Below are 259,116 nucleotides of genomic sequence, written 5' to 3'. Positions count from 1 at the left end.
AGTCACAGAAATAGGGTGTGGGACTGAGAAATCTACTTGGCAAATCATTTTATTAAAGAAGTCTCCAAATGTATATGTAGGTAATATAAACAGATTGAACTTTAGGAATAAATCTAATTTGCTGGTGTCCCAGAAAGACCAACTGTTCTCACATCTATTCTTGCAATTTTATGTTAGACCTGTGAAAGCACAGAACTACAATTGCAGGTGGAGTTTAAGCTGGAGAAAAACAGCTTCTATTGGACTCCTGTGACAAAATCATGTGTCTTCAGGAATAAAGTTGGTGTCCTGTCATTTTTTTCAAATGGATTAAGAACACAGTAAAGGATTTTGTGGTTTGGTTTGGGACCTTTTTCCCTTCTCTGTGCCTCATTAGTTCATCTTGGACTCCCCAGCCTGTTCTATAGTTGTCTCTTGGGGCTTGCTCAGGTGTTTGCACAGGGGATTGGCAGCACTGTGGTAGCTTTCAGCTGGTAGTCATGTGTATCCTTGAAAAAATGGGAGATGGGGAGGAGGCTGCAGCGACCAGCTGTGCTAGATAGAGCTAATCAGAAACATAATTGCCACTTTTTTGAATGTGGAACGTTTAGAGTAGTTGTCTCTGGTTTAAGGTTTGGGGTTTTTTTCCATTGAAGCACTAATTCAGGCTTTATGTCTGAACCATGAAGAGCTGGATGGCAGGAGGGTGTTGGATCTCCAGGCAGGTGACCCGGCAACACTGGGTGTTTTATTTGGAACTGCCAGAGAGGGCAGGAAGCTTTTAAAGAATCCTTTGCAAGATGTTTGGTGCCCTTCTCCAAGGAGCATGGCAGCAAAGGAACCTCCTGGTTCCTGATGGCATTACAGTTTTCTTGGTGAAGTTGATACTCTGAAAACAACAAGATTCCAGACAGGAGAGTTTGGGGGGTAAAACAGAATAAGCTATGGGGGTTTGGTTGTTGGGTTTGGTGTTTTATTTCCCCCTATAACTTCTTTGATGTAACTTATTTTCAGTCTCATTCTCCTAGGAGGAAAAAAAAAAGGTAAGTAATAAAATTCTCTCTGAGTTAAAGCTGTGAGCACAGCTTTTGTCTACTTTTTATGTCTTGGTGAACGTTAGGCAACCTTATAGGGAAACTGTTTAAAATTCAAAGCTTTATTCATAAATGACAGAGTGACAGAGTGGACCTTTATTATTATTTATTCTGTTGTCTTCCATTATACTGGCTCTTCAGTTTATCATTGTATTTTCCCCAAGAATAAAACATTCCAGTTTCATAATAGTTACCTTGCTGTTTTTCCACACTGCTCTCATAGAAGGTGTTACTTTTCACTTGTAAATCCTAAAACATTTTACAGAAAAGACGAGGAATATTGAGATAAAGGTACGTTTGCCTTGGCTAAAAACAACACCAGGAAAAGCCCCTGGGTCTCTCCCAGCCCTAGGCAATTCTGCCGCCTTGAATAACCTGTTGTCTGGCATTAACTCATCTCCTGCTTTTTTTCAGTTGCTTTTTTTAGTTGCTTTTTCTGCATTTGCAGTGTAACTCGCTGGAGGCTGTCCATGCAGCTGGGTGCTTCCAGCTCCAGCTCTTGGCCGGCTGTTTGAGCTGTGTCAGAGAGGAGTCAGCTCCGGTTCGGAGGCTCCTCGGCGAGTGGATTCCTGCAGGGTTGGGCTGAGGATCACCTCGCTGCATCAGGCCTCTGCTGAGCAGCGTGGCACGTGGGACAGCTTGCCAAGCTCCCTGGGTAGTTGTGCTCATTTTTGCTGCTGCAGTCAGAACTTTCAAAAGCCCTCTGGAAAAAAAAGTAGGAAAAAAAAAATGGGTTTGTCCATGAGCCAGGTTGACAGGTGAGAACTTTGTGAGAAGGAATACTGAGCACCAATCTAGCCTTTGTGTCCTGGTGCCAGTCTTCTCCTAATGTAATACTCTGAATTGAATGGAAGATAAAGCAACATGAATGTTTCTGTCTCTGCTAACATATAATGTCTCCCTTGTGCCTTGGTTAGCTGTCAGCCTTTTGACAAATTAATGGAGATGGCTGTTTCTGAAGGCTGTCATTTGATGGTATTTGTGGTATGGAGAGACAAGATCCTTTTACAGGCACAATGTTCAAAGCAGAGAATTTTTTAAGAAGCTGGATAGGACCAAATTCTGTATTTATCCTTCCAGTTGTACTTTTCTGGAAGGCAGGAGCAAAAAGCACCAGAACCAGCAATGCAGAAGATTTAATTGTGTGAGAGAAAACAAGGAGGAAAGGTTCATGTCATCCCAGAAGTCTTCAAAATGCTACTCACTGTTTGCCACATCTGAAAACTTTATTGCTGAAACAAATCTTGAGATGCTTAGAGAGTGCATAATTTGTCCTCAGGAGATGTTCATTGCAGATCAGGAACGAAGCAGAAGCACATTTGCTCTGACTCTGTTGCAATGTTTGCCCTAGTAACACCATAGTTAATTCACACTACTTGCCTTCTGCTGAAATTTCCCACCAGAGGACTGGATGTAGTTGTTTATGAAATGCTTTTTCTAGTTGCTCTTTTAACATGTGATATTAATGAACAGAATTATTCAGGGACATTCTTATTTACATGGGGTTGAGACTCCCTGCTTAAGCAGGTACATCAGTTTCCATGGCAGTACTTGAAGAGTGTGGTTCCCTTCACCTGAGGAAAGGTAGCAAAATCTGTGCTTAAATTGATATTAAAGTGCTTTTTGGCTCATACTGCTGGCTCATTTACATGAAGCCTGCTTCTGTAAAGGGTGAGTCTTTCCCCTTTGCCAAGATGGGATGTTGGATTTAAGAACAGCCATTTCAGCCACATCAGAAATTCATCCAGCCCACTAATCTGTCATTAGCAATGACCAATATCAGATGTGAATAGAAAAGTATCCTATTTATTCAATGAATTTTCCTCTGAATGCTCTCCAGCTGTTTGTGGTTCGAGGATTTCCAAACCCAGAGACAGTGTCTTTATCATCAGTATTTTCTATGTTCATCAATATTAACTAAATCAGCCAGGAACAAATGGAAAAACCACATATTTAATATTTTTTCTTGAAGGATAAGACCACTGGACAATCAGCCACTGAACATAAGTTTTAAACCCTAAGTAGATTTATACCAGAGCTCCAAATGTCAAAAAAATTTGGTCTGCAATAAATGTGGAGCAGTTGGTATTAGCATTATACAATGCAGAAAGTAAAGATATTATTTGAGACAAAAGAACTTCCTCACATCTGCTGAAAACCTGTTTTGCAACAAACAAAAAAAAACATTGCTCTGCCCCAGATCTGTGTAGGAGAGTTGGTAGGTCTTTTTGCATAGAGACAAGACAGTCCCAAGAGCATCAGTTCTTTTTTCCTTATTAACGACATGAACAAACTTGAATATTGATTCACTGTCTTTCTGGTTAGTATTCAAAGCCATCAGGTGCTGGTAATAAGGAATGCATACTCTCAAAAATGAGTGTTTTCCAAATTAAAAGTGGGCACAAAGGGGAACGCAGGTGCAAGAGCATATTTCCATTGTGCTTCTCGGCAGTGCCGCCATTCAACACGGCAGGAACTGGGTGAAAAGGAAAATTAATCTAGCAGATGTGCTCCCTCCTGCACTTCCTAAGCTCCCAGTTTGCCAAGCTGTATTCCCAGAATCAAGTATTTGCCCTGCAGAAATAATGACTGTGTTTGTCTTTTTAATCTGTTTTCATTTAACTCTGGGATTTTCACAGATCACATGGACAGTGACTAGAAGTTGCCAAGCAGTGTCAAGCTGCTTTAAACTTGATATTCCCCACACTCCTAATCTACTCCTTTAGAAATAAAACAGGTTTCCACAACTTAGATAACACCATGGTCAAAGTATTCCTTGGCTCCTTCAGCGTTCCCTCTCTGGCAGGACCTCTGGGTTGTGGGCACTGTGCCTCACATGGCAAAACCACTCTCAAATCTCTGTTCTCATTTAAGTGTCCTAATTAGGTGGTGAGGTGGTGCTGAGCATGGAGATGGACAAACAGAGGATGGATGTGGAAGAGAGGCTTGATCTGTATGTGTGTGTTTGTTACTGCCCAGGGAGAAGTGTGGAATACCTTGTTTGAACACCCAGCTCCATAGCGGGCAGCAGCAGTGAGAGTGGCCAGAGTGAGAGCTGCCCTTTCATAACAGATGAGAGATGAGAGTGGGAATCAAAGCCTTCAAAAAAACATGAGTGGCTCATTTTTAACATGTCAGAGGAGGGTGGCATAGCAAAAGCCATGCTAGAAAAATTGTCCTTGAACCTTGACTCGGGATGGATATAGCACAAGAGGTCCTGCAAGGGAAGGTCTGAGTTGAAGACTAAGTTAGCAACAGGATGTGTTCTTCTTCCTTCTAATATAGTCTGGGCTATGCCCTGCTTGGGAAGGGCTGGTCTGAGGGCATTGTTTGGATATCAGGGTGCTGCCATAGCCTTCGGGTAGAAAGCAGGGTAGCACTGTGTGACAACTCCCTTCAGAGGAGGACTCTAATCCATGCATTCATTAGTTTGAAATTACATAAGGCTATTTAAGTGTGTTTCTTCTCTTTTGGAGATTGTTTGCCTAAGTCTGTTGTGCAATTAAGACCAGCAATAGCTTGTTTTGTGTAGCACTGCTGGGACTGCAGCGTGGTCACTGCATCCAGTGCTGGAGCAGTAGCCTTCCTAGGGGTAACTCCCAACCCACCCCCAGACTAATGGCTGCCGGCAGGGTTGGCTCCCTGGGAATAAGTTCAGGGCTATCCAAAGAGCTTGAATCTCTTTCTAAATATGAAATGCAGCCAGTTTATGACACAGTTCATTCTCTGTTAAGATTAATAAGGGAGTCTCCAGGTACACTCCCTCAAACATTAGTGTTTCGGGATGTGCGTGGGAATGCCATATGCAAACATCCACATACAGGCCAGCAAGTTTATTAGCCCCAGGGCAACCCTGGCTTTTCCTGACCTGTGCTGGCTCCTACAGGGCGAATTAATGCAGACACTGAGCAGAGAGGAGGAGACAGCTGAGGCCAGGGCTGCTCCTGAGCTCACACAGCATCCTCAGAGACAGGACCAAGTGGAGAGACCCAGCGTGTCCCCGGGGCCCTTCCACTCCAGCTCAGCATCACCACTGTGCAAAGCTGTTTGGGTGCCTCTGTGCTTTCTTTTGCAGGTCTCTGTGCCACAGCTGAGAAGCTCCCACAAGTGCTGTGGGGCAGGTAGGAAGGCAGCAGCAGGGTGGGCCAGGGCTAGCAAACCCATAGGGCCCCGGCTGTTTCTCTGCGTTCCACTGCCTTGCACTCCCTCTCCTGGAAACAGAGAACAAGCCTGCCCACTGTTGGATAGAGGTGCCTCTGGGCAATGATCCCTAGCTGTTCTTTCAAACAGTGGAGACCTGTTGGTGCAGTTCTGTGCCTGGGCCAACACGCCCTGTCCCATTTGTGCCAGCTCTGCTCCTGCCAGCCTGGTTTATATGACCAAGTGGGAGCTGGCAGGCCTGGCTGTGTTGATCTGGGGGTGGTGGAGCAGGACAGGGGGCCTGCAGTGGCCCCATCACTGGTAAGCCCCTCTCAGACCCTGGTGACCTGACGTGAAGACCTGCTGCCTCCATCTCCTGTAGGCTTTGCAGTGTGTCTTTTTTTTTTTTTTTTCCTCAGTGTCACCCACGTTTTTGTGGCTCAGAAGCAAAATGAGTTTCCAGCAGGAGGTGTGTGCTATGATTAGCACAGTGCCTGTCTCCACTTTCTATCTGAGGTAGCTTCTTGGCAGAACTTCCCCTCTAGCATTACGTTGTTTAGGAGAAACCAGAAAAAACATATCTGCTCATTGTCCACAACCACTTTAATCCCCAAATATTTGTTTGGACTGAAGTTTACTGCAAAGTGAGAATTAGTTTACCTTAAGGTAATCCAAACAGAGCGTGATGGAATACTGCTTCACAAACTGTTACTGCCTCGGCTGGCAGTGGGTGACAGATCTTTATAAACGTGGAGCAGGCTGACTAAAAAGGAAAATTACTTCACATAGAAGGAATCTCCATATTGCTTTTAAAAATTAAATAAATAAAACAAAAGAAGGAAACCCTGAGCCCCTTTCCTCCCACCAGACTGCAGCATCTCAGAAAGAACAATGCAATATGATGTGGAAAAACGCAGGCATAACTCCCAAATGTTTTCCCTATCTGTTTTTATTGCTGCAATTGCAGCTTATGAAAGAGTACTGTAAAAGGACTCAAAACTGATCCTGAAAAGACACAGAAAACAATAAAGTTAAGCCTATATGAATGACTCTGTCACTGTCCTTCAGTATTCCATTGTTCAGTGTAGAGGTGCAGAATGAATGTCATTCATTTATCACTTATTGATGGAACTGCTTTATTACTAGGCATTAATATAGGAGTTCTGTAACTGAAATTCCAGTGAAAGAATGATATTTTATTGCTGAGTTCAAAACCCATGAAAAAATACTTCAAGATCAGATTTAATCTGTGACAAATCACAGTGGAATACTCTTGGTCAGTCCTTGGCATTAACCAGATGCAGTGGGATTCAGGCTTTTCCATTGTACCAGAAAATGACTTACATATTCCTCTTTCATCCTAAGGGACAAATGAAAAACTGACTGCAGGCTCTCTTGCCACTATCCTTTCCTGCTCTTGGACCCATCCAGTGCTCAAACTGGGTTTAAGGAGAATAAAAGATGCTTATGTTTAAGAGATTAAATATGCTCTGACTGTTATCACGAGCTAGCCCCTAGCTGTGGCACTGTGTATCCCATTCCCAAGGCATGATAACAGTCTTCTTCCCATCCCATTTTAAGGTTGTTTTGCTTCCACTGGCTTTGCAACTTTCTTAATCACATGGCTGGCAAATTGCTGCTGCTTTAATATATACTAATATATCTACTTATATACTCTCTTTGCATGGATCTTATATCTAATGGAAGTTTGGCCCCATTAAATGATGTTTCTAGTACAGTATTTTTATCACTATAGATGCTGATGAGACTCAGAGCCTGATATAACTGCAGTCATTACAGACCCAGAGAAATTGTCTTCAGGCTCATGCCAACAAATTGTGATTAATTTCTTTGTTGTGGTGCAAGCTGGTTTCTGAACATGTTCCCCATTAGCTCTGTGAGCATCCAGTGCAGTCACTGGCACGCTCTGCAGGACACATCCATCCTCCCTTTTGCAGACCTGACTGCCAAATGCAGGACCAAGCTCATTGCAAACCTCTGTGAGGTTTTCTTCCCTCTGTCTTTACCTCCAAACTAGGAAACACTTCTTTTTCTACTGCTCTAATGAGCCATTTGGGACAAGCAAAGATGAATGTCCTGGCCTTTTTATTTTACATTATAGATATATATATTATAATGTATATTACTATATGTATTTGAAAATAGTGGCAATTTATCTAAATTGAAACTGCTCAATGGAAAGAAGATTCAGAGACAGGTCCAGTTTTAATTTTCTGCAAAGTTTGAAATCATCAAAGCATTTTCTTTTGTAATTTTGTTACTTCCATTTTTTAAAGTAAAACTTACAGAAGTAAAAGACAGGCGTAAAAATGTAGGGCTTAAGACGAGCAGTCAGCATTTTTTTAGCTGATTTGATGCAGTTTCCTCCCCTTTAGATTTCTGGGTCAGGGTAGCTTTCAGATGTTGAGTCCAAAGTCTTCAAACATCAAAAGTTTAGCCTTTACCTGACTTTAATTTTCCTGTCTTTTCACCATCCAGACTTCTTAAGTCTGCCACGTGCCAGGTTTTCCACAGTGCAGGATTTTGCCTCCTTTAGCTTGTTTTATTTAATCAAATCACTCAGAAGTATGACCAGGCATATTCCAGTCTCTTGTTACTCTGCTCTCTGGATTTCCTCTGGCTGCCATCCATTATGGAAATGGAAAGAGGCACAGGCACGACTTGGCTTTGTGGGGAACAGTGGTGAGGCTTCAGAAGCGAGACAGCACCAAAGAGCGTGGGGGAGGAAACTCATTTCCTCCTCCTGCATATTTTTCCCTTGATTTAATCATTCCAAGCACCCTATAGATCTAAAGTCCAAGCACGGGCATTTTATCTGCTCAGGTATAAAGTTTCAGAGCTTCTGCTCAGAATAAGCAAACTGAAGCACGTGTACTTTCCCAGAATATATTAGTTCAAATTTCTTGATCCTGTCCTATCCTCCTTGGTCAAACTGAGGGGAGTCAGGTTCATGGTCATAAAAATGCATAAGCCTGGAACCTGGAGAGTCCAAGAGGCAGAGTATAATGACTCATGCTTTGTCCAGGGACAAAGGAACATGGGGAGGTCATATATATAAGGAAGAAGTTTTTTAAGATGATGAAACACTGGCACAGGTTGCCCAGAGAGGTGGTGGATGCCTCATCCCTGGAAACACTCGAGACCAGGTTAGATGGGGCCCTGAGCAAGCTGATCTAATTGAAGGTGTCCCTGCTCATTGCAAGGGGTTTCATCCCTTCCAACCCAAAGCATTCTGTGAATGGCTCATCTCAGATTGCCCAGAAAACCCATGCATCCTCAAGTATAACAAATTTCCTTTACAGCACTATACACCTGGAGTAGCTTCACTGAAGTTAACTTTAGATTGATTCAGTTAGAACCACCATTTAAAATCAGCAGTGAGGAAAAGAAAGGTAATCTCTGTTTCTAGGAAAATGTTATCGTGAACTCTGCTGACTTACCATAATAGAAATAATGCCTTTGTTCCTCCATAAGAATGGATAATTATGTTTATTTTAGTCACAGTAATCTGTTTGGAGCTGACTGCAGAAGATCAAGTAACCGGAGTGTGATCTCGCTCTCCATGATTCAAGAGTTACATTCTTTTGTCCTAAAGACTCCACCAAAACCAGCTTCCAAACAGTTAATGTAACTGGTAGAAGATCATACAAGTTTGGAATCTAAGGTAGCTTTAATCTGACTGGAACTCATGTTGTACAAAAGAACTTATTTACAGCACTACAATTGTTTTTGTCTCTTACTTGGAGCCACGATTCTGCCTTAAGTCATATCACCTAATGCTGTGATCAGATTTCACAAGTTAAGCAGAGTCACACCAGATCTGGGTGTGATGGGAGTCCTTAAAAATACATCTAGTGCTGCAGGCAAAGGCATCTGAGTCTCAGCTGGATGATTGTGCTACTTCGTGGGGGTCTCTCAAGATGTATGAAAAGTTATTTTTGGCACACAGCACAAATGAAATAAGAAGGAAGAAGGGTATAGGGAATGCTCCCCCTCTCTTCTATCTCTTTAATCCCATTTTACCTTTGTCCTCCTGTCCTCTGCATGTTCTCTTTGTGGTGGGGAGGTCCTCCTGTTCTCCCCAGAAGTGATAAGGCATGTCTCTACCTCTCTGCTTGGTGCTTCTTCATACCTCACCACCAGCTTTCTGACAGAGAGACACAAATTTCACTACCAAAGCACACCTAGTTGGTAATGATATTATTCTTGTTATTATTATTTATTATTATTATTATTACTACTACTGCTATAATTATTATTGTCATTTTAGTTAAGGACACAAAAGCGTGTTTCTTCCTAGCATAAGGTATTCAGAGGCTCCTTGAGTACTTAAGACCTACAGAAAATGATAGTTCACATCCTTCTGCATCCTTGTTTTATCAAAGAAAGTGTTAAAGCTAATTATATAGACCCCTGGGCAATTACTGGCTCCATTCAGACACAATGAGTGTTAATAAGAATTATGCCCTTTTTTTTCTAATTCAGCACAAACCAAGTCCTATTGCCTCCAGCTCTCTACTGCATAAACCCCGGGATGTATTTTTATATCTTTCTTTTTGATTTAGCATTGTCTTACAGAGAGTGTTTGACAATAACCTTTAATTTTAGGAGATGCTGCTGCAGCTTGTAATTAAGGCAACCAGTTGGGTTTTGGTATTTTTTTAAAAAAGCAATCAACCATCAGTGGAATCTTTTTAAAGACCAGGAGACCTCCTCCTACTTAAGTTGTCTAGAGGACATGTGGAGCTTTTTTCCTTGAGAAAATACTGTTCCTTTCAAATATATTAAATATATCAAGGTATTCTATAGATTATCTTCTTGAAGGTAACTTCTTAAGTTTTGATGATGTAACAAAAACAAAGTTGGGAAGTGTTTTGATTGTAGCTGAGCTCAAATTTCAGTTTGAAAGAGAAGATGTCTTTTGATTATTTCTTAAATAATTGCATGTCATATTACAAGCTCCTTTGTAATGTTTAGATAGAAATAGTTTATATATAAATAGAGACATTTAATGTAAGAGTAACCTGATATTGTGTTTTGAACAGTATGATACTTCAAGCTCTTCTATAGGATCAAAGCGTTCTCATTTCAGTAGATAGCTGTTTAAAAAATAATTTTAATGATAATTGAAGGCCTAATTAGTTAGTTTGTAATACTTAACCAATATCTTTACCACTTCAAGACTTGCTAGGAAAGAGGGACAATACCTCTGACAATTTAAGCTAAAGGAACTCATGAAATATTAATTTAAATGAGCTATTTAAAAACAGAAAGGAAATATTCTCTTATTTGAAAAGAATTCCTTTAAAAATGAGCTAAATTACAAAGTACTTTCATCTTTCAAGAGATTCTGGGAGTAGCAGTAATTGCATCAATGGATTTCCACACAAACCACAGCTGAGGCCAGTACTGTGAGTCTTGGTTTACAGAGAGGAAAGTTAAAGTGTAGAGGAGGGGCTGCCACTGAAAGCATCCTGTCCAGTTGCCAAGGTAAGAACCGATGGCCAAGTTCTGACTGAGTCTATGCAAAGTAAAGGATATCAGTTTGATATCTCCATCTATTTTGTATTCATTGGCTTGTTACATCAGTGAGGATTATCAGTTATTCTGACACAGAGCAAGAGATTTCACAGCAATCTAATAAAAGGGGTTATGGTTGCTGTTGTTAGGATGGTTTCTGGGTGGAGAACAAGGAAAGATGTGAGATTTATGGTGTGGAAACCGATATCCAGGCAAGATTTTCAGTTTTATTTTATTTATGCTGCTCAACAACATTACAATCTCTACTGCTGCTACTGCTGCTACAGTATGCCTTGAATGGAAAGAGATAATATCCCATGTTTTCTCCAAAACAAGCTCATCCTTGTAATGGAGATACGTACTCGTGCAAAAACACACGCTTTTTTCTGAAAAACATTTTTATTTGGAGGGTTCTAAAACAGAATCATAGAATGGTTTGGGTTTGAAGGGACCTTAAAGATCCTCTAGTTCCAACCGCTGTGCCGTGTGCAGGGAATGTGATCTACATCGTTAGAAGTACCAGATGAAAAAATAAAACATTCATGAATACGCTTCAAGAGGGTTTTCTGGCCTGATAGGAAACAGGTTTAAAGCCTTAAAGCTTCAGCTATCTTCAGGATTATACAAGCTGAATATCCCTGAAGAGACTTCTGGTCAGTGGCTTAATGGTTACAGAGCACTGTGTCAGGGATTATGAACTCCCACGCGTATTGTGCTAAATTGCCTGTGACTTGGTTTAGCAGAGGAAAAAAGCTTTAACATTGCACCAACTTCTTTTGACATAGGCATAATAGTTTGTGCCAGGCAGCTGAGAGCCATTGTGCAGAAAAAAGAGAAAATGGGGTGGTTTAGATGGGATAGCAAAGTGCCAAAGAAAATTAGGCACAGCAATTATGATATATGTATTTTTAATTAAATTTCATAGGTTTTAAATGTCATTCAAATACAGGAGAATTCCCAAGGCTGGCAATCATTTTGCACAACTTATAATATCTGTAAAGTGCTACTACCTTTCATCAAGCCACGGAAAAAAAAAAATCCTTGAGCATAATATGGCAGATTTATAGCGCTGGAAAAGTTTGCAAGAATGACAGTGTTGATATCCAAACTTCAATTTTGGCAATGTTTGCTGTTCATTTCATCTTTTTGCTTTAATCTCAGCAAATGAAATTGACTTAAAACCTCTGATTTTTGTTACTCTCCAAGCTAATTCTAGGGCCAAAAATCTCTGTGATGAATATGCCTGAAGGATCATAGAAATTGCTGTGTTTGGTGTTTGCATTAGTGCAGAGTATGCTTTGTACTGTATATACAAAAGTGCTACTGCTTTATCATCATATGGAATCTCCTGCTATAATATTTTCCTAGTGTTTCTGTTTATATTTAATTTCTCCTTGAGATCTGTAGAACACAACTTTCCAATGGCACTATTCAGTTGCCCTGGTAAAAGAAAAGCCCAGGGATATATTTCTAGTAAGCAAAATCTCTGAAAAGAAAGGGACAACAGATAAAGTACCCCCCCACAAACAAGTTCTCTAGAAGATTCTGCTATTGAAAATATACAGTTATCTAATCACTCCCATCCTGGTTTGAAATATACAATTAGCTGACATCTTCCCTCCTCTTAAAAGGGAACAAATGCTGAATGGATTCAATTAGAAAATGATTAAATAGAGTATTGCTGGAGTTCAGTGCAAGGAGGAACCTGAAGGATTCAGATAGTTCTTCTCAGTACTAAGACAATCACATCCATTGTATCTTCTAACTTACTCAAAGCAAGAGCTTTAGCAAGCCAGGTAGGCCAAATAAGGATCAGGAAAACTGTTGTGTAAATAAGCTGGCAGACAAATCCAATGTGAATACATTTAAAATAATAAAGGTAGGAATGACTCTTGTTCACCTCTGAACTTGAGTTTTCCTTTAGCATGTCCAGGAAAAACTACCTGAGCAAGTTCCATGACCTTTTTAGCAATAGTCATTAGACAGCATTGTTTATATCCCTATGAATGGAATTAGAAGAGCATTGTGGGAAGGCTGCAATAATTCTGAAAAGCTAATAATATACATGGTATATAATGATTTGTTAAATTTATATAAGGAATCATTATATACCTCAGATATACAGTAACTGCGACTCTGGCAAGTATCAGTTTATAACTTAGCTGTAGCAAGATTGAGCTTAATGGAAAAACTATTAAAGTAAGAATGTGAAATCTTCCAGAAAGTAATGCTATCATGTACAATAAAAAGCACAGTGCCTTTAGCTTCTAATCTCTTCCCTGGCTTCCTCATATCTGAAGCAGATCTTTTGTTAAGTGAATTATTGAAATTAAATGATTAGCAAAAGAGAACTGGAGGAGAAAATATTCTTTATAGGTTATTTAGATATATGTGATACATAAAAAGATGGAAAAACTGGAGCAATTATAATTCAATACACTTTGCAAAGCAGTTGCAGCTGTAGTAAGATTATGGAGGTAAAACTAGTTAAAATGCCAGCTACACAGCTCACTTCCATAAATGAGCAATCCCAGCACTGGGGTTTTGTGCACAGCAAATCCATATCTGTAATCTGGAGTCAACGATGTTGGCTATAAGAGTATTTTTTCCACAATCAAGTTATTTTTTCCAGCACATGAGCCCTGAATCTGGTTCCAATTTTCCTGGCTGTGTGCATCAAGTATTATTCCTGACAAATATTGTCTCTCTGAATGGTTTGGGATTGCCATGTGTTGGCAGGACCCCTGTGGTCTTTGATTGCAGAAGCTCCATCCTCGGCCCAGTGGAGTACAACACTTGGCACTGTACAGCCTCCTTGGAAAATGCCAATTATATCTGTGCAAACAGTAGAGATACAGAGTTTTACACACAGATATGTGTGCATATATCCATGGGTTTAGGTCTATGCAGCACACAGTAAGGAAAGAAATTGAGAAAGAATTGGAAAACTCAAACCCTCCTCCAGACTCAGGGATGGAGCAGCCTGGCAGTGCTGTGCATTATGGTGAGAAATGTGGGACTTCTGCTGGCATTATGTTGGTTTACTAGGGAAAAAAAAACTGCCTCTAGCTTTTAAGATGGGCCTGTATTAACCCTAAACTTCAAAGAACTTGTTTTCAAGTTGGTAAACTGAGTTTACTGGGTTAGGTCAAGGGATTTCTGTAAATACCATACAGTGTTATCTGTTCTACTTTGGGTTTAAAACCAGTTTTGTCCTGATGTAATTTCTATTTCTTCTTTGCTAGAAACTAGAATTTTTTCTTATTGTAATACAATGAGCATCTTAAGAAAGGTAGAGGAATATTAGCAGGAATGCAGTTTTATGACAGCTGTAAAAATAGTTGATTCCATATACCTTTGTGCCTTGCAAAACATTAGTAACTGGATCCTAGCTACAGCATGTAATTACATTGCTTGATGCATTGTTGGGCATTAGTAGGATTCCTTCCATCTGTCTAATATTTCCAATCCAGGAATACTATCATATTTTATTACAGACATATAAAAATTCCTGTTCCTTTTCCAGGCTCACTCTGGGTGTGACGATACAGAATTGCACCCAAAATATCTTAAAGAAAAACTAAGCATTATGAAGCAGACGAGGATAGTATTTTTTATTACCAATGTCTCAAATTTATGCTTTTGTTGGTGTAAAATAGTTTTGGGCTCATTAAACACCACCAATACTTTTATTATTATTTTTATTTTTGAAGAATCAACAGTCAATTACAAAAATGCTTTTCAGAGACCAAGGGCTTCACAAAGTAAAAAATTAATGAATCCATTATCTCTCACATTAATTATCTATTACATTAACTTACTCTATAGGCAAATAACTTAAAATCAGATCTGAAGTGGTGTCAATTGTATATAAGTGTGAATTAATTTAACAAAGGAAGACAAAAGCCTGGCCCCAGATCTGTCCCCCTGCCTCATCCTTTGTTCCTCCTGCAGCAGCTGGAGGTACCACATGTACATGAGACAAAAAGGAAACATCCAGCCTTTGCTGTTGGTGTTTCAGGGAAAATACAGAGCGGGCTGGCCCTTGGGGCTGAAAGGCTCCGTGCTGTTCCCCTTCAGCAGCGCTTCCCATGGAGGTGGCTGCAACTCCTCCTCTGCAGGTGGCTCCAAACCTTCTCTCTGCCACTCACCCTGGCCCTGTGCCGCTGGCAGCGGGGGCAAACATGCAGGGCACTGGGGTGTTTGCTTGCTGCCAGCCTTGGGAAAGCGTGGGAGCTTCTGAGCAGGGGATGCCAGGGCTGGCTGTGTGCCCTCGGTGAGCTGGCAGTGTCCCTTTCCCTCCCCACTCATCTGTCACCAGTGCCATAAAGGTAGTAGTGCTGCCCTGATAGCAGCTGGCAGGGGTTTGGTCAGAGCTACGAATGACTTCAGATGGTTTTGTAAAAAAGTTGAACGCCTTTTTTTTTTTTTTTTTTTTTTGCAAATTTTTTAGTTTTAAATGTAATTATCCAATGTAAAAAGAGAAACTCCAGTGCCTGTCGACATCTTTGTTGCTCTGTAGGAGATACGACTCCTTAAAAAACCACATTTAGGCTCTAACTTTTCTTTAAAATTTTAAAATAAACGATTTTAAAATTTACACATGACGTCCCATTACTAATTAATTTCAGGGTCAAATTCCTATTTTCATAATACACCCCCTCACTTTTAAAGTTATAGCCCAGTTGAGAGAAATAAACAAAATATGTTACCTGTGCATTTCTCCCCTGCCCAACAAAAAATGGCAAATATCCAGAAGCTGAAGGAATAGAGAGCAGAGTAAATTCACTAATCACAATAGGCTGAAAATATCCTCGAGAAATTGCAATACAGAATCTGCTTGCCGTCTGCAGTTAGTTTGCATTTAATGGGATGATTTCATTAATGTGTTGAAGTGGCATCTTTCTGCCCCAGATCAGGGAAGGTTGCAGCAAGAATTATCTGTTGCTGTCTTTATGCACAGAAAAATCTGGCAGAAGAGAATATTGGATATGTATTGTGGTTCAGGGAGATGGAGGTGCTAAAGTTCCTGCACAACAACTTTTTTATGAACACCCATCTTGATTGTGGAAGTATCATTGTGTTGCTCCATTGAAATCTGAGCAGGAATGCCATTTCCTGCCCTTCTCCTCAGTACTTTTCCTATTGTTTCAGCTGTCTCCCGTGTCTTGCTTTGAATCGTTGATTATAAATGACCTAAATTCTCAAATTACCATTTCTGTATTTTCTTCAGGAAGTTTCTGTCAGATTCCAGGACAGAATATTTTAGGACGAAGAGCTTAAAATAGACACATATGATTTTGATAAATAAAAGAAAAACACTGCAGTCTGTAAAGCCATCTGAATATAAAAGCGGTTTGTCTTTTGCCCACTCTAATTAGACTATCAGAAATAGAAATATTGAGCCAGGCATGTCCAATTAAGTTTGCCATTCACCAAGCTTGAGGCTTTCTTACAGAGACTTCTACCATAATGATAAGGAGATGGAAAAAGAAAGCAGTCATTAGCAATGCTCAGGGATTTTGATTTTCTTGATGTGAACCACAGCTGTGGGAGATCAGGGAGGTGGCAGTGTTCAGTGGCTTTTTCTTAGACAGTTCTCCTTCTAGTGAAGAGTATAATGATGGTCTTCTAGTGGAATTAAAGTATGTTGATGCTCCTACTGAAACGGTTCTGCAGGCTTGAGGAATCATCATGCTCACATTCACTAGGTTGTGTATAATTATGGGGTTGGAAGGGACCACTGAATTTTGATGGTTGCCAAAGAGGAAGGGTCTGGGGTCTTGGAACAGCTCGAAAGCCTTCCACATCATGCTCCTGGGCTTGGGTGTTGTACTTTTAAATTTTTCTGTGGTATTTCTGCAAGATCTTGAGCTGATGAAGGATGGCTTGGAGATGGGCTCCATAACTATCCTGTAATTCCTGTAAGATCTTTTCGCCCAATGCATGTTGTGGAGCTCACTCAGCACCACTTTAAGTGAGCAAGTGTCGCTTTCTGAATAGTGCTGGCTCATGCCAGAAAGCTGTCATTCACTGCAGCAGCAATGGCTCTCTGAACAGTATAGCTTTTATAGTCATCATCTTTGAAGAAAGACAACCAGTGCGATCTGCGTGCGAGTGAATGAAATGTTGTCGCCTGCAAGACAGGCTGAGAATCGTTTTCTGGTAAGTGTCAGGAAACTCTGGAAAACAACACATCGCTGAGAGATTAATTATCAGAGAGAGAAGGGAAAATAGAAAGGAATTGTGAGACCAGTATGCACTTGTTCTGCTAAAAACTTACCTGAAGTAACCTTGATAAGCTCTAAGACTAAACAATTTATCAGTGCTCGTTTGCCAAAGGAAATCACTGAATTGGTAAATTATTGGGGTAATTTCTATTCACAAAAGTAGTTCACCAGTTCACAAAGAAGAATATATCATACTAAAAACTGGCTCGCATTTCCAACTGTGGATTAATAACAACTGAGTGCATGCTGGCACATAATTTAGATTCCAGCCATGAAGTCTCTGAATTGTGAGCTGGAAACTACAATTAATGTATTTCATAAATATAGCTATTGTTTTTGCTGGCATCGTGTTGCACATAGCAGTTATAAGAGCACTGTGCAATATTTAGCAAACTTAAAGGCCAGGGAACAGTCTGAAAATCATCTTTGCATCATTTGGGGGATTGAAAAGTTGTTCTGAATTGAGCTAAAATGCACAGATCAAATTGCTAAAATGGAAAGTGTGTGTCAATGGGTTTGAAGCTTTCCTTAACCTGAAAATTTTATTTTAAAGAATATTCATAAGATTGTATATTTATTTAAATATTAGACTGTAGTTCCACACACACACACACAAAGAAACATTTGCAGATGTTGAATATTTGGTGTCAAGGACAAACTGAAAAGGAATCAGAACATATCACTGAAGTGAGGGGTTGCTGAACCCAGTCAACTTCATTTCCCTCCCCCAGTGACATTATCATGCACCTCCTTACCAAACCATGACTTTCAGAAATTAAATAAATTTATGTTAGTGTGGTTAGGTTTTTTAGATTTGGGATCAAAATCACTCCTACTGAGATTTATAGCAAATTTCAATTTAAACACCTTAAACTCTCTTTTAAATGTAAGTTTTGTGGTGTAATTCTCTGTTAAGACTCACGCAATTTCATTTTAGGTATGACACATATGTGAGGACTTAGATAAATAAGTGCTCTTCCTTTATAAGAAGGAGATTCTTTGAGCATATTTTTCTTACATTTTGTATCACACAAAATAACAAGGAGGATTGAAATTCACTTTTTTCACAGCAAGATTTTCTATGGTTAAGCTTTTGAATATTTATGTGAATCTAAAATGAGGTTTAAAAATTTATGTTTTGGTTTTCATCCATATTCTAAAGCTGATGAAGGAGATTAGGAGTGAATCTGATGTGTTTAATTCAGGGAAAAACAGAGACAAGGAGGGGCAGCAGTTCTGTGCCCTGAGTAGAGATTAACTGAAGATTAGTTGAGTAGGTGTTGTCCATCCTACTTGAAAAGTTTCTATTGATTTCTGAGGGAGCTCATGCGGAGTTTTTCCCAAAGGAAAACAACACATGTTACAGGAATAGTGCCTTGATGCCCGTGAAGAATATCAGGGGCTTAGTGACTCAAATAAAACAGAAGAGCTCTGAGCAGCCACACTGTGAGCCCAGATTCACACAGCATTTGTGTTGCTGGAACCAGCTGTTTTACCAAGAAACTTTGACCGAAACTGGTTCAGCCCACACAGAAAGAGGAGTCATTAAATTCACAGTCATTAAATTCTGTAAGTCAGGCTCAGGGACGCAACACAACTTGCAGCAGGAACCCACTCCTGGTGTAGGTCGGTTCCTATGTAAGGCCTACATGTGGAAAATTTGGATATCCAAGAAGTAAACTGAGACAAGACTAAGCAGTGAACCAGGAGCATCTTAAGTAGTATCAGGAAAGGCCAAGAGTAAAGTTTTTACCTGCAGTCCGTCTGTCAAAGACAGTTGGAAACCTAATTCTGGGCTAAAGAGGTACATTTAACCCCCAAAATGAAACTACAGCTGTGACTCCTTCTCACAGTTAATCACTGCAACAAAGATGGTCTTTCTCAGCATCCATATCGATATTATAGAAGGGAGGTGTAGCCTTTTCAGCAGGGTGCTCACTAGGCTTGTGACAGGTCCTGGCAAAATTTCTCCTTGGTTGTTGCACATGAGCCCATTTCCCAAGAAATATGTCCCATTCTGGTACTCCACACTGCTGATTTATCCTGGTGAAGCTGTTCTCCTCTATAAAAGGTGTAAAAGAAAGAGATTAGATGTGATGTGAATATCTCATGAAAGTCATTTTAATCCACACAAATGTAGTAAACCAGAAACGTTAACACCTTGTTTTGTGAAATTCTGTGGATAATGCAGTTGTTAGTCATTTCTTTATAGGAAATGAAGAATCTGTTACCAGAAAAGGGTGAATGGGTTGGAATCAATTCAATTGAATCCCACGTGCAGATGCATGGACCTTGTGCTTTCAACTCATCATATAGCAGATGCCAAAGTACCTTTGTGCAGAGGCCCATACTCTTGTAGATGTTCAGCAGGGTTTTCTCTTGGTTTTAGATGATGACGGATAAGAATACAAAAGCAAAATAGTTGTGTATCCATTTGGGCATTCAACATGAGCAAATGCAATCTCCTGTGACCATTCCAAAACTGTTAAAATTCCTCAGTTTGCCAAGGGGATTCCTGGCAAAAGTCAGAAATGTAACTTAAAGCAAGCTAGTTATTTATGCTTGAATACTTGAATGAACAACTGATAAACACATCTGGAAGTATTTATCTTTCAGTAACCACTGATTTGTTCCTCCCAAGTATAAAGCAATATTTGTTGCATTCTTGTTTATTGGGGTTTTTAACCAAATTCAAATCATTGAGGCATGAGAATAAGGTACACAAGTATAAACTTCACTGCCTGTTAAAAGCCACACTTAATTTACTGATCTTCCTAATTGCTGTGTCCAGGGCAGAATTTGTGCAGCAGTCCACCCACTTCTTAGGAACATCTCAAGAACACTTTGAGATTGGTATACCTTTGTTTTAGTTAAAACAGAGTATTAAATTACTCAATGGGTGTGTCCATTTCCAGGTAATTTACAAGTGGAACAGCATCATCATGAATATATCTATATGAAACATGGGAGATATTCAGAGAAGATATCTGGAATTAACAGCCAACACGCTGTTGGGAATCCATCCACTTCAGATTGATGAAGTTTAAGGTCTTTTGTAAGTGCTATAATATCTCTGATGAGGCACACTCCTCCCATAGGATGTTGTGACAGGAGAGCTCCCTACCTGCTCCCTCTACTCTCTGTCAGGGAGAAGGCTACTTCTGTACATGCTCTTCCCATCTGTCCTCCAGACCGTATACATGCACTTCATCCACAACAAATTATTTATGAAGCTGAGTTCTTGCAGCTCATGAAATCATGCGACTGAGTTTTCTGGTGTGTTCTTGTTTACTCTTGTTTACTAAACCCATCATCACACCAGGCTATGGCTTAAAAACTGATTCTTCATGGTCCAGAGACCACTCTCAGCTCTTCTGTGACATTTGGACAAAGCCAGAGTGCTTGAAATTTATGGAGTTGGACTGCAAATCTGTGATTGATCAAATAGCATCAATCTAATAGAGAGCAGGGGGAGAACAAAGGACGCATAATAAATAATAGAGACATTGCCTATATTGTAAAGCATGCTGGGAATTGAGTTGTAAGTGTAAATCCCTTTCTCCCTCTGTATGAACCTCCAAAAGCAATCAGCAATTGGAATTGTCTGATAAATGTTATTAAAGTGAAGAAATGCTACAGCTTTTAATGCCAAAGTCTCCCAGAGCACATTCTCTATGGGCTTACTCAGCCCTAGAGAGGTCAATAACCTTTAATGCAATCCATTGGAGAAATAGAAATGTCAGAACTATAAAGTAGCCTGTATCAATTTCAGGCCCTTCCAAATAACCGGTTTGACCTACGGATCTAAATACTGGAAATAAATAGGAGTCTTGAGCCATGGAGATGCCAACCACCTCCTTTTATTGCTTAGACTGCAATAAAAATGAGTGTTTTGGTAAGGATCCCAGTTATCACTCAATAGTGATGAGTGACCATTTTTCATTATTATTACTTTTTAAACATTGCAGGACTGCTGTGCTGTCCTCAGAGTCAGTGTCACATAAGTCATTTGTCTGGCTTTTTAATAAACATCTGTTTTTTTCAGAGCAAGACACAACGGTCATCTTTGTTAGGGTTTCCTGGCATTCTAATGTCATCTCCATGGATATTACAGTCTGTTCCTGCAGAAACAAAACAAATACAAAACCAACCAACCCCTTCAGAACTCGGAGCGGGATGGAAAGTCCTTGAGAGCTTTCATCCCTCTCTGTTCATGCTTTTCACCCACAGCTCAGCTTTGGTAAGAGCTCACAAGACGTTAGTGTTTGCTTCCTCAAGCGGTGATGTCTTCCTGATGTAGAGCAAGGCTTCTGCACCTTCCAGGATGGGAAAACTAGGGAAGGGTGACATTCTTCCTCGTGATCATTGATGTACTTCCAACAGCCAGAGGGGCTTAAAGGAGGTCCCTCAGGAAAAAGGGCTTAGTTTTATTGCCGTTACATTATGACATGCATGTTAACTTGTCTTTAGGGTTTAATGAGTGCGATTCTCTTGCCCTAAAAATGCACATATTTTTCAGAGTGTGGGATGGTGGGAGAAACACTGTTTGAGATGGTGCAAGAGAGAAAGAGAGACTGCTTTCTCATAAATTGCCAGCTTAAGCAAATATCGAGAGTGCCAGACAACCAAACCTGTAAAAACAGTTTTGTTTCACTGCTTCTTAATCCCTACTAGCCAGGAAATATTGAGAGAGTCCGGTAGTAAGAGCTGTGTTACACTGTGGAAATATGCTGTTATGACTTAGAGTTCCTGTCAGAGAAACTCAAGTGTTTTCTGAGGTCACAAGGTGAGAAATTTTAGAAAGTGAGAAACTCTCTTATTTATGAAAGGATATGGGCTCACATTAAATGTTTTCATCTGATAACAAGTATCGTTAAATAGCTGGGTTTGGAAACCTCAGCATATTCTTTTTTTATTAAAGGGCAAAAATGCACACTGAGAAACCTAAGCAGACGGTTTAATCACTGAGCATGTGTGAATTTATGTCATCTTTGCCTTTATCAGAAGTTACAGAGGACAGGGGTAACAGCAACAGTCTGGACTGAGAAATCTCAAAATTTAATGCAGCCAACAGTGTGCCCTGAGAGCTGTAAATAACCTCCTACATGCATATACAGAGGAGAAACTAAACACAATTTATCACATGAAAATTCTTAGTTTTACTCTAGCATCAATCCTGATCACTTCATCACAGAAGTCCCTGCAGTTTTTCACCTAAAACAGAAAATCAGATGAGATACTGAACTCCATTTCCAAGGTTTGATTGGATCCTAAAGGAGATTTGTTTTTTGTGTGTTGGGGGATTTTTATTTATGTTAATTTTTATGATATACCATTTGGCAGCTGCCTCAGAGCTGGGTGTACCAGAGAACATTGGAGCTGTGCAGGCAGATTCAGGAAGGAACAGAAATAAACCAAATAACTTAAGGCAGCTGGAAGGTTATATACTTCAAGGAAAGGGGAATCTCTAAAAAAAAAAGTCAAAAAGAAGACAGGGCCCCAGATTATCTTGAGAGTCATTAAAAAACAATAGTTCATAGGACTTAAAGGTAACTTCTTGGCAGTGGATTGAAATGTGTCTGAGAAAGAGGTCAAAGATTATCCACATGTTTTCAGACGGAGAAGCTAGGATGGTGAGTGGCAGGGAGGTTGCACCACTTATGGGCAGTCACAGTGCCTGTGCAGTCTCACAGGCCCTCACTCACTGCCATTACAAATGCTGCACTTAACTTCCAGGGCAGCATCTCACTCAAGAGACAGGTAAGGGCGGCTCAGGGCCAATAAAATACAAACAACTCAACCAGTGGCACTGCCGAGCTTAGAGGAGAATTAATGATTGTATGTTAATTGCTACTTTGGCAAAAGTTTAATCTTGAGCTCTCCTGCTACTCCCACCACTGCTCTGAGCATGCTTTCTCTGCCTCCCCACGTCATATCTATACTGAATTCTTGAGCTCCACTTTGTACATTGCAGTAGTTGATTCTAAGACTCCCATCCATCTCCCAGGAATGCCATTGCTCATCCCTATCTCCTCAGCTGGCAAACTATGAGGTTACTGTGAAAGCTGCCATATTTTCAGTGCCCCTCCAGCTCTGTATCAGCTTGGCAGCTTTCCATGATATCCATCAAGACCTAACAGAAGGTGGATGCTTGACAGTGGTTTTAGCTCTGGCTAAAATGCACACAGCTCTGCCTCCCAGGTGTTCCCTCTCTCACTGGATCCTCTTCCAGGGAGGAGAAACTGAAGGCAGGGGGTTTGGAATTAGACGATCTTTAAGGTCCCTTCCAACCCAAACCATTCTATGGTGATTCTATGATTTTGTGCATTGTCCCTGGTACTACAGGAAAGATTCCCTTTGAAAGGCAATGCCAGCAGGCACAGACTGTGCCTCTACTCCTGAAGAGGAGATAAGCAAAGAAGACACAGAGCAGCTCTTTCCATGTGTGCTGATCAAACAGAAATACTGTTAATTTAACCTCCAATTCTCTGAAGAAATCAAAAACTTACTATAAAGGGTTGACTTAAAAGCAGTTTAGGACAGAGGAAGGTTATTAATAGGGTAAAAATAACTGGATGAGTTAGCACTACCTGATACCCTTTACTCAGCTATAATTTCTGCCTCTCAGTGCAAATACATCTAAGAGCTTAGAACTGGTCAATTATTGCAAAAGCTGTATTCCTGATCCCTCATCTCAGCCCAAAGAGTGGTTCAGCTCCATCACATGCCCGCTCTGTAGTGAGGAACTCCTACACCATTAGCTTTTCGCAAGAAAAATAACTGGCAGTGGTACCACACACTATTTGTTGAGCTATTACTCTGTATTCAGCCAGGAAGCACAAAAATACTGCATAACCAGAGTGTCCACGTGGCATGAAGGGAGAATAACTGGAGCAAACATCTTGGGAACAGACTATGCACTGAAATAATGTTTTCCTATGCTGCGCAGCAAGGGTTTGCAAATAACAAACAGATTTTCTCTCAACTGAGCAGCCTGACATTACTTTCTGATGCAGGAATAGCACACATATTTCAGATAAATTATTTGTAAGAAATTAACTAATAATTCTGCCTCTTTACATTTAAGGAAGAGCAGATCCCAATTTCAGATTATTATTTCAGATACTACTGCTTATATTGTACTTATTATAACCAGGATGTGGTTATAACATTATAAGTTTGAAATTGATAGACAGAAGTTTGGGAAGATACAGGTCTGAAGTAATTTGTCAGTCTGGAGAAGTTTGTCAGCCTGTTCTTCTGCCCACCGACCATCTAGAAATACTGTATTTTATTGTCAGAATTAAAGCTGCTTTTTCCTTTGGCTAGACACGCACTTTTGTCAAGTGGAAAACTGAGCAGCACTGAGCAAACAGGGCCATTTGTTGCTTAATTTCTCAGTACACTGGTGATTCCACCCACATCTGCTCAGATGGGTCTGAACATGATCCAGGCTCCACTGAAGAACCGGAGTCGGCAGGAGATTTTAGATCAGGCTTCATGTATAGCTGGTTCCCAAGACGAAAAAGCATTTTTGACCTGTGCTCTTAAAGGTGTTAATGTGATGTAATTGCAGCTGCCCTGAGACAGAGTTTAAGAAGGTGAAAAAAAATCCTCTTCAGTGGCTCAGTTCCAAACTGAACTGCAGAAATATGGGGTTATATTAAGATATGAACACTTCACAGTGAATCTGCTCTGCCAAACTGAAACCAGCTGCAGGACCTTGTGAGAATCACTAGTTAATTTAATTGATAAAAATTTGAGTGTCCCCATTGTATTGTTTAAAGATTATTCACATTTTTTAAGAGGTCCTCATTTCTTCCACACTTGGTTATCCCCATTAACGTATTTAATGCAACATGTCTTAGCTATGTAGTCATAGATCAGTGATGAACATAACATTTTGTAATGAATCTGGCAAAATGACAACATTCCTGGAAGTCAAATGACTTCTGGATTTGGGGGTTTTTTTCCCCAAAACTTCATAACAAATAATTGCCTTAACATCTATAGTCTCAATATAGTTAAAATGGACATCTGAGGATTCAGAGCAGAAGTGAATTTGGAGACTGGTCTGCAGCTGAGTTTTGAATTTGGCCAATTAGTCTCACAAGCAGAATTCAAAGTTTACAGAATAATCTGGAAATTATCAAAGTAATAGCAAGCAAATGTGCTGTATTTTTAGGACTGGACAAAACACACTTAGGTTTCATTTTTATTTTAAAAAGCTCTATATTTTCATAAAATATAAAACTAAACATGGAGAATTAATTAACTTTTTTTTTTTAATGTCACTGTTAGAACTCTATGTTTCTTAATCATTCCCCAGCATTAAGAATGCTACTTCTTTGAGACTGGCAGGAAGCATATTGTGCTAAATTTTTCCCTTTGCAGTGCCTGGACTCTGGCAGGTTTAACACTTTCGCTCCTTGGTGCAGCTTTTGGGATGTGCCTTCCACGGGACAAGGCAGAAATGCAGAACAAATCTTCTGAATGGAAAAACTGGGCGGACAAGTCTGACGTTTCTGTGGTTTTTATTACCTGTTAGTCAGAACAAATAAGCAAACCCCAACCACATTAGGGAGGGAGGGAGAATAATTTATGCAGAAGTCTTCAGGCTTCCAGCATTTTTAATTACCCAGGTTTGGTTCTTCACTTCTCATTTTCCTAGACCCAAAAAGCACGTTAATGGTCTCTACCAAAGACAAATATAAATCCTTCTAATCGTTTTGCATTTGTTGTAACAACATCAATTATTTATAGTTGCTATTCCTTAGAAATAAGGAAACCTTTCATTATGCTTTTGTATCAATCCCCTTATGGTACATTTTTCAGTACATCCTTGCAGCCAGTGTAGTGGAAGGAGTGCTTTAACACTCAGTTCTTACATCTTGGTTGTACTGATCTGAAGGCTGCACTCCTGGAAGTAAGTGGATCCCTTGTTTTTGATAGAGGGAACGTTGCCAATTGATTAATAAGGGACTGACTGTAATACTGCAGCAATGTTAATTTTTTTCAGATGCTCAAAGTCAGCATTTGAAAGGCAAACACTGCAATACACAACCTACAGCTCAGAAAACATGTTCATAGCAAACATCCTGCTAGCCCATACCAAATTATACCCAATAAATACTCTCGCTTTGTGATCTTAGGATATAGCTTAAGATCTCAGAAATTCTGTTTTACTATGGGAAATGCCCAATGTTTTCACATATGAAAACCAAATTAGACACAGTGCCATTTAATACGTGGGGTCATTCAGATATGGGAGATGGTTTTTTTTACTTTCTGAGAGCAGAGAAGTACAAATGCATTCTGTATTTATTTATACGTTCTGCATTTATTTACAGTTCCTTATATTTTTCATTTATAGTTTGTTTTTACCTGTCTAGCTCTGTAATGTTCTTCAAATACACTCATCTAGGTGTTCCTCTGAAAAATAAATGAGGGCAGGACTTCAAAACTTTATGCAAAAAAAAAATTATAATATGTACAAGTAGAAAATAAAAGGGGTTTCTGTGGTGTAGAAAGTTTGACACTTCCTAGATAACCTGGTAAATAGGCTAATTTTATAAAATTATATAATAGTAAAAATTAGTTAAGATGATAGCTGTGGAACAGACAATCACAGTGGAGATAAAATAGTCTCCTGCCCCCACCACCTATTGTGCTCAAATCAGGATCAGGCATGATGGAAATGGGTATGTGAGAAGGAAATATTGTAGATTTGCACCAAAAAAAAAAAAAAAAAAAAAAAAAAGAAAAAGAAAAAGAAAGGAAAAAAAAAGAAGGAGAAGAAAATAAAAAGAATAATCCACTGCTGAGATGATGAGGAAGTGTAAGGGTGAAGGAGGAGGATTAGTGATGAGATGTCAGGGCTGCAATGTCACCGAGCAGGAATAACTCCTCCCTGTCAGATGTCCCCGGCAGTTGATCCTTGCCTTGGGTGAAGGAGCCTGTCAGTGCCACCTGTTGTGTGGTCAGGTCCATGTGGATGTCCAGGGCCACTGTCACTGGGTAGACAGAGGGAATTGAAGTTACATGTGTTTTTGGTGTGTCAGTAACAGAACTGCATCACCATGGCAAATAATATAAACGTTTCACCAGATGTGTCAGGTTCAATGGCTCACCCTGGCCAAGTTTAGAGCCTTTTGCAGCTGAAGAAACGCCACGTAAAGCCAATGCCACACACAGCAGCTGCCCACGGAGAAGGTGCCTATGGACTCCATCCAGAGCCCCTGACCCCTCAGGGAGGACAGTGCAAAGACAACTCCAGGCAGCTTTCCATAGGGACAGCAGGAAGCTCTTCCCAGGCACCCGAACCAGGAGTCTTTGTGGGGACATCAGGCTCCCCCTGGTGTGGTCTCCACCCCTTCTAGGGAATGGCTGCAGTTAGAACAGGTACCATAGCAGGGGACAGAGAAATAGTAGCTTTGCTTCTAATTCCCAAGCTTATTTCCCATTTCTTCCCTGATTTCCCCAGTAAAATTGCCTTTCAGCTGTTTGTGCAGGGAAAGCAGTTCCACTCTGGAGAGGGGATAATTCATTTTCCCAGACCCTGGGAGCTCCATTTGTTGTTTGTTCTGGCTTCAGAAGGAACCTGACCCGTCTGCTGCTTTGCTGAGCAGAGAAGATAATTTCTTCTGAAAACTGCCCTTATCATGAAACCCGCCTCGAATGTTGATCCAATCTGTGTCAGGCAATTCTCATAGCGCAGAACTAGAACTAGAAAATTATCTCCACAGCACAATCATTTGGAGAAACTGCCATGACCTTCTTTTTGCAGAAATATTTGTTCTACTGGACAAGTATTTTGTGCTATTGCCCATCATGTCCTCCAATTCTTGTATAAATCATAGGAATAATGCACTTTCACTTTACTAGAATATTATCACTGCATCCATCAGATTTAATTTCTGTGGTAATTATTTTTCAACCCAAAGTACTTTTAATTAGATTTAGATTAATTTAGATAGTATAAACAAGTCCTAAATACATGAGACAGCTGCTCCGTCTCAAACGATAAGCAAATTAAAGAGGTCATGTTTTCATTCGTCATAGCCCAGGATCAGGTGGCAGGGATAGATTGCAAAGGTAAGATGGGTTCTCACTTGGCAGATGCTGGCAGTGCCTTTGAACATGAAAGGATGCCATTAAACTGCTGAACCCTAGTGACAGCGTGGAGTTCCTTTGCACAACAGAGTTGTCTTCCAGTGATGCCAGCAGCAGAAAATCTCTGTGCCATCAAGAATGATGTTCCTGAGCCTTCCGGATCAGTAAAGAGATGGTAGCTGAGCATAAAGTACTTGAGGCAACTTCTTGATGGGCTACCTTATGGAGAGTAGAGCTGGTCTGGGGGAAAAGGCACGGAGAAGGCAAATTACAGATGATGTAATACCCTGTTGATGAAAGCAATGACATACTTACAGGCCCAGAAATCAGGATGTAGGTTCTCATCTCCAGTTTGATTCATACCCAGCCTTGGAGAAGTTTCCATCTGGGGCTTTGGTTTGGTCCCATGTGCAGAACTGCCTCCAAATGTCACTCTTAACCTGTGTGTGTAGCCCATTTCTCCAGGTTACACAAGCAGCTTCAGTTTGAATGGTTCCTAGCATTTGCATCTTCATTCTGATTCTAAAAAGATGACTGGGAATGGTTTTCAGATTCAGTTTTCACCAACAAAATAGACTGCTTTGTTTTCGGCATTTGGAACAAGAATGTTGAAGGCTCCAATACTGCCTCTACTACTAAAGCTGGAATGTAGCTCCACCTTTTTTCCTATTGCTCCTGACAAAGAGGCTGTAGATCTCTTTGGCTGTGAGCTTCAGATTTCTAAAAAGCAGGTACAGCTGACTCCTTCAGTGCCAGGAAAACCTATTGTGTAATTGAGTCTCACTTTGTTGATGCATACCCATGTATGGAATCTGTGGTTATCACAGATGGACATGTGCTGTCTTGCATTTCTTGCATGGCTCCAGGTATATTTGAAGTCTCCACTTTCTGGTTTCTTTTACTAAAAAAAAAAAAGCCCCCCAAAACTTCCATCCTTCCTTGCCACACATTATGAACTCTGCCTAATTTAAAAGAGTTTTCTTTGTTAGATGCTGAAAAGAAGATACTAGAATGAGAAAAAAACATTAAAAGAAATAAATTATATATTTAATTCTCCATGCAATAAAGTCATAGCTGTTGCCTGAGAACTGAATTTTGTCTTCTGGTGAAAAGAACTCCCAAGAAAGTTTGTGTATAGATTTAAATGTACTTCCTTTATTATTCTATAAAACACTTCTAAAAATAAGGACAGTAGTTATGACTGCACAGCATCTTTTTCTATATTATTTCAGTATTTCCTTCCTTAAGATTAGGAGGCAAATTTCATTCCTGTAATAATACAATATTCTGACTGCACTGGCAGCAGCAAACTTTAGAAATGTACAAAAACTGTGTCTTCATGTTGTGGATGGTGTAGAAGGTGATAAGAAGCTTAGAGGATAAGATAGCTTGGGGGAAAGGAGGATTAACCTCTCTTTCTGAGAGTGGAACAGATACTAAGATTTTATATTTTGCCTGAATTGCATTCCTAGTTTGAATGTATTCAGATCTGGGGGAGGATGTGCCAGGGGAGGATGTGTGGGAAGGAACTGTAGTTCTTGAATTTGCACTCTGGCTGCATAGGCAGAGGAGACTCAGTAGCTGATATGGAGTTCTTTTACTTAAGTAATGTGTTTTTCTTATTAGGAATGGTAATTAATTTAAAAAAAAAAAAGTTAAGAAAGACATCTCCATTTCTGGCAGCTTTTCCTTCCTGATCTGCCCCATCTTTCTTTGGGCTGTTCCTCAGAATCAGGTCTCAGCAGGGCTGCTGGCCTGGGTGAATCCACCAGTGAACATCCCAGGCAGCCACAGCTGACTCCCAGCTGTTGATCTTGGGTGGGACCAAGAAACACAATCTTCTCGGGGAGGGGAATTTTGAGTCTGACCATTTTGGTGCTGTTCCAATCCAAACCTAAACCCAAACATTTTGGAATTCTCCACGAAAGGGAGCAGTACCTTAGGAGAAGGGGGACTTGTGGGCTGTCCTGGAGCTGTGGGTCTTCAAAGTATATAGGTATCCAAAGGGATGGTGTCAAGAGGATGGAACCAGGCTCTTCTTGGTGGTGCTAAACATCAGGACATGAGGCAACAGGCAGAAACTGATGCACAGGAAGTTCTACCTGAACACAAGGAAGAACTCTACCTCTCCAGGGAAGCTTCCATACATTTAAGATCTGTGTCCCAGCAGAAAACTGAAGGATGTAGCTAGTGGGGAAATAAGGCATTTAAACTTCACTGCTTTTTCTAGTGTAAAAGTTGGACTGATGGTGTCTGAGAGACATATCTTGGCATTCAACCACAAACCTCAGTATTGCTGACATGCCTTGCCCTGCTCTGAGATGGTCAGCATTCTCCTTTTTCTTCTACTCAGGATTTTCTATCCCACCCATGGCACAACTCCGGTTGCCCTTCTAAATGTTTTAGAAAACATCACTTCAAATAAAATCTCCAAGGCTTAATTTAGACAAGAATATTTAAACTTTTCCATAGACATGAAGTCATCTATTGGCACTAATCTGTGTTTATAGAAATAAAATCTGCTGGTTATTATTTGCTTTTCTGTTGGTTAAGCTCCTTTAACCCATGCTGCCTTCCAGAGGTAGCCTGGCAGGTGGTGAACTCCTAGATGGGTTGGTATTCCAGTGGTTGAACAAGTTCCACAACTAAATAGTTTAAAATTGGTCAAAGTCAGAACTGAACGATACTTATTGTGCTTGGCTTTTAGATTGTTCATCTCTGGGTATGCCTGAATCGCTCTCCTGTGGAAATCCCTTCCCTCAGCACCTCAATTTAAGGAGACAAATGGCTGAAATTTAAGGCAAATATTACAGAGTAATTGTGGTAAACAAAGTTTGGGTTCATAATCATTTATTGTATCAAGAAAATTATTTGGAAGTGGTATTTAATCAGTCAGCAAAGAGAATTATACCTTGTTCTCCTCTCACCAATTGGTAAAAGTTATATTTCAGAGGCTTGAGCAAAGGCAATGATCTATTCATGGAGGAACTCTGGATCAATAGTTAAGTATGGAAAATATTTGGAAGATACTTGCAAGAGTTGGCAATCGAACTCTATCGGTTTGTGATACATAAACACAAAAACTGGAGAAAAATTAAAATTACAATGCAAGTGATTCTGCATTTTTCACCTACCTGTAGAGTTCTAGATATTTGTGACAATGAAACTGAGAGGAGTAATTAAAAGAAAAAGTATTATTGAAAAGTGATCGGAAGCTGATATTACAAACTGCTGTTCCAGAAGTAGAGGGTAATCATGAAAACTGATCCCTCAAAAAAAAAAAATCATTGAATGCAAAGACCGATCTTGAATGGGTGTCTTAAGTTGCATATTATTTCTATCACTCTCAGGAACATCAAAATCACCAATTTTTTTTAAGCAATGTCCAAAGGGGAGTGAAAGGGCTTCATTGTTAATGTTTGTGGTGTAAATGTTTCTAAGCATTAAATGGCAGCCTGTGTTGTTTATATTGGATTTAGATCCAAAGCAGCTCTTGAAGCTGTTTTGTCAGGTGTTAAACTTCACAGAAAGACACCACTTTACTGACTATTGCAATTGTACCATAAATTATCAGATTATAAGGAAAGGACAATACCCCCCTATAGTAAAGAAGAGCTGTAACGCATAGGAATCTTCTACAGTTACCAATGACAGTCACAAAATAAAAGTCTGAGTGTTTTTAAGTTTTCTGCCCCTGGAATGTGCGTTTACCTTAAATGTATTTTCTGCCTTGTGAGTTGTGCAGGTATTTACAGTCAAAGGGCTCTGAGGCAAAAAACTTGACGTGATCCAAGACCTTGGAGGTCAAAGGAAAAGCCATCATTTTCCTTCTATTTACCACTAGGTTTTGTGAACATACATATTCATAGATGTAAGGGAGTGTAAGATTTTTTTACTATAAACTTCAGAGTTTATAGTTGCACTATAAACTTTTGCACTATAAAATCCAGAGTGGTTGTTTACTTTCAGATGTAAATCAGAAGGCACAAACAGACATTAGGACTGCAATTTCTAGCTGATAGATCTAGCACAAGACCAAGAACCCAGCATGGGTACATCAAAGCAGATGAAAACTTTTAATCCCTGTTTCGCTGCAGTTTATTTGGAAACTGTAAACTAATTGGTTAACAACTGATGCAAATAGTTATGAGTGGGCACAGGGCCCTGACTCCTCATAGTTCCCCTGAAATACAGGAAAACTCATAGAAAATACTGCTTCACATTTTGAAGAAACCATCCTGTAGCCTTCAGTTACTTTTTGCTTTAATCAGGTTTATACACCTAACCCTTAAAGGCAAATAAAGTTAAGCAAATGGGAATGTTTGTCATTTTCATCTGCAGTCGATGCACGGTACTTTTGGTTAAATTGGCCTGCAAACCTAAGTCATGACTTACATTCCTAGTATCATACAAGAGACTCTTTGGATGATTGCATTTTTACTGGCTCAAAGTACTTGGATATTTTGAAGTGGCAGCATCCAGCTGCAATCTGTGTAGCCGGCCAGCAGTACATATCCCAAAGGAATGATGTCCAGAATGAAAATATATTGCTTTAAATAATAAATAATATTACTGAGTCTTCCACATGTCATTCTAATCTCTTGGGAAACTTTAAATTTAGCTTTACATTCAACCTACTCAGCACTATTGGCCTTTATTACCCCAGGCTTAGGTGACAGAATTTTGGATCTGTAAAATATATTTCTTGTAGCACTGGTTTTTTCTTTTTCTGCACCAGGCATGGTACAGGTTTAGACCGCACAAGCCTATAGAGAAATTAGGAAATTTTTTTTTGGTTTTTTTATTGCCAAAGGTTGTAGTATCATTGTTCTTAGCTCCAGAGTACTGAATTGCTAAAAATGGGAGGAACTTGTACTTTTGTCTTCAGGCAAAAGGAAGTTACCTGAGCCTGACTAACAAAAACACATAGTTCTATAGTTGTTCCCTCACCGCTACTGAGCTGTAATCATCCTTGTTTACAAGATGGGTGTTTTTTTTTCCAGGATTTCACAAGGTTTTGATTGTCTGATGTGGAGCAATTTCAGGGGTTCCTCTAATTCTCACTAGGAACTGAAACTCCCAGGTTTTTCTGGCCAAATGGAAATTCTGCATTTTGAGCAGACTCACTCCACTGTAACAGGGCTTTATTTATCAGCTCTAAATCAGGTATTGCTGTTTCCAGAGAGCACAAGCATGAGTAACTGGCTGGACATTCCCAGCGTGTCACCTTCCATTGATACCTAAAGCACAGTGGGAGTGATAACGTCAGTTGCTGACCCACTCAGTGAAAACTTGTGTAGTTGATGCTGCTCTGGGTCTGTTTGCAAACAAACAAAGGGCCAGCAGCAGATATGCCCACGAGGCAGGCTACAGCCTGAGAATTGTGTGGCATCGCTATGTGTGCGTAGGCAGTGAAGATATTTGTGGTGGAATCATGGCCCATTGAAATGAGTGGCAGCTTTCCCTCTGCTTTCAGTTTGGCCAAACACTGGTCTTTCTGTTGGTATTGACCCACAACACCTGACTGAGTTTAATGGAGACTAAACAGCACAAAATTCAGCATGATGCTGCGGCCCTGCAAAACGAGCTCTGAAATCAGCTGACCTAGGCAGGGTTTGCAGCAGTTTTCACTCGGCTTTGTTTCCACCCAAATATGTGGAGATTATCTGTAAGTTCTCTTTAGGTATTCACAGTTGTCCTGCGAAGCAGTTTGCTGAATAATAAGTTCAAATGATGGAATTGTGTTATCAGGCTGGATAAAGTCCAGTAATATGGCAAAACTCATAGACTTCCAGAGCAAGATGAGCTACAGATGCGCGATGGGCTAAGACACATTTTAAAAGCCTCTCTCTTTCATGTGTGTTTCCCATACAATATGATTGATAGAAAGAGGAAAGCCTTATTTTCTGTATTAAACATCAACATGTATGTATTATGTGAAGGCAGAAGCTGGCTCCATGTTTTTGTGTTGATCTGAATGTGCTGGGACTCTGAAGGGTTCAATTCCAGGCAAGGAAACACTCTCACATGAAGTCTATGAATTATTATGACTACATAACTGTGGGATATAAAAGTCCCGGGTATTTCTGTGCTTTTAAAAAAATTTCAGGTTTTCCAGCAGTGTATGGGACTGGGTGAATCCATGTGGAGAGGGCATATAATTAATCTCTGGGAAGAGGGCTATGTAATTATCATCCTTAAAACCGTTCAGTAATGCTGTCCCTACCCTGACATATCCATCTCGGATTGTAAGATATATAACTGTGCCTTATCATCAAAATCTATTTCAACTGGTATGGCTTAGATCATCCTGTTTTCCCATTTGTCTCTGGTATTTCCTGATCTTTAAATCTCCAGACCACCTGGGGCTCTTAACCTCCCTTAATAAATAGGTCCATCACATTTTCCCCGTGTTCAAAAATGTCACAGCTGCTTCCAATATGCTATGCAAGGATCATAAAAATAAGTACAGTATAAAACATTATCATAGCCCTATTTCCAGTTTCTCCAGCACAGCTCAGTTCAAGATATTAGCCATTCTGCAAACTCTGTGCTGTGATTATTCCTTCTAATTATTCTGTTTTATGACATCCTGATCAGATGCTGGTACCTTAGTGCCTTGGAGTAGCTGTTTAAAAGCATCAAATAAATCTATATGTTTTAAAAAGGCATCCTAGTGACAGGACAAGGGGGAATGGCTTTAAACTGACAGAGAGTAGGTTTAGATTAGATATTAGGAAGAAATTCTTTACTGTGAGGGTGATGAGGCAGTGGAGCAGGTTGCCTGGAGAAACTGTGCATGCCCCAACCTTGAAAAGTGTTCAAGTGGGTTGGAGCAATGGGGTTTGGTGCAACCTGTGCCAGTGGAAGGTGTCCCTGCTAGGAACTAGATGATCTTTAAGCTCCCTTCCAACCCAAATCATTCTTTGATTCCGTGATTCTATCCTCAGAGTTTTTCACACCACAAAGCAGCTGCTGCTGCTTTGGCCTAGAAGAAAGACAGAGAGCAGCGTCCGTGCCCGGTCAGTGACAGCGGGTCACCGGCTGCTCCCGCGCTTTCGGTGGCCCTAGTCTGTCTCTCGTGTCTGATTGTCTCTCCCAAGAATGGCTCTGGACTGAGAGGAGCCATGGCTTTCAAACAGTATTCCTTTGAAATACTGCCTGAACCCTTGCTGCATGTGTGACCTGAGTTAACAGAGTAGCTGTCAAATACTGATGCATGTTGTTTGGGTTTGCTATTACTAATCCTGTCATTCTTCTCACATCGGCAGAGGTGATATAAATGTCTCTGCAGAGCCCAGGGTTTTATTCAAACACATTTCAGGCTGTTTTCAGGAATTAGCAGAGTCTGTTGAGGTTCAGCAGCCACACTTACAGAGATCAGGATTTTACTCAGCGTACTTTTACTGTACATGATTTAGAAGTTGCAAGCAGGTTGCACACAAGAAGTAAACAGTTACTGGGTTCCTAATTTGTATTTACTCTGCTTTATAAGCAGACATCTGCAGATCATTACAAAGAAAACAGTGCATCATGTATTGGATATAGTAAATGTATTCTCATCCTTAATTTGTTGTGTTTTGTTTTCTTTGGGTTTTAAAATCACCTCAAAGGTGCCAGTACATGCAAATGAACATTGTGCTATGGACTTTTTAGTCTATTGTACTGATATTTCCTTCTCCTGGGCAATGAGGATGTACATGGGATTTAGGAATGAAAAAGTGCAACAATAGCACTTTGTTAGCTCCCTTTAAGGTACCTTTCAACCCAAACCATTCTCTGATTCTATGAATTTCTACCCTGACATGTGCTATTGTCCAAGCAGTTTGGAAGTTTTAGAAATGAAACATGTTTCCAAGAAAGAGATGGATTCCTTCTCTCACTGTAAAGGCACGAACTACATGCAGAATCCCTATTAATAACGTTACCAACAATCTTTTCTGCTGAGGTAAACTTTGAAGTACATACTTCTGCAGATAATTCCATCTTCTTTTCACAGGTCTTTTTTTCTTTCTTGCTACATTTGCTATTTTTCAGTACCATCAGTGATTAAATAACCCTCTCAACCAACCTTGCAGAGATATCACATGAGAATGAGATACAAAAGGCCCTATTTTCACCTAAATATAGTTTAATCACAGGCATAATGGAAAACAAAAGCTGAAAATTGTATTTTATCTCCTACAGATTATTTTTTTTCCAGCTTTGCTTGTATATGTGGCAAACTGCTAAAATCTTGGAAAAGCTGGAAATCTGTTCTTAATCCAGTCTGTTTAGGCTTAACTATTTCTGCAAAGGCAGATCATAACAAATGGATAACAAAATGATCCTCCCTTAGAAGTCCTTCTTAAAGTTTACCTAGAGAATGACAGGGGTTTCAAATTAACTTCGTCATCTTTAACTAAACCTTCATCATTTTTGTAATGTCTCTCCTTCATGCAGCTAAAAGGCACTGATTACAGATCTACTCATCAATCAGGTAGTCCAGCAATATCTCCAGTAAGAAGAAAAATTAGATCCTTGAGCTAGAATAAGAGTTACAAGTCTGGCTATCAAAATGATGACTGATAAATTGTCCAATAGGTGAAGTATATTAAGAAATTTTAGCAACCAGAGAGCTAGACAGAAGTTAATGGACTTATTTTAAACACAGGGAGCATCCACAGTTGTAGTTTGGCCCAAGATTTTCACTAGTTTTTAATAAGATTTCCATGCTTTGTCTGAAGTTTGTTTGCAGGATACATGTTAAATACACATTCAGTAATGAAGGGTCATCTTCTGTTCTATTTTCTACTTTACTCTTGGTTTCTAGACTTGCGTTAAAACTGTCTATAAATCCCTCAGTAGATTATATTATCAAGCATCCTGAACATTCCACGGTCTATCAGAGTTACAATGGTATCAAATTATTTCCACCCATATCTCCATTTTCCAGACCACATTTTTCACCATTCAGCAGGAGGAGTGCAGCTCATGAACTAATTGCAACGACCTAATGCACCCAGCAAAGCTGGCCCGTTTCCACGGGCATGAATCATTCACGACTAGGCCTGGATCTCTGTGAATGTGACTTATTTTTAGCAAGCTCCTTGTCAGGGAAGCGTTGACTTCTCTGCTGTGTCCCTTGGGTTCTTCTGCTCTCAAGTGCCAGCAAAGCTCCAGTACCACCAGCCGTGGTGCCTTTCCGATTAGCAAAGGTAACGTGATGAGCAACCACTCAGGGTGTTCAATGCCAAGAAATACTAAACCAAATCATCTGTGAAATCTGAAAGGGACTTGTTGTTGTTGTTAAACCCAGGGAGCTCTGGATGGTCAAGAGTCCCTCTCCATCACTAGGAAAAAAGTTTCCTCTCACTTCCAAAAATGGTAGCGAAGCTGGAAAAGAGGACAGGTTTGTTCTAACGTGATGATAAAAGTGAGGGATTTGCTCTGTTTGCACATCATGTTTCTGTTCTTGAAATGGCTGTTTTATGACCAATGGTAAGGAAATTAAACGGGATTTGGATTTGCCCTTCAGGTTATAAACAGCTCTATTATTTACAACGCACTTTGCACTTGACTCTATTGTAGCTAAATTAAAGTTCTCTAAAGATTTCCATTAGCCCACGCAAGAGAGATTCATAAGTATGTGTGTATATAATCTCTGACTTACGTGAAAAAATCAAGGAGTTATTTGTTGTAATTTTTTCCACATTCATTTTTAGATACATCAGAAAGAAGCTCAAACTTTTCTGTGCAAGTCAGCTTTTGGCTCCAGTCTTCTATCTTTTTTCCTTTTTTGGCTGTTCTTTTTGAGATTGAGAATTTTAAAAAATCTCTGGTGTGAGGCTTAAGCTTTGAACAGTCACAATTATATGTGGATTTGCAGATGGCTCAGTACAGATTACTGGCTCAGAGCACTGGGAGAAGCTCACTAGCTCCAGCCTCTTCATGCAAGAGTCTCTGGTTGATGAACTGACTTTGAGGGTCCCTTTCTATGACTTTCTGTTGTCCTGGGTTTTTATTTGGGACAGAAGAACTTTTTTGCTTTGGCTTTTTGTCGAATCAGCAAAGTGAACATTTGTAGAAGCCGTGGCTTTTTCTCTGGTAGTGTGTGCTTTTTTTCTTAAAAAAATAAATTTAAAATCCTTCTGAAGATTGTTAAACTTTTGATGGTGGAGATGCAAATCAGGTCAATCCCCTGGACCCATAGCCATCCTTTTTGACTTGCAACACTACACCTAAAGTTTCTCTAATGTGCCTGCTCTTTTGTAATATCCCATTTTAAATTCAACTGAACAATCCCATTCATACAGCCTGATAGGTGATATCAATCTACTGATTCAATGCTAGAATGCCCTCCACAATATTTTCCATCCATTAACTACAGAAATGTTGTGTGGCCTAAGATACTTGAATGAGACACTGGTTATGTGTGGGTTTGTGGGGTTTTTTTTAATAGATTACACTACCCCAGTATCTGCTGTTGTAGTATCAGACACTCTTCATGTTCCATTAGCATTATGTGGCTACAAAATGTGATATGTAAATACTTCCCCACTGCAGGTCTCACAGGACTCCCAGTAAGTCTCACCTCTCTGTAGCCAAAAGGTTTATTGTAAGATTCCCTTTTCAAAAGCTTAGCTTAAGTAACAAAGAAATTATGGATTGAAGTTGATATGTCACTGGAATGTGTATTTTTTACAAAATAAGGTTAGTCCAGGGGAGTTTATTAGGTGTATTATCTATGGTACTCCTTCTCAAAGTAGCAACGTGGAATTGGACTAATACTCCTGAAACACTAATAGAAATTGTACATGGAGGAAATGCTGCATTTCCTTTGTTCTTTACATGTTCTATAAATATTTCATTTGTTTATTAAAGCTCTGTTATTTCTGGAAGTCTGCCTACTCTCTTGTTTAATTTTTCCCGAATCCTTCAAGGCTGTAGATAGTTTGGGATACACAGAGGCTTAACATTCCTTATTTATGCTCAGTTAATAGGCACCACATGAAGATTAGGAATGTAAATGGGTTGTGAGGAATGGAGAGGGAAATTTTTAGCATGTCTAAAAAAGGAGTAGACTTAGACCTCTATTACTCATACTTGTGACTTTCCATCCTTCTCACAGAAAAAAAAGATGAGAAAGGTCATCAGAGCATCCTAAACTTTATCAGATATCGAAATGGTAATGCTAACTGTCATTTATCACAGCCAGTGTCTGTCCCCAGCTTGTCTTGGATATAACCAGCTTCTTCTCCTTGGGAGAAAGAATTGCTGAATATAAAAAGCTTCTTCCTTTACTTCTGCAAGTAAATATAATCTTTTTCTTGCCACAATACTCCTATCATGCCTCAAAAAAAATGAATAACTGGAATGTTCTGTCTATGGCAGTCTGTGAAACAGAAGTGCTTTCTAAATATCAGAGATATATGAAACTTTGTGTCTGTAAACATACTTAGATCACTGAGTGAAAAAACTGAAGTGCTTTCAACAATGATTCAGTGCTTGTACCATCAATTTAGAAATGCAGGTCAACTGATGAAAGTTTGTTTGAATCAATAAGCCTAAAATTGTTGAAGATGAGTTTCAGCGCACTCATGATGTATAAACCATCCTTTAAAGCAGAGTGTAGTTCCTTAGGACCCCAGCTCCTTAGGTGCTGATGAAAATTTTAGTCATTATGTTTCTATATTTCACACTTTTCCACTATTTGTTTGTTTAAGTATACATTTGAAAGTCAGTGAAAAATGAATCACGGATAACAGTACTTTGATCTTTCAGATATAGCAATAATGCTGTTTTGAAAGAAGTCATCTCAAAAAAGCACTCCTCTTGAGCAGCCCCTTTTTACCTCAGGGCCTCATATCTTTGCCTGGAAATTCAGCAGTGATGCTGGTTTGGTAATGTCTATTGGGAGTTACTAGAAAAACACAGAAAACCTGGGCATGAATAGATTTTCCAGTGCAACTGGAAAAAGAATGATTTCACCTTCTGCTGTGTAAAGAGGTGAAGTAGCTTAAATGTATCCTGAAGTCTCAGAATCATAGCACTTCAGAATTGGTTTTCTTTGATTATTGGCATCTTTAAGCTAATGATGTACAGGATATTTCATATGATAATAGATATAGGTAGGGTGAGATTTTGATGGCACTACATGTCCTGGAAAACACCTTTCTGCATGAGGAATTTCACCAACAACAATGAAATTCCTCACAGCTTAAAATGCTGAGCAGTGATATAGGGCTGCCAGAGTGTGGTTTCTTGTGTTTTGAACTGCTCCTCCTACCAGGTAGTTAGGAAAGGTCAGGTGTATATTGAGAAAACAGGAGGCTGGTTGGTCTAGCAAATCCCAAGGTACTTATTTCCATTTCCAAGAAATCGAGCTGGAATCCCTTGCAAACCCCCAAAAAACAAAAGTCCCTGAGAACAGAGACCAGAACCTTCTGATCTCCCCATGGATTCAACACCTTTATTTGTAGTGATGATATCTCCAAAAAAGTGAGGCAGTGGCTGATTCACAAACCATAATGGGAGTTTCAAGGGTATTTGCTCAAGTGAGTGAGATCCTGAGATAATGATTACAAATCTTGGCAATTGCTCAATTACTTTTATTGCAGTTTTAAAGCTCATCTGCTCTATTTCCCACGTGAAAAACAAAGCCCACGCAGGTTCCTTGTGCTGCATTAGCATTCTCCCACTTGAAGTTCCAGCTTCATATGGGGTCCCACACATCAAGATAGAAACCCCAAAGAAAAATCAGCATTCTCTCTTTTTCTAAGGCAATCAAAAGCTAGCTATATATATATATAGTGATTGAAACTGATTTTTAAAAAAGTTTTTGAAGCAATTAAAAGCTCTGACTCCTTCAGCAACTCCACGTTAAACTATTCAGACCAGATACCTTTCAGAATCAACAAGAGGTTATGCTGCCAGCAGAGATGGAGGAATATCAAGCCATAAAAGAAAGATAACATATTTCCTTGCACTAAGATTTGTTGGCAGTTGTGGTGCTGGAGTAAGGGCCTGTTTCTACTGTTACAGGTAAATGAGACTGACATTTAGGGTGTCAACACTGCCAACACAGCTGTAACTTTCCATAACTACTGCAGAACATCCCACAGGAGTGTAGGCCCTTCAAACCTAATTCCCTAGGGAATTTCCTTTAATAAATTATCTACATACAGTAGCTCTGGGATTTTATGTAATTTCCATGGGTTGTCTTCGTGGGGGTGAATCTCGTGTTTTCACAGTTCATATTATCTTAATGTATCTTGGTCTAAGGATACCACTTCTTTTTTACTAATATTTTTAAGAGATTGAATTAAGAACTGTTTGAATTTAATAGTCTTTTTTCATTCACTTTTAGAGAGACTTTCCATTAAGTTCAAAACACTCTAGTCAATGCTAAGTGCACTTACTTTTTAAAAAAGAGTGATTGAAATATAAATATTTTTTTAAATTACTCACCTCTAAAGGCTGAAAGAATTACATCATTTTGAGCTCTGCTTACTCTTTTTAATTTCTACTGGGCTTTCAGGCTGACTTCAGAAATCTGAGACAAATTTTTTTCCTGCAAAATCTTAGGCCTTTGCAATTATTTGTATTGGTGTTTGATCTGTGAAATCTTGATTTGGACTTCCTGGCAGATTTGTACTGAACAGCATCTCTAATCCCTTTTAGGACACGTTTCATAGGCTGAAAGAAAGCAATTTTTTTAACATAGGCAAAATTTTTAAAAGGGCTTTACCCAAAAGATTTTCCCCTAACCCAATCCTCTTTAAAACACGAAACCCAACACCAAGAAGACACTAATTCCAATTTGTAACAAAACCAGGAAAAAGGGGGAGTGCCAGTGGTTATGCATAATTCTCTGTGTGAGCCAGACAACTTAATAACACCACTTATTAGAGAAGCCTTAAAGGTAATCCCATTAAAGCCATTCAGCAGAACACCGATATTTTTCTGAAATCTGCTTGGAAGCAGACAGGATTACTCCAATGAAATGTGAGCAGCTTTCCAGTAAACCTCATCTCCCCCACCTCTTCCTCCTGAAGGCTGCAGACCCTGATGCTCCAACATTCTCTCTCTTGACAGATGAGGTAAAATCACAACTTGGAAACAGGGAATGATGGAGAACTGGAGGTACAATCTTCTACAGCTCTTCTTGTCATGGCGGGACATGAGACCTTGATGACACTGCCACAGCTTTCTTTCCTGGCTCTGTGTAGGGGTGATTTGGGTAAACTGGTCACACTGTGGCAGATAGTTTTGGTCTTGAAGTGTATGAGTACAGCAACAAATGTTAGGGAGACCACCACTTATTATCCAAATGGCCTTGCAGGGATATTTTTCCCCCTTATTTTCTTTATGCTTAACTCTACCTGCCTTCTCATACAAGGAAATGTTGCAACTTGAACGTGTGAATTGTCCTGATGATCCCACCCTACATGTTGTTAGTTGGTGGTGAATCCTCACCGCTGAGAACAAGCAGTAGTGGTTTGACAGAGGTACAGAGAAATTTGGAATGACAGGAAGCTACGGTCTTGTTTGAACCTGAGAAAGGGTGAATTTCTGTTTACAAGCACCTTATCTAAACAGTACTTAAGGAAGGAAACCTTGTGAACTCTTGTTAAAAACTTATAGCTATAATTTAGAAACTCCTTTCATCTAGCATGAAGGGGTTTTTTGCCTGGAAGAAACAAGGATGCTGTGTTCTCATTTGCATGGGCTGTGCCAGTAAAACAGGGATACTTTTGGCAATGTTGTTTTGCTTCTTAGTTCTACTCTTTTTAGTCTATATTTCTCTTGAATTTTCAGAACTCTTGAGGATCCACACATAAATTTTCCTTGAAAAAGAGTGGGTTTTACTGCTTTTTATGTAAGCAATGTCTACTCTATTTGGCTTTAACAATAGGAGGAGATAACTGTAGATTGTGTAAACATTCTGCAAGTAGTTTAATCCAAACCTACAAGGATATCTAGTTTCCCTAAAGGTGTCCATAATTATATAGCAATGCTCTGAAGAATGTAATTCATCATTTTAGAAACTGGACTGGAACACTACATGACTGATTTAGGTTTGGAAAAGGGAATGTCATGGATGCAGAGGATGTTTTCTTAAGTCAATGCCTACTTTGGTTTGGGGTAGCACACTGGTATGACAGCTGGGAGGAAGTTTGTGCACTGGTGAAACCACTGGTTCAGTGACTCCTCCTAGACATTACTAAGCTATCCCTGCCATCTCTGCAAGGCTCTGGAAGGGGAATTTTTACCTGGCATTTGGCTAGATGCTGGGACTTGTTTTTTTCCATAATTAAAAGCAACTCTCTGCTTCTGGGGGGTGGTGGCTGGATAGCTTTCTTTTCATGGCCTTGCTGAAAGTTGGCAAGGTACTGGGAAGACTGGAAAATTTTGTTAAGCCTTCACAGAATGGCTTCCCTGCTGCCTAAAACAGACTGGAAGCTGCTCATGTAGAAGCCCATGATTAAAAAATAAGGAAGAAATGCTGATGTATTTCCAAATGGTACCTTTTAGTCAGGGGTTTAATGTGTTTTAAAAATCACTTTTTCAGTGGTTTTTTTTGACTGACTGGATTTTCCCCACTTAGACTTGTCCTGACACCAACACTACTGTTTCTAGTGACTTAATAGGTGCTTTATAAAACAGCCAATATACATGAGACACTCAGAGCTTCTTTTAATGTTGTATTAGCAGCTCAGTTTTGATGAATTAGAGAGAGGAATGTGTTGATCATTTCCCGTCTTTTTTGCATGAAAACACAGGCTTTCCATGCCCTTCTGTTAATTCTGACCTGCACTCTGGTTCTGCCCTGGGTATTTGGGTAACTTGAGACCACGTTTTCTGGTCTGTACCTCTTTCCTGCTTGCTGTTTCTTCCTTAATTGAACTTTGATTTCACTTTGCCCTGGGGGAATTGAAGTCAAGGCAAGGAACAAAACTTAGCTTTGCAAAAATTCTGGTGAACAGAAAGGAAGGAGTGTGTTACTTGCCTTGAAAATAAATCCACTGTGTCCATCTACATGCTCTCCCTGGCTAATGACAGCAGGGTTCCTCTGTTGAATCAATCCATACTGATCATCTCTGCCATACTGGAAATATTCCCATTTTGGTGGCTTTAATATAATTCCTACTTTTCATTTCATTGTAGACCATTTCTTTTCCTCTCAGCATAAGAACTTTCCTTGTAATTTGCCTGTGGGAGCTGTCGATGTTTATTTGTACTTATGGCAACTTTTCCTTTACAGTGAGCATTTCAGTCTGCCTCAATTCAGCTGTCAGATTTCTTACAGCTGGAAGTAAAATGATTCTATCTCACTGTTTCTCTAAGTATGCAGAATTTCAAGTGAAACTGAGTCTTGGCACTGATTGGTATTTGATTCAAGACCAGGTTGGATGGGGCGCAGAACAACCAGGTCTAGTGGGAGGTGTCTCTGCCCACAGCAGAGGGTTTTGGAGCCAGGTGGTCTCTAAGGTGCCTTCCAACCCAAACCATTCTACTATTCTATCACTCTCTGAAGATACTCTCCAGAGGTGTAACTGGCCCCAGATTCAGCACTGCAGAATTAGGTCTTAGTTTGTTATGCTTTCAAAACAGAGCAAAATAAGAAAACATATCTGGCTTTTAGAAAACTACAGCATTGCTAAAAAACCTGAAAAGGACTCTATAAATATTTAGTGAAACCCGATGTCTTGGTGCTGCCCTTCCAGGTACATCAAGAGAAGAACATAAGAAGTGTCAGTGCATTGTTCTTCTCTTTTCTTTGCTTCCAAATCAGGGTGGGCAGAGTCATGGAGAGTCAAATGAAGTCAGATAATAGCTCACCATTTGAAAGCTCTGTGAAATACTTCCAGCAATAGCAAGGATAACAAAAAAGTTGGTCATCCTGCAGCCATTTATGAATAGGGACCAGACATGCTGAACAGTCTGGCTTGGGAGAGGGGCTGCAGAGCTGCACGTGCACTCGTAGGGGCTGCAGAGGTTTTATCTCTTCACTGAGGCATGAGGGCAAGGCCAGAAGAGAGTCATGAATGCTCGTGTGTTGTCAGGAGTTTAAACACCTTTGCTGCTGCCCTTTTCTCCATCCCATTCACATGGCAAAAGCAGTTATCTAAATTCTGGGTGCCAGCTACATAGTATAGGCTGGTGGCCAGATGGTAGAGGGCATCTATAGGACGGGAAGGGATGTAGGCTTCATCAGCTAAAATAAATTTCACTAGCAGAAGGGGGCAGTGAGGTTGTCCCTTCTTTTGTCACACTGTTCCTATTTGCTGACTGCCAAGTAGCTGGATGACCTGGAAGAAAACGCTCCTTGTTAAACAAATTAATCTCTAAATTATTGTTCTCTGAAGCAAAACAAGAATGTACCAGGGTTTCTGGGAAAGTTCATTTTGTGCACTTGTCACACATGGTTCCTTTCATAAACATAACAGACTAAGTGCTGCTTTGGGATATTTTTCTTTACTTTCCTTCACGTTATGCACTTTTGACTAGAAGTGATTTAATAATTTATTTCAAATTGCTTATTAGAAAAGGATTGCTTTATTTCATATCATCCAGAATAATGTGTTTTCAAATGATTATTCAAATTATTGTTCAAGTGATAGTCTAAATAGTTTCAGTGAAAAAGTCTTGGTCTAAAGCTTACTTGGAAAGAGGTTTGTCACAGAAGAGGTAAAACCACTGAAGAGCATTTTGATATTCAAGACTGTAAGCTGGTTTGGAGTGGATGAACAGGTCTCTTATTTTCTTCCACGCCTTGTCTGGCTGTTACCCAGTCTGCTATTGGTTTTCTAATGTAAACACACTTGTGTTTTACAACATTCACTTTGTAAGTATTCTCCACAAGTCATTGAAAATGTGCTATTTCTATAAACATCCCTGCTACTAAATTCATTTGAAGTGATATTCACTGGTAAATAAATGTAGACCATGCAAGGAGACATGAAAGAAAAATCCCTTGGGGAAGGAGTGGGGGTAAATTGCAGAGATAACATATCTTTTGGAAGCTTTTATATAAATAGACCTACAGATTTCCACGTATTTAGTCATTGGAGAAGATTAAAACGTTTGATGTGCAGTTACCATTTCACATGAAAGCAAAAGGTAGTTTTTCAATTGCATTTGGTCCTTATAATTCAAGTGCTGACAATCGCTGGAAACCTAATTTAATGAACATTTTATAAGATCTTCAAGTGCTCTGTGGAAATTCCCCCCTCCCTCTGTCTGGCTGTGCATTCCCTCTTGCTGCAGTTCCATGTCCGTGGGCCCATTCCTAGCAAGCCCTTCACATGCCAGTGGCTCTCCTCTCCCCTGTTTACTCTCTGGAGCTGCTCCCATCAGCACAGGCACTTGACATGCCTACAGCTGCTCTGTGCTTCTCAGCCCTGTCGAGGTATTTGTTTAATCAACACAATTACTTGTGGCTTGGACAGCCCAACAAGGTGAACAGACTGCCAGTCTCAGGGCTTGGCTCCTTGTCATCCTGTCCCTGGGGACATGCCCCTGGCATAGCACAAATATCAATTCCTTTCCAAATGTTTACAGGGTACCACTCAAAGGCCAGCTACCTAAAGATCTATGCTCCCCACACCCATCCAGTCACTCCCCTGACAGATCCAGCTGCCTTTTGCCTCCGTCACCATCTGGCCCTTTTTCACTCCCTTTTTCCACAAGACAGGCAGCAACCTTCAGGAGGACAGATACCCTCTGCATCCTTCTCTGTAATACCCTGATTTTTGACGTTAGCGGATTTTGCTTTGTCTTGGAAAGGTGAGCCATAAAGTCCTGGTGAACTGTCACCAATCAGTATGTGTCCAATCATAGAAGCACAGAATGGTTTGGATTAGAAGGAACCTTAAAGATCATTTCGTTCCAACCTCTTGCCTTGGGCAGGGACACCTTTGACTATCCCAGGTTGCTCCAAGCCCCATCCAACCTGGCCTTGAACACTTCCAAGGATGGGGCAGCCACAGCTTCTCTGGGCAACCTGTTCCAGTGCCTCACCACCCTCACAGTACAGAATTTATTCCTAATATCTAACCTAAGCCCATCCTCTTTCAGTTTAAAGCATTTTCCTCTTATCCCTCGAGTGCAAAGACTCATGATAGGAAGTTGGAAAGGCAGGTGGTGGCAGGTCATGAAAGCCATGGGTCTCTTTCCCTGCTGTTGGCCAGCAAGCTCCCCTCAGGGAATTGCTTGCTTAGCCCTCTTCTTCCCTGGACTCAGCGGGACACAAAGAGGTGAAACTGTGGGTGTAGCAAAAAGGTTCCTAGGGAGCAAATGGCTTTGTAAATTCCTCAGAGTCCTGCTATCCCACCAGGATCAAGCAAGACATTCCTGGCCCTGAGCGCAGGAGGAGTTTGGCTGTGGCCAGTAAACAGAGGATAGGAGAAGCTTCAGGAAAAAAGTTTCATTTCTTAGGGATTCTCTGCAGCACAAGCCTCTGAGCAGCTCATTTCCCAAGGCTGAAATCAGGCAAGTGCATTAGGAAGAGGGCAGGAAAGACAGGAAGCTGGTGAGAGGGTCAGGAGGAAAGGGAGACCATTGGTTTCCTGGATGACCTTAGAACAATGTGATTGCTTACATTAATTTGAACCTTTGCCAAAGAAACAGTTGCAACAGCCCACAAAGGCTGCATGATATTGCAGAGAGGATGATTTAATGAGAATAACAACTTTTCCTGCGATAGCAGTCAGAAATCATACCCCACCTCCACTACAAGACAAAAATCCACTTTTGGGTTTTTCCATTTTGGCAGGACAAGTATGACATAGAGAAAGCAATAGGCCTTTAGCAAAAAAAAAAAAAAAATGTGTTATTGCAGTTCTTTAAATGAAAAAGAGAAGGGATGTTTTGCCCACTTCCTCACACCGCAGTTGTCAGCTGTGCTGGACCAGAGCCGAGCACAGGGTGAGGGCACAGCTTTGCCACCAGGCAGGGTCATCTCACACATCCTCTCCCTCTCCCAGCTAAAGGACTGATGCCATAAATGCAATTAACAAGGACTTTTTTAAAATCTGGAGAGAAAACAATGTAGAAAAAGTCAGCCTATGAATATTTCACAAAAGCTTCTTGGCACAAGCGCACAACTTAGAAGACCAGAAGTTTTTCACATCTTTGCACTTTTAATGAGTGCAAGATCCAGGACCCTGGGTGCAGATTTTATAGGGAGATTTTGGTAATTCCTTGCAGTAATTTCAGTAGCAATTTCATAGAGAAAATTCCAGATACAGAAGGAAGAGGAAAAGATTTTAAGGCCAGTGACTGCTTTCCAGCATATTACAGCATCTCTCTTTTTTAGAGTGTTTTTCTTTTTTTAATGCACTATCCCTGTTCTTGGGACTCAGGTTTCCTTCTTTTGTTCTCTTCCTCACTCCACCCCTACCTTCAAAAATAATGTGCTAATAATGTGCTTCTGTGAACCAATGTGCTCTAAGTGATATGAAACATGGAGAGCAGACAACACTCACTGCACTATGTGATAGCTGATGGTCATCTGGGGTGTGGTAGTGAGGTTGTGTACAGGGTGTTTCTAAGTTTAGCTCCACAGCTAAACTCAGCGGCATCCCTTCTCTTCACTCAACTTAAAAGGGAATATGGACTTGAGCCTGATAAAGTCATTCCAGATTTTCCAGCATCTATTTTACAAAAATGCTTTACTTTCCTTAATGCAGAGAATTGGTTAATATTCCTGTTTGGTTCAGTAACGCCAGCCTTTTTCACCTTTATTTAATCTGGGTCTTCCTACTTCTTATACTGCCCCACCAATCCATCTTATTTCAATACTAAAAGAGATTATGAGTCACGAAAGCTCTCAGCTGTGGTGTAGATTCTCTTTTTGAGGTCTATGCTGTCTTTTGGGTACTCATGCCACTGACATCAGTAGCTGTTTGTCCACACGCACTTTAAAGATACACCTCATGTGAAGACTAGGTGGGGCTTGGAGCAAACTAGTCTAGTGAAAGGTGTCCCTGCCCATGGCAGGAGGGTTGGAACTAAATGATATTTAAGGTCCCTTCCAACCAAAACCAGTCTATGATTCTGTAAATGTAAAAGTTTTATGTTTTCTCTGGCAGATCCTTGTTTCATTTCAAGTACAGCAAAGGCTGGACTACATGAAAGCACTGCCCAAGCCAGTTGTCAAGCTTAATTCCTTTTTTTTTAGCTTTTGGCATTGCAAAATACATGCAACTATGTACGCCTTCTTTTTATAAAATAATTTCTAAAGTTATTTTAAACAGCTGAAAGTACTTTGCTTTTTCTTCCAAGAATATCACTCCAGTCAGAGATCAAGCATAGACATTTTCAGCTGAAAAGACAAATATTTAGGAAAATAACCCTACATTTGACAAAGGGGTCACTGATCCTAACAGTCTCAGTACTTGATGACACTGCATTACAGTAACTCAAAATGGGCCCCTAGAAAAGAAGAGCAAAGATCCCGATGTGCTGCTATATGTCATTCCCTCTCCTCATGATCTGCAGACTCCTTGGTTTGTTGAGGAGCAAACTGAGCAGTGGAGGTTTTCTCCTAAAGCTTTAATTCCAGCGATGCCAAGCTGTGCTTTCAAAGGAGTAAACATCAGTTGGTTCCTAATGAGAACTGCAGGCACTCAGCGGTTCTGGCTGTCGGCCCTCTTTAAAGGCTTAAATATAGTTTTAGTTTATGCTTCTATATGTGAAGCTTTTGATTGCTATTTTAAAAAAAGCAAAGAACACATAAATAAATATGTAAACAAACAGCCTCAAAGCAGGCAGGCTCCCAGGTCTGTTCACACCGGCCAAAACAGATGTTTTATCCAGCTTGGTAAGTAACATTTAAACCACAGACACTGCAAGTAGCTTTTCATGGTGGTGGTTCCTCTTGTGCTGGGTCAGAGTGGGAGCCCCAGCCTCAGGCTGGGGGTGACTCAAACTGGCTGCCCACCAAACGTTGCATCTCTGCTCCACTGTGTGAGCTGGTGCAGAGGACTTCTACCAGCAGTCATCACCTGGAGTTAATTACTCTGTCGTCTTAATTTCTGGCCAGCCAGTCAAGCCACTGCCTTTTCCACTGGTTGGCCTGTACCCTCTGTGCATGTAGCAGGTGAAAATTTAGTCTTTTTTTCCTCTCCATTATTATACTTTCCCTAATTAAACATCAGCAGCAAAGTAGGACTGGGGGTCATACTGGTGTGTTTTTCTGAACAGAAGAATAATAACATCTGACAGATGTGCCATTTTGGAAAGATGTTTTCTCACAGGTGTCTTTCTTACATTCCTTCTGGAAAACCAGGAGGGGAAATCCTGCTCCTGATGGCTCTTCATGGCCCATCCTTTCCCCATATCCCTGAAGAATTTTGGCATAAGGATGACTGTGTGTGTGTGTTCTGTGGCCAGCCCCAGAAACCAAGCAGCTGCTCGGCTCCCACTGCAGCCTCTCCAGCTAGGTCACCAACTTTTAGGAAGCTGGCAGCTACTTCACATCCCACAGACTTCTATCCCATTTGGTTGAAATTGGGCAACAGTGCATTATTATGGAGACAGTGATAAGCAGAGAGACAGACAGACAACACGGTCTCATATGCTGTGTTTCCTTTGGAAACCAGGCTAAAAATAACACAGTAATGAATAGACCTTAACTGGGAGACATGTCACAGGAGAGAGCTGGTGGAGGGTGGAACAACTGTGACTGTCCCATTGTTATTTCACATGTCTGAATATCAGTAGCAGCCCCTTAGAATATTTCTGGCGATTTGCTCGCTTGAAACAGAGCCTACAGATGTACCTCCTTATCCAGAGCCGACTGTTCTCAGTGAAAATTAACATCCTGGTAATTTTAAACCCTAGAAACCCCTGAGGATTCCAGCTGGGCTCGGATGGTGTCCAACAGAATCTTAATATTTTTTTATATATTTCCTCCTTGCAACTATACCAAAGATAATAATTATATGTTCTATTTAAATAAACATTAGGTATTGCTCTCGGTGCTCCTGATGCTATCAAAGCATTCATGTGAGTTCATGATCTCTGGGCTTCCTAGATGAAGAGGTATTCAAGAGGTCTAACAGCAAGAAAGCAGAGGCGAAACTAAAACACATAATATTGCAAGGGAAATTGGCAGCATAAATGATTCTATGAAAAAAAAAATCGGGGCAGAGATCACAAAAGAAAAATTTTTTCTCTGATAGCTTAGCAGAAAATTTTGGAAAGAAAGTGAATGTAGATTGAAATGAAACAGCAAACAAAACTCTGCCCAAACCATTGTCATTTCAAGTCAGCTTGAATTGTTCTAGCTTCCTTTTTGGGCTATTCAGTCCTCTTGCTTAAATTTGAAATAAAACAAAAGTTTTTTATATTTTTTTTTTTTTAATGTCAAGATTGTAATTTTCTTTGCAAGCCTTTCCTTCTTCCACATCGAGGACCTTTTAAGAGTAATCAAAACAGTTTCCCCTACTTTAAATTTGTAAATTTGATGACACAAAAGAAGTTCTGCATTCTTAGAGTCCTCTAGGAAATGTACATAAACTTTGAGTTGCTTAATGGACTGACATGAAATCTATTCTGATTTAGTTTGATTTTTGATTCAGTATGTATGCAGTAGCAAAGTATTGGAGACATGATTCCCAAACAGAAGAATGTGTTTACAGACACGTAGGAATTAGTAATTACCTCCTATCAGAGAAATTAATTACACTGGAATAAGGCACACATGCCAGTGTGTGATAAAAAGAGAGCAAATGCAATGGTGTCATATTAAGAAGGAGTAGTTTATCCCTGAAGTTTAAGTTCCTGATGAAATTTTCAACAATAGAAAGAAATTGATTTTTGGAACAGTCAATATATCCATTAGCCATGGCTGAAGGTGCTTAAACTGCAAAACAAACAGGACTGGCAAAGAGTTTTGCAGTAAAAGTTCCTAGAACACAGTTTTCTCTTTTAGGCAGTTGACAGAGGAGCTGCAAAGCTGTGGGAGCTCAGTGTCACTGCTTGGCAGCGGGGAAGGACCACGGGCCAGCTGGGCCGGCTGGGGTCAGCCCAAAGCACAAAGGCTCACGCACACACACCCTCTGCAGTAGCTGGAAGAGTGGAGATGGTTTTGCACAGATGTAGATTGTAGCAGAGCTCAGTGTCCCTGGCCAAATGTAAAACTTGCAGAAATTCCTTGTGCGTGTGGTTTCTGTATCAGTGAGAACACATTAATTCAACATTTGGACTTTTATGGGTCTCAGTTACTTCTGCTCCATAGTTCAAATGGGAGCAGATGAGAGATGGAAGCAAATACACCTCCAACAAAATCTATTCATACTGATGTTTTGCACTTCCATGGATCCCATCCAGAGGCTGAAAAAGATTTGAAGATTCAGGAAAGCTAAGCTCCACAGTCCTTTCCTGATCAAAACAAATTACACTGACTGCATTTGACAAAAGGAGAATATAAGATCCTTGTGCAAAGACGAATATTAGCAGAACAGGCTGCTTATTGTTTGTTGATGATACACAGAATGTACAACTTTGTGGAATAAGCTACAGGTATAAAGAGGAAACCTGTCCCCAGAAAGCTGCTCTCTTCTCCTCTGCCCCTCCACCTCTGTCAGTCAGCCCAAGTCCATCACCAGTGCTCCTCCTGGAGTCTCAGGTACAAAAGAAGGCAACTTATTCCATAACATTCCCTCTGTGCTGAAAGCATCTTGAGAGGCATCTTTCTGAGAGTTTGAAAGGGACCTGGCAGGGTGGTGCTATCTAAACCTATTTAATTCAAAATGGGAGGAAGGTACCTGATTTCATTTTGCTTCCCAGAAAAGGGAACCAAAAGAGCCTTAGTCGTGAGCTTTTATTTGAATTACCTATTCATATTTCCAGGTGCTGAACTATCCATATACATTGTGTACACTGAGATAGAAATGGAGGCTTTTGGACATGCTGGTTCTTTAAATATGCAGCCAGGAGATGACATTCCCCTGGGCAAGATCATCATCCTGGGAATCCTGAAGACGCTGGGTTTGAGTAGTGTACATAATGCACTCATTGCTGGCTCTAATATTTACATCCACATTGAACCATACGTGACTGGCTCTCACACAAACATGTTTTGAAAATCCCCTCTTACTGTCTCCTGATTTGGGCTCATTTATCTGAGGAGAGCTCCCTCTCTTCCCATGCATGCAGCTATTCCATATAGGAGTGTTTGTGTGTTCTGCCCAGCTGTATGTGCTTGAATACGTTGCCAGACAGAGCCATTCCAATGAAATCATTGGACTGTTATTTGGAAGGCTGAAATTTCACCCACTTCATAATTTATTTTACTCTCTCCAGAGCCAGTCCATCACTTACCCACTGGAATGTGTTGCCAGCTGTCACAGCACACTAATACTTGTTGGCTAGAAAACTTCAAAGTCTAGTAAGCTGTCCCAGTGGGGAGGGGGAAAAAGTTGGCTGATGGGTTTGGTGTTTCTTCACAACAACTTACTCACTTGCTTACCAGGTATGCACAAATTCCTGTTTCCCATACAGCACAACAGCCAAACAAGAGCAGAAACCTGCCTGCTGTCCCTCATCTCTGCCAGACAGGACCCATGAGTCTCTCACAGGACTTGGCATCTGTGGGAATGGGAGCAACTTCCAGTTTTCATTTCTCTTTGCTGATGTGGGTGTTATTTCTCTATTAAGTATAATATCTCATCTCATCTGGAGAGAGACTTTATCTGAATCAGAATAAGTGGGGAATTACAAATGGGAAAGACAAAGAAAGAAGCTCTCTAAGTCAGCCAAAAGGGTATTTTTGGCGGTGGGCACCTTAGTTTTCCAATCAGTTAAAGTTCTGCTTGTACCTTGGACTGTTTCTTTCATTTTAGATGTTGTGCTCACCATCCTTGTTTTACAGAGGAGCTTTTCTTGTCGTAGTCTGCTTGATAGTTTGCAGGGATTGTCATGATGATGGTGGCAGAGAGGCTTTTGTCTCTGTGCGTGTATTTTCCTCTCCCTATCATGGGAACATAGTTTATGAGCAACAGAAGGATTTGGAAATGAATGCCACTAATGTGCTGGAATGCAGAGTTTGTAGCAAAGTTATTTATTACAAAGCCAAGGGGAACAAGGATGGCTTTTCTTGCAGCCCTTATGTCTGCAGGGAAGGGCAGTCTTTGGAACCTCCGTGGAACCCATTGCTACCTTTGCACTGGAACTGATGAGAAGGAGGATAGGAAGGAGGTGAGAGGAGGAGGTTTTGGAGAAGGGGCTGTGTCCTTTCAGGAGCTGGAGACCTGGGTGTGCCAGCTATTTCAGGCACACTGATAGACCTGTTTAAAACCAGTCCTGTCGTTCATCCTTCATTCTCCTGCTGCTCCAGAGAGATTTGGTCAAAATCAGGCATTCCTGCTGTAACTCCAGAGCTTTGATCTTACCTCAACTGTATTTTCATGAGGAGGCTGATAGGAAACTGTTGGCCTTCATTTGTGATTTTCAGAAGATTAATGGTAACTGGTCACCACCTCATTTATTTGCAATTGTAGCATAAAGGGAGCACTGATTTCATCAAAGGAATTGGCAGCAGGTTATATGTTACACATAATCTCCACCAGCTGCAAATGCAGCTATCTGATATCTTATACTTCAGTTACGCGATGATATCTGTCTTCTTCCTTTACTGTTTTTCTTAGATATTAATATTTCTAAGTACTTTTCCCAAAAAAAAAGAAAGAGAGAGAAAATGAACCCATTTCCTCCCCCCTTGCCATTTCCATCTCAGTGTATGAGGGCCTGTTCTTTTCCCCTTTGACCATCACTTTCTGTTTCCTTTGTGCAATCCTCCCACTCAATCCCTTTTGCAATTTGATAAAGGACTCATTTCCAGGCTGCAGTTTTCTAAGTGCCGTTCTTTAGTGGTTAAGCATAAATCTCTGAGCTTGCTTTGCTCTTTTTCTATGAAATATGAAATATACCAGTCTCCTACTCATGTCTGAGGCATCAAAGGGTGTCATCACAGCATCAAAACATTGCATCAGTTGGCTGAATTTCTTCATCTTTTATTAATTTCAATATATTTGCTTTCCTTTTCATATATTGTCAAAAGCCATGTTTACCTTTTTGTTGCTTTAAAGTGGTACAGTGCTTTTAGTGCTTTTAGTTTGGGGAGGAAGGAAGGAAGGAAGAAGTAGGAGGAGGAGGCATCCTTTCCTCTCAAAAGAGGCACCATGTTATTTCTGAAATATTCTGAAGTATTTCTGTTATTTCTGGAGGTATTTCTGAAAGCCTGATTCCATTTCTGAAAGCCAGAGTATTTAATGGCTGGGCTAACACAGGTGGAGGCTCATCACAGTGATGGGACTCTTTCAGGGGCTGTTTTGCAAAGTGGTGTCTATTTTTAATATCACTGCACATCTGTGTTCTTGGGGCTTGTTATTCACTAGCGGGAGGGAAGCAAAGAAAGGACAAGTGGATACAGCTCCATCCTGGCAGGAGTGGGAATGCATGTCAACAGGGCCAGGCAGCACTGGCTGAGCAAGCTGTGCAGTTTTGTTCCCTTTACAATTATCCTTGGTGAAAAATGTTTCTTTTGCTTATTTTGAAGAGAACTTAATTGTTTCTTTGCAAGCTATGAATGCTTCTAGTCCATTTGAAGACACTTTAGTGTAATGCATTTTTTCTGACTCAGTTGTACCTTGGCCACTGAAGGACACAGGACAGAGATGATGGATGCAGTGCTTGTTCAGAGGCACCAATGCCATTCCTGCTTATCACTGCCTCCATGTTAACAGGAGACAGGAGAAAGTGGAGGTTGTAGGCACTGACTGATCATTTCATTTTCTTCTTAGTGCCCATCCTATGCTTTAAATGCTGGCAAATCCCCAGCAGAGCAGACAAAAAACATCAGAGAGGAAGGTTCCTGCATATCCCAGGAATATCTGATGCAAAACCTACAGTAAAGTTTTCTTGGATGCATCCTACCAGCCAGTCCCTGCTCAGGTGTAGCAGTCCTGCAAAAGCCATGTGGTTTTAAGTCTCTGACAGTGGCTGCTGAGACTCCTTGAGACTCTTCCATCTTCAGCATACCATGTCTAACTTTATAAAAACCCAAGCAGTGAACCCGCGAGCAGATGAAGCACAGAGCTGTGTATGTCATGTGCTCCATACCAAAAAAAATGTATTGAGGAAAAGAGAGAACACATTTGGATCAGCTAATTATTTAATTTTATTCATTTCAACAAATTTTGCTAAAGATTATGGAAGTGCACACTATGCAAACAGGCTGTGGATGAAGGCAGGACAACTCTTTGTTTGGGCATGACAATCCAAACTGTTGTATCTGCTCTGACAGTATGAATTTGTACTGTTGTGTTTACTGAAATATCCCACGCCCATTGGACTGGATGCAAAATAGTGTTTTTCCAAATATTTGACAAATGCAATAATTTATTTTTACATGCCCCAGAAGTCATAATTACATTCCAGTCTTACAGAAGAATACTCTCTACATCCTTTTGACTCTCCCAAACATAATCTGTTCAGTATCAGGCTTTTAATTCTGCGTTGGGAGATAGCCATTTGGCTGATACAGCCCTGAGAATGTCTGGATAAATGTCTGGATAATTTCAGCTTGAAATTGCTCTGAAAGCTATTTGCAGCACAGTCAGAGAGATTTCAGCCTGTGCTCAAATACTCTGGACCCTCAAGAACACAATCAGAGCAAATGGGCCCCAGTGTCTGACAGAGCTATTAAGTCACAGGGCAGCGGTCATGTGGATGGTCTTTTTGTGGAAACTGGAGAACTGTGGTATGTTTAATGCTACACCAGAGCTATGCCATCAGGGAGGGCTTCAGCTGCCCTTTTTCCTGCCTCCTCAGTGTCTGTCAGAGAGCAGCTTCTGGAGTTTATTAGTTAAGGCAAAACTTAGATATTTAATATAAAGCACACCTATCACTTCTATCTTTCTCACATCCTCCTCAAAAGGCTCACATACAATTTGAATATTTATCTTACATGGGACACCTCTTGGAGGATGAATACCACAGGAAGATTGGATGGTGTCTGTGCTTTTTACTTTTTTTTTCTTTCAATTTGAGGATGAAGCCTTATGTACACATGGTATTTCAGATCTCATTGATTAGCAGCTGACAAAAAATTAGCTACGTGACAATGAATGGCTAATCAATCAGCATCACTGAAGGAAATGTATCTCATCTTATAGCTCTAAAATGTCATTTCTTTTGACATTTACAGATCAGCTTTTAAAACTCATGCACTACCACAGTCTTAGGAGGGCTTTCCCGGTGGATTTTTTTCCTCTGCTTCTGGGTTTGAGTGGGGTAATTTGCTCTTCAGGTGCTTTTACCATACTGTCATGGTCATTTAGGAAGTTCATCTGGAAAAGATGGAGTGCCTGCCCCCATCTGCATCGGTCAATGTCTGGTCTGAGGGCTGGGCTTGGATTCCTACTAGAGGAAATATTTCCCTAACTGCCCACATCAGCTCCTGTCACAGCCTTGTGGCTGTGGTTCTCCCTGCTCCACCTAGGAGAGAGAGAGGGCTTGGTTTGCTTCTGGATTAAGGGTTGCTTTTTTTTTGCAAATTTTCTCACAGCCCCAGCACAGTCCTATGAGAACTCCTCAATCCCCCATCCCTACTCTGAGAAGAGGTGATGGCAATGATCAGTTGAGGATTTTTGGTTATTATAGTGAATTCTTAGTGCATGCAGAGGTATTCTGCTGACTTTCTCTTCCTCACTTCCTATTGATTGGAACTGGCATACAATTTAGTTTAGAGTGTAGTTTTCATTTCTACTTAGCTGGAAACAATTTGAAGGAAACAGAAGAAAGTGAGAGAGGAACGTTAATTAATGAGACAATGGGAAGAAGGATACAACAGGGAAAAGGACCAGCAAGTAATCTTACATATTTTACACACAGTGAACGATTCCCTCAGGAATCAGTTAGGAGCCCATGCATAATAAGGTTTTAGTCATTTACATATCTCCTGAAATGGACTATTTACATAATTTGTCACTACAATTTTCCCTTCTCTCCTAGTGTATTTTGCAATTGTTGGTGTATGTTGTGCCTGGTTGCAATTATTTGATTTCCATGTTGCATTAGGCAATGTGAATATTCCCTTGCATTAGGCAATGTGAATATTCCCTTGCATTAGGCAATGTGAATATTCCCTTGGTTGTGCCTAGTGCTCATGTATAAGTTGTTAAGTGTTGGTATTTCTAAGAGAATTCATGAATCTCTATAGATTTTTTTTCAACAGCATCTCTTGGTCCAAAACTGAAAAGAGGGAGGATGTGGGAGTATTAAGCTAATCACAGAATGAAACTATTCATAATTGTTAAAACCTTACTAGTGCCACAGCTTGCTTCTCTTATCTGCACAACATGAAGTTCACTTCAGTGACTTACCTCAGAAAGAACATAAAAGATAATATTAAGGGAGAGGGAGAACAGTTTTATTCAAGATGATGAGATGGAACAAAAATATAGAGAATATAAGACGAGAAATGTTCAAAAGCATGTTTTAAAAAAACAGTCTATTGAAAATGAATTCCAGCTCAGTAGGGTTTATACATGTCCAAGAAAAAGAACAATAAAAGAGAATGAAAAATATGTCCCTGCACATTTCCTTCCCTTTGCTTTCTAAAGGAGGGAGGTGGAGAGAGCAGAGAGTGAGGAGGAAGGAAACCTGAAGCGGAAACTTGACATTTTTTCATTTCCAGACTGAAACAACCTTCTAAGTGGTTGTTTTGGTTTTTTTCTTCTGTTTAATACTTATGACTACTATGTTTTATTTTACATCAGAATACTCATTTGAACTAAAATCTTGATTGAGAACTTTGAAAGGGAAAATTTACAAACACCTTTAATACCTTCAGTGCATTTTTTTGCATGCATTGTGACTTGAAAATCTCCACATTTGATACTGCTCAGTGTTGTGCTCGTGTCAAAAAATTTCCCTTAATTATACACAATAGTGGCAGTGAATGGAGCTTGAGTTCCTGCAGAGCCCTTCCTGTGTCACCAGTGCTCTGACCAAGAGGAGTCCAGACAACTTTGGGGGAAATTGTGTACACTATTATGTTTCATTATTTGGGTTCTGAAATGAGAGCTGGTAATTAACACCCCACTCTCTCAAAGATTAATATAAATGCTTAACTGTTCCCCATGAGTAATCCCATTAGTACCATGTTGTTCTGCTGCATGGAGGAAACCTTCCAAAAAGGCTCATTCGGTGTGAGTGCAGAAATGGAAATGTTATTTCAAAGGGAATTGTGCCAGCATTAAAGAAAATTACGGTGAAAGAATATCAGGGAAAATTTCCTGCAGAACTTGAACCATTAGAATGACATTTCATTCGCATTGATTAGGTGGACTCCAATTTATCCAAGGAGTGTCACAAAGAGTGTGATGCTTGAAGTGTTAAGGTTTATCCCTTAACCTTCATAGGCAGGTAGGTAATCATCTGCTGTGCCTTCGTATTTGAGGACTCGGTCTTGAACATGGATTGTTCCTTCAGAATCATGGAATGGTTTGGGTTGGAAGGGGCCTTAAAGATCATCTAATTCCAACCCCCCTGCCATGGGCAGGGACACCTTCCACTAGACCCAGTTTCTCCAAACCCTGTCCAACCTGACCTTGAACACTTCCAGGTATGGGGCACCCACAACTTCTCTGGGCAATCTGTTCCAGTGTCTCACCGCTGACTTATATATGCTCCATGGATACAACAGAAGAAAAAGCTACTCAAAACCTTATATCTTCCAGTCTTTTCTCCCTCCAATCTTTTTTTTTTTTATATATATAGTATATACCACCCAGTCTTTTTTAGTCCCTTCACTTCAGCAGCTTGTGTATCTAAAACTCTAGGAAATACCAAACTCTTCATATCTAATGGAAGTTAGAAATGTCAGCACATCTAGGCTGTATGTGTTTTAGGGAGAGAATGAGGTAGGGAAAAAAAGCTGATGAGTTAAGGAAGATGGGAACAGCCATTCTACTTCTATATATTTATTTTTATGGCAAATTACTAAAGGACTTGTGTCTCTGAAAACAGATATGTGTGATCTGAACCTCTACAAAAAGCAAGCAATCTCAATAATTCCATTTTGAAGCTGGACAGGAGGCAAGCTCTGCTCTGATTCCCACAGCCCTGAGTGGTGCTGGATTTGCTGCTGCTCCCTCAGTTTCTCGGCAACCTCAGTATCTTTTGTGCAGAATCTGTGACAAAAACAGATGCAGGGGCAGTCTGTTGCCTTAACCACATCCTTGTGCATCCAGGCATTCATACCATCGTGTTAAAAACAGCAAGGGCATCCTGATCTCTTCCCCTGCTATTGTATCCTTCCTGCTCAGCGCTGGCAGAACTGAGGCACATGATCTTTCTACAAGGTAATTTCTGTTCAGAGCCTCTCGTCAGTTGTATTGAGCCCTTTCATGTTATTAAAATGCAATTGAACAGGAGCAAAGCCTCTTGTTGTTAGCAATTTGTCATCTTCTCATCCAAATGAGCAGCCCAGCCTTTCACAGCCATTACCGTCTCCCTGCTGCATAGCTCAGCTTTGTGGCACTGTTCACTGCTCAGTGTATAACAGAACCATATTTTCTCTTTCTCATCTTTCCCATGTGAGTATGACTGCCATTTTCTTTTCTTTACGATGATGTTAGCAGAAAAAATACTGTTCCTCCCTTTGCCCTCTCAACAATGCAGCCTTTCCCTCCCCTATGCCTTCCTTCCTTCACCAGGGTGGACACTGAAACAAACTCCATCTGGATTCTTCGCTATTTTTTTGTCTCTGTGCATCCTGAATTATCAGGAGCTGATTTCCTACATATTTACTGCAGTCTAAACAGCAAGTTTTTCTTCAATTCACTTGATTCCTCTTCTTCACAGCAGATTTACTGGGACCCTCCCAATTTCTGTGAATTCAATCAGGTAATTGCTTTCTGATGATAATGTATAGCCTTGAATTAACCATTAAGGATAATGGTGTGTCCAGTTTCACTGCAACATTTTACATTACATTTTGTCACAGTGAAAGAGAGCAAGACAGGTTTGAAATATTTAACCTGCTTTCTATTAATTAACTTCAATTAATTAATTAGAAATAATTAACCTGTCATTACCAATGAAACTACCTGAGAGTTTTAAAATTTAGGAATGGTTCTCCATGCTGACTTCTCTTATTGCATCCATTTGCTTCCCCACCTCAACCGTTTTGTCACAAAGAACAGAAAAATTCCAGGGGGAACTAGAAGTATTGTAAATACAAATTGCCTGGATGGATATTTCCCACTTCAGATCCAAACAATGGCTTGTTAAAAGTGGAAACAATATCACTCTTTATCAATCAGAATCAAATGTCACTGAAGCTTACTGTAGAATAACAATGGCAAGAAAGTAATGCTTGTAACCTGGGAAGGAAACCTAGAACTGTGATTTAACAGCCTCGTTGGTGTTCACAGTAAAATATAAGGATGCAATGAAGATATTTCGTGATTTTTATAAGGCTAGAGTTCAAGAAAATTAAGGAAGCAACAGACAAAACAAGGAATTTGAACAAATTGCTGCAGGCAGGGTTGGCCTCAGCTTGAGAGTTTCTGTCATTGTTTCTTGGTAATGCCTGCAGTTTAGCAATTTGACTAACTCTCTGTGACATTTCAGATGTCCTCCTTCTGAGAAACTCACTTGCATTGAATTTATGGATAGGGATATGAACGCAGCTGCAGGAAAATGTACCAGGAGGCTGAATCTTTAGACTTTTAAGTGAATTGATACTGAAAACAAGAAAATTAAAAGGAGTGAGACTATTCTCTGGCTTCTGGCAAGCTGATGGTTTTACTGTTTCAAGCAAAGTGACAAGTCAGTCAAATATCAACAAAGAAATACTAAAGTGAACCAGAGAAAGTAAGGGCTCTCCTTAGGCAGATTAATCACTGACAATAGGGAAAAGTAACTGCCTATTTACATTGCTGATCTATTTGGGAGGTGAAGTCAAGGACATTTTACCCCCTAAGTCCCCGGTCCTTAGAAAAATAAATAATTTTACAGCATTTAACTGCACACTCTGCAGTCTCACTGACTCCAGTGGGACAAGCACAAAGCTGTGGACACGTGCAAGCCTTTGGATCAAATTTAAATGTATTACAGTCTTGTTTCCAAGCGGTCAGTAATGTCCCAGCGAGCAAATGAACCTGTGCCCTCCTGTACAGCACACATTTTTTCCATGCTGTTTACATTATCGCTTGCTAAATTTATCCCACTGCTTCCCTAACACTGCATGGCTTTCCTGCCTGGGAATTTCAGATATAACAGAGTGCGTACTCTGGCTGGGCACATTTTCAGAGAGCCTACCACCCTCTACAGCCAAAATTTGCCAGTGAGTGCTCTGGGAGGGAGCTTTTGGGAAATATTCATCTGCAAATTTGGAGAGTGTCTTTACTCTGCCACAATTGAATGAAGGCACCCACACAGATTAGATGTAGAAGACAGATAGATAGATAGATAGAGATATTAGATATAGAATAGATATATTCAGAATAGATAAAGATATAAATTAAATATAAGAAATAAGTTTTTTACAATGAGGGTGGTGAGGCACTGGCACAGGTTACCCAGAGAAGCTGATAATTCCCAAACCCTGGAAACATTCAAGGTCAAGTTGGATGGGGCTTTGAGCAACCCAGTCTAGTTAAAGATGTCCCTGCTTAATATAGGGGGAGTGGACTAGGAGAAATTTAAAGGTCTCTTCCAACTCAAACTATTCTATGATTCCATGATTCACAACAAAAATCACGTTGCATCCTTCCTGCTGAGTGTTCTGTTGTGTTGCTCAGATCATCGGCATCTCTTTTTACTTGTGCTTCAGATGAGAATGAGGAAGGAAGGAGGATGTTTAACAGGAAAAAGACACTTTCAGGAGTAAACAATTCCTTCTTGAGTTGCCATAACCTTTGCAAAAATAAGGGCAAAATCTTTCGCTGCAAATGAAGCCAGGACTACATGTAAAACACACGCACGAGGACAAACTTATTTGAAAGCTCTAAGTGAGAGGAAGCCACTTGAGGGCACCTAGATACAAGGATGTGCAATTTACCATAAGCAACACTGTGTCTTAAGGAAGGTATTTGACTTCTTTGTACAAAGGATCCTCAGAGTTTGACTCGGATAAGATTTGAACCCCAGAGTGACACTTTCCTGATCCCAACCTGCCTGCAGTCATTAGCACATTCTGGTCACGGAACAGTGGGATGAAGCACTGCAAAGATATGATTAAAGGTAGCTTTGTCTCCTGTGTAGATGCTGATGCACACATCTTGAGCCAACAAGGTTGAGACAGAGCAGCTGTTAATTAATATATTAAGTATATTTGGAGGATGGAGGTTACCAATACAAAGTTAAACTCCAGAATTTAATTAACTTTCAAACTGAAGGCACTAGCTGTACTGCTTTCTATCTGATGCATCTTTCTCTTTCCACCCCCTTCTGTCTCTACCCATTAAAAGAAAATTAAAATGCCACACTTATCAAGACCATATATTTTCAACATAAATCTTTCCATGTGTATGGCTCACAATAGCCTAACAGGGAAAATGGCTCTTGCTAACCTTTTTCCACATAGCCAGGAAAGGACAGAATGTAATTAAATCTGTTTTTAAAGGCTGGGTAACTGAAGATGGGATGTAAGAGAATGACAAGAGAGCTGTTGATAGCCAGGAGAATTGGATCTGTCAAAGAGTCTTGCATGAAAAAATAGTGAGCAGTTTAGAATCAGCCTTCAAAAGGAATATTACGTGAGGCAGCAAATTCCTGAGAGAGGGAAGAGTTGTAGGCTTTTGTAGTAGACATACACTGTATATTCCTATATTCCCTAAACGTCACCTATAAGCTTAGAAGGATGTGTGCTACATTCTTTTTTTTACATGGAAAGCCTCAGTTTTATTAAATACACACTGACAACTATTTGAATTAACTTCAGTTATTGTGCAGGAGCATTGTACTGTAATTAGTCCGATGCCATATAAATAATCAGTCTCATGTCATATTAACATGTTGACCCTCTACCAGAGCTATGTGAAAACAAATAATAGTAAGAACATTCAAGTTTGGGTCAACAGCTGGCAGCCCTGAGACTCATTTTGAGTTGATAATCTTCAAATAGTGATGCTGGAGATTGCTTCCCAGCTCATGGGATGTGGTGATATCTCCCAACACACAGAAGCTGGAACTAGGTGATCTTTAAGGTTCATTCCAACCCCAACTATTCCGTGATTCTACGATTCTATGAACTCCATGCTGGGGGAGATCAGAGAATGCATCATCTTCATGTAATATCCTGTTTTCTGTAAAGTGGGAAATGCTAATAAGGATGCTGAAAATTAAGATCTATTGTATTCTGACCACAGAACATCCTTGCTCTTCACTCTAGATGTGGCTTCAATGACTGCACCTGTCCTGTACATACAGGAGGCATATGAGCACTGGGAAGCTGCTTTAAGCCATTTGCAATTATTCTTCTCATTTCACAACAGCAACACAGCCTACCCAGCTCTCTTGTTTGCATCCTGCTTCCTTCTTTATCATTAAGGATAAAAGCAAGCTCAGAATGGCACTGGCAGCCAGAGATCAGGTGTGACATTGTGAAAGCCTCAGTCAACAGACACGTATGTGCATTAGCCAGAAGTGATATGGAGGTAGAGGCTGGGGTGAAGTTATTAAAGCTATCTCAGTACCTCATGTGCTGTCTGGGAAATGCCATATCAGAAATTATTTTTTTTGTCATGACAGTTAAAATTAGGAGGGGGAAAAAAAGTATGCTACATGAAATGCTTCTTATACTGTCCATGACCGGTAAAGCTCCTCTTGGTGCAAAAAAATTATGCTTATTGCCTGCAAATAATGTGTGATGCACTGTGTGCAGAGAATTAAAGGCAATTTAATCCTTTGAATCCTTAACTTTCTCTTTCAGAGGAAAGGAGAATAGAGAAATGAAAGTGGTAAGGCTTCCCTACATGCATCTTTTCTCTCTACTATTTTATAATTACTGTTATTGCCACCCAGTCTAGACTTTCTTTATGCTCTGTCATCTACACAGTGCAAATATCTCTCTCCAGTGCCAGCTACCATGCAGGGTAAGAGAAAGAAAGCAAGAAAAATGGTGAATGCATTAATAGATATCTATTACTGCTTTACTTCAAGTTTGAGCTATAATTGTTTGAAATGTCAAAAATATATCCACTTGCTCATATATGCAAGATTTTTCTCCAGAATGCAGTTTTGTTGTGGATTTTTTTCCCTGACAAATTTCACATATACTCATATTTAATCACACAAAACAAATCCAAAAATGCAGTTACCTCTGTGACTTTTACAGAAGCTGCCTGTATACTGAAAATGGAGAATAAATAGCAAACCAGCATGAATTACAGAGAGATAGTTCCATCAAGGTTTTCTGGTGATGTTATAAACAAAATGAACCTCAATTCACCAGAAACCTGAGCCATAATTATAGTCCTGTGCTTCAAATAAAATCTTGTGAAAAATTAATGTGTGAATGTAAAATTAATAGTGTTCATTCTGAAAATGACGCAAAGGCACATATCCCTAAAATGTGCCTGCCTGCTTCTCCTTCCTTCAGTGTTCAGGAGGTTTTGTGTCAAAGGAGTGTGTCTTGGTTTTTCTCCTGTAACATAAAGCTGGCTGAATGCTCTCTGATTTGGAGGCACTTCTGTAAATCCTTTGAGCAGTTTCAAATTTGGTTGAGTGGCTGGCCCTCTAATCTGTGCTCTCCACATTATTTTAGGCCAGTCTGAGTTCAAGACTATAATCATGGGGCACCAACTGTTCTTGTGGTTGTGACACACATGGAAAAAGGAGATTGGATGTACCCATCTAATGATATTTAGGAAAATGTGTCCCTTAAAACCCCAGGGAGAGAAGAGATTTTCAGATCTTTTGACCTTTCCTTGGAAACCGTCAAGCAAAGAGGTAGGAGACAGGAACAAGAGTGGAAGGAAAAATGGCACTGAGAGTGGTGACTGGAGATGTGCCAATCCACCAAGGAATTTCTGCGCTGCTGCAGCTGACCTTGCCTGAGCCTGCTGCCTCAGCCACAGAAGCCAGCAAAGCTGAGCAGTGTCCCTGAGAGGCCACATTATGGTTGCCTTGTGTGATTTCTCCTTTGACTGTCCACTCATGCAACAGCCACATGCAAAGTGTTTGCTTGTCCTCAGGTAGCCTCCAAGCTTTAAAATTTAATCCAGTCCAAACTGTTGAATGGGGCTGGGCTGCTACCTCTGCAGGACAAAAACCAGTGGGGAAAGAAAGAAACAATTTGCTACTTTGAAGCCTGCAAAAAAAAATCCTTTCATCCTTTAGTGTGATGTATCATAAGTGACATCCATTCCTTACATTAGCATCTGCAGACTATAATTATCCATGAAATATAACAGCTGGGGGAGTGTTACTGTGATGCTTTGGGTTGTAAGATGCTTTGGAAGGTTAAACAGAGCTTACTAATAATAGGACCTCTAAGATGCTACATGGTCCCTGTAAAATAGTCCCTTTTCTCCTCTGCCCTGAAAGGGCCACAGGGCAAAAAGAAGTCAGTGTTCTGCCCCCATCCTGCCCTCTGCTCTCTGCAGCTCCAGCGCCTGGAAATCCTGTTGTCCCACAGTAAATCAAGCCACTGTTTTTTGTTGTCTCAGAGGGCCTTTTTCCTACTCACAGTGGGAAGGAATGCCTGCTTTGTCCTTGAGTCATTTCCAGTCCTTGACCCAGGATCTGCAGAGGGGACCAGGCAGCAGGGAGGAGGGAAGGAAGGAAAACTGTACCTCCAAGCCACAGAGGGAAAAGAGAACAGCTAACAGAATGGCAGCTATGAAAGAGAAATTCTGAGGTCCACAGAGTTATTATCCCCTAAATCATCTTCCCTTGCTGTATGTTTACAAGCAACCCATGCTGCCACTAACACAGGTATCACACTGAATTCAAGGCTTTTCTCTCTGCATGAAATATGAGAAAGAGGAAGAATTTAGAAGCCCCTGCTGTCCCCTGAGTGCTTGCCATACTGAGCAACTATTCATCACCTCCACATTCGAAGGGTTTAACCTTTGTAAAACCTCAGTGGCACAAACTTGCCAGGATTAAACTATTTAAAGCCGAGCTTGCTGGAGCATCTGCAATTTGCACCTCTTGTCACGTCCATGGGCTGCATGACAGGTTGGAGAAGGTGTAAGGAGAAGTGGCAGTGACATGACCAGAATCAGAATAAGAAGATTAATCACGAGTGTCAGAAATACCTGTCACCAATAGGGCCAGTGGAGGAACACCCTGCATGCCTGGCCACAAACCTGGAGCACAAGCATTTCCATTTCATTGAGATTTACCTCTCACCTCCCTTTTCCCAGGAGCAGCCCTTACAGGAGGACTGACTTATGTAGTAGTGGGAAGAATAAGGAAATTTGTGATTCATCCCTTCACAACAAACATCAGACCCTTCTGGTTGCTCTGGAGAAGGTATCTGATACCTGCCAAATGTGCCTGATGTCCTCTGGATCAGAGTAGCAGTGGTGGAAAGCTCTGTCTGATGGTGCAGAGTCGTGCACGGAGTGTTATGAAGGGAGGACACCTCTGCCCTGACTGATCTGTTAAGGACTCTGCTTCCATGTCTTCCTACACATTAGTTACAGCATAACAATTCCACTTGAGCAATCTCAGTCTCAAAATCAAGTCCAATGTCTGGTTTTGGTGACATGGAAAATTCCTCAGCCCCCTCAGCTTTCTCTGAAACTGAATACCAGCAGTGATATCTACTTATTGTGTCTGCTGTTGAGTCACAAATGTCCTTTGTATAAAAGCAAGCAGGACATGAGGATAGCTATTCAAGCACAGTTTTGCCTCCTCAGAACATCCACAGGGTGCCTGTACTATTCTGGGACAACAGTCACTTTGTGTCCTCAACTCTGCATGCTATGGCCAAGGCAGAGAAGGAGGTTTGTCTCTCAGAGAGCTGAGGAGCAAGTCAAGGACAGACCCCAGGAGTAATGCATCCCAGTTTCCTTACATAGTGTCCTTGAGAATTTGGAAGTCAGGGGTGCAAAATGAAACCCTGGGAAAATTAATAAGCAATTTCTGTAATGACCAATTTTTCCAGTACTGGAAATGCAAACTGAGACCTCAGAAGACAAAAAGATTCCAGCTGAGCAGGATATCAGTTAAATTAACTTCTCCCCTCAGCCCTGCACTTGCCAATTTCCAAGATATTTTACCAAGAAAACAAGAGTTGAAGCACACAAGTGTTTTCACTCTAGACTTCGTCTAAGCTAAAGACACTAAGAAAACCCTTAGGGAAAATTTAGAGAAAAGGAAAATTGGCTCACCCTTCCCTCTTATTGCTTTAATAGAAGGGTTTGTGAGGAAATGAAACTTCAGGATACAGCGTTTATTCCCCAAACCCACAGCAAGCTGTCATTCTGTGATTTCCTATGGAATTGAGTAAAGAGAATACTACTTGGCCTTAAATAAATGAGAAAACAAGCTCACAAAGGAGCACCTGATCAGAAGTGACAAGGGCAAGAGTAGAACAATCCAGAGGAATAAACGAAACCATGAAAATTACTAATAATATTCTCTAAAGATATTGTAAATTCTGTCCTAACTATTGCAGAGGTCTCCTGAACACATTATTCCAGTGCTTTAACTCCCTTCATTCGAAATTCCCACTTCTCCTACTGTTTCAACTTGCTCAGGATGAGGAAACCATCCTGAAATACAACTGAAGGGCACTTTAAGTAGCTGTTGTCTCACGTTTTCCTTCAAGGTGAGTACAAATTTTTGTTTTGGGAAGTTTAATTGAAGTTAACCACCTATGGAGAAATGATGGGCTTGCTTCTTTCAGCTCTCCCTGGGGGGATGCCCTCCCCAGATGAATTAAGTTGCCACTGTTTTTCACTAATGTGCATCTGATGCTTAATGAATTGGGGTGTTATTCCCATTGGGCAGAGGTGGATTAAAATCGAGTCCAAAGCCTTTTCATTCATTTCACTAATTATTCTCTGCATTCATTGCACGCAGATGAAATGATGAAAGGCTCCCTGTTGTGAGGGATTTGGATATTTCACACTTGGAACATAAATTAAACTGATTATCCTCACAGAATTATTGTCACATTTGTGAGTTTGGGTGCCAGGAAGCAATAAGCTGTGCTCTGCCACATTCCCAGTCTTTCAGCCCCTTGGAATGTGAGGGAAAACCGTTTCTTTATATGTTCTTCTTCAGTTTCATACCTGGATCATTTTGGTGCACAAGAACTAAAGCAGAAATAGACCTTCTTCCTGTTATGCTTCTAAAAGTGTCTTCCATTTCCATATTCCCATACTCACAGGTTTCAAACAGAAGGCAAGATGCTGAAATGTTATGTCTTCTTTTGGCAGTATCTGCTGGGGAACCAGATGCAGAAATTCTCTTGAAATAGAGCATTTCTCATACAAATTACAGGCTGTTAAGTGACTTCCAGAGATCCCGGTTCATTGTTGATTTGCATCCAGGGAGAAAGTCTTGAGTGTTTTGGATTTCCTGTCTTTTAAGCTAACTGGTTTTGGTCTCAGTGTAGAGAAATTTACTGCTGTTGGGGTGCTGGTCTCCTGGGAACAGGCTGTAAGGACAGATTCAGCCCTCAGCTTCTGGTTCAGTTATACTACAAGTGCATTGCTTCATATTTATCTAACACAACAAAGTCCCTTCTCCATAAAGACAGGACCTCAGGAAAATCCAACACTGCTCCAAATGCCGGATCAGAACTTAACAGTTACTTCTTTAGCCTGTATTTTTCCAACTTTTTTAATGTGTCTGTGTGTGTACAAACAGGATGAAGATTTATAATCTATATATGCACTTCCATCTAACAGGTAACACAGGCAAGCTGCTTAGGGACATTGAATTCTGGTATTTCAAGAGAACAAATCAAAATGAAATCCGTGGCTGTCATAAAGCATAAGATATTTGTGTGAAATACTTCTATTTTTGAGAAAAGTTTCAGTTTATTCAGAACAAAAGTTATACTGTCAAAAATCTCCCAGCTATAACAAAAGGGAAACTAATGAGGAAAGTAAGTCTGGCATAAAATCAAACAAACTGGAGGCGTCTCATACATAAACTTGGAATCTGATTTTATGCGTCTCCCATGGATGTGTGAAATACGCTGACAGTTTACTTAGTCAAGTGTCCTGTCTGGCTGATGGCTGCAGCAACAGCACATGAAAGGGACTATGTAAAATAGGGGACTAAAATTATTCTTCAGCTGTGCTCCAGTAATGAAGAAAATGTTGAAAGCAACAACATCTGCGCTATGTGGAAGAGATGGGGTACAAAATTATAGTTGCTTTACACACTGTGAAAAACTGGCATGTGTTAAACAATTGCATTCCCACTTTGTGATAGTGTGGCTCTGACTATGTTCTTAACAGAAGTAAGCTATAATTCCAGAAATAGGAAAGAAGAAGCAGAAATAAGCCAAATTCCATAGCCTTGTGGAATCTCATAACCATTACAGTATTGCACAACACATTGGCTTCAGGGCAATTGCTCCCGGAAAAATTTGGGATCTCCTAAGCAAAAAAATAAATACAAATGATTTAAAAATAGCGTCTTCTAATCCTGGAGTTGAGGGGCTTGCTTGAGTATTTACCCTTCAACACATGAGAATTGAGTCTTAAGGATAGGTCTAATGTTATTTTGTCCAGCTGTCAGAACTGCAGCCCAAATTTTTCCTCATGCTCACACCTTGCTTTTTAAAAGAGGTAAAGCCACTTTGCCCCACAAGGGGGTTTTAAACAATTTTGGGATTCAACTGGGGGAAGAAAACCAAACGGGATACACATATTCTTATCACAGGCAGAAGCATGTTCCTGCCAGAACATGACTGGCCCTTTTCAGCCACAGGCATGTCCCAGATGTGTTCATCCTTCTTTTGGAGTGAAGTGGCACCATCACTAGTGAGATGGCAGGTTGGCCACGGGAGCACGGAAGTTTTTTCCTTTCTCTTTTTTCTGTGAAGGTAACGAGATTTTGTAGCCTGGCTGAGTGTAAACATGCTGACATCAGACAGAAATGTTCAAATTGCTGTATTAACCATAACATCTGACTGGAGTGCCTGGAGTTGGAGTCACGGACAAAAGCCCTGGTGTCCCATTTATTTTCCCATTAAGAACATCTTGTGGTCATTCTTGGTCTATTGATGGTTGTGAATGTGTTGCTGCTTTGAACAGAGAACACAGGCACCCTTCATTAGAGAGGGGTGACATACAGCATGCAGATGCTGCTCAGGACACAGCTTGACTGGGGAAAGGTTCAGTGCTTCTTGAATGAGGCCCTCCATACAGATATCACAGCTATCCCAGTGCTCCAATGAGGAATCCCGACTTAAATGAACGTTTGCTGGTTCATTCACCCTTAATTAGTCTGTATCCACTGGAGCCATAATACACTGTAACTCATTGACCCAACATGAAAGGCAACAAATTAGTTAATTGAGAGAGCAACGCAAGGCCTGTTCTGTCCGCAGGAGCTGGAGCAGGGCTGCTTCCCCCAGCAGAATTGCACCCAGAAGGGCTGCTGGGTTAGTGTCCAGCTGCACCCTCTGGCAACAAGGGCAGAAAATAGCCTATTGTGAAGGAAGGATCCACTACACCCCTCCTTTAATGTGCTCCCATGCCCTCCCACACCCACCCCAGGCACACTCCGTTTTCCACAGCCTCCATGTGTGGAAGACTTTGGGTACAAGCCTTCTTGTGCCCTCGCTAATACCCTTCCTCCCCCATGACCCCCTTTGGCTCCCTGTTCTTCACCCCCTCTCCACCATACCTAGGATCTGGGAAGTGGAAAGAGGGCTGAGCAAAGGAATTGCTTTGCAGCCTGCACAAGACTGGAGCAGCTGCCCTTTTATCTCCCAGGCTTGAAGGATTCCTCCGGATATCCTGCTTCCAGCTGCTGAGCTGTCAGTTCTGCTCAACTCGGCTCTTGCTGCTGCTTACTGCAAATTTCTTTGGAAAAAGCTCTCTCCTCTACTCACTTTTCCTAACAACACACACAACTCTCAGCTGAGGAGGGCCTGAGGAGACTTCTTGTCTCCTCTTTTTGCTGACCCTGTGTACAACCAAGATAGAACCTTTTCCTTGGTTTTAGTCTAGAAGCTCCCTTTTAAAATTGACAAATGTGGAAAACATATATTCAGAAAAAGAAAGAAATAGATAGTAAAATAAAAAATAAAAAAAATTGTGAAAACCTCTTCTTGCATTCAGTCTTTTCAGTGGTAAGAACATTGCTAGTTTTTTTCTGTTTCATATCAGAGTTTTAAGGATTGGAATATCTGTAGCAAGCTCCAGCTTGTCTTTGACTCAAAAATGATTGGAATAACAGCAAAGACACTGAGCTGGAAATTCAGTTAGTAACACCACCAAACTCCAGCCAAGTCTGCCAGCTCTTCTCCAACAAAGTGTAACTGAAACCATTTGAAGAACTGAACAATCCCATGACATTTCTCTTCAATTTTACTGCTGGAAATATTAGTTACCTTTCAAATATCTTCATGCATTCCTGAGAGCCCTGCAATTCTGAAATGCCTGGGGATTTTCCAAGCCAAGACAGCAAAGCCTTCAGAATTCGAGGCTAAGGTTTAATTTACATTTCTGCCCACCTCAAAGCCCCTTCGCCTTTTGGTAAGGAAGGATGTCACCTTGGCCTGTTAAAATGTTCAAATTATGAGATGATACCTTGATTTCATTTTGATTAATATCATATCTCATATCAAATATTATATCATATTCTTACCTTGGCAAGGGGGTTGGACTAAATAATGTCCAGAGGTCCCTTCCAATCCTGACAATTCTGATATAAATTTCTTCAGGTTGAGCAATGTAGAGAGTGAAAGACACATTTTTTCCCATAAGATAGACAAGGCCTGAAGATTCCTTCCTAGTATAATGTCTCTGCCCAAAATGATATTACGTCATTTGAACATTGAATGAAATCTTCTCAGCTGTAGGAAAAGAAGAAGAGGCCTGGAGAAGGTTCATCACTTGAAAGAAAAATTTCATTATACTGCTCTAGAGCCAAAAGGTATAATCATAGAATCGTATCCTAGAATCACAGAATGGTTTGGGTTGGAAGGGACCTTAAAGACCATCTGGTTCCAACCCCCTGCCATGGGCAGGGAGACCTTCTACTGGACCAGGTTGTTCACATCCTCATCCAACCTGGCCTTGGACACTTCCAGGGATGGGGCAGCCACAGCTTCTCTTGGAAACCTGTGCCAGGGCCTAACCTCCCTCACAGTAAAGATTTTCTTCCTCGTAGCTAATCTAAATGTCTTCTCTTTTAGTTTAATGTCAGAGTGAGGGTTTGTTGATTTTTTTTTCATTAAATAGATACTTGATTACTTGTTTGGTTGTGGGTTTTTTTTTCCATTCCCTCATTCTGATGCCTAAATACACAAGCTTCTTTATCCACATGATGTTGCCTCACTTGGAAGATAAATCAACCTGTACATTCTTCCCAGCTTACAACAGTACATACCAATACCTTTCATTAAGTTCCTAAACACTGATCAGTGGTGCATATCTTCACAATTTTTTGCAGCATTACAGATGATAATAAAAACCAGTGAGTAGGGCAGTATGCTGGACTGAGAATAGGCAGCACTTCAGAGGGCCACTCTCATGCATGTACAAATTTAGAGCATAGATGAAAAAAGATTAAGTGGCATAATTCTGCTTTCGTGCATGCAAAGTATATTTTAACAGCCTTTGTGTTGGTTACCACATATGTCTGGCAGCTGGAGCTGAGAGAGTGGGAAACGGAGACAGTACAGGAAAGCCATGAGGGAGTACTCAATGAGTATTCTCTAAGTGAACAACACAAACAAAATTACAGGAAGAAACCACAGTTACTCTAACACAAATCCCCATCTCACCACCACACAGAGCTCCCATAAGCCACCCTCCATACTTGCCTTTTCTCTCACCCCTGATTTTTAATAACTATAAGAGATGAGATGATGCACACTGATCCATCTCGCTGTGATTGTAATATAAACTAGATTCCAAAGGGACCTCATAAAAGCACATTATATTAAAATATTCTACCCAGTACAGTTCTGTTTGGTTTGTTTCTTTTCCTGTGGAAATTAACCTTATGTAAAGATGATGTCTATCTATTTTCATCTTGTTCCCAGACCCTGTTAGATAATGCACCCATTGGCAAATATGGTTTAAAGCTGTCAGAGGTACAGCTACAAAGACTGATAATGCTCTTATATGTTTTGTGAAAGAAAGAGATGACTAAAAGAGAAGTCTACTTGGGTGTAACTTCAGGTATTAGACTACATGGAATTCACAATCCCAGACTGCATTTTCTTTGACTTCAAGGCCACTCCACCACAAGATTCAAATTTGTAGGACAAATGTTCACATTAATTCCATCAAACACACAGACAGGGAAATTCAGAGAAATATGGAGCTGGAATATATTACAGAAATCTTTCCTGAAAACTTGATGCTATGCTTATCTGACTCTTTGTTTCATACGGTGAAAGATATATACATGCAATATATGTTAGCAATAAATCCCAAAAATTCTATTGCCATTTAATTCCTGGTGGAGTGGTAGAATGAGGTAGTAAAAGGGCTGAAATTCTTTTCAATCTTCATTGTACACCATGAGCAGAACTGTTTATTAAGATGGTGGGACTGTCAGAGAACAAGCCTCATGCAGACAGAGTAGTTATGAAAGCTGTAATCATGTAGGTGATACCTGATCATACATGATTATCTAGTCTGGATAGGGAATTGAATGAGTTCAGGGAAAAACAACTGAACTGTCACCAATGTAACTAACTTTACATCAAGCCATGATGTGTTGTTCAGTCTAAATTAAATTGAATTAAATTATAACAGATTTGGGAGTTTAGACAGAAAGAAAGGACATGGGTCAGAGCAGAACACCTGGACAGGAAAACTCAATTTAATTATATCAATACTTAGGAAACTATCAGGACACTTTGTGGGGAAAAAAAAAAAAAAACAAAAACAAAAACCCACACAACAAAGCAGGATTTCAAGATAAACCATCTGTGTAAAGAAAACAGAAAGATATAAAACCTTGTAAAAATATAAACTCTAGAATACTGTCTTGAAATGTATGGTTATATTACCTGTTACATTTCATTTCTGTTTATATTTAATATCAATTTATATTTAACAAAATTAAAAGTTCAAACATAACAGCAGTAAGTGTCAGTAATTAGTCTATAAGAGAATGGTTTGAGATTGACTAACTCAGATTTCAGAAACTCAGCAGTTTAGTGACTGACTAAACTTTTCCTATGTGTTCATGTGTATTAATTGACATGCCGGATGATTATAAGTACCCAGCACAATGTTGACACAAGAAAAGGACATTTGAATGTGAGACACATAGAATTATCTGTAGGAAGCCTTGGGTAAAGAAAAAATAGCAGTAAAAGCAGTAGCAGTAAATTTGGGAGAAAGACTTTCCATCTAAAGTTGCAGTGAATGTGATTAGTCTTCAGGCTTTGCTCTGCCAGCTTGGATTTATGTTTGCTTGATAAATATAGTCCTCCTTCTGGAGCATTTGGTAAATATTTGTTTCCTTAAAGTTTTCTTTATCTAAGAACTGTAGTGGTTTGAAAAATGCTGACATGAATTGAACTGTGTAAAGGGACTTATGAGTGATAACTGAGGTCTCCTTTAGACAGCTGAAAATAATTTCTTAAAGTGTAAAAGTAAAAAAAAAAAAAAATAGAAAATTTGATGCTCTTCGAGGTATTTCTAAGGCACCTTGAAAATAACTCAATGCTTCTCTGTGTAAATCTAGATTATTTATATAGCTGGTGAAAAACAATCCAAGGATTGCTTGCTCTGTAGTTCTTCCACAGTTAAAACTATAGCTTTGTTCAAAGCCTAATTTCAGCTGCTCTTGGTATACACATCTCAGCTCAAGCAGCATCCTAACTGATGTGCCTGGGTGGAATGAGTGTGATAAGTAAGATGGATAGATACAGAATTCCTGAACTGCAGTTATGGAAAGGAATTTTATCAGTCTGCTCTGAAGCATGTCACTTGTAGAACTAGTGACATGAACTAGGCTATCTGGTGGAAATGCTGATACCTCTATAAAGTGCATTGCTGTGTGATGGTGATGTGCAGGGGGACAGATTTTATTTGCACTGCAGCGCTTCCCATGACCAGCTTGGGGTGTGTTGCACCTGACCACTGGTGACCTGTGTCCATGCTTTCTCGGGGAAAGCTGGAATTTGGGGGCAGAGGAAGGGAAACCCTGCACGCCCAGACAGAAGGGTAACTTCTAGGCATTCTGTCCCCAGAAACACTGTAAAGAAGCCTACAAACCACACTGTTACAGTGAGGGCTGAAGCCTTGAGAGGGAGGATAAAAACCAAGCTAGTTTTATAGCATCTCGTGTCTCTTTGCATCTGTGCACTGCACAGGTGACGACTTTAAATTTCAAAATAAATAGTGCTATTGAGGAGACTAAGCTCCAGATGCAATCAACCACGATGCAAGTTTCTTTCCAGCTTTCTCTCAGCAGGGTAAATGCTAAACCCAGTCTTGTTCTAAGTTGTATTTCACCCTTAAAGGTAGTACATCTGGGTGTTATCTTAGAATTGACAGGTTTCTGGTGAGCATTTGAATTGAGGAACAACTCATGGTTTTCCTGCCAGTAAGTTTCCTTTAGGCAGCTGCAATTGTTTCCTCAGGAAGTGCTGCTGTGAGTAGGAAACCTGAACATCCATAGTGGTGCAGAGTCAATAGCAAAGCTGACTGACATCCTGTGTCTCGTGTGCTGCAGTGTAGGCACTTCTCAAGGGAAAGCCACAGTTCAGTGAAATGCCTTGGTTCTGCAATTAAACCCCTGAAAAAGGGAGGGGAGAGGGGGACAGGGGGATGCTGAAAATGCAGAATGTTTCTTACTGACTGTAAATCATAAAAAAGCAAAATGACAAAAGTGTAATGAGGCTCCAAAGACACAAAACTATGACTTCAACTAAAACAAAAATCTGAAAATAGGGAGAGATTGATGGTAGCAATAACTTGATGTTATGAGGATACTCATAACTGTAAGGGGTATATTTCAAAAGGGCAAAGGGAAGGTACTACCCCATAGTGTCCAGTTTATGGGTTGCAAATGTAAGAAGCCACAGAGACAAACAGCTTAGTGAGAATCAAAGAGCACCTGCTAAGCTGCAGATACCTGTACATCATACAGACATTTCTGCCAAGACAGGTGGAAAGAAAAGCTTGATAGTAAAGGGAAATTTGTTTCATATGCTTCCCCATGAGGATCAAGAAGAAATCCAGCTCCTCTATTTAGAGCCTCATGTAGCCATTCATACTCTCTACGTAGAAATGTGCTGACAGATGGATCAAGGGAAATAGAATATATTATAGCACAGAATAAGCTTATGGGCTGAGCATTGGGTTTGATCTGATGAATGCAAGATCAGCTCTTAATGCAGATGAGAATTCTGATTATACTGTGATTACCATGTTTCAGTGTTTCAGAGCACATATATATCTGCATCCAGCTGAAGTCTGAAATAATGAAACTTAAAAGGCCTTTTGGTCTTCTGTAAGGATGTCCATGTTTTATTTTTCGGGCTTAGAATGCTGTTAGAAAAAGAGGCAAAAATCAAGACATCAATGCCTTGATTCAGTTAAAAACCATTCAGTTTCTTCCATTCTCGTTAAGTCTTTCTGGAACTAATGTTTCCTTCCCTCCAGCAGGGAAGCTCTCCAAATGTGTTCTGCTTTTTGTATGTTAATGGCTGGAGTTTAAGTAGGAAATTGCTCCACTATCAATTATGTGAGTCGACTTGAGCAAGGAGACAAAGGGACAGAATACCAAATATCCTTATGGCTGGGAAGGGGGGGAAGGGATGGGTGCAGCCTGTGAAAGGCAGCAAGCACTTGTCTCAAGTACACCATAAATTTTAGTTTTACATTATTGAGTGAGTCAGACTGTTTTTGGAGAGCATGAGTGGTCCTGAGCCATCCTGTGTGCACCATCGCTTGACAGGAGGAGGATGCATGGAAGCTGCTGATCCAGGTACCTTGTCCCTGCTGGGTGTGCTGCCTACCCCTTCTTGCTTTCAGAGGGGCAAGATGAGAGCAACTCTTGCTCCCTTTAGAACCCTTGACAAAATTGGAGTAGATGGGTTTTCTCCTTCTCTGTAGGAAATTGCTTCAGCAATTTATTTGTTCTTTGTGAAGAGATGACTTTGCTCTGAGATGCTCTTGGGCACAGGGATCAGGAGGTCTGGTGCAAATTGTCGTGAGCTTGTGCAAAGAGCTGCGTGCATAGGTAGCATGGGTGCTGTAATTTAAATACCCTGCATCACCCTGGTGACAGAAGTATATGCTGATGTGTGTCCTTAAGTTGCTATGGTACCTGAAAGCCACAGACCATTAGCCAGGTGACAATTTGTGCCTAGATACTGCTGTGATTGATGCTCTAATAAATACCTGAGAAGGAAGGATAGGAGAGACAGAGGGGATGGACTGATGGAAATGACCTTATCCCAGGAGTTACCAAATACCCATGATGGCCATAAAAACTAAGGGCACTAAAATTTAATTTGCATTCAGCTGAGGGTTCAGCACTGTCAAAAGAGAAACTAATAAAGTCAGAGCTCCCCATTTTCCGTTTTAACATCAATGTATTAAACAGCTGATAAAATCCAGTATAGAAGGACAAATGCCTTCCTTCTGCATATGGAGCACCTTTAGTACACAAAAAGGAAAGCCTGTTTGAGGCTTAAGGTGTTAACATGGGACTCTGGACTCAGCTTCTCCCTGTAGACTTTTTGTGTCACTCTGGTACAGTCATACATCCTCTCTGTTCCCCTTTCTAAAGGTAACTTAACCATTATAGAGGTACTGAGAGTAGAAATGTCACTATTAATACTAAAAGTGCATTGGCCACTGTAATGAATTCAAGTACTGTGCTGACAGAAGACACTTAAGATAGGAGGACAAAACAGTGTTTGTCTCTGTCATGGTGGTTCTGTGCAAGGAATTTGATACTAATTGCCACCAGACACTCAAAAAAATGTCATTTGGTACCAGAAATGCAAGGACAAGGTTTCTGCTGACTTCCTCTACACTGGCATGTCTTTGCTGTAAGGAAGGTGCCTGGGACTGAGGGGATTTCAACAGCTTCTCCTTAAAAAATTTTAACTGCTTGTCTTCTCTTTTCTCCCTTAGCCTGGGATAGGAATCTTTGGAAATGGGTTTAGAAGGAAACAGCACGGTATTGCTCAGCACATATGGTTAGCCTCAGGGTGAGAATGGAGCCTTTGGCTTGTCTTTAACCATATATAATGAAATGGAATTGAGGGGCACACTGAGGCTGTCTGCTACAAGCACCTAAATTGAATTTCATGAGTTCTCTGTTGCCAAACTTCTGAGAAATTAATTACTGAGGCCAGGGTTAGCCTGGCCAGGTTGTCTTTAGTGATAAGTGGTCACAAATCCAGTTTTATTCTTCACCCTGCCCTTTCCAGACCACCTCTCCAACAGGGCAAAGAAGATCTTTCTTTAATAAAAAGTTCTGCAAAACATAGTGATTGATAGAAGGCAGGTATTGCTGACGTGTCACATTAGAGGAACTTAATGTGTATCTGAGAGGAATGTGGATGCTGTTTATCAAGTAAAAAAAGGTTCATTGTTTTGGTATCCTTGCCAAAATATGCCATTTTAGGAATGGCTTGCTGCCATTGAGCAGCTGGGAATACTGGGAAGCCAAATCACCTGTTCCACTCCTGGCTGCTTTGTTGCATGTTGTTACTAGAGATGCGTGCTCAGAAATTACTTGATTTGTTTCAGGTGTCATATGTGGAACAGGAATGTGGAAGGGCTCATGTTTCCAAAACTGTTATTTGATAATAGATAAAATAGAGTAATACATAATTCATAATTCACAACATTGCTTTGGGACTTGTCTTTTAGGCATGTGTATGTCCTGACTGCCTGGTTTTTGAATTGCTGCATATTTCTGTGAAAGTCATTCATATACTGCATTTTTGACAAGTGCCTTTCACCAAGCTTTGTTTATATTCTGATTAATTCTACCCTAAAATGAACAAGTGGTTTTCCTAACCATGCCCACACTACAAGCTCAATTGAAAAAGAGATTTTTTTTATTTTTTTTTCCCATCCAGATTAGGTAAATAAGCCACAAGGAAGGAATCTCTTAAATTCACTATAGATTTTTCTTTTTCCCCTGGGCAGATGTATCTTTTCTTTCCTTATGATTTAGTGAGAAACACTAGTTTTCATGTGGACTGCAGTCTAGATGTTTTTGTCTTGAAGACATTTGTTTGAGTTTGTCAGCTGTATGTCAAATTGCTTTCAGATTTATCTCAGTCAGCTGTTTTAAGATACAGATATTGCTCAGATGTCTCTGACTGAACTTTGGACTTGAGCTTTTGTTCTTTCTGCTCTAATTATTTCATCTCTCATTGCCAAATTGTCTTAATGTAGGTAAGTTATTATCAGCAAAAAGCTCCCTTCACTTTCTTAATAACATTTGTCCAAGTAACCTGTTTTTCATGTTAGTAGTTAGAGAAGTTGCATCCTACTGTGTCCAAGTAGCTTCTGCCAATTTTTAAAATGGAATATTTCTCTCTCTTCTTTGGCCAAGGTCAGTATTTCATATGTTATGAGTCATTTAGATACTACCATAGGTCACCTAGAATTTGCTAGTCCGAAATGAGCAGCATCCTGAAGTGTTTTTGAGAGGAGCTTTTGAGCATTGGATTATTGCCTAAGGGGATAGAGTGCTAATCCTGCCATAAACATGAAGACAATCTGTGTATAATGTTCTGCAAATAGTCAGCATGATTAGTCATAAAAGCAGTCGACAGAGGGTTCAAATGACTTCTGTGACATACAGTTGTGAAAGTCCTGAAGACTGATTTCTGGCCCAGGATCTATTATTATTATTATTGTTGTTGTTATTATTATTTTGCCAAAGCCAATTTGTGGATAAATGGGCAGACCATGCATTGTTCTGCACAGAAGGCCACATGGTTTTGCATGCTACACATGCACCAAAGCAGACACAAATGCTGTCAAGAGGCACCAGGAGTGTCAGAAGGTTTGTGGAATGAGTGGAACGCTTGGGTTTGTCCCACTGTAGCTGCACCTAACCCCAGCAAGAGATATCCAAGGAGCCTATGCTGTGGATGTTGAGCAGATGGGATACCCACACTGGGCAAGTCCTCAAGCTCACATTAGCACAGATGCATCCAAAGTCATCTATTTTTAAGGATGAGATTCCTGAAAACACAAGAGAGTCTCAGACTAAGAAGTTTCCTTAACATGTGAAATATGAGATGTGGAAACCCCAGTTCTACAGCTTAAAATTCAGAAGAGGCTAAATGGTGATGCAACCAGATCCTAATTTTAAAATTAATTTTAGCTGAGTATTGGCTTGTTTCCTCACTAACTTGCCAGAAAAACTGCAGGGTAATTTTCTGTTTATCTCAAAAGCACCAGCCAAACCCAGATTGAACTTTCCTCGTGCTGATCAAAGGCCAAATTTGAATATTATTATTTTCTTCTTATGGTTAAGTGGTACTAATCGTGTGGATTGTAGCTATGGGGAAAAAAAAACCCATAGAGACCTAAATTTGTTCTTAGTAGAGAACTTCCATTGGATTGTAAAATTATCATATGGGTTTCTATTTGCTTTCTGGTGACAGTATGAAATAGCAGAATGGAAGAGGGAGTTGGCCACAGAGGGACTCCTGATGTGTTTAGTCTCCCAACTCAGTTTTCCTGCACTCCCTGCTTAGCCAGCAAAACTTAGGTTCTTACATGGGCGGGTGGAGCTGGTGAATTAGAGAATCCAAATGCAAAATGAGATGTCAAACTTAGTAGTAGACTAAATGCTCACTCCTCACTCCTTGCATTTCTGCTCCTTTCCCTTTCTTTCCTATGTGTGCCAAATCTGGTTTGACAATTGTAACTGTGTGTTAGCTGTGGTGAATGAACTGACATGATTCAAAGAGTGCTTATTTTTGCTAGGCAATGCCCTGTTGTCCCTGGAAGTCAGCAGCAATCAGTGGGTTTTTTACACCATGAACATGAAAACAGTTATGGAAATATCCATATGCGAAAGGGGCAGAAAAGATGATACATTAAATAAGATTTTTGCTGTGACAGACAGTGAAATAGCTCGCATTTTTCTCAGTCTTGCAGCAGACTGAGATGTTCCACGTGTATAATACATCATCAAGGCTATGGATGCAATCAGCTTCATCAGATACACATAAGCGTTGTAGAATAACTTAACATGTCATGAACTACTCTAATTTTAATTAACCTATTGCTTAATTTGTACGTATATTGGCTTCCAAGAAAATGTCAGTTTTTAAAGGTTATAAGGAGGCACTACTTCTGCTTTAAAAATCTGTTGCCTAACCCAATTTCATGACTAGGAATTAAAGCAGTAGGTATGTGATTGGAGATCTTTTTGGTATTTGCCAATTGCTTAGTACCCTGTTGCTATTGTGCTCTATTTAGGGTAGTGCAGACCATGATTAATGGACTTCAGCTCCAAATTTAAGTTCCCCTAAAGGCACAAGGCTCAAGTTGGCTTTGCCAACTGGTTTAGAAAACACTGGTATCTAGTACAGGGTAAGGTAGTCCTGAAAAATGATTTAATGCATGTTTGTTCTTCCTCTTGTGTTGTAAATTGAGTAAAACTGAATCACTTCACATCTTGTGAAGATGGAAAGGAAACAAATATATTTTATGCTGTTTTATGTGCCTAGTGCTGCTTTACAGCTCAGAAAAGATAGCTTAATTGAGAGTGTCTGTGCATGGCATTCCCTATGTTTAGTGTTTTGCCAGCTTGCAGGAAGGAACCGTGGTTTCTTGCCAGATCAAACATCACAGCAGAATATATGCTTCCCTAAACACAAATTGTATCATGTTTTCTTGGCCTCCACTACTTAAAAAAAAAAAAAAAAATAGGTGTGCTCCCTAGCACTTTGAGTGTTGGCATCACAATTGCCTTGGGTGTGAGGACTGGTTTTTATTAGGTCTAGCTGGTGAGTTGCATTTTCTGTAATGAGCATGTAAAATCTCTGCCAGCCACAAGTACTGCTGGCAATGCCTGCAATCCACTGGCTCCCCATGTGATGTGTCTCCCATTGTGGTCACAAGATCCCTGCAGACTTCCTGTGACAGCCCAGCCTCACCTGGGTGGACTGAGCACTGGAGCAGGTGAGCTGTGCTGGGGTGATTCATGTTGGCAGCTGAGGTGTGGAAGGGATAACAGTCAGGAACATCCCAATGGATCCTGCAGCAGGAACAAACAGCATCTTTAGTCAACATGGGTACATCTGGTAGCATCACTAGAAGGAAAATAACACCTATCTGAACCAAACGTTTTAAACTCTTTATTAACTGCTGTCCAGTGGGATGGAGGAATCTCTACTTTCTCCAGTGATCCTGGTGACAGAAACACTAACAAAATTATTAAAATTTGCGAGCCAACCTTTGCTATCGTGGCATCATCTCCAGTTAAGGCATTAGATAGACTGTGTACTTAGGCTACAGCTCTCATGGTGCTGTTCTGTTTCTGTCCCATCACCAGATAGACCTGCTGGTGACCCAGTCTGTGGGTCATGGCATCATAACCTCAGTGAGTGGTTTCATCTGTACACCGAATGCACTGTACTCTGAATCTTGATCTTCAAGGTGCCTTAAAGAGCTGTGAACTGCAAATGTGATGACATATGGCTGTGAGGCAAACTCTAGACAGAGCATTTTGGCTGGCTTGTATGTTTGAGTGGCTGGTAGGTCTGGTTTGGATCTCTCTACCTACAGAGGATGTTTTGACTCCTGACACAGTGCAGCAAACAGCCACTGAAACCAATGGCCCCCTTGCAGAGCATGAAACAACTTGAGGTGGCTCAATATATTCCATGCCTGATTTTTTGTCACTAGTATATATATGTGGAGCCCCTCTCTAATCTATTAATGCACTTATTGGGGTTGATGGATATATCTAAAACTTGGGAGGGAGTTTTTTTGTATTCCCAGACTGCATTCCAGTGCCACTGGGCTGTCTCCTCAACATGTATTGGCTGGGGTTTTTTCCCCCTTCCTCCCGCAGTAATTCTTCTCTGCAGCCTGGATATATCCCCTGCTGCAAGTTGCTCTCAAAGAGCTGTTACTAGTGTGGATAAATATGGCAGAATGAACCCTTTTTATTTTTGCATACTCCATTCCTCAAATCTTTAAAGCTGGAATCTGCAATTTCCAACCCAGCTGGCTTTCATGCTTTTCTCTTAGAGAGTTTTGCCAAAATACCAACAATGGCCTCAACTGTGTGTTGGTTTGGCACAGCTGTGTTCACAGTGGTCTTCACAAAACAACTGCAATATTTAGAGAAATGCACAAGAAAATCGAGACTGTTAATTGTTAAATATTTTTGCACAAGGCATAACATTAAAAAGATTTTCATCTGTTTTTCACTTTAGCAACTGTGGGAATTTCCAGTCTTAAGTGATAGTTTCTCTTATTACTGTGTAAAATAAATTAAAAAATATTTCATAAGTCATCAAAACCAGTTAAAAGTCCTACTTTAGTATTTTAACAATAGCAAAATTATTTAGGTGAGCTCTACAGTTTCACAGAAACTAAAGAGAACGTTCTTATTGCAGAACTGTTAGTTCCTTCAAGTGGAAAGTTGCCTGATCCTGTTTAACCAAACTGGACTTGCATCTAAAGGAAAAAAAGAACAACTCACACATAGTAGGGGTCCTCACACCCATCCAAAATATGTTTGCCCCAAAACTTCCTCTTCTTGACCCTATTGTTGTCCTTCTGAAAGCCTCAGGCCCCTCAACTGGGAATTGTTTGTGTTGTATTCCCAGTCATTTCAGCATCATTGAAACCAAGTGCAGATTGATCTCTTCCAAGCTCTGCAGGCTGTGAGCTTTCCCTTCCAAAGGGTTTGGTTCCCTTTCTGCTGAGTGAAGCCGTTCTGGATTACTCTTACCAAGTGAAATGCTGCACTATACTGGGACAGTTTCTCATTTTCTAATCCTTTTCACTAAATATTGTCCTTCCACTCTGCTCTTCAAGTATTTATTTTGCTTTTGACAGCCCTTGAGTCTTGGCTACTGGTGCCAAATTATGCTGACTGGGCATCCTCTTCTGTGCAAATAAGGGAAAAAAGTCATTAGTTTCCTAGGCACACCTCAATCTGGCTAATTAGACCTGTTCCATAGACTGGAAGACTGTTAATTGGTCATTTCTAATCAGTGTCTGCCAGGGGAGGGCTTAGTAATGATATGGCATAAAACCAGAACCTTATCCTAGGTTTGGGGGTTTCAACTATAAGTGCTGCAACAAGCTCAAAAAGAATGGCAAGTTGTTTAAAAGAAATATTTTAAATACATGAAAAGGTTACTTGAAGGAATTTGACTGAACTGTGAGCTACCACTTCAGGGAATAGAGAGAAAATGACCTCCTTTGCTATGGAGACTGAAATATTGCCAAGCCTTGAAATATTCAGATGATTGGTCAGCTGCCAAAAACTTGCTATTCATGAAATGCCTGGTGTCTACAAGCTTGTAGGGCTATTACAGATCTTAATGAGCTACAATAGAGACTTTTGCTTTACAAAAGACAGATGAAGGGGCTTGTCCTACCAGATACTCTGTCTCAGCCCTGTCTTACAGGTATGGGACGAGAGAACAGAGTGCCTTCCTTTGGTTTGAGTGATGGGCTAACTTTGAGTGAGCACAGGAAGGTGTTGACCATGCAGACAAGCTGTCTGCCACAAAACTCATGAGATGACTTGATTAGATTTTGCTTGAGCCCCCGTGTCACTGGAGTCATCCTTATTTAAAGCCATTCTTTGACTGCTCGGTTTTGAATTTGAGATCAATGCAGCCCCAGCATCTGTCAATTCCCAATCCCAACTCTCCTGCTTTTACACGTCTGAATGACACTGCAAAGCACTTGATTAGATGGAGAATCACGCCCTGCTGCTCTTTCCCTCACTCCTGGTTTACTCAGTTAAGTAGCTTACTACCTTACCAGTAATTGCAAGGCAGGCACTGCTAACAAGCTACTTGCTTTCCAGAAACCAGGCTCTGCTCCATGAATTCCCATTCACATATTCTGTGATCACCAGAGCTAAAAACCTGCTTTTATCATTGGTTTTTCATGCAAGTTTGATTTGTTTCTCTTTAAGCATTCACATTTTAACCTTGGTTTTCTGGCATGAAATTGAGAAATGCAGGTGACCCCCTGGTTAGATGTTCAAACCATTCCAGTCTCACTATGAAAAGTCCTTGTCTGTTTTTTGTTCCTGTTTCCTGGTCATTAATTTTGAAAAAGCCAGAAAACTCTCTGACTGTTATAGTAGGAAATTTGGTGATTTTTCTGAGAGGGAAACCAAATGGCAGTTTGAGGTTTCCAGGGGCTGAAGGTTTGCTTTGCCAAACATATCAGAAGGGCTACTGCTTTTTTCTCTTTTTCCCCTCTCTTGAGAAAGAGGTCAGGAGTCTTCAGTTTTTCACACCTCAAATACATATCACTATCATTTCTAGTCTTCACAAGAACTAGATGTTGTTGTCAGTGTGCTGCATGAATGTGTCTGCAAGGCTTCCAGCAAAATCCAATAAAAAAAAATACAAAAAACCCCCTATTCTTCATACAGCTTACTAGTTTCTAGGAGAATCCTTGCCAAAAAGTTGGAAAAGAATATAAAATTTAATAAGAATGTATTGAACTGTGTAAGAGGAATTAAATATCTCCAAAATTGTATTATATCAGATTGTTTCACAAAAGGAACATCAATTTGTAAGCATGAAAGTAGTAGAAAAAGCTTGGCTTGCTGAAAATGCTCAGAAAATATTCCAGTAAACTTTCCCACGAGCCCAGTGTGCTGTACATCTACTGTGTAATGTCCATTTTAGCAGGATGTCAGAGGCTAAAATCTGCTTTCTTGTATTGTTTTAAATACAATACTAATGTATCATTGACTACTAACAGAGCAATTAGATGCTCTGGATTCTTGCAAGGTAGTAAAACTCCTGTGTGGGAAAGTAATTCGTTTCCCAAGTAGGGATGACTTCTTCAGGTCTTTGAGTAACCTGGTCTAGTGGAAGGTGCCGTGGCCCATGGCAGGGGGGCTGTAGCTGGATGGTCTTTAAGGTCCCTTCCAATCCAAATTGTTCTGTGATTTTATGAAGCAATAATTACCAATATTTATTTATTTATTAGTAATAATTGTCAATATTTATTTAGGTCTCAAGTCTTTAGGGCTTCAGCCCAGATTTTTGTGGAAGGATTCGTTCAATCTGCTGGAAAAGGTGCTGCGTGTTTGTGATTAAATTCTGCCCAAGTAGCATATGCAGGTACCTGAATTTGTGCTGTATAGCTTCAGCAGAAGATCCCTCTGAGATACAAAAAGATTCACTTGTTTTCTTTACTTTATTGCACTTTTTTTCCTGGTTCTTCAACATTTTTCCTTTGAAGGTAGCAACTTAAATTAAGCTGGTTCGAAGGCTGGCTTTCACAGCTGCCTGGCCTGATGCTAATTTTGGAACAGAACAGCCCGAGAGGTCAGAACTGTGCCCTTCATCCCTCTACCCATCCCTCCCTTCCTACCTCCCTCCCTCCCTCCCGTCCGTGCAGGGGGATGCACCGGGCTCCAGCTGACCTCTAGTGGTAATAGGGAGGCCAGAGCCAGTCCGGGGGATTTGCCTGGATTTTGGGGGGCAGCTCCTTCCCAGACATGCACCGTGTCTTGCTGCTACAAACACCTGCAAGAGAGGGGGAAAAAACGCCTGTGTGCATGTTTTATATGCACATGATATAGGTTATATCATGGAAGACTCCAAGCATCTCTTCTGAGAGATGCTTAGGCAGCAATTGGGAGTGAAATAGGAAGTGTAGAACATGGGTATGAGTGTGAACTCATAGTTTTCTACACCTGGGCAGGGAAAACCCATGATGTAAGGAGGACAGGTTTTCTGTAGGTTGTTCTTCTCCCCAAAAAGATGCTGCAGATGATTAATGAATATGAGAAAACACTGTTGAGTCAATGATGAGATGAATGTGCATGTGGTTTAAAGCTAAAAGAGGCAATAACAAGATTAGATATTAGGTAAAATTCCTTACTGTGAGGGTTGTGAGGCCCTGGTACAGGTTGCCCAGAGAAGCTGTAGATCTCCCATCCCTGGAACTGTCCAAGGCCTGTTTGGATGGAGCAACCTGCTGAAGTGGAAGGTGCCCATAGCAGGGGGTTAGAACTAGATGATACTTAAATTTGCTTCCAACCCAAACCATTCTGTGAGCTGCAGATCTCAGCGTGCTGCTGTTGCTGTTCTTTGAGGTTTATAACCCATCCAAACCTACTCTCTTTGAGTTTAAAGTCATTCCCCTTGTCCTATCACTTATTAGAGGTCTTTTCCAACCTAAATGATTCTATGAAATATAAGTTATTATATATAATTTGCACTGTCAATAGCCCAGCTCCTGGGTGTAGGCAATGGGTTCAGCCCTTCAGAAAGGTACAAGGAGGAAAAGGGTCCATCTCTGCATCCACAGGCACAAAGGGAAGAGCACCCACATGAAAGGCACTGTGGAAACATGAATGTTGACTCTGAAGCAGTGGAAACCTTTTTGGAGGCCATGATTCCTGCTGGTGGCATCTGAACTGCTCAAAGACAACCTCAGTGCCAAACTAAGCCATGAATTTCAGCATGAACCAACCTGAATGAATGTGGTTCTTCATCCTGGGGAATGGGAAATCTGCCCCTTTGTTGCTTTCACAAAGAGCCTCTGGCTTTAAGAGAAACCAAATATTTTGGGAGATGCACTCAGGGGTCAGGAAGAACAGAAATGAAAGGGAAGTGAAAAAAATCCCCCTTTTTTCTTTGACAGGTATAGTCAGTAAATACCCTCTAGCAAATATTTGAAATGCAACTTTTTATCTTCAAGACAATTGCTCTGCTCTAAAAATCTTCTCTGTTTCTGAGGATATGTCTATTTAAACTCATGATGGTGAGAGAAATTGAGTTCAAAACTTTTTAATGTAACTGCAATTAATAGGTGTGTGTGAAAACTGTGTAGCCATAAAAAGAACAGTATGAAGTATCTCCATGGATACTTTAGAGCTGGTATTTTCCTAGGGCTGGTATAAGATGGTGAAGTCAGACCTCAGATCCAAGAAAAACTGAAAAGTCAGGACTTCTGTCTGGTACTGTGAAGTCAGTTCTACTTAATTGCACACTGTAGCTATCTGTAACTGAGACAACCATCCACAGCAATAATAAATGGTTCCATTTAGGAATTTTGAAGCCAATTAAGCCTTTAACATAAGTCATAAGAGGTTCAGTGTGGGGGGAAAGTTGGAGCTCAGAAGCTGCCACCTTCTGCTGTCAGGGGAGAGTTGGCAAAAAGCTCACGTTTCTCATTTGAAGAGATTAGTTCTTTCTGCCACACACACACAGGGCTCCTGAGGACTTCAGCTGGAGTTACCTGCACATAAAAGAGAGTGACTAATGTGGAGAAGGATTTAAATATTTAAGTCTCTTTAACATAATCTCCATTAATTTTTATGGATTAAGGAATTCTCAGTCTTAAAGCAGTCGTGGAGGCTTTTGAACTCCTGGTCTGCTAATTGGTGGCTAGAAAATAATTCCTTTGTGTGTCCAGATAACTGTGGACTGTTAGAAAATTAAGGAATTACAGTAAAAACTCTGCCTGAGGTATTATTTACTGGCCTGCCTTGGAAAATGTGTACTAAGCATTGAAGAATTAAGGGGAAAAATTACCTGGAAATGGTTGACAGGCATTAAACACATGAATTGCTGGATCATGCCAGTGTACCTGTTTGAGAGCTTCAAGAACTGTGCTCAGAGGGAAATGCTCAGTAACATCTCGGAGTAACATCTTGGGGTGCTGCAGGGGGTGGAACTGTGCACAGACCCCTCTCCATCCTCTGTTATTCCATTAATCTCTTAGATGGCATATTGGAAATAATATCTGAGTGTGCTTTGTCTTATCTTGCTATGTTACTTGCTGCTGCTTCCAACAGCAGTCTGAAACAAATGCTGAACCAGCAGCTGGCAATCTCTCAAATACATCTGGTTTTATCTGTTTAAAAATAACAACTCAGAATGAATGCTTTCCAGGATCAGGAAGGTCCTCTCTCTGGGATTTGTTTAAGATAGCATATTTTTGTTGTAACCACACAGTCTTTGTGCTCCTTTGCCTCTCCAGTTGGATCCGTCTGGCCTCCTGCCTCTTGTTTACTGAAAAATTTCATAGGCATCTTATGGAGATGTGTATCCTCTTTTTTTTAGTGTCTTCACTTGGATGAAATCCATTCCTGCACAGAAACTCAGTTGTCTAATTGATGCTTAAAGCTCTTTTTTGACAGGGAATCCAACCATGGATTAAACCCTCTTTCTTCATGGTTTTGTTGTGGATCTGGCATTGCTGGGTTAATGATTGGGCTCAACCTTAGAGGTCTTTTTCAGCTTTAAGAACTAAATCTATGAATTCTACTAACCATACTGCTCAGTCTAGGGGTATGCCATATGGATTCTGCAGTCCCTTCCTGCTAAATAGTACATTTTAAATTGTTTGGGGGGGGGGGGGGGGGTTTGCCTGCCTATACAGCTGGTGAAAGCTGTGCTTTTTCTGACTGTTAAAAGTCAAAATCTTCTCATGAATTGGTGCAGTGTCTGTAAATAGGCATAAGAAATATCATTATTGCTTTTCCTCTGGTACCTAGGGAATTTAAAGAAACAGGGGGTAGTCAGGTTCAGCACAACAAATCAGGACAAATTGGATCTGTCTGATTGGATCTTGTACTGATGGCAAACTGAACCCAGAAACTGGACACTTGTTTCTCAGTTACATATGGATTATTAACACATGAATTCAATTAGAGGATTTTTCTGTCAGTTCTGTAACGAAGAACCAAGATTTCTGCCTTCTTTCTATTTTCTGGCATAGGCAGCTGCATGGAAATAACAATGTGTTGTGACTTTACCTAGTAAGAAATGGCACTATTGACTACCACAACTATCTATACCAAGGCTGTTTCCTCTGTCCACTCTCAGCACCTACACAGATACCAAAACCGTTTCCAAGTTTTTTGATTACAGGTTTTCAAGTCTTAAGCAAAATAAGGAAAACAAACTTATTTATGAGAGCATGAGATCTTAAAAAGAAAACAACAAACCATTGTTGTTTGGTTAAATAATAGTCACCAGTTAAACAGAATATTTCAAAGATGTTAAATTGTCTGTTAACTTTGATTGCAGGTGTTACAGTTGCAAGTACTTCTGAACTTTTTGGGGTGGGGAAAGTTGTACTCAAATGTTCCACAATACCTTCTTATTTCAAGGCTATTTTTCCTGCCTTTTTGTGGAATGGCTTTTCTCCATTCATTTCTAGAACCCGTTTGACAAATTGCCATGTAAAGTCAGTACTTAAACACTAAACACCACAATAATCAGGCATGTAGCTGCTTCAATAAATTAAAGGAGCTTTAATTTTGTCATAATAGTTTTCAAATGCAACTGTAGCCTAGAGCTCCACTCAATGAAGTCAGCCAAAATATTTTAATAGGGTTAGCAGATTTGCTTCCATTGTCTTTAGCTGGCTTTGGACTAGCCTTGGGGTGGACAAGAGGCTAATGCTGTATCAGCAGTGAACTGGTGCAAGCTCCTCCTAATGCAGTACCCTTCCAGTATATTTCACTGATGTTCAGTCTAAAATATTATAAGGTTTATATTTTTGGTAGACTTTTTCTCCAAAATATGGAATGTGAAAGGCTATTGTTGCTTATCCAAGGAACAACTGAGAACTTTCCCTAAACTGTTTTATATAATGCTGCAAACGAACCTGAGGAAAACAATTTTTATATAGAAAAACTGAATAACCTGAATGGAATTTGGAGAAAAGCCATGGGGATCATCAGGAAAGCTGGAAAGACTTATCAAAGCAGATTATTATGATTTAGCAAAGTCATAACTAAGTCCTGACTGTTACACAAAGAGTGGAAGGAGATAAAAGTTAAGGGAGTGGGCTGCTTATTGTAGGAGGGCCAAGGCAAGGAAACAATAGTCTTGGGTTATAATGGTGGGTTGTTTTGGTTTTGTTTTTTTGTTTGTTTTGGGGTATTCTTTGAGATAAAGACTTAAAGGTGAGGTGGAAGTATTTATATGGAATTTGAACAATTTACAGGGATCAAGTGGCTTAGGACCACCACAGATGGTGTAAAGCTGTACTGTAGTATTTGTCATTCTCTGAAATAAAGGCATCAATATAAAAATATTATTTCAAAAGTGGTGGCTTAGTCTACGACGAGTATAATTTCTCATCTCTGAATTCATTACTTGTTAGTGCATTAAGGTGGGCTCTGGACTCTGCAATTGTTAAGGGTGGGGGGGAAATGAAGATTTCTCTCTCTTTTGACAACTTTCCTCTTCCCTTCCTATTAGTATGATGTTGATTTTAGCTTTCTTAGGTAAGAGAGGGTCTGGAGGGAAGACCATGGTTGTAGGTGTGCCTGTGTTATTGGAAATGCAGGCTGTCCTTGGAAGCTCTGAGCAATCTACAGATCCCACTGAAGGGAAAGGAAGCGATTCCACGGTAAATAGGCTTTTTAAACTGAGCACTTCTTCAGGGCTTTGAGTCAGAACACTGATGTTTTAGAGTTCTTAATCTATTCTATCATTTTGTGGAGTTTGCTCCACACACTGTTCCTCCTGTGTGTTCTTCTCTGTCCTGCTCATGAATAGTGTTGGAATTAAATCTTCTGTGGAAATAGGGAGTTATTGCTGAAATCAGCTCACCAGTGTAACAGTGGAAGAGTCAAGTAACAAAAACTACACTAAAATATGGGGGTGGGGGGAATGAGGGGTGTATGTGTTAAAAAACAGCAGCCATGTTCATTTGATTTGGTTTTTTTCTGGAACCTTAGGCTTGGAATTAGAAATCAGTTTTTGATTTATGTATTTATACCAAGCCTACTTTCTGATCAGTGGTGTTGAACTCCTGTGAGATGCAAAATCTTCCAGTAATTGTAAGAAAATGCTACAAGTCTGTTCTTTCTTTAAAAGCTATTTTTCTTCAGATTATAATTTTCTGCTTGACTTATTGAGAATCTGTAGTGAACAAGTTTTTTTCCCCCTACTACCTACTTTAAAGGCTTAACTTTGAAAAATGTACTAAACCAGCCATTGCCCCAGTTTTCAATTTCCTTATTTTACCTTGAAAATCACTGTAAATCTTTTTTAGCATTGTTATGCATAAAAGATAAGAGCACATTAATAATGCAAGCTTAGAAAGTTTCTCTATGTTGTAAAGAATAGGAATCTATTAAAGAAACAATGGTTTTGTTTTCTTTTCATATTTCTTCCCTTTTCAGTGCCATCTACCAAAACCCATAAGAGACTGAAATAACAATTTTCATTCTCAGTATACTTAGAGATGCCAGGCTGAAGACAAAACAATATTACATTATGGGTTTTTTTTAAATTAAATGAGTCAGCTTGCAAATTGTGGTCGAAAACGCCTGTCTATACCTGACACTTAACCAGGCAGGATTATATACAGAATTAGTGCTTTTCAGATACAATTTCGGTGAATTGTGAACCAATGACAGCATGTTGGGTAGTTACATCAGATTTGTTACTTTCTTATAATGGTTGTATTTATTTAAAAGGAGACAATTCATGCTCATCACTGCTCAGGGAGGCTTATCTCCTCCTGAATAGCAGGAGGCAACTGGAAGGAAACTATACACTCCTCTTTTACTCATGGTCCAGTACATCAGTTGGGGGGGGCATAACTGACATATGGGGGGCAAATTTGACATAAACTAAATTCTTAGTTTATGTCAAATTTGGGAAATAAAATCAATCAAGAATTCAAAATCAATCATCTAAATGTACACAGGAAACTTTAAATGCTCTTGTTTCTCTTGGTGGAATTCTTTCCATATCTCTAGGTCAATTTTGCACAATTTGTATATGTCAAAGCTAATTTTGAATAATAATAAAAAAAAAGCCCTTGCCACTCTTAAATTTAATGTCATTTTGAGATGGGTTTCAAATAATAGAGAATAATGGGTACTTAGGAAAAGAAAAATCAACACTAGGAGGGGAGAAAACACAGACATATTGATCATCAAATCCCTTCCTATGTAGAGGTGAGATGCATTTTTTTCCTTGAATAATAAAAAAAGAGGTGTACGGGAAGAGAAGCAAAACGCATATGGAATGAAGCCTGCCCACGTGAGTGGATTCCGTACAAAGAAATGAAATTCTCAGCGAGGCTCAACTGTCTGTGCTTGTGTGGGTTTGCCACAGTGGGAAGCCTGGTAGTGGGATGAAAATCCTTGAAGCTGTGCAAACATACACACAGGCAACACTGAAAGCACATAGTCAGTAACTGAAACTGAGGGGTTTGAACGGCTCCCAGATGGAAGGAAAACACTTGAGTAGCTGAACTGGATTCACCACAGGGAGCTTGCTGCTCAGATTCCTCCTCCTTCTGGCCCTGGAGAAGGGAAGGAGTGGGAAGCACTGACTGAGGTTGTAAATGAGCAATTTAAAATAACAACATGCAATTTCAAAGCCTGTGGGATGGAAACAATCAGCCTGGGAAGCTCTGATTAATCCACGCCTTAAAAATTCCAGTTATAGATGGATGTAAGGAGGTGAGAACTGAGGTATCCCTAGGGCAAGTAATATCTGAATATATTTTTATTATTATGCGGAGATAATTCGTGTGTAGCAACATGTTTTTTCTTTTAAACACAACACTTGGGTTCTTTCTATAGAATTGTCATGGTTTGTGACGACTGTATGTTTGTGGTCTGTATAAGTAAACAGATGTATAGGTAGGTATGAAAACATACCATGTTGAATAATTTGTTTTTGTGATCTATTTCTATAGCAAACAACTTATGCAGACATGTTTTTCAGACATCAGATCTACCTGTCATCTATGGTTTTTCCTAATACTGACTCATTTTTTCCCCCCAAGATTAAGATCCAGTGATCACTACTACTTTAACCTTCTATTCCAAAAAATATTTCTGTTCCCAAAATATAGGCAGCATTGCAGACAAATGTTTGTTACACTGATAGGTTTAACCCCACAAGTGGTTGTGGACTTGCAGTATTTATATGGATCCTGTCTTTGTTGCTCAAATACAGGTTTGGAAATCCATCCCTGCAGAGATTAAGAGTTTTAAAGACCTGACCAAGTAAACCGATTTTTGGCAGTGACAGTGTGATAGGAGTTGCTCCTGTAAATACTCAGATGGAGGTTTAGTTATCTGTAAAATTAGTCACCAAAGAGAAAAAAAACACATTGTGGTCACTTCCACATCTTCCCCCAAACACAACTCTGGGAGCAACAGAGTGGTTTAAGCTGTTTGCCAGTTCCTACTCAGTCTAATTCACACAGGGTTAAATGTTACAGCTTCACGTAGTACAATAATACTTGGGGATGAAGATTACTTAGGGATGCATGTCTGGCCTTTCCATTTACTGACCATTCTTTCAAGGAGTTGAAACTCAGCTGCAAAAGCTTTGCTTGTATCTGAAACTTGGCAGATATATCCTGAGTCCCACAGAAATTAGTTAATATAAACTCCTAAGACTAGAATTATTTGGCAGCTTCTAAGCCTCTGGCCATCCATTAAATACATAAACAAAACCTAAAGTGCAGCAGTTCCAGATGTTTGTTTGTACTCAGCTGGGGAGAGAAGGATTTGCTCTTTAAAATGAAATTAGAGGAAATTTTGCTTTTGGAAGTGGGAAGCGAGTTTACTGTAACTGCTCATTTTCATTCAAATGGAACTTATTAGATGTTAGAACATTTGTTCCAGCAGGATGGAGCTGCAGCAACACTGGTTTAAATGCAGTTTAGATTGTGCTTGGATTCAGGATATGACTGGAGCAGCACAAAGCTGTTCCTGAAAAAGGGATGAACTTGTTTGGCTCTGTGTTTCATAGAATTACAGAGCAGTTTGGGTTGTTAGGGACCTTAAAGATCATCTTGTTCTACCCCTTGCCATGGGCAGGGACACCTTCCACTAGAGCAGGTTGCTCCAAGCCCCATCCAACCTGGCCTTGAACACTTCCAGAGATGGGGCATCCACAGCTGCTCTGGGCAATCTATGCCAGTGCTGGGGAGAAGATGATGGAGAGCACAAAGAAGCCTGAAGGGGAACTTGTAAGGGATTAAAGTTCTGGAGTGTGCATTGGAATATATTTTTGTGCATTTTTTAGCAGTCAGTGACCAAGTTTTTGACTAGTAGTGAAAGACTCAAAGTTATTTTTCTGCAGTATAACTACTGATGTTTGACTGATTCCCTCTTCTGTAAGCCTGAATCCAACAACTAAGTTACAAAATGTGTGCATTATTGATACTGCCTGGGTTCAAAATACACAGGGTTTTTATTTATTCTGTAAAGCAATGTGTATTATACCAGAAAATTTTAAGCTCTACTTAAGCCTTACACTACAAAAAGCCCAGCTCATTTAAAGGGAAAAAAAGAGACTTTCTACATATTTTAAAAGCTAAACAATCAGGGAGAAAAGAAAAAGGAGACAAAAAAAAAAAAAAAAGAAAGATACATATATTAAGAGCCTGGGCCTCTTAATTTTTAAACCAGCCAAGTAACACAACTTCCAGACCTGCAGGGACAGAACCAAGGCGTGGATTGCCATCTAGTGGGGTCTGGTCACTGGGGACAGGGACAGGAGTTGCACATTTCGAGGTAGTGCCTTAATGCTTTTCACATTGCACAGCTCCAGACTAGGTTATTTTCACTTCAACTCTCCTAGCTGGCTTAAAGACACTGCTTCCTTGCACAAGCTGCAGAAGTAAAACTACATCACGTTCTGGATGGCTGTTCAGGGCTGCTGCAGTACTTGAGAAGGCAACACCAAGTCATGACGAAGTCTGGCTGGCAGGGGTTTCACGGAAATCAGTAAACCTTGCCATGTAAGGGAGAGTTCACTGTTCTCATTAAAAGCAAGCGAATGCAGGTTTCAAGTGAAATATGGCATTTATTCATTCGGAGTAATTTTTCACAGTGCACCTTTAAAAAGACCCAACAATGCAATCAAGAGAGGGCTCTTGCTAGAATGCAGTAGTATTTGGACTGGTTTATTAACCCTTCCCTTGGACAGGCTCTCATAAGGGCAGGACAGTGTCTTCTGGCTGCATAGAGTATTCCAGAACAACTGACAAATTCATTTTTGGAAATGAATTTTGGAAGTGAAGCATGGAAAACTTGCAGACCCCCCTGCATGTTTCACCAAAGTACCTGGAGAAGACTGTACCTGAGGCACCGTGACTCACCTGAACAGTGTGTGCAGGTGAGGGGAAAAGGAGTAAAGAGGTTTTTCTCACCAGCGAAGGCTAGAATTTGCTAGATTTTTGATGAAAAATCTTGTCCAAGATGGTTTCTGACTGAGCTGATGCCGATTCTGCAGTGCTTTGTGGAGACTGGGGCAGTACAGAGAGCTTGGCAGGCTGAGGTCCCACCTGGCTGATGCTCCTGTCCTACCTGGACACACTGAAACACAAACGATAAGAAAATTCCGTAACACGTCGGACTGCATTTGAACTTGGTGGTTTGGCAGTGAAGTGTTAAATAATTATGTCACTAAACTATGACGCCACTAGGTGGCACAGAAGTACTTTTTTTGAGGTAAACTTATTCACTGCCAAGGTAATAAAACGAAGAAACTGTGTGTCCTTAAGTGAATCCGGCACCATCTCCCTTTTCCATTCCTTTGGCATGGCAGTCATCTCGAAGCATGAGTATTGTGGGGGTTTATATCAGGTGTTAATAAAAGCCATCAAAGTGAAAACCCTAAGTCAATCACTGGATTTGTGATTCTTAATCAAGAGGAATCTTAAAAACTACTGTGATGTCCCTAGGCTGGAATTCAAGAAGCTCAGAAAAAAAAAAAAAAAAAAAAAAAAGAAGAAAAAAGAAAAACTAGCAAAGCAGTTGTGTTTTGCTGGGTTTTTTTGTTTGTGGGGTTGGGGTTTTTTTAGGTATTTTGGGGGACTATTCCCCCACTCAAATGGCATGGGAGCAGTAACTCCACGAAGAGGCGTTTGAATAAAAAAGCTACATGCTGCAAACGTCTTTTGACAGCAGAATGATTCTGCCCAAAGGGCAAAAAGCAGAAGATACAGAACTAAGTATGGGGCAAAGATGAGGGAGCAAAGTGTGGAGTCCTCTCCTCTGATAGGACAGGATGAAGTGAATTTTCCTAGATGTCCTATATCAATACCTCATGCCAGCAGTGTGAACCTTCCCTCAGCTCACTGCACGTTAGCCTTGGCACATTCCCAGGGGTTTTATTCCAGCCTTCATGCTGCAATGAAATGCATCACTGGTGATTGAGCCAAAGAACAGGAATGCTCTTAAGAAACCATATGGGCACACTGCTAGGATACTCTTTTTCCTATGCAGCTGCACAAAAAAATATTCTGCAAGATCCACGTACTGCAAAAAATGGTTTTCACATTTTTTGAAAGTCTGGGGGTTTTGCAGATTTTTCACTGAAAACTATTAACCTCAAAAATCAAAGTTGTGTAGGTGTTTGTTTTAAAATGGGAAAGCCTTCAAATTCTGTGTTCAGGGGACACCGGGATTTCTGTGTTGGATGACAACAAACTTCAGCCAGCTCTGTGCAGTCTCCTAAGCTCTTAATCAAGTGACAGGCCATTCTAGACATCAGGGTAGAGTTTCCTATGACAGACAAAGCATTCAATTATTTTTGTCATTTTCCCTCCTCTTGAATTTCCCCGTCTCAGACTTGTCCATACCCAGATTTTCATGGTCTCTGCATTCCTGTCACTCTCCTGTGGCTCAGGCTTTTGCAAAATAGAGGTCATGGGTTCCAGCTGCCTAATGCCCCACAAGATTGGTAACTGGTAATCATTTGTGTTGCTTCTCACACTTTGGCAAAACTTCTTGGTAGGTCTTGGTAATCCAATCCCCTGCTTGGTTTATTGCTGGGAGAGAATGGAAGCTGCCAAATCGCCCCTTTTAATAACTATGACAAAGGATGTTTCATAGATTGAGTTCTAAGGAAAGATTAGATTGAAACTAGTGACTTTATTTCATTTACACTTTTTTGGTCGTAAGATATTTCAGCAAAGAAGTGAAAGTTATAAACTTAAGCATGGATGTTTGTTAGTCTCAATGGTCACCTTCGAATTATGCTACTATTTAATTTCTGTGTTTATGTATTGGATATTGAAATATCCAAAGACTCAAATGGCCAGCTTATCTTCAAAGAATTTGGGTACTTGTTTCTTAAAATTCTGCCTTTCCTCTATAATAAAAATAACATATTTACCGTACACGTTTTACATATATGTATGACTTTTACAGTCAGCCTGCATCTCCAAGGATTTTAGTGTTCTCTAAAGAAGATTCTGTGATGTTGCAAGGTAATATTGCATGAGATACCACAGTTAAAGCAACTGAGCTGTGGGGTCTGAACAGCTGAACACCATAAAATGAAGTGTAGTTAGATACTCAAACCCAAACCATGGCTGCAACGTGGTACCAACTGTTGTTTCTGTTATGATTAAAAAGGCACCTATTACAATTAAGAAAGATGCAGAAGAAATTATTCCTGTGAAACAGCTCTGAAAATGCAAAGAAATGCTTAATTTCTGGAGACTTTGGGGTTTAGGTTCTCTTCCCCCTTGCTAAAGTGATCAATACTTGTCCAAGAAACTTAGGACAACTATGGTGCCTCACCTTTAACTGGGATCTACAAATGCAAATCCCTTCCTGTCCCTCTGAGAGTGTTTTTTCCTTGCTCACTACTGTATCCAACAGTGATGTGCACATGATGCTCATGGAATAGGCTTGTCTTCTTCTTTTGCACATTGTTATCTGAGAAGTAAACATCTATGTATATCTGAGCACATAAAAAGCAGTTCCAAGAAATACATTATTAAAACCATCAGTGTTTTAGTTAGGCAGCCACCTTTGAAGTTTTATGGCAGTCACGTGGCTGGTGCACGTGTTTGGGTATTTAGCAATACCTCTCTCTTATGTAAGGCATCTTCTTTTGTAGATGACATTTAAGAAATAACAAAATGTTTTAATGACTTCAGATGGAAAAAATTTTCAACAAATTTCTTCAGCGCGGTCCATCCTGTCTCATGCTCCTTAAGCTTTACTGTATTTTATTGTTATGCCTGCCTTTCAGTTTGGAGAGTTTCAGCTATTTCAGGTACTGCTTTTTCTTCAAATGAAAACCAGCAGCTACCTGATGGTAAGCACAGCAGCACAAACAGGTTAAGTGTGGTTCATTCAAATAATAACCCAGCTTTTGACTAAACTCTTTTCAAAGCAATTAAAAACATCCTGTAACCCATTGAAGTGTAAAAGGTGTAGCTGTCCCCTCGTGCAGTGCAGGAGGGGTCCTGCTGGTGGCTTTGAAGGTGGTAGATTTGGATCAGATTCTTCTGCTTGCTTTTTGCTGCTGGAGAAAATGCTTTTCCCAAGTTCAGTGTTGCAGCAGTGTGGGAGGACAAATATTTGCTTTGTCTGTAGCCATCCCATGGATTTGGGGGCAGGTCCTTTACAGAGGTAGCTGTGTTCAGGTACATCCCACAGGTGACAGGTGAGTGGCCTGTAGAGGCACTGGCCTCCCTGAGGGTGTTTTCCTGATGGCAGATTTAAGGTTGCCAGTGGGAGGTACCTGATGGCACAGCATCTAATTACAGGCTTTCCATTTTGCAGGGTAACCTGGTGTCACACATAAACCTGTCAAAATTCCTCCAACTCAGAAAATATGATGGAAACTCAAGTTGACCAGCAGACTACCAAAGAGTAGATAGTCTTCAGCCATGGTTAGGGTTTGTACGTAAATTTCTGCTTTCCCTTCTCTCCTTTTCCTTGGCTTTAATCACCTCGAGATTAACGTTTAGCAGAAAATTGGGCAGTACTTTAAATATCAGCAAAGAAAATGGCATGTCAAACAGGTTCCCAATATAAGGGTAATATTTTGTGCTGTTCTGGGGGTGCCAATAGCTTCCTGTACACAATAAGGCTAGAAAGCAGTTTCCAGCTAATGTTATGCTCTCATTGGAAACTGAACATCTCAACTTCAAAAGACTGAAGGCTCCTCAGATTTAAGTCCTTTGAAACAGCTTCATTTCTCCCTGGAGTTATATTTAGAGATGAATGTAATCAGCAGCTACTTAAAGGAGGCAAGAGCAGGTAAGAACTGCAAAAATTTTCAGACCTGCAATGCAGGGTTTAGCCAGTGAAATGTCTGACCAAGGACAAGAAGCCCTAAAAAGGCTCATGGGGGGAAACTAGTATTAGGAATTAAGCTATAGCCATTACAATTAAAAATGGAAACCTGAGAAAATACTGCAGTAAAACAGTACTAGATTGGGAGGGTAGATTTTTACACTACGTCTATGAAGAAGACAGTCCAATTGGTCAGGTATCAGACTCCCTAAGATGATGCTAATCAATTATAGAAAATGAAGAATACTACTCCTCTTGCTGAGTGCCCCTGCTTCACATGAATACATTCCAAAAAATCTACATACCACACATCCAAACCAGGATTGCTAAACTTGGAGAGCAGAGGAGGATGATATTTTTCATGGAAATCTGTCATACGTCTCTCTTCCCATTGACATTGGAATTTTTCTGTTGGTCTCATGAGAGCAGCATAGAAATGAATGACATATGTACTTGCGTGAGAGCATAGTTTTAAGGGTGAACTAGTAACTCATTCATCACAGCATTTGCTCCAGGATATGGGATACCATCTCCTCTGCGTAGGTGTGAGAACAGAAAGGGATCAGGAAGGAACTAGCGAAACACAGGGACTAAAAATAACTATATGGTTGCTGCTGAACTTCCTAGAGCTTTCCTCTCACTGGACTCTAAAGCTTTGATCTCTTTTTGCTGTTGTTTCAGCAGAATTGAACATTCCACCATAGCTTCTGATATTCAGCTTTATATGACTTTCTAAATCTGTATGTGTTAGCAAGAGATAAAAAGGACAAAAATGTTAGTGGCTTATTGCTAGTGTGGTTTCTCATGGTCTTTAACAGAGAAAATATTCCTTATTTGGGGAAATCCAGTAAGACATTTTAAACACTTCCTTGCATTAATCACTTTGAGTATAATACAACAGCTTCTCACTTGGTATTGTAGTATTTTGACATCTGATCTTCACCTAAAGCAGAAATAGAAATAATGAAAAAGAAAATATTCACTTGGCCATAGCATTAGAACCAAAATCAGCCTCATTCTGGATGAATTCCTCAATTTGAGAGGGAAATATGCTTTAACACCCACCCTGACAACGCAGGATGAAGTCATTCTGATACGTTCAAAAGAAAAATAGCCTTTATCTGGTGTCTCTATGGCTTGTTTTGATCCCCAGGAAGTTGTTTAAAGTTTTTTTTCCCAGCTCTGTTAATTAGTCAGATAGAGAACTCTTGAAGAAGAAGCAAATGTGCTGAGTTCATGAATGACTTGAATTCATGGTGTAGGATTTTGGCAATTATCTTCAATTAAGTAATGCTGCGTGATCCCATATCAAGCATTTTCATATCTTGTGTTTGTAAACCAAAGTTTATAAAAACTTGGTATTTTCCTCATGTTGTGTATCTTATTTGGCAGCGTGTATTCCACAAGGGTAGTTTTCAGAGTTGGTTAAGCATCCTTTGAAAATTATTTATCAGGTCCTAAAACAAAGTTACACAGGTTAGAATAAGAAATAAGACAAAAAATTAATTTAAGCTTGCTATATTATTGGGAGCATGTCGTGAGTTCTTAATTTAGTTTGGTTTCTTGGCTTAAATTCCTTTCTATTCTCCTGGTTCTAGGGCTATCTAAAAGCTTCATCTTTTTAATAGCATTCAGTAGGATTTTGTGTTACTCTCAACTTGCAAAGCATTTTCAAGCGCCAAAACTTTGCAGACATGAGGTTAGGGTTTTTCAGGGTGGTTTTTCTTCCATTTCTAGGTTTTCAACACAATTTGAAAAGGTGAGTATCTAGAAGAAAATTCACCTCCATAGTTAAACTTCAGCATCTCTATCCATGTACCTTTTGGATACTCTGAGCAGAAACTATCACTCATTAAAGTGAAGTACTTAGAGCGGGGAAAGTGTTTTCTCCAACAAAAATTGGTCTGTCAAGTTTTTATATAGCAGAAAGGCCTAGAATTTGGTTAATGACAGTATAGTGGCAACCACTTAATTTGTTTTGACGTCATTCTGCAGGTGCTGAGGGTTCTTTTCTGGCAAAATGAAAACTCTTTGATGTTAACAATGGTGTTAAGATATTCAGCTTTAACCCGCACCCCATTTTTGGTAATTTAGTGACCCGTTGAAGCAGATCATTTCACTGAGGGGCTCCAGTCAGTAAACAGCCATTTAACAGTGCTTTGGAGATTTCTCCTACTTACCACTTTGTTCTAATTTATGGGTTCAGCACTGTTTTTCCTGTCTCTGTGGGTTTATGCTCATAGTTCCCATTAATGTCAGCATGGCAGGTGTTATTAAAACCTACCTGTGTGCTGTGTTTTAGCCACTGTGTAAAAAAAACTCATGGTAATGCAGAATGGTGCAATTCCCTCTCTCTCTTGGAGCTATAAACCAACATCCACAGTGTCAAAATCTGTTTTGAAGTGTACTAATAAGTGCCCTTATTTTGAGAAGATTAGAATCAGAGAATTAAGTCAAGATTTAATTCTTAAGTTATTAAAATCTGTTCTGAAGCACAATAATAAGTGGCCGCCTCTCAAGAAGACAAGCATCAGAGAGGATCAAGTCAAGATTTGATTCTTAAAGGTGACACTGGTAAGCCCCAAATTTTGACCCTTCAGACACAATCACAGGTTTCCCTCATGGCAAGGGTGGATGTCTTAAATGTGGTCCCAAGCCTGAGAGGGGAATGGATTCTGTAAGAGAGCCATGAGGAACATCTTGGTGACCTCCAGTTCACACAGCGGCAGTGCACCCTCACCTTCCCTGCTGCAGCATCTCCTGAGTGATTTATGGGATCTGATTTGCTGCTGTCAGTTACCTCTGATTTGTGAACAAGCTGGAATGAGCCTCAGGGAGAGGGTGGGAAGGTGACAGAGGGATGCTTGAAAGAAAGGTTACATACCTCCCCACTCTGAAGGGCTAAACATATAATCTTCCATAGGAGTTCTATAATTTCTAGCTTACCTGGTCAGCTGATAGGAAGAAAAACTGCAAACTGATGACAGTCTTGAAACAAGCACTTGAGGTTTTGGGGTGGTTTTTTTCCTATCTGCAGGTAGAAGTCATAAGGCAGGGGTGGGTATGAGGAAGGAGCTGTTTGCATCTCTGGCATGTAGAATTAGTTACTGCTGGCAAAACTCTGATTGAAATCTTATAAGAGAACTCTTCATGACAGAAACAGGAGCCTTTATTTTTACACAACTTGAAAGCAAACACATAATTTATTTTCTTCTTCCTGATAGCTTGTTTGAAAAGCTTATGGGCTTTGCATTCGATGGGACCTCACTGGCTGTGTAAGCATTGCTCTGTCAAGTTGTTGAGGAAAAGCCCTGCTCACTTCTCCATGGAAAGCCCTTGGGTTGCCCCAAGAATTTTTAGACCTCTACACTTCTTCACATCTTGGTACCTTTAAGTGTGTGCTTTACCACCACTCCTTGCAGCACCCACGGGCAAAACCCTTCAGGTATCAATGCTGTGTCCAGGCTCAACTCATACATGACCATGTCCTTGTGTGAGGGGCCTCTGACTGACCCTTGGTGTTTTCTGTTGGCTTTTTGTAGCAAAAAAGTGGTAGTAGCTGTAGGACTCCTGTATTTGTGTCCTGTGCTCAATGACTGTCAAGATCCAAAGTCATTCCCCGAGGCAGCAAGTCAAATTATGTGAGACGGCTGTCAGATGCAAGTGATTTCTTCCTGGTAAGATCTAAACTCCTGGCCCACGTTTTCTGCTCTTTTGCAGGTTGTTTGCAAGGGCTGACCCCTCAGCCAACTCTCCGAGCTGTGGAGCAGAGTGGCTTTCAAGAACTTTCCAATGGGGCCTAATCCATGTTTCCCATTTTGAAGACTTCTGTGAAGCTTGGACTTGTGGAAGCTGTTAAAGATGTGTATAATACCCACTTCATTGTTTTAACAGTGAAGGCTATGGAACTTGTGTTGCAAGGGGGACCTCAGCTTAGTGCCCTCATTAATCCCCTGGCCCACCCAACCCCAATCCTTCCACTCTTCCTTTATTTCATCCCTGTGATGCTGCATCTGCTTGGCCAAAACTGCAGATCAAGGGCAAATTCAAGGAAAAGATCCTGCTGGGGAAGTTAAACATGATATTCCCTCACAAACAGACATACCTGCAGCCTGTAAAAGTATTGGTAAGTGTTATTCAGTGCCAGAGAATAGACGTAGAACCCAAAAACCCAGGCTACAGTTTTATAGCAAATACCAGACAGCCTGGGTTTTCTTATTGACTCCAGAAATGTGTGGAAAATCCAACTGTTCTTCCTGTACCTGTGATGTAAAGTATGAGTAGCTCCACACAAGTGAACACCAGGCAGATTAAATCAATAGTTACAGCAGGATATGAGGTTCTGGCATTTTAATAAAGCACTGTACCAACCATACATTAATGAAGAACCAAAGAAACATGTTGAGTGATCTGCAATCTTTTTAATCATCTTAGTCCATATGAGACTTGGATAGAGCTATTTATTATCCATCCTGTTTTCATAACTGAGGTTTCCAGCTCAAGCAGAGGGACAGAAGATGCCAAGTTTCTCTCTTCTTGGTTTTTTCTTGAAACTTTGTTATGAACAGAAGCTATTAATAACACTCAAAAAAATCAGTATTATTCCTCAAAACCACTTTTTTTTCAGTTTCTTTAAAACAGACAAAATTATCAGTTTTCCTTGGGGTCAGAACTGAGAGGCTTAGAACATGTTAGAATGGAGATCTTCACTGTCTATCTTACTGTCAAATGGCTGCCAACCTATGCTCGAGGGCTGAGTATAGAATCATAGAATCATTTAGGTCGGAAAAGACCTCCAAGATCATAGAGTCCAACCCAAGATCACCACATTGTCAACTAGACCGCAGCTCTAAGTGGCATGGTGACTCCACCACCTCCCTGGGCAGTCCATTCCAATACTTGAGAACCCTTTCCTCAAAGAAATTCTTCTTCATGTCCAACCTGAACCTCCCCTAGTGCAGCCTGAGGCCATGTCCTCTCATATGTTTGGCAGCAGAAGTGAATCAGCTATAAGTTGCAGAACTGGGTAGGGTCTCTAGCATCACATCAATGAGCAGCATTTGAAATGTAGTCCCACTTATGTCATTTCTACTTCTCTTTGAGACAGGTCATGAACATCACTATAAATAGGTTTAATATAGTCTAATATGAACTATTTTCACAAGAGGTTTATTTTATAGAAAAAAATCATTTTGGAATTCCATAATATCCAGATCACTCATTTGTTCTTACCAACCTTTGCCTTAATTCAGCATAAGCCAGCAAAGATCTAGCTATCAGTTTAACTGCCCTCATAAAATTTATTTTTTGTTATTTCCTTACAATTGAAGATAATGTGCTCTTTACTTACAAAAAATCCGAGTAGTCTGTAGAGGTCCTTTTGATACTCACTCCATAGTATGATTTCTGAGCTGAAACTCTGAGGAAACACCACAAAGCTTTGAATAAATTTGAAAAGAAAATTATGATGTGCTACTGCTGCCCTTAGGAGCTATATAGCACAGGTATGCCCAAGTAACACAAATATTAAAATATGCTTCTGTTTGTCTATGATTATTTTGGACTCAGGAAAGCTCTGGCAATTCTGTGTGTGCAAGATTCAGAAGGAAAAGGTGGCACAGCCATGGTTACAGCAAACATCCCACCACACTTAGGTGAACAAAATCCCACCGTACTGTAAGGAGTTATCAGAGGAACAGTGTGTAAACCATGGATCAAAGTCCACCAAGCATTCCCAGGCTGGGGAATAGGAAATCCCTGCTTTCTTCATCTCAAATGAACTCTAGACAAAAAAGTTGCAATTATCTAGGCAGCTCTAAGGAGGTGAGTGAGCAGCTACTTTAGAAACAGCACAGGCATTGAGCATACACGGTTCAGGTGTTGCCTTCTGGCAGTTTTTGTGCGTTCTTTAATATTAATCTTTGTAATTTAATAGGCATAAATAGAGATCATAATTACCTTAAACAAAAATGCTTTTAAAGTTTTGTCTGGCACTTTTATTTTGCACTTTTTTTCCTTCAGAGTGTAAACCATACAGGCAGAATGGGAAACACAATACTTGGTGTCTTACATTGGGCAGCAGTAAGCTCCCCTGCTGACACAACAGCCAAAGCTGGGAGGACTTCCACAAAACTCACTTTGGGTTATTTCAGGGATACCCAGAGTTCAGGCTGTTTGAAAACCGTTTCTTATTCTGACAGTCGGTAGCGTATGTAAGTATTTTATGGAGTGGTCCAGTGGGATCTGGGGGAATTTATGAAATGCCGTGTGCCATAAATCCAGCTCACTAATTCATAAATAACCATTTAAGCAAATGGGAATGAGGGAAACTTTTGCCTAAACCTGGGAGCAAAACACCTCTACTCTACTTGATGCTGACATGCCCAGGCTCAAATGTTGCCTGTGCACCCCTTGGATAGACCAGCCCAAGTCTTGAGGGTACTTTCCAGGACAAGTTTAAGACCCAGTCTCTCTCCTGAGGGAGTTAGGGTTTTCACGTGCTCCTGAAATCCTTTTGTTATTCCTTTGCTGCTGTTATTTCTAATAGCTGAGGACTGGGGGTGTGGGGGAAGCTCCAGGAGGCATCATAAACAACAAAGCACCTAAAATGGGGCCAGTCCCTCTCTCCTTTCCTTTGCTTTTCTTTTTCTCCTCACAGTGATGGCAACTCTTCAGAAGGAAAAACTTGCATCCGAATAGTCCCTTCCCACTTTTGGGATTTCCTTTTCACAGCTGGCCAAGGTTTGTGGGTTTTTTTCTCCTCTGTTGCACTCCCTTCGTGAAGAGGAAAATGCATCACAAGGCTTGAAAGCCCAGGGCAGGGTTGGTACTTCCCCCTCTCACCTTCCTGCATCTGTTAACCTTCCCTCTTGCTTAGATGTTTGGGAAGCAGGTCAGGCCAAAAGGAAGAAAGGAGAAGCGTGGGTTTAATTTGGCTTATTGTTTATGGTAGGTTGCCTAATTTTAGGTGAATGGCCATTTGTTATATTAGCTGATGTGTATTTTGATACTGTAATTTGAATTAGAGGAGTACTCCAGTGCCAAGATTAGCATCATAAAATGAAATAAAATAAATAAAAAAGGGTTAAAAAAACAATCAGCCAGTCCAATTAAAATTGTGGCTGTCTGGAGCCATGGAAAAATGTAGCACAAACAGAGCTGCAAGATTTGCAGGGTGGAGCTGGCATTGGCAGCGAGGTGTGTACAGGTATATACCTGTCTCCCTGATTTGGCCCAAACAACCCCCACTGTGCTCCTTTTGGGATCAGAGAACAAAAGTGAGGCAAACACAGCTGAACTGTGGGAGAAGCCAATTCGCAGAGAAAAAGTACCTGTTCAAACAGTCCCCCCTTTCCTGGAACATCTCTCATCTAAAAGACTCTCAGCTTCTGTGCTTATCAGTTTATTGTCGTGCTTTCTGGCAATTAGTGATCCACTTCACCCCTTGCGAGCTCACATCATTGCTGAGCTAAACTGACAAGATAAAACTCGGTGCTTAAAATTCCATTTCCAGTAATAGAAATGTACCCCATCCTGTCATTTTTTTAAGTAGGCTTTTTTTTTTGAAGTTATACAAAATACCACCATATTAGATTAAGCCTGGGAGGCATGAATTTAAAGGGAGAAACCTGTGTTTCTGAACAGAATGACAGCCTCTAGTTTTCACACTGTAGAATTTTCAAAATAGCTATTTTCTTTTGGCTTTGGCACTCGGATTTCTTCTTTCTTTCATAAAGTATTTTTTATCTGGTTTTTTTGTGTAACCAAGCCTAGAATCAGTAAACCACTTGAACATATATTGCACTCTAAGCTTTACTGGGGTTCTCTTGAAATTAGTGGATATTAAGGTTTTGCTCAAGTGCCTCATTAAATCAAAATCAAAATCTTTGTCCTTCAGTCTTACTTTGGGGACGGGGACGGGGGGGTTTGCACCTGGTTCAGTTCCTAGATCTCATGTCAATATGGTCATGCCAACTTTGCTCATTGGCAGTGATTTCTTCGGGGGTACTTTTGGAAATCAGAAGAAAAAGGAAATGATCCTTGGACCATATGAAATTCCCTTGGCATTCAGGTTCCTGGATGACCACATTGGCTCAGCTGGACACGAAGCTGATTTTTATAGTGTGGCAAAGAGAACCCCTGTGTTTAGAGCAGCATTTGAGGCCTATGGAGAGCCCGCACTGTGTGATGCAGCAGAATTTTGGATCTAATTGAGAGACAGAGCATCATCAAAGCTCAGCACTTGCCACTCCCTTATGTTCCCCTTTATCTCTCTTCTATACATTGCCCTGAAAAATGAGTGCTTATAAAGGAAAGACATACTTCTCTTTTGTCTCATTTGAATTCGCTGTCCGAACCAAGTCAGCAAACACAAAAATGCTCTTAGAAAAAGTCTTTCATGTAGGTAACAGTGGACTTTTTTTTTTTTTTAAGAGGGCAGTCTGCCAGAGGGTGTCCAATATAAGCTTTTGTAGACAGCAGTTTTTCTACACAGAGCTGAGTTGACAGCTTTCCTCCTGGGATAATCACAATCTTCATTCTTCTGGGACAAAATTGCTTCTGACAGTATAAAACCCAGGACATCTTTGATGTAAAATCTGACTCAAACACATGAATGGTGAGACTACAGAGTCATCCCATTCAAGAGAAAATGTTAGTAGTGGAAGCAAGATCAGAGGTGCCAGCTGAATTAATCAAACTAGTAAAATGTGAGGAAGTATCAGTCCATAAAGCTGCCTAATAAATCTGAGTGCACAGCATTTGAAGGGAAGTGCCTTTGGACACTAAGCTGGGTGTCAGACTGGGAATGGGCTCCCTGTGTGTGTAGTCCTGTCCTGTTGGTATACTGCATTAAATGTTTTGAATGTGCATTTTTTTTCCAAAAGCCTGTCTAAATCTCCAGTGCTCACTGATGCAGCGGTGGTTTGGTCTCCCTCCCTCTTTCTTCCTTCCCCTTGTTTGGAATTAGGAGCCTGGGACCTGAACCTTGCAGGGTTGGCTCTGTTCCCTCAGCCTGCCCTGAGGATGACAGAGGGGTTGGTGTGCCCCTAAATTTATCAACCAGTTTGAATTTGTAAATGTTAATCATGGAGGTTTTTTCCAGGGAAGGACACAGAGTATCAGGATAAATATCCGTCACCAAATTTTTTGCAGAAAGAACAAACACTGCTGTGGTTTTTTTATTTAGATTTTGAAAACCGGAGAAGTGGATTGCTTTTTCAATGCTTAGGGTGTTTTGGGGTAAATGAGGGTGCAGTTAAACAAAATATTAATTGTAGCATGTAACCCAGGAATATCAATGGCAATAATACCCTGGTAAGCCTGGCTTTGAGCATCTTTTGCTTGGAAAGATGTGGAGATCGATTTGAGAATTTCAAACCAAAAAGGCAAAACGATAAGAGATGTTTCTACTCCTGGAGACTTAAGATAAGAAGAAAGATGGAGCTCGTGAGAGAGCAGGGAAAGCTCCATTTGCCGAAATCCCTATGGCCAAGGGGAAAGCAGTGGGACAGCAGGTGGCACCAGCGCCTCATCCATCCACCCATCCATCGCCCCGCATCCCCGCTGCACTGCTCCACGACACGGTGCGTTTGGAAAATATCCTGTTTACTCTCGCTTATAGCTCATATATAGTGTCACCCAACTGCCAGGCACTTTATCTGAGCAACAAAACTCAAGGAACACCTGAAGTAAGGAAAACTGAGGACTTTCCTTTCTGCTCACCTTGCAGGAGGAATGCAATATTCAACAGCCTACAAGCTCCTAAAAATATTTTAGATGCTTTTCCATCTTGTTTTGTTTTCACATTCACTTTTCTTACATATTCCACCAAGACCCCTCTAGAAAGGTAATGGAGTTTAGCCTGGAGAAGACTGAGAGGGGACCTTATCAATTTATCTAAGTATCTGAAGAAAAGATGTAAAGAGGATGGAGCCAGGCTCCTCTTGGTGGTGCCCAGCAATAGGATAAGAGGCAACAGCCAGAAACTGATGTGCAGGAAGTTCCACCTGAATATGAGGAAGAACTTAACTGTGCAGGTAACTGAGCACTGGAACAGGTTGCTCAGAAAGGTTGTGGAGTCTCCCTCACTGGAGATATTCAAAAGCCCCCTGGACACCACCCTAAGTAACACACTGTAGGGGACCCTGCTTGAGCAGGGAGATTAGACTAGATGGTTACCTAACCTTAACCACGCTGTGATTCTATGAGATGGAGGAAAAGCCAGATGGGGAAAGGCCTGCAGAAGTAGCGCAGACTGATGAGGTACACACAGATTTCCCTATTCCTATCAATATTTCTGCAGCAGGTCCCAAAGTCCCACTAATTTCCTCACAAATCAGTGATGCTTATGCAGTGTCTTGCCCACTCCACCCCTCAGTCTGTGACAGCATAGTAGAGGCTCCCTGTTCTCTCTGCTCAGCAAATACAAAGCAGCCCCTGTCTCCGTGGTTCAGCACAACATCTAAGCATGCAAGTAATTCCATCCCCATGCAGCAAAACACTTAGCCACATGCTTGCCTTTAATTATGTACTTAAACCAAAGATGTGTGAACTTGTATTCTGGTCTCATGCTGGACAGCACAGAACTTAATAAGATGCTTAAAGTTAAATAACTACTCAGTGATTTCCTGAATCAGGACCTAAATAGAAGATTGCCCCACCTGATTTTTAAAATTAGATTATGTTTAATTTTGAAGGCAGGGCACTTCCTTGAAGTCACATCAATTTGCCATAAACAGTTCTTGGAGGGAATGCCCTTGGGGTCTAACCCAGGCCCCTTTGATCAGGCTCCTGTTGACGTCAGTGGATTTACATCAGGTCCTGGGTCCCAGCAGAGGAAAAGGAAGGAAGGAAGGAGACAGCTGAGATCACACCCTGTTGTCTGAGCCCCCCCACACACACCCCTGAAGTCACACTTGACAGTGAGAGCTCTCAATGAAGGCTCATCAGCCTCCTTTCCCACAGATGGGGGAAGAGTGCAAGAGACAAGAAGGATGGGAGCCAGGGTTCTATAGATCATTCACACCCCCATCTCCTCTCTTTCTTTCACCCCCACACCCCAAATAAGGTCATGGAGCTCAGGAGAGGAATTAAAAGATGTCCATTTTGCTTGTACTGACAAAGTGTGGGTCTGCTGTGTGACGCTTTTGCTGTTGGGATGAGGCAGGACTGACTTACTGCCCAAAAACTTTAAAACAGAATGGTGACTCTGTCATCACACAGCTTTTGAAGAGCTTTTAGCTCTGTTTTCTTTAAGGAGGTGAAATGGATAAATCAACAAATAAACTTAATTAGAACAGAGTAATAAATTTGTACAGATTTACATGCCTCTAGACAGTAATATATCTACTCACTTCAGGGGGGGAAAAAGGGAAAAAATATGAGTTTACGTTTTGGTTGTAAGTGTCTGAATGGGATACTGGAACCATCTTAAAACACACTTAAGTGCAACTAAGAGAGTAATTCACACATAATCCTGTGCTCAGATGTTAGGGGTTTTATCTTCATACAAGATATCTATCATCAGAGAGGGGAAACCATCTCATTTAATTTGCATTCCAGGTTACTAAGGAATTCTGTGCTCTGTTGCAGTAACTCTGGGCAGTGTTTTTCTTAGCTACAGAAGCCAGAGGCAGACTGTATAATTTCCATTTCCTGATTATATGACATACATAAGTGAGGGGGCAAAGCTTGCAGTGCTCAGTTTACCACTGGATGCGGACTTTAAAGCGCTGTTTGCAAAATTAGGATTGTGAAGAGAGACCAGCCTGTTCCCACCTCCTGATACTCTCCTGTAGGATCCCTTCATTTGAATCTCCAGTTTGTCATATAACGAGGTTGAAATGTACCTTTATTTTATTAACATGTATATGTTTGCAGAGTGTTTTAGATTGCAGCTGGTGCCTGATGAAATCTCGTCCTTATCTTCATCTTGCAGCTCTGATACACTATGGAAGGCAGAAGCTTTTCTCTGGGACTAGTCCCTGGAAAGTCTCAGGCATAAATCTCCAGGGATCGCTCCTATGACAGGTCTGGTGTGTTCTCTGACATTAGTGGCAGCGCCAGTTACACAATAACCTTTTCCTTGCCTTCTCCCTGCAGTCCATTCCTTAGCTTTTCCTCCCTTTTTTGAACTCTGCCTCTCCTTTTTTCTATCCATTTACAGGGATTTTGCAAAATCCAAAATGTGGCTGGCAGTGCCCCGGGTGAGGTGCGGGGAGAGAGGGATGAACTGGATGGCTACATACAAACATTTGAAAATGCTTAATGCAGGAGCTGGATCCAAACGTTGTGGCTCAGGCCCATCTCCATAAAGAATAAGAGAGAGAAATTAAACACCCTGTTCCTTCAGCCGACCAAGATACGATGATATTTCGTAACCGTAATGAAAAAGGAGCAGCGGGGCCAAACTACGTCTTGGCTGTTCTTTATCGCTGTGAGTAGTACAGGAGGACAGGAATCAGATGGGATGAGCAAACTTTAGGCTGTAAAGCAAGTGCAGATGTGCCCTCCTGAGAGGAGCTCCTCGCAGCTGGAGGCTGCATGATGTTTACTGTGGAGCTGCACCAGCTCTAGGAGAGAGGAAAGGGTCCTCCTGCTACTCAGCAGCAAAGCAGAGCAAGGCAGTTCTGCTCTAATCAGACTCCCTTTTTTTGCAGTGTTGATTTATGGGTGTTGACAGAGGGTGGGATGCAGCAGAGGGTAGGATGCTGGAAGGTGGGTGTGTGGACAACCCCAGCAAGTGATGGCAACGGGAGCAGGCAACTCCCATGCAGGTACCAGCAACAGGGCTGGTCCCACTGCTGGCAGATGGAGGCATGGCTGTGGGAAGACACACTGTTGTGGAGGTTGCCCAAGTCAGTCCTGGCTCGTGCTTGGCTCACCACACCTGTGCTCCCACTGAGGCTCTGCTGGTGATGGCTCCTGTGTTGTGCTGGCACCTTCCCTCCTTTCCCCTCACGGGTTTTGCATTGTGGCTCCTGTGCTGTGTATAGAAGAAGGTTCTGCTTCTTGTTCTTTTGCAATACTAGTAGCACTTGGTTTAAATTTAATTTTCTTCTTTCCAATAAGCATTTTTTTGGCAGTGCCTTCTTTGCCCTTCAGCTGTTTTAAATGTTTATTTCTCCTTTTGCACATGTTTGACAAAGACAGCACTTACACAATTCCTCTCTGAATAATTCCCTTTCTCCCTAGAGCTAATAAAGTGAAGAGATTATAAAATGAGACACTGCATTTCTGTGTTAAGCAACGAGGTTGCCCATCTTGTTTCTCTGCTCTATAAGACAGTGCTCAGATATGAAACCTCGAAACTCTAGGCCAGAAACCCAGTGTGGTGTTACAGCCGCTTCCAAATGCCCTTCCTGCATGCCACTATTTTTCCAAACATATTATTTTCCAAACTTGGTTTGGGAGGAAAAGAACCACCATACCTGAACTGTTAGTTCACAGTCCATACTTACCTTTCTTCCTGTTCTCTAAGGCCTCAAGATGTAATCAAGAAGTATGATCCCACCAAAACTGGGGCAACTGGAGGGGCAGTCACACTTTCCAGTATTGTGAGGAGGATGGGCATTAATGAATGGAAATACACAGGGATTTACCAGGAAGATAAAACATCTCAAGACTTTGCTGCTCTTGGACGGACAACTACTTTGTGCATGGGTATAGATTCCTCTGAGAAAACTGTAAGCCTTCCAGTTCATTATCTCATCCAAACAAGTCACCAGTGACTAAATGACCAAGTATTTTCTTGAAGTTCTGTATTATTTATATTTAATCCACTGCTTACGCAAAGAACTTGGTCTGGAAAAAAACCACTGTACGGGAAAAAGGGTTTTAACAGAGAAAATCTGTCTCAGTGTTTAGGGTAAAATAATCTCAAAATTTGCTCCAAATTTAATCTAAGATTAAAATGGATCTAGAAAGAGAAAATGGTCAAATCATAGAATGGTTTGGGTTGGAAGGGACCATTAAAGGTCATCTAATCCAACCTCCCTGCAGTGAGAAGGGACATCTTCAACTAGATCAGGTTTCTCAAAGACCCATCTAACCTGGCCTTGAATGTTTTCAGGGATGGGGCATCTACCACCTCTCTGGGAAACCTGTGTCAGCAGGTTGTTATGTTAATATTATTTTAATTTTCTTAATTTTTTAGAAATTATAGCAATGACACATTTGAAGGAATGGACTCTTTCCTCCCATAACTCCCATCTATCCCACAATACTCCACACTGACCCTCTAAGTCAACCTCAATGACAGTGTTACAACAATAACACAACTCCTCACAACATTTTTCATGGGGTTTAAATGCTACCTGAGAATAAGGCTGCTTTCTTTTCCACTGCCAGCTTTACAAACTATAAAAAGATTCATTTTATAAGTTGTGCACCTTGGGAATTGCAGATCAAATACCAGGGCCTATTATGGAATAGATTTAATTCATTCAAATTTTTTGCAAATTTGGCAAAATTGTTCTGGTTAGGAATTCTAGCCTGAGCCAATAACTCATATCACAATAAAAACTGCTTTTTTTTGTGTCTGCAAACTGAGTTGGATGTAACCATCATTTGACTACGCTAATTTCTTTGGAGTGGAAATCTTGTCACCAGTCATGAATACTCGAAAATTGCAGCTGCCTTGTTTGTCACATTACAAATATCGGTTGAAATCCTGCCATTGGCAAAACTCTCCTGAATTTCGCTAGATCCAGGTTTTCCCTCATGGGATACTTTCATTCTTCCACCATCTATCTAGCTAATTGCTATAATGAGATTTGCAAAGGGCAAGCTTGAAAGTCAACTGTAAAGTCCAAAGTGAGCTATTACCTCAAATTCGCTTTCCATGAGTATACACTCACAGAGAAGGCTGGAGTGCTGAAAGGTACAGGGAAAATGAACACAACAGACCTGCAAACATCATCAAGCCCAAATTCAGTTTAGAGTTCAAATTACCTTGCAAAGAAGGATCTCTTTCTTTTAATATTATTTCAGCTCTGAAGATTTCATACTGCAAAACTGCCCATGAAAAAAAAATTAAAATCGAAGAAAGAGGAACATGTATGGGCGATGTGACAGAGTTTTCCAGATGCTCCACTCACCTGAGAAAATAAGTTGTGAGTTTTTCCCTCCCCAGACCAACTCTCAGAGCAATTTGTTGCTGGGCAGAGAGGGGCAGCACCCCACAAGCTCTCCAGGTGGTACTCCATGCCCTGCATCCCTGGGCACTGCATGCCCTGTTTGGATCCTGGTTTCTCAGAGGGATTCTAGTGCAATGTCTGTAGCTACATGGAATCTAGAAGTGATGACTTTTGCAAACCAAAGAGAACTCAGTTCGTTTTTCACAGCAGATATTCAGGATATCATCTGCTTCTCTTGCTTCAAAGTGCTTTGTCATTAAAGGATTGACTCAGCCACACTGGCCAAGGGGAAACTGGGCTTCTGCTCAGCTAAATAAGATAAAAGGTCAAGCTGTGCTGGATGTTGTGGTTCATTACTTTGTGGTTTCACTTGTTCATATCGTGTGCATCCTAGGTGACCAAAGGAGTTATGGACCAAACTTACAATCAGCACGGATATCTTCTGCTCCTTTCCTTCCCTTCTTCTGTCTGCAGGAAAGCAGGATGAAAGTGTTTGTGTTTGGGACTGAACTGACAACTGAACAAACATGTTAACATGCAGGTGAAAACGCAGTGATTGATATTTCTAGAAAGCTCTGAAGGGTGAGAAGTTTTTCCAGTGATAGGCACAGGAATATTTTAACTGGGAAGAGTGTAGAACTGTCAGGATCTTAAATCCTGGTTGTTAGTTATCATGGGTTTTGTGTCACTCTTAGAATGAGTCACCCTCTCTGTCCTAATTCTGCAACAAAATAAGGGAGCAGTGGCTTCCTTAACTTTCCCCACCCTATTCCCAATTTTTCTTCCAGTATTGTTTAGACTGGGAGTTGAGATTCCTCCCTCGAAATCTGTGGAGACATTGTGAAGAAATTAATGTTGTGAAGAAATGAATGTGAGGTAACATGTGGCTTGGCTTCTGGGAAAAACTTTCAAACACTGAAAATAAAAAAGCTCTGAAATACCATGCTAAGGGTATTCTACTCGACAAGTAGAAAATGTTGCCACTTGAGCCCCTGAGAAATTAGCTGCACAAACCATGTGGCAGGGAACACTTTCACCCTGGCATACCCTGAGGCTGTGAAAACAGCTAATTTTGTGTATAAGCAAAATATTTCCTGATGAAGTATTCACATTTATGTATACCCAGATTTAGCCCTTCCTCTTTAAAATGTATAAGAATAGTAGTGCCCACTCCATTCCAGTAATTAAATATTGGCCCATGTGTAATTTTGGAAGACTTATGTTTTATAGTGCATCACAAATATCAGCTCAGACAATATTCATAATGAAAAACGGATTAGTGAAAAAACTCTGGTTTGAAACTCCCCAGGTTTCTTCTTCACCTGAAGCAAGTGATGGGCTGGACAGTGACTTGCACAGAAGAGCTAATTGTCCAAGAAGTTTTTGTCACCAAAGACTTTTATATGAAACTATTTTGTTATCTACATGCAGCAGTTTCTGCATTTCTGAAAGCAAATTTTGCATTTGCATGAGCATTTGCTATTGAAAAATAACTGATCCATGAATTCAGCTTCCTCAGACTTTAATTGGTCAGAGAAAAGTGAAAGTGTAGAATTTGCGACACTTGCAACTTCCTTTTGACAACTTCTCACAGCTGTTTGTGGCAAACTGGCCTGAAATTGTTGCTTCTTTTAACTTTAATAAGGCTGGTGTGCAGCTTGTTTTCTTTACACTTGCACACCAGCAGATCAGCTATGTTCTTTATTATTACATGGATTTTCCATCTGGCCTCAAAAGTCTTGGTAACATTAGGTTATGGTTTTCATATTCCTCTCTTTTTTTTTTTTTTGCACAAGCCATTCTTCTGTGTAGGCATGCAAGATGGTTATTCAATTGAAATTCTAGAACATATATATTTTTAATTTTCAAGTTCTCCATCATCCTCTTTCCACTGCCTCACTGTAATTGATTTTCCTGTCAGCTCCATCGCTGCCTTGAACTTCCAGTAGTGGCACTTGTTCCCTACTCTCTTATGCACAGCTATCAACTGTGTTAAATACAGCACCCTCGTGTTGTCTTACATGGTTGTACTCATTGGAAGAGCTCCACGGTGTTTATTCAAGGGTGTAAGGAATTGCTTTTGTAATCACAGCTTGGCAAAGAGTAAACCAGGAAAGGATGCCCCGGTGAGAATGAGTCTGTTAGGCTTGAGATATTTATAACCTCATTGCTGTGTCACTGTGTGAAAGTGGAGCTGGTTCCCAGGCAGAAATGTTCCTGAGGGAGGTAGGAAAGTGAAAAAGGTGACAGTTCCTACAGGAAGAAGGTCTTGCTCCTCCAAACTGGTAGCGATGTGTTCAGACCCATTAATTCCTGTTCACAATTTTAAAATAAAATATTTCTTTGTTTGCTGCCTACTCCAGGGCCAATTTGCACATTGAAATTGATAATAGTAAATCATAATATTAGGAAAAATATCCTGTTCCATACATACTTCTCCTAAATGGCATATGATTAGGAACCCAATAGGAAAAACATTATTATATTTCCTATCCCTTATCTGCAAAGGTCTTCACTCAGTTAAAATGACCAACATTTCCATATGGACTCCAGCTGCTGAATGCATAACTGAAATAGAGATATAGGGCATAAATAACCAGCGAGATCATTTTCTAAAACACAGACCATTAACAACCAAAATTGGCCATGGGATAAATCCTGCAAAGAGAAAAGAAAAAAAAAAGTAGCACAGGAAGTTTCAAAAACAGATTTAAGTAACAGGTTCTCCTAATATCTGTGGGCTGGTGATTTTCCAGATAGGGGATGCTTCAGAGGTTCCCATGGAGCAGAGAGTGCTCCCTGCTATTTTCAACAGAGTGTGGAGAACCCATCACATACCAAAAAATACAGAAAGGTGAGAACTGGACCTTACACTGGTCTCTCAAAGCCTTCTCAGAGAGCTCAGCAGCTTGCAGCCTGCAATTCAAAAATTCCAATCAAGTAGGAGCATGGAGTTTTGTCAGGAATGCTTGATCATATCGTTTTGTGAAACCTAAATACTTTCCAGATTTAGAGACTCCTGCCCTCAGAAGAGGACAACTTAGAAAATTTAGCCTTTTAACCAGTAACTCTTCCCAGTAATCAACCGTGCAAACACAGCTCCAGTTGGAATTAGGAGAATGTATGGAGATGCATTGGGTTTATCAATATTTTATTTGAATCCCTTTGTCATTATAGAATTCTTCTATTGCCACATTTTATCATTGTGGATTTACTGTTGAATGGTGTAAAATCTTTTGATTTAAAGCTCTGTATTGATTCTTCTAAAGATATAGTATCACAGATAAATTATACTTTTCCAGTGAATCTTCTACATAACTTATAAAGCAATAAATCAGATTTTATTTCTGAGTTGATAAGTGGAAAAATTCATCCTTTCTGCTGTCCTGTTTAAAAATTAAATATTTCAAATTAATCTCATCCTTCCTCAACTCTAAGAAGAGAATACATTTGCTGTAATGAGAGAGAGCTGCATTTCCAAGGCCAGTATTTTCCCTTATGCTCTGTACAGAACTTGAAGAAATCTTTTGTGCACATCCTGTAATTTGAAATTTGAAAGAATCATCGACAGGAAGAAGCGTGTTTCTCCTGCCTGGCATGCTGGGTTTGCATGGCTGTGAATCTCTTGTAGCAATACGAAATGTTTGAGGTGAGTTCTAGACCCTTCTATCTTCAGTTAAGGAACTCCTCACTGTTTGTTTTGGGTTTGGCTGGGTTTATCAATTTACTTGGTCACTAGTTTGGAAACAAAATACTTTTAAGGAAGTAGTTGATACACATGATTAACAAAGTGCCAAAAAATAGATTGCTAACTGCTATAAGGGCATACAGCTTTACTGCAAAAAGGGACAAGTGTGCCTTGGCTTTACAATGTGTTCCCCTGACCACTTTTTGATCTGGAAGGAATAAACATTATTTCATAATTGGCAGATCCATGTCATGGTTATCTTTAGGAAGTAACCTCTCCAGTCTGGCCACAGAAGAGGTCAGCTGGGCAAGTGGGAAGTTGTGGGAGCCTTTGATGAGAGGCTGATAGATGCTTATCCTTGCTGGATATATGAGGATCATATTGACAAACCTGAGGAAGCTGTCACCACCAGCTGATCAGGAAAGCCAGCTCTGTTTTGCTCCCAGAGCAAAAAGACTGAAAGCAGTAAAACAGGCTGAATTCTGCTACATAATAAGCAAGGCCTTCCCTGATGAGTAATTAAGAGAACGTGCACAGAATATGTTTTTCTCAGTGAGATTAAGGGATTAGACTTCCCTGACACAAGAGATCAGCCCGAGTCTGTCTTGCAAAACCACAGACACAGTCACGTCTGCCCAACGCTCTGTGCCATCTCATTCCTCCAGCAGTGAGACCCCTCAGATTTGGGACCGTTTTTGGTTGCAAAACAGTCACAGACCTTTCCCTGAGAAAGCTGTCTCCCTGTGCCTCCCGGGCACGGTCTGTGCACTGTCAGTCCTGCTGCAATGACAGACCACAAAAGCTGCTTCGAGGCTTGAGGAGAGACTGTCCTCAAGATCCTTATTATCAGGCTGAATCAGCACTGGGCACCACCTCCAGTTTCAGCATTGACAGCACAGATGACATTCTCTTATATGTATATCCATACACACACACATGTGTATACAAACACACGCATACATATAAACGTATTAGTTGTGGTTATTTAGCTGCTAATGGCATGATTAGCAAAGGAAAGCATATTAAATTGTTGCCTTGTGCAAGTACACTGTTTTTCCTGGAGTTATACTAGCAATAATTAGGGCCCTTGTTCCTACCTCCCAGCTTTCCTATCTGATTAGAGAAAGAAAAGAAGTCCTCAGCCCAATTAAGCCTTCCCTTCCAGCTGGGAAAAGTGTAAATTTTGGAGGCCATTCTTCTCTCAAACTTGGCTGTCTCTTCCTTAATTATTATAAACATATTAGTTACAGTAGTTTGTTTTGGAAGGTAAACAGAAATAAAACATTTTGAAAAGTGATACAGTAGCAGAGACCACAACTATGCCTAACTCTGCCTGTGGATTCCCATAAATGTCAATATTTTCATTAGATGACTGGTGTTCTTACTGAAGTGGCCAGCGCTGTTCCAGTAATTCATTATTTTCTTTCCATTCCTTTGAATGTGAGTTCCCTCCTGCTGTTTGTGCATCTAGTCCTATATGGTGGAGTGTTCACAGCATCTGAAATACCCTCACATTGAGATCAGAAAACAAGTGAAATATTTTCCCCTGATCACAAGAAAGGGGGCTAGGAAAGGATTTTCAGAGCTTGTTTGTGCCACCTGGAAAGCAGCTTTTCACTAGCTCTGATTGATAGTGACAGCTTTGATCCCACACATCCCATCAGGCAGGCAGTGGGGATGCCCATGTTATAGGTATCCCAACTCCAGCGAGACTGGATGCGCGTGTCTGCAGGGAGAGCCAGCAGGAGAGTGCCCCAGGCAGGGCATGGAGCTTGGGAAAGCTGCTTCTGAACTCCCAGCAGCACTGGCTTCGGTTCCTTCAGGAAAGGTACGTTGCCAAAGATTGTGGTAATCTGGGAATTCAGATTGACATTGCCTGAGTGACTCCCCAGCTTCAGCTGCTGGAGCAGGAATTGTTCTTTATGCTTTTTTTTAAATGCAAGAGTTAGTTTCACTGACATCAATCTATCCATGGGTTTGGTATCTAAGGGTTACAAAGCGGAGCTTTTCTTATAAATGTAAGATTTTAAAAATATATTCCCAAGGTTAAGAAAATCCACTCTCAAAAAAAATAATTACCTTTCCTTTCGAGCTGTTATCAATTATAAACTGAGGAGATCCAATATCTGTTCAATACAGTGTTAATAATTCTAGCAACTCGTAGACATAAGTAACATAACAAAAGCATAACAGTGTAACTTAAATGTTAATAACTAAACGGGAAAAAGATCTAGGAAAATTCTGTTCATTTACACAGCAACTGCAAAGCTTGGAAATCATTCCTGCAGTGATACAGGAATGAAGCAAACAGTAGAGGAACTTTATATTCATTAGGAGCAATACCCCGTGTATATGTCATATTGCACCTTGTCGTGTCAGGAGATAGCTGAGTAGATATTTAGGTGGATCCATCATACAAGAGCCTGACAGTCCCTACCCAGTGTCACCAAGTTTCTGCTGGAGCAAGAGATGCTGTCACACATCCAAGATCATGCTGTTCCCATGCATCCTCTGAGCAGGTTTGATGGAGTTGTTCAGACAACCATTCCTCTAGTTACCCTGGGGCTTCTCTGATGGGGCAGTTGTGTGCCTTCAGTCTTGACCTGTGCCAAATGCCCCCATTTCTTTTGCCAGAGGTTAAATTACTGAGCTCCTCCATAGCTCCTGGTATTCGTTATGAATCCATTCCATTTCATATTTTCATTCCGTTTTCTTTCAAAAGCTTCAAGTTGCCTCTCTGTGCACCTCTGGGGAGCATCCAGGTTTCATATCCATACGTTCAGATGGAAATAACATTTGAGTTGAAGATTCATAGTTTGGTCTATGAGTTGCAGATTTGGCCTTTAAGATGTAGATTTTCAACAACTGAATCTTGTTTAAACTGGTAACTGCAGCTGCTGCCCTGCCAATTTGTGACCTTATTTCCTTCTGGATGTCCCCACTGGCTTGCATGTTGCTGCCAAGGTATGTAAACTGACCTATAGGTATTCCCATGCCCTCTGAAGTATTTCTTCAGCTGGGAGTTGCTGGGGCTCTCATTAGATTGACTTTGGAAAACTGATTATGAATCACATCTGCTTGTGATTAAAAACAATTTGTTGTGATTACATGGGGAAATGTTGCTATTTTTGTACCCGATAGCTGCTGCCTCATTGCAGCTGGTTTTCAAGCTTTCTATCTGTTTAACACCTCTGCTTGCTCCTAGTTCTTCTCTCCTACCAGTGTGATGGGAATGCATGTGGGTTTGGATATCAGGCTGAATTTGTCACTTCTGAGTACCCAATACAAATGTTTTGATGTCTTTTGTCTGCAAAATAGCCTTTTACCCACACCAGTGGGAAAAATACCAATTTCTAGGCATGATCATACCTGTGATGGGTCAGGCACAGTAGAAAACCAAAAGAGATCAAATTTCCAGAAACAAAATACTCACAAGCTACAAAACTTTGGACTAAAAGCTCTTTTCTTTTGCTCACTTGCCTTTCCATCATTACAACAAAAGTGGGGTTTGTTGAGCTTTAAATTAATATTTCATTAAAAAGTATCTGGAGAGGGATTTGCTTGGCCTGACGTGAGGGTCCTTTCTGACCTTTCCCATGTGCTCTGCTTGTGCATGAGAGTTTGTTTCCTGGACAAACTTTTGATTTAGCAAGTGCAGTAGCTACATGGTGTTTCTAAACCACCATAATCAAACATACTGCTGCAGCAGTAAGTGCAAGGATTGCATGTAGCAGGGGGTTACACCGCTAAAACTTCTATGTGTGTTGTTTCCTTTTATTTTCAGGTTATCTTCTTGTCTAATAGCACTAAAGAGATTAATAAGATCCCCAGGTTCATTGTCATTCCATTCTCACAAGCCTTGTCGTAAATATTCTATTATGTTTCCTGCTACTCAATTCCTTCACTGAACACCTAAAGTATTTTCCTTATTTGTCATCTTAATACAAACTTTCTCAGGAACTTTTGTCATTTTTCTTGCTCCTTTTAGCAGTTCGCAGTTGCTGTGGGACTGAGATAAGACAATAAAAATCAGCCTATCCATTCAGAATTTCTTTTGCCTAGATGCATAGATGTGTGTATGGATGCATATAATATAAAATGAGATATAAAAGTTATACATTCTACATGCTTTTGTTAGCATGTAGAACTTATTTTTTGTAGGCTATGAATCTCAGCGTTTTGAAAACAGTCTTCACACAACTGTTTATCCATCAGCTGGTGTCCTTGAGCATACCCAAAAAAGCTGCAGTCAGTCAGTGACATGATTCTGGTTTCACACCACTGGTATCTCAGCCAGAATTCAGCTCAGTAATGGCAATTTTATACACAGTCTACTGCACCTGAGAAGTTGAAATTATGTTTTCATGTTGCTTTATTTTACAGTAGTTCACATTAGGCTTTTATGGTTGCAGTGGTGCTCGCTCTGACCCAATACCCTCATATTCAAGACAGTAAATTCTGTTTTTTCTTAGTTGTTAGGGAAAAAACATGAGGTGGGAATGGCAGGTGCTGCTGGAGTCCCCCGGGTGCCCCTTGGGCTCCCCAGGGAGCCGTGGGGCTCTGGGATAGGGTTCCTGCCCTGCACAGCAGCCCCTGCTCATCAGTGGCAGTGACTCATTAAAATATGAGTGCGTGTTATGTGGTTGCCAAGGGAACAAGATAATTGAAGTAATTGTTTTTGCAAATCCTCATGTTGGTATTCAGCGTGTAAAGCTGCCTGTCATTGGGCAACCAGAGGCATGAGGGCTGTAGCCATCTTTTCTGGAAACCAAAAATGCCTTTTCAGTGTGGGGAGTGCATATTCCTGCAAGAGGTTTGGCTCCGTGGGGTTTTTTTTCCTTTTCTATTTCACAGGACGCAGTGCTTTTTTTCCAAGTCAGTTTTTGCCCCTCTGAGACTCGTTGCAGATCCAGCAGCTGCAGATCTGGTTCTCTCCTTACATTTAAATAAACATTCCTGTCCTGACTGGCAAAAGCCCTGTCTCTGGTTTCCTCGGTACCTGCATAGGCAGGGCTGCTAATGCTGCTGAGCAGATGCTGATGCTATCAGCCAAACCTGCTCCAAGAGCAAATGCAGTCAAAACCCCCCATCCATCGATAAGAGCAAACCTGCAGATGTTCCCAAAATGTCCAAATTGGCTGTCAGTAGCTGAGAACCCTTCAGCAAACAGCTGGATCCCATTTCAAGGCACGTTTCTGCTCGTATATGGTTGGCAGGGTTTGTTCTCCTGCATGCCTGGAACCGATGGCTGCAACCAGAGCAGTGGGACATCCCTGCACATCCCCACTGTCCTTTGCTCCCCAGTCACTCCGGAGCCCTGCCATCCCCATGGACAGCATGGGGAAGCTTTTATTTTATTTACAGCACACATTCATGGATTTGTGCTTGGCATTTCACTGGAAGTAGGAGTATTCATTTCACTCATGACCCGAGGCAAATTTAAATGTAGGCTTCCAGAAGTGTTAAAACAGTATAGACAGAGTTTAATGGGCCAGACTCCAAGCTCTATAAATTTAACTATTCCCATATATCCAGTGTAACTTACAAGTTGATTAAAACATGTGTGAATTGATTCCCGTAGACTGACACTTCACGGGTGGCTTTAGATTGAGAAATGAACTGGTTTTGCTTTATAAAGTGCCCTGTATCTCGTATGTATGGCTTGGAAGTTGTTTTAGAAAATCTCTGAGGCTGCTGATGTGCTGGACTGGCTGAGCTGACAGTTTGGCAGGGAGACAACTGACAGATTATTATATTTCTTTTATCACTTGAAGGTTGCAGAAAATGCAAACAATATGGTCATGAAGAGAGAACAAGAACCACCCATTCCTTCTGCTTTGAACAAATATTAGCTCCAGCCTCAAACATAGACAAGTGCAGTAATTTTAATAAGATACTCCAGAATGAAGTATCCCTCTTATTACTCCAAACGGAGTATCTGGAGACACCAGAATGGTTCCTCACAGATGGTAGCACACAAACACCAAACACCTCAAAGAAACAGACCCTTTTGCCTTGCATTAAACTTACCCCAAATGCTCCTTCAGCCCCAGAGAGAAACCCCAGGTTTCAGAGGACACTTATACCTATGTACATCCTATAGGATATGCCTCTGCACATCTGCTGATGCAATAGTGTGACCTCCTTCAGAGCTCTTATGCCACTGTCTCCTGCTGAAGAGGCTGCAGAGGAAGATCATGGCATTCTATGCAAGACATCACAGAGCCAATCTTGACTGGTTTGGGGCCACCACTAGAAAAGCTTCCTAAACTGCTCCAGTGTCCCATGCCAGTAAAGATGCCAGTCAGAGCAATCACCTTCTCCCTATTTCCACTTGCTTCTTCCCTGCTGTCTTTATTAGGAGTTGTTAGCGTTACAAGCAAAGATAGCTGATACACTCTTAAATAAAATGCCTATAAATTTGATTTTGACAAGGGGAGAATAAGGAAAGGTATATAGTTTAAGCAGAAATTTTTGGTGTGCCTTTCATTATCCTTGCTGGGAGGCTATTTCCACCCCTCTCTGGTGCCATGCAATGTCAAGCTGAGAGACAATCTAATTCAGATACTCTGTCTCCAGCAGTGCCCAGGGGGTGGTTTCCAAGAGAAAGCAGCCAATGCTGCCATGATTATATGAGGTTATAAGGTTTGGGATTAAATTCAGCCTAAAGCTGATGGCTTGGGATTTTATTAGGAAAATCAGTATTAATCTGCCTTTGTCACTCTGGCTGATCCAGATGTCCATGTGGCTGATGGATAAACCAACTCTGCTGGTTGTTTTCAGTGTTCACTTGTGTTCTGCTGTTTGTAGGGTGTGCAGAAATGAGAAAGACTAATGTAATGCAATGGCTGTGATGAAAGTATGGTTTTGCAATGTGGCCTGATGATGTTGTCTACAGAATTAGACTGAAGTAATAAAATCAGTTTTGAAAAGGGAGTTGTAATGATCTTTGGTACTGCATTGACCTAAGAAGGAATACAAGGAGTGTGTTGGGGGGTTTACGATTGCTCTGTGAAATTCCAAGCAATGCATTCCCGGGATTTAGCTGGGAAACCAGAGGAGTGTGTACTTGCCATTTGTAAATTGTATTACTTAAATTCCCCATTAACATATATAACTCACTATCTCTCTGGATAATCTAGCATGCTGGACTGCTTCCAGATAACCCAAACCAGGCAGAGGGTCTGGACATTGCTTCAGTTACTGAGGCACTTGAAGTCTAAGCCTAATTCCAGACCTTTTCTGTATTGCATGGGGTTTAGATCTCAATATCTGCTTTTAAACCTTGATTCTGGAAAGCAGTGAATTATATTCCTCATCTCAAGCCCAGGACGAAGTCCACAGCTTGTCCTTGTACATGTACTTAAATTTAGCAGCCTGTCAAGCCACTGTTGAACTGAAATGGGAAATACTGTGGATGAACTGTGCACATACTGTGGGTGAGAAAGGAGGTCATGACAGCCCTTATTTTGAAGGCTGAGTCTCTGGTATCCATCCTTGGAGCTACTTATATCCTCCATCTCCACCACTTTTATTGTTTCTCTTCCCAGAAAGTCTACTCTTTTTAGTCTGTCTTAATAACCTCTGGATGGTAATAACATGCTAATTTTATGAATTCTATATATAATAATAATATGCTAATTTTATGAATTCTATACAAGAGGCACAAAGGCAGCTACAATCCAACTTCTATGCTTAAAGTGACCCAAAAATCAAATCTCTATTGAAGTGACTTGAAACTAGAAATTGCTTTTGAATTTGTTTGTTGGTTTTTTTCCCAGAGTCTAATGGAAAAAACATTCAAACTCTCTTCAGGACTGTATGGATTTAGGTTAGTGTATTAATCTTTATTATCTAAATTAATGGAATTTTTGTATTACATAGATGTTTATACATTAGAATCCTTGCCAGTGCTGGAGGTAATGGGTGTTGCCACTGTACAATATTTTGCATTCTTTGATATTTACGTTATTTATTAATATATTGGCCAAAATTCCAAACAAGTGCATAGTCACACTGTTGTGAGATCAACCTTGGAGTTTCTACCTCCTCAACCTTGTGAAAAAGCAAGAAGGTGACAGTGAGCAGAATCAGTTTTCCTGTGGGCTCTGAGGTCTGGGTAGGATGCAGGTGTAAAGCTCTGACACAGGAGTCTGGGAAGTCCTTTCATGGCTGTGGTGAGCACACAAACAGGCTCAGATGTTTCACAGTGCATGGACAAGTGCTGAACACATGTCTGACGTGGTCTCTCTCCTGGACTCCTACGTGTTTGCAAAAGTCCATGTCTCAGTTCTTGCGGCACTTTTCAGACTTGGAATGAAATCTAAGGCCTTTAAAATGTCAGTTTTTGGGATTGCTAGTAGCATGTTCTAATGATCTGAGGAGTAATACTGCAAAACCTTACACAGTAAATTAACCATTTTCAGTGCTCACAGTTTTATAAGCTATCAGTGGCGTCCTTCCTATTGCACCCAACTTGCTGCTCCTGCAGTGGATAGAAACTGGAAAGCATAATAGCAATGCATGTGTTGTCACTAGTCCAGACCAGTGCAACAGACTTCCCTCTCAAGGGAAAAGGGTCCTTTTTTTCTCTGATTCTTGCCCAGGATGGGAATTTTGTATTTTCTGCTGTGCCCTGCCTCAAGGCAAGGGTTCCTCAGGGAAAACACAACTGAACCTCCGATGTTTTCTTTCCTTTTCATGGAAAAGGGTTTTGCTTTGAATGAACCCCCAAAACGACACAGCTCCTCTTCAGCCTGAGAAACATAATGGAGCTCTGTGTCCCTAAAGAACAAGGTTTCTCTCCAGACTGCCAGCGTGCCCTCCTGAATGTATATGGGTTTCCCACTATTTAATTCATAGTGCTTTTAGCTACTTTTCTCCTCATCCCAGATGGAAGCAGAAACTGCCAGAGGTTCATGAAAATGAAAAATGGTGAGTGAAATATACTGTAAATCCAAACTTTCAAACCCCAATAAGGCTTAATTATGATTTCATCCAAAGTGGCTCACGTAATTATTTCTCCCAGGTTTTAATGCTGTAAACCTGTCTTCTGCAGCACACATCCACATTCCCATTGGCCGTGCCAGGAACTCACCTCCAGATTTATCACTTGAGCATGAAAACATACAATGATCCTTTAAAACTTGCCAGTTGCTAGAGAGCTAAATATCACTGCCTGAGATTGGGAGCACTCTAAACTAAGTAGGAGGAAGTGCAAGGAGCACTGAAGAAACTCTATCTATTTATCTAAGGCAAAACTGGCAAATTTTTAAGGTTGTCTCCTCCAGGTACTGTCAAATAGCACTGGAGGTCCTTACTTAATTTGGACCAGAAATTATATGCCATTAAAGAAAGCAAAGGGCATGTCAGAGACAATTTTCTCCTCGTGTTATGTTGTCACTCTGCCCCATTGCTCCCAGTGTGATACATGTCATCACCAATAATTCCTGCATCCCACAGCACGTCTGTATTACCCTTTAATTCAGTGGTTAGATGGACTGGCCAAACAACACAGAGTTGTGAGTTCCAGTGGGCACACGGCTGACATATTTAAGAGACCGAATTCAAATGTACATGTGCAATGAAATCCAGGATGTGATGTTCCAAGAGGAATGCTTTTGTCACCTTCCTCCAGCCTAATGTCATTCATTTTTAGTAGTAATAATAAATGAACATCCCTCATTTCTAAGAACTTGGTGAAAATTTTAATTTTGCTCTGATTACTCATTTTCCATCTTGCCCCATGTGAAATGCATTCTCTTTCCTGGGGATAAATGGATGGATAGATAGATAAATAAATAGGAAATTTAGAAAGAATTCCCCATTTTTACTTTCTGCATTTTAGAGTTTATTTTCTTACACATGCCAAAATGCTTATCCACTGTTTTGTTTCCAGTTACCCCTGGCTTCTGTCTACCTCCTAAAAAGGGGTCACTGTGCCCACACCTTTCTGCACTAACAGCACAGTCCTTTGATTTTCAGAGAAACTGCTCCACTAAAAGAGAAGCAGAAGGTGACTGACAACAGCAGAGAATGAAGTTGGTGAAAACTAGAAGTCAGGTCATTTTCTAGGCCTTTTTTTCTCTTCATCTCAGACCTCTGGATAATTAAGTAATACTGAAATTCTTCTAGAGGTATATTTCCTTGCTTTACCATTTGCACAAACAAACTGGTTCCCTTCCCAAAGCTTATACTATCTTCCTTGTTTCTTAATTCTGTGCTTATTATGACTAAGTAGTGCATCATTCGTGATTTTATTTTTCATGCTGCTTGGAAAAGCACCTATCCCTTCAAAAACTGCAGGGATCTCTGTGGGTGAGCTGTGTTCCTGAGAAAAATAAAAACCAATCGTTCAGAAAGTCCAAGATTTTTCCCCTGTGCACCACAATGTAAGAATAAAACTCGGGGTGTACCAAAGGATTATGTGTTACCTCTTATGCTATGCAGTTTAATAATGCACATTTGGACTGGAAGTGATAATATAAGTGATGTAAATCCATAAAACCAGTCCCAAACCTCTGTGCATGAAGCTCTTCCTCACCCAGGGGCTGTGATTCTGACAAACCGCATCCTTCCCCGGGTAAGGCAGCTTTCTGAAAAGCCCCCAGCCACCAGCAACACCACTTCCTTCACTAACTCTCATATAAACAGCAATCCCATTTATGCTTCCCAGCAATCTTTCCTGTTAGTAGCAGAATTACTAATTGCTGGCTTACAGCTCTTTCCTCTCCTCAGCAGTCAGATCAGTGGAGCCTGGCCGCACTCCAGGTTTTTGGCCGTGGAGGAGACAGGCATTTCCAGCCCTCTGCCTGCAAAGCCCTCTGGTTTGATTTTTCCCATCAGAGGCACATGTCTGTGTTTGCACAGTCTGATAGTTGATGCTCTTGAGGGAATGGGAGTTCAGGATATGGCCCGGCCCCTTGCCTCCTGATTTCTGTTTGTCCCTAGAGCAGAATGGAGGGTCCCTTAATTTGAGGAAATAATGTGTGGTTTCCACTTGGAAACTCTTAATTAAATAGTCTGTGTAGGCTTGGGAGTTAGTCTGTGTTTATCTGAACACAAATTTTGTTTTCCTGGGGGTGGGCAAATGACAGGGTAAATTAGGGGACAGAAGTGTTCACTCCAGAATTAAAACATCCAATGACAACTCCACCAGCCACGGAGTAAGGAAAGCAGAAGTGCAGAGATCCTGCCTGGTTTGCAGCTTTCCTCTTTCTGATTTGAGCATCTAATTTCTAGATTAATTTCTGTTGTTATCTAGGAAGCCTGCTTTCCTCCGTCTTTGGGAGGCCTTGTGCGTTCACCATGGGCAAGAGAGATTTTGTCTAAAGACAAAATTGAGTGGGATTTGCTCTCCTCTTACATCCCTCTGTCTTCATGTTTTTGTTTTAGTTGTCTTTTTGCCTCAGGGTTTTCCATTGACTGAATTGTCTAAACACTTTGACCATGATTGCCAAATTATACTTTCCTTCAGAGATGATAATCTAGATAAAAGAATTGAGTAGCTGCCTGCAGAGGAGGGATATGCAGCACACCGAGTTCTTAGCACTTCTATTTATCAGCTGGAGTATCTTAATTATTAACCTTGTGACAAAGAGTGGTTTCTCCCATGGTCCTGGGGACAGATGTAGGGATTGGCAGAAGGGAGGCTGCAGGCACCAGGCTGCACCCTCTCTTCAGGTGATGTTGCAGCAGGGGCAGAGCCAGGGTGCTTTGGACAGTGAAGGGTGCACATTGCACATTCCTGGGATTTGGGGTGATCAGCACCCTGGGCACATTCCCGGGGGGGGGGCTGGCACCTTGTAAGGGGAGGAAAGGGCAAGGAAGTGTGACAGCTTGGCCTTTCCTGCTCTCGCTCTGCTTTCAGTGCCAAAGAACCGTTTCCACCTACATTTCTAAAGATGACTTTCGTCAGAAGGAAAAAAAATACATGGCAGGTTTACAGGTATGTAAACACCTTGTTTTACAAACAGCAACATAAAAGCCTGACTTGACCTGACAGCTTTTCTCTAAAGAAAATATTCCCCGTCTATAATGAATCTCCTGTCGCTGATTCCTTGTTCCAGAAACAAATGGTGCTGTTCCAAGAATGTGTTACACAAGTGAATTCATAACAAAGTAATCATGGAGAAAGCGGGTTCCTTATAGCAAAGCTGTTATAAAGCATCGCAGACATGGGTATTTTAATCTCCCAAAGTGTCTCTGTCAGTATTTCCCTTCCTCCGAGCAATTTGGACCAGAATGACAGCAACAATAATTGAAGGATGAGTCACTGGCTGTATCGTAGGTGAGACATCACCAAGGAGGGAAGGCCAAGAGACAAACCTTTAAAAACAGGCTTGTTTTTATACTAGTGCTGTATCTCTCAGCCTGTCAGTCCTGGAGAGGACACTACAAATGTCCCCAGATTCAGGGCCCATCAGAGTTGTCACTCCATTTTTAAGCTATCAGTTCATCTTCAGAAAATCGCTGTCACCAATTCCTGTCATTCAAGATCCTAGTCTGAACACAGAAATATGTACGAGAAAATTCAGACCCTGAAATCCAGGTTTGATCTGTGTTTGAGCCAGTGGAAAGGAGGCAGTGAACAACTCTGAATTCTTAAAATTGCTGAGATCAGGATACAGCTCTAGACAAAAATGGCCATCAGGGTTTAGAAGAGGAGCACAGAACCAAGATTAGAGTCTGAATCAGAGTTTTCAAGTTTTTCTCTTTGCAGTCTTAGCACTGACAGAGCAATACCGAGGTCAGAAAGGCCTGGAGTGAGATGCAGGGAGAAAACGAGGGAGACAAAGACGCAAACGAACAAGGAGTGGGACAGGAGGTGGAGGGCAGGAGAACTGCCTTTTGCAGCTGCTGCTTGGGCTTGGGTGACCACTGCAAGTTCGAAAGTCCCAGCAAAATTAATTTTGCTGTCCATGACATTTGAGCTGCTTTTCCGGCAAAATGAGGCAAAAGAGATGGGAGGGAGTGGGGATCCTGCCTTCCCTGTTGGACCATGCCTGAAACTGGCTCTGGGAATGTAGGACAAGCATGGTGCCACTCAGGCAGCCTATCCTCAAAACCAAGCATGTGCCACTGTTCTGATTTATTACCTTACATTTATTAAGCAATTTGCTGATTAAAACAGAAAAGAAGACAACCCGTGTTTCCTACCACTTGTCCATTCACAGATAGATAACATCACTTACTTTTTTTGTCTTGGAAAAAACTTGAAATTCACATTTTTCTCAGGGTGGGAACCTGGAAAGGGAATTTTATCCTACAGAGGAGGTGCAGGGGGCAGGGAGCTGCACGTACCTGGCACTTTTAAGGATGCACTCACCAACTCTGGGGGCCGGGGCTCAGAAGGCAGCTAATGAAGGGTAACATGATCTATCTTTTGTGTGAGGTGAAGGAGTTTTGGAGCCGGGCAGAGAGAAGGGAGGGCTGAGCCAGCCAGGAGCATGCACTGACTAGCACCAAGGCAGAGAAAACAGCTCTTGGAACCACTTCCATAAATTTTCTTTTCCTTGAAGCATCCGACAGAAAAAGAGAGAGGGGAAGAGAGGGGGGGAAACAGGGAAGGGGGGAGGGAGACAGATGGAAGTGTGAACGGAGCTGTAAAACCTTGCAAAAGCAGGGCTAGGCAATCATTCCTTGTTTTGGCACGGCTGCCTCCTGCGACGGCTGGAGAGCCTCACTTTTAAGAGCTCGCTGCTCTCCTCCTCGGCTGCCTGTCCCGGAGCCTGCCAGTGGCTCGGGGTTGATCTCGGAGAGCTCTGCGTGAAGAAATAAATAAATCAATGGAGCCGGAGGACTCGGCGAGCAGGCAGGGACACGCGGAGTGGTGGGGAGGGACCAGGAATCCCCCAGCAGCAAAGCAAAGCACAGCACCTCCGAGCTGGGCAGCCAGGCACCAACCTCCTCGTCTTGGCTACCACCAGCCCCCCGTGGGGTCAGCATGTCTTTGTCCCCTCTCTGGGACCATGAGCAGCCTCCAAAGGGTCTTGCAAACATGTCCAGCTCCACACACAATCCCCCCAGTGCCAGGCATCCTTGGAGCAGCCATAATGGGGCCTGAGAAATGACTCCTGCATCATGCTTGGGGCCTGAAAAATTGCAAAACAGAGCCCTCACGCAAAAGAAACTTTCCCTCTGACGTCTGAAGCTTTCTCCCATGTTTCTGAGCTGAGGAGGTATTTCTTCGTGTCAGGAAAATGTGAATGGGAACTAAGTCAATGTAAACACAGCATATTCATCAGATTTTTCCTTTTTTAGTTCTGAGTACTTTAAACAACAATGAAATATAAACAAAAGTTACTTGTTTTTAACCTATATTAATAGTGACTGGACCATTAACTGTTTCCTTCTCCATCATCGTAACATGTGGTTTGTCCGATGGCAGCTCCCAGGCAAGCAGTTCAAACACGGGTTCCCAGTGCCATCCCTATTTCATAACAGTGTGTGTTCAGCAGAGGGGGCAAAGTCCTTTCCCAGTATCATGAAAAAAGCCTCACCCAAACCCCTTCTGAAGCAATGAAACAGTTGCATTGACTTCATCTGGGGATTTGGAAAAGACCCTGAGTCAGAGTGTGGAGCAGCAAAACCACATCTGTTGGTGCCCTCAGCATGTCTCCTAGATTAAATCATCATCTTCTTTTCTTTGGGAGAGGGAAAGGGATAGTCAGAGTCACGAAGACAAAGAATAAGACTGGCTAAAGCATATAAAAGTGTTAAATTGCTCTGTAATGGTTCTAAGAAGTACTCAGTGAAAATATTTCATATCTAATAAATGTATGACTAAGAACACAATAATATTCACAGAGCCATAACTCCTTCCAGCGAAGGCTTTGAATGCAAAACAGATCAGATGGCTTCCAGACAGGGAAAAGCAGTCGGTTCTTATTGCAGCCACCATGGTAACTTCTCAGCTCCCTTTACTGTCATTCCAGATGGGAAATCGGGACAGTAGGATACGACATTACAGGCACTACAGCCAAATTTTTTCTGCACTTGCTTTCAGAACCTTCTGGAGCAAATTATTCCTTTATTTTCAACACTGACTCAGGTTGGTTGCTGTTAGGCAATCCCAAAGATCACTGCAATGGGAATTGTCACTGAAAGCTGAAGATCTCCTCTGTGACCTAATGGGGAGACAGTACTGGGTAGGATCCTGGCAATTTGGACCCCAGTCCATATACTGTTGGATGATCTTGGGAAAGTCACTTTTTTCTGGTCTGTTCACGTCAGGAATAGTTACCTCCTTTTCAAACCGAAATGGAAGGATGAATTATTATGATTGTTATCTTGGTCGTGTCCAGTTATTTTTCTCAGTCAATTCAGCTCTTGTATCAGGGTAACTGTTGTGTGATATCAGAGATGCTGGACAAGCTTAATCAGGGGTCATCTAGGAAATGAAATGAGATTAAATTTGTAGTTTAAGAAGAATCCAACTATATAATCCACTGAATCATTGCAGTGTCAACCTCTTCAAAATGTATAGAGTTTTAAAAAACCCTAGGCTGTTGCTAAGGAAAATAGTATAATATTATAATAATTATAACAGCGATGTGTTGTAACAATTCTCTGATGGAGACGTTTACTTTTCAGATTTTTCTCAGGTTTATATGGATGGCATTTGATTTGATTGCTTTTCATCGTATGTGTTACCACCATTCTTATCTTTTGTTTTCAAAAAAATGAGTGAGGATATTTATCCAAGGCTACAGAAAATCCTGGAAGTGAGGAGTGCCCATAGAATAGGGGCAGCTGAGAACTTAACAAGAATATTGGGAAAAGTCTGAGTTCTTTCACTCGTCTCTCCGTTTTTTCTCACCCCATGTTAGGAAATCTACAGGATAAATAGACACATTCTGCATATGTGTGCTGCAGGACCAGTTTTAGCATAGATCGTCCACATACACTTTAAACAAAAATTGGGTGTTTAATACTATACTCTGATAGGAAATGCAGAGAACCTGTTGACCTGTTGCTTCCTCTATCCCTGAAGATGAGCAGAAGATGCAGCTTCTCATCAGGTGGGGATGTTCCTATCCTTAATAACCCTTCTGTTGAGACTATTTTTTTCAGATTTTATACTCCTGCTTGAAAGTTTTGGCATGGGAGTTAGACAGTCCTTGAGATTTTTTCCGATATTATTACCTTCTCTGTGAAAGTGTGTATATGGCTCTGTGCTTTGCACAGCCCAGGCTCGTGTAAAGATAAAATATTTAAAAATATGCAATCGGGTTTTCTTTACCTTGGCCTTATTAAGTATAGAAAATAACCACTCGTGCTTGTGTTGAAGGAAAGTGTTTCTTCGGGGGTTAGTCAAATAAGCTATTCAAAACCACTAAATCCTTCCAAAATACCCTTCCAGAGCTGTCAAAGGTAGTGAGACCTCAAATTATAGTATCAACAGCATGCTGTTAATGCTGCCAGAGTTGGAGGGAAGCAGGAGTTTGACACTAAGCCTATTCAGAAATGACATAATATTCTCTTAATCAATTAATGTACATCATCATGTCAGGATGTGACCTTCCTTTTCTTGTTCTTTCCAATGTGCTCAGCCTTCCAGCAACAGGCCTGCATATGCCTTTAACCTAAAGCAAACATTATGCAAATAGAAATGGAAAATCACTTGAATTTTATTTCCATCATTTTTCTCTTGGTCAAAAGAGAGCAGAACAGGTCTTGTGGGCATTTATTTAGCACAAAGATCCCATTTTCTTCTCTTGGAGTTCTCTGGAAAACACTACTTTGAAAGATCACCTCTTGTAATTACACGCAATTCATTATGAACCCAAATGTAGAAGAAAAGAGAGTGTCAACAGAAAGCAACATATATCATGGCACTCTTGCTGAAAAACATATCCTTGTAAACATAGCAATTCCTCCTATATTTTAAACATTGCCTTTTAGATTTCAAGTGATATTGTCCTTAAACCAAAACTCATTTCTACACCGAGGCTAATTGCTGAATGTCCTTTGCCACTTAACACATCAAAACCCAATTGTTGTGCCGTCTAGCACTGCATATGTCAAGTGTTAGAAATTAAAGAGCAGAGTCTCTTCAAAGGTAGAAAATTTCTAAGACTGGCCTCTCAGAACAAAACCTTGAGCTTTTGCAGTGATGGGGATGTGATATTTTCTTTCTAGACTGATATGATAAGATTTTATGACCTACTAAGTATATAGAAAATGAAACACATACACACAACTAAGAAGATCTTTAAATTGGAAATCACTCATATCTGTGCACTTTAAGAACTCCAGAAGAAGCTGCAGTGTATTGAAAACCCCACATTGCTCCCAAATGGCATTAGGTTCTTTCTTGGTATGGGGCAAGGAGGGTTTGCAGGATTTACTTCCTTGTTTATGTATCTCAGGCTTATGAATTTAATATTCATGCTATTATATTTATACTGCCTTTTCTTTTTCTTTACTACAAAAAGGTTTTAAAGAAAAGCCTGAGAAATAATGGTTGAATATGAATATTACTGACCTTTCGATCACCTGAACAATATATATAGTTCTATTTAAGCTACAAAGCTCATGACATCTATTTTGCATACAATAATCCTGTGTCCAGGTTACACAAAATAGATCAGTGCCTGGGATAAGCATCAGCCTTTTTCTACTTAGTAATTTCAGAATTTAAAAAATTTATTTAAAATAAAGGCAGAAGGCTGGTTTGGTCCTGTGTAACCATGCAGACTTGTAACTCAGATGGCTGTCTTGGTCATGGAAACCCCCAACCAAGGGAAGTGGTTGGGGTGGGGAGGAGAGCAATATATGCCATCAGTAGCTTTTCTCTGTGCTTTGAGAGGAAAATTATTTTTATCCATGTCAGTACCTATTTTTTTCATTAATTTCCCTTATGCTTTAGGTTTCCTTGGAAATCTTTGCTATATTATTTTGGGAAGAGATGAAGTAGACGCTTTCAAAATTCTAAGGAATATGTGGCATATGTAGTGATTATATTGAACCACAATGCACTGACTTCTCCATTAAAGGTTGGACTTGATGATCTTGGAAGGTCTTTTCCAACTTTAATTAGATTCTATGATTCTATAACTTACTTCAACCCACGGCAGAGAAAATTGGAATTGTAAAGACACACTCAGTTCTTACCAGTGCTGCTGCTTTTTTACCACATTGCTACCAGAGGAAACACTTGTCCATGGTAGATCATTTTCATTCCTTGACTTCAACCTAATACAAAGAAATAGGTGGAATAATTTTTAGTTATTTATTAATGCCACAGACATTAAATGTGTCGCTACAGAAGAGAGCAAACCAAACTGAACAGATAAGAGCCTGCACACGAGCAAAATGAACTTCCCCCAAGTCTATAAAATCCATAAGAGACTTTTGAGACTTAATAGTTAAGTTGATGGAGGACAGCCAAGATTACCAGGGAAAAGGTTGCAAGTACAGCTTGAGGTCTATGAAATTCATGTGCAATTTGGAGGACAAAAGCAAAGGCTACGAAGAAAACTATGTTGCTAGCTAAACAGACCCCTATTTAGTTCACAGTCTTAAGACAGTAGGTTGGTGCAGGTAGATAAAATCCCCTAGCCTAGAAAATAGTGAGAAAAAAATCTGATGCTGCCTTGAACTTATTGATCTTCTCTTGGTGGATGAAAAAAAATCTACCTGCCATTTTTCATAATTTCCATCCACTTTCTGGAAAAACACCTCTTTTTTGCTTGTTCAATTAGACTTATCTTATAGCTCATTTGCTGAGGAGCATGTGTTGAGAATCCCAGAGGACTACTGCTTGGTTTTTTAGGCTGAACCTGTAATATTTCTTTCTATTAATATTCCTTGGGTGTACCTATTTTGCTTCAGAAGCAGTGTCTATGTCAGTGAACACTGCTAGGCTACAGTGGTTTCAACACACACTGGTGATTTGACCCCCATAAAGAGTATTCCTTTAGGTGAAAAGCTTTAGATGAAAACTTATTCTGAAGAGAAGCATTAAGATTTCAGTGTGCTAAATGGTGATTATGAGAGACTCAGGAGATGTAACAGTGACAGCACCTTCAATGCTCTGCACTGATTCCCGGGAGATCCTAGAAAAGGTAAGTGAACTCCTCCACCTGCCACTGCTGTTGTTGCTAGAATAAGCAGCCAGAAGAGGGTGAAAAAAGAAGGAGAGTGAAAAGAGTCAGAAAAACAATATGGCCAGGCCAGTGTGGGCAACCTGTACCTGCAGTGCTCACTCACAAGAGCCCCCCATTCCAATTAACAGGGGAATGGCTCAGCCTGCAGAACGGTCCATGGTGTCTGGGGAAGCAACATGAGACAGCTTGGTTTTTGCAGAGCAGTCTGATATATTCCATATGGTACAGGAGCAGTTTTTTACTTCATTTCTCTTTATCTAGGCAGCTTTGGATGGAGAAACGCCGAAAGGGTGGAAACAGAAGGCAGAAGGAAAAGTCAGAAACCATCGTCTGGTTTCTGCAGAGGTTGAGCAGTGTTTGGTTTGGCTTTCAGACGTGGCAATTTAGCAACAGGAAATGTCAGCTCATTAGAGCCATCGCATGGCATCGTCTGATGATAGCAGTCGTTCCCGCTGGCAGGGCTCCAGCCGTCACACTCCGCGGGGAAACGGCACGATTTGATATCAATGTCTCGATTTCGTTTTTAACACAGGACAGTTTAGTGGGCTAGTGGACTTGGCAGGCTGTTAACAGAATTAATTTGATTGCCTTGGCAGTGGTAGGAGGATGCATGAAGGAAACCTTCTGGCTCCGCTAGCAGCATTTAATACCAAATGATTATCATATAGTATTGAACCGGTGCTTGGATGAAGCATGTGTGAGGGCTTGCAACAACTTTACCAAAAATAGTAAGTGCCATTTGAAGTTGGCAAACATGTGTGCTCGAGAGAAAACAAGCTTTCCAGTTAAAGCCAGTCAGAACTTCACCCTGCAGGCCTGTTACTTGTCATGTTCCTGGGCTGTGTCATTTTTCATCCATGCTCCGGCTGTGAAAGTACTGCTTTGTATTATCTGCCACTGAATTATATTAAAAGCCACAGCTGTCTGCTGTTGATGGAGACTGTTTCCACTGGAGGATGGATACCTGCAATAATGACAGCTGGATTTGCTGTTGGACAACTTGTAGTCTTGGCATTCAGCTTGTTATTTTGCCTGTAAATGCACTGGGGAGAGTATTGCACGTGGAGCTGTGTGTTTTATGTACATAAACCTCTCATCTTTGGAATGAAAGAAAATGCCACTTGGCACGTGACTCATTTCTATAAATACCCTTTCTTTAGGTACTTATAATGCAAAGGATGGTCAGAAGAAGCTATGTATCTAGTAGGATTTAGCTGGTCCCTCAGACCTCCAGTGGTCTTACTCCAAGTGACTAATGGTAAAACAAACGTGAGCGTTTTTCATCCAAAGGGCTGAAAGTGTTTTAAAAGCATTCAGGAGAACCAGTTGCCTCTCCAAATTTAAAGCTGCAACTCAGTTTCCATGATCAGGTCAATATTGGTTCCAAATCCAAAATCAACACAAAATGGAATATCTATCTCAAAACTGGCACGAGACCCATGTCTGAGGAAGAGGTTTTCTGCTAGATTTGCCGTGAAGTGCAATAAAAGGCTCCTGATTTTGGACACTAAAATGGAGATGTTTCAGCCATCCAGAAAGCCCATTGTTCCTCTAGCTCCCTTCCTCCCACTGTATGTCACATACATACACACACTTTCCCAATTTTGCCACCTTGGAAAAGACACCAGGTTGTCTGCACAGCTGGCACAGATTTGGTGTGAAAAGTGTCCAGGCATATTTTATCCCTGGCACAGATATGCTCCAAGAGCACCAGAGCCTTCTGTTGGCTGAGAGGTGCTCTGGTTTCCCATTTCTGCTCAGTGTGGCTCTCAACCTCCACTTTCATAAAGGCACTGAAAGGTGTTATCATCGAGACTGATAAACAGTTCCAATGAAACACATTTGTTTTGTAAAAGCCGGATTGTAATTCTTCATTGAATGGCTTGGGATGGAAGGGACCTTAAAGTTCATAAAAGATCATCTGGTTCCAGCCCCTTCTGACAAAAGAAGAGGAAGGTGTTTCTGAGAAACACTCCAACACTGCATTGTTTTGTTTTGGCAATATTCAAAGGGAAAATACTGTAGCAGCAGCAGTAGCATTGTCATTACTATGTGTCTTCAATTCTCCTTGCTCCTTATTGCTCTGAATTGAAAAATGCTGGGCAGAATGAGGTTCTGCTTTTGCCTTGGCCATTCTGCAGATTTCTGCTTCTGAAAAATCCCATTTCTCACCATTCTATGGCTTTTCAAAACCTTAATAAAGAGAAAATGGGAAAAGGAAAGAGATGATACAAACCTACTAGATTTCCTGTTACAGGTGATTGCAAAAAAAGAGAGAAAAAGGGAGAAAGGAAGAGGGGGAAAAGGTTTAAAGCATCAATATTTATTTTCTGAAATTATCAATACAGAATTAAAATTAAAGCAGAAAGGTCTATGGCAAAGTCCAATTTTGCACTACAAAAAATAAAAACATTGATCCCCTATAGAATCTGTTAACAACTTTGTTAAAGGTCTAGCAAAGACAAAACTCCGGAAGATAAATTTCAATTATTTTTTTTAATAATAATTCATTCTATCTTTTCCTACCTTTTTTGATCTCCACTGAACCTGACCAGTTGCATTTATATTTCAGTATGCTCACATTTCTTCCAACACACTGCAGTGTGTGCACATGTAGGTACATACGTCTGCACGCACACGGGAGCATGGAAAGCCCAGGAATTCCTCATGGAAAATATCACTAAGCTAATATTTTAATGGCAACTTCTGCAGCGTAAATAGATATTTTATACAGATAGATCAGCTCTCCTGGGACAACAGAGAAGACGGTTCTTTATCCAAGCATTCCCAGGACCAATTTATGACTGCTGCAGCCCACTAACAGGTGGTTTGTCTGCATGAGATCATACAGCAGTGGCCATCCAAAAGTTTTCTGGTACCTCACACTCAATCAAAATGATCTGCTTTTATAATTCACAACATGATTGAAGGAGCAGTAGTGCGACCAGCACTCTGTGGCACTGCTCACCTGCTCTTCCTTCTGCTAGGGTAGATGGGAAGGGAAAACAAATGGAAAATGAGAATATATGGATTTTAGCTGTGTGTGCCTTGCCAGCCACAAAGCAGCCACCATTCAGCTGCGATGGCCACTGTGCCCTCAGATGAACAGGGAAAAGGAATGAGAAGGAAAATCTGATCTCTCCACCAGTGGTTTTTCATGCTGTTTGTCAGTGGCTCTGAGAGAATGGGACTGTGACCTGATCAAGCAGCTGTGGTCCTGAATGTCTGGGGAGGAAGGAAGAAAGGAGGAATAACGGCTCCAGCAGCTGGAGCAAAAAGGGAGGGAGGGAGCACGGAAGGGCTGTGGGTTGCTCTGGCAGCTGCTCTGGGTGGCTGGGCACAGATTCCCCCCATGAGTTCAAACAGGGCACTGAAGCCTGTCCCAGAGCTGGGCTCCCAGGGAGGGAGACGCAGCTGGTGTGGTCCTCATCATGGTGGCTTTGGGCTGGACATCTTCAGGTGGTATGGGATGGGAGAGAAAAGGGCTGGTAGGAAATAGAGTGTACCCTCCAAGGAAGGTCAGCCAGAGGAGAGGGGTGGGCAGCGAGCTCTGATGAAGAAAAGCATCACAGAAAGGGAGGAAGAACGGGTAAAACCTGAAAATGATGAATAGGTAAAACCTGAAAATTATCTGCTTTTTCTGCAGCTTCATGAAGACACAGAGAGAGTAACAATAACTGCAGTGAATAATCCCATTCTGCTTAAAAAACTTGAGATCTCATTTAATTTATATATATATTCCATTTATTAATAAAGCAGCAGTCTGGTTCCTGATGGAATTTCACAGTCAGATGTTTTCTTCTTAATATCTTTGATAGGTGGAACTTGAATCTCTTAGGATGTACCTTAAAAAAAAAGTAATGCTCAGAGCCTAACAAACCTGCTAACCCCAACGGTGACAATATTAACCACAAGCTGATGCTAAGACAGCTTGGGACCAAGATACATCCAGTTTCAGAGCCTGCACCTGGCCTTGGATTTCCTTTGTGGTTTTGCATTCATATTTTCCTTGGTTTCTTCGTGCTGCTTTCTCACACTCACATGAGAACCCCACACAACCGGGTGAGCTGTCTGACTAATCAGTGGTGTAAAGGAAACAATGACCATGAGTAAAGCTCTCTCAGCCACATAAAGGGGGAAAAAAACTAGGGTGGGAGAATCTGAGTTGTAATCAAAGAAATTACAGTTAATGTAGAGAGGTGGAAATGTTCAGAAATATATAACTGGTTTAGGACCTCCCTTTACATTCTTGTTTCATCTGCTTGCTCTAGTGTGACTCCCTGCATTTAAATTAAATTAGGTGTTTCAGAGAAACATTGGATTTAGTGAGATGGCTGCAGTGCATGGAGTGTTAAGTCTTATCCTCTACATCTTGAAATGGTGTAGACCAGAACTATATACAATTGTATCCTTATTAACATTTTAGGTTTGACAGGAATTACTGGGTTTCCTTAATATTGAGGTTCAACAAGTTATTTCAATACAAGGGAATTGATATCTTTCCCAACGTAACAGTAAGTTAGATATCCATCAATTGCAAAAACAAGCATGGAGTTTTTTTCTTCTTCTTAAGGCTGAAGTGCCTTAGGTTGCTTTGAAAGCAAACAAAAGTAAGAAACCAGAAGTTACTGGGAACAGCTTTAGCCTGGTTTGCCACCAAAAAAAAGATATATCCTACCTGAATATATGCACATCTTTGCTCTCTATCATCCATTGAGGGCATCTAACAGTTTTGTGGAGGGGAGAATACCAAGCTGCAGAAATATCGCAGGCGAGGAATTGTACAAGGTTTGTTGGAAACTCCAGCTTCACTTGGAAGCATCACAGTTTTATTCTTTGGTGTTCTTAGAGGCAACTTGATATACTTGTAACTTGAGCTCTGGCCACCGTCAGTGTGAAAAGCAAACAGGGACACAATGTTCCATGGCAGGTATTTTCAAATGTATTCGAAAGGCGAGCAGTGGTGCAGGATATTTCCTAGGGAAATACAGATCTTTCAGTGTGGCCATGATTGCCCTTATGGTGTACCCTTGTGTTCAACCTGGAGGAATCTTCTCAAGGTGGTTACAGCTTGTTTTTTCTTTGCAAGTTGAAGACGTGTAGAAAAGCAGGGAACGCCCCAAACTTGAGTACCTATAATCACTGTAAGTGATTTTATTAGCCAAAATTTTTGTTTTTATAGCCATCCTGATAAAGTTAGAATTATACCTGGTGGGTATATCTGCCATATAGCTGGAAGGCTCTAAAGAGGATTGCTGAGGCACTAGTAGGACTATTTATAGCCAGGGAAATATTTATAGCCAGTAGAAAAATTCAGCCTGTTGAAAAGTTTGTTCCACCATTCCAATACACGATGCTTGCAACGTCATGACCCCCAGAGCACAGCACATAATTCTCTGAGAGAGTTTTAGGGGGTGTGTCAAAGCCTCAGTGATATAATGAAACAAAATAAAGGGCGAGTTTTTCTCATTTCTATGTAGAATTTCTATTTCAAAGGGAACACACACTGGAACTAAGCTGAGGTGATCTCCATTGGGCTGTCCAACATCTAATCATGGCATGTAAGATGGTGTCATTTTTGGCAGACTTGGCTTATTTTGGACATATATAATGGCAAACAGTGTTAAAATGCATCATCAGAGGTTATGTGACTGTTTGGAAAACAGGACAGCAGTGAGAGGTTTGAGGCAGCTTCACCTCTCTGACACTGAACTGCAGTCTTTAATGACCTGAGCATAGTAATAATAGTAGCAGTAATAGCAACAGCAACAACCAGTATTATTATTGTTGTTGTTGTTATTGTTATTTATTATTATTCATGGCAACTTTAATAATAATTTTGCAGCTGATCTGTGTTTGTGTTTCCTCGTGTGCTGCTGACTGGAGGGGGTACACAGCTGGCAGGCCCTGCACGATGGTGGCATCTTCCTGACATGCACCATTATTTCCAGATCAGCAGTTTTCTTTTGACCTGCCCTAAACTCTGGTCTGTTCAGAGGAATAATGCCCGCAGGAGAGATACCTCCAGTATAGCTCTTAGTCCTTTTGTGAGGGTTTTCCCAGATCCATTTTTTTTTTTTTTTTTGGTCTAGAAGTGTAGCAGAGAGATTTGTGTGAGAGGGTTTATTAAATCCCAGCTGTGCCATACAGTCTCTGTCCCAAAAAGTCAGGACTGTTTCAGGTGGGCAGAGTAAGGCCTGCCTGAAGGACCAGCATCATCTTCAACCGCAGTGTGGCATCATTCTTTTTCCCAGGTGTTAAAAAAACACTGGGACTCACGGTTTCTCATAGCATGGGAATATTTAATGAGGAGGGAATTGCACTTGCCAGTGGCAGTCTCTTCCACATAGTGGCCTTAAAATTTCATTACAAAGCACAAATAGTACTGGTGTTGAGAGGCCACCACGGGGTGGGTTCTGCAGTACAGCATGCCTTGTGGCTTTCACACAAAACAGGGCTGAACTGAACCTAGAAAATCAGCTTTTCCCTTCTGAGGTTATTTAGGGTGATTTTTGAAGTCTCTTTTAAGACCTTTAACAGGCTTGTAAGGACAAACTATTGAATTGCTTTTTTAACTGCCACACAACGAAGGACCTGGCCCTATTTTTTTCCTTTTTTTCTTTTTTTTTAGATTAACAGTTTCGCCCAAAAGCAAAATTTGCATTCCAGAGGCAATACTGCTTTTTTCCAAGCTTACCTTCTCTCCCACTCTGAATGGTCCACCAGGAAATCCAAAAAGCACCAGCAAGTCCTAGGGCTTCGTCGAACTGCTTCAGACACTCCTGGCTCCTTCTGGTGAGGGAAAGGCATTTTTATCCATAGAAGGGCCAATCCAGCCAGAAAATCGTGCCTGGAGGCCATGGCACCATAGGGATCTCTGGCTGCCCCTGAGGGAGCTGGATTACCACTGACAGTCAATATTTTTATGTTTTGTTGGCACTTTTTAGCCACGGTATTTTAATGACAACTCTAAGCTGGTTTTATATACAAAACTTCAAGTCAAGAAAATTTGTTTCCACAGCATTTGTTTTAAAAATAGGGAAAGAAATCTTTAAGCCCCGTGCACTAAGGGTTTTCTCCACAGAGAGAAGATCATGTTGCAAAGCATCCAAAGGAATACAGCGCATTTCAAATGATCGTGTTCTGTTTATTGCCATTGAGACCTCTCTGGTTCCCCAGCTGTCACAGACTAATATTGCTGTGGTATTACAGTTTCATACTGGTGAGTTTGTAGACAGTTTTCAAGCTGATGACTGTGTGAGACTCATTCCCAAGCTCTGCATTCGGACTGCCATTGGCATCAGTCTCAAAGGTTGGATGAACGGGACAGGCTGGCAATTTACTCTATCAACACTAGGAATAAACCAGGATGTTCCCCCAACACAAACATAATTTATTTTTTTTTTCAAGAAAGACACATTACCAAATTTTGAGTTGCTGCGGATCACCTGGTGAAAAAGTAATCTGAGAGCCCACAAAATCAGACTCTACTCATGAGTCATTCTGTAACCTAAGTTACTTATCACCTCCTTGCCTCCAACTTCCCAGACAAACTGAAGAAAAATCAAAGAAAATCAATATCCTTCCCCACCCTTCCCTTTAAAATATTCAGGCAAAAGGTGTTAGGCAAGTGAAAACTGTCCCACATCTGGAAATATTTCCATTGCTGGTTTACAGAGGAAAACAACAATTTGACCCCATCACTTTGAAGAAAGGTAGAGAAGCAGTGCTGCTCAAACTAAAAAGGGATTTGGTTTATTTTGTTAATTGCAGTCCTTTTGAAAAATGATACTTAGCCTGCCAGTGAGGTGCTAATTAATGTGAGGATGTGGTGCACCATATAATAAAGACTGCTAGTGAGGAATGTGAATGAAGTAGAGATTGTTCCTGAGGTGTTGATGGGTAAACAAGATTGCTGCAGAGGTAGGCCACACTTTGCATTTTTTGCAAGCTGTTGCCTTGCTCTTTGTGTTCATTTGTAGACATTTTCCATGGTGAGAAACTGAGGAAGAGGAAAATCCTTCCCTTGGAGTCACCGCTCTGAGTTTTCAGGCACAGCAGTCTTTAGGATGGGGAGATGCTCAGAGCAGCAGCATTAAAAAATCAGCATCAGCATTTTAAAAACATAATTAAGATTCTGTTTCTCACACCATGATTTTATCTGAAACTCTGCCTGCTTGTCTGATTGTACATGAGAGTGTGTAACTGTGGCCCCCACATTGACAAAAACCTTTACACTCAGTTTAGAATCTACAGCATTTTGGGTTTGCATCTTAAATCTCTTCAGTTTTCCTCTTGACCATTTTTGCTGTTCAGACAGAAACATGCTGTAAAACACCCCATTCATGGGGAAAAAAAAATAATTTTCTGGTCCACAATTATTTAGGGAGGTTTTCTTGGTCTATCACACAGGCTTTGCATTTAAGACTTTTCCCATGCAGACACATGGAGGAGCAGTTTGCTGCCATATATTGATATTATTGATAGTAGGGTGGTACTGTGGCTCAGCCCTGCCAATGACTGTCTTTTGCAGCCATTCTTTGGTTTACAATCAAATGTGAAAACATGCTACTGATGTACTTAAGAAATCTTCCTGGAATAATAAGCATCCCATGTCCCGAAATTTTGTTATGTTTGATATGACCATTTAAACAACTGTCTGAAGTATAATCCTCACAGATGGACTGGAAAGTGTGAATTTAGGCAAGCAGAGTATGCAACCAACTGTGACTTAGTTGCAGACAAGTTCAGCCATATTCTCTTGGGAAATTCATGCTCAATAAGGTATTTTTCTCCATTTTGTTTTGAATTATACAAGAGGACAAGCCCCAAGCACATGTCCAGTCTGTGGCTGGTCCTAGTATAGGATATGGCTCTTCAGCAGGTGTATTGGAAATAAAATTCTCCAGCTGTGAGGAGGATGCTATCACAAGCTACCTGAGTAGTATCAAGTATTTCATGAACCCTTCCTAATGAACGAGCTCAGACTCACCAACCCCCCAGCAGATGTGTTCGCTTCTTTAGAAGACAGACAAATAGGACTATGAGCAATGAAGGAGGAATATCCACTCTGCTAGAAGAAAAATAGAAAAAAGATATATTGAAGTATCTGGGAGTGCTTACACTCATTACTCAGAGTCAGAGGAAGGAGCTGAGGGTCAAAGGAAGGACATCGAGTCCAATCAAGGGTGTGTGTAGGCAACTTTTGGTTGTCAGCTGGCCAACGTTAGTGTCACCCTGCTGTCAGCACTGCTCTTCCAGCCCAGGGAGAGCTGTCCAGTGGAGCACAGCTGGGTGAGGAGCATTCCAGTGCCTCAGCAAACAGCAATGCTCCTGCAGCTGCCGGCACCGGGAGAGGCACAGCAGCTTCCATGCAGGTGCATTACAGCCACCAGCTGCCGTGGTGACACCTCATGTCCTCATGCGGAACACCTGGCTGGGAATATGGAGCTGGCCACTCTGACGCCATTTGGGGCTTCCTGAGTAGATTTCAGAGTACATGGTGGTCACAGGTTTTCCCAGCCTAGAGGAGATGCCTTTCCAGCCAGTGCGATGTACCAGCAGATGAGGAAAAAGGGAGAGGATTGACCAAGCCTCTCATGAAAAGAATACTTCACCGGAAAAATGCAGTTTTGAAAAATGCATTGTTGTACTGTGACCAAAATGCTTTCTCTGATTAAACACTGTCATTTCTCCTTCCAAATGAATTAAAGGAAGGATATAATTTTGACATACAGAGGTGTTGTGCAATGGATTGTATCTTCTAAAGGTTGCTTTTTTCCTTTCTAGAAATATTTCTGAATTCTTGTGCCATTGCATTTTTAACTCCCTGTTCCAAAGGGAGAATAACTTTGGAATATTAAAAAAAAATAAAATAGTCATACTTGATAGCAATTCTATTTACTGATTTCTCTATATGCCTATATATAATATTTCTACAACCCTGCTGGCTATAAGTTTCATAAGTTAATAATTTTTTCAACTGCATCATTTATATGGTGTGGAGATTTGCTTTTTGGCAGTCCGAATACTCCAGGCTTGCCATATATTTCATGTGGAAAAGCAGAACTTTCCCAGATGTGTAATTGCAGAATTTCATGATTTTTTTTAAATTTACCTTGATAGGGCCAAAGTAAAATCTTATTGATTGTAGACAACTGTGAAACCATTTGATCACCACTGAGCAGAGTACAGAACTATTTTTTTTCAGTCTTCAAAAGATCATTATTATTTTAAAAAATTAGCAAGACTCTTTTAAAGAGACCTTGGTTAAGAGCTCCTTTTTGTTTCCAAAGTTTGTCTCCACTTCTCACACACGTTCAACCCCCTTCTGGATATATATTTAAGGCAGAGAGAGCTCCGGGCTGTTTGTACAATGAAATTGGCAGGAGACAATCTTTCATTCAGCCACACAATTGTGCTCTTAGAATATAAGCTATGAACACAACTAATATGATAATTAAATGATTTGAAAAGGTTCCTAATAAAAGAAACAGTTCCACATCATCTCAGTAATAAGAGTAATCTTACTTTCAGAAAGTGCACTTTATCTTGAAGACTTCCAGAGCCCTCAGTGCTGGCAGCACTTTGCACATGTCCAACCATACACCCGAGCCTGGTGAAAGGCGTGGCTTCCCCACAGGGAGGACAGCCAGAGTGCCATGCACTGCAACCTGCTTGGGAAGGGCAACCAAAAGGTAATTTTGGCATAGGAAAAGCATGACTGTGATTATACATGAAACAGGTTGCCCGGAGAAGCTGTGAATGAAAGACTTCATCCAGATGCAAAGCCCTGAATGCTTGATTGCTTGTCAACCAACAAGCTTGTTGCTTGACAAGCTTGTTGCTTGTCAACCAACACAACGTCTACACGTCACCTCTCCAGTGGCTCTGGGTGTAACAGCAGGGGATTTCTGAGAAACAGCACTGATAATCATAGAAGCAAAGAATGGCTTGGATTGGAAGGGACCTTAAAGATCACCTCATTCCACACCCCCTGCCATGAGCAGGGACACCTGGTAGATCAGGTTGCTCCAAGCCCCATCCAACCTGGCTTTGAGCATCCACAGCTTCTCTGGGCAACCTGTGCCAGTGCCTCACCACCCTCACAGGTTCCCAGAACCAGTTCTGGTAAAAGACACCACACTGTTCCTGCTCCTTCAGTTTGGTGTTTTTCTGGATCTCCCTCATCCCAGAAATGCACACAAAGCCACATTTCCACTGGTGTGGGGTTTTTTTTGTTCTCTTGCGGAGAACAAATAATTTCTGCCTGTTGCATCCACAGTACTGTGGGTGAAGATGAGCACAGCAATGTAACTGAGAGTCTCCTCATTATCCTGCTGTAACTGTATCTCAGAGGTAGACAATTGCCCTAGGCTTAGATTTTCTCAAAATTTATGTGTATCAAAAGGGATCTTGTACAGGCAAAAAGCACCAAGTTGATTTTTCCAAGAGCAGCTTGCCATTTTAAGCAGTTGTTGGCTTAATAAGTGAAATAGCTCAGGGCTGTGTGCATGCCATAATGATTGCATTCTGTAAGAAAAGACTGTGCCTATGGGTCTCAAAGTTTCAGAGCCAAGACTAGTCATATTTGTGGTCTTTAAGTCGCAACCCCAAGCTATTCGCACCACTGCAGATAAGGGATAGCTGATCATAAGAATAACACTGATTTTAAAATAACTAACCACAGCAAAACTAAAATGACCTAGTCAAGCAATACAAAGGGTGTATGATTGACAAGATAGCTGTTCTTTGAAATGTACTGTAGGCAGTAAATAGCATCTTATGCCCATAAGCTATTTTCTATCTTAAAGCCAAGAATAATGATCTGGCATCTGTCCTTCCTGAGTGAGGATTCAGTTCTGAAAGCTGTGGCAGCTCCCTCCCAAACGCCTCTGGAAATGATAGCAGGGGTGTGCTCATTGTAATTATACCATGGGGTGCTTCTCTTCTTTTATTCCAAAAGGGTTTCTCTCTAATGTAAACAGCTGTGCAGGGTGGAAATGGAAAGTTTCGACTCTTACACTTGTGCTTAGGAGGATTTAACTCACATTTGCATTTCCTTGGGGTGGGCAGCCAGACAAGGAAATGCAGTATCAGCAGGGCCTGATTTATCTTTTTCCCCATCAAAAATTCAAGTGGCAACTAAGATTTTGTTGAACTGTAATCTAGATAACTTTACCTAATTCCACAGAATTCAAACAGCTGCCAAGCTTTTCTGTACAGCCCCTTTCTGGCCAAGGAACACATGGGCTGAGTACAGCGTGAATGCACAGGATCAGATTGTAGGCCTGCGAGTTATGTATTCTCTGCAATGTGGTCTAGGCTTGATCTACGTGCACTGGGACATAAAACACTGGGGCTTTGCATCATGCCTCAGCTCTGCCATGTTTGCTTTCTCTTTGAAGGGGGTTTTCCTTCTGTTAGTCTCTTATTAGGGCTGTGGAAGAGCAGAAAATGTAAATTGGAGGCCATTTCTGTTCCTATTTCTACCCAAGTAGCTGCAGGGCACTGTTATCACTGCCTTACAATCACTGTAATGTTTCCATTTGGTGCCCTGTTTGGGGCATATTGCAAACCCAATCACATAGGGGTGCATAGGGGTGCAAATTCCTAAATTCCACGACCTTGATACCCAGTAGGGAAGAGTCCATGTTGCCGAGTCTGCAGTAGCAGCAGCAGCAGCAGGGTTTGCCTGTAGCACTTTGGCAGCCCATCCCAGCATCTGAACTGCTCATCCACCATTCTCATCTCACAGAAGCAACAAGAATCAAGAAATGCTAATAAACCACCAAATTTTTGCCTTTCCTTCCCTCTTCCCCCCACCCCCACTATAGGCTGGAATGCAATCTGATGAACAGAGAGCTCTTGGAACATGTCAGATGGCTTTGAGGAAAGCAAAATGCTCCCTCTTTCGGGACTGCTATGTTTTCTGATGTTGTCGCGGAGTTTTTTGTTGTTTTTCTTCCTTTTTTTTTTTAAGTGAAAAGGAGAATTGTAACTTCCTTTACACTAGTACATTAGCATAATACGTTCCTGCCTTCAGGTACTGTATGTCATTGTTATGAGTACATTTTGACATCTCTCACACTTCCAGCACTGCAAAGATCCATGACAGAGCTGAATGAAAACTTTTTTTTGACTTGGCAGAAGCAGTAAGAACACATAAAACCTGCCAGCTGTCAAGGATGTAAATGGTGATTTTGTTTCACTTTTTTAATGAATTAAAGCGGGATTGAAATCTGTCCAAAGACAGCATGTTGGGCCTTGCAAGGAAAGAAAAAAAATGAAAGGGAGGGATTTCTTTTTTTTCCTCTTTTGGCACCTCTGCTCAGAGAGTATTTATTCTTGGTAGCACAGTATAGGACAGAGCTACTCTCCTGGAAGAGCCTTGACTCTTGTCTCATGTCAGACATGAGACACCTTATAGAGACTGGTTTCAAGAAAGGACATAAAAATACTAATTTTTGCCCTATTTCAAGCCAGGAATCTGAAAAATATTGCACCCATCACTGCTTTGGAGAAGGGTGGCAACAAACCACTGGCAGAAGTCATTTTGTGTGTCATTTACATTGTAAACACATTGAAGCCAAACTAAAATCTGATGGATTTTTCTTATAAATCATGTTTCTTCCTGACACCTTACTGATGACACTTTGGGGGGAGGGGGGAGGGAGGACAACTGTATCTTTCATTTGTGAGACTGGACTTTGAAGCACTGCGTACCTCTGAGGGACTGTATTTGGTCCCTCTGGTTTCATGGTCTCAAAGTCCAAAAGCAAATTGTTTTGGAGCTTCTGGGAGATGTCCTGAGTATGTCCTGACGCTGGACCTGTGTGAAAAAACATTGTGGTTCTGAGCTCATCAGCATTGCATATTCTTAACATACTTTTCCTGCTATTGAAAATTAACTATAAAGCTTGGATGAGGAAAAAAATGGCTGTTTCATAATTTGTCTGCAGTTTATTTCTCATTTCCTTTCTTAGTTTCTTGAATTTTGCGCTTCAAACATCTTTGACCATTGTCCATGATTGATTCAGACTGTTTTGCCTCTGTTTGCAACACTACACTCTCATACATCTATCTATTTCATTACTCAAATTGCACATCTACTCCTCTGGTGGAATCTTACTCTGTATCTCACATACCTAAGCACAGTGTGACCCTCTCTCTATACATGTATGTACGTGTATTCCTCTTCGGGGATGAAAATATGGTAAAGAATTTGCCAGGTTCTTTGCTTTTTATGCCATAATTTCTGCTTAAGATTTTCAAGTGATGTCCCGTTGAACTAGCCAAAATCAAATCATAGTTTCCAAGCTGTGAAGGGGCTATCAGTTATGAAGGCTATCTCAGCACCCTAAAAGCTGAACTGCAGAGGTCTTAAATAGCACAAGCAGAGAGAAATGAAGTCTCTTCTTTTGGAAAATGTAGCACCTCTCATCAAAATAAGTTCATATTGACTGATGTTCCTGGACCAAAGACCCTCCTGGAAGCTCAGCTCAGCTTAGCTTCAGCTTGGTTGAAGCCCAGTGCAAGCACATCTCCAATAAAGTGTCCTGTGTGTAGTGGAAAAGAGGTTCCATGTGCCTGGCAAGAGGTGCACAGAGCACATTAGCTCTTGTAGGAATTTACAAACAGGCTTCAACGTACGCATTGTGAACAGACCTATTAATTCAATGTGACTTCTCAGGCAAGCCAAGCCCACTTAAGCCAGATGATTTAGACAAAATAACAGTGAAGAAATTTGTTCAGACAAAACAAAAGTTGAACACTAACTTCTTCCAAAAACTCAAGATGAACCTGAATTTCTGAAAAAAAAAAATGTGTAACTCCCTTTTCCTCCCCTTGCCTCTCCCTCAGCCGCCTAAACCCCTGGCACCTACCCACTTTAGCTGGAACAGAATGACTCTTCTCAGGTTTCCAGCCTCTCTTCAAGTAGGAAGTATAGAAAATCTCACAGGAAAGCCTTTTCTTATGAGCTTTCCAGGCAGATTTTCTGAATAAAGAGAGTCTTACACATTTCAGTTATTTATTAAGTCTTCTGAGGAGCTTCCATCCCCAGCTTTAATAGAAGCCTTCAGACACAACATGTAATTACAGGATGAAAATCTGCTAAACCGTACAACCACTTCAGTAAACTCTGTTAGGGTGTAGGAAATATAGTGAAAGTCTGGACCCTCTTCTCCTTTTTGTGAAGAGAAATCTTCATTTAAGCAGCATGGCAGATAATTGCAGCACTTACAAGACAGAGCAGAAAAGGGTAATATGATGAAATGGGGCAGCTCAGCAAATAAATATTAAATTGCAGCATTTTCCTCACTTTGGGACAGTTGTGCAAAGACACAGAGCAGGTTCACCCACCTCTGGATCCTGCTTTTACTCTGCATCTTTTACCTCTGTCTCAAATGGGGAGAACCTACTCAGAAATGAGTCCAACTGCCTCCTTCTTGATGGAAATTAAAGCACAGGAGATGAAAGGAAAGGAATTCCTGCTGTCTTTCCAAGTCACGCTTTTCTCCCGTTGGTTTGGGTCTGGGGGAGCTTCCCCACACTGAGTGGCTTCCCCCAGCAGGGGTGAGTCACATCTACCTCCACGAGTGGTCCCAAGCCCTGTGCTAAGGGAATTGCAGCCACTAAAAGAAGCAGTGGGTCCACTGGTAAAGTGATGAGCAAAGCAATTTAGGCACTTAATTCTTGCTTTGGGCAGGAACAGGGGGAAAGACGGGAATGGCTGAGCGGAGAAAGAGCCAAGTGACCACCCTCCTGCCCCCAAGTCACAGCACATTTTGTGCCACCAACACACAGCCCTGAGGTAAAAGCTGTGCAGGAGAGAAGTCAACAGTGATTATTTACTCAGTAGCTGAAGAGGTAATTTGTGCTATATTATGAAAAGTTTTAGGTTTCCTGATGTATGGGAGGCAAAAAGCCCCTAAATTAGGACGCATGGGTTGGCACCTTCAATGGAGAGAAGGTGCATGGTGTTTAGCCTCACTTTCTTTCATGGGGCTGCAGTGCTTAACTGTGCTTAATCCTTTTTAATGAACACTTTGCTGATGCAAATCAGCCCACAGATGTCTGTTCAAAGGAAAATACAGAAAAATCTTTTGAGAGACTGTGACTCTGTAAGATAGACTTGGCTTAACTAAAGAGTGTCAACACAAAGGTGAGTGAAAAATAATTCCAAGTTAAAAATACACTTCTAGGAGGATGTTTCAGACGAGAATGTTTTCTGAACTGGTGAATTTTTCATTTCATAGTTATGAAACAAATAATAATTTGATTCTACTCTTTTCTCCAAAAATAGTTCAGAACAGAGAAATACTAGCACTGTTTTCAAACAGGGCTTTCCTGTACTTTAAACCTACTTTCTTTCCAAAGGCAGGAAAGAGCACAAAGTAACACTGGCTGTTTTGCCAGTTGGAAAACATTTAGAAAGTGTGAGAATGTGAAGGGGGGGGAATCACATCCTACAGCTTTGTCACCATTTTTCAACTGGAAAAATATTGGAAAGCAGAAAGATGTTTCTTTTTTCATACATCCTTAATTTGTAGAGTGGTTCCATAGGAAGACCATTGTCTCCCAGGAAAGATATTCAAGCCAGAAAAATCAAGAGTTTTCAAGCACTCTCTAACCACACACCTCTACAATATTTCTACTCACTGACTGATACACAGGACATTTGTCAGGCTGGATATTTACTCCTGAAGATAATATGTTACTACAAATGCAGTGGCCAGATAGATCCTTCTGAGCATAATAATTTTCCATTTTTTTGCACTGAGTGATTTTTTTTAAAAGAGTTTTAAATATACAGTTACATACAAACACAAGACAAGCATTTCTTTCTTAGGACTCTACTCACTTAGGAAACATTTCAAACATTTTCAAGAGCAGGATAATAAGGAGCACATACAACAACAGCAAATTTAGAACTTGAATCATTACTCAGTGACTTTTTCAGCTCAATTTGCCACCTCTAATAATTCTTACTTTACCAGTTTTAATACTTTGAAAAGTTTGTTGGATGGCTTAATCAATCAAAACAATCACATTGCATAAAAATTTGATTTCCTTAAACTGGTGACCTTCCCCCCATCATTCAGCTTTGCTGGATGACCCTTCCCACTCTCACTGGAAGTTACTGCAATCAAATAGTATTTGGAGTATTCACATATCCTTTTGCCCAAGCCACCTTTTGCAAATCATTGCACAAGGTGCCGTGCTTTCCCCTTGCTCCACCAGAGGCTATTGCTTAAAAGATCCAGTTCCTGTAAAAACAATCATAGGTCAACGCTGAAAGAGTGATGGAAAGACCCATTTCAGTCATGTGTTTTTTGGCACAGAACCACTGCGAGTGCATAATCTGTATAAATGTTAGCTTTCTAAATAAACAGAACCTCTGGTTGCATGAAAGCAGAGAATAAAGTTGAAACTTGTTCCTCTCATTAAGCAGCGTTTCAAAACCGGAGCTTGTTTTGTTCTAAACACCCGTCAGTCCTGACAGATGATAATAAACAAATAGGAACAATAACAACGAAGCCAACAGAGCTACCCTGGACATTTTACTGTGTTCCTTTTCTCAAGTATGGAAGTATTTTGCCCATATATAACATGGAGTGGGGATGGGAAAGTCTTTGGGGCTCATATCCATACAGCTATTCTGGTTTGGGATGTTGTGGTGGCGTCAGTAGAGCTGTGCCCTCGGGGCAACCCTGTGGACAGTGCCTTGATTCCATCTGTCCATGCTTGTGGGATGTTGGTGATGTAAACTTCCCACTTGGGATCTGTGAAGGTTATATGGGAAAAGTCAGCTGCTGACAGCAGTCACTGTTCAATACTCTGTCCAGTTTTGACTCATTTCCAAACTACAATGCTCTAAGCAGGAATTCTTTCACTTGGTGTTGCTGTTGCAACTCACTATGAAGTCACTGATATATGTAAGAGTTTGGGGATTTTTTTCAGCATAACCAGGACAGCGGCAGAGTTCTTTTTATGTGCTTAAAATAGCCTGGAAAGTAAAGGGGGAAAAATAAAATTGATCCATCTAAAGCAATTATAAAAAAAGAGTCTCCAAATAGTGCACTGAGGTGTTTTTGAAAGAGAGGAGAAAGTAGTGTTTTCTGTATACTATGCTGTAAATACCTTAAAAATCCATCCTTCCCTAGCCATATGTTAAGGAAGGCAAAGCAATGCAGATAAAAAGATACAGAGGTGGACAACAGTTGTCAATGTTAAAATGTGGCTTGTCTGTGTGCTCTGTTCCACCTCCTCCCCCAGATTTCTTAGTGCTCCTAGGTGACCTTGCACAACACAGGCCAACATTTATAGGACAAATTTTCACTTTTTACTGGCTTTCTAAAATTTAAATCAGAATTAATTAAATGCTTTCATTGGAAAATATGTAAGTAGCTGATAAAGTATATCCCTAATACAGGCTAATACATGGATACACAGAGTACGTGTCGTTTTCTTCTTTTCCCACACCTACAGCAATATGTGCCCTCCACGTCTTCCCAGGACTGCCAGTGATCACTCACATGCTGCCTTTCTGGGAAAGCCAGAACAAAGAAAATAAGCACATCTTATAGCTGAGACTAGACACCTCACATCACAGATAATGTAGGGATTGCTGAAGATGTGATTTCTGTGCTATTAGAGTCATGTTGGTTCTGGAGGAGGAGGAATTTTTGATTCTAAAGTTGGTGAGTTTTAAGTCACTCAGCAATTTGTCTGAGGCAAAGGTACAATACATGGCTTTTATTTTTTAAAAAAAGCACTAAGATTATTTACTGCTTGTCACATAACACTAAAACATGGTTTACACAGGTCATTTTAAAATCACTTTTTTTCTTTGACTGGGCTGCACGGTGGTGGCAAGACCATGAATCTTATCTTGGGAGTGTATATTCGTTTTCTTCCAGGTGTGTAAAGGCATCAGATCAAATTAAAAAAAAAAAAAAATGAAAAAGAAAAACTCAACCAACCAAAAATAAAAAATTGAAATAAAATAAAAATAAAATAAAAAAAATATACCTTGCTCACTCAAAGCCCCTTGCAAATGACTACAGTAAATTCTCTGGCACTTCAGCATGATTGACATGTGAGAGTCGTGTTCTGGCACAAATATATCCTGATGAAGTTATCCTTTTAGTGGTCACAGAAGGTCATCTTTTATGTCTTTACTCCTTTGTAAATAAGGTCTTAGGTAATTCTCCTCCCACTTTCATGTCTACACATGATTTCATAGTTTAGTAACAATTTGGTGGTTTTCATTGTGTTGTGGCTTTATTTTTTTTTCTTCTTTGTTGACTGCCACCCCAGCTTTGCCAAAGTCTGTCTTGATCTGCAAGTGTGAAAGAAGGTCTTAGGCTGGGGCAGAATGTGACCCATCATCTCTCCATGTCTCACCGAAGATGTGCAGAAAGAAAAGGACAAAGATTAGCAGATACAGCCTGTTGCTCTGCTCCCATTCATAGCTCAGAGACAGCGGATCTGTGGCGTGCACTGATCACTGATTTTAGCACTACCAAGCCCATAATCCCCCCTTAGTGCTCTCCAGCAGAAGCAACACTTGAAAAGCTCATCTCTGTCTCACCCAGCAGAGGTCCTTTGGACAGGAGAGCTGCATGATCTTCCCTTTACTAGGAAAAAGGAATTTTGCTCTCTTCCAGAGGCAGATAAACACAAATCAGGGTTCCCACAAAGTCTCTTATGTCTGCTCAGAAAAGTAAAATAAAGCAGGGGGAACTACACCTTTGCTGAACACCTAAAACAGTGTAGATAAGCATTTTTAGCTTAAGTCTGTGTCATTCATTTGGCAAACAAAGCCTACATGTATTACTTAAATTCCCAGAAAACTGCACTGTATGCAAGATCTCACTGCTTGAGTGTCTTTTTAATGGCCACTTGATCTTATCATAAATTAGGCCACTAAATATCCTACTATCTTGATAGTATTTCTTGTCTCTTCCTCATTTTGAAAATCAAATTTTTTGAAATGCCAAAAATCTCTAAAGGCATTTCTAACATTTCAGAAAATATTCTGAGGCTCTTGTCAGCATGGAAAACTGCCTGAATATCATTAATAAAACATGATTAAACATAATTTTCTCTGAATTATGTCATATTTTTCATTTTTTGAAGTACAAAAGATATGTGGATGAAAACACTCAATTCTATAGATGACTTGAAAGTTCAGAATTGCCCTGGAGTCCTTTGTGTCAGCCAAAGCAGATGCTGTAATAAAATTACACATACAAATACTTTAGCAGGTTGTTCCTAAAACTAGAATCCTGTTTATTGGAAACTCCCTACCTTTGGCAATTCTAATCATATAATAAATAGTCCATTTTTTTTCAGGCACAGTGTTCATTTAACAGAAGCTCTGGAAGTGTTTGTGAATTTTTTGCATTGTCTTCCAGCAGCCCCCAAACTAAACAGTACTCATAAATCCATCCTTTATGCTTGTTTAGTTATTAAATGTTTCTGTTGGATCTGTTTCAGAGACATTTGAACTTTTCAGATGGCTCTTTAGTAATTTGTAACAAGTCTTAAGTGAACTACATCCACTTCGTTAAGGGCTTTCAATAACCTTTAAGCCCTCATGATACGATGGAATTGCAACTCTGAAAATCCCCAAAACATGACTTAAAACTACTGAACTTTTCTTATGCAACACATGAACACTTTCTGGCATTTTGGATGCCTTGACTCTGTCTTGATCTTGTTTAGAAACTGAATTTTATATATATATGTATATAGAATATGTATTACGCATTCTGTGAGTAGATCTTACAGATCATATGGCATACAGAATATACTATCATCACATACCATATGAAATATAATTAAAATATGTGTAGAAATACATGCTCTTAAACTGGAAAGGGGACAATTGTGGCATAAAAACTGCAAGGCAAGTGGCCAAGCACATTTGTGAAACTGTGATTTAAAATTAATTTAAAATATGGTTTTTCATTTTATTGGGCTTTAGTAGGTCATCTAGATATTTAGACCCATTTGAAAAAGCAGCTGTGTGGTATTTTCGTGTTAAAATCTCTGTATGTCTATAATGTTTTCCTTCGTGCCATTATTTCTCACTGACAGGTAAGGGGAGGTTTTGACACTGTTAATATAACATAGGGTGTTAATCTTATAATCGCCCTGTCAGCACTTGGTGTCAGGGTGTTAATGGCCACCTTTCAGCCACTCAGCCTCGCCTGCCAATAAAAACAGTCCCGGCACCTCTCCAACCAGCAGCTCTGCAGCTACTCTGCTTTTCCCCCAAAGAATAAACAGAAAATTTCACTAGCCATGTGGCTGCAAAGATGCTCCTTTCTCCTTACTCATTTCCTTTTCCTTCTCTGCACCCAGTGGCGGGGAAAGTGACTTTGACACTGAGCCCTTCTAATGTACTTTACGTGCTTTTTTTTTTATTTTAAAATATACAAATTAATTTTCAAGTTTTAAATAAACATAACACCTTAGACAGGATAAAAGAAGAATTTTTTAACAGTGAGAAGCACAATTATTTGCCATAGCTCTTTGCTCTTCAGTGTAACTCAAACACGAATGCTGTATTTCTGTAACTTCTCAATGGTTGCAACAAGTCTGTATTTTTCTCTCTGCACAGGAGAGGGGCTTTTCCAACTTCCTGGCAGAAGGAGTTGCACAATTCCAGATGACTTACTTTATGTGCCTAGAGGAACTTTATTACACAAATAACAAAGGGAGACAAAGAGAGGAAGAGGGAGAGAGTACACACTCAAAATAATAAACAAAGAATAATAAACATTCCTGCAGTTATCCGTAGGGATTCCAGATGCTGCTCCATCCCTCCACAAGCACTGCCTGCCTCTCCTTCAGACTTCTCTGAAAATCTCGCTCTCAATCTGGTGAAACCCCAGGAGCTTTTGAGCACAGCGAGACTGTGAGTAATCGCCACATGTGCTCAGTTGCTCTCTGAAAGGCTGTTCTGCCACAACCCCAATCCATACAAAAAGAATTGATCTGTGATATTATGGATCATTTCAGGGTGAATTTCAAGCTCCTTCAAAGAGCTCATTGCCCTAAAGCTGTGGTCCTTGTGGCCTGATGTATTCTGATGACGAATTTCCTCCCCATCCCGCTTCCCACATGGCTTCTGCCATTGGTATTCAGGGTCTAAATCACAAATCCTACATTAAATAAGGGTTTAAATACCTTTCAGTAATGTGTGGGGAGGCCAGAGCTCTGATGAAACCCCAGAGTGAAGCCAGTTTGCTGCTCTTACTATCTTGTTGGGTTTGGATTTTTGCTTAAATGCTTATAGGTTTCCTCCAATCAAAGTGACATGGCTGATTGGCCGGGGCTGGTTCCAGCATCATTTGGTATCCATCTGGATTTTATATGCATTGCGTTTTCCCAGCTGAAAAGAAACAGACATACGACCCAGCTAATTAGAACTCAGTCCCAAAAAAAGTAACAGTTTGTTCCTAGAGAAAAATTTGTTTCTCATGTGGGATTTTAATGCAGACCAAAAAAAGTAGCAAAGCATAAACAATCGCCAGTTTCCATGTCATACCAAGCCAAAGATGCAGTCAAAATTATTTCTGTATTAAAAAATGCCAGGATTTACTTAGTCTTTGCTTGCTATATTTTATAGTAAGCATGAATGCTGGGATTCCTATTATCTTGGATGCAGAAAGATACTCATTATATCACTACATAAAGAATGGTGGGGGTTTTCCACATTCCTTCCATAGTATTTCACATGGTTTGCAGCAGCAAAATAAATGTGAAAGGTCAGACACCTAAAACAGATCAAATATTCTTTATCTTGTTACAATCAGGCATTAATATATATAATTTTTGGAAAGAAGATAATGGAATTGGATTCTAAATGTAAGGGGATATTAGAAGATGTATCACTGGCTTCAAGAAAAGCCCAAGCAGTCAAGCATCCTCCTCTGAGGTCATCACCTCATCCAAGCCACAATGGCTACTGCCAGTCCATTTAACTATTTATTTGAGATTTTAATATTATCCAGCATATCATGTCTCAATTCTGTAAGATTACTCATTGCTGATATTCTAAATATTTGTGGAATTGCAGCTAAATCAAAGGGAAGGTTTAACTGGCACTTTTATATGTATTATATACTTCAAAATGCCTGCACTACCAGGGGGATACAGAATGAATTTGAAAGTGGAGGTCTATCACTACTTAAAGTGACTTACTAGTTTATCCCATACTGTTTCACTTTTTATTTTACCTCTTATCAGGGACTCATGAAAATACCTGTACTTGGCAGAAGAGAGGAACGTTACCATCTGCAACAAAACCATAGTTTGTTCTGTAGTTTTTGTGGTCAGCAGTTTGGAGGGTGAACATAGATTCAAATTTCCACATATGCAGAGATGTGCATGGAATTATGTACATGTCTAGAAATGTGAGGGAGAGGGGAAAGGACGAGAAAGAACAGCCCTTCCACCTGCAAATCCCAGAGCAGTCTAAATTGGTCACTTCACCCAGGTCTGCCTGCCAGGCAATTTTCACATCCCAGTCATTAGCTTTGCAGGAATTTCAGAGTTTCACGTGTTGGGAAGTCTGAGCAGGTCACTATAGTTCAAAACAAAGAGGTCCAAGACTCCTATCCAAACAGCTGTGCTTCATATTTGAATTTTAGCCTTGTGGACTGTGAAAACCTCAGACCCCTTGATCCCCAAGGAAGTCTTGCATAAGCTTTGTTCTCAGTTAGTGGAGCACAGAGAAAGTAAAAGGTCCAGACTTCAGCTGACCTTGGAACAGTGAGAGTAAGTGGTCAAGTCCCTCTTATATATCTGTGTATATTTAACTCCTGTTAACAGTAATGGGACTAACATCTGCATGGTGAGGATCAGCTATAACCCTAAAGTAAGCAAATTAGGAGAAGCCAAGAACAATCAAACTTTATTACATTTTAGAATTTTGCCAAAACAATAGCTATTCCAGAATTATTTTATAGGTTAAGCAAACCTCTCCATCTGCAGTGGGATTTCATCTTCCCAGTAGAACTTAGTTATTTACCAGCTTTTCAGTGGTTTAGCTTTGATAAGCAAAGCAAGTCTCCAAGAACTCTTACGCAAAAAGGAAGCAGCTGCTTGCAGAGATGAGACACAATGGTAAAGGAAACCTCCTGGGAACATTCTGACAGGCACAGTGCTTACAGACTGCAGAGATGTGAGAAGGAGGGAATGCTCTTCAGTTTTGTGAGCTCTTCTGCTTGGTGGGAAAGTGGTTTTGGGAGAGTGGGAAATTCATATGAACTCGATTTGGTATTTCTGAGGACAGAAGTTCTTTATTGACAGCCTGGGTGGTGCTAACATCAATGTGTCCCTTTGCATTTCATTGCTGGCTTACAGAGAATACTTGGGAAGAGCCAAGTTCGCCCTTCCTGTCTTTAAACCCTCTGTTGTCCCTCAACCTTTGGCTAGCAGTTACTTTTGAGGAATTTTTTGGAGATGCTGATATTTTGTCTGAGGCCACTAAAGCAATTTTCACAAACTACCACTGGATGCAGCACTCAGCTGGTCATATTTTTCAGTTGCCACCAGCCTGCCTTTGACCAAATTGGCTTAATGGGGGGCTGACACTTTCAGTGTTAGCTGAGGGATTCATGCACAAGATGATTAATAGACAGTGCACAGTCAATTCCCTCATGACTCTACAAAAACTGTAGCCAGACCTTCAACAGTCCATCAATAACATTTTGAGCCATCCAGTCTCCTCACTGTAATTCCCCAAAAAGATTGTCAACACCAGTGTAAGAAACACGGGGGTCAGAGGGGAACTTGTGCACTTGACTGAGTTACTGCTTTGAGACTCCTTTGAGACTCCTGAGCTCCTGTGGGCTTCAGGAGACACATGCAGGACCTTGTGGGATGGCAGAAGAAAGCTGTCTTCTGTTTCTCTGACAGAAAGGTGCTTGTAAGGAGCAGGGTATGCAACCCAATAAAGACCTACAGCAATAAAAAATGAAAAGAAAACTGACCGTTTCTTAGAGACTGTGTGGCTGGGCACATACTTCTAAAACTATATGAAGCCTGCCCCATTTACATATGAACTTAACACAGAAAAAGAACCCACCATAAAAGAGGAAAGAGAACAACTGTGTGATCTCAATAAAGCCAGTCAAGTGCCTGCTGTATATCCAGTGGTGTGGCAGAAGATACAAACGTTCAACAGGTATGTGTGGCACCTCTGGGAAAATGGAAAGCCCGAGAGTTACCTTTTGAAAAGACACTCCACGTGATTATTGGACACTTAATTTTTCCTGACTGTATCAATTTATCTGTTATTCAGACCTTAGGTGTGAAAGTGGATTACAGCTAGTTCTATTTCTATATCTAGTAAGGAAACAAATCAAAGCAAGTACCAGCACAAAGTGTATCCTGCATATTTCAGGCGAGCACTAGCTGGCCCTGCTTGTGACATAGCCTCCCTCTGGCAATCCATTTGGTAGAAAACATGTATAAAAATAAATTATTTTATTGAAAAAAACATGATGGAGATGATTCATCCATCAAGGATGCTGAAACAACTCAAAGAAATAGCAGTTTGGTTGGCATATCTAGACATACACAGTCCTTGGTGATGTTTTTAAAGGCTTTTAAAATTAATTTGTTTCTTTAAGAAGAGAATATAGTCTTCCGAGATTATGACTTGGAGAAGGTGGAACTATTTCCAGGTTTGTCAAGCTCCGTAATAATGAAAAGATCAGTCATTCCCTCTTCTTCCCACTCTTCTTCTCATTCTTCTTCCTGACATCCTGACACTCTTCTGTTTTACTGGTTTGGTCATGCTTCTGAAACAAATGCTAACAAGGTAATACAATTTTCCAGGAATTTGGAATAATTTCTGCTGTTGGGTTTGTCCCCATAAACACTTTTTTGTGTGGAATTGATCATTTTAAGTCATTGTAGTTTTAATACATGGTTGTGAGGCCGTTCATTCCAACATTAATAAATGGTTTTCCAAAAAAAAAAAAAACATGTACATTTAGGGAAACAGAAATGTCATTATTTCTCCAGTGTCAATGAGAATGGAACCAAATGCACCTGAATTTTTGTGAATTCTCATATTTAATCCATTCAATTTAATTACATGATCATACAGCTTTTAAAAAATACTTACTCTCCTCTGGCTCTGGCATTCTCCATCTGCTAATTCTTCTAAAATTGGCTTTTATGTGCTGAATAATCAGCCTTTTGTTTTCACTGCTTACATGCCATGTTATGAAAAATCTCTAAACACTTCTCACTAATTATTAAAATGCCATCATTGATTATAATGAAATATTTATTTAATTTATACCACCAACCTTTTTTTCCACTTAATTCAAGATTGCCCAACACCTTTGTACAGCAGCTTCCTGGACAGTTAAATAATAGATTAAGCTTCATTTTGGAATAACAGGAAATATAGCTTTAAATTATTTAAATTGTTGGCTCTTCAGAGCAATGGATTTTCCCATTATGAGTTTGCTCAGTGTCTCAAACAATGTCATGAGCAATTTTGACCAAAACAACTACATGTTTTAAATAATAAAACACACACAGAGTGCAACATCACAGTAGTTTCTAAATCACACTTTCAAAGGCATTGATGCATCCTGAATTGTACCAATGATAAACTGGTATTTTGAAGAAGTCAAAAACTTTCTCCAGTGCAGAGAAGCTGGTCAGTGTGGAGAAAAGTGTGATCATGGAAAAACTGAATGGTTCTACAGAGACATCTGGTAAATAAGTTCCTGCCTGGTTTTCTTCCTTCATTTACAAACAAGACTAGTTTCCAAATGCAGCTAAACTGAGATTACAGAGCTGCTTTTAGTTTGTGTGACTAACAGAGGGGAAATTATCTCTTACCACAAGTTTGAAAAGCATTGGAAAAATAATGATGGACCTATTATTCTAAAGGATACAAAAACTAGGCTGAGAAGAGTAGTCATTTCGGACTGACCACCAGCATGCACACTGGTATTTTCCTTTTCTGTTTACCATATTTATATAAATATTCATCAAGTGTTTATTTGTAAGACTTCAGCTGGCACTTCCTGTACATCCTAAAATTTCATCAGCTTCAGTGGGTGTATTCCAGGATGCCAGCTCAGGCCTAAGGTCTTGAATTATGCATTGCATATTTCTTCCTATCTGAATGAAAGCCTGTTAGTCTACTTCCCCATCTAAGCATCAGGCCTCTGGTGAATATTTATATTGGAAGTCAAAATCCTCAATCAAAGGAGAGTTTCTAAAAAGATGAGGCTGCTTTGGAAATTCTGGTCTCGGTGACACAATGATCCAGAACTTCTCTGCAGTTTTGAAGCTCACATAACAAACATAACACAATGAGGTCTGAATCAAAGCAAGTAGCCAAAGTTAGTAGCAGTGTTTTCCTTCCCATAATTTCTGCCAGTCTCAGTGTTTATTACAAACTTTTACAAATTATATGTTAACATAAACCCAAGCTAAGTCCTTGTCTGGAATAAGCTCTTGTAGTACTAGCATGAAGTTGTCTAAAAATATAGCTCGGAAAAAGAGGATTACTTGAAATAGAGTCATTTCAAGGGTAATTTACGTTGCTATGTCTTCAACACACAACTGAAAAATCTGTGATTGCTGACCAGATTAGGTTTCTGGCTATTCCTTAAACTGTTTATATTTTCTAAAACAGCCTTTGGAAATACTGTTAAAGATGGGTTGAGGATTAAGTTTATTACTGTGCCTTATTTCTTGGTAGGAGATGGATAAGGCCATTATGATCATTTTATAGTATTTACAAATCCTGTGCCCACAAATGTGTCTCCAGTATCAGACAAATAGAAGACCAGTCCCAGACTCTGAAACCAGGTACAGAGAGGAGCACTGAAAGCCAGTTGTGGGCAGAGAGGTCCCTGTAGATGACAGGGAGCTACCACACAGGTCTTGTTTCTACATGTTATTCTGCCTTCTAAAGGACTTTTGAGAGGAAAGAACTTCAGAGGTCTTTGAGGCTGCTCCCTCATGTCAGATACTGCTGTATCACAGACCTTTTCATTGAAAGAAATGGAGGTTTTCCATCCAGCCTCTGCAGTTCTTCAGTGATTGTCAGTCTTCAAAAACTGGCATCATCTTCTGCTCTTAGATAAGTTTATAGCGTTTTTTAAATCTATGGTGTCATCAAATCCTGCCCCTTCCCCACTGGTGGTTTTCAGAGAAGGTACCATCAAAAAGAAAATGCTTATTGTGGAAATACTACTTTTATTCCTCTACCAGAGTTGATCATAGTGAGGCCTTTTGATTAAAGCTTTTCAAAACACTGAGTTGGAAACAACTTCCATATTTATTGTTACTTGAAAGTCTTCCTGCAGCATCTTCTCTGACCTTACAGTCACCCTAACAAAAACCATGAGCATGTGAATGCAAAACGTGATATATCCCTGACAATTTCCATGCTCTGTCTCTCTTCACAGCTAAGACATTGAAGACATTAAAAAAATAAAACAAAGTAGTTGACATTTATTGAAGGGAAGAGGTTATGGAATTATGTCAAACAGAACACTGCAGCAGAATAAAGGCTGACAGTAAGTTTAACTCTTTCTGGAGTTTTATTGCTCATTGTAATTATTAACATCTTTAGTTGGAACAGCATTTGGATATCATTAAAATAACTGCAAATGTTTTTGGCCTCTCCTTAAGCATCTTTTTTAGACACCTTTTTTTTTTGTCACTTAGCTCACTAATGCATCATTTTTATCATAGAGTATCACGTTACATACATTAAACAGTTTAGCACATCCAGTGTCCTGTTCAACTGGAAGTAAAACTGCACAGATTTATCACTCGATTGTAAATGACTCAGAATAAGTGGTTGTGAACTGTATCTTCACTTACCAATGTATTCTCAATAAGCAGACTCCGAGTTCATGCTATGAACCTGAACCTTCTGGAACTGAAGTCAGTCTCAGATGAAGCTTTGCCTTCATGTGGGTGCTTGGGTTGCAACATCCCCTCAAAATTTTTACAGCCATGGAGCAACAAGAGGAGGAGACAGGGACTCAAACTGAAATGAAGTCTGTACCCTGAATAATCTAAAACAGTGGTTTATATTAATCTATTTTGCCACTGAAACAGGCTAGAAGCATTCACCAGGGTACACAGCATATCTAAACTTTTGAGAAAGTAACAACCGGTTGAGAGATAGGAATGAGAAGCTGGGAGCAACACCTTCTTAAACTACTCTTCTAGATCCACATCTTACTGCAAGTTCACCAAGGCTCTTGCAATACTGGCTAATTACTTTTCCAAAGCCAAGAACTTCGGCCATTAGGGTTTTTTTCATATCATTTTTCTAAAAGTCCTAATTCATCTTAAATTGATTTCATCTTTAATGCAGCCAAATAACTAAATTACTTCCTTTTGTAGAGTTTGCCAAATGGTCTTCCAAAGCACACAAAGACTCTCTGAATTATAGATAAGGCCACTTAGCAAACAATACATTTCAGCACATACTACAAATATGGTCCCAAAGGATCATTTTTGTTATTGAACAAACATAAGATTAATAAATTGCATCTTCATAGAATAGTTTTGAAGATAACGACAAATGAGCAAAACAAAATGTTGACAAAAGACAGTATTTTTCCCCCTGTTTACACAGGGACAGGAATTCGAGGAAAGAACTTTTGCCTCTGCCCTATAGAATAACACCAGGAAATCTGTGTGGCATGATCTTTGTGATCTTTTTCAGTTTGTTCCTCCATGAATATTTCCTCCCATAGAAGGTAAGTGGCAGAAAGATCAGGTTGGAATAACTCTTTTAAGCATTCTCTGGGCAGGAGTGCTACTTGCCTTTAGGGGTTGGGTTTCTTGTTTTGTTTTGATTTTTTTAAGTTCAATGCATAAGTGAGAAGACCAAGCAGATTTAATGAGCAGTTTCTGTGCCCTCAGGGGAACACAGATCTGCATGACCTACTCAGTGACTTCCAGGCTTTGTCAATAGGGCTGAAAAGTTATTGTTTTGTGATCATTGTCTTAAAAATGTTAAACTGAATGAAGTGAAGGTTTTCTGCCAGCTTGAACCTAAAACTGAAGAGTCCAACAGTTTGGGTCTGGAAGAAAATACATCTGCTTAGCATTTGGTTTTCCTGCTGGAAATATTGCAGATTCTTCCAGGGCAACGTTCCACAGACATCCGTAGCCTGTCATAAACAGGGTGCGCCTCCAGCCACATGCTCACAGAAACATTAAACTATTTACTCTGTCGTGAAATAACAGGAGAGTGCTACCTCTCCATGTGATATGTGCTTGGTTGAGCAGCAATTCCTCACTCTGCTGGGTGGTTACAGTTCAACTCATGGCAGGGACAGACAAAACAATCTCTGCCATTTTGCACATGTGGCTTTCTCTGTGCTTCCCTTAACAATGCAGAGTAAAGCATTTTGCTAAGTTTACCTTTTTCCTTTTATTCATCTTAATAAAGCTTTTTGCCTCATGCAGTGGTATCTTTCATGATTTTTCAGAATTTACAAAAACAGCTCTGAAAAGGCAGAAGTACTTATTGTTATTTTTTTCTATATACTGAGACAGTTTACTTTGTGGTAAACATGAAGAAATGTTATAATTATAGGTTTCTGGCTGAATATTCTGTTTCCATATTTATGTGACTGTGTTTGAATACTGATTGCACTGGTTTGCTTGATTGGTACAGTAATCCTGGCAGTTTATGACTATCAGGTACCAGACTCTCCTGCTGAAGCACTTTTCTGCATAAGTATTTGTTGCACCTGGAGCAATTCTTTCCTCGGCCAAGGAATTTCTACATATCAAATTAATTGATCAATCACACTCTCCTCCCCATCCCTCAAAATATGCAATATATACTAAGTTTTAAAATTCAGTAAAAAAAAAAACTGGAAGACAAATAAATGTGTTTTCAAGCTAAAGCAGAATGGCTTTTGAAAGCAGGTCCACAGGTGAATGCTTTAAATATTGGGCTGGGATTTCCTTTAGCCAATTTAGAGATGTTTAATTGAAAGAGCAGATTCACAGTGGAGAAACCCAAGTAGAGTCAAATGCCTTACTCAGGGATACAGCTGACATCTCACTGCTTTTCTCTGGAAGAGTTCAGCCCGCTGCTCTCCAGTGACATTACTCTGAGCTGACTTAGCTCTTCCCCTCCATTCATTAAGGAAGAGATGTGCCTAATCTTGGAGCAAGAATTCCTGCTAGCTGGCAGGATGCCTTAGAGTTAGGTGTTGTGCTAGCCAGCATTGTGCTCTCTGCAGATTTAGCCTCAAATATTAACTGATTAAATAGTAGTTAATTAGAATTGGCTTACACTTAACATTCTTTAAGATCATTTTAAGATATGAGAGTGCAGGTACGAATAACAACCAGCCCTATCCTGAAAAGAGGTGGTTTCCAGTGAAAACTCAATTAAGAATAGCCAATATGCTTAACATTTCTTAGCTTTTTCCCATGCTAACATTTTCTCAATAGCTACTATCCATGCCCAACACATTTTCTTCTTTTGTGCAGTAAATATTCTATATTTTTATTTATGTTTGCTCTGTCACACTAGCAAAAGAATACTGCTTTTTTTTTATATTCTTGCCTAAAATATATAATTTTAACAGAATAAAAATGTCTTATCAGTATATAGGACAAGAATCAAAATTTTATTTGAAAATGGTTTTATTTGAAATGGCTTAAAGTCTGTGAATATGTTTTAGATATGCAAATGTTTTTTATGCATGACTTCATCATTTCCAGCTGAAAGCAACATTGTTATTGTGTGAAGGTTAAACACAAGCAATCAATGCCACACTTAAATTTCTCCAACTAACTTGGAAAATTCTTTACATCAGCATCACATTTGTAGTTCTATTTGTCTTTCACATGATGTATTTGAAAATTATTTTGACTTGTGAATAGCTTGAATTTTTCTGGAGCCTGAGTTTATCTTAAAATTCCTAGACTCTGATAATGTAATCAGGTGTATCCATCACAACCTTATCCACTTAAATAAAAAAAATTAGTTTACCAGTGTTCTTTGGAGTTTATCTTTCTTCTAATAAAGGATCTTTTGAGGGTGTAAAGACATTCAGTAGAGTCCCTTGAGACAGGCAGTAAAAGCCTGAAGTCCAAATATTTACCCCTTTTACTTCTCTTCATATAAGAAAAAAATATCACAACGTGATGCTCTGCTTATGTCTGACTCAGATGGCAGAATTACCTTTCAGAAGCCAAATACCTTCTTGAAATATTTCTTGGCATTTTTTTGTCAGATCAGTAATTACATACTTTCTGATAACAGGAGGAAATGTTTTGTTGTGTCTGAAGATAGCTGAGGTCTCAAATTCTTACAGTTTCCATAATCATTTCCTTCCTGTACTCGACTCCATTCCATTCCAAACCCAATTTTTTAGCAATGAAAGGACATGTCAACTTCTGGACAAACCCCACATGACTGTATATGGCATAATCTTATGAATGGAACAGAATGACAAGTATTTAGTCAGTCATTAAACATTGATTGTGTAAAGCAAAATGTGAGACTTGCAGCTTTTTTTAATGCTTCATAAACAACCCAGCTAAAAAACAACTCAACACATAAAAATTTCTTGCAGATTATGCTTTTTTTTTAATTATAATAATTCAGACCATATAGGGTTTTTTTCCAACATTAGAGACAAGGGATATAATATACAGTCTAGCATTTAGTATAGATAATTATGAACATTTTACATTCTTTTTCCTGCTCTTTTCCTAAAATGTTATGAAAGTTTAGGGCTGTCACTTAGTGTATAACTTAGGCTACTAAATAAGTATTTTGTTTTCCATTAATGCCAAGCCTCTGAAAGTTCTTAGTGTACTTCTGAGCATCAGCTTTCTCTGACAGCTCATCTGTGCCTCTCTTTTCCAGGAATGTAACTTTTCAAGCATTCATGTTTTCATATCTTCACTTTAATCTCCTGTGCTTTAGTTGTAAAAATACAACAACATTGCCATTTCCACCAAACACTTTGGGACTCATAGGCAAAGAAAATACAAGTGGAAAGGATGAATCACCAACTGGTGATCTTTCTTTTTCCACTTTCTGGCAAGAAATCCTCTTACTCAAACTGAGAAAGTGGATGCTTACACAAGAGGTTTTCTGAGCAGACTTCTTAAAAACACTACCATTTGCCAAATGTGTCAAAAATCACTTAATGTTCATCTGATTTCCACTGCATTTTTTTTCTAGAGGGCTTACCAAAAAAATCCCCAAACCACCAAATAAAAAAAAATATCAAATAAAAAACCATGAAATAACCTTTTTTTGTTTTGTTTTCAGTGGGGTTGAGGGTCAGAAATTTCAGGGATTTTCCCAACATTTGGAAAGAAGGCAAACAGGTTAACACTTAAGAAGGCTGGTAATAAGGGTGGGATTTCAGAAGCAATCAATACTGGCCTAACTTCGTGGGTGTCAACAGCAAAAAGATTATTGACTGATGGCAAAAGAATCATGGTCCTTTCTGGAAATCTCTGGTTTTTTACTCACATGCCATGACTTTTTTTCTTTCAGTCTTGAGGGATATGACCTGGTCCCCTTTAGCCACTCCAACACACTCCTCTTATGGCAACAGCAGGCCCTCAGATGAGTTTAACAGAGTGGTTTTCTGACCACAAAATACAGGTGTTTAAATAACACCCTTAGATTAATCCTTAGCACAATTAGGTTCTTGTATTTCTGGATATTGTTGATAAGCACAATGGACACAGGTCCATTTATCAAATTCCTGGCCTTTGGGGAAGGTGGCACAGCTTTAAACTGTCAAATTCTTTAGTCAGAGAATAAAGCTGGCATAAATATCTACCTGTTTTCTCATCTGTGCTACAACACATGAACGAGCAGCAAAGATGTAGCCTTTCATTTCAGAGCAACTGGGATGGACAGCACTGCAGTCATAGGTTATAAGTAAAACTGCCTGCCTGGAATAACACCAGAGTGTCACTGCAATAAAATATTGATTCACTCCCACTGTCTCCTTATCCTTCCTTCCTTTCCAGGCCATGCCTACAAGTAACAAATTGATGGGATTTCAGAAAAAAGAATAACACTCACATTTTTAGAGAAGATAAAGTGTAGTAGACAAAATGCTTTATGGATGTTGACCTTAGTGAACAATCTAGAAATTCAACAAGGGATGTTATCTGCAGCTGCTGCAAAAATTTATTAAGAAAAAGGCTCACATTTTGCTGAGGCACATCTGTTATGCAAAATATAGAATTTATGTAAATATTGCAATGCAATATCAAGCCAGGCATATATTAAAATTTAAGGACAGCATGAAAGTTTAAAAGTTTCCATTCCAGACTTTGGAAACCATTCTTCTAAATATCTACCCCAGATGCAAGTTTATCTCAAGAGTATTCATAATAACACAAGGTGTGAGCACATTTTCTGAACAAAATTCTCAATTTGTTTTGGAGGAAAGAAAGAATTTAATTAAAAAACATGTACACCATTGCTATTCATAAACTTGTCCAAGCAAAACAAGTCATAAATCAATTTGGTTTTATTTATTAACTCTTGCAAAGTGTGGTAAACACACATAAAAAAATCTTGTGAACAGAAACATTATAGCTAGTGATGAATGAAATTTCTTGATGAATACAAAACTAATTAGGAAATGAAATCTTGGACATACTAAAACCCTTTGCAAACTCTGATCAGCTTTGATCAGCTTTGATCAGAGTGAGTAGCTTTGTTCCCAAAATGGGTAAGTGAACTACTTTTATTTATTTGCCTATTTGCACTTCAAAGCAAAGTTTTGATATCTTAAGCCAGCATTACCATTTCGAAATAGAATTTCGATTTGCAAAAGGGAAGATCTCTTGAAACTGAACAGAAATTCAGTCCTCTTGAACATACAAAGGCAAAAAAAAGCATTTCACTTTACCCCAAAGGAAATATGTGTGGTGTTTACAACATAATGAAACATTTTAATTAATTTTAAGGGTTTTTTAAATTCGATGCCCAAATCACCTAGCTGCCCTGGCCTCCTTACATACACACACACCCCCATGCCCCAAAACCAAGGACTTCTCTTCCTTCTAGCTTGACCCCTCCTGATCTTCACACATCACATCACATCACATCACATAAACACATCCTTATCCATGCTGCTCTAACTGTTGTTCTCTCCAGGAGCACTCATAGGATTCAACAGTTGTATCATTAAACAAACAGTGCAATTATTCAACAACTTCCACACACACGTCTTTCTCCTTCACTTACACTTTTTGGCTCCTAAACACGTTTGGATATTATCTTGACTCTTGCAGAACTTTGGAAAAGAAATTTATCCCATGTAAAAAATCCATTTAGTGCAAATCATCCTAGCGAATCTCCATGGATGCAATATGGAGATATTTTATGATTTTTTTTTATTTTATGATTCATTATCTTGAGTTGGAAAAAATGAAATTTCCATACCAGCTGGGTCAGTGTTTTGAACATCTGGATGACAATATACAGAAAATTAAATCACTAAGAACTTTTATCTAGGGAGTATATAAAGCTACACATTTACCTGCAATAAATAGCACATTTTATTTCCCATTTTCCATTTTCTTTCCTGTTTGACAACCACTTTAAAAATTTCAGCTGACAGTGTTCTTGCAATTATTAAGCACTCCATAATAAAAAATGTAATTCTGGCAAGAATATGTGATAATGATATTTAATAATTTAATTGTGTTCTTATTTTAAATGCAAACAGGTCTTCATGTTAAGCATAGACCATTTGACAAACTTCCATAATAAATGCATCAGTTATATCACAATGCCCCTTGGAAAACTGCCAAGCAGTGATGCATTCAGGACCCGAAAATTAAAAAGTCAATTAATTCAGAATATGTGACAGCACAATAAATCTTCTCTATGTGACATTAGGCCCTCTCTAACTCAAAGAGACTTTAGAATCAAGTTCTTTACATTCAAGAGTCCATGCACTTTGGAGAGAGATGCTTTTTAGTCCTTCCAATTTGTTAATGTATGCAACAACAGAAATTAATTAAAACATGCACAGAATTTTTTTAAATTATGAATTAGATAAGGAGAAGGTGTTAATATTTAGCTGGGATTTAATTTCAATGGTTTCTTAAGCAATTATATCTCATTAGGAAACCTGTAATTTCTATCAGGTAAGGTAAATTTAGAAAGTATAGAAACTGGCTTGATTTTTATTAAAGACAAAGAATGGAATGCTATTATTTTCTCCTGAAAGCATGCTCTTCATCTCTGAAAAGGACTTTTTCAAAATCAAGGCCCTTTAGTTAATGTTTAATGCTGGAAGATGATCACACATCAATATGAGCATAGCAAAAATGTCAATTTTTTAATTTAAATAAAGCTCATAACCAACTAATTCTTAAACAACATCTGCATGTTAACAGTGCACTGGTAATAGGATATGGACAGTTCATCATCAAAAACAGTCCTTGAACCCAACACTGTGCAATGTATTAAGCAATGTAATTATGCTGGAAAGAACAGACAAAAAAATAAGGAGTGATGAGATTTTTGAGTGAGATAGAATATAGAATATTGTTGCATTTGTGAAGTACAGGAAAATGGAAAGGGGGGAGGGGGGAAAGAAAAAGAAAAAAACCTGAGTCCTGTTACAGTCAAGCAAATATGATAAAAAGGAAAACGCATTGGAAAACCTTCAGCTGCAGAAAAATGACGTATCTCCATGGGACTTCCGTGAATGTTCTTTTTTTTTACATTCTTAGGTATGACAAATGAATTCTTAGGAGACTTGGGAAGAAAAAGCATTCAGATACTAATGACAGAGATAGAGAGTGCAAAAGAGAACTCAAGAATACAAGACCCACTGAGGGAGAGTAAGACATCTAACAAATGAACCAGCTGCCACACAAAGAGGTATTCAGAGCACTGCGAACTTCAACATCATGTTGGGACCAAAGAGATAAGAAAAGCAGCTCTATATTACTCAATGGGCACTCACAAGTCTCTCTTCCTATGTTAAACCCAGGGCCAATTCTCAGACATCTGGAGTCTGAGCACCACTCGTGCATAGCTGAACACTAAAATGAAGCCCAGGGCCAATCTCCTGGCAGGACAGAAGCAAAGAATGCCAAGCCAGTTTGGGAGCAATGTGCAGGAGAAACCTGCAACTGAGGGTTACCTCAGGTTATGAATAGCTCAAGGAAAATTTGGGGGCTCTAGAAGGAACAGCTAAGCAATGTGGCTGGGAGGAGGACTGGGGGTTTTGTGCTGTTCTGGGCTTGAGGGTCACAAAGATCTGTCGTAAGAAGCGAGCTGAGAACCTGGCACATCACTGAAAGTAACGTGAGTGGCTGAATGGGCTTTAGCCCACAAGTAAAAAGTACTAAGATGACAAAACTGGTACTGGTGAGATCTCTGAGAAATGAGCAGTGTCATCATCTTCACTAGGTGCTGTTTCCATAAACATCTCACAACAGGCTCCTTCCGAGCCTGTCTCTGCATTTTCCAGTCACCACTGCCTCCGAACACGGAAGCCTGTGGATGCAGATCTCACTATTCTCACATGCACGTGACCAGCCAACTGCTTATATGAGGGCTTTGCTCAGACATGTTAAAGATCTGCACACATTTTTCCAAGTGTACAATGCACAGCCCTTCACACTGAGTAGTTTAGCATGTCTCCTCTCACCCTCCTCCCCCACACCTCAGCCCTACATGAAAGCAAAGGCAGCACTCGGAACTAAGCTCACTAAAAATGATTTGGTTCATTGCTACACTTCAAGCATATGTAAAAAAACCACGCAGCTGCCTTGTGACAGCAACATAGCATGTCCCAGAGTTAGTTTTAGTGTATTTACTCTTCCAGAGCACCATGTCTCTTAGTAAACGGGCAACATATGATGCAGTTCTGGTCTCATCACAACATGTGTAACATCTGGGAGAGCTGCCACTTGTGAAGCCAACCAGTGCTCTGCTGACAGACAAAGTGAGCATTATACTGAAATGCCATTCCTCAGCTGTTTGCAGAATTAATTTCCCTGTAGAATTTTCTAATTAGTTGGCTCTTTCCAGCCCGTTCCCCACAGAGGAAGCAGAAAGGAAGCAAAAGGCTAGCACCTGCTCCTAAAGCTCTGGCTGGGGAAAAAAAAATAATTAAATTTAAGGATGACATATACAGTAAGTATTTAGGCAGTAGAAAGACTTCTATCCATGCAGCTGTGGGGATGAAGTAACTCTGTTTGAAAGCTTAATGGAGATTCTTCTGTGGGGAAGAATTTCCAGTGGCTCACATTCCAGACAGTTAACCACATTACCGAAGGGAAGAAAAAGGGATTTGTTCAAGCATTAAGAACTGCCTTAAAAAAATAAAAAAAAAAAAGAAAGAAAGAAAGAAAGAAAGAAAACAAAAAAAGGGGGGAAAGAAAATTCTCCCAATCTGTAGAAAAGACAGACAGACGAATCCAGACCTGAGGATGATTCTACATGTAGCTCACTCAATCACTTATGGGTTATTCTCAATCATTCTGTTTTTCTATGACTTCCAATTAAAAACTATTATTATGTTGGAATGAAGTGTATGATATTATCCTAGAAGCAACAACTTAACACAACAGAATCTGTTCCTTACTGGAGTGAGTCATTGGAACAAAAGAAATAACATGGTTCTTACTTTGAATTTACCTGCAGTGGGTCACTGTAAGGAAAAAACATGAGAGGTATTTAATGAAAAATAAAAACAAGAACAAAACAGTCCAATAAAGGCAGCTTGCATTTCTCACTACACAGGCACTTTGCCAAAACAATTTTTAAATACTGAATATAAAGGAAGACGATAGTCTACTAAGGTTAGAATGCATGAGGGAAAAAAGCTTCCTTATGGAAATTAGGATAAGCCTTACTCACTTCAATGAACAGTTTTCATTGACTGTCCACAGTGGCCTTACAAAATGGTGGACCTTATAAAGAACTAAGGTTCTAGAATAAGATCACAGATATAACGTGTCTAAATTCATTTGGTGTGTGTTTTGACCAGCACAACACGTGATTTAGGCCCAGAGATGAGCAAGAGTTATCCATTAATAAGGCAGATGGTGGTTTATTTGTACAGCATTGTCTATTTTTTGTGTAATTCCAAAGCTTCTTGAAAGTTGTTTTTTAATAGATTCAACATATGTGTCTCAGTGTATGTATATATTTGGAGTAGTGGTATGATTGAAAGACTTTTTATCTAATAATGTATTAATTTCATAGACTCAAGACACAGTGTTACATTTTTATAAACTCATTATTTTCCAGAACAATTCTAGATAAACAAATGCAAGAGGAAGTATAGGTAGGAGGAAAGGTTCTCTTAAAACTAGAGTTAAAAAAATAGAGATAGTGTTGCCTGCCTGGGCCAAATGCCCAGACCTTGTTCCCCACTCAAAGACAACTTGGAAAAAGTAGTGAAAAAGCAAGTGGAGATGTAAGGCAAGGCTACTCCTGCTTTTCACTGGCAATGCTTGGTACTATTCTCTGGCATTCTGGTAGTCTGTGGAAAATCTGTGTATGAATGAGTGGCATTTACACTTGTCATATGAGGTGGCAGTGACATGTTAATTTCAAATGTCTACAATTATTTCAAGTGGACTTCCCCCCAAAGCCTACCTTGGAGAGGATAATTTCAAACTTCAGAAAACCAAAGTAAACAACAATTATTTATATTCCTCGGAAGTGGTGCAGCTAAATTCGTCTGTGGCTTCGAAAATCTCCCGTCATACTTTAACCTGGCCCACTAAGTGCACCTGTTCTCTTTTTCTTTCTCTTCTTTTTTTAGGGGGAGGATGAGGAGAGGGGGGAAATTATTTCCCCTTCAATAGCAGGTGTTGGCTTTTAAAGGATCCACAGAATATACTATTTCTTTACTGTCCAGGCATTTCAAATGAAACAATAATCCAAAACCCCTCACCCTATTATTTCCCCCTTTGAAATTAAAAGTAAATAATGGAAGGAGAGCATGTCCTTGGAAAAGCAAATGAATGATAGCTCACAGAGAAACATAATGTGAAATAATAAATCTATTTTCCACAAATAATCATGTAAATGAATCCATTTTATAGGTTTCTCTTTATTTTTCACTTTGACAAAAATGACAAAAATGTTTCACTGAAATCATTTTGACTTATTTCTAATTTGAGTGTAGACTTCCCATAAATATAAGCATATATAACCTGTTACAGGCAGCTTGTCTCCAAGACCTCTGCCCTCAATCATAGAATTGAGTTAAATTTAATTTACCTGTGGCTCACTGAAACAGGCTTTATTTTTTCCCTTAACAGGCAAAGTGACAGTGAATAGCAATTTGAGTGTAAAAAAAAGACATATTGTTCTCAGATTATTACAGGTCATAATATTTGACTTTAGCTAAATCTGAAGTCAAGAAAACAAGCTAAGAAAACCTTGGTTTGCTTATTCACTACACACTGGAATTAAAAAAATATTAAAACTAAATATAGTTACATCAGTGACCTTTAAAAGTATGTTGGGGGATTTTGTATTGGTTGTGTTCTGTTTTGCTTTTGATTAGTTTTGACTGGTTTATCTGTAAATCTAAAACACATGAGGAAACAAAGTCGGCAGAACAGAAAAGAACAATTTTCTCTGGAAAGCCTCTAACCTGTTGTAGAGAAGAATTCTGCATTATGGTGCAGCTGACTCATCCATTATTTCTCTCAGTTACCAAGAAAAGCAAAAAAAAGGCAATTTCTGTGCCTTCACAAAAGTTCAGAAAAACATTGCACAAAATGGCTGAAGAGGAACGTTTGACTCGAGCCTCAGAATACTGATTTGGGAACCATCTGTTGCTGACTGCCTCTTTTGATCGGTGTTACCTGGGTTTTAGGAAGCAAAATCTCACCTGTGGTAAAAGGGAAAGGTAGAAAATACTGCCTTGGCTGGAACTATGACAAGTTCATCACAGTGGTGAGCACGGGATGAGAATCCAAAGGTAATTCATATGGTTTGATGGCAGTTGGGGGACATCTTTCATAAGCCTGGGGTTACAGATCCCTCTCCTTCTTCCCCCTTCAGCTGGCAGACATTCTCTGCCAGCTCTAGAAGCAGCCCATGGACACACAGTGAGTCCTTCTCGCTCCTGTTCTTCCTTCGTTGCTCCCTCTTTGGTCAATCATCTGTTTCTCCATTCAGATGTCTCATACTGTTTTCCTTGAACACCCAGGCTAATGTTAAACAAACGGCACGTGGCCAGATCCCAAGTCCCTGTGCAGACTCACTGACCACCTCTGTTCCCAATGCCGGGCACGGCAGCCTTGGAGAGGCTCACAGGTTGCAACATGTGTATTAATATCACTTTGCTTTTTCAAATCCTTATCTCTAACAGCAAATCTGTGTAGCTTAGGATATGAACTGCAAATGAGAGATGAGGAACTGGTTACTGCTTATCGGGAATGATGGAATTTGAGATTTGGAGATGAAGGGGGTTTGTTAGTTGTGTTTTTTTAATGAGAGGACTGGCTGATATTTATCAGTTGACCCCTGTTTCAGGTAACAGAGCAGTTGGCAGGGAGCTATTCTCACTGATTAGATTGAGTTGGTATTCTGATTAACTTCTGATTTCCCTAGTATTATTTGTACAAGCTCTTTATTGCTCTGGATAATTCTCCCCTTCCTGGTTTAGGAAGTGGAACTGACATCCTCCTGGAGCACTGCTAACAGCTCCCCAGATTTTATTATGTGAGATGACATGATGGTCAAAGATTAACCCAACCTCTTACTATTTTTCAATATTAAAATTAGACCTCTGTGACATTTACTTTGTTCTAACCAAGCTTGAGCAATGCACAACTTTATCATCTAAGAAAGATTTATGGTGCTGAGACTGATCAGGATATTACTTTTACTCAATATTTCTGTGGCTAAGGCAACTGCTGTCTTCTTTCAGGACTGAGTATTTGTGTAACCCGAGTGGATTTCAATCCCTGCTTGTTCTGAGAGTCCCCAAAACTCTTCTGCTGTGGCTGGAAGGAATTATGATGTTCTTTCCTTCTCTCTCCACTGCTAAGCTTGTTGCCTGCAGTACCTTTGGGTTTCTTTCCTCTTTCACAACCTGTTATTTGTCATTGTTCTGTCTCACTTCTCTGCCACAACAGATCCTTGAAGTGAGTATTCAGAGATGCAGATTTCCAACCAGTTTTCCAAAAGTTCCCTCATTACATCACCAAGCCTGAGCCCAACAGATCTTGCAACTGCAGGTGAGAGTCCAGGTAGAACAAGTAATGTCTTATCACATATGTTCATTAGGATTTCTACTACACCAGCAAACAGGCATTTCCTTTTCCAACCTGGCTATCAAGCCTCATATTTCACATATCTGTAGAGAAGACCAGGTTTGTTTTCCATGAATGGGCCACATTATGGGGTTTTTTATGTTATTCAATCTCCTACAGGCTTTTATCCAAACCAAGCAACTAAAATAAAACATGGCTTCCTTCCCTGAGATGGTTTCATAGCCCAGCTCTCCAACTTTCTCCCCTACCACAAACATGCAACACAATTGTGCAACAGCCGAGGAAGGAATGGTGAGATCAGAGCCGTGACTGCAGACATCCTGACATGGGGATCTGGCAGCTATTCAACACAAACACAATTAGAGGACTTACCCTTGCGTGAAGTATTTGCTTTCTTGATAGTCACCAGCCTTAACCTCTAGGAATGCTTACAAATCAGATAGCGTTCCTTGAGGAGGGCGAGCCTTTTCAAGCTCCTCTGTCTTCCTTTAGCCAACACAGATATAAAGAAGAAAGACATTCCACCGTGTCATGCAACTTCTCCAAGGGAAAGCCTTTAAAAGGAGAGAAGAGTTGTGGTCTCAAAATCCCTGCCAAGGATTCAAGAAAAGAGATGACATGGTGCTTACTCCTCTTCTTCTCTACTACCACCAGCAGGAAAAAGTAACACCACAAGAGACAAACTTTGAAATTCACATCACACATGAGTCCTGCTCCTTGGCTTTGCATTGCAGTAGGTTTCTCTGGCAGTGGTGATACCACAAAATGATGGCAGGGCTTTGCATGTCTTAGGAGACTCATATGTGTGTATCTGCATAGATCTTTGTGATTTGGATACAAAAAAAGTTCATGATTTTAGTAAATGCAACCCAGTGTATACGGGTGTTACATAACTTAAAAATTCTTAAGTGTGAACTACACAAGTATTTCAGTAGTTTAATTCGAATTAGTGTAAATCCTGGGCTTTTCACACAGTAACTTCATCTTAAAAATGGCAATAACAGCAGAAGATTAATAAAATATCTGCTAGCAAATAGGTCAAGTGTCAGTCTGGCACAGCAGTTGCAAAGTCTTGTTCTGAAATACCCAAGGACTTAATTTAGCCTCATCTCAAGCTGCATTGGTGACATGAGAGAATTGGACCAAAGAAGGACCCACTGGTGTAACCTCAGCAGTGTAACACTGCAGAACTGAGGAGAAGGCTGCTTGGTGGGATTTCCAGAGGATGCAGTGTGACATGACACAACTACCACAGGTACTGCAAGTTACAGAGCCACTTAACTGGTGCAACATAAACCAAAATAACAATAAAAGAAAATGATAAAGATAGCTCCAACTCAGAAATACTGAAATGAACTGAGAAGTGCTGCACTGTGCGACCTCCCTGAGCAAACCCACCACCTCACTGCACGAGCACTTACCCACTACCAGCTTTGAAATTGCACCCCTGAGCTGCAGCCTGACAGCTGCAGGAGGAACAGTTGTGCAGTGTTGTTCCTTCCCAAGTGTCCAGATGCACTTTTCCATTGTTAGCAGCTTTCACAAATATCAACAATCTGGAAAATAGTAGAAACTGCCAAAATATCAGATATCTGAATCCAGTCAGAATGAGACACTCCCAAAAATATTTCTAACACTATGAAATTCACACACACACACCTCCCCAAATATCCAGGGAACATTTTTGCATGGGACCAGAAGAAAAACAACAATAGTGCCTCAGCCAGATATCAATGGTCACAGAGTTCCAAGTAAAGGAGCTGATTGATGTTATTAGGGTGCGTGCAAAATAACCAGGCCATGCTCAAGTGATAATCTGGTACTAAACTACTGGTAGCAAAGCAGTTGCATCAAGCAAGAAAATACTGCAAATAAAACATATTTCTGGGGTAGCTCTGTTGACATCTGCAGACCCACCCAAGCCAGGCATTCATCCCAAAATAAAAAATTGGCAAGCAACTGTGAATGGTTTCTGGTCTTGACTTTTTGTAACTCCACTAAAGAAGCACAATATAAATCTGCAACCCTGTATCCGGACAATAATTGAAATATATCAAGAAATGCTTGCAGTCATTCTGGATGGAAAAAGGAAAAAAAAAAAAAAAAAAAAAAAAAAAAAGAGAGAAAAAAAAGCAGATATTTCAAAATCTAACAGTGCTTATAAACAAGGATGTTACTTTCCCCTTTCTTATCCAGAACCACCCCTAATTGAAAGGATCAGTATCTAAAGCAACTGGTGCTGCCCTGCACATGAATCCCCTTTGCACCTCTTCCTTCTTATTTCTTCAGTGGTTTTATTAACATTAGTGACTTATCTAAGTATTAGAATGCTTGGCTGCTTGGAAGCTTATCAACAGCAAATTTTATGGGCTGTTCAGTGATGGAAACAGGAGGAGTTGGAGCTCTCCCCCCCCCCAGCTACCTCGATATGGAAGTCTTCAAGAAGCCATGGAATGTGCTCTCTGGTATTTTTGGTATCTTTAAAGTGTCAAGAGTGCAGAATTTCTCTTGTCGGTTGTCACAGTGTGACTCACAATTAGAGCCATCTGCTCTGCATTCACCTCCCCAGGGGCACCGCTCGTTTTTCACCAGCTTCCTGTTGTTGACAGCACAGTTCCTCCCTGTATCACTCTCCACCAGCACCCATACTCCTCACGGACGTTGCAACAGGCTTAAGCAGTTTCCCTTGGGAAAGACTTTACCCTTGTTTTGCTAGTGATTGGGAAAAATATAGACTGTTGAGAAAGCTCTGAAGGCAGAGCCTCGGTTTCTAAAGGAACTGAACAAATTCCATTCTTTTTTTTTTTTTTTTCAGGAGGACTCCATTGTTTTTATATTGCTTTCAAAAACTCAAGGTTTCTCTACATCCAATTTTTATTTCAAGCAGGAGAGAAGTTTGAAAAATGAAACATTATTTTCACTGAGCCCTTTTCAATAGCTGATGGAAATGGGTGATTAATACTATCTAAATATTATTCAAATAATTTTTCAAATGCTAGAAATAATTTCCAATAACAAATTTCAGATGGGGAACACGCCACCTTCCTTTCCCACTCCACCCAATTAAAAAAAAACAGCTCTGCTACAGATTTTTCACACCAAATACTTAAGATGAGTGAGACTAACTACCCCAAACACAGATCCATGCTTGTGAGGGGTCTTTGCCCGGGTTAAGGTCTGGACCATGTAGAAATATTGCTTAGGCTGGGTATGGCTGCCTGAAGCACAGCTGCATTGTGTGATCTTTTGCCCCTGTGAATTGGAAGTTTTATTTCTTGGGCTCTGACCAGTAGTAACAGATTTGAGATTCTACTTTCCCTGAGAAGCCAGTTTTCTTGAAATGATCTCCAGTCCTGCAAGAGTATAAAATCTTATATATTGTCACTTACTGTAGTCATTCTGTTAGGCCTGGGCTTGCTCAGGTGCTTCTCTGTTGTGTCCACTGCATAAGGAGCAGCCTAATAGAAAATTCAAATATTCAACATAATACAAAATGCTTCTCCCACAATGGGCCACAAGTTTTATGCACGTAACACTTTTTCCTGAGTGTTTAGGGAAGCTCCTGTGCCCTGCTCCTGACCTGACACTGGTGATAACCGCTAGAGTCTGTCATGCTCAGACACTCCAAATAAAACCATAAATCATCTTATTTTGTACCACATCCTACCAATAAAGATTAGTTGCATAACTTTATTGTGATTTGCTGGGATCTTTCCAGAACCAGCATTTGGCTTCTCCCAGGAACAGACTCTTTCTTATATATTCACACCCCTCCAAACACAAGTTTAGCAGACTTCAGATCGTGATGCATCTGCACTCACTCAGTCACATCACGTCAATACGATGCACAGAAGCCTTTCATTTGCCTTCTAAATCAGGATAGCATAACAGCTGAAATATTTCTCACTGACCCTGGTCTTCAACACAAAAGTGAACTTCCCTTTGCTATTTCAACATTCACTTCACCAGGATTATATTGAAGGTCAACACAATTTGGGCCCTGGACCCAGACTGCTTAAATTATTAAAAAAAAATATGAACCTATGCCAGTTAAATCAAGAAAATATGTTCTAAAGAAAGATAAAACACATCCTCTGTTTAAAAACACATTTCCAAAAAGCAGCTCTAAACTCATCTCATAAAACTGTTATGAAATTCCCAGTTCCTCCAAACATGAGGAGAACTCTCTGCAAACTAAAATATTAGCTCATATTCGTTGGGTAATCTAGTAAACCCAGATGGGGAAAAATTGGAAAGAGAAAAATGGATTCTTTCAGTCCTGCCTCAGATTGCTCATCTATTATACAGCTCAGGCACGTATCCGTATGGAAAGTTTTCAATGTTCCACAGCTGAATTCTTACTCAAAACCTGCATTTGCTGAAGGCATGAAAACCTGGATTCGTAATAGTCTCTGTTTGTAGGATCAACTGTGGAGCTGCCACTAAAATGCCTTAAAATGTGTTTGCCACTCAATAATTATTGTTCCAATACACTGTAGCAAATTATTTTTACAGATTACAAACCCACTGATTTGGCCACTTAATAAACACAGTCCTCTTGGGCTGAAGGGCTCTCTAAGTATTAATGCAAGTCAAGGTTGGGTATTTTCCATTTATGAGGTTAGCAGAATAGGATATGACAACCTGCTCCTCAAACTTCATTCCTCTTATCTGTATTTCTGTTTACTGCTCATTATACCTGTAGCTTCAGTCCATTTGCTGTAATAGTGTCCAAGCACTTTAATTATGGAACCATAAGCAAAGCCACAGAGCTAAACAGCTTATTCTTAGCAAATAAAGTTATGTTTGCACCTGAGGTCATACCTGCCAGAACTCGCATGTTTTATAAGCAACATCCAGTCATAAAGACCAAGATGTACTTTGAAATTTAATGGAAATGCACTCAGTTAATAGTGCTTTGCAAAAGAGCAAACTGGTAATAAGGTGGATTAAAAAAGCAAAATTATACTGAAGGGCAGTATCATTCTTTTCAAGCAGAAACTGTTTAGTATATAAAAATTATTGTGACTGAGGAAATTTGGTTTTGCAGTGAAAACCTCAAGCATTACATCACAGATAGACCCAAGGCCTTGCATTTTAATAATTAATTTCATAAAAGATCCCAAGAGCAATAGAAAGGTCATGAGAGCTATTCCAATCCACGGGCAGTTGAGCAGGAGAATGCCTCGATGCCCTTTAGCCTTTGAGTGTGCTGCAGGACAGGGGAGTTTGGTGCTAAACGACAAATTGAGTTAGAAATATTTGAGTCATAAACCATAGTAAATCTTTTAGCACTTGAAACACCGTGTGACACTCCAAACTGAGAGCAAATGAAGTGTTAGCCTATGCATGTTTAAAATGCATGGAGGCTGTGTTTACCGGATTATCCATTTCTTAACTAATTCTCCTTTAAGAGCCTTTGCAAGCTGACATCCAACCATTTCCCACCAAAAGAAACCATTTATGAAAACCTCTTCTACTATGGTGTAAGAAAAAGAATATATATATATCTCTGAAAGCAAAATTACGTAGGTTGCAAAGTCAAGGACAGCTAAATTAGGAAGTGGCAGATTTATGTGTGCCTGTATAACCTCTACTTGGCCCTCTTGTAGGTCCTGTGCCCTGAGTGAGACAGAGGTCCTTTGGAAAAAATAGTATGTGATTATGCAATTAAAGACTATATCTTAACACAAAGAGCATCTGAATTAAGGTTCTGCTGGCAGCTGTGAGTAAAACATTTCCTTACATTTAAATTCTGGGCTTTGCAACCTTAGCACAGAATTTCTGTCAGGTGACATCTTCAGATGGCTTTTATATATAGGTGGGAATTAATTCTAGCCTGATTACTGAGCCTTTGTTGCCCCAGAACAGCTTTCTATTTACCTGAGCTGAAGAAAGAAGAAAATCAGGAGTCATCTGCAGAAGGATGCTCTTGCTGGAATTGGAAGAATCACTATGGCCCTGGAGTGGAGTCAACAGAAACTTCATATAAAATTGGCTCTTCTTCCCTTGTTTACTGGCCAATGTTGTGATCAATATCAAAATGACCACACTGAAACAAAGATTATTCCTGCCCAGATCTGAGTTTACCACATGCATTTTGCTGTTTTTGTTAATTACTCCAGTTATCAGATTCCTAAAACTAGATTCAGAGCAACATGAACTGTTTCTTCTTAACCAGTCTTAAGAGGCTGCTCAGAATTCCTAAGGAAGATTCACATTGACAGGAACCTTACATATTCCTGCCAAAAGCCTTCTGATCAGCAGGACTGTACACTTCTAGGAAGGAGAAGGTCTGAAGGAATTGTCACCACACAACCACCACTTCTTCATGCCAAGTCCCTCAGGGCCTGTCCTGTTCTAACATGACCCTTTCACAAGAGGGGAGAGCAAACTTTTTGCTTCTCTGCTAAAAGCAGACAGCAGAATCCAGAATAAACTTTGAGCTGAATTGAAGTCAATGTAGTTCTTGTTATTTTAATCTCTCCTTTCTTTGCTTTATGGATTTAGTCAGGGAATTCAAATATTGAAAAAGTATGTTAAGTGCAATGCAAGCTGAGACTGTAAAAGTGCCAAGTTGATTAATGAAGTTAGTATAAAATTTGCCACACTTTGCAAGTATATGATGGTACAAAGTCATCGCCCTACAGAATAATAGAAAATGTCATATATTTCTGATTCAGCTGCAGAGACCCATCACTTTTCTTTACCTGACTTTTACACTTCAAGAACCTTAGACCTTCTTCTGTATATATGGCATTTTTGGTTTAAAAGTTAGATCAAAACCTGTGTATTCTGAGAGTCATATAAACAAAAAAATGTCTTTTGTTCTCCAAAACACTGTGGCAAACAGCACAGGTGCAATTAGGACACTGTTGTCTTGACAACATCATGCAAGAAATGAAAGAAATATTTCTGATTCATGAAAGAAAACTGCGGTACTATTCTTTTACCTCCGAATATTCCTCTCAGGGTTCTCAAAACCATTGCTCAAAATGAACGAGCCAAAAAGCTATCAAGGTGAACAAGACTTCACTTCAAAACTGCAGTGTTAAATCCAAAGTTCCCTTCTTTGAAAAAACAATATCAAGCAATGCTACATCAAGACAAACCACTAAAGCTTGCAGAAGCTGTGCTGGATGTTTTAAGGTTAGCTCTCCTACAGAACACTGTATTCATTTTTATGGATAATTATCGCTACAGAAAACGTGGATCCTCGAGTCTGTCCCCCTTACCCAGGGTGCCAGACAATTTTTTTGATGAGTTTCAACAGGCCTAACTTTTGTCCATATCCTCTTGTGTTGCTAAAACAGAGAAGAGATTTAAGGAAAGTCCAGGCCTAACAACTGGACTTCCCAGAACAGCAGATCCAGTGTCAGGGCTCTTATCAAACTGCTCCCTACAGGACAGAAAAATGTCCTGTCCTGAGGGAGAAAAGCACTGAGGATTGCATCCCATAAGAGGCTATCACAATTTATTCCAGATTGTGGTGTGGACAGGAAGCTCTGGAAGCCTTTGGGTCCAGATATAGAATTTACAAAGAGCTCAAGGACCATCTCTGGGTGCAAAGTGGAAGGTGGCAAAGAGGTACCAAGCACGGTCCCAGCTGAGAAGCCGTTTAACCATGTCAGTGTGATGGTACACCACAGTGATCAGACCTGATGAGAAAGAAACTGGCTGCCACCCAAAGAGCAAAAACTTTGCTCCACTAGGGAACAACTCGGGAAAAGGTAGAGCCATCAGCTCCAGGGTGTGCACCATGCCCAGCAGGCAGCTCGACACAGAAGTCCTCAACTTTGGGAATGCCTTCACTTCAAAAGATCTCACTTGAATGCGAGGATACACACTGGCAACAGCAGGCTCCTTTGAGGCACCTTTCCCCTTCTAGCTGTATTTACCTAAGAAATTTCATGCACAGAAAAGAATGAGTGAAAAGGAATATTCAGATATATGACAGGAATGGTCTTTATTGTCATTTCTTTTTCAGCCAGTGCTTTGTTTTCTTTTAGTCAAAGTCTGACAATTATAAAAAGCTATTGTAAGTGCAGCCCACTGAGAGAGAACCAAACCACAGTCCTCCCTGCAATGCCGAGGGTAGGGATCATTACGTTGTTACTGTGCCATTTGGAATTCACGCAATGCATCCGCTTACTCCATTAAATTAAAGCATTTCCTGTAGTAATTGAGGAAGGACAAAGAAAATAGGTGCTATTATAAAAGCATTGTCTGATTGGCCTTTTTCTCTGCAAGCCATTAGAACGTGGTAGCTTACAGCTTTGAATTGCAGGATCTCTTATCTCCCATTACCAACATGACATAAATGTGAAGGGCTGGAGCCAGCAGCACTGCTGTACATGTGCAAGTAAATGGGACAAGGATCTGTCTCCACTGTTTCCCACTCTGTTTCAGCTTCCCCACTGCAGGTTCCTATCTCTCTGGTTAGTCGCTCTGTTTTTCAGCCACTGTTCTTCCTGTGGGACCCTCCTGGGTGTCTGCTTCTCTCTGCATTTGATAAGGAGATTATTTGGAATGGAAGCAGACAAGCACAGGTGGTGGGACCACCTGCTACAATCTCTTCAGTGCTTTTGGACAGTATAATACTGCTTGGATTTAATCTTCATATTTCCTTTCTATTTTTTTTCTCTTTCTTCCTTTTTTTTTTGTTTAACACAAAGTTAGTTTTCAATTCATTTACTCAGGGATCTGAAAGGAATTATGATCAAAGATACAATTCCCTTGGTCCTGAAAAAGCAATTTGCTAGAATATTGTTCCCGGGATAGCAAGCTCATCCTTTGCATTATTTCAAAACCTCTGGCAGGCCCTTGAAAAGTGCAAACCAAAAGCTCTTTTTGAGGTGCATTCCCCATCTCTCCTTCATTGCCTAACAGTTTCATGTGCCTTATTGCCTGTTTCTGCCAGTTCCCAAATTTTATGTGGCCATGCACAGCCATAACAAAGTATATCGCTCCCTCATTTGGCTACAGTCAGGCATAGTCTCAGCCTCAAAGGGCATCTGCAATAAGATTTATTATGGCAGAGGGTTTCCTCTGAGTGTAAAACAGAAGGCTCAGTTTGGTCAGGTTATTGTTTACACAAATAATAAAAGAAACCCAATGTTGATTTGAAAGAAGCCATGTTTTCCATGAACTTGTTATTTTGAGACTGAGAGACAGATATTGTCAGTTTAGCCCAAGAGGGAAGAAGAAATCCATTAAATGGATGGAAATCTATGGAAGACAGCTGAACACCAAATTTAAATGGTGCCTCATACAGTTGGAGTCCAAATTAGAATCAGCAAGAAAGACCTGAATCCCCAAAAGTACACTGACAAGGAATATCTAACAGACAAATAGATTTGAGAGGGATACTACAGTGTGCAGCCAGGGGAAAGAAATAGTGTCTCAGCTTATTTCATATTCAGCCTTTGCAATCACAGACACACTTTTTCTATTTCTGGCAGAAAAATTTATGCTAGGTTTTAACAAATCTCTGGAAAATTTTGCTTAAATGTACCTAAACAATTTGCTTAAGGTAAGATTGGATTTTCATTTTCTTGCATATTATGGCCACTGTAGGAAACATGAACAAACTCTGAGGTCATTTTATGGCATGTATCTCTGGGAGCACAACTAGAAGCATCGAATGCAAAACAAGCCTCTCGTGTGCACTTGTCCTAAGTGCTCTTTGGGGCTCGGCACTCAAAAAAAGGAACAGTTTTATAAAGCCACTAGAGAATCTGGAGATGGAGGCTTTATTCCTCAGCTGATATGCAATGTTATGCAACTTGGTTTTCACTTCGGACCTGCAGAAACTAGGGAAAATTTTATTTCCTTCTGTCAGCTTTAAAAGAAAAATGCCTTAGTCACATCGTTATTCATTCCTGAGTGCTGCTTCATTTGCATTTAGGTATAATCTCTCTCTGCTTTTGGAGGTGATATTTTGTAATGTCTTTAGTCAGATGCACTCAGTGTTTCATTTGTGTTGTGCATGTTGTCTTTCACTGGGATCCCATAATTTTCCCCTGGAATTTGCTCAACCCTTAGCTCTTAAGATGACAGAAAATTGGACTCAGCAAGCCAACAGTGACAGACCTAATTGAAAGCACTTACATCTTTAGAGTACAGCAATGATGCAAAGATTTGCCTGTGGTTATGAAGGGAATGTGTGCAGACTGTTTCACAAAGAAACGCTGTGTATGCCATTCTCCTCAAGAGTCTGTCTTTTGTGCCTTCAGTACCTACAGGAGTGATCAGGAATGCACAGAGTTTGCATTCCTGCAGATACATTATCTGAAAGTGTGGCCCTTTGTTTGCTTTCCTTCTGTTTTGTTCTGTTAGTCCTTCATTGTAAGAGAGACCTGTTTATACATTCCATTTTTCTTGGTCTTCTTGGCACCTTGCAGTCAAACACTACTCCAGATTGATCCTTTGGTTTACAATGTACTGGGAGTACAGTCTAAGTAAATTTTAGGAACAGACAAAAGGGTGTACTCGTCATCTGATGATTTCATTTCTAGCTTTCCAGCACCTTTTGTTATTTCAGGGTATTTTTTCCTGGTGGGAACAGACACATTCAGCTGTTGTTTTCATGCTGAAAGCCTGTGTGGAAGCACTTCCCTGTTTTTTTTTTCAGACATGTCTTTCAGCATGTTTCCAAAGGCTTGGAATCAGCACATTGTGTTGTGACATGTGCATACTTGACATTGCTTTGTTCTCTGACTTCCTTTTGCTTGCAATCTTTAGGAAGTTATCTTACAATTAGCAAGGAATTTTGAGTCAGTGTTATTGCAGACCCAGCATATTGTCCTCTGCCATCTGCAAAGAAGAAAGCGTGGAGGAGCAGGAGGGAAGAAAGTCATTTTAGTATTTTTAAGGGGCTGAACCATATAGGTTTCTAGCTTTAGTTAACTGCATAGAGACTGACTGCAGCTTCAACTGCAGCCAGAAAAAAAAATGTATTACACACTACAAGCATCCATTTGATACAGCCTTTTTCTGTGTTTTGCTCTTGTTCAGTGATTCTCTTATCAAATATCAAAAATGAAAGGGTACCTTTTTCCTTAAAAGTTTATATACAACATTTTTCTTTTTGAATTTGCACCTTTATGTAAAGGAAACCTGTTCATGTGTCCTGTAAATGAAGATGATAAAAATAAACAAACAAAACCCCCAAGTTTTGTTTTATCTCAGTGGCAAATATGCTCATTTTTACCCAGCTGAAAAGCACAAATTTTTATGGTGTTCTTCTTTTTTTTTCTTGTACTTTAGACCATCAGCCTCCTGCAGCACAGACAACCAGCCAATTGCTTTTGAACTGCTTCCCTGTACAGACAACACAGCTCAAGAAAGAGAGAGATGGCAGCACTTTGGGCATGAGGGCAGACCTTGAGAGCCGTCCCAGAAAAGCTTCCAAGGACAGGTCCAGTCAGATACCCCCTGGCAGTACTAAAAATACCATTCAAATGGTAAAAACACACTGAAATCCTTACCACTGTAGGTGAAGAGAAAGAGTAGCAGCAATAAACTGTGCCAGGAAGAAGGCAACCACAGGTACACACCTGCCTTGATGTAACAGAGAGGCCTTCTCAACTGGCCACAATCTCTCAGCTCCTTGTTTCTGACCCAAACCTTGTTATGCCGTGAAGAATTGCCCTGATGCCCAGAGAATTTGAGGTCTTTAAATCTCACTGGCTGCCAAAATTATACTGAATGCCTGAATCTAGAAAGCAGTGAGGGACATACCACGTGGTCAGCTGCTCACACTTCAGCAAGACATCTTGTAGACCACAGTGTAAGGCATGTATGCTAGACCTTACTCTGTATATAAACACTCAGGTTTTAATGTTTTGGCATTATTGTATAATAGATATATGATTTATAATAGCATTGTCCAGGCAAATTTTTATCCGCTATGGGACAGGTGGGGAAAGCATCTCCCTAGTCAGTATTTTGAGTAACTTTTTATTTATATGCCATAAAATACACATTATAATATTTGGAACAAAGATTTTGGTGTCAGGATGTTCCTGCTGAAGTGGTGAGATTTTTTTTGTCCTTGGAGTCAGTAAAAGTGTAATAAAACATCTGTTTCAGACTTCAGGAACAAACCTGAGGAAACAGAGGTTTTTACACATACCCACAGAATCTCAAAGCATCAGTAAGGAGTCTCTGGGTTTCACTGTGCTAAGACATTTCTCCATCAACTCCTCTAAAAGACACTGCTTGAGTTTGTCTCCTCAGTGTAGTGGAGTGTAATACAGTGGGACCCAAATAAACAGCAGCTAAACCAATTGCAAGACTGGAGTGTGTCGGTGCAGGGCTCTGCTTGAGTTGTGAGACCAGCTCTACAGTTTCCAGACAGCCCTGCATAGACAATCCAGGATTTCTCAGAGACAGATCAGATATCTGAGCACCAGAGTCCTTGGCGCTGAACAGACACGCTGGGTCCATCACAGGAAGTCCTGAATATTGAGCAATTACTCGGCCACTGAGCAAGACAGAACTATTTAGATCCAAAATGGAAAGTGTTGCTAATTTTTTTCATTATGATCTCTCCTGCTGAAATCTGTATTTCAGATCAGTGCATAAGAGGGAGAGCATATCTGAGAGTCTGTGCAAGACTGAGAGGTTGCAACATAACTAGGAACAAAGTCTAAAAATACATATTTGCCAATAATACAGCAATAATAATTCATATAACTATAGCAGAAAGAAAGAAGATCATGCTGTAAATTCCAACATGAGAAAATCAATAATAAGCAAAAGTCTAATCCTTGGGAATTAAAAAGGCTTTTTAATGTTGGAAGCTTAGGGTTTCACTTGTTTAAGGCATAAACTCCCCACCAATTCGATTTACTAACTCCATAGTCTAAGGATTACCATATACAGAGCATAAAACCAACAAGAGCAAAGAGAAAATTGTCTCTCCCTTGCAAATTTGTTTTCAGTCATTTACTAAATGCTTTCTATTACTGCTACTTTCCTCCAATATAAATGTCATTGTGGGTGCTCACTCATGACAGCTCCACAGTATAATGTCCCATCCTTTCCTAGGTGGAACACAACAGATAATTCCTTATATATTAAATAATTACTTCTGTAACATATTTTCCACACATAGACATCCAAATTGATATGCTAGAACAGTAAATAACTGTATATGGGTACAGATAGATTCAGGATATTCCTCTAAAACCTGCTTGGGTTATTTATTTATTTATTTTTAACAGAACACATCGGAATAATCTATCATTTTTTGGCACCACTGTCATTTATTAGTGTTATCTAAGTTGTACTACTTTCCTTGTCACATCATAAGTTAACCTTTCCTAATCACCACCCTGGACATTGACCAGGTTTTCCCTGGGGAAGTGTTTAACTAGAGGCATGATTTTCCTGTTATTATATACTCCAAAGGCTCTGAAAGCTCATGTGGATTCTACTCAGGGACTGTAAATAAATCCATACAAGTCTGATGCTAGGAAACTTAATGGATATATGCCTACTTTAAATGATCTCCATAGTCTGTAGCATGGTAAGATCCTTAAAGAATCCCATCTTTTGCTCTACATCCTCCACTTTGGAAGCATAATAGAAGTGGTTTAGTCTTTCTGCTTTCTCAAACACCCATCAGTTTTCTTTCCTTAGATACCCTTAGGTTTGGTAAAGCACCATGGCCTGCACATGATATGGAGAACTGTGCACTAATGCTGTGCAATCCCCTCTTCAAACCCATGCTGTATTTGAGTGAGGTTCTCAAGAATCCCACAGTGTGTATGTTTCCCTATCAGTGCTCTCCTGTGATCCTCATGGGAGCCCTCTCCCGCCACTGGCCATGCACATGGGTTCAAGGAGTGTGGGGAATTCTACCGGGGCCTCCTAAATATGCAGCCAACTTCTTAGTCCCAGCCACGGGAAGCAACCAAATGGCAGAGATCCAGGGAAAAGAAAAACTCCTTCTGAAAGTACTACGAGGAAGCACTTAGGCCACAGACACATTACTCACGATAGACCATTATGGTTCAGTCCAAAAAGCTCAAACAAGACCTTGAAGGCCAAAAGAATTGGTTCAAAAAACCAACCAAACAACTAAACAGTAATCCCTGGTTTTCACTAGCAGAGATATAGAGACCAAGTGAAGAGTTGACAATTCAACATCTACTCTCTTGAGGAATATTTTTCAGCCTTAACAGGGTAAGTTGTTGCCAATACATCTAAACCCAAAAATTTCTTGGACTAGGAGGGGAATCCAGCAAGAGACCAGCTGTGCTGAATTAGAGCACTCCACTTAAAATATCCCATCAATCACAGAGCAGGAGAGTGCTGACGTTATTTGTATGAAATGTAAGAGTGCTATTACTCACCTGCAATTAAAAAGAATAGTTTGATTTGGTTTCTCGCCGAGAGTTATGTGAATATTTTTCCTTCTGCCAGCTTATGAATTTTGCCAGCTTCCATAATCTGAAGGTAGCATTCCAGGTTCTGACTAAATCATGAACAATGACACGATACAAGTCAGGTAATTTTGGAGGGGAAATTAGTCTTTTTCTTAAACCTAATTTATAAACCTTCATTTTGTTCATCCACATTTTCTGCAACCGTCTGGCTTGCAATGTCATGAAAATGCAATTTTAATTGGCACATTTTTTGGCACAGTTTGACAAGAGTCCAGGATCTGCATGGAGACTCAATTATTCTATCCTCCCCAGATTTGGACCCTCAAGGCATGGATTAAGATGAGACACTAATGGGGCAGCATGCAAAAGCTTGTATTACTGACATAGATCTCCTTCATGGATAAAAAGGAACTTTCAAACATGCAATTCTAAGTGAGAACAAAGCTACAGTTAGGGAAAAGAGTCAGACATGGATCTGAGCAAAGACTGGTAATGTAATGAAAGCATCGGAGCCATCTAGAGGGGATTTTGGCTGGATTGCATCTTCTAGTATTAGGAACAAGAAGTATACAAGTCTCTAAGTGCAGGTTTATACCATCTTTGACGAAGTGAATCATCTCACATGCATTAAATGCATGTATGCAATTAAAAAAAACAAAAAGGCAGAAGGCAAGCAAGGGCAAGTAAAGAGAGTTATTCTGAAGAGAGAAACTCTTTGGGTAAATGCCTTTGGTTCTTTCTTTCCCCTTCCCCTATCCCCATGTTCAAATCTACAATTTTCTCCATATTCTTTTTAGTTGATATGGGACATGCCTCATACCATATTACTGTACTGTTCATCAGGGTAAGCTCACATAAAAACTTTGGGGTATTAAAAGTAATTCTTCTCACTCCCAGAAACATTTGCTTGAGGACTTCTCTCCCAGAATATTAAAAGAGAAAAAAATGAATACTCACATCTGTGGAAAACAATTAGTGAGAGGAATATCCATGCAGCCATCTTAAAGTTACTTTTTTATTCTGGTCATGGGAGCAACAAAGTTAGTTAACTAGGCTTGGGTGTAAGCTTCAGCTGCATCTTGACGCCGTATTAGACAGGTATCCAGGCATCCATGTGCCCATCCCTTCCATATGGTTTCTGAAGGAAAGAAATCAAATTTGTGAGCATGAAGGGATCTATAACCTCCTTCAGTGAGGTCCCTGTTTGCCCTCTTGCGCTTCAGAAGATCCCACACAGTACTTATCTAACACAGGCAAATAGAGCCAAGAAACATAAACTATGAGATGCAACACTCAGCCTTTTTGATTTCCAGAAGAGGAAAAATAACCACACTATACCATGCTCATCTGTCAAAACCGTATCTCAGAAAAGAAGGTAGGCTGTGTCCCTTGAGCTTTTTAGTTCCATTTCCCCTTCAACAACAGTAGTTGACTTCTCATGCAGAGCAACTGCCTCAAGGCCTCATTTCTGTAGAGTTTTCCCCACTTTATAACACGGGGCAAGGTTATCGACTGTGCTAGAGGGAAGTGCATGTAAACACTGGCTCCTTTTACGACATCACTCACTCTTCCCCAAGGAATTCTCAGAGACTTTCAGTCCTAATTACAAGAAACAGTTTAAATATTTCACCCAGAGAGTTGATATTACAAAGCAACAACTAATCAAGGTCTTACAAAACACGAGTATTTTGTCATGTAAATCTTTCTATAGCAGTTCCCTTACATGTGGCTTTTTCCTACTTCCCAAACTTCTTGAGGATGTTTGAGGGCTTAGATAACACAAAGTAGCCTGTCTTCTTGTAGTAGAGAGACCGAATGATTTGAAAACAGCTTATCTAGGGTCATATCCTGCCATTGATTTTTTTTTCAGTGCTCCCTATTGATTTCAGAGGTGAGTTCCACATACAGATCAATACCAGGATATGGTCTTTATTTATTAGTGTACTTCTGGTCATTTCACTCTACCCTAATGCCTCAAAACACATGGAGTTAATTACAGCATTCAACGTTACCTCGGCCTTGTTGTCTTTAGAGGAGAGTTAAGCCTTCATGTGGTCAACAGAATAATTTGGAAGGATTGTTTGGTGACTTCTGCCATTGATCCAGAAATAGATCCCATGACACATTCTTCAGGGCAGGCTGAAGTAGAGAAGCAGAGACACGTGGATAAGCATGTCCTTTGACTACTCAGCAGCTGCACATTAGCAGCAGCACTAAATTCCCAGCAGAAGTTTCAAACAGTGTTTTGACAATGAGAAATTCTCTACATTGAGTCAGTGGTCTGATTCTCCTGACCTAGTCTAATGTTTTAAAGACTTCATGTACTAAAGAAATATATCTCGGGCACTTGGATTAAAGTTTCCCTACAATAAATTTCAAAACTTCATCGATATCTCTTACTTATCAGGTCAGGAATACAAGAACTAGAGTTTTCAAGAAGTTCATTAAACATGCATTTTTTTACTTCCTGGGGCTTGGAAGAAGAAAAAGCTGAGGCTGACCTGGGAAAAGTCTGTATGTTTTCTCAAACTAACTGCCAAGGACAGGACTAAATTCCAACATGCTTTTGTCAGTGGCTCTGGCTCAGGGGTACACCTTGGCCCCTGTGTTGCAGTTGGGCCCTACAGTTTTACTAGTTGTCTGCAGTTTGTAGGTCCCAGGTTTGATACAGATCTTAAACTGTACAAGAACTGAAAGAGATATTGTCTCATCATTTCTCCCTCTTACTACAGAATTTTCTCCACAGGAAAGATGCAGGTATAGGAAAGAATAAGCCATGGGATTTGCTTTTCAAGTACTGCCTATATCTAGGTATGTTTGATTTAACTGAAGAGGGCAAAGGAACAAACGAGCAAGGAAAAGAAGGTACAGAGTGAAAACAGAGCTTCAGCATTTGCTCAACTGCCTTGGAGCTTAAGGAAAATAGAGCTTAGTGCTCTATTGACTTTACTTCTCTTGTACTCATTTACATCACTGGAGGGTCTGGCCTGTGCTTTAAGAAAATACTGCTCCTTTTCAATTGTTAAATAGTGACAAAGTCCAGGTGACCCTAGCAGAGAGCCTGAGTGGTTTATGTCAAGCCTGGAGACAGTGACTCATGGAGTCACAGATGATCAGTTGATAAATGTCCCTGGTATCAGAAACTTGGCCATTAACATGAGTGATGTGAGAACTAAGAGGTTAAGTAAAAGCTACCTCCATAATGAGTGTGCGATACAGAAAAGCAACATTATGACCCAGGCTTGGATATTTGGGGTTGTTTCTCATTTCCCCTTAAGGTGGATATGGTTTTGTAAGTTTGTTTGCAATTAGAAGCTTTGTAAGGTTGTTTTGTTTTTTTTTTTTAAATACATACATTTTTCATGAGTGGGAAAAGTCTACAAGAAATGTTAGAAAGAGGTTCATTGCAATTTTTTTTTGCAACACTCTGCTGCAACAATGCAATCCGTTTGCAACAAACTGCTGGATTTAAAGTGACTCAGAAGCTGTTTTCAACATGTTTCTAGGACAGAGTAAACTGTGTTAGTACATGCATTACAAGCAGTGAGTTCCCTTATCTCCAGTCAAACATAAGACCAAGGACTTTGCTGAAGCACGGCCCTCACGAAATCTTCCAAAGTTTTGTTGCTTAAATGTATAAGCACACACCACCTTAGATAACCACTCTTAGCAGCCTTCTTAGGTGCAATTCAAGAATTCAGTGTCATTGAAGTCATTGCATCCCAGTAGCATCCCATTTTAGGCAAAGACACTTCTGTGATCTTCAGCAATTTTATGCAAAAAAAAATTCCAATTTAGAAAAAGTCTGGGAAGCTTTGGCTGCCGACATGCAAAATCTCACAGACTCATATTGAAGTAGAAGCTGGTATTTCGCAGTGGTGATACCTCCTTATGAAGCATATGTTTGTAAAGTATGTATGATACATTTTAGTGCATCATTTAATATACATTACACTAGTAAACATATCCCATTCTCTTTCAAGAGGAGAGTCTAAAGTACAATTGCTCACATATTCATCAACAGATAATATGAACCACTAACAGAAACACATTTTGCAGAAAGAAGTACTTTTCTGTTATATTTCAGTTTGAAATTAAGTTAGTATTTACCTACAAATACAGGGAAAGGGAAAAGGATTTCCTCCTCAGTTTTCCTGTTCGAAATTATTTTTGTTTAATTAATCATACAGTGGAAAACACAAAAGAAATCAAAATCAGAATGAAACATTATGTGTCATTATTTTCTCAACCTCTTCTGTAAAAATTTGTTTTGGTAGCATTTCTAGTCACTTGGGGAATTTGGAGATTTTGCTTCTCCCTGGTGTGCAAATAAGAAGTGGCCACACTGGACTCAATGAGTGCACCTGGCAGTTCCCCAGATTTGTGAAATTTCTCATCCTTATTCTCCCCTCACTCTGTCTTCCTGGCCCCATAACACACATCAGAGTTCTTGCAAGGTCTGATGCCCCCAACACGACCCTCCCCTTTCACCTCTCCCATGCCAGATTTGCTCTGTTATCAAAACCACTAAAAGCTTAGTTATTAACCCATCTGTTGGAATAGATGCTCAAACCTTGACTGAACCAGCCCTGGGCAACCTGGTTTCTAGCTGGACCCAGCTTGAGCAGGGAGATTGCACTCCTTCTCTGGAGATCCTTTCCACCCCAAGGTAACCATTGCATACGTTCCCTGTCTAGTGAATTCTTTTACTTCTTTAAGCACGGGAACAATTTCATCAGAACCACCAAATATTTCAAGAACAATACCAAAGACAAGCAGCCAGAACTGTTACATGTGTTTTCACTTTCATCAAAGACAACACCACCAAAACAAAAGTCAAACCAGAGAAGAAAAAGCAGGTATCTTTCAAGAAGCTGTGCTACAGGTGATCTAGGAGGTCTCTTTACCTTCTGCAAACACTGGAATAGTGGCTGCTGAGTGATGTCCAATGAGATTGATAACATCTATGCTGACAGATGTTCTAAATAAAGTGTCAAAGGATGATTCCCAGAAATACTGTGCAAAACTGCTGGGGATAATTGTTATCTGATAAGTTACTACACATTACCGATTAGATGCGTATGAGACACTGAATCCATTGGATTTCCTATCTGCAGACTCCAGAGGATTCTGTAATTGATAGTCTGAATGCACCATTGATCAAAATTATGGCCTGTCTTGCATAAATGCACTGAAACAACTAGTTAAAAGGAAAAAATAGTATTTCAGACAATAAAATTCTCATGGAATAATTAAAAGAATTAAATATTTTGCTTGGATTTCAAAGAGAGACAGAAGAAAAAGTTTTACCCCAAACTGAAAAATTGAAGATACAAATAAATTTTCCATTAAAAAATAGAAATTACTAAGAATGAGAACTACTTTTTGCCTCATATATGCCATGATATGCTGAAAATGCATTTCTTTTTTAAAAGTAATGATATTCATATCAACCAAAGCTTCAAGGAAAGGTATTTAATAACAATCTTCTGAATGTGCTCATAGTGTAAAGTCCATTACATCCCACTATTAAGAAAGAAAACTATAACGATGTTCACATTTTAACGACAAAGGGCATGATAGTAAAATTTCACTGTTTTTTAACGCATTCTTTTCACTGTCTTTTAACATATTCTAAAGTTGTTCATATCAAGTGGTACTGACTTCTGTTCCTAACTTTTTTTTTGCCAGAATGTAGATTCTTTCCAGGGCCAGCAGTAATTTATTTACTTTGAATAAGGTATATCAGGGATTTCAGGGTATGGGAGAAACAAGTGGGCCAGAACTGCTTTTTCACCGTGACCTTCTCCTAGTTATTCACGCTCATCTTCCCATGTCAAATTTGGAGAGAACAACTGCAACTGTCTCAAGAGACACCAACAAGAAAATTATTTCATGAGCTTTCTCCCATCAAAATGCTTATTTCTGCATCAGAGAACTGTAAGGCAATGCAGAGACACATTCCACGTCTAGAGATTTTAGTAGACCAAAGGAGAAGATAAGGGGATGTCTTACAAAACCTCCACCACTATCATTGACCTGAAAACAAAAGTCCTGGATTCCCATCTTGGATTTCTTGATATTGCTGGGCCTGGTAAATTTGGTAACACGATGATCTCAGAAATGATTCAACAAGGTGACATCTAGTTGCAGAAAACAGCCAATACAAAAATCTTGCAACGTTTGCAAGCAAAATGCAGGATTGCGAGAGGATTACGGCCTGGAATCTGTAGCACACAACCTGTCCATTTTAGATCATCTACCAGCTATACCAATCCTGAAAGGCAGGCAGCAAATACCACAATGATTAGTAAAAATTTGAATGGTTTACCACACTTACAGGAAACGAGGATTGTCTCATTTGTGTGAGATAAGAAAAGCAGAGCAGCAAATGGGAGGTTCCTCATGAGGAGCAGAGAAAAGAAGTGTATTTGGAAGATGTAGGGTCTGTCAAATGGGCAGGCTAGAGACTGTCTTTAAGTGTAGCTTTTCATAGCTGTACGAAATCCACCTTCTTGACAAAGAAACAAACAAAAATAGAAGGAAGAAGTCAACATAAAAGTTCCTATTGCCATTTGTACTGACTGTTTGGCTCCTAATAAATGACCCGAGCTGTCTGCGACACGGGAGCACTCACCAGTTTGAAAGCCCTGAAACTTTTCCAGAGGCTGTTTTGTTTATTTCCGTTGGACTCGAATCCACTTAACAGGGCACTGTGATAAACATCGCTTTCCCTAAAGTTGTCTCTCCTGGCCAAGAGACTTAGTGCCATGTGCTCCGAAATTGTAGTAAATAATTGTCTGTCTCTTCCACTTAAGAAGCAGAGCTCACATTCTGTGCAAGCCTGCCATGTTTTCCTAACATACCTGATGGTTGCTGCTCTTACTTCGTTGTTTTGTTTTGTTAGGTATTAAATACAACCAATGATTTAATAAAATTTTGAGCCTTTTTTGTGATGCTCAGTTAGACAGCTACCAAAGACATGAAATGACTTCGAACCCCAGCATAGTGGGGCTCCTCTATAGGGGGATCACAAGGCTTAAAGTTTTAAAGGTCTGATCTTAACAGAGCCATCATGCTGGAGTTAAGGTTAGATATGGGTTTAAAGTCAAAATATGCCAGAGTAAACTGGTCAACCTGAATAACAACAGGCATGACATAAACTGTGGTTTTGGACCTAACTAACATGGATACATGAGAATTTTCTTTTCTCTCTGTCTTGGAATGAGAGAGATACAGTGAAAAACATACTAAATTTTGTGGGATTTGCGGATAATAAAAACAATCTGCTAATATGCATTTACTGGGATTTGTCATAGAGCAAAAGGTGAAAAAACAGAGCCAGGAAAAGTCTCTAAGACAGCTGAAAGCTCACTGTTGGTGTCCATATGGAACAGATACTGAAAAGTTCAGATTACAGTTGAAGCTTCCTTGGGAATGAGGTGGCTATTCTGCTGAGGACGGACTCACAGACAGTCTGCAATACCAGCTATTTTGTACCACTGGTCAGCATCATATCTGGGGCAAGCAACACTGACAGTCTCCTACTTTGGGTTAGACTCTGCACAGCACCAGATTTCTGTCATCCTGGACCAGATCCACAGCACCCGACCCTGATTTAGGACTGCCTGTGATGGCAGCCTACATTATTTTCTTTTTTCTTTTCAACAAAGCAGGTATTTGAGAGCTTCTCTAACAGAGGATGCTAATGACAGAGTGAATATGTCCCTTCTTAATCAACAGAAGGATTGGTACCGGAAGGCAAATCTTATTTCGTCCAAATTTCATTCAGCTGAAGAAACAGTTGAATAAAATCAATAAAGAATTGATCTAAAGCTTACATGAGATTCAAACACTATCATAAATCTGGTTTTGAAAGTGTTGATTTGTCAGCGATGGATTTTTTTTTCCCTAACCCAACTCATGAATTTTAAGATGATCTTTCAGTCCAAACGAGGACTTACATGTTGCAAACATTCAGCTTGACAGAAAAAGTGTATTACAAAACATCCTCTTTCTCAGTAAGCAGATAATGACCCGGTCAGAGAAAATACTGCCAGCAATTTTCAAAGGACTCTTGAAGACACTTAGGTTATGTCTAAGTGACCTCAGTGATTCAGAGGACTCTGCAACCTCAGAGTGACTCTGAAAAACACTTTTGCAAGTTGGAATGAGAGTTTCTGTGCTCCCCAGAACAAGCATCCAGACTGGAACAACAGAGTGAACCCAGGACTGTGGGCCTGCCAGGCATCCTACAGGAGCCACATACCATATGGGGCACTCCATGGGTGGTGCTGGCAGGAGCAGTATTTTACCACGAGCAGTGGTGACAGACCAGTGATGGACACAAGCAGACCAGGACATCAGACAGAGGGATGGTGGCTTTTTGCTGAGACAGCCTCCCATCCCTGTCCAACACGGTCACCCAGGTGAATGGAAACTTGGCTCCAAGGGGTTTCCACATATTCAACACCCCCACCTATCCACAGAGGAGACTGTCTCCTGGGGGAAAGCCACCATGGTTATCCTCTGCTTGGGGCATCAGTCAGATCCTCATCCTCGTGGGAGGGCTCCTGACCTGGGCTCTTCCTACACCCACCCACACAGCTTTTGTCCCTCAGGAAATTGGTGGTTACTAATATTTATCATCTGGATAATGCTAATCAATGAGACAGAGAATGGAGTACCTGCTTTAACTTTTTTGTATGTTGAGTGGAGCTACTGTAGTTTTGAGTTACTGATCAACCTCTACAGTTAACTCTATATTTTCCCTCTCAGGCATTCAGCACAAAGTGAGCTCATGCTTTTTTAAAAGACACAGAGATGACTGCCCATCAAAAACAATAGTCAGCATGGGAAAAGAATGGTTGTCCCCTTTTGGTTACAGACAAACCTCACTTCAAGTGAAAAAAAGACTGTCACAGTTTAATAGTTTTAGTGCCATAATAAACTAAAGTTATATTGCAGCGCTGTCTGCAGTGCCTGGTAAAAGCAAGCACCCCCATCCACTGGGGTAGACCCCTATCTCCATATAAAAAAGTTAAATCATCTTAAAGGAAGGATTTTACTGTCCTCCTGCTAAATGAGTTTTATGAGCCATTTGTTCGATTCAATCCTGTGTCTTGTCAAGAGCACTGGCTGTATACTACACTTGTCAGCATTTGTTCTCACGTTCTATTCAGTTGTATATTTTTATACATTGACAGCTTCTATCATCAAATTTAATGACTTCTTTTAGACAAAGAAATAATTGACTACTGAGATCTTCTTTTATTTGCAGTAACACTAACAGACCAAGTTCTCAGCAAGCCCTCAGACAATTAAAAAGGACACTCATTTTCTGTAGAACAGACATGATGCAGAAACCATCTACATGGTACCAGATTAGATACATAAGGATGAGACACAGAGGTTACTCACTTCTTTATAAAATAAGAATTATTTTTATCTTAGACTCACACACGTCACCACCTTCAATGAAAACGTGTCTTCTGCAAAAGATTTTGTAATGAACACAGTTCTCTATAAGCCTGAATCACACAAAGGAGCAGTCAGTTCCTTTGAAACCTTTTTTTTCTGCTTCCATTCCATCCACAAAGAATGCATTCGAGGCTTGGTGAGACTTGTTTCCAACTTTATAATGAACATTTCTAATATTTCTTGTCTTCCTATTACCATGTTTTCCTCTTGAAACTTACACAAGGCAATGCAGACCCTGGGAATATCCGTGTATTTGCATCAGGACAAGGTCACCTTTGGATATGCAAGTCTCAAGAGTCAATGACACTCCACAGAATAAATGTACAGAGTGTAGATTGCAGTTATTAGGATTATTGGTTACGAAATGGAAGATGCAGTTTCCATCACTAGCAGGGAATCCAGTACCTGAAGGAATGGAAACTCTTATACACGTAATTGAGTAAAATGTACCTCATAGATTTGACTCAAGATTTTGAAACCACTAAAAGCAGAACAATCCATATTCCTTTAGAAATATATTCCCATGAAAGAAGATGTCTGAGAGATCTCTTCACCTATTTAGATGTACAGGTCATTTCCTCAAATGCAGATTTTTAGGAGCAGTTTTTGAAGGCACTAAGGAGAATTTCCCAAAGGGAATGCATACAGGTCTACTTGTTTTCAACAAAAATCTTTCCTCTCTAGGGCGGGGAACAGATAAAAAGCTTGCAAAGACAGTTTTGTAAGAAAAGCCCTTCTGTTGCCTGTGCGTGTTCTCAGGCAGTGGAACACCTCTTGGAACAGGTCTCTACTAGACACAGGGGTGGAAGTAAGTTTGGCAAAACAAAGAGTTGATTCCAGAAACAAAGAACATCCTGTGAATAACTGATCTACCACAAAAGAAAAGGAAATGGAAGGGGAGGGAGCTTCTTCAGGTTTTGTTGTAATGCTAATTTACAAGATTAACTCACCAAAAGAGGAAACGAGTCTGTTCCATGGTACAACTAATGTAGAGTGGAGAATTTAATATACATTTAAAATACAACTTCACAGACTGGTGTGCAATGTTCTTTGTTATGTCACTCATGGGGTCATGAAAAAAAAAACAAGTTGAAAAACTTATCAAGTCAGAAGTCAATTTATTACTACTGTAGATCATATCTTTTGGCTGATCACATTATGCCACCTGGGATGGACAAGAATCTGGTTTACACCAGGTTGTTTTTACCACTTACACCAGTAGTGATTCAGATCTCAATTGTCTCACCTGTATTCCATGTCCACAGAAGCAATAACACCATCCAAATGCCCCTGGGCTGCCTGCAAACAGCTGGTTCCCAGCCAAGCAGAAGGACAACCTGCACTATGTCTGACAGGTCAGACCCTTCCACAGTCACCGGGCACTAAACAACATGGAGAAGATGGACATAGGAGGTGATAATAATTTGCTTCCACAGTGATGTTGCCATCACAGGTAACACAGGCCACAACCCTTCCCAGGGACTTTTTCACTGGAGCAGTTCCACGCTGCCCCAAATTGCACAACCTTTGCACTGTTCCCCAGAGCTTAAGTCTGTCACAGAGCACTACCTGTATGTCACCTCATGGCTTATCACACCAGCTGGCACAGGCCTCTGTTACCACTCCCTTGAAACTTGTGATAGCCTGCAAAGCGAACAGATGTTGCTCACCTGACCTCTTATTTGCTTGGTGGAAATGCAGGGGACGATGTAAGATGGAGCTTCAAATATCTAATAAATACATAACTAGCACTAGAGCTACAGTATACAATAAATGCATCTTGATTCATGACTTGCATCTTTTACAGTAACAATTCAGGATATTGCAGAAAATTGATCATTTGTTAGCAGGAATTATATTTAATTGGTGATAGAAGTGTAGCTTGTAAAAAAAGGGGCAAAGAGAAGTAACAGAAATGCTCTTTCAAAATCTGAATTGAGATTAAGAGAAAATTATTTTGCAATTAATTTTGGCTATAAACCTGATGGAATCTTTGCACATATATTCTGCTTTGTTTTCATAAATATCTAGGTGTTTAGCAAAAAAGGAAACATAATCACTGTTAGCCCCAAAAATAGCCTGACTTTAGGCCTTTCTACTTATCCCAAACAGATAAGATGAACTTCTTAGAACAGTTCCTGTAAGTTTCAAGACAATAAAATATACTGGTTTATCTTTTACAATACCTGAAACTTTGATTCAGCCTGAACTCTTCCAAACTAGTACAGAAGCCTGAAGACTGGCCTGAGTGGTGAGTGATCACCAGGTGTTTCCAAAACCTCATGGTTAATAAGCACAATATATGAAAATATAAGAATATATGAAAAGTTTTGGAGGGAATTTTCATTTGGACTCTGCAGATCTATTTATTAGACAGTCTCTGGCCATACAATTGTTCCCTGATCACCATGAAATGTCATGAGACATCTGTTCAGAGACTGTGCTCTCTCCCATCTGTGCCTCTCCCCCAGAATGTATCTCCTTCACACCATGCCAGTGCACTACGTAAGCTCCCCACGGTCTCCAAGTACTCGAGTCTATTTGACCTAAATAAATAAGCAATTCTGCCACCTTTAAGCAGACCACAAAATTTTCCTGATGTGCCTCTTCCCACAGTATAATACTCCACTCAGTAAAGGTGGCAGTACCCACCTGAGCTTTGCCGGAAATTATCTCTGAAAGCTCCCTCTAGATTTACCCTGTTCTCCATCTCCAAGTAATCAATGACTGATTAGTGTAATGCCATCCCCATTTTTATCACTGCCAATAAAGCCTATCAGGAACAGAGGTTGTGCTGTTAATCACAGAATGGGTTGGATTGGAAGGAACCTTAAATATCAGGTTGTTCCAACCCCCTACCATGGGCAGGGACACTCTCCACTAAACCAGGTTGCTCCAAGCCCTGTTCAACCTGGCCTTCTAACAGACCATCTGATTACTAGCTCTGCAGTTCTCCAGTGCTTGAGCTTTGTATCACAAAGCAAACCCCATGCACACTACAGCTCTAGAGTATCTGAGGTCACAAAACTTTTTTTTCCCTATGGATTTACAGAAACAGATGCGAAAACCCAGCCCTTCCATCTGCTCTTTGCTCCAAACACCAGTTCAGTTGTTGGACCGAGAATTTCAGCAATAGTATTTTTCCCCCTCACTTATATCTTTAAGCCCTAATTTAAACACCATAAAACAAGCCAGGCTTCATGGAGCAGCAAAGTGCTCTTTACTCGCTTCTATAACAAAATAGACTCATGAACAATTATATCAATTATAATGAAAATCCTAAGGCACTATTAATTTAAGATAGGAAATACAGAAGTAAAATAAGATAATATCTCCTACTGTAATTCTTTTCCCTGAGGACTTTGCTGCTGTAGGCCCAAAGAAATAAATGACAGGCAATGCAGTTACACCCTCTTTTATTTTACTACCTAGCATTCACATTGCAAATGTTTAGTTTTTCCCTTAGCCCTGCTAATTCTGGGGTTTTTCTCTCCAAAATCATTAACAAAATTTTGTTCCTGTTATGTAGTTTGTTAAAGAAAGCACAGAGTTATGAAAGTTCATATTGTGCACAAAGACAGGGAAAAGGCAACACAGATTCACCTACTCTGATCCCAAATCTTCCGTCAGAAGACTTTTCCTCTGGGTGTTCATCTGCATATAAGTACATTCTGGATTTGCTCCATGACCTTTTTCTGGTCTTATTTTTGCCACTGATTCATGAAATAGACTTGCCATAGCAACATTTCTCCAACAGAAAGCATTTAGGATGTCTTGTGAAAAAGTCTAAGGGCTTCCTCGTGCAAAGCATCATGAAAATCCTGGAGAAATCCTAACCTTATTAAAACCAATGGTATCTTTACCGTGCAATTCAACGCTGTCAGGATTAAAATTCCTCTTGATTTACAATGATGAGATGTTGTTTTGATGATAATTATTCCCGAGAGGAGGTTTAGATAAGTAGCCAATCCAAATCATATGTCAATCCAGCCTCAGTCATGACTTTTGCCTAATTTGCATAAAGTGACTCAAAATTTGAGTTTCTGCAGAAAAAATGAATCAGGTAAGTTTGGCTTAGTTTTAGGTTTCAGTGGAAAAGTTACACTCAGCTTTGGTATGTCACTGTTTGCTTAAAAAACATTCTTTCTGAATTCCACCACACCTTTTTTTTTCTCTGAAGAGTTTTAGGTCATTCTTGCTAGAAATGAGTGGATTTCATCAAGTTGTAGAACTACTTTGATGGTCTGGAGTGTATTTTACTGGGTCATGGATTTGCTGCCTATAACATTTGCTTGAGGAGCATGTCACCACATCTCAAACAAAAACAGTACTGTCATTTGAGTCCTTTTATCAGGCCTTGCTGTCCTGGTATGCGATGAACCACAAAACTTGTTACGCACATTTTTAAATTATTACTTTACTGGGACAAATGAATGAAGTTAAATTTGTATTTTGGGCTGCTTTGCTGGTTTTTTGGCTTCTAAAACTGTTGTGGCTGGTGGGTAGAGGTTGGTTGTCAGTATTCTTTTGCCTCATGTATGTTTGGGTGTGTGGTTTGGTGTTGGAGTAGTAGGTTTTTCAGTTTGTATGTCTGATTTTTGTACTGTGAGTTGTTGGATCTTTATGCAGTCTGGTTCTGCCATCACAAGGAGATGTGAGACCCACAGCATCACAGATGGGTAAAGGTGGCAAATAAACAAGTGGCAGATAGAACCAGAGAGTCTTAAGTTTCCAACAGTATCCACTCTACTGAGAATCTTTAGATTGTGTCCAAAATTCATATGAGTCTCTCTAAAAACTCGGAAATAATCTATTCAGAACACCATGCCACTCCATTCCAAAGCTGCTTGTAATTGTCAATACATCTTCTAGTCTCCTTCCCTAAGAATATTTTGAGAAACCAGCACAATAAATAACCAGGGTTTACTCTGGCTATAACAGCACCAACTTTTATTTATACAAAAGTTAGAGGGAGGGCATCTCCCCTTTTAGTGCAGATGAATTATTTAAAAGGGAGGAGGGGGGAGATAGGATCATAACTAAAGTACGTGCCTTATCAAAATTGTCAGGGCTTTTACATTCCATTTCCTTGTGATAAGACTCTTGTGCTGAGCTGGTATTCGGAAGTGAGCCCAAAGGGCTGACTGATAAGTTTACATAAGGAAGGAAATAATCAATTTAGGCCTGTTACTGAATGAGCTCTTATCATGTTCATTTCCTCACTATTGCTTCTCAAGCTAAATATTACATGTTTAGCAGCAACTTCAAAAGATTTAACATTCTAGCTTCTGCATTTTATTAAGGAAAACTCTTTCAATAGCACGAAGCATTTGCTTCCACCACAATATGAGTACAATTCAAGCAGTGACAAACTTGCATGTTAAGAGACTAATATTTATGTTGAAGGAAGCAATACATTCCTGCAGGAAGATTACATTTTTTCCAGCCTGCTATTTAATATTTCAAGTACAGAAGAGAGATTTTAAAAGGTACTAATAAGTAGGGCACTAATTTCCCCTCTGTGGATTTTTCTCTCCATCTCCTGTAATGTGCTTTGTTTCACTGCATTAATCTACTTTTTCTCCAAGAAATATGTTTTTTTAAGACCCTGATGACAACAGCATGATTTGTGGGTGCACATGACTTGTCATGCTAAAATTTAAAAATGTGGCTCTTATTTTGAGGCTGCATTAGACCATAAAAAAAGTACATTGTGTCTGGTAAGTGACTGACTGTAGACCCTTTGTCTACAGTAGCTTTGCAAGGCTCCTGAGAGCTTCATTTAGAGCTGAATCAGTTCCATGAGATCAAAGTGGAATTACTGGGAGTGGGGAGGGAGAGTGCCAACTTTAAAAAAATATGGTAGTACTCCATAGATTTAAGTTGGCTGTGTCATTAGTTGGTACTCCAGTGCAAAACAGCTACAGATTTAACACAGCACAGCTTTCATATGAACCATTATATGAGGTCAATATTTATTTCTCCACACTTGACCTGGCTCATACCTTGGTCACAGTCAGTACTGGGGAGGATTTGCTCTAGTCTTAACTGGGATGTTTGTTTTTCCACAAACACAGATTACATTTGTATCCTAACATGGAATGTGTCCAATCATGAAGCAAAACCTCTGAGATGTTGTAATGCTGCCATTGCTATAAAACATTCTTCATTGGCATCCAACTGCTATAGCAAGTGCTGTGGAGGACACCAGTTGTGGCTAATTCCCTCTGCCAACAAATCTGACAATGATACCAGAAGCAAGCTGCAACTGAGAAAAAGGTCAGAGAATTGTGCCTTGGATAAACTTGTGCAGTGCACTTACATTTAGAACCAAAGTATGCAAAGCTTCATAGTTCATTTGAAAGAAGGGTGGTGGAAAAAATAAAACAAAAAATAACCAACACTGAAGTGTTGAAATCTTGATAATGGAAGTAAATGATTTGGGCTTTTTTGAAGTCAGTGGTTAGGAAACATATGAAGTATAACTCACAGAAAGCCAAAGTGGTACTGGCATGTCAGGAAAATCACTTACGAGATATGGCAAAGGCTATACCTGACCTTCTTGCTGCTGCTTCTTACATGACATTATTGGATATGGATCTGGTTAAGTACTTAGTTGTCACCTGACAGTAGTTGACCTGAAAATCACAGTGAGAAAGACCATATACTTTTTCATGTTTCTGGCCAAAAGGAAGATGTGGAACTCATTGACTCATCAGTTCTTTCTTGAACTACTACAATGGTTTCCATGTTGAAAATTTCCAATTTTCACAGTCATGAGGAGCTCCAAACAATACATAAAAGCAATGGAGCCAGTAGTAAATGAAGCAAGAAACTAGGGAGAGTGTTCTATGAGTTCCTGCCCTCTGATCTCCTAAAAGGACCCAGATCATTAAGAGATGACCTCTCAGAATATAATCAGAACTTTCCTACTCATAAGGCCTCTTTGTTGGTGGAGTAGTGCGGTGCTTTCCATCTGAGGTCATGCTCAGACCTTAATATACAGCAAAGGAGAAACTCTGGCAGATCTTCCTCTGCAAGGGACCTTGGCTATGGAACTTCTTCCCCTGATCCAGCACAGCCTGAATTTTTAGACCATCAGGGTACTTCATAAGGTTCATCCATTCCATTGTGAGCGCTCTCCTTCCCAAAGCTGCCATTACAACATTTGCCTTGCTCGAGTTTCAGCACTGTAGGACTCAAGTATTTCATTCTAGCACATCTTTAATTTACAAAACTAGATTTATTTATGGAGCAGACCCACTTCCTTTCCGGAAAGGTTATATACTTTTCATCACCTATAATGAATATATAGTTTAATGCACTCATCAAGAGCCTGATGGAAAGACCTTGAAATGGAGGAGAATCTGTTCAACAGTTTGCTGCCTCGAGAAAATACAGAACACTCATCTCAGATTTTATATAACACAAAGGATGATGCATTTGCATTTAACAGCCAATTTTAAGCAAGAAATTTAATGCTTCTCTCCCTGGGCCCCATGATGTATGCAGTCTCAGCTAGGCTTTGATCCAAAACCCTTGACCTAGCTCTTCGAGGTACAAATACTGCAGCGCAGGAATTGTTTGATATGGATGCTCTCTAAACCGTTTCCCAGAGAACATTCAAATAAAACAGGCACTGTACATCACTAGGCAGTCCTACACTTCTGTAGGAAAGCTGACATTCATTTACAGAGAGGGCAACGAAGTTGTCCAAGGATCATCAGGTACTAAAGAGATGGGCAGGCCTTCCTGCTGTCCAGCACATCCAGTAAGATGAGAAGATCACAGAAACAACACAGTAATGAGTAACCAATTGTTTTGAGTGAGACTTTCCACGGTACTGTGCCTGTACACTTTACAAATCATTGACAGGTTTGTTATGCAAGTGGTCCCTGGTACCTTGTAAACAGAGCTTCTCCATGCTCTGTTGATCTTTCCACTGCAATTTGTTGCAGGTCTAATAGCTGCTTAAATAATTTCTGACATGGAAAAGCATAGGCCGGATCTAAAAGTGTAAAGCAGAACCCTTAGGCTTAGCTGCTAAATCCAGGCACCTACCACTGAGCTCGAGGCATCTGCATTGGGGTGCTTGACATTATCAGTGCAGCATGCTCAGAGCCTCCACAGCAACTTTATTCTATTAAGTCTAAGCATCCGATTCTCATTTCCAAAGTCTCAGTTTAGGGAATCAAAACTGGAAATTCTGAGACACTCAAAAGGGAAGTGAAACTTTGGAGCAAGTAAAATTTGTGTTAATTCTCTGGATGACAGCGCCAGTTCTGCAGAGTGACAAGAGCTCTGCATGGCCCAGCATCCCCAGATAGTCACACCTCTCCAGCAGGTGACCACTGTGTGAAATATCAGCACTGATTGCCTACACAGTCTCCTGGAAAACACAGAGACAACTGTTAGGGACTCCAAACTTACCATCAATATCTTCTCTGAGCTGTCGAAGGCAAGATATAAGGACAAATTTACAGGAACTGTATGGTTCTTGGGAACAGCTGTCCTCTTGGAAGCATGAAGATCCTAGAAAACAAAGGAAAAAAATTCCATTACATACAAAGAGAAATTTAATTTTTTTTAGAGCAATGAAGCGAAGGTTGTTTGCTAAACTAATCTGTGAGGCACATAGAGGAGTTTTATCTTGTAGGGATGTGAAGGACTCAGTCTTGGTTTGATTACTTCCACAAGTTGTAAAGTATAAGCACAGTGAAGTTTAATCTAAAAGTTCACAAATAACACAATTCATCATTAGTCTGCACATCTTTCATTTCCATCTTATGTGGAAGTGCTACACAGCCTATTTAACCTCTTGGATTCAGTTTGTCTGCACAAAAGGGACAGTAATACTCACTTCCCTCAGGAGGTCATTTTTGCATTATTTTTGCTACCATTAATCATAATTACTAAATCAGATAATTGTCACATCAGTAACATGAGTTTATGTTACCTCTTTACTTATAAAGTGGATTGGCTTTTTTTTTTTTTTTTTGCTTTCTATAATAATGAGAAAATCTAAAAATCCACATACTCTGGGCTAGTAACACCAAATGCTGTGTACACTGGCAGACCCTAGAAACAGAAAGTTTAGTCAGATGGCAATAGATTTCAGTAAAATACTCTGGATTTACACCAAGAGGAATGAGACAGGACCAAATTTTTATTACATTCTCCTATGTTTGTAATCCCAGGCTTACAAGCCTACTACCAAAATTTGACCTAAAAGACGTCAGTACTAGTGCCAAAAATTGCATTTTGGCCAAAACAAATATTTTACTTTCAGTAAATAAATTTTCACTTTCCTGCCTAAGACTAATGTTGTTGAATTACAGCTGAAGGGCTCAGAAGCCCTCTGCTTCCAACATAAGCTACTAATGAATGTAAGGGACATTCTGCATCACAGTCCAAGAACCAGCAGGATCTTCCAATAAGAGCCGAGGAACTCCACAGAAGCATGATCTAATGGAAAAAACATGACCAAATGCAATCCCCAGTAGAAATGTTCCTTATATCTGTCTTTTCCAAGGGACATTTTTACTGGTGTAACATTAGCTAATTCTTGGAGCACTCAAGTCTGCCTACAGAACTATTAACAAGAGGGCTTTAGAAAAATATGACACATAGCATAGCTCAAGGCTCTCCATAAAACTGTGGATGATAGCCTGTTTTTGAATTATTATGCATTTCTTGAAAAAAACAGAGCACTTCATTTTCATCTGGGGTTTGCTCTGGTGCCCTTTTGCTTAATTTAATAAATAAAAACACAGAAAGCAAAGCACAGATACACATGGTAAGCTAGGAAGTTTTTCTCTTTGCTATAAAACTGATATCCCCACAGAAAGTCAGCACTGAAACCTCACTCAGAACACCTCCCAGCCCTGCCAGACCTATTTTCTTCATTTGCAATTTTTCAATAGGAAGCTGTGCAGCCCGAAGAACTAAATCAGGCATCTGTCTTCTTGGTGCTAACAGCACAATTCAGGTCACCCCTGCCACACTTGTCAGTCCTCATTCAGGTTCCCTCCAACCAGGAGCATCATTTCAGCTGCAGAAGGCAGTTTATTTGCATCACTCATGGTGTGGCAGGAAATTGGTCCCAGCATGGTGTACATTTCTCCTTGTTGTTATCATTATTTTCATTCACAGAAACAGTTTAATAACCAACAAAGGAAGAAACTGCCATGAGCATTAGGATGTTTTGTCTGGCATGCTGGCTCCAAGCCTTGAATTTTTGTCATTAGGTGATATGATAACATTAGCAAATAATAATGATAATACTAAGATGATAAACAATATCAGAAGATAAAAGGAACACAATGTAAGCACTCTTTGACTGTTATTTTGTCTTTTTCTCACTTGTATTATGGCACACCACTGATTATCTGCTTTCCTGTATGAGTCACATCACAAATTATATCATTTATCCTTTCAGAGGGTTCAAAGGATATCATAAACCATGGAGAGCAAAGCTTGCCTTGCACCCTAATGTAATCTAAAGTGCCTGGTGGTATAATTGTCTGCCTGTTGACTGCTCTGCTTAACGGGCATTTAAAGCAAAGAAAAACAATATGTCTCTACTGCATTGTTTTTTCCATTTATGCTCATTTTTTCATATATCTAAACCCGATGCTTTCTGCCACTTTCTCTTTCCTACCTTTCCACTGCCTTCTTGTCCATCTTTTTCTCAGCCTCCTTTTTAACTCCTCAATCTCCAGTGTTAAATGAATCCTTTCTTTTTCCTAAGGCTGAGACTGAAATCATGTCCACAAAACCTTTTAAAAATTATTTGGGCTCTTTCAAGGAGATAGGGTATTCTACAGGTTTTAACCAACAGCCACGAAATCATAAGTGCACCCAGGAATGCACTAGGCACAGTGTCCAAGTGAGTGTGGAGCCATCCAGCAGATCCCATCAAATACAACCAAACAAAACAGAAACCACAGAAAATGTGCAAGAATGTATTGAAACATCAGCTTTGTATCACCATCTTCTCCTTAACCCTCCCATCTGGTCCACAGGTTTGTGTCACCAAGATGTCTGGTAAATGTCACATAACCTTCATCTGAATCTGTTAATTCATTAATTTTTTATTGCATCTACTTCTTGAATATCATTAATAAATTTAATATTTGTATTTTTAATGATTTGGAAACATTTGTAATTCAAATGCTTCCAACTACCTCTTTGTTTTTTTGTAAAAGTTTTGTGTTGCTAAGGAAGAAGATAGAACTGGCTTCATTGCATCATCCTGGTAGAACAGGATGAATTTGTTCTAAGCAAGCAAGGTGATAAAAGGGTTTTTTCAGAACAACATGTACAGTTTCTATGCATTACACTTCCGGGTCACACCAGATGGGGTATTTTAATTTTTATTTGCACAAAATTTGTGTAATGCAAACTGCCACTGTACACCTTATGCACTCAACGCTTTGCATATTTTTCTCCAAAAAATTGCATTTTGCAACTGCTGCAAAATTATCAAATATCACTCCATCACACACCGAAGTGGGTGAAAACCTGTTTTCCAAAATGTGGGCTAATTCTACATTGTTCATTTCTGACATATAATATACCAAAAGATAAAAAAATAATCCAATAACAATTTCATTTAACAAGTCTCTGCTATGATTAGCTGATACCAAAAAACAGGTGTTTAAATATTTTAAAAAGTCAATGTTAATGAGTTGTTGTGCTGCTTCATGAAATTCAGTTTGAAATCCAGTGCTTGTCCATGCTGTAGTTTAGAAATATTTTCCTACCATTTCTGAGTGATGAAAGAAGTGGCCACATAAAAAAAGTGCTCTTCTCTAGCACTTCACATACTGCAGGTTATGACATGATCTTTGCTTCCACTATTTACTCTTTATTCTGTAAATAATAGATAATTATACATTAAATAAAATTATAATAGTTGTTAATTTGTCATTTTCAAAGAACTACCTGCAAAACAGAGAAATTTATTTGGTATTACGCAACTTCTCTTTAAAAATAGGATCTCTCCAACCAACAATAAAGGAAAAAAATAATTTTTCTGTTTAAAAATATGTAAAACCACAAAGTTTGTTCTGGGACTGGGACTCACAAGTCTTAGGTCTGTGGGTTACATCAGGGATGGCCCAAGGAGTTCAGACCAAATTTAACTGTGATGACTGGAAAGGATAGGAGCAGGAAAGCAGGGAAGTGAATCTCACTGCTGCATCTCACAACCAAAGGATTTTGTTGCTCTCAGTTCCCAAGTTATGCCCCACAAAGTGCCTCAAGAAACCCATTTTCAAGTTTTCTCTCGAAACAATTCTAAAGGTGAAGAGCTCCAAATGTCCCTTACAAGTTTTAATGAGTGATGGGAAAGTTAGAAAGCAGGGTCATGATTTTTCAGGTATTTGAAGGCCTGAGTTACCTTAGCATGAGCATAGAACAGAAATGTTTTAATTTCTTCCAATTCTGAAGCAGTATCAACATCATCCCAGCATAATGGCACTGGGCTATAGTTCAGTAAACAGCAAATACCAAAATGCTGATCTGTGGTACCTCCAGGTGCCTGCTATAAGTCTCAGAGCATACACATCATTACACATTGCAGACCTTTTACACAGTATGACTGTTTCCAAAAGTGAAAGGTGTAATTCTATTACCTTTCTGTGAACATTTTTGAAACAACAACCATTGGTTACAATCCTATCGGGAGGAACAATCTCACTTGCCTGCATTTCCACTTATTTATGGTTTACATTCAGCTCTCAAAATGTGGTTCCAAGCTACCAAACCCACAACAGCTGTTTTCAGAAACAAGCTTTTCTTATCATTCGGTATCAAGCATTAGAGCCCATTAGAGTATGGAAGGAATGCCACAAATGAACTAGGTTTCTAGAGTCCTAGGAGATTTGTTTCAGTTTCTAATCAAACTGGTTCCCAGACTTAATTCAATCAGCCTTTATTTTTCCTACATGTTGGCAGGAGAAAGACTTTTTTTTTTTCCCCAGAAGCAATTACTGTAAATATAAATGGCTAGGCACTCAAGCAGTATATTAACAACTCTAAATCCTTTTCTTCTGCTCTTGATCATAAAACCCCTTCATTCCAAGCAGCAGTAATGCCCCTCTTTATAGCATAAAAAGTATAAAGAAAGACCATCTGGGCTGGCATGCCTGCCTTTCTCATACTCAACACAGATTCAAGGTGACCCCTTCCAGTGTTTCAGACTCCCTGATCTCTTTCAAAACAACTAGAGACTTCTGATAGCTTATCTTATGCCCAGGATCTTTCAAAGTGCATCAGATGTATTAGGCATGATGGAAGAAGAGGAAGGAGGAGGAATGATATGAACTGATACAGTGCTACTACCCATGTTCATTTCAAGCTCATTTGAAATAAATTTGTCCAGTTAAAGGATGGTGACTTCCCATATTAAAATCAACAAGGGAACAAGTATCTAAGTAAGACTGACTTTCACTGCTAAAAGAAGCTTTAAATGTTAACCATGTAGTGACACAACATGCTTAAGTGTTGAAAAGACAGCACCCCACCATAATCAAAGTGACACTGGAAGAAAAACCTATTTCAGTGGAGAAAAGCATTAGATTTTTTCGGGGGGCTTCCCAGATAAAACAGCACAGACAACTGCAGTTGTATAAATGTATACATACACACTCAGAAAGACGGGGATAGAAAAATGAAGGGATATAGATTTAATTTCCAAGAGTGGAGTGCAGAGGTCAGTTTATAGTTCTTGAGCTGAAAACAAAATACAAGGAATGAATAACTATCACGACAGCTAGAATCATCAAATATCTGTTCACTTCTGGTGGCAGACTCACAAGTGGTTTAGTATTTTTACACTACTTCAAGCACCAGTTTGATACAAGCACAGCAGATTGCTTAATCCCATTTACAACCGATCAGCAGCATGGATTACCTTCTGCAACAACTTCTGCAAAAAGTCCTTTTCCTGTACTTCAGGTGCCCCAGCCTAAAGGGCTGGGAGTGTCAGAAACCCCTGGCAGAGGAAAGGAGGAAGGTTATTAAAAGGTAGCTGCTTGCAGGTTGCAGCACCTCTGCAGAGAGGTTTCTTTGCACTACATAGGTGCAAAGTATAGGAAAACTTAAGGAAAATATACTTTGGTTTACATTTCCTTTTCTTGGGCAGTCTCAGAAGAACGACACACACAACTACCCAGACATAGTGTGAGGTGACAGGAAAGTTCTTTTTACAGGAAATTCCCCAATTATCCTAGTTTAATGGTGCATGTTTTAAAATAAGGCAAGGTCACTCCTTTTTAATCCACATTAAAAGAATAGTGATATCATAATGCAAAACCACACAGGTAAAGAATTATAAAGACTGTGTGGAACTGAACAGGCATTATCCCTTCCAAGCTGCTGTTGAACGGGTATGAGAGAGACAGATCTCTGCATTTCTTCCCCTTTATAAATTCTTAGCACCATCCTCACATCCCCTCAGCGCAGTTTTTAACAAAGTTTTACTAAGACTAGTCCTATGGAGTTTTCATACTCAATGAAAATACTGAATATAAGTGTGTTAAACAGACTAAAAGAACCAGTCAGGACCATGTCAGCTGCAGTAGAAAAATGACACATTATACTTACATTATGAGTTCTACTTCAACAATTTGGTTTCATTATATTTTATGAAAACATCCTACCTTTTAAGGTTTCTTTGCTCATCTGTTGACACCTGGTTACATTGTTTTTCTTTCATTACTTTACATTTCATTACATGAAAAAAGTCTGTAATATTTATCTCTACTTAATTTAATAAACAGTCTCTTATACTGTAGCACAAAGTGTTAGGAAGTTACCTAATTCCTAATTGCTAAAGAAAAGATCTTTAATGCTGCTGACATTGTTCAACTTACTCATGTTTCCTTCTTATTTATTCAAGTCAACATCTGCAACATTTCCTTATCCCGGATTTTCATTCTTTTGTATCAACATAAAGGCAACTCTTTACAATTTAAGCAGAACATTTTGTATTTTTGTGATTTTTTTTTCAATGTTTAATTAGATTTTAACAATGTCAAGTTGTTAGGCAATAATTTACAGTCAGGATGGATTACAAAGGGAGATCCCAGATCACAGAGGTCCCAGAGCTTTTGAATGGTTTCTCTGGCTTTACGTCCATGCATGCTGCTGTATGTTTAAAGGGTGACATCACTCATCTGCATTATTGTGCTGTACATTCATCAAAGTACTGATTAGAATCTAAAAGTTCTCAAATAGCAGGAGGATTTAGTAATTTGTAATCAGATACATAAGAGCCAACAAAAGGAAGTATCAGTGCTTTCAAGGGGAGTTTGTGACCTTCTGGTGCAGGTTCTGGAATAACTTTCCTTGCTGATTTTAAATTGTATCTGAATTGCAATATTAACAAAGCAGTTGGATGCATATTACAGGTGAGGGGAAGTTTTCCAGTCAAGTATCTACTCTGTAATTATGTTTTAGTGTTTTACCATGTATTTAGGAATATCAGTACATGAGGAAGAAGAAAGACATGAGCAGCTTAGTATGGCGACACTCTCAGATTTTTAATTTGTTGAGGTTAACATTTCTGGTGGTGATTTTCTCGTTTCATATGGGCATGATGATGCATTATTGTTGGTTTTTAATTAATTTGAGACTCTGAAGCTTTTCGTTGATCAGTGGGGAGATACATAATGCACGTGTTTGATACTATGTGAAAAATTTAATGATAGCTAAGTTTATACATCTGTAGTGGGTATGAACCCTCTCTCTCTCTCTCTCCAAAGCCATGTAGAAGATTTCAATCTACGTCTTGATATGTAACAAGCCAAGCATTTTATTTTTATTTCCATCACAAAGAAACCTATTTCAATGGCAAATTTGTCTCCCTTTGGAGTGACTCTTCTATCTGCATAAACTGCTAATAAATCATTCCATACTTGATTATTCCAGTGCACAGCATATCCCAAAGAAAGTTTACAGTTTCAAGTCAAGACATCTTTGTCGATGACCTCAAGGCTCTTGCAGATCCCAGGTGGAAGCCAGCTCACTAGTTCACTTCTCACTTTCAGCCTCCCAGGCAATACCTGTTACTTCCAGTGTTTTATTAAGTTATTGCCTTGCTTACAAAATGCAGATATGTTTAGATGATAGGCAGGGGTCTTACTCCCACCAGGCAAAGCCTGTGTCTCTCTTTCAAAGCTATTGATAGTGTATTTCAGTGCAGATACTCCGTCTCCACCTCCTGCAGCAAGACCTGAGTGCAGCAACAAGAACGTGCAAGAGTCTCCGGACTTTCCATCCCGCGCAGGGGCCTGCCGGGACCCCGCTCAGCTGCACGGAGCTGCTTCAGACTGCCCAAAATTGTGTTCAGCTGCAACGTCCTCCCAAGGGCTGTTTCAGCAGTTGGGGCTTGTCAGAGTTCACAAATGGTTGAAGACTCCCTTCTGCCCAGCCCCAGCCTGCTCCCCCAGGAAAGGCACAGTGAGAGGGTGCTGGTGGGGCCAGGCTCCCCAGCTCAGCGGTACCGAGGAATTCCCCCGTGCTCTCGTGGTGCAAGGCAATGGATGCAAGCCAGGGATCTGGCTCAGCAACTGCTTCTTTTAGACAGTGATTCTCCCCACACACACTGCTTTCATTAAACGAAAATTACCGCGTGTTAAACAACACTAAACTATCAGTGAGAAGGAACAGTGGGAAGAATTTCCTTCAACTGACTGGGTACCATGAACTTTTCTCAGGTTTTAAAAACCCCATGTCAAACAGCTTCCCTCAAAATGCATAGATGTCCATCCATGCAACAGCTCAGGGGATAAAAAGTTCCTGCATATTCCAGGAATACAGCTACTTGACTGCACGTTCATGAATTTTGGAAACACAGTCGACTTCATCTGTTTCCAAAGGTTGAGTTCACAAATGTATTGTAACAGATCATTTCAGTAGGTCAGAGAGAACGAGAACCCAGGGTCTGGAAGAAAGGTCCCTAATGGGGGCTCTTGGAATCCACTGTTGTTTTCAGCTGCAGCCTTGTTTTTCAAAGCTCTGCCAGCACCAGCAGCTTCTGCTCACAGAAGGGTCGGCAATTTGTTTCCTTGCCTTTTTTTTTTTTTGGGCCATTTTTACAAAGCACACAGCTCCCATTCTGCAGCCCACGTTCTGCCTTTGTTCATTGTCATTAAAACTTCATTGACAACAAGCAGACTGAAAGGGGTGTAAATGCATGTAGACACTGCCCCCCTCTTCTGTTTCCTGAACTCCAGCCAAAATCATCGCATTTCATACATCCTGAATAAAATCATAAATCCATCCCCATGGGGAGCTGGGTGTTCCCCTTGGAAGTTGGCCTGTGGTTGCAAACTGCTTAAGGAATATAGGCCAGGTTTCTCAAACTGAAACTGAGGCATGTCTGACTTTTTTGTAATACATAACTTTTGCTTCCTTTTCTCTGAAAACCATGCTTTTCATGTTTTTAAAATAATATTCCCTTCTAATTCTATACACTTAAAATGTGTATAGCTGAGCTGCCAGATGCCATAAATTGTCGCAGCTCGACCAGACATGAGGAATCTATTGTGCCTTATGCAAGAGGAGGATGTGCAAAATTGCAAACCCATTTTTATATGCAGCTTTACTAATGCTAAGACATTGTTGGAGATTAGTTGGGGCTGGCCTTTATGGTATATGAAAATTCTTTTGCCTCTACTTTGCAGAGTTTTATATTCAGTCTTCACCATGTAGATAACTGTAAGAATGGCCATAGCTTCCCATAATACTCAGATCTGGATAGTAAATGTTACATATTGCTGTCCTGTAAGTAGTTTACACTGCAGGATAACATCATAGTCTAAATACCTAAGCCAGCATTTTCACGCCTATAAGCTCTGAGCTGTTTAATTTTGCCTTTTCACACCCACCATTTCCATTAGCATCTGCAGGTTTTATGAGAGTCTCCAGTACACTTACTTCCCTTTCAATGCAAAGTTCTTAACATATATGACACATGAAAAGCAAAAAAAAAAATAGTTTGCACTTCTTTAACAAAGTGAATAATGGCAAAGTAATATAACACAAGTGTGCCAAGTCTTTGTTCTAGCCAATAAACAGACTGTCTCCCTACAGTCTCAGTGAAAAAGAATATTTTTTTTCTCACAATTATAATTATTAATCTTCTGGATGGTATAACCCACAGAATATGTTGTGAAACTAAATTTGAAGATGGAGAACACGGAGGGAGAATACATCTTCAGGCTTTTGGGTATTCTGAGGGAAATCATGTATATAAATGAATATTTTTTTCTGTATGTACACAAATTTTCCCAGAAAACAAAGAGATGGCTACTTCACTGAAGTTCTGGTAATTATCCTCATATATAACCTGAAAGTAATGGCCATCATAGCCCATAAAATAAGTGAAGTCCGGTAAATAAGCAGTTCTTGCCAGAAGTCAGCATGTTTTTCTATAACCTCTCTCACTGATTCAGTACAACAGGTTCATTAAGTCATTAAATCCCTCCTGTGCATTAAAGATCTTCTGCTCTTCCTGGCACCCACTGGCACTATGTGCACACTGGGAAATTCCCGTCTCTCTAACCAGGAATATCTGTTTCCTTTTCAGCTTGCAATGCAAACTCAGCAGCAGTGGCACATGTTCATGTTCATGTTCATCAATGACTTGTGCCATCCATCTCATTCAGGAACAGAATTGTTTTAAATGAGGGGGAAATTGTCATCCTTTATATTTTACCTTTTTTTTCTTTTTTCCCCCCTTAAGTTGGATGTGAAGGAAAATGCTAAAGCACTGCAGAATCTAGCTTATTAAAATTCAAAAATACCAGATCCAGTAGTAGCTATTTCACCTGTTAGGGCCTCGAGTTTGTGTTTCATTGCACAGGAATAGATTTAGCATGTTTAGCATCATGAAATTGAAAAAGTGGTTTAAAGTCACTGTGCACCAAACCCTAAAGCTCCACCAGATTCAGGAATGTCATACTCAAATTATTTGACCTATTTCAGTCTCTTATGTGCCCTGAATGGCAACCTCTCCTGCTGAGGATTTTCCAGATTCTGCCATGGGATTCAATTAAACAAACATCAGCCAACCTCTGGCCCCAGCATCTTTAATGATCACATTATTTGCCCATCCATAAAGTAGACAGCTCTAAGGCTACAGTTATGCCAGTAACTTGGAACAAGGCAACACAGAGAAAACTGCAAAACTCATGTTATCCGAGCACCAACCAGTTTTTCTAACCAGCAAAAGACTCCTTTTGAAAGGAGCACAGTCTGAAGAACATTCCTACCTGGGTCTCAAAGAGAAACAGCAATTATTTGTTATGTCACAGTACCCCATAGTCACCTGCAGCCACTAAAATCCACAGGAAAATACATTGCAATTTTAGTAGCATTCCCAGGAAGCATGGGATAGACTTAAGGAAACTATTTTTAATTTTCCTGTCTCGTAAGTTGTTCCTACCCATTAAAATTCTTCAAAATATTCTTTTTTTTTATTTGAGATGGAAATGTGTATCACTGACTCCTTATAAGCTCCACTCCCCCTTACTCAACACTTCATCTCCGATAGATTAAAAGGAAAAAGGTCTCCTCACAAGATGACAACAACCTATTAGACTTGCTTTGAGAACTCCTCTCCATGAGCTATGTACTCAGATGCTCCTTCCTCTTTCCAAAAGGTATTGGAGGATCTTCAGCTCACACCTAAGGCCGGTAGAGAAAAGCCAGCCTGTAACTTTCTGTGCACAAATACACCTAAAAGCATCAGCAATGAGCCTTTGCCAAAAGCTGAGGAGAACAGTCACTGAGACCTTAAACACAGCTGCACTGAAATGGAAGCTCAGAAGTGCTATCCCAGATTTTGTATTACATACTGGATTCTTTCCTTCAGCTGGGAAAGGCTTAGCCCTTTCCCTCTCCCCAGTATTCCTAGCAGTGCAGTGCTCCAGGAGAGCCATCTCTTCATGCCACCAGAACTGGCAATCCTCAGAGACCATGAAAGGCTCCACACCAGAACAGGGCAGGAAGGAGAGAAGGGGAGAACACAAAGTCCTCATCTGTGCCCAATCTGAACACCCCAGCACAAGAGAAGGGGCAGCTGTATGAACTTCCAAGTCGCCACAGCCCAAGCCAGGCACATTACACCCTGTAGGCCATCCAATTTTTAAAGCCAAATACAAAGCAGGACTTCCCTTTGCCCCTGCATTCCACAGTAATGCCCAGTGGCTGTCTGCAGCTCGCTGGTTCCAGCAAAGATCATCTCTGATTAGGCTGCATAACAGGGTAAGTAGCATTTGAAGGGCTGAGGCGTAATTCTCACGAGTACAATATCCCTCATGCTCTGTGAAGGAGAGGAAAATGATTGCGGTTATCCACCACTACAGAGAGATGTGATGTCTGGTTTTAAAAGTATTTTACACTCACTCTTTTCCTGGCTCTCTCTACTTGCAACATCTCTGTGGTGAATTTCTGAACTGAATTGGGGGAGAGGTTTTATTGCTTCCTAGCCATAAATGAGGTAGCAAAGTCATTTTTAAAAATCAATTACCTGTAAAAAGCAGTATCAGAGATTAATTTTTTCCCCCTTTATTTACTAAGGGGAGTTAAAATCTTTTACTCTAAATATAGTCTCTTTCACTGTGGAAACACAAATTGCACGTCAGGGCCATTGTCTGTCAGCCCCATCAGTGCTGCAGAATAAAAGCAAAGGTTACTTGTTTTTGGTGAATTATGGCAAAACTGACAGTAGCATAAAATCACCTTAGCCTTGGTAACAAAAGCAAGCCATTGGGAGACCACAGGAGTAACCCTGGATGATGAGCCACAGCGAGCCATAAAGGAAGATCCTGTCAGTGTATTTTAGCTTTCTGCACACATCAACTACTCAAAACAGATAAAAGGTTGGTACATCAGATTCCTCCACCTTTGGGACCAAAATTGCCTCTTTTAGTTCATGTTTACACTACCTAGGAAAGAAGGTCAATTCTCAAACATTAAATCAGAGTCATACTTATCACTACTGATGCGGTGCTGCCTTGTTACAGCACATCAGATGATGCCCATTAGATTTTGTCACAAGAGAAAAATCACTGCCTGCTCCCTGGCTGAAGTAAAGCTGATGGTCATGTGACCGTACCACTTTTGTATATCCTTTACACGTCTTTACATACATATATATCTTTGTACATCTTGATGTAAAGGTGACAGATTCATGCTGTGTAAGAACATGGGATGTCAAAAGTCATCCTCATTTTGGAAACTGAGATTCCAGTCTGCAGGAAGAACGTATTGTAGCAAGCTGCAGAACATGGAAACTGACCCTGAGAAGCCCAGTCAAGCTGAAAAAAGACTGTAAAGGTCTATGTCAAATAAACATCGTTCCCATCTCAGAGAAAACTAGATGGTAAAGGGGTAAAAGAAGGAGGAGGACACCAAAAGATGCAAGCCTGTGCTCTTCCACAAGGAATGTGAGTCAGCATTGCCTCCTGTGAAGGTCTGTGGATTATTTACCACAGCCTAGCGAGCTCTTAAACAACACGAGAGCCTTGAAGTAGGCACATGATGAATTTGCTCTCTCAAGTAGGCTACTTAAGCTACACTCATGTGGTTTCTGAAACAAGGAAAAACACTCCAGGAAAGAACAGTGTAAACCATATCTCAAATTTAAATATTTATATTTTCTATATATTGCACTTGAAGTTCAGGCTGCATATAAACCAGAGGTTTTGGAGATAAATGAAATAGTAATAGTTGGGAAATTATGACACAGAATTTAGAGAACACTGAAGAGCTGTTTCATACTATTATATCTCATCTTTAAAAGAAAAACTGCATGTCAGTGACTGACAGAGATTATAATGCTTAGGCTTAAGGGGAAATGAGATGATAGGGCTCTTATATTTGCTCTTAAGTGAATCTGCAGCCAAGTGCTCTAAGGAAAAACACTGTAAGTCAACTCAGCATCTGCAAGATCAATATAATTCTTTAAGAGGAAAAAGTTCTCTGTTTAACTTATTTTTCTCCCACAGGAGACTGTGTCAGACTGTTGCAGGAAGCAGTAAATTGCAGAGTTTGTGGACTCTGCTCAGGCACAACAAGAAATCATTGTAATTCAAGTGATGAAGTTGAAAACACGGGAATCCAGTGGAAAGTATTTTTCATGTTCTGAATTGCTGCTAAAGTTGTGGCTTCAAACTGTGTCAAATAAACCACACTGCTTGAGACCTAGATCTGCATAGCCTGAAGTACCAAGCTGAATATCCAGTCCCTACACTCTCAGTCGGAGAGTTGAGATGAGCTTGTTGGATAAAATGAGCTCGGCATTAGGGCCTGGAGTTATGGACTGGATGGAGATAACACAAGACTGACTAGAGGGGAAAGGAAGCACCTTCAGACTGAGGACAAGCAGGATGCTGAAGGAAGGGGGATGTACTCAAAACTATGTTCTAGGAGTATAATGGCAACCACACTCTGGGGGAGCTGCACAAGGGAGGACTGTAGTTGTCACAGACAAGACATGAGGAAAAGCCCAGTCAAATATTCTAGCTGGATTTAAAAAACTGCCCTGTCTTTGAGTTAATGTAAAACAGAATCAGCAAAAGGTACAGCACAAGCTAGGTCAAGCTGAAGTCTGAACTCAGATTATGGGTGACAGGTGAGACCATGGTAATGTATACTGTGATCAAGAAAGGAAATCCACTCCAGCATGGAATTGAGAGAATGGATCATTTGGACTTTTTTTTCTTTTTTTTTACTCTTTTGAACAAGTTAGCAGGGAGTACTTGATAGATGATGAGAAAATTTCCTGACGATCTTTAGTTGCATGATAAATGTCTAAGCTTAACTAAACCATCTTAACAGAAAAATTAGACAGAGATAATGGTCAAAGCCATGAGGAATTAGTTGATTCAATAACTTTCTGTACAGTGTCGTGATTCTAATGTCTGATACCTCAGTACTACAGGAGGTCAAAGGACGGAAAGCAACTGCTGTCTACTTCCACATGAATGTGGAAATCCTCCCTTTGCCACAGCCTTAACTTCCCAGTTCTTGCTGGGAAGCTAACTGAGCTGGCCAGAAGACAAGAATTCCTCCTCATGAAAAACACTGAGGTTTTGGCATTTGCCATTCAGACAAAAATGAGGGATTTCAAAATATATCACCACAGGGAAAAAATGTCTCTGAATTACTCCAGAGCAGCACTGAATGCACTTGTCTAGTGGTGATTCAAGTCTAGTCTCCTCAGTTTCTGTAGCTTCTCAAAGAAAGAGGGGAAAACATCCAAATCTTCCTTTTGGATTCAGCTGTTCCTCTGAATAAAATTAAAATAGGAGGCTGAATGTTTCCTTCTCTTTTAATGAAAGGTCATTATCTACGCATTCCTAAGATAAACTATGGGAAACATAAAGCGGGGTGATTTCCAACTGAATCAATAAGGATGAAAGATGATGAGAAAAGTTTTTATATCTTGTATGTAGAGCATAACATCAGTTAAAGGCTGCAGAAGCTGCCAAGTGACTTAATACCAGAGAGAGTATCGTTTAGGTTGGAAAAGACCTCTAAGATCCTCAAGTCCAACTGTTAACCTAGCACTGCCAAGTCCACCACTAAACCATGTCCCCAAGTGCCACATACTTGAGGCAAAAGGGGTCACTGAATGCAAATGTGTCGTGTACAGCTGACAGAGAGGCTGAGGCAGGATGGGATATGAGGACACCCATATGCCATGAGGTAGCCTGTGCTTATGAATCCATGCAGCACCTCCGCAGGGGATGACAGAAGAGCTCAGTCCTCCCAACTCTTCAGTGACATTGCACTTGTACCTTGGAAAAACTCAGCCCAGAGATGTGACAGTTGGGATAATCCCAACTAAGAGAGTCACTAAATCAGCATTTAACACTATCTCTGTTGGTAACCTCTGTAATTGTGGTATTTAGTTCATGCTGCCAGATAGGGGCTGAAACCAATCATGTTCTGGTTAATCTGCCTTGAGTAACTACAGCTGGTGGGAGGGAAGAAAATTACTCTGAAATTAATCTGTAGCCTTATAATAAAGGTTACTGTTATCCACCAAGGAATGTCCCGGGGCCAGCCCTGCCCAATGTTCTGAGGGACTCTGAGGAATGCGCAGGAGGGGAAACTTTCCATTTAAATACCTTCTGAATGTTTTCATGCTTTGCATCCTCCTCCTTTCCTTTTCCCAGCCACTCTGTTCTCACAGCAATTGAGACTCTCCATTGAAACTTGCTTAGTTGTCTGGATGTTTTTTCTGGATAAATTTGCCTTGTGGTTAAATAGATAAGCAGTTTTCCGGTTTAAAACCATCTTTGGAGAGATCTGTAGTAAAAATGAGGCTGCTTTGTTTTGTTATACACCTGACTGGCTAAGTTCTGCATGCTGCTTAAGGCCAGGACATAGAAGAATATACACAGTTTTATAAGGTTACATAAAAAGTTATAAATGTCTTATGTAAGTATTTGACTTGTTCATAGTCAATGAGAACTATTTGTACACGTAAGGCAAGCAAGATTTATCCTGTAATGGATAATCCTTTCTTCATTTAATAAATAATCCTTTATTTACTTTTCCTCCGTTCTCAAAGTCAGTCTTCAGAACCTAAAAAAACAACCCATGACCTCATTACCTTCTCCCATCATGGTGTTGGAAGCCTAGGGATGACTGAGCTTATGTTAACATGTTTGCAAGTAACCATTCAGCCTTTTTTTTTAAACAACACTTCTGATGAAACCCATTCCAAGAACTGCTGTGATGTTCCATATGTGATCTGAACACGATTCTGCTTCATCCTACATAAACCCCAACAAATTAGAAGTTTCCCATGAAAAGCATAGGCCTGGCTCCCATTATGCAGGGTAGGATTGGAGGAGAAAAAAAATTAAGTACAGAAACAGGCATGAATTTTAGGATTAATTGCAAGGGCTATCATTTGATGTTTGTGTTTCTCCAGTCTATGGCTTAGTGTGCCTTAAAGTCTTTCTGATTTAAAACTTTGAAACCTCCCTGCTGCACGTCAGCACCATTCCCTAATCAGCTTCCTTAACTTTGAGAAGCCTGCTGTAAAGGGAAAGAAACTCTGCCTGGACTAAAAGATTTCCTATCCAGATGAAAGCCCCTAAAACAAAGCAACAGTACTTGGCAATATATCACCATAAATATTGACATGATTTATTTTAAAACACTTATTAAAATTAGGCTCCTAATCCCACGCTGAAGCATTTAAATCAATGTCAACCTTTTCCAAATGGCAAGTATTCAACCAGTACCCCCTGGAAATATATGGTGGCTTTGGTGACCAGCACTTTGGGATGTCAAGCTATTAATTTATGCAGCTATCTTTCAGCATCCAATTTTACTTGACCTATATTTCAAAGATGTCTTCTAAAAACTGGAGAAGGAAAAATTTTAAATCCTGGCAACAATACATCAGTTGCTATCAATGGGGACTTGATTTGGTAATAATGTTGTTGTGAAACAGACCATAAGATGATGTTGTTTAAAATGGGACAAAATAACTCAATAGGCCCCTTTTCTCTTTGGTAAATTATGTACAGTGCTGCCTGGATCCCAGTTCCTGTAGCATGCTTCCTACCATCTGTTTTCCATTTTTCTTTAATTTCCATTCATGCCCTTTGGCCTATTCCCTGTGCTCAGAAGAAAACAGTAATTAAAGTTGACATTATCTCTTGTGCCTTTTCCAGACTACATAAGTTGAAGAGGTCTTTTTTTTAATGTCCTTATAAGTTGTCTTGTGTCTTTCACTACAAGATCAATCTTATTGTTATTTTTTGAGGATCTTAAGAATTGTCAAGTAGTGACCAGTTAGATACTCTTGTTGACCATAGTAATGAGGAGGTTTGATTCTCACTGCATCTGATTTCCATCATTTCATTGGCACAGGTTTCAGCAAATGTCCTTGTCCTTTCTAGAGTGCCAAAATTATCTCTAAGAATACAGAACAACATAAGACTTGCACTAGGTTTACAGCAAGCTCCTCACACTATCAATAGCCTCATGAGGTGGAATTCAGTATGGGCATAATTTTTGTCCCACAAACTCAGAATAACTATTTGTTTTCCTTTACAGCTACAGCCAAAAAGATCTTCTCATTGCTCAGAATAAATTGTTGCCCTGTGAAACTGCTGTACACTGAAAATTACAATCATTTTGAGTAATTCTGGACCTGCTCTTACGAAAATCAAGTTCATTTTTAAACTCCAAACATCACAAGTTTTACAAGCCTAGGTTGTCCACAAATTCATGCGCAGTGTTTCAATAATAATGATGATTTGCCCAGAGACCAGCTCAAACATAAAGAAATCTCAGACTAAGCAGTTATTTGAAGCCAGTAGTCACAGCATCTGAGGAGGCACAAGCACATTGGTGTGCTGGGGACAAATAAAGCGGAACCTTGCCAGCTCTGCTGCTGTGGGAGCTTTCTGTGTGGACAGAAAAGGAGGGACACATGCATGTCCCCTTCTCATTAGGCTGTAGGACAGACAGACTTTAATTCTTCACATTGAGAGCCATTCAAACACTAACAAAGTTAAATGAAGGCTTTCAGCTCACGGCTGAATTTGCCTCAGAACTGAATATCTGCATGACCTCATTTTGTTTTTTAATTTTCATTTTTTTAGCCTTAGCAGTGCTTTACAACTAAGGCTTGCATGTAACATTGCCCCATTTCCACAGGAACTTATAAACAGCAAGTTACTGTCCCTTCCTCTTGCAAAATAACATTTGACTTTCAGTTAGTTTTATATTAAGCCATATTTCATGACAATGGTGCCAAAGTCCTAAAATATGGCCTTTCTTTGACACTGGAGTTGTGTTATATGACCACAGTCTTGTGTTCTGTGGCTGCCTTTTTGGGAGTCATATATTTTAAATTTGACATTTATATATAAATCACCTCTAGGGAAAGGGAAATTGTGCTCTTAAAATCATATATATGAACTCTTAAACAATTTCCTCAGTAAATACTCTCTTTCAATAGCTCCAGATTGTACTTAGACACAGTACACAGTGTGTATGACATGTGTTTGCTGTCCACCAAATAGTTAAGTGAAAACACCTGGAAGATGATGCCCTCACCAGCCTTAATAAAAGATAAGTAGAAATTTAGAAGCCAGATGTTACTCCTCACATACATATGAAAGAACGATTTGCCTCCTAATTCAAACATTTCTATGTGCCACAAAATAACTCGGAACCTGTAAAGCACCACAGAAGAAAAAAAAAGTTATATAAATTGATATAAAAAAGAGGTACAGAAATTATATTAAAATAATAACAATAAATAGAAAATACTGCACTAATTCCCACTGTGTATTAATCCTGTAATTTATGAAGCCATCCTTTGGACACAGAATTATAGACATTATAAGTGCATAAATAGATGTGTGCGTTCTCTTATTGATTTTGTATGTTTTCTTTGTATTTTGATACATCAACACAATACTTTAATGATAATCTCTTCTTTTCTAATACTAATTAGGGATGTCCTTAGGAGTTAGTTGTGATTAAAGCACAGAAAAGGAACTATACCTTTCAGAGCTGGCTAAAGATCCAGACATCAATGAGGCACCAAGTCCTGTGTATAGTTCAAATGATCACTCATCCCATTTTCCCACCCCTCAAGCAATCTCCAAAACACCATGCTATGACAAGAAGAGACAATTTCTTTCCCTCATCATCATCATCATCCAGTTCCCAGAAAAACACAGCAATGGCACCAGCTGCAGGAGGCCCAGGAACAATCATCCTTTCACTCATCTCTCTACTCCCCTCCCTGTTTCCTTGCTGTTTTCCCTCTCCTCTTTCTTCTCATTTTGCTTTCTCAAGTCACTTTCTTTCTATGCATTACGAGTTTTCCTAACGTGCTGCCAGACTGCATCCATGGGCACATGGAAACAGGAATAGCATCCCACAGCTGGCCAGAGCTGAGCTGCGGAGGAGGAACATGCGTTTTGGGTGCTTCCATATTGATTAGAAACATTTTGTTCCTAGCTCGAAAGATCCATCCATTCCTCTATAGCAATGAGTTTGATACTTTCCTCAATCTCACTTTCCTTTAGCAAAATAAACTTTAGGTTTGTTTGACAATTATGGAAAAAGAAAAAAAAAAAAAACCTTAAACCAACAAAACCCACAAAACAGGTTGAACAAATCAAACTGTGATGTTGTTTGTTTATTCCTCTGCATTAATTCCAGACAGCTGGATATAAAATTAGTGCATTTAAAACCACAGAGATTTGCTGTACTTCAGTTCAACACGGTGTAACTGTTTTTGGCAGGAACAAGAGGCAGCTTGGTAGATAACAAAAGCCTAACAACCAGCACCGGGTTTGGGACTGGAGTCTTCCCAGGTCTGACTAAGTATTGGCTTCAGTGGAACAGCAAAAACACTCAAAGCAGCACACAACAGTGGGTGCTGTGTCAAATATGTAATTACCCAAACCAATGAAAGCAAATATTCTAAAAAAACACAAATAAATAAAATAAAAATTAATACAAATGTACAGTGCCCAGTTTTACAGTGTAGAGGTAAGGATATTATTTTGCAGTCTCTGATGTTACATCTGGTCCTAAAGTCACTTGCTACTCATTATTTGCTACTTCTGAAATGTCATGAAAACCTGTCAATATAAATCTTAACTCTACTTATGGAAAAAGCTTAGTATGTATTATGAAGGGGTTTTTTTTTCTAGTTTCTGCATAGAGAACGACAAAACAAAATTAATCTTCAGTGTAGTAGGGAATGAGAGGTTTTTTAGCTTACAGAAAGGGGGTTTTTCACTGGCTTTGCTTTGGTCCATCTCACAAAATCTTTTCAGAAGACTAAAGGGAAAGATGTAGCTATTGGAACCAATTTCCTTGTTTCCACATTCATCCAGTTGGCCAATCTCATATCCCCTGCATATTTCATCTTTCCTCCCACTTATTCAACGATATGATGAACAATATTGATATCTCCACTCTGATTAAAGCAGAGTGTGATTTCCTTTCAAATATGAATTAGTACTTCACAGAATGAGAATGTATTTAACTTCTTAGAAATACAGCTTGTTTCTGCAATATTCATTGCATCCAGATCAATAAATCATTTAAATCTGGAGGGAATTCAACTTCCCGAGGTACAGAGGTCAAGCTACAGTGGAACTAGCAAATATCAGTTTCACACAGATGTGCAATTAGAACATCTGTTTGTGTCTTCTCTGCCTATTAAGATGTTTATTCTGTTAATTGCAAGCAAAACATAAGTAGCCATTGTATTTTTGTTTTTGTTCTAACATGAGGAACTTAGCATCCTATATTCAACTTAAACAAGCTGTCAGCAAAGCAATTAGCCACTGCTGTACTTTTAATGGAGAGTCTCAAGCTTGGCAAAAATTCAGCTCACAGAAGCTGGTTAACTTGAAAATACTTTGCTACAATTTCTGCCCTAAACAAAGAACAGTAGAGACTTGTCAGTTCCCCGAATCACCTTCTTTCATTTGTTTAAATACACGAAGTTCCTGTTCTGTAGCAATTAAGGGAAGCTGGTGGGATTTTACACAGCAGTTGATTTCATATGAGTGGAACTAAACAGCACAATCTGATGACTCTCAGCCGCCAGCCTTACAAATACCTACATATGTGCTGAGCTCCGAGTTTGTGAGCAGTTTGCACATTCTCATCAGAACATTTGCACTCTGCCAGCATCTGCATCATACAAAATGCAAAGTGTTGTAAAAGAAACACTATCCACAGTGGAAGATGCCTGATGAGTGGAGCCAAGGACTCTGAATCTACTCATGCAGCACAAATATTTGCAGGACGGAGGTATTACGAGGCAGAGGAAGCAACGCAACTGGAACACCAGACTGAGAGTCCAGAGTCTTCTCCAAACCACTGTTTACTTATGACAGGAACTTGGCATGCTGTTAAGTTCCCTTTGTCTCCATTCCTCTGTCCATCTCTGCAAAACCAATTAAGATCCAGAGATGAGAACCAGTTTTTCTAAGAGCTAAGCTCATTATTATTGTTCCTTTGGGGGCAAAACTCCCTTACTAAAGAGGATTAGGATGCCAGTTGTCACTTATTAGAGCTAACAACATGCAAATTTCACAAATTCTTGTGTTTTTGCTACCTCTGTTATTGACAAATAACTATAGACTCTTAAAAGGATGCACAGTCTAACCAGCTTTGAATTGAAACCCAGATTTTCCACAGGCTCTCTTGCATTAAGGAGAGTGGCACCCTGACCTGGTGTGCCCAAGGCAACAGCAGATCCTCCTCCCTCTGGTATCACTACCCATTTTGGAAGGTACCAGACTGATGGAAGCTTTGTTTGCCATGAGCAGACTTGTAAATTATCTTCTGCTTCACCTGACCTCTTAAAAGCATAAGTATTATTTTTCAACCAATTATTTCTCAAATGCATAATCATTAGAAATGTCAGTAAAATAATAACTCAAGGGTGCTTCCTGTTAAATTTCTTAATAACCACATCCTCTGCTAATAAACACCTAGGCCTTTGGCCTCAAGTTTATTTAGCCCAGGATACGGGTATTATTACCTCATTAAGAGGAAACACCCTCAAGATATTATTTAAGTACCTCCAGAAGGAAAAACAGCCGAATGAAAAGGATGTATAGGCCAGCTGTTTAAAATTCACTGGGTGAGGCAATTTTGCAGGTAAGCCACCAAAAATTAAGTTTACATTGCATAAAGAAATACTTATTTCTAACATGATAACATGCAGTTACCTGTGTGTTTACAGCAAGAAGCTGAAGGTAAGGGAGAGTTAAGGAAAGGCCCTGATTTAAATTTCTCGGCACTGAGCATTTAGCAATACAATGATAATTATTGGCTCTGATATATTCCATTTCTCTGTTACACTGGAAAAGGTTGGAGATGCTCTGCTTGGCTTTTCTGCTGCAGAAAAGGCAGCTTTCATATTAAATGTGATGAAGCTGATCTATAGTACCATTTCTTCAGTTCCTGTGCTTAAATCTCAGCATGTGGGCAGATTTTTGTAGAATCCAAAGCTAAGATATTAAGCATTATGGTATCCTTTTGAATAGAAATCATTTTAAAATAAATTCTTAGTTATGTTTATAGGACCAATTTATATCTTTAAATAGTGCAGAATCATTTTATATATTGTCCAGATAGACACATTAGTTCAAAACAAAAGTATATAATTTATTTTTTTTATTTCAATGATGAAATACTAATTATATTTGGTAATTATATGAACAATAAATCTTAGTATTATATATGTTCCTTGAGAACAAAATATTCTATATATTTTCAAAGCATATTCATTTGAAGAATTACTTTTACATTGCAATATTCCAGTAGAAGCAAAGACTGGACAAAGGCTCTCACTTCACTTGGTTAATTTGAAACACAAAAAAAGATCTCTGGATGGGACTGGTCACTGTGCCTGCCCAGCTTAGGGAAGGACTAAGAGCTGATGATTCTCCTTGAACACAAGAAAATCTCACCAAAGTAGCTATTAAGGAGGAGGATAATGATGGAGGTTCCACTACAGGGAGGGGAACTAGAAAATCCTGGACTTCTGAGCTCTTCCTGATCTTACCCATCAGTGTTTATGGGGCTTTACAGAGACTTTCACAGGCCACATCACCATCTTCCTAAGTGTTCTTCTCTGGAGCCACACAGCCAGGTTTTGTAAACAGTGGTTTGTAAAATAGGTTTGTAAAACTCCATTATCCATGGATAGAATATGACTGCAGGCCAAGAGTATTCAGGAAAACTCACTTTAAACCACAGGTCCTGCATGAATGCAAGTGGTGAGCAGAGTAAAAATGACATTTTTGAAAAGAGCACCAAAATGTGCTGTGGAAAATGTCTGTATCCACCAAAACAGAAAATTTTTTATAGCACCTGCATCTTCAGCACCTGCCCTCATTTCTCCCCTAACCCCAAAAAAAAGGAGATTGCTGTGGATAAAATGATTTTGTTTTCATATAAAAATCAATTGATTTCTGGAAACATGAACTTGAGGATACCTTGGTCACACCATTAGCTTTCTTAATGTAAAATGTTGGAAAATATTCCTAGTCACATTGAAAAATGAGGCCTCTAACATGGTTATCCATCTAATATATTATGCTATGAAATTATGCAAACTCTGTTATGAGACTTTTTTAAAAAAGAGGTTTAATATGAATTTAGCAGGCAGCTGCTGCTAAATAACGTACAAACAATGCTTTCATTTGCTGAGCCCATATTTTTTTTTTTTAATGTTTGCAAGATTCATTTAGACAGCACTATGATATTACCTGATTTGAATCTTACATGGATGCCAGCATAGGCTCTCAGTACAGAATCCCCCTTTAAAGACAAGAAAAACTACGTCAGGCAAGATCACCTGCTTAAGATCTCTGGGGAGATCTTAAGACATCCTTTCTCTCCTGCAGAGACAGGGCTACAAGGGAAATCTGCTCTGTATGTGTAGCACTATGGATTATGACTGCCTTGGCTGATAAAGTCAGGCAATGAAATGGAAGCCCAAACAATGCTCTTGATCAACTGGCAACCTGCTGCCAGAGGATGTTGCTATTATTGCAGGCTACCTTTGATGCAATTACTCCACAGAACTATCACATTTTATATATGCTCACATACCAAAAAAAAAAAAAAAAAAAAAAAAAAAAAAAAAAAAAAAACCAACACCAAACAAAGTAAAGAAGCATCATCTGGAAAGAAAACAGGTTGGAAAAAGAGCAAGATAGATTCTATTCTAGAAGATAGAAAACCCACCTGAGTGCACTAGAACTCTGAATTCAGGAATTCAGAAGACAGACCTAAGTGAGGCCCAGAGGGCAAGCCTAATCACAGAATGCTTTGGGCAGGAAGGGACCTTAAATACCATCTCAATCCAATCCCCCTGCTGTGGGCAGGGGCACCTTCCTCTAGACCAGGTTGCTCAGAGCCCCATCCAACCTGGCCTTGACGCTTCCAGGGAAGGGACAGGCACAGGTTCTCTGGGTAACCTATGCCAGTGTCTCAACACCTTTATAGTGGAAGAATTTCTTCCCAATATCTAATATATTTCTTCCTAATACTCTAATGTAAACTTACTCTGAAGCCATTTCTCTTTGTCCTGTCACTACATGCCTTTGTAATCACTGAGATGCTCAAAATTCACTCCACAGCACTTCTTTCTCTTTGATGTTTACTTGCGTCCTGCCTTAAAGTCAACAAGAAGCATCTTTTTTTAATTATTATTTATTTATTTCAATATAAAACAACTGTCAAAATATGGAAAGAACCATGTCCTGGCTCTCCCTCTATACCTTTATCATTGTGGACCCTCAGCCTTCAAACTGCGGAACAAGGCATGAGCCAGGACACAAAGTGTTAGTGGAATCTAACCCTGAAATTGGGTTTTTAGATAATGAGCTTATGTTTTCTGTCTCAAAAAACTGCAAAACAGAAAAACAACTCCTCCCCTCTGTTACCCTGTTTGCCCGTTTTGGGAATGTGTACAATAAAGGATTTCAGCTTTTCTTGTAGCCTCAGAACATCGACCTCCCAGCAGAGCAGTGGTGAAGGACCTAAAGTTTGTTCAGGAGTCAGCTGGAGCTCCTGAGTTTCCTACCTGTGCTCTTCCTTGCCTGAGCAGCACCCAGCTCTGGCAGGCTCCTGGTCAGCATACCAGAGCCCTGAAGGAATGGCATGTTTGTAAACTAAACAGGAAAGAGGAATAAGCCAGGCACTTACATCACCTGACAGATGTCTTTCTCAAGCATGCAAGTTCATTTAAGGATTTTCCACGGCTTGTGTTGACTCAAATCAATAAATAAATGAATAAGTAAATAAAGGAGGGGGGGTGCAGTGGGGAAGAAAGGAAGGAAGGAAAGAATGAGAGAAAGGGAGAGAACTGGTGTCATGCTCAACATGTTTTGCACCCTGTAAAAAGGAATTAAGGGACTCGGGCTCCCCACCCCCCTGCTCCCTTTATGTCTGGAAGTGAGCCCTTCTGAAACACTATCGCTACTGGCAGCACAGCAACACATAATAACATGGTAGCGACACATAAAACTGTCAGTCTTCAATGGAAATGGATGGTTAGGCTGAGGGGGTAAACAGACTAAATCAATTTGAACATGCATGTTAAGGACTGTGAAAGGGCAGAGTTTAGTGCTGCTAAGCTGGAAAACATTTGTCTCTGTCTCGTTGTATTTCCCTGCCATTCAGCGGCATCCACCCACAGGCCTCTCGCTTGGCTCCAGTCAGACTCCACGGCTGATTAATGGCAGCTGGAGGTGTCCAGTAATTTCCTCACCTAATAATAAACTACAACCCAAAACAGGGGTTCCCCTCAGGCCCACATTTAACACAGCTCTACTCACCAACAGGAGAAAGCCAATTATCCGGTGTCTGCTCTCGTCTTTGAGACAGTGCACTTTAAGGTGGCTTTCAGAGGTTACTTGGTTGACACCAGGCACATCATCTTTGTCTGTGGCAGGGTAAACAAAGCTCAGAATCTGCATCACTCTTATACAGTGATCATCAAAATTAAAAAAAAAAGGGGCAGGTGGAGAATGTAATTTTTGCAAGGGGAAAATAGTCTCCTCCAACAAATCTTAGCACCAACATGACCTTAAAAACAGAGGGACTTTCTTTGTCTTATCCTAATCCCAGGGTCATCAACACACCCGATTATGATTTCAGCAGCTGAGGCTTAAGCAATCAGTCTGGCTCACCACTTCCTACCCAAGGGTGCCCAATAAAACATTTTATATGAAGACACATCCTCAACAAGAACTTTTCCAGATTTTGTTAGCAATTAAAGCAAAGCCTTGTTAGTGAAAGAGCTGTGTGGATTTGTGTATTCAGTATTAAGACTACGGAGACAGTATTGTCTAAATGGGTTATCAGATTAATTACATAGTATCACCCTTAACATTAGTAACTATACTGATTTAATAATCAATCATTGAAACAATTTTTTTTAATGTTACTTAGGTGAATAACATCTCAACTTCTGTACAATTACTTGAATAAATAAAGGATGTAGCTTTGGCTATAGATAATTGATAATAGTATTCAGAGCCTGAAATACCCTATCAATCCTTTAACTGACAGCAATCTAACAACTAAACATGCATGCAAAACACGGGATTATTCTGGAATAATCTTCAGTTTATACCGCTCTGCAACAAGAAGAAAGGAAGGCAAAATATCCCAGTTCCGTGGTGAATGGACTATTGCAAGAAATGCAGATGCCAATATTTTTGCAGTAGTACTTCCTCACTATAGGAACAGGATATACTTGATGCCAAAAAGGAAGTGAATCATGTTCCATACTGTTTGACAGGTTCTATTAATACCTGCAATTCATAACATCTGTCAAATTTTGAAAAGCAAGAAATGCATATGCCTGTGTACACATGAATGAGCTTCTCCACAGGAACAAATCTAATTAACATGTGGACACTGAGGGGAGACTGCCAGACACACAGACCATTGCTGGCAACGTCTGGTCACACAGGCAACTGCTGGCACTAGGGGATTAAAAGGTAATATAATGATTTCTTCAAAAGTCTTACGACAGCTTGGGAGGAAACTGATTTTCCAGACATCTGTGCAAATGGATTTTTCATTCTCTTCAAAGGTTTTTTCCTATCCCTCCCCTATCTTCCCTCCCTGAGGCACAGATCATCAGGAAGAAATTTAAAACAGTTCTGGACACTGTTTTTATTCTATCTCTTATACAAAGAGATAATGTCATTTCTGCCACAGATGTCACTACATATAACTTTGCAATATACTAGAAACTGAGTAAGAAAAAACAGTGAACAAGGAAACAAATGCAGACACGAAAGGCTATACATTGGGAATTGGTGTTTTTCAATCACATTAGAGTTAAGCCATTCCACTGAAGATGCTGGTTCTAACCAATAAACTGTAAGCAAGGTCAACTTCAAGAAACACTTTTTAAAGTGGAAGAGAAGGAAATTTGGCTTTATCGAATAGTAAAACGTCTTTTTTTTTCTTTTCCTATTGTTGTACTTAAAGTTGAGGCTCGAGTGTAGAGCCTAGACCTCCTGTCAGAGACACCTTCCCAACATCTCTGATCATGTTACTTTTCCTATTTCAAAAGCCCATGTATGTGGCAGGTCAAGGTTACAAATAAGTAATTACAGGGCTACAGTTAAATCTGCCTTCCACAGACACAATTTAGATTCACAAATTTCTTAAATTCAAGGTCATGTGACAGGTGATCTCTTTCAAAGACACACACAAAAGCTTCTTTTCTAAGACTATGCTAATCTTCCTGACTAATGAGGAGACTTTCTCCCATGTTGGACAGCAGAAGGAAGAAACAGAGACAAGTTTAATGCATTCCCGCATTTTGCCTTCAGAGCACAGCAATTTTTCTTACATTTGTCTTAAAAACAAGCAACCAGGACTACTACATCGTTAAGTGGCCTCCTAATACGAATTGTAATAGTCCTATTTTTAGAAGTTCCAGAAGGACTCACTTTTAATTAGCAAATGAGCTGTATAATTAGCATCAGCCATATGATAACTCAGTCTAATGAGCACTCTGACATTGTCAACAACATACAATTATGGTGGCTTGTTATGAGCACTTGCTGTACTATTTTTTAATATTAAAGAGTAATAAATACTGTTATCTGTGTATTAATTATACATTTGACATGTTTCTCTTTCACCTTTGTGATGGTGGTTGCATTAGTTCTGTTCTTAGGACTTGCAGATTAATTTCCCACCTGAGTTTCACAAGGGGCCTTTGCACATATGTCAGAGCATGTTCTGTTCATTTCACTGGGAAATGTTGTTTGGAAATATGGAATTTCTTCCTCCTGACAATTTTCAGAAGTTATTACCATGGACTTGCATTTATTTTCAGCATACTGAGAACTTAAGAGATCAGAGGCTTGTGGTGTGCTTTGGGGTCAATAGTAGTCAGCCCATTAAAAAGACAAAAAGTACTTGAGAAAATGGCTTTTTAAAGAGTTACTGTCAATTCAACAGTCTATGGGGCAATAGAGCACAAAATAAGGCAGAGCTCAAGAACTGTCCTTCACACTGACTATTGAGATATTATCACTGATATTTCTTCATTTTTTTTTAAAGGAAGGAAAAAAAACACAAAACTCTCCAACTTCTCCCCACAAAGTGATTTTCTTTACTACCAGTAGTATTTGTATGACTAAAATACTCCCAAAAGCAAAACTCAGCAGTAAAAGTTCTGACCTGTTAATCTTACGTACACTGGGGCAGCTCCACAACAGCTGAACAACTGCACATAAAATTCAAGCCTGATTTGCTTTTCTCTCCACCTTCACTATTTCCTGGATTTATAAAATACCATGTTGTTATGAAATTATCTAATTAAGTCAGATCACAGCTGCTATGCGACTGTGTACCAAAAACCATGGATCTAACTACCAGCATCCCCATTTATTTTGGAGAACATGAACATGCAGTGATTACTTCTAATCAGACAACATCACTAATCAATGCATAAGTGAACCCAAAATTCAGCACAATCATATCTGTAGCTGATTTGATAGGCCATGTAAGTCCTCTCCATAAACAAGAAACAGTTTATGGGAAGAGTAACATCATCTATTATACCAATTGCTATTTTGGAAAAAAAAAAAAACCAGGCACAAAAGCCCTTAAGATCTTGTGAGGTTTTTTCCCGCCAAACAAATCTATCCAACTAATAGAGCCTGCTTCTGCCTTCTAATCTTTCCTCCCCAGTATCCTTTAAATGTCATAGCTGTAACACTGTACTTTTCTATGTATCTTCTGTCTCCATCTTCTCTATGAAATGAAATATAAGCTGCATGTCTGCAAAAAATGGTTGTAAAGCTACTACTGCATCCACATTCAAATCCCTCTTGAAACATCTCTTTTGCCATGAGGGCTGCTAAAAACAAAGATTGCTGATGTGCTGTGACAGCTGCTCTGCCTCTCCCTTTATTTTGACTGCTGGTTACAAAAAGCCTGCAGAAACTTTTCATTATTCTTTTTTCTGGTTTTGCATCTGGCCCAACAGGCCTCTGGTTCATGACCTACGTTCCTAAGCAAAATAGTCAAACAAATAAATTATATTAATAAAGGTAGTCTGTATGTGAGCTGTGGAGGCTCTGTGTGGACTATGTCTTACATTATAAGGACCTTTTCTAGGCACAAAAAACAATCAGTTTAAAGACCTCTTTTATCCAAATCCTGGATGTTTCCAAAAGGAGGAAACAAACTTATAAAGGCAATGACAGAAAAATAAAATTGTTTTACTTTTGGGAGGGAATATGAACCTCACTTGCAGTGCAGTCCTTTCTTCTTTAGGTTGCACATACAGCCTGCCTAAAAAAACTTTTCCTTATTCCACCTCCAGCAGAAAAGCACATGAACCGTTCTGGGGATTTTTCCCCACAGCAGAGCTACTTACTTCAAATTTATCTAACACCTACCAATGTCAACCTGAACTTTTAATCAGCTTGAATAAAGCACAGGGTTCCTTGACAACTTCAATGGAATTACTGAGGAAGTTTAGTGTTAAATGGCATCTTCTCCTCACTTAAGAGAGCTGAGAAGTGCTAAAACCTTGGCATTGAGCTGAGTCTGCTCCAAAGACAGATGCAGGCTCACGTTTGTTAATTTTGTGTACTGAGGCTCCAGTTTACAAGTCAGCTTTTGAACCTGGGATCTCGCAGAGCTCACGAGGGGCCGAGCTCTTTAATGACCTCCCCGACTCCTTCAAACGCATCTCCCAAAGCCATAACAGCGCTCCTTCTGTGCCAAGATTACGTGTTCCCAGAGCACAGAGGGAGCGAACAAAGTCCAGAAGAAAAAGAAAAGCTGGTCTCCTGTCAGAGCCTCGGCTTATCTCAGCAGCTCCCTATTTTTAACTCGATTGCAAACGATATCTGTGATCAAAGGGCCAGAACCCCTGGAGGAGCTTAGGAGAACAGCGTGGTGGCCACAATTCTTCCTGATGATTTGTAAGCAGGAAAGGACTTTTGACATGAAAGACAGTTTAAACAGCACAAGAATAGCAATAAACCAGCTGTAAAATGCTTAACATTGCCCTTGAACTAATGCAAATTGTTCCAAACAATTTTCTTTTTCTTTTTTCTTTCATTTCTTTTTCTTTTTTTTTTTTTTCCTTTTTGGAGTCTCTGGGTGCCCTGCTGGGACATTTAAACAGTCACATGCTCACCATACAAAAGCCTATATAAGTGGGGAAATACAGTGTACTAATGTGTTTAGAATAAGGGAACCAAACAACGTCCACAATTCAGATCCACTGCCTTCCTTTCTTTTCCTTGAGAAAGTGTTCATTAATGACAAGCTTGTTTTGGATACTGACAGCGTCCAGACAGAAATGTTGAAGGGTAATTTACTGGCTTAAAATACTCAATTAAGCTATTGAAGAGATAGTTAACAAAGTGAGTAAAAACCTGGATATTCTGAAAGTAAATTAGTTGGGTCAGTGAATATTTTAGAGGTTTAGAAAATGGCAGTATTTACTTTCTGAGCTTCAACAATATTAAAGAAGGGCAATAATATATGTTTACAGAAGTCAGGTTTCAAGGGCACACACTCTACCTACAGAAATTATGCTTCAAGAGTTTTCCAGAATCTATTAATGTCACCTTTAAAAGCATTCTGTTCTTTTTCCTTTTTTTTTTTTTCCCATGGACCTAAAGCAGATTTTTAATTTCAAGCAATGACACCTAACATTATCACCAGCAATTAGAATCTTTCAAAAAGTTCCAATATGGAATAAAACATAACCTCATAGAAATTAGAGATAGGAAAGACCAGTGAGATCATCAGTACCATTTCCAAAACTTTTGAGTAGTACTGAGATATTTCTGTAAGGTAGATTATATCAGCTTTTAATAAAAAAACCCACCAGTAATTAGAAGTTAGTTGGTTGGTGTGCATGTATGTGTGTTTAACAAATTAAAATTCTCTGGTACATCTGTTCACTTATTTCTACTTCTTCCTGACAATGCTTCTTCACTTACAACAACACTTTCTTTTTTCTCTGTCAAAAACTTCTTCATTCCTCCCCGCTGTTTCTCAGGTACCAAGAAAATCTTACTAAGAAATAAAATATATTGATAAAACAAGGTATATTTCAAAAAGCACTTAGGTATGCATTTAACTCAGATGGAATAAAGTGGAATATAACTAGAAGTTTAAAATCAAAGTATATCCAAATTAACAGCTCTGACTGAGGGGAAGATGGGAGGGCACCTAACTCTTTTTAAGGTCAGCTAATGCTGTCCTGCCAAATGAAAAAACACAAATCAGAAATAAAATAATTTTTAAAAAACTCAAGCAAATATTTTATTTAGATTTAGCTGTAGTCAAAAGGCCTTTAATTTGAAGACCTTAAAATAAGGTTAAATTCAGGAAAAATTGCCAATTTGCCATTGTATTCATAACTTTACATGGTATTTTAAATCATAAGACAACTGGGCTGAAAAAAGTCCATGGTTATAGGCACTGTTACAAGCCCTATATGTCGTTCTTCAACCATCCTAATTTCCATTATTCATCAAATTAACCTTAGAACAATATGGTAAGAAACACCACTATTTAAACTATTCAGGTGAGGAGCAAGGGGAGAACGCTGTGCAACTATGGCCAGAAACATATGAGGTTTCTGAGCAGCCTAGGAAGTGACTTTAGGAATCCCAGTACATGCAGCCATATTTCTTCATCCTCTGGGGATTTCTCTGTCTGAGGATGACAGGGTTTGCACTCCTGCTAAATCTGAACTGCGTGGGAACCTCTTCAGCTCTGATTTCTGGTGACGCTGAAGCCATTCCCTAACTATACCAAGCACGTGGGTCTTGGAATTGTTTAAACTACCGTCGTTTGAGGGCCTGTGTGCAACCACAAAGTAAAGAGTCTGAAATGTTTTCAACTCTCAAATATGATGTCGACGAAATATAGCTGCTGAATATTTTATGTTGAGGCTCACATTAGTGTTTCTTTAATTCAAGTGACCTCATACTCAGTAAAAACCTGCCACTGTTCTATTTTATGTAAATTTTCAATGACTTAAGAAAAGCTGCAAGCATTTTACTGACTTTTGTCTTCTTCTTTTGCTTCCCATCATTTTTATTTCACAAATACATTATGAAATAACTGTTAAATTTGCAAAGTTTTACGGCACCTCAACCAAAAAGCAGGGAAAAAGAACTGCCTGGCTTTGTCTCTGCTTTCCTTAAGACTAATTTTTTCAAGTGTTAGAGGTTAATAACACTTATTTCATCCACTGCTTGAATCTAATAAAAGCAGTAGGGCATAACATTCTGTAAAACCAGGCAGTAGAGGAAATAACACTAATGTTAACCTCTAACATAAATGTAGTGGTAATTGCCCTGGTCTACTTTTAAAGTGAATGCCTTTTGTAGTCTCCCAAGTGGCACTGAGAAAAAATTCCCATGTTCTAGGCAGTCAAGAGCACTCTATGTTATCCATTCCTTGTTGTGCCATACTGCACAGGGTCAAAGCTGTCACACAGAGGATTGGCACAGAATCACAGATATAGAAAGAGCAATCTGTAGTACCTTTAATATATGTATTTAAAATGCAGAGGCAGCTTTCTGCCAGAAGAAACCATTTTCCCTGCTCTTCCTCTGCCCAATATTTAAGCAGGCAAATTTGAGCAGAATACATCAGAAGGCAGATGAGGTTTTCTAAATTAATTATAATGGTACAACTATTCTCTTTTGTCCCAGTACTATTTTGGTTTTTAAAAAATGGGGTTTAAAATTGTCTTTTATAGTTTTTAAGGAAAACCACCGTGTGCATAAACACTGTTTTTACATAAATATTGTATTATTTTATGTTTCTTTAAAAACACTGATACCTGGAAGTCTCCACTGACCTGAATGGAACAGCCCTGCTTTGTGTGTGATGATACTACTAGAATTTCACAAATATTCACAGAATTATTCTCAGCATTAATTTTAATTTCAAGATGCCTTCAAGCAGGCTAGTAGAGAACGTGATGGTCAGAGCCATTACTTAGTACCTTCTCACCTTAAAAGGGTCCTCACCTAATCCTGCAAATTATATTTATTTTATAGTAGGCATAGTAAGTCTCACATAACTCCATTCAGGATCTGAACAGAGCCCAAAGTACATCCCTCCAACCCTTTGTACGCTTCTTTGGTTTATTGTCCTTTCAACCACTGGAGTTTCCGGGACACTCAGAAGGTAATATTTGGTTGCAATGATGCTGCTGTGGCTTTCTGGGGCTCACCCAGAGCTCTGGACCACAGCTCTAAAGAAATGCTCTCTTACCCCTCTCTCAGGCTCTGAATGTTTAAAAAATGCTCTAATTCAGTTAAAAAGGGACATGCTGTGACCACATATTGCAATTCTCCAGAACAGTTACTGTGTTTCACTTTCTTCAAAATCCTTCTTTCTACCTGTTAGGTCGGTCAGACAATCAAGAGTTCTGAATCAGGTGTCAATATTTACTTGGTGGATACAACCTAAAGACCAATGAGGAGGATCAAGAATATTGCGGGATATTCTTAGTGGGAAGAGGTATCTTGTTACTACAGGTATTAACTAGTAGAAACAGAAAAGGTTGAGTGCAGGATGATGGCAACTAACCAAATTGGAAAGGAGTTCTGGAGATTGATCTTTCACGGAATACTCGTTCAAGCAAATTACAGGAAAAACATACAACACATTTTAGAAAACTAAAATAACACGAAGTAGTGCGTAACTTCTGCAAAAAGGCTAAAATTTGAAATGGAAAATGAAAATGAAAGAGATTTTGAGTTACATACCCAACTTCTCTGACAGTGACTTTAGATATATGGCACAAAGTCAAAATGGAGAAACTCGCATATCCATCCAGTCCTCCATGAGCTACCTGATATGGAAGGAGAGCGAGACTTTGCTGTGCTGCCACACTAATACTCTTCAGACGCATTACATTCACTAAATTCTTTTCTAATAAGGCAAGACAGCAGAGTTCTTTTCTCTTGACATTTATGAAGCCTGCAAAGTGGAAACAATCAGTACTTTGTCAACACCTGACATTTAGCCTGACCTTTTTTTCATAATTGTATTAGAAGGCTAGACTAGACCCCAGAACATTTGGAAACCAGCTGGATTTATAAACAGTAAAATATACTTTAGTCCACTGTGCTCAACTGAACCAGTTCAGAGGGAATTCCTCAAAATTTAGCAGAAATATTCATGAAAGAGCAACATTTTAAGGTAGCTTTTTTAAGAAAGGGACCCAAGGTCTGTGCATTAAATAGAAGTACAAACGTAATCTTTCCATCACCATCCACGCAGACTGATTTTCCTACCTGAACCACAATTATAAAGACAAAGCACAATTTTCTGAAACCTTTGCAGAAAATCCTCAAGACCCATTCAAGATGGCACATCTCTCCCACATAAGGCACAGATAAATCACACTAGAGGAAAAAAAAAATCATTTAGAGTGACTTATTTTGTGATAGTCATCTATGCATTTTACTTATTTCATAACTTCATCATATTTGGAGGTCTCCTGCAAGAGATATTCAAGTGGAAATGTGACATCCAATAGCTACACTATATACAGGAACTGATTACATCTGTCTGCAGAGAAGCAACTGTTCTCATCTTCATTGTTCAGGACATGTTTGGACACACCCATGCAGATATCATCCCTCTCTACCTCACAGACTTTTCAGTGCTTTCCAAAAGCAAAACAGTAGCCTGATTAACTCAGTCCTTTACATCATTCCCATTTACTTTGCCAATAGCTCTGTCTGTGGAACCACGGCTTTCCAGAGCTTACTTGCCTGTCTGGGAGGTTCTCCATTACCCACTGAAAAAGCATAGCCTGGAAGAAAGAAAAAGGTTGGTTTCTCCACAAAGTGCAGGAAGAGCCATGCCCCAGAGAAGTATTTGAATAAAACAATCATTCTGATGCAAGAAAAACAGTATTATTGTAGTGGAGCAGCTATGAAAGAAGGTATTCTGCTGTACCTGCTGTGAACAAGGCCCCTGCTTTAATTATGTCTGAAGCTTGGTGGCAAATATCCAATCCCCAAGTGAAGGGGAAAAAGGAATCAGTATTTTTTTTCCATTCATTTAGTTGGCTGATTATTCTAAGTCTTTGACTCTTTGACCTTTTGTTCTTTATAAATGTGCCCTGGGTACACCTATAGGGTCAGCTTAGACTGACAGAGAGCAGCTAAATCTGGCTTTGTACAGTGTTTTAAACACTCTCCACCATGCCCAGTGTCTGCCTCCTGTCCTCACTTTACTCGAGCACTGAGAGACCTCATTCCTAGGAATTGGTGAGAGCAGGGAACTGGTGGGTATGTTACAAAAGCAAAGGTTTTTCTTCACCACAAAACACAAGTGCCAGCATTTCTAGCTGCTGTGAGACCCCCTGCTTACGTGACTGCAGTGCTGGCTGGCGACTGATCCAGAAATGAACTTTGCCAGACTATAAAAACTCAGAGGACTCAGACAGATAAAAGTATGAAATTGTCTTACTGTCCAAAAGGATCCTACAGCCAGCTTTCAGGGCAGGGATCTCATAAATGACTTCAGAAAGCGAGAGTAAAAAGAAAGGAAAATTCAGGACAAGATGCTTCAGAATACATCATTTCAAAAGCCTAATTGCACTGAAGGATTTTGGTTCTAAATATCACCTGCACATTATATGTTTGATATACTGCGCAAATACAATTAAAATTCCCCTAAATGAAGCTGAAAGCAGACACTGGCAAACTAGCAAAACAATGGAAAGATATGAGTGTCTGAAAGTACAGGACATTTTTGGTACTGATATTAGCCTCTTTCTTTCTGTTGGATACGCAGGAAACCTGGGAAATGAAGTTTCTAAATCAGCATCTGACTTGGGAGACTAAAACTAGGCCACACAAAGATCCTGTGAACTCTGTCCCTGAAGTTGTAGTAAGTGCACTCTATTCAGTAGGAGTTCCATTCATTATATCCATGTCCATGAAACAAAGTTGCACCACGATTTCTAATGCCTAAGCAGTGGAACTGCCAAGCATGAGAATTTCAGTAAGGCTTGTTTTGCAGATCTTTCTGCAAATCACTGCACTTTCTGTGATCCCCAATCTAAACCCAGAGACACTGGCGTATTTCTACCATTATTGGAACATAAATTATGAACTCTCTGATCATTCATCCTTCTCTTTCCGCTTGTACTCCTTCCATTTGTGTTTTCCTCACCACCTGTTGCAATCTTCAGGTATTTCAGCCTCCTTTATGTCCATTATACTCAGTGCCTTCAGAGGACCTGGAAACTTCCACTCACAAGTGTATTTAGAACAGAGCTGTTGTTGATTCCGTGTGATTTAGCTTCACAGCATAAATAAGCACCAAGCCCTTACTCTGACAAGAGCACCACAAATAAATAAACACATTATTACCTCAGGGTATGCACCAATATGCTCCCGAAAGCAATGGTTTGGTGAGAGGAATCCATTACTTTACAAGCTGATGAACCACAGGTACAATAATTGACATCAAACTATAAGCCACACGACTCCATTTCTCAGACAAAAGAGTTGGACTGTTCGAAGACTTCTGTGGAAACTGAGATGGAAGTCCATAAACAATCTTATGGCTGATTAGTGGCATGACCAGACACTGTTGTATAGCAGGAAAAAGAAGGGAATGCTCGGTTTGATTCATAAGCTTTATGAACAACTTTATAATTCCCCATGAAGGGCAGGTCCATAAGAGGCACTAAAATTTATCTCCACAGTAAATGCAGGACCATGAATTAGTTAAATAAAAAAATAAAGCTAGAAAAGCCCAGTACTTGGTGTAGACATCAAGATATAGATTAAAATGGATGGAAAGTATTAATATGATCCTGGATAGTGCTGTATGGAAAAATACTGAAATTACCAGGCAAGTAATGATGACCCAGGCTCTGCTGTGCACCCTGTCCAGGGAAGGCAAGGGCTATGCCTGGTCTAGTCAGAAAGAGTATCTGAATCACTCTCTGCTTCAGCTTTAAATAATGATGACATTTTGTATTCAACAATTCAGAAAAATAATCTTCATTTAAAACTGTTTGTAATTTAAAAATGGGTTACTTAAAATTAAATTTTTGGCATTCAATCTGTGGAAAAATGTTTCAGTGCTGGGTTTTCATCTATCCTGTAAATCTATCTTCATCTATCCTGCAGTAAAACCATGTCATTAAAGCTGTCACTCATTCAGGAAGGTGGTACAGATCCATTACCAGATTCCCTTCTCAGATGCCACTGCATATTGACTCCTCTTCCAAACTGCTGTGGGGTTTTCTGATCCATGCTCCGTGGGCAGATGTTCCCAGAGAATTACTGTATTTATTTAAACAAACTGCAATATATATATATAAAAAATCTGTTACAGCGAATAATGGTGAAAAAAAAAGAAGCCACAAGTTTTTCTACATCTGTTTTTGTTACACATGGTAACCAGGGAGATGAAAATATCCGCAGTCCTTGGTTCTGCTACTCATAACAAAGTGTTTCTGCTTTATACACTGAATGGTTTCATTTGATTTTTTTAAGAGACTGAAAATAAACACAATCTCTATGCATAGTTTCCTCTGTTTTCAGGAACTATGACCTTTGACTCCTGTAAATCTATTTAAAGCTAATGTCTAAAGATCTGTTGTTCCAAGGATGTACAAAATATACCTAAGATTTATGTAACAATAAATCTTCCCTGGGCTTTCCTTTGTCAATTTTATTTCATTAACCAAAGCCCGTAACCCAAAAGAGCTGCACATCCTCTGGAAGCTGTCTAATGGGTTATTTTTATTACAAACAATCATTTGTTTGTATCTCATATTAATGCTGAAGGCAGGTGAAGAAATAAGGATTTACTGTCACCCACATGCAGATGTGCAGTAGCACTACAAACAAGAGTTATTATTATAAAAACTCACTTAGTGCCAGGATAGGCATTCATCTCTGAGAACAATCCCATTAAAATAATCCAGATATGAAGTGTGGGCCACTGCACAAAACACTCTTGAAAACAATGTTTTCTGTCTCTTGGAAGTAATGGAAAATGTTACAATATTACCATTTTAAGACTGTTTTTGAAAATTTCTTGATCCTCTTATTGCACGCTTAAACCATTATCCCCACTTTCACCAGCCCCAGATTAACACTAATTTAAACTGTTTAAAAATAGACGTATTTTCTTCTCAACAGGAACTATTACCACTCTGATGGTCTGAACAAGTTTTAAGTTGGTGGGGAAAAAAGTGGTTAGAGTGTCACACTTGATTTTCCAGATGAATATACAGTATTGTTTCAAATCAGCTCCTCTCCCAAAGAAAAAAACTAAGCTAAACTGATTGGGAAGAAAAATTAAACAAAGTAGAAAATAAATTAATCAAACTATTTAGGAAGATGTTTATCATTTCGGGAAAAGGCCACAAAATCATACCTAAAGAAAGAAAGTAATTAAATCACTAGGTGGGTCAAAATTAAGACAGCAATTGAGGAGAGAGTTTGAAGTGCATAACTCCTGGAAAAATAGCAGACTGTGACCCATAAAAACCCATACTGGATGAAGATCATGGTCATGGAAGATGCTAGGTGGTATCAGCTAGTTATAAACACTTTAAAAACAACTGGCCAAGAGAACAGGTAGAGATTCCTAGAAGAGCTGCTGAATATATAGCCAGCCTGATGAAGTCAATTTTAAATAAATCTTTTAATAATGAGGAAATTCAAGAAGATTGGAAGAATGCTAATAATTTGCCAGTACTCACAAAGGGCAAGCTGGATGACCCAGGTAATTGCAGGCTGGTTAGTGACATCTATTTTAGGCAAAACAGAGGAACACCAAAAAGGGATGGAGTTGATAAAGAACTCAGGGATAGGAAGATAATTACTGCAGTCAGCATGATTTTATGGAAAGTAGGTCTTGTCAAACATATCCTATCCCACTCAGTCTTTTGAGATTATACATTTCACTCGTGGAAGCAACTGCAGAGATGCAATAAAGTGAGGCCTCTATAAGACATGCACTTCTGATTTGTTTAGCACTATCCAATATCAGTGAGATACATATCAGTGGGTTAAGATCTATCTTAAAATGAGGAATAATCACTGAATGGAAGTTCACCAGCAGGGGCCCTGACAAATTGGTATTAGGCCCAATGCAATTCAGCATTTTCATGAGTGACCTGTAAATACTAATCCCCACTGACCTGCATTGTGGGGCTGACACAGAGACACATATACAGGTCACTATGCAGTGAGAGACTGTACCTAAAAAAGCAGCAACAGGAAGGGATTTAGGTGTCAAAGTGTGCAGATAATTTAAATGAAGCTTGATCTTTGGCAAGTGTAAATTAAGAAACCTAAGATACATAAACAGAGGAGTACTGAGAAGTGTGTTTTAACCTCTAAACTAAAGCTGATTAAACCTCTAAAGCATGTTTGTTCACAGCTTTGACATTCACTTTCTAAAACAGAGACTTGAAAACTGAAATGCGTAAGGCAAAAGAAGCTAAAAAAATGAGGGTTTGAGAAAATTCTTACGTTGAGATGAGATACATTTGAAGACCTCATTTTGTTCATTTTAAGTGAGAATCCTGGAGAAGGATCATGGTGTGTAAATACTCTCACGAAGAGAAAATATGGACACTAAACAATTTTTAAATTTAGCGAAGAACTGTATTTCAAGGTCCAACAGCTGGATCTATGTAATGCTTAGATTCAGCTTTCCCTTAACTCACACTGGGCAGACACTAGATCCATAAAATCCAAATATCAGTTTAAAAAATAAACAAACAAAAAAAGGCCTTGTAAATAGGGGTTCATTGTCTCTGATTAAGCTGTGGCCCCTTTTCTTTCACAAGATCCCTTTTTAAGGAAGTTCCTGTGTTCTCTTCTCTAAAGGGAATTTCTTGGTTGGAAAAATGGCTGTGCAAGTTCTCACCACAGATTACACCACTTCCCAGGGGACCTGCAGGACATACTGCAGAACAGGTTAGTAGCACAGGAATATCCAAACACCACCTCCACTAGTGAAGAGGACAAGCTTCACGTAAGATTGTGTCTTCAATGAGTAAATAAGGACAGAAGATGGGAGCTTTGAATTAAAAAATTAAGATAATTTCTGTACCATCTCACAGTGTGTTTATGAGGGTATTTCCAGCCTTTTCTTCCTACCACCATAAGAACTTTCTGTTTATCATTTCCAAGTGACAGATGTTTTCTAGACCTTCAGTACAGCAGCATTCCTGTCTTATGGGCCTATCTATTTCAGAGGAGATGGACAAAATGGAATTACAAAAAGAAAGATTATTCTAAAGGCTAAGTCACAAGTGAAACAGAAACCTCAAAAGGCTTGAGTATAACATATAAGGCAAGAGTCTTACAAACTAACTCAGGCAGGCTGCTCTGTTCAGCAGAGACAGCATTAAAAAAAAAAAGAAGATGTTGATAATATGAGAAGCAGATGGATTTGGGAATATTGGAGGAGCAGATGGGGAGGACTGGGAACAGGAAGCTTGCTGTGGGAGGACAGCTAAGGAGGGTAAGCTGTTCTTACACTCAAGGCTGTGGAAGTGGAGGCAAGCTGTTTACACCTGATGCAGCACCAGGTGAGGGGCACATAGAGATACACAAAAGAGAGAGGCAACATGACTGAGCAGATAAGTAAGGAAAGAGTTCAGGAGATGCATTTCATATTCATTGGGAAGGGTTCTGCTTATTTTGCTAAAGTAGTGGATATCCCGACAGTCAGGATCACATAAAAGTAGACCCTGCAGATCCATATGGATTTAAAACAATCAGTTGGCTCACACTACCAATGCATGGCTCATTGTTAGATTTGGGAACAGATGTTTAACTGATGAAAATCAGAGGAGCTATAGGAATTTTGGTGGAGCTATAGCAGCTTTAGTCCTGTTTGTCATTAACTAACAACATATTGTCAACAAATAACGTACTTTGTATATTTGCAGCACTAAAGAACTATTATTTTTAGATTGAAAAATTATTTTCTTGTCAAAATGAGCTAAGTTAGATGATGCTTACTGCCTTCCTCAGTTCTATTGCTGCCACTGACAGTCATCTTTCCTGGTTTTAACTTGGTAAATATTTGGTACTTTATCAAGTATTATGTCATTCTCAGTATATGGTTGACAATCTTTTTGCTTAAGTTTCTATGGCATGCATTAGTCAATGAGAGATTGACATATGAGTTTGATTTAGGTTAAAAAATAGGAACCAGAGCAGAGGATGAAGAATTCAATTTATAATCACTAAAATTGCAAGGAAAATACAACTGAGAACAATGTTGGCATTCCTCAAAATAGCAGATATATGTGTGGTTGTGGTTTGGAGAGAGAGGGCAAAGGGGAGGATTTTCCAAAGAAATGGAATAGAAATTTTACAGTGGTTTGTCTGGCCCTTCTACTCATGGAGTTCGTTAACTCCCTAAACAAAATAAGAACAGAAGATCATTTGCATTTTAAATAATAGTTTTTGTCTGAGACTCTCAACTTATTTTATTAAGCAAATGAGTAAATAATTAGATACAAGAGACAACTAAAAGATAAAAATTCATACTAGCAAAACATCTCCAAATTGCAAGGCTACACCACATGACCTTCTGAGGCATTGCAAAAACATTTTAAAAACATTTTCTTGTTTCTTTAATCTTGATTCTTTCTTCTAGTCTCTGCATTAACAGGGTGAATTTTACTTTATTTAAAGTTTTCCTGAAGAGAAGTCTTCCCTAAACACTACTAACTGAAATTTCTCCAAAACTGGCCTTGCTCAAGTCCTCATACACACACACACACAAACTACAGACATGCATGTACCAGAGTCGGTTCTCACTTGTGTTCAGCAGTAATTTCTAAAACCAAAAGAGGCCAGGAATAAGGAGACAGCTGTCTAATTAATGGGCTTTCTTTTGTTTCTCCCTGTACCTGTGGCACAGGCAGTCCGTTCTTTCCTTATATTCGCTCCACTTTCCTTCACTGATAGCATCTTACTCTGTACCTATGCCTTGTACAAACATACAATCCAGAAAATAGGTGATGTGTAACAACCTAGAGATTGTTTTTTGCCTTCCTTATTCTCACCCTTGCCTGTGTAACAGAGACCATGAAAACTTTTCCTCCCTTTTTCTGGTATTTTGATTCCATCTTCTTTTCTAAATTTATTGTCCAGTCTACTACTGTTTGGGTTTTTTTCCTCTCAATATGCAAAGTACAGCCAAAGTTTGTCTTTTTGACTCCTCAGTGTGACCATATCAGTCTTCACTTTCATAGCCCTTTCTAACCATCAGTTGAAAATTTAAATTTAAGTTCCTTGTCATAAACTTCCAAGCTCTGTGTTACTATTCCTTGACTCTATCCCTGTTTTTCAAGTTTTGTGTTACCATTTCCTAACATTCCATTTTGTCTACCAGTCTGTCAGTAAATCACAAGTCACTCTATTAACTTTTTCTCAAGCATCTTGTCTGACAAAACAAGCTCCTGAAGCCACGTGTGTGGTTCTTCCCCTACTGATATTTAATGCCCTCTTAAAAATCACGCTTTTCCCATGTTGCTTGCAATTAACTGAGATTACTTGTGTATATATGTATTTTTTTAAGTAAAAAAAAAAAGTCATTTTTGTTATCTTAAGCCCCCACTGAATTTCTGTTATTTTACGGGACCTTAGGAGATGCATTTGAGAAGAGATGCATAAAGGAATGGCTCTACAGAATCATTAATTCTATGAAAATAAACAAAACATCCTACACAAATATTGCTGTTAGTAATGATGATTATGACAGTGTTTAGTTATAGCTCCACTGGTAAACTCACAGCTTCTTCTCAAACCTGGAGAGCACCATTAGTTCATCTATTGATGATTCATCCCATTAGATCACCCAGAGTGACCTCCTGTCATTGCATTTCCCTTCAGAATCCTCTGTTGAGCTCTCTGGAGGCCAAACACTGCATCACAGGCCTTAAATCAGGGAGACATCAATACACCACCGTTTCCTGAGGCTCCTGAAGCGGCAGAGAATTGATTAGATGTGCCCAAGTTATCCTCTCAGGCAACGTTTTCTGAGGAGGCCATTCCTCCCCCATCTGTACAGATAAAAGCCTTTCCCAAAGCTTTCCAGTTTGTAAGGAAGAGATGCTGGACAGGTATAGAGGAACCACACCGGCAATGGGAATCAGAGATAAGCTGTATTTTTTCTCTATATGAATTCCTCTCTGCTTCTCATCTCTCTACCAAATCACCAGACTTGTCTCTGCTCTGCTTTTCAATAAACCGGGCAACAGGAGATAAATAACTTTGAATTTTCAAATCTCGTACTCTCATCATTTTTATTTAGGTCTAAAACTAAGGCAAATTAATGCATTCACTTCCAAAAATTTATTATGGGTGACTATCCAAATACACAGTCAAACAGAAGGGCTAAGAAAGTTCTTTCTAAAATACAGTTCATTTTGAAGGAGAAAAAAGCTGTTTGTTACATGGATTAGGATCATTACTCATTTTGGAGACACATGAAATAAACAAAGGGTTACTGACTGGCAACAGCAGCAGCAAGTCTGGTCAGGAAATGTCTTAAAATATTAATAACTGTATACACTTAAATGAAGAAACAATATCACATCTGCTCAAGCCATTATAAAGTAATAGAAATACATTTATATTGGACACTTACACCTTCCTGCTTGTCTTCTTCCTGTTCCCCATTGATTCCATAATGCATTGGCATTGCTGACTAAGCTCTTGGGAAGTACAGCCCAATATACTTTCATAAGCTAAAGAGAGCAAATACAGTCTGATTTAGTTTGCAGTACTGGCAATAAACAAAACAAGAAAAATACCTACTGAAAGAATTGTTTTTCTATGGAAATCCTAGCCATGCTCTTCTTTGGTTCTAGGGAAGAATGTCAATATTGAAGTAGCTTAACTTAGTGGAAATATTTAATTCTCATGAGTGTGACTTTGTAAGAGTTCTAGAAAGTCTTGGCTAATAAATGTCTCAGGTCAAGTTAAATAAATCAGAGTGGCAGCATTGTAATGGTTTAATTTTATAATCTGCATATAAACTTAGAGCACTGTAGTAGACTTATTCTAATTTATTTATGCCTGTACCATCCATTCATTTAACATCTTACAATTTAATCAAGTTAGGAAAACAAAACCCTGCATGCTACATTAGTTTTCATTATACAGCTTAGGAGTATTTTCAGCCAGAATTTCTAAATATTACCCTTTCCAGGGTACCTGAACAGATTTGTAATACCAGTGATGGTCTTTTCCATGGAACAGGATGCAAATGGGAAGAGAATTTTTTTTTATATTCTTAGTGTTTGGGAGCTAAGATAGCACCAAATATGAAAGATGTGACAAGGTTACAGAATTAAGAAGTAGAAAAACAAGGCATTTTATTAAAAAACGAATGATCTGGGAATTGTTTGAGGCCCAGCAGATAGGAATTCATGTTA

The 259,116-nt window shown here is 39.9% G+C and overlaps 1 long non-coding RNA gene across 2 annotated transcripts; it reads right to left on the bottom strand.

Moving 5' to 3' along the window:
* Window positions 1–98,235: 98,235 nt before the first annotated feature.
* LOC135412689 (uncharacterized) lies at window positions 98,236–258,447 on the bottom strand. 2 transcript variants are annotated; one of them, XR_010429891.1, is made up of 9 exons: window positions 183,135–183,327; window positions 182,086–182,267; window positions 161,614–161,818; window positions 153,136–153,241; window positions 148,403–148,483; window positions 146,108–146,202; window positions 144,089–144,387; window positions 138,416–138,496; window positions 127,720–135,689 (listed from the first exon to the last, which is right to left on the bottom strand). It is a non-coding gene; the product is annotated as an uncharacterized LOC135412689 (long non-coding RNA). The 2 variants fall into 2 exon arrangements; XR_010429890.1 differs by lacking the exons at window positions 127,720–135,689; window positions 144,089–144,387; window positions 182,086–182,267; window positions 183,135–183,327 and adding exons at window positions 98,236–98,941; window positions 214,020–214,121; window positions 258,327–258,447.
* Window positions 258,448–259,116: the final 669 nt, after the last annotated feature.

This window comes from Pseudopipra pipra, chromosome 4, assembly GCF_036250125.1.
Source record: "Pseudopipra pipra isolate bDixPip1 chromosome 4, bDixPip1.hap1, whole genome shotgun sequence".
Taxonomy (NCBI): domain Eukaryota; kingdom Metazoa; phylum Chordata; class Aves; order Passeriformes; family Pipridae; genus Pseudopipra; species Pseudopipra pipra.
The sequence above is the reverse complement of the archived record's forward strand: the minus strand, read 5'-3'. Positions and strand labels throughout refer to the sequence as shown.